This window comes from Drosophila busckii, chromosome 3R, assembly GCF_011750605.1.
Source record: "Drosophila busckii strain San Diego stock center, stock number 13000-0081.31 chromosome 3R, ASM1175060v1, whole genome shotgun sequence".
NCBI classification, from domain to species: Eukaryota; Metazoa; Arthropoda; class Insecta; order Diptera; family Drosophilidae; genus Drosophila; species Drosophila busckii.
This window is the reverse complement of record NC_046607.1, coordinates 22,714,835-22,954,572: the sequence shown is the minus strand read 5'-3', so window position 1 is coordinate 22,954,572 and position 239,738 is coordinate 22,714,835. Positions and strand designations below refer to the sequence as shown.

Genomic DNA, 239,738 nt, shown 5'->3' with positions numbered 1-239,738 from the left:
AACGGGATTTTGTGTTTTTGGGCAACTTTTCGCTCGCCCTACGAAGCGCACCACAGAAGTATGCAGCAGTTTTAACCAACTGAAGGGCAAAACGTTGCGCACAAAAGTATGCTATATAATATCCATAATAGGCACTTTTTATAGTGGTATTGGTGTTGTTTCTTCTCACTTTTAAATGCGAATAACTTTCCAGCGCCCTTTTTGTTGATAAAAAAAAGTAGTAAATATTTTGAACATACATAAGTACTTTTATTTTGAATTCACGTTAATATTGTATGTAAAATGTATTATGTATTTCGGTATGTAAACATTTATAGACATAGCATGTAAACTTTTTAGTACACTTTACAACAAATAGTTTCGGTTTCTTTATCTTGCACACATATATGAATATGATGTCTGTAATGCATTTCATTAGTTTCGAGATGCGCGAAAATTAATTGCAACAATTTAAATGTAATATGTATTAGGTAGGTGTATGTATTTTCTTTTTAACAATAGTTTATTCCGAACTTGTAGCTTGTTTTGTGTACATCATTATAAATAGTTACTAATTTCTAAGTAGTTAAACTCTTTATGCAATAGGACATTTTGTAAGAATATTAAATATTAATATTTCTAGCGTTCTTCTGTTGTTTTTGTATGCAGCAATGATGCTATTAATCCGTAGTTTCCTTTTTTTTTTTGCGTTTTTTTGTTGTTTTTTTTTTTCTTAGTAAAATTTACAATTAGTTCATTGAGTGTATTACAGTGAATAAAATAGGTAGTCTAAATTAAATGTAAGTATTTACAAAGCTTAAAACTAGGCCTAAAGTATTAGTAAATAATACGCTAATTGTTGTAATTTTAATGGTTTTCCTTTGTGTTTGTGTGTGTGGGTGTGTTATGAGCTAGGCGTCTTATAAGCGAGTCTATAAAAATGTCCAGCAATATGTGTGTATGTAATTCAAACCGTTTACAAAACTTCGCACTTAATAGCTATTTATACAAGGGTTTGCTTTGAATTATTTTACAGACTATTATTATAAATGTAAATGGTAATTAGCATCATAATTTCTTGGACGACCCGTTGATAGTTCTTTTTGTATGTGTGTGTGTGAAATGAGCATTAGTATGAATGGTTTATGGGAAAGTTAATTCAAATTTTATCATTTTATCACAATTAAATATATAATTTGCTGCTGCGGATTAGCTTTAAAACAAAAGCAAATAATTTTGATAGCTCTAACAATTGGGGGTTTGTAGTTAATTCTCAATAAAGGCATTTTCAATTAACAATTTTTTCTTTAAAAATAAATAACAAAAATGTTTACTAAAAATCAAACTATGAATGAAATGCAATGCGTAAATTAGTGTAGTGTGTGTGTGTGTGTGTGTGTTTTGTTTGAGAATAAAAAGTTATTCAATTTGCAGCTCAGTGTGTGTGTGTGTGTGTGACTGCAGCGCTAGCAACATATGTTGCCCGCAACATGTTGCAAGCCAAAAGCAACAATTGAGCAGAGCATGACAAATGTATAAGAAAAAATTAATGCTCAACAGCAGACGCTCTCGCTTAGCAGCGCTCAATAGTACAAATAACTGTTGTTATAAAAATCATAGCGGTAATCATACGGCGGCTCAGCAGACTGTAACTGCTGCTGTTGCTGGTAATGATGTTGCTGCTGTTCTTGCTGCTGCTGCTGCTGCTGTTGAAAGCTAGACAACCAACTCGTTGTTGCGGCAATACGCAACAGATACTTTCATTCCTTATGGTGCGTATGCTGATGTGGCGGCTGCTGCTGTTGCTGTTGTTGCTGCTGCTGCTGTGACAAGTGTTGCATATGAGCTGGCTGCTGTTGCAAGTGTGGTGGCAAGCGCGACTGTTGCTGCTGCTGTTGCAGTGGCATATGCTGAGACTGCGGCTGCGCCAGCTGATGATGAGCATGCAAACCATTTGGTGGCAGCCCATTGTTGCTGCTGCTGGCAACAGCGCTGGCTGCTGCGGTGGCAGTGGTGCCATTGTCGCTCTTATCACGCGGCAGCAAGTAAACGGAGCCATCGGCAGCCTGTTGCAAGCTATAGTCAGCTGGTGAGCAAGGATTGCCATCGCTGTCGCGTAGATACTGCAGAGATATAAGAAAAGTTAGTTGCTGCAATTGCTGGCAACACAATTTGTGAACTTACCTGGAACACATGGCGATGCAGCATGGAAAACTTGTTGGAAATGCGCTTGCGCTCACCCTCCAGATGATCACGATCATGATTCAGCTGCGACTTGCGTTTGACCACCGTATTGACCTCATCCTCCAGCGTAAGTATCTGATCCAACTTGCGCTTGCGGCAATTCTGAGCTGCCACCTTGTTCTTGCCACGACGACGTATGTCGCGTATAAGCGACAATTGATTCTCGGTCAGATCGTACTTGGACAAGCGCTCGTTGAACTCATCCATGGGCAGATTGATTATATCACCCACAGGTATGGGAATATTCAAAGCGCGTGCGCGTTTCTCATCGCGCGATAGATGCTCCTCGTCGGATAGACTCACATTGCTGCCTCCATGTGATTTTTGTTGTTTAGTTGCAGTTGGCGGCTTCTTATCGCGTGCTTGGGGTCTGGGCAGCGAGCCACTGCCTTGCGGCAAGCTGCCTGTAGCTTGAGGCAGCGCATAGGTGTGATTGAGTTGCACCAAATCCTGCGGCGTTACCGGAGCACGTGGCAAGCCATAGTCAGCTGTGAAAGCGCTGGCAGCGCTCATGCCATACGCCTGATGATGATAATCCTTGGACAAAGCGGGCGCCATAGCACCCACATCAGCTGCATTGTTGCCGCTGCTGCGTTGCATGCTGGTAAAAGCTGTGGCACCTGCCTCATACTCGTATTTGATGGGCACCTGTGGCTGCTGCTGGGACTGCGCTGTAGCTGGCACTGGAGCAGCTGCAGCCGAATGCGGATTGGGTGTTTGCTTATGCAAATCGCGCTTGCCATAGAGCTGATGCTTCTTCTGCGCCACCGGCGGCTGACGCGTGTTGTTGTAGCTAAAGTCAAAGGGTCCGCCGTACTTGGCCTGATGATAATCCTGTGCCGAGTCACTGCCCTCACCCCATTCGCCGTCGGATAGCGAGGGCACACGCTCGGAGCCCATGGAACTGACCGCACTGTCACTGGATGCGTCCAAGCGATCGGCGCCAGCCTGTGCGCCGCCAGAGTTTGCCAAAATATCGCTGGTCATGCCACCAGCAGCACCCACCACAGCAGCTGCACCACTCATTGAAGCAGCCGAGCCAGCAGCTACAGCATTCGGATTACCACTGGACAAGGAAGTGGCGCCAACGTTGCCTACATGTCCGCCACTGGGCAGACCCAATACAGACGAATTGTTGCTGGTGCTGTTGTCCACCATGCGACAAAAGCCTGAAAGCAAAGAATTCGATTAGTTGAAGAAATTCAAGTGTTTTTATTCTCGTGACCAGCGCTGTGCACGCTTTAATTAATCAGCAAAAAATATTACGCTCGGCCTTAGTTTATTTCGAAATGTGTGCAGTCATTCGACTTTTATTTTTTTGGCTAGCTGATAAGCCTTATCAGCTCGTACACATGCTCTTATCTCGCTGTCTAACTGTTGCTCAACATCTGATTGCTCTTTTTGTTTAACTTTTGTTGACTATGCAAACTTGCAATGTTATTGCTACAACTTTTTTTTTGGCTTTAAGTTTGATTATCTTATCGCAGATTTTAAGGCATGTGATCAAGGTACAAGGTAACAGGTGGAAATTATGCTGCTGGTGCAGCTGATAAGCTGATGCGTATTTTAATTAAAATCAATTCATTTCAGCCAATTCGGTTTGTGTGCCGGCTAGACAAGGTCAAGCCCATAAACATTGATGACTTGGCAAAATGGAGTAGAGTACTACACATAAATATTGTAGGTCGAACTTATCAGTGGGCCAGGCCAAGTGCACGCGCTGGCGACGACGCCAGCGTGCCCGAAATATTATTATAAAGCGTTAGGCATATAACGGAAGTTATAAAAAGATAACGGTTAGCTGGCAAAAGCTTTTGCACGTTTTCTTACTTTGTATACGACAGAGCTGCTGCTGCTAACGTAAACACGTAATACGTTAACGCAGTTTGCTTATACATATTCTATTAAAATTGCAATAAAATTAAAAAGCGACAGAGAGCGAGAGCGCACGCTTGTATAGAATAACTCAACTTGATATGTTTTTTATATATATATGTATATCAGTTTATGTGCTGCTTTAACGTTATTGCTTCAAAAAGATGACTCAGCAGTTTAAAAATAGTAAACAGCCAAATGACAACAACAACAATGAAGAGAGCTGAGCGCGCGCGCTATTTGAGAGCGCACAAGAGAGCGCAACTTGCGAGAGTGGGAGTGCATGTGTGTGTGTGTGCTTTAGAACTTTTTACGTTTGTCGCGCTCGCGCTGCGCAACTTTTGCTGATATCAGCAAGCAGAGCTGACTGCGCAGCAGCATGACTAATGAAAAATATTGTTACGCGGCAAATAATTTAAATGGGTTTTGCAAGCTCTCAATGTGTATTGAAATATGTACACATTGAAATGTCTGTCAGTCTCTTGTATTGCTTGAGCATAAAAATAAAACACTGACTGTGGCGTTTTTGGCGGCCGACACCCGCAACTGGGCGCCGCAGCACTCAATTGACACTAAACGCTGCTGCTGTTGCTGCTCATCTTTAGACTCTCTCACCTGTTGATTTGCGTAGTGTCTGCTTTTGGGCAGAGATGTCTTTGGTGCTGCTGTTCTCGTGTTCGTTTGCTCGTATATTTTGTTGCTATATTTTAATTTTTTTATTCACAAAATGCGTACACGCGTCATCAAATGTTCTAAATTCGTTATGTATGTACATACATACATACATTTAAACGCGTGTATGTGTATATGTGTGTGTGTGTGCTTAATGCGTCATTGTTTCATTTAAATAGTTATGCTAATTATATTGGCAATTCTAGTCGCGTCACGTTTATTACATTACTTTAATGCCTATTGTTTTATAATTATATTTATATATTTTTATGCACACACATACTATAAGACATACATAATAACTTAATTCACTATCGTATTCGATTGTTCGTGTTCGACTGATTGACTCGCACTCGCGGCGCGGTGTTCTTCGCTGCTTTGCTTTTGCTTTGCTTTTTCGTATTGTATTGTTTTTTTTGTTTTTGTCTTGCTCAGCGAAATGAGCGCGAAAACGAGCGAGCGCGAGCGCTGAGCAATCTAAGCGTTGATCTTGTTGTTGTAAACGACAGCGGCGGCTACTCACACTCACTCAAAATTTATACTAATGCTACGAATTTTATGCTAATCAAAACACACACAACAGCGCAGAGTGTAGATCAGAAAAGTGTCAAAAGCAAAACGTGCAAACAAGAACAACAACAACACAGCAGCAAATAAAAGCTCTTCGGTTATTGTTCTCTCGCTGCTGTTCTCATAGCTGTAGTTGTTGTTGTTATTGTTTTAGCTTGCGCACGCGCTTTTTTGAGCTTAATGCTGGAGTAAAAGCTCTAATTGAGTCGTCAGCGCTTGCGGGTGTGACTATTTAATTAAATTACAGTTTGAATTTTGAATGCAGAGCATGTGTAACTGCAAGTGTCTAATAGAGATGCGCATGCGCCTATCGATAAGTCGATAACACACACTTAACTGCTAAGCACAATTTAAAATCAATTAATTTCACTTACTTTCTGTCATATCCATCAAGTGCAGATCCTCGTCGCTGAAAATTGAATTCATAAACCCATCCGTATGATTCATATCCGACGAAGAGTTCTGCAAAGAAGAAGAACAACAATTGTTAAATCAATTCACATTGCGTGGCAGCTTCTTTCACTTACCGCATAATACATCATCTCGTGCTCCATCTTGTAGTTGCTGCCAGCAGCGGCGGCCGCAGCAGCAGCTGCAGCGGCAGCGCTATCGGCCTCATGGCTGGCATTGGTCAAGTGCATGCTGGAGCTGACCGCCGAGCCCAGATTGTGGCCATAGTGCGGCTGGCCGCCGCTGGCGGGGCAGATGTCGCCCAACGATGAATTGGCATGCAGCATGGCAGCATGATGTCCAGCATGGCTATGATGCGGCGGCGGCGGTGGTGGCGGCAACGAAGCCGCTGCCGCCTGACCATATTGAGCGGCGTGCTGAGCGCCGGCGGCTGCTGAGCTCTGATAGCTGTAGCTGGGATAGTGCGGCGGATAGGGCGGCATGTCGGAAACGCCGCCGACCACGCCCATGCTCGGTATGGGGCTAAAGTAGGTGGCCAGATCCTGCAGACGCTCCATCGAAACGCTGCGATTCAGACGCGGCATGCGGCTCTGCAACAACAAGCGAAGATGCAATAACAATTAATTCAAATTCATGTCGCTCTGAACGCGCGTTGATGTATTAACAAGGTGAGAAGGGTTTGGCGCTGGTGGGGTTTACCAATAAATAAGCCATCAATCATAACAACGTTTTTGGAATTCTCTAGAAATCAACAATAAGCCGCAGACAAGGCACGAAAAGTAACGAAAAATAATAAAAATAACAACTAAATTCGAATTGCGCTGCAAGTAAAACTCGCTGGCTAAGCCAAAAAACGTGCACAATATAACAATCTGGCGATTTTCAACTCACAGACGCGATCGCAGTCGCTGAACTGAAGTCAGAGTTCGGGAGAGCGAGAGATCGATCAATATGAAATTGAAATAAAATAAAATACATATCGCTCAAATTGACAAGTGGTCGCAGTCAGTGGTCGTCGGCAACGCTCATATCAGGTATTGCTTGATGTCTGATATTTTAGTGCGCTTAAAAAAGGTTGCAAGTTATAACTGATCGACAGTTCGTGCGGCGATTGTATAAATATATATATGATAGTATTGCTATGATTACTATGGCGAGTACGAGTTCATTAGTTGCGCTTTTGTTATGCTATTTATTTATTTATACAACTAATGCTAGCAGCGCTGCTGCATACTTCAAGGCGTGGGCGCGCTGTTTATCTTGCATCTGCTGCTGCTTCTCAGAAACAATTTGTTAAATGCAAAATACCGCAATTAAGCCAAAAACCATAAAAGGCGCAAGGCGTCAAACCCCAAATTGACGTCGCTCTTGGCTCTTGCCCGTTGCATTCGCTGTCGGCATTGACATTGAGATTGATGCGCTGATAAATAAATGAAATGAACACATACCCGTGTATAAGCCTTAAAAATGTTTGTAGCTGTTGGCCTGAACTGAAAACTGCAGCGCTGCTGGCGACTCCTTTGCGCGTTGACGTTGAATTGTCGTGTGAGCGCAGCAGCTACAACATTTGCTTACAGTCTTGAGTCTCTCACTCGCTCTCTATGTGTGCGTGTGTGTGTGTGTCGGCTGTACAAACAAACGCTTGTATGTGTGTGTCTAATATATGCCTCAACACGCTTCTGAGCCAAAACAGGTAAATCTCTTAGCTTGTTCAGTAAACTGGGCGTTTACTTTAGTGCACTGGCTGCTGCTGCTGCAACTGTATGTGTGTCTATATGCGTGTATGTGTGTGTAATTTCAATTGTCACTGTCTTGTCATTAACTTCTGGTGTTAGTTTGCCCAGCTACTGGCCATTGTTTGTTGCGTTTCACACGCAAACCGAATAGAAAAAAAAAATCTCTCAAACCGCTAAGGGGTTTAGCTACGGCAGCTCAAACTCAATACGCGACTAAGTAAATAATAGTCTAGTCTTGTAGTTAAAGCTGTTTTAAGTAGCGTTTATAAACTGTTTGCATGTGGAGGCTGCAAAGTGTGTAAAAAATTGCCCTTTTAATGTATAGCTATTAAAAATAGTTAATAAATATATTAAGCAATTGAATTTGTACTACAATTTCCGCTTGAACTTGCATACAAATGTTCAATTCAACTCTAATAATAGTTATAAATATATTGAATTTGTTTTATAAATCAGCACATGTAATCAATGTATCAATATTTAGTTAATGCATTTCCGCTTAAACTTGAATTCAGTTGCAAACTGCAGCTTAACCTACAAAACTGCAGCTCAAGTTTTATAAATGAATAGCTTAAATCAATTTAATGTTTATATTCTTAGCTGCTAGCTTCTCTTTATATATTTTTTTGTCATTAAGTTGATTTATTTGCGTGGAAAACGTGTCTCGCTTGTAGCTCATCAAACTGTTTACACAAATTGAATTAAAAAACAGCAGAAAAAATTTGTTGAGCAGCAAAAAACGCGCAGCGCGAGATGCTGTAAAATAATTAATAAAGTTTTTTTTTGCGCTCAGCTTTTTGTAAATATTTAAAATTCACATAATTAAAGCTGCGCGCGGCGATTAAGGCGCTTAAGCCAGCGCCAGCGAGAGGGCTAAGAGTGTTGGCAACACATACATGTGTGTGCATGTGTGTGTGTGTATTTTTTTTTAGTATTATATGCGCGCAAGCAAATGGAGATTTAATTGCAGGGGGCTACTGCAGCAGCGGCGGCGGCGTCAGTTGCTGTTGAAGTGCCCAGCGTCGCGTTAAAGTCAAAGATGCAATCAAGGCGGCAGAGCTGGGAGCTGGCGGAGGAGAGCGCGGCGCAAGGGCTGGCAAGTGCCACCGAATTCAATAAACACTTTGCGCCATGCGGAAAAGTCAAGTGGCGCATTGCAGAGACAACAAAAGGCAACAAAAACAACAACGCGACATTAATGAACGTGCCCAGGCTAAGCCAAAGCTAAAGCTTGTGTTATTTTTTTTATTTCTTACTACCAGTGATTGCAATTAGCAGTCAGTGCGCTGCAGCGTGAAGAGTGAGGGGGGGAGCAACAAATGGCAAATTAAATGTTATCAGGAAGCTGACACTTCACATATTCCATATTCAGATTATGCAATCATAAGCGCAATCAACTGACAGCAACTAGCAACGCTTTTGAGCCTAATGACACTTTCCGGCTAAAGGATTTGGTCGCTTCCTGCGAAAACAAAACAGATTATCTGGCTCATTAAATGGCTTTGGCAAGTGCACAACAAGTAGCCGCCGCTACTTGCAACCCGCTGTGCATTCACAAAAACTAACATCAAACGCTCGTACGGTACTTTTCGGGCTCTTTGGGTTACACTAATCCGTTGGCTGACCGCAGCAGCAGCAGCAGCAATTGTCGTCGCTATGACTTCGTGACTGCTTCTTTGTCTGTCGCTTCATTAAATGACACATAGGTAAATCAGCTGTAGATTTCATTCAGTGGCATGCAGCACATGTGGCAAGCCACTTGTTTAGCTAGATCAAAGGCTTAGAGCCGTACTTAGCTGCTGAGATTAAAACTGCGTAAGCTGTTAAAATTTCATTCTTGCAACAATTGCTGCGCATTGTTTCATTCAAAGTACGCTACATATTGAATTCAGTCAGTTCTACATTTAAATTCTATAATATGTCGTACCTAACCTCACAAAAATATAAAAAAATTCTGCTTTAGTTGTTGCAGCTTCAGAAATTGCTTTCATATTAGTTTTACATGCTTTATATAAATTGCGTTTTCAACCTAACCTCAAAATTATATTTGAGATTGGCAGATTTATTGTTTATTTAATAAAAATTCTACTTTACTTGTTTCAGCTTTACTAATTGCTTTAATATTATTTTTTCATGCTTTATATAAATTTTGTTTTCAACCTAACCTCAAATATTAATACTCGTTATCTATAAATAATTCTACTTTACTTGTTTCAGCTTTACTAATTACTTTAAACTAATTTTGTCTGCTTAATTTACATTTTGCTTTCAACCTAACCTCAAATATTACTACTTGGAACACTTTCTACTTATTTATTTATCTTCTTTACTTGTTTCCAGCTTAAGCAACTGCTTTAAAATAGTTTTGCTTGCCTAATATAAATTTTTTTTCAACCTAACCTCCAATATTAGTACTTGGAAGATTTTCTACATATTTATTTATCAAATACAAATTCTACTTTACTTGTTACAGCTTTAGCAATTGCTTTAAACTCATTTTGGTTGCTTAATTTACATTTTGCTTTCAATCTAACCTCAAATATTACTTGGAAATTTTTCTATTTCTGTATTTATCTACTTTACTTTTTCAGCTTAAGCAACGGCTTTAAAATAGTTTTGGTTGCTTAATATAAATTTTGTTTTCAACCTAACCTCAATCTCAATGCGTATTTGCTTTCAAACTAACCCCAAATACTTTAAAATGTTGTATTTATTTATTACAAATTCTACTTTACTTGCTTTCTTGCATTAAAATAGTTACGCTTAGTTATTTACATTTTGCTTGCAACCTAACCTCAAAATTCTGCTATTTAAATTTAACATCACATAATGTTAAGTACAGTTAACTCCAATTTAAAACAGTTGCGCTCGCTGTGCTAAGCTCTGACTCTGACTCATTCTCAACGTCAGTTGAATTCAAAAAAATATTCGCAAAGCCCAAAAAAAGCAAATTTAATGTCTGTATGTAAACGCGACTTTAGACTGACAAACAGACAGACAGACAGACAGACACATAAAATGAGATCAGACACCGGATTCAAAATGAATCTTATTTACAAGACTGAAAAATAAAAATCAACTGAAGAGCAGCAGCAGCAAGCAACGAATTTTGAGGTTGCTCGCCTCAGTCTTTCGTTTGTGCTGCTTCTTCTTGGGTTTACAACAAAAGAGGCATGTGGCTGTGACTGCGAGTGGATACAACCAGATTTGAAGCTTTGTACAAACAGCTACACAACATGGCAAAGAAAAATAATAATAATAATAATAATAATGAAAAATAACAGCAGACGCGACGCATAAGATCAAGTGGTTGAGAACAAAAATGAAGCCCCCAAAGAGATGGGAACACTAGAGAAACGAAGCATCCTTGACAACGGATGCGAGCACTTAACTCTCGAGTTCAAAGGATTAAGATCAATGCCTCTGCTTACCTGATGATGATGGCCATGATGGAAGCCGGCTGCAGTTGGCGGCTGACGCTGGAATGCGCTGTTCGGACCGCTGCCCACGCTGGCATAGTTGGCGCTTGCCTGGACAGCGCGCTGATGAGCCGCATGCTGGGCCAGATGATGGTGATGCGCAGCGGCGGCGTGGTGAGCGTGGGGATGCGCATGATGATGGTGATAGGGCGGAGCAGTTGATTGCAGCATTTCGTCTAATTCCTTTTTGGCGTCGTCATCTAAATCAAACAAAGGCGAGCCCAGCGAATCCTGCAGATCCTCAAAGTCGTCCTCACCGGTTTCGCTAACAACTTTCGATGCGGCTTTGCTATGCGTTGCGGCAGCGGCAGCCTGCGAGGTGGATGCAACTGAATCGTTGGGTAACTGTGCCACAACAACAACAAGAGAGAGAAAGTTAGAGAGTCTACTAAGATTGAAACAATGGGAGTCCAACTTACCTCGTCGTCTTCAAGCGGAAAATGCGATAGCTGCAGCACGTCGTTGAGCAGCTCATCCAATGGCAAACGCACGTATTCACCTGCGGGCAAAAGAATTCAGTTGAAACGTTTGTTTAAACAAAATATTTTGATGGCTGTAGATGCTCCCCAGAGAGCATTCCCCATACGGTAGCCGCTTGACCACTTGGGAATCAATTGCAGCAATTCATTAATCATATAAATTCTAAGGCAGCTGCAGATTTTGACAAATATTATATACGCTATATATATTACAATAAGCGTTTCCAAATATTGACAGCGGCTCAATATTTGCTCTAGCACAAAATTATTACAAAATTCCACGAACTGTTAAGGCAAACTAAATAATAAATGTAAGCAGTGGGCGCATCTAGATAAAAATTGGAAAAACTTGCGGCGCAGCAACTTGGCCAAGTGAGTGGCTCAAGTGGTTGCTTGCCACGACCTTTGCTGTTGCCCCACTTGAGTAGGGTCAGAAAAATAGAAAATTAGAATAAACAACGCGTTGTGCTTGGCTTGGCTTTGCTTATTGTTCTTACGATTGGTTACAAAACTCTACGAGGAATTTTTTTTCCCAATTTCGTTGCAACCATTTTGTGTGGCCCACGGTTTAGGCCATGTTGCTTAGCCTGTTATTTTAGGGTCGCTACGAGACCAGACCGGCATTTAATTTGTTCTTTTACACTCGGGCCTGTTGTTTTTTCTAGCTGCTTTTTTTTTTTTTTGGTAACAGTTTGTGGTCAGGGCGCAGTAATTTGTTCATTGTCTGTCTGCGTGTCTCTGTCTCTGTGTGTGTGTGTTGACTGTTTGCTTAGCGTTTTTGGGCTTGTTGTTTGTCTGCTGGCCAAGCTGGCTGCTCGCTTTGTTGTGTGTCTATAAAAATATTATTCGATTTGCCTTGCGTTTTGTTATTGTTGTGTCGCTCCATCTTTTGTTTGCTCTGTATGCATGTCCATTTGGAATTCTGTCACCAGCAATTAAGCACCAGCCGTGTCATAAATATGTGTGCGAGCTGAAGCTCACGGCGTACTGATATTTCCGTACTCCCAAATTGCCGCTGATGTGGGAAAAGGCGTTGATGCGGCTGTCATTGTTGACCCACCCCCGCAATATTTCTAGCCAAGTTTTGCTTTTCCAAGTTTTATTCAATAACTAATCGACTCAAATTGCCACTTGGGGCGTAAGCTTATGTGTGGGTGACACTTGGAGAGAGAGAGAGAGAGAGAGTAAACACTATTGAAAGCTAATCGTTTGCTTAAGCCGTCGGTAACAACAAAAGCAAAGAACTTGTGGCATTATCTTTTGTATATAAGCATAAGCTGGATACTTTTGGTATAAAGTACTTAAATGCTTTAGTTACAATATTTATATTACTATTCATATAAATATTATATAACTAATAATATAACTAATAAGATAACATAAATATATTTGAACTATTTAAAGTTTTGGCAGCTTAGCCATTAAGCAGCTATAATTTTGTATTCTAGGCTCTTAAGTTATATTTCAGCTCAACATCAAACCAATTCCAAATTAGTTTGGAGAGCAGCTTGCTCTTTTAAAGGCTTAGTTATATTTTTAAACAAATGGTGCAACTCTTACTTAATATTTCGAACTAGAATCGTTGGCATTAGTAGCTAGCACTCACCACTTTTAGTTCTTATATTAGTTTGTAAAATAATTAAGCTTGTAAATAAATAAATAAATATTTCGAACTATAAAAACTCTTTAGGCTATGCGTATTTTAAGATTGAGTTTGAGAGATTCTCTATATATTTGTGTTTTAGAATTTAAGAATGTTTTCTTAGCATATCCATTACAAATATTAAGTCATGCAATTAATGACTTAATGTAATTTTATAATATTTGTTGTGAATAATTCTCGATGTTCTGTTATAAGAATGTAACAAGAAACAAGAAATAAAGTCATTACAAAATTGAAAACTTGAAAGTACAGCTTTCATATTATATGTAACTCTATTGATATATAGATAATATAGATATAGTTACATATAATATGATAGCTGTACTTTCAAGTTTTGAATTTCTTAATTACTTTATTTCTTGTTTCTTGTTACTATCTATCTATCAATCTATATAGCTGTGAAATGAGAAACTTGAAAGTACAGCTCACTATAAATATATCTAACTCTATTTATATATATATGCTATGTACTTCTTGCTATATTCTAGCGTATGCCAATATTTCTTTTACACATAATAAATTCTAATTAAATTCTTAGCTTAGCAGCAACACTTCGCACCGTAATAAATACTTTATGCATTAAATTTAACTACTGCTCGCCATAAATTCTAATTGTTACATTTTACATTTAACATTTGTTAGTTCATCAACTGTTTGCCAACTGTCAGCAACAATTTGTTGAGCTAACAAAATCAAAATGTTGCCGTAATGCGGTCAAGTTTTGATTGCTGGCAAAACGAATCGCGTACAAACCTTTGATTCAATGCAATATTCGTAACTGTGACAGCGAACGAGACAATGTATCAAATATATATTTTTGTAATCCAAACAAAGGGTGTTGTTATTTCGGCTGCGCCTATTGTTGGCTAGATTGAACACGAAATTGTTGACATAAACGTTCGTTGATTTGATTGTTGTGTCTGTTGATTTTCGACAATTATGTAATGTATGTTGCAACAACAACAGCAACAACAATTGCAACAACTGTTGCCACTAAACTTTGTATATTTTGCACAATTTTTACAGTTAAAAGAATCGCACAATGGTGGAGGAGCTTGTAGCTTTTTTTTTGTTGTTAGCGTTGCGGCCTGTTTAACAGTTTGGTAACTTGTTTTACATTTAGTTGGCGAACTTTCACTTTTGTGTTAACTGTTTTATAAGCAAAACTGAGCACTTGACTTTTGGCTCACTTGTTTAGCATTTATTATTAGAAATACACTGTGCGAAATACACGTTAAATTCTAAACTTGTTAGCGACTGCGTAGCGAGCGCGCGTCAAGCGTTGAGCGGTACTCGAGCGTATATAAAAATTCAAATACGATTCTAAACGTTTGTGCCAAGCAGCAGCGACGTTGGCTGCTGTGGCAGCGACGTCGACAGCGCAGTTTGAGCGCACAAAAGAGAAATGGCGTTGAGCACAGGCCATTGCTAAGTGCAAGCGAGACAACTATATGTGCGCAGTTATGTTGTGGGGCTGCGTTCATAGTCGTTTGCTTGTGTATGTATGTGTGTGTGTGTTTCGTTTCGTAGGCGGAGCTTAGCTTGCGTTTGTTTGTATGTGTGCGTTTTTTTTACTTTTGCTTTTGCGCGCAATATGGAGTCAAACTTTAGCTACGCGAACTGAAACTGGTTTTTGTTCTAATTGACGCTGCAGCTAAAAAGTAATTAAAGTTGCTAGCGGCAGCATTAACTGGCTTAAAGTTAACTTTTAATTGGCACAAACTATACAAAAAACAGTAACTTTAAATACATAGATAGCGCTGCTGAAATTGCTGCGAACGTGACAGCAGCGCTGCATTTGCTTGCTGCAGTTGCTGCAGTTGGTGCTGCTGCATTTGTTGCAAGTTCGCAGCTTGCTGCAGCTCTAAGTGCTGCTGCTGCAGCTGTTGCCTCAAAGCGTTGGCCGCTTGCGGCACTTGACTGCGTAGACGTCGCTGCAAGTGTCGCGCGTATTGCTGCTTATAGCTGCGCTGCTGCGCCTGCGGCGTCCAGCTGCTTAGCTCGTAGCAGTAGCAAGCGGCAAGTGCAGCGGCCAGGCCCAAGCAGCAGCGCCAGCCCAGCGAACGGGCTACAAGTCCAGCGAGCAGCAAGCAGCCGCCCATGTGTGCATCAGTGTGTGCAAATTGCCATGCAGCAAGCTGTGGCTTTGCCTTGCACTGCAGACGTTGCAACATTGCAGCCATGCCCCAGCTAAAGCGGCACTGCAGCGCAGGCTGAAAGTCCAGCATTGCCGCTTGCACATTTAGCAGTTCAGCTGGCAAGTTTAGTCTCAGCCTGGCAGGCAATTGCTGCTGCGCTGGCTGGCACACTTGCAGCTGCAGCTGCTGCAGCAGCAAATGCTGCACATGCTCATTAAGCTGCTGCTTGTAGCGCTGCAGCGCTTGTGGCACAAATGGGCAGCGAAACTGTTGCACCCACGCAGGCAAAGCTGCAAGCTGCAGCCCCAAACTGCCAACTTCAATGCTTAGCTGCTGCGCTGCCAGCTCAGCCAACTCTAACTGTACTTGCTGCAGCAGCGCTGCTATTTGCAGCAGCATTTCAGCTGCAGCAGCGCAGGGCTGCGCTAATTTCGACTGCAGCGCACTGCGCGCAATGCAAGCGCCGAATTCACGCTCAAAGCTTTCAAATTCTGCATAGCGCTGACGCGCGCTCGCTGCCAGCTGCGCTGCTTGCTTAGGCTGCTCACGCAGTCGCAGCGTTTCCAGCGCAGACACATGAAAAATGCGTCGTTTGGCCAGCGCCGCTGACTGATAAATGCGCAGCTCTGTTATGAGTAAATGCAGACAACGCTGCGTGTGCTGCTCACGCACCAGTTGCGCCAGCTGCGGCTCCAGCGCTGCTGCCGCATCCCAGCGATTGTTCAATATAAATATATGCGGGTTGTCAAGCTGCTGCGCCAGCAGCGCTAGAAACTGTCGCTCCACACGCGAAATTGTGGACTCTGCATTTAGCACCAGCACAAAAACATCCGCAGTCAAACAGCGGCCATCGATGCATGCATCCAATTGGGCATTAACATCCATGCCAGGAGTATCCAGCAGCACCAGTTGCTGCGCTAGGAGTCCACAGCGACTGCTTGGCCAACGCACATGCAACAAACTGCGCGCACTTAGCGCTTGCCACGAATGCGCGCTGGCCAAATCCTTAAGCTTTTCAATGCTCAACTCCTGCCCATCTCCCCCCTCAATCATTACATGCGCTGCAGCTTGCTGCTCACTCGCTGCCACCTCACAAAAGCAGCTTGTTGTATGCCCCATCGCGCTAGGCATTACGCGTTCATGCAACATTGCATTGATCACTGCGCTTTTGCCATTTGAGGTGCGTCCAAAAAATGCCGCCTTCATGCGCTTCGCTTGCAACTTGGCGCCCATTGCCTGCAACTTGTTGCTGCAGCTTGCAAGCTGCTGCTGCATGCGCTGCAGCGGCAGCTGTTGCAAGTGTGTTAGTTGCTGCAGCCATTCCACAATTTGTTGCAAATGCTGCGACATATCTGCATAGATGCTTAGCAAATCGCTTTTGGCCAAGCCAAAGTCGCTTAGCTCAACTTGCGACATTTTTGTAAATTATACAAAATATACAAGCTTATACTTCAGTTCAGTTTATAACTGCGCTTTAAAATTTAAGGCAGCTCAATTTGAAGTTTGTTGCAAAGCAGCTTTGCGTACTTAAAGTTCAAAGCTGCAGTTCAATTTAGCTGCTTAGCCTTTTTCTAGCTGAATTTAGCTTATTAACTTCTTTTACATAACTATATTATTAACATAATATACATATATATTAAGTTAAGTTCATAACTGTAGACAATTCAGTTTAAAGTAAAGTTTAGCGCATCTTTGTTAAAGCAAAAAATTGAAAATTTCTTTGATTTTGCAGCTTATTCTATACTTAACTTTTTTCAAGCTAAATGTAGCTAATTACACACGCCCACTTCTATTCTATGCAAATCTTATAGTATATATATTAAGCTAAGTTGCAGCCAATTCATTTTAAAGTAAAGTGTAGCGCTGCTTTATTGAAAAAAAGTTCAAAATTTATTTAATTTGCGACCTATACACAATTTAGCCGTTTTCATAGCGAAATTTAGCTAATTATCACACCCACTTCCATTCTATTCTATTCTTTATTTTCTATTATGCGCTTCAAAATTTTAGTGAATTCAATTTAAAGTAAAGTGCAGCGCAGCTTTGTTAAAAAAAAAGTTGAAAATTGTTTGATTTGGTACTTATGCGCTGCTTAGCCTTTTTCTAGCTAAATTTAGCTAATTATACACACCCACTTTTATTTAATTTATATGCAAATAGCATTTGGTTTAAATTATTTGTTAATTATAGAAAATATACAAGCCACACTTAAGTTAACTGGGCCTCAAAATTTATAGGAATTTAATTTGAAATGATGACTAAAAAAAGTTGAAAATTGCTTTAATTTGCAACTTATTCGAGGCTTTTTTCTAGCTAAATTTAGGTAATTATCACTCCCACTTCTATTCTAATAGTATCTATATATAAAGCTAAGCTTATAACTGAACTTAATATTTGTAGCCAATTCAGTTTAAAGAAAAGTGCAGCGCAGCTTTGTTAAAAAATAGTTTAAAATTGCTTTGATTTGGGACTTATGCGCTGCTTAACTAGTTTCTAGCTAAATTTAGTTAATTATCACTCCCACTTCTATTTGAATAGTATATATATTAAGCTAAGTTTATAACTGCGCTTCAAAATTTAAGCCAATTTAGTTTAAAGTAAAGTGCAGCGCAGCTTTGTTAATTGCTTTGATTTGGGACTTTTGCTGCTTAGCTTTTTTCTAGCTAACTTTAGCTAATTATAGGCACCCACTCCCACTTTTATTTAACTATAGCGGCTAATAATGCCAATTATTGAACCTTCAAATTGACCCACATACATAAAAAGTTTTTCACTCAACACTAAAAATTTTAACACAATTAACGCAATCAAAAGCCAAACTGGCAGTTGTTGTTATTATAATTTTGTTGTTGTTGTTGTTGCTCTTTTTATTGTTGTTAGGCACTATAGCATGCATTAGTGGGCCACTGAACTATAATGCGCAGTCGCTAGCATTTGAATTTGTTCAAAAATAAATCGAAAAGAGAGGAAAATAAAAATTAGCAGCATCATCAGCGGCTTGATCAATTTTTTCGTTATATATGTAGGGGAAGCTTGAATGTTAAGTTAACTTCGAGTGTGCGGCGGCAGCCATTACAACTTAATTAGTTTAAATTGTTGCGCACGAGATGCTCAAAAGAGACCGACAAGACAAGTGAGCGAAAGAGAGAGAAGTACTGCGCTTTGTTTCAAACGAATTTCCGGTGAAAGAGTCGTAATGAATGCACTTTAAAGTTTTGAAGTGTGTGTAATAACACTGATTTTCACTTTTAAGCACTGAGCTTGCATTTTGGCGAACGAGTCGGCGCCCATAACCTCAAATTTGTAAGCAACAATTATGACAGGACAGATCTTTGGCAGCAAGCGATAGTGTCAACAATGAAATTGCTAAAAATAAAAAGTAAACTAAAGCAATAGTGCTGGCTATTTTACATGCGTGTGTGTGTGTGCATGAGTTGCCACAAAACGCAACTGAAGCTGCACAATGAATTTTTACAATTCATGAATGAACTTGTTATAAATAATTAACATACAAACACACACACACAAGTCTGCGCTCAATTGACTTGTTAAAAACTTATGCAATTTATTAAATAGTTTTTGGCAAACACACACACACACACACATGTATGTGTGTGTAGTAGTGAGTGCGCTCTTTGGGCCACTTGAAAGCGATATGATTATGCAGCAAATTGTGCGTCTGGTCAAGTCTGCGCCGCTTACCCCCGCACGCCTCCGCCCGCGCTGCTTGTTGTGTAAAATTTTGTGTAAATTTCTGTAACGTAATGCTGACCATGTAGAATTTTCTATGCCGCGCATTGCACTGGCCGCAGACAGACCCAAAGAGACAGCAGACAGACACAATGTTGCATTTTCATCAATAGGTCGGTCGAGAGCAACCAACAGCTGCTTTTGCTTTTCATTTTTTTCAAACATAATTTTCATTACCAATTATAATGACTGCCTGTCGTTCGTTCTAGTTAATCAATAAACAGTGTTGTGCAGCGTTTCAAAATAGCGACAACTGTACTTTGCACCCATGTGAATGACCCGTTAGTTGCGTTAGCCGATCTTAGGCTGGTCAATAAACTTGCGTAGCTTGGCAGCTCACAACTTGATTGCATAATGGCAGTTAAGCTATAGCTATATATATATATATATATGTTGCTAGCGTTAGATCTATAGCGTAATTGAGAATAAGCGCGCACAGTGTCAAGTCATGCTCCCAAACTTGTCAAGCCGTCTAGTGTATGTAGTTTGATATTATTCTTGGCTAAGAGCTAAGAAAAATATGTACATATGACAAAATAACAAACAAAAGCGTTATAATAACAAAAAAAAAAATAACACAACACAAGCACAGCGAATTCCAAGCAGCATCAATGTAATCAGATTTGTGAGTTGTGTTATAAGAAAAGGGCACAGCAGACAGTATGAGACGCTGTATTTCAATTAGAGTGCAAACTTTAAAGAAAACAAGCAAAGCATTTAATTTGTATTGGAATGCAGTTTGAATTAATTAAAAATTAAAATTGATTTAAAGTGAAAAACTGCAGCTAGCATTTAATTTCCATTGGAATTCAGTCGTAATGCAGCTAAATAAAAATTGAGTGTGAATTAAAGTTAAAAACTGAAATTAGTAAGCAAAGAAATCATTTAATTTGTATTGGAATTCGAAGTTTTAATTAATTCAAAATAAAAATTGAAATTCAAATATAAATATAAATAATTTCAATTCAAATTAAAGTACAAAATTGAAATTAGACATCAAAGAAGAGCATTCAATTTGAATTAGACTTCGCAGCATGAATTTAGTTTGAATTAAATCAGCTCATGCATTTAAAATAAAAATTCAAATTTAATTAAAAATAAAAAGGAATTAGCTTAATATCAAAAAAATGCTTGAAGCGTAAAGCTGCGCGTAAGTTTTGAATTGAAAATAAATTAATGCAATTCAAAAATTCGTTTCAACAAATTTCAATTCACTCAGTATTAAAATAATTCCTTAAGCATAAAGCTAAGCGTAACACAAATTCAAATTGGAAATAAATGCACAATGCACAAATATATAAATTTGAGTATTGAATTTCTAACTCTGCTATATATTAAGGATACATATACAGTGACTCAACTAATTGATTACGATTTTCATAAAATTGTGAATATGGATTAATGTATATTTAATTAATCAGCCTGAATGCCTTTGTTGCTCTGGCAATACCAATTTTGTACCATAGAATTTAATTCTAGGCTACAATTAAAATAAATATTTAATTAATATTTTTATACAGCTCGTTATTAAGAATATGCAACAAAAAGTATTTGGTGACTAATTATTCATGAAATGAGTGTTGATCAAAGAAAATTGTTTTAATATTTGGAGTCGCCGCTTCTTCTGGTCATACTTTCTACAAGATTTTGTGATATTATATTTTTAGCTATAAGACTGCTCTACACTTTGTTGTATTTCAACTATAAGACAGCTATACACTTTGCTATAGCGTCTATATGTATTTCATATATAAAGTGCGTACTGTACACCGATTTTAAGGCAGACAAGCAGCATTAATTAATAAAAATATACAAAGAGCGTAGCGCTGCGACAATCTCAGAGACTCTGGGAGTAGCAACTTAATTATGACAATGAGGAGAGTCTTGGAAAACATATGCACCAATGACAAGGCGTTAAATACAGGACAAAACGCTTTACAGCTTCATTAGCAACAGGACTGGCTTACAATAGTTAGTAAAAACTGCTGACTGACTGACTGACTGACTGATATATGTGACAAACAGTAGTTACCTGTAAATCAAAGAAAAGCGTATGCGCTAGCAATAGGTCTGTCTATATATAGGAAAGACACGCATAGACATAGATACACATAGCTATGCTTAATTGAAGTGAAACAAAATTAAAGATACAAAAATGACTTTCATTTTAGTTGCGAGCAGAACAATAGCCGCGCTCTCTTTCTAACGCTAACGCGCTCTCTCGCTCTCTGGGGAGTTGGGAACAAAAGCGTGTGACTGCCCTGCCTATGATATTAATCTTCAGTATAGGCGCGCATCAATGGATTTTTAATAATAAATAGTTGGCTACGAGAAATAATAATAAGCAATATAAATGCCTATGAATAAACAGCTAACGATATGTGGATATAGAAAATGCGCTGCTGCTGAGTTTGCAGCTTATCTTGATTGCTGCGGGAAGTTGGAGCTGCTGCTGCTGCTGCTGCTTGGTGGTGGCTTTGACACTCTACAAAATGGCGGCCACACTCGTTCGCTCTCGCTCTAAGGACTCTACTGGGTTGAGCTGCTATATGTGCTGGCTATAGGCCAAAGGTTGTGCACACACATATATATAAGCTATATACATTATCGTGTTACAATTTTTTGGCGAATCATGGTACGTTCATTTTTCAAAAAGCAAAATGTTGCATGCGACGTGCGGCTGCTACTTTTTGCTGCTGCTGCTGCTGCTGGCTACAGACGTCTCCCAGTTGCTGCCGCTTTTGCTTTTAATAATAAAAGTTCGTGTGCGTGTCAAAGTTTGTTTGAAAAGCGAGCACAGGCCGCCGCCGCTTTGGATATGAAATTGGGCGCATTGCCAAGCAGATTAGCAGCGGCGTCGGCTTTATCGATATCAGGCCATATGTATGTATGTGTGTGTGTGTGTGTGTGGGTGGAGAAAAAGAAAAGCTCATTTTTCTTTTAATTTTCGTGCCTGTCAACTCAAAATGCCTACATTCATTTATAAAACGCCACACACAAAAAAGTATAATGGCGTAAGGACTCAGGATAATCCATTTTCGTTACACAGCTGGCAGCCGCCATTTTGACTGACATTAGCTACTGTTTGTAACTATAACTTACCAGTTTCATTATCAATAGTAAACGGTATGCCATCCCATTCATTTGTAATTGCTTCCAAATCGGCAGCATCCTTTTCATTAAGTGTTGTCTACAAATTAAAAATTAATTAAAAGCTTTTGAAAGCTTCTTGTTATGAAATTCAATTGTAAATTTTCCACTTACCTTATCTTGTTGTAGCTCTTCCAAAGCCGCAAGCTTCTCCACATCGTCAGCATTAAGTTTATTGCTGTCAGCTGTAGCCTTGGCTGCCACTTCTTCCCCAGCAGCAGCATCTTGATCTTTCTTAGCATCAGTTGAGCTATTGCCGCTTGCATATGAAGCATTAATAATTTTCTCCTGATCCAGGCTAAAGCCCAAATCCACATCCTGCTTATAAAGCACCTCAGCGATTTCACTTTCCTGCAAATCAATTTAATTATTATTAATTATTTTGTATATTATTAATAAAGCGTGCACATTTTATTCATTACTTTAGTTATTAACACTTTCATGTTTGTTTTGCTTTTGCTTCAAATTTTAATAACAAATGCACTTCAGTTTGTTTGTTTGTGCTTAAGAGTTTTGCTTCCACTTGTTCAAGTGTCGCTCTTTCGACTGAATAATTTAAATAAAACATGTGTTCTAGGTGTGATATTGTTTACTCTTACGCTTGTTTTTACAATTTATATGACTGATAACTGTTGTCTAGCGATAAGCGCAGTGTCTGTGCGTTTGGCCTAAAGAGCGCGACACGTTTCCAAAGATTAGTTGCGGCTCTTTTAAGAGCAGCAGCGCTTATCAAAATCTCAAGCGCTCTTTGTGCTACATACGAGCGTAAAAATAATAGCTACAGTTATCAGTTAGTATGCGGTTCATTTTGTAACAATACAAATGAATTGGAACTACCCTAGTTTAAAACAGTTTGGCAACTCAAGCGCATTTATTTGGCTGCTTTTGAAAGTTTTTCTAAGAGCTCTATGTACTACTAAATTGGCATAAAATGAATAAGTTAAGTAAACAGTTAATGTTCGTTCCACTTGCTCAATTAATTGTATTCAAATGAACTAAAATCTCACACTAAGGAATAAAATAATTGAGGAGGAACTTTAGTTAGTTGAAAATATAGAATATAGTCTCATATTATAGCCACAAAATCTTTCCAAGAGCTCTTTGTACTACAAATTAAAATAAAAGGAATAAGTTTACTCAATGTTCGTTCCATTTGTTCAATTAGTTGAATCCAAATGAACTAAAATCTCACAGTAAAGAATAAAATAACCAAGAGGCAACTTTAGTTGGTCGAAATTATTGATTACTATATATATACTAGCTCTTTGTACTACAATTTAAAATAAAAAGAATAAGTTCAGTTAATGTTCGTTCCATTTGCTCAATTAGTTGTACCCAAATGAACAAAAATCTCACAGTAAAGAACAAAATAAATAAGTGGGAACTTTAGTTGGTCGAAACTCAAGCGCAGAGTCTACAGTTTGGAAATTGGCTAAAGCACTTAAAAGATTTTCCAAGAGCTCTTTGTGCTACAAATTAGAGTAAAATGAATAAGTTTAGTTATCAATTTGCTCAATCAGTTGAATCAAAATGAACTAAATTTATACTCAAAAGAGCAATTGGTTTATATCAAAACTCCAGAGCTGATTCTTACATTTTAGCCTTATCTACACTTGCAAAATTGGCTAAAACCCAAGCGAAATAAACTTGTCTGCAATTTGAAAACGCAAATTCATGTTAAAAGACACTGAAGACAGAAAGAAAAAAAAGGGGAGTTTGGTTACAAATTAAAGCGTTAATGTTGCATTTTGTATGCTGGACTTGTTCTCGGGGTTTTTAATCCTTTTTTGACCAAGTCAACAAACTCGAAATGCTGAAATTTTTGGGCGTTTTAAGCCGTCAAAAAGAGCAGGCAGTGGAATTTCTGCGGCTGCACAGGTAGCGCTGAAAATCATTTCGAGCGTATAATCACAGGATAATGGCGTACATTAGTGACTGACTGGACGATCTACACACACACACACACACACAATGACACAACATAACAAATTTTCAAGCATGACAATTGCAACATTGATGGCTTAATTAAAATGTTTGCTATTGCTACAAATATTTTTACTCCAAAGGCGACATTTTATTTTTTAGACTGCTGCCCACTCCACTTGAATTATAGAGGGTAAATTTTCTTTCTTTTTTTTATGTTTTAATGAAATTGTTTGGCCCCGTCGCGCATTGTGAGGCTTTCGTTGAACTTTTCTGCGCTGCTGCGGCGGCTGAGGCTGCTGCTGCTCGTGAAACAAAAAGCAATCAATCATTATGTGTATGTGGGAACCACGCCTATCTCCTGCATTACTCAGCAACTAAAGCGAGAGCCAGAGCCAGAGCCAGCAGCGTTGAGAGTTTAGCATGGCGGCGGCATCATTGGTCTCCCGCTCGATCCACAAAAAGAAAGAAAAAAGGGCCGACGCCGTCAGTCGCTGCTGCTGTGAGCCCAATCAATTGCTGCCGCGCAACGCTGACTGCGCGACGTCGACTGCAGCAGCGACGCAGACGCGTTGCTCTCCCAAGGGAGTAAGAGAGTCTGTCTGTGTGTGTGAGTGCGATTGGTGCCCTTGCACATGCTGTGCACTGCGCATGTTCTCAAAAAAAAAATAAGCAATTAAGCAAGAGCGAGAGCGCGCATAAGAGAGAGTGAGCTAGATAGACAAAGGCAAGCGAGCAAGTTGGGGCGTAAAAGGTCAGAGGCTTATTTGTCGGCAAACTGTCTTTTATATACAAAATTAACAACTAAGTGTATTTAAGCGCTGTGCTATGCCATTAATAGTTGTCAACTTAGTTTATGGCTTAACTTAGTAACAATAATTAGTATAAAGTGGCTGCCAAAAATAAATTTTTTGCCAGAAAGATGGCTATCAACATAAACTTATCGTGCAATAGTTTCAGACTCAATAGCCTTATCTATATGGCTAATACGTGACGAAACAAATGTTAATAAACAATAATAAAAATAATAGTAGTGCGTATTTTAGCATGACTAAGAGCACGTGTATTTAGTAAAGAGATGAGCTGCGTTTAAAATGAGTTAAGACATAATATTTATCTTTGCTTTAATTTATTATTAAAAATAAATATGCTTGCACTTTTAGTGGGTTAAACTATTTCAACACAAAGCAACAATCGTGGCTGCGTTAAGCAAATTACTTCAACTAAATTTATAATAGCAAAGTTGAACTAGCCGCCTAATTGTTTATATTATAACAATCACGTGTGGTATTAAACAAAGTCTAAGCAAACTAGTTTAACTAAATTTATAATAGCAACTATAGCAAAGTAGCGTACTAATTGTTTATAAGCCACAACAACTGAACAAAGTCTTAGCTTTGCATTTATAACATTTGCGCTTAGTTTAATTTTCTTTCATTGTTAATCAATCAACACTGTGTGGTCAGCATTAGCATCAAAATATTGACACTTGCAACGTTTTGTAGCAACAATTAGTGCAGCATTAAAGACTTGACCACAGCATCTCGTAAACCAAGATAAATGTATTTTTGATCCTTTGCCGCGGCAAATCAAATGAAAAGCATTAAAGTGAAAGCAAATGTCGGCAACGGTAGAAAGTACCCAAAATACAAATTCAAAGAATAAAAATGCAGCTAAAAAGGAAAGGCAAGTTAAAGGCTCGAACAACAACTGCGGCTAAAAAGGTTGGCGAACGTCATTAATAAAGCCTCGCAAAGATTTTTTTGATGACACCTGAGCTGACAGCAAGCCGTGCAAGATCACTTCACGTATACACACACACACACACACACACACACACACACACAGACGAGTGTGTTGCAAGTGCGGCGCATATTAATCATGCGCTCGTCAAGTCTGCAGTCAGTCAGGCAGTCAGAGTTGCCCACCAACAAAGCGGCAAAAATTCAAGTGGCCAAGTGTCTCATGTATCTGATAGATACACATATAGCACAAGTATCCTGCCGTGCCAAGTCGGACTGCCTGTCTGTGAATTTATTTGCGGTTAGGCTATGATACCGCCCACATAAGCATAATAACTGTTCATTTGTGTCATCATCAATACGTTTGCCAACTGCAATTAACAATTTAAAAGCTCGCAACCCCCATCAATCATTTAAAACTTGCTCACACACACACATGTGCACACACAGTAGCCAGGTTAAGGGGCAAGCGATTGCCCACATAAGCCATAATTAACGCTATTTAATTATTAGAAATTAACTATTTGTACATTTGTGCAAAACCTTTAATCGCTTATGCTTTAACACTTTTTGTGTAATTAAGTGAAAATGCAGCGTAATTACGCTCAAATGATTTTTCAATTTGCCCATGTGAATATAGAAAGTTTATAAATTTACACACACACACACACACCGCTAAATAAATATGCATATGCATGTACTCCTCGTTGAGGCACATTTTGCAAAATAAACTTTTCTGTTTCCCCCGGTACACACGTAACACTCTTGATATAGCCAGCGAACAGACTAAAAAAAATAATTGATTCGACTTATTGGCAGTGCCTAGAAGACCCTAGTATTAAATATTAACGTCGTAGACAAGTGAGCAGAGCAAGAGAGAGAGCTCATAAAATATTTGATTGTGGAATTAAGTGCCCTAAGCTGATAAGCTAACAACCTCTTTACACTCTTACTAAGTTTTAGTGAGAGAAATTGTAAAATTGTAGATTATAAAGATGATAGCGCCATAAATTGTGTGCATTTGTTAATAGATTGTAATTAAATATAACAAGCGGATCCGTAACATATTCAAAATATTTACATTCAAGGTTGCGCGTAGTAAAATTTATAAATTGTTTTTTGTTAGAATTTTCTACATGCTCTAAAGCGTAAAGCATTAACTTCAAAAGCTGTATTCAATTAATATTTGTTGTATTCTAATTCTAATGACAGCTAGCCGCACAATTTTCAATATATTATTGTACACACGCCTATTAAAACTAAATTCAAATTTCCCGCCTACGCCCAAGTTTCATTTATCAAAGACTCAACCCCAAGTGTTTTTGCTACTGGTTGCTGTCTTCGTTAAAGTGGTTGTTGCGCTACAAGTTGCGTGGTGAATGCTGATTGGCGCTGAGTTGCCAGCAGAGGTGAAGAGCGCGCGTGTTGAATAACAGAAAAGAGATAGCTATGTTGTGGCTGAATATGAAGAATACTGCAAGAGATGTGGTGAGTAAATATGCCGGTATATCAGCTGTTCGCTGTTTGTTTTCACCCCCCCGCGCAGTCAAAAACTATACACAATGTGTTCATACTAGAATGCAATTGGAACAATTTAACAATTTAAATAAAAGTTAATGAGAAAAGTACAGTCATAGAAAAAATGTAATCATATTTTAAAATTAAACTGAGTTAAAATAGAGAAATGATATATGAAAAGCAAAGCAAAGAACTTGTGATGAAAACGAAGTTCAACAAAACTTTTTAGCTGTTGCGCTTTGCGCACATGTTTGTTTATTCTTGCGAAATGAATGAGCAAAGAGCGCTAGCCAAAAAAAGAGCAACAACAAAAATAAACTGCGCGAAACAAAATCAAAAAAGAAGCACAAAGATAAAGTTGTTTGTGTGTGTTTTTAAGATACGCTTACAATTAGTAAAGCTTTTGTATAGCATAAGGTAAACGACATTCGATCGTAGTAGTGACCTCATCTTGCTCTCTCGCTCACACACGCACACATACTAATGAGTAAGAGAATTGGGCACAAGCATCTTAAAGACAGTTTAGACAGTTTGATTATAATTTATCACAACAAATGTATGTTGTCAAGGTAAAAAATAAATAGCATTAAAATATATAAACTAACAAAACTCAAAGCCAATTGCACAGGCTAATTTGCAAAAAGTGAGTGGGAAAAACTGTGACCCATTTGATTGTGATCATGTGTATATAACTGACGCTCGAGATGCATAAAAATAAAACAAATATATATGCAAAAAATGCGTTCTCTGCTGTCAGCCGCTAAAATGGAAAACATTTCGTGACATGTTTCTTGCTTTGCAAAAATGTATGGAAAAGCAGCTAAAGGCAATCGAAAATAAATGGCATTAGTCACCTCTCCATGCAATGTTTAAACACATAAATATTTACGCTTACATTCAAGTATGTATTTAAATGCAATTTGCAAAATAAACACAGCGAGAAAAAATGAAACAGTATTGAAAAAAAAGGCTTGCATATCTATAGCACTGATTATAATCTAAAGTGCGAACTGACGTCATAAAATTATACTAATTAACAGCTGTTATCAATACTAAACAGGAAGCACATGTAATCGATAAACGATTGCTAGCTGAGTTTTCGAATTTAGCACATGGCTAAGCTAATGATATACACAACATTAGAAAATGGACAGCAAAAAGTTTAAAATCCCAAAAAGAAACCCAAATCAAGTCAAATAGAGGTCAGACCCGCAGCGCTAATTAGCAAGTCAAAAATATTCGCAGTTGACATTGTTTCGAAAACTGCACAAATACTCAAAATACTCATTCACTCTCTCTTTTGCGCTTTGAATTGAATTTAGATTCTAATGTTACCTCCTCAACAACTTCGACTTCGTTGATAACACCGTAGGAGTCCTCGCTGGTTAGTCCTTCCACTTCGCAGGCATTGGCAACGCCTGCAGCACAAAGTTCAGCATCTGCCTCCGCATCGTCGTTGTGCTCGCCAAACAGCAGATTCAGCTGCAGATCATCTTCATCCTCCTGCTCCTGCTGCTCCTCTTGTTCCACAGTTAAACTGCCTGTGCTGCTGGGATGTGGCGTGCTGTCATTGAGTGCATTGAGACTTGCTGCATTCAGCTGCGCGCCGCCGGCAAATCCATGTATAAAGGCTGCCAGACTGAGATCCGTTTGTTGTCCATCCTTAAGCGGCAAATTAGCATAAGGACTGCTAAAGGGCAAATCGCCATAGTCATGCAAATCAGCCAAGTTCTGTTCCCATATTGAGCGCTGATCATGCGGCAAATCGGATGAGGCAAACATATCCGCTTCCGCACTAGCAGCATGCGAACTGCTGTTGTTGTTACTGCTGCTGTTGTCCGTCGCTGCTGCTGCGCCACTCTCCGCAGCGCTGGCACCGCCTGTGGCGCCTCCAGTGCTTTGCAAATCCTGCAGCGCTGCAGTCTGCACGCTGCTGTTGCCCGTCGTATTATGCAGATTCATAACAAAAGTGCTGGCATTGAAGTTGCCCCTGGGCAGCTTGTAGCCCTTGGCAGCGCCCACGCCCATGCCCGCCAGCAGCGGCGACAGCTCATCCAAGTGCAGCAGATCCTCAATCAACGGTGTCATGCCCTTGCGATTGCCATACGGATGCTGCGACTCGCGCATCGGCACCGTGCGCAGCATTTCCAGCTCCCAGCCATCGCCATGCGACAGCTCCAGCTGCGAGTCCCAGCGCCGCAGTCGCTGCTGCAGCAACGTATACTCCGGATCCACATGCAGCAGGCTCAGGGCCAAAGCTATTTGCAGCATTTTCATGGCATAAGCCTTTTTGTTTGAGATCATTTTGAGTTTGTTCTTGTGTTTTGAGGTTACAAATGCAATTGACAGCAATGAGCGTGGGTGGTGGTGATGATGACAACCACGACGACCGTCGACCGTCCACAGTTGACAGTTCTTTGCTGCCCACCTCCCCCCGCGGTTCAATGACGTTTCCTTGCCCGCGCTGCTGTTGCTGCTGCTCTTTACTTTGTCTATATACTATATAGTTTCGATATAAGCAATGTTTGCATATATGGTTATATGTAAATTTGTAGACAGCTCACTGCTGCGCAGAAAACCGAGAAAAAAATGCAAACAACAATTTAATGTTGTTGTATTTGTTTCAAACGCAATTCTCCTGCCAAAGCGTTTGCTTTGCTTATTGTTTAATGCTTTCCAACTGTTGCATTTGTTTTTAACAATTTATATATGATGATGATGATGATGTCCTTGTGGCGGCGACACTGCAAGCAAAATGAGAATAAAGCGATTAGTCAGTTTGTCGTATATATAAATTGCACTAAATTCAATGAAACAATGAATTATAATGAACATAGAAATTTGTTAATTTCCGCGCTAATCAAACAAATAAATAATGACACTAAGTTAATCAAAATTGTGCACAATTTTTGCAATAGATAACGAATTTGTTTTTGTTATTGTTGTCTTCTAATCATGAGTCAACATTTATATATTTATGTATACTCAACAAGCATGACGACTGGCTGGACATTGTTATTATTGCCTCTTGGGGTTGAATTGAGTTTAAAGCAAACTGGCTTAACAACAAATTTGTTATAAATATATTTTATTTTAAGATAAACTCATCTAAATGCAAATGACTAATTTGAGCTATTATTTAATTTAATTTTTTAGCCAAGATTTCTTTGCAAAGAAAGGTGTTTGTCTGGCTGCCCCTTCTACTTGATTTGGGCCGCATCCACTGGCCAGACTTTGGGGCCTGTCATGAACTTGAACTTGTTCAAGGTCTTTTTAGCACACAAAAATGTACGTGACACACACATTAATAGCATAGAACACACACACACACACAGGCGAGTTCAAGGACAGCCCAATAATGTTTAGAGTTCACTTGCGAAATTGATATAAACTTTCTTTGTTTAAAAAGGCTGCGAAATTGAAAACACATAAAACAAATAATAAGTACATGGAGGCCAAAAAGCACAGACAAAATGTTACACACACACCAATGCAGCTCTGTATTTGATTGCGTGTGGGTGCGAGCGAGATTATGGCAAATAGATGTGTATGCATATGTGTAGACATCAGTGCACTCACCTTTTTCTCTCCACAAATTGAATTTGCAGCTCGTTGTGTTTTTTGGGGGCTACAAGAAGCAGCGCAGGCGGCGGCGACGCAGCCAAGTTTAACGGTGAAAAAGTGCGACGCAGTAGATTCCGTGCTGCTGCTGCTGCTGTTGTTGTTATTATTACTGTTGTTTTAAAATGAAATGCTTTTTAAGCATTTAACAAAACGCCAGCACACGCCGCTGACGTCGCTGCCGACGTTGTTTTAAAAAATTGCACGCGGCTTCAATTTGTTTGGAATTTTTTCTTGCTTTATATGTTATATTTATATTTGTTAGCTGCAAAATATTGGAAATTTTATATTTCTTGTGCCAACGAGTTGAATTTGTTTATTTCTGCGGCGTGTTACGTCCTTGAACTTGGCTAATGCTAATGTACTTTCTTTCACGTCTTTCTTAATTTGCGCACCACGCACACACACTCACACGCATTAACATTTATATTATATTTATGTCTGTGTCTGTATTAATTTTAATATTTGGTTTGTTTTACATGCGGCCGTCGCCGCAAGCTTGGAAAGTTAAATGTCGTCGTCTGTCTGTCAAAATGCTCTTCTTCTTTCGGCTACGCACTTTTGCGCTTGTGTGCGTGAGTTTCTTGTATGGTGAAATCGCCATTTGTTTAAAAACTCACACACACAGAAACACCTTTGCACACACACACGCATGTATGCATATATATGTATGTTTTGACGTATTGTTTTTTATTTTGCAATACCGTATGCTTATTATGCTTTACGTTTGTTTCTTTGTTTGCTTTTATCGCTGCTTTCTGTCTGACTCACATAAACGCACACACACACACACAGAGACGAACTGCTCAACCAGTTTCTTCATTCTGTCGCTTTCGTATACTGAACACAACACATGTGCAAAATAATAACAATTAATTCGTACTGTTAATTTAATGCAAAATAATTTTACTTTTTATGACAATCAAAGCGCAAGTGCGCGCACACACACACACACATTTAATATGCACACCAATGCACAAACAACACATCAGGCGAGCAACAGTCAAATTCGAAGAAGAAGCAGCACAGAAGAGCGACATGAAAGCACAAGCAGCACAGCACAGCACATAAACAAACGGCATGTAAATTTGATAATAATTTAGTTTGCTTTTTTACGCTCGCACTTGGCATAACGTGTGGACAGCGAAACTTCGAGAATAAAAGTTTGTTTGATTTTGCACTTTGTATCGTTGATGTACATATGTATTTATTGTAATTTCGTTAGATTTTATGCAGCTTGCAACACACGACAGCTGAGCGCAATTGAGAGCGAGATAGCTTATTGCTGAATTGAGTGGCTCAGCTGCGCTGTTGCTAGCCAAACCAAAACACACCACAATGATGTTGCATTTATTCAGATTCGATTGCAATTGGTAAAATTGCAGAAAACACGACAATATTTTCCAATGTTATTTATTATAAAAACACAAGCACACACACACACACGCATACACATGCAGCTCTTGCCGTCTGTACTTCGCACTTTTTTTCGCGCTCTCTTTTGCTTATAGTTCGCCGTTTGTCATATTATTTAAACTTTCTTTTTGCGCTGCTATTAAACGTTTCACTGGCCTTAACATTAAATAAACTTATTATGTTTGATCAAAACCTGCAACTACATACACAACCATGTGTTTTTAATGCCAATTGTTTATTAATTTTCACAAAATTTCTTCACGAGATGCCGAGCCACAGGCACACGTCTTTTCACCACGGCGCTTTTTATAGTTGTTGTTGTTTTTTGGCCGTTCGTCTCAATGGTATGAGTTCGACTCAAAATTGTATGAGTTGCAACCAAAACGATTGCCTAACACTGTTTAGCAGTGTAGTAGCCGTCAAACTGTAAGCAGCTGAGTAACGAAAGCTGTAAAACTGTATATGTAGAGGTGCTAATCGATGGGGCATGCTCGCTTGGCAACTAAGCGCGTAACTTAAATTTAAATAAGCAAAACAAATGTAAGCTTGTAACTTAATGTAACTTACGTATATAGCAACTGAAAATAATTAATAAATTGTGCTCGCATTTAAAAACATAAGGATACAAAATTAAAACTTACCAAAGTGTCAAAATTAAAACCAAAACAGTTTACATTACGCTTGTTCGACAAAGTTTCAGCAGAGATAATTGTTGGCGTAGACAAAATTGTTGGGGTGGTGGGCGTTGTTAAGGCCGCAGGGATCGAGGCTACCATTGGCTTAATCAGCAGCTTGGGGGTTACGGGTTTAAATGCCTTTTGGGTTTGCTTGGAAATTGGGTCATAGCCCTCAATATCCTTGATGGGTGATAGCGATTGCATTCGCGGCAGATCCTCCATATTGATCATATTGGCTTTTGCATTAATTATTATGAATCAGCTGTTGGGAACTGTAAATAGAAAAGAAGTGCCTCTTAGTTAAGCAACTGGGACTGCCCTGGGAAGTTAAAGTGCAACTTGTTGGGGCAGTCTGGTTGTTTTTTTTTAGTGTATAACACCTGGCATGGTAATTCCTAGATAGCAACAATCTGATGAGCATAAAACTCGCACTGAGTCAACACGACTGATAAGTACACTTTAATTATTATATATATACAATAGAGATTAGATAGTGTGGCTATAATCTATTGAGTATTTTACGATTTGATTTTGACATATGTACATGTATACGTATTAATTGCTGCGACTATTTATGATTACGACATGGAAATTCAAAATTTTCAACTGCATTTTATTATGGGTGATTAATAAATATACTTAGAATTGTTAAACAAATTAGGTTGGAGCTGCTAATTGAACTGCATTGAACTTACTGCAAATATAGGATTGTCAAACTTGCAGTTAAATATTTGTTGATCAAGTACAGCTCAAATATAGACAATTGCTCATCACTTTTTTTTCGAAATAAATTTGAATTTTCTTCTGTTTGCATAGCCTTTGAAGCTTCGCAAGCTTTCAGATGATGAAATTTAACGATACTAAAAGCATTTAAGCAATGCAAATTAGGTTTTTTTTTAAGCGACAAAAACCAGTTTGATATATTTTTTACGTTTTACAAGCTATAGCTTAGCAAAAAACAGAAGGCTGCGTATAAGTCTGGTTTATAATTACTACAATTACAACTAGAAACACAAGCCTGTCTTGAGAATTACACGTGTACAACTGTACCTGGCCCTATATGTAGATTTATTAATAATTGCCTATATTGATTTGATAGACTCATATGTCAGTCAACAAAGCGGAAATAATAACAAACTGCGGTAATTAGCCAAACATTTAATGTTGTATTGTGTGATATGCTTGAACTGTTGGCAAGCCAATTATTAAACAAGTGTAATTTGTATACCCTAAAGCGAAAGTACAATGGACTAGCAGAGCTATTGTAATAAATATATAAATTTAAACTAGGGTATTTTAGACGCGACAACTATTTGTTGTTGTTGTTTATTTTTAGACGCACTAAAATTCGCAAGAATAGCAAAGTAAATAGATTAATTTATATTATATCTTGTTGTTATTGATGTTAAGGCAGCAGCAAAGAGTAAAAGCGAAGCACATGATGACCGCATAATATCAACAAAGATGCGCTCTCTTCTACGCTCTCACTCACACACACACACAGACGCACACACGTGTATTAAACAAACATTTGCGTATACTTGATGTATGTTATTAGAACAGGCAAATAAATGTATGCATGGAATTTTTTTCAGTAGCCAACTTGTAGCGTCAGCGTAGTTAACGTTTTTTATTTAATTCGCTAGCGTATAGACAACAATCACACATAGACAAACAGTCACACACACACGCACACACATGTGCACCCCACACGCGCCAAGTTAATTGTTTATTGTGATCTTAGCTCTAACGGCGCAATTTTCACTTGATATAGTTTTTGTTTTTGCATTTATAACATACATACGCTTATGTTGATAACAATTGTTCACTTTTGTTTTATTTGATTTTGTTTGTTTACACACAGTTTTTAATAATTTCAAGTTTTATTTGCATCAGTTTCAAAACAACATTCCACAGGTGCCTCTTTTTATAAGAGAAATAAACTTAAGACAGCGACAACGGCGGAGCTGGCGTTTTGGGTACGGTTCACAATAAACTAAACGAGCGCGATTGCCGCCATTCAGCTTAATCAGCTGCTCGACGTTGGAGCAGCGCACTCGTCTAGCTGCTGAGCTCCTCGCTCCCTCTCTCGCGTCCCACAAAGCAAACGTTCGCGACAGCGACGCTAGTTGATAAAGAGCAGCAACAACAACAAAGGGAAGAGATAGCGTCCGGCAAACAGAAACAGAACATTGCTCTCTCGTCTGCGCGCTCTCTCGCTGCTCGCCCTTGTGTGTGGGAGAGAGAGCGTAATTGAACTGTCCATGATAATAATAGTATTAACAGCGCTGTCAACTAGTTTTTATAACAAGTGGACAAAGTTAACAGTTGGGCGCCACCAGCGCTAACAAAGCGATCATGCCAACAGATAGCCACCCTTTCATTTTTAATTACATATTAATTTATAATTTTATTTAGCTGTAATCCCATTTGACTTAGTATACATAAATATATATATTTTCATACAATTAGATTTACGTCTTTAGAGTTGCTTTGCCTGCTTTTCATCTACATCTCACCTACACAATTTCGCTTATAAAAGTTGATACAATATATTTAAAATAAATAATTTATATTAGGCTTAAGAACAGTCGCAAATCAATTTTAGCTAAATTAACTACAATTTCTTTTACATTTAGTAAAACAAAAAACAAGAGCGGGGGGTACGAGCGAAGGTTTCAAAATTATGAGTTATAAACAAATATATGTGGACGGATATGCGTGGACAAGTTACAGGGTATGCAAAGAGTAAGCCGAACTTAGTTTTAGTTTGGTTTTTGTATAATAAATAAATGATTATATACAATACAGAGATCTGCCAATCAAAACGTACACGTGTTCTAATTTTTTTTTACACTAGTTTAGAGATAGAGATAGAGATGTGTATAAGATGATTTTGTAAAACTTTCTAAACTTCGAGTTGTAAGTGTATGTTTGTATGCGGTTCGTTCGTTTTGTTATTATGTTTATACATTTTTCGAAAACTGTAAAGTCGCTCCAAAACTTGTTTTCTGCTATAACTACTAAAGTTTGTTGCATTTGTTTTTGGTTGTTGTTTTTTGTTTGTAACATGTTCATTATTCATTAAGTTGCATTTTTTTATTTTTGTTTGTTTGTATAATATTGTTTGTATATATATTTATCGTAGTATGTATGCTAGATTGAAATTGCAAACGAGCCATCTGAGAGAGTTATAGCCCTCAGTCGAGCGAAGAGCCGAAACGAGCGCGAACTAGTCGAAAAAATAAATAAATTAGCATAGTCTAGGCCTAGTTGAAGGTTTTCTCGTCTTGGTCAGTAGTAAAAGCTCTGCGAGCGCCAAATGAGCCGGAAGATAATGCTGAGCGGACAGACGACCATGTATGTGTGTGTGTGTGTGTAGGTGTGTTGTCTATAGATTCAGTCTAAGCTGTAGCTGATAAACTTAGCACACACACACACACATACACACACTTGAACTGTTATACGTCGCAGTCGCTTCTAAATATAAATTCATATAAAAACATAAATCAAAATTATGTCAAGTCTATGCTAAGTTTTTTGTTTGTTTAAGCGCTGCTTTTGAATTAAAAAAACCTATGAGACTTCTTCTTCTTCTTCTTGTCTAGCAGATTATGTTGTGCATAAATAAAAAGTGTTGAGCTTTTTGTCACATGTTTTATATAGTGTGTAAGTATGTACATATGTAAGCATATGCATAATATTCATTAAATATATATATTTATATAAGTTTAAACTTTGCTGGCGTTTTTGGGGAAAAAGGAAGAATTCTGTGATATATTCATTGCGCATATATATACACTTACGCACACGCGCACACACACACAGACACAGACATGCACATGTACAGTTTACAGTTAAAGTTAATAACTACTATGCTATACATTTAATATAATTTTTGTGGGGCTTATAATTGTTGCTTGTTGAAAAAATATGTTTTATCTTTATCTTATTTATGTTTGCTTTTTGTAAAATATACATACATATACAATATATATCCTCATGGTTCCGTTTTTTTGTAGATTATATAGAAAATGGCATGCGGCCATATATATATAAAGAGCTTAATTTACAGTTTGCAGCTTGATGTGTTAACCAAATTTGTTTAGGAAGAAACTAAATGTCTGGAGAGAGATCTCGTAAGCCCTGCAAGAGTGTACATATGGCCATGGCAATGATATGGTTATGGTTAATTATAGTAAGTATATAATAAATTAGAATTACTTCTTTTGTTTGTATGTGTATGCAAGGAACAAATGAGTTGCAAATGAGTACGGAGTGCCACTACTCCCCCTACTACATATATTGATATTTAAATTAAACGCTCTATCGATGTGAGTGCAAATTGCTCTCCACCCATTTATACAAGGACGTCTGCGAACGTGCCACCCATTCCACATTCGAGGCGACGCTACTCAGCGTCATATTCAACACAGACATGCCCTGACCACGTCCAAAACGATGCACCAACGATTTAAGCTGCAAAATATATATTATTAATATTGGGTACGCTTTTAAGTCTTGAGGGTACCTCACCTCATCGTAATCAAACTTCGTTGCGCCATATTGTGTTATGGCTGATATCACTTTGGCAAAGCTGAGCGTGCCCGGTCCTAGACGCTTCTCCAGCTCAAACCATTTGGCTTGCAGAAAGCGACAGGCCATTGCCCCACCTGTGGGCGTGCCCGCTATAGCTTTAAGCACCTGCACCACCTCCTCGGTGGGCAGCATGGTTACATGCGAGAGCAAACGATTCTGCAGCCAAGCATCCTTAGTGCGTCCCAAAGCGCGCAGCAGCTGCATGCGCTCCACAAAGGTTTCCGAGGTGCGCTGCAGATTGACAAAGCGCTCCCAACAGTGCTGCCAGTAAATATACTCCCCCGACAATATGGAACCCGTGTAGACCACCTGTAAATAAAGTTAATGAATCCCTTATAGAGTTTTTAAAGTTTGTTTGCTTACCTCACGCAGATTTGGCGCTATAGCGGAGCCATTGTAATATAGAAACTGATTCAACATATTCTTGGCCTTGGTTATGCTGTCTATATCCTCCCAGAGCACTGATGCCAATAGCACTTCGGGTCGCATAAGTCTGTTGAAGATAAAATGTATGAGCGTTGACTGCAGAATTTACTCTTAAGCGAACTTACCGCTTTGCCACATCTCCCTCATCAGTCCAGCCCACTTTCTCCATAACCGTTGAGATTTTCATCTTAATAAACTCGCTCAACATCAAAAAGCATTCGGAGTACTTGAGTATGCGACGCCATTTTTCCAAGTGCCTCAAAGCCAAAGCCATGGGGCCATAGTTTGTTTCACTTGGCAAATATTGAATCATGTTCATGGTAATCTCGCAGGGCAGCAGATTCGCATGGCAGAGAGTAAAAGCATCAGAGAGCAAGCCCAGACGATCCTGTAAATAAGTCGTTAGTTAGGCCACTTTTAGTTACAATAATTGTGACAAACCTCGCTAGTAAAACGCTTGGGATTGGTGGCAAGTTCCTCTATAAGACCCGCCCAGTTATCATCGTTGTAAATAACGCGATAGTAACCATTCTGTATGGCATTAACTTTGATCCATTTCACATTCTCTGGCACATTGAAGGTAACTGCAATATAAAATAATGAATTAAAACATTTTCGATGGGAATAATTCGTGAGTGAACTTACCATCCACATTCTGCATCCAAAGCGTTTCGCTCACATTATTAATATCGGTTACATATGTCACAGGGAATATCCATTTGTGATGCGGCGCTGACTTGTGTTTGCTTGCAGGCGTGGGCGCTACAGTGCTGGGCACATCTGTAGCATTCACTGTGCTTCGATTGTAATTGTTGCCATCATAGGAATCATCGTGAATGGCCAGAAATTCGGCAGGTCTAAAGGGTCGCTGTGATATGGAAATACTGTTGCCCATTTTGTTAACTGTAAGCAATGGGAATCCTGGCTGATGTGTCCACAATGTCATCATGTCCTTAATATTCTTCGAGCCATTCGCTTTCTTGGTGCAAATAGTCCAAAGATCTGTGGGCTCGGCGGTCTTGAAGCGATTCAGTTTGAGAAAACTGCCCAGGCAACCACGAAAACGATCCTCGCCAATGGCAGTGTGTAGCATGGAGAATATAGCGGCAGTTTTCTGTACAAAGAACTCTTCATTCTTGCCATCATGGCGTGTGCCATTCATAATGCTATCCCAACCTTGAATGGCATCGATATCCAAAGCAGCGGTGGCCATTTTGAGTAAATACATTTCACGCAGCGGCCAACTGGACTGGAGTGGAGCCAGCGCATGTATGCCTAGATATTGTATAAGTCCTTCCCACAGCCAAACATCCTTGAGCACCTTGCGTGAGGTAATGCCGCCAAAGAATTGACGCACCATAGCCTCAGCTATGCGCAGCGCGCTAAACTGATATTGCTCCGAGGTTATGGACATTGGATCGGTGAGAAACGAGGTTTTCAAAGTAACCAAACCCAAAGAGGAAATTAGATTACGATCCAGTGAAGGTAGAGCAACAAAATCCACTTTGGTTAGCGGATAGCTAATGTCCAGCCAAGTCTGCAGATACTCCAGCACATCACGTGAAGTGTGTAGAATAAAGGAAGAGCGCGGCAAGAGATCTCTGGGCGCATAGAACGTATAAGAAGGCGCACGTTTAATCGAAGAGCCTGTGGACTGCGATAACGATGTCAGATTCGAGGGCTTGCCATTGCCATTTATGATGCTGGGCAAGATGGTAGTGCTTGGGCTGCTGGTATTATGCAAAGGCGTCAGATTGACATTCAACGAGTGCGTCAAAGCCGTAATATTGCGCACCGGCGGATTCTTGTTCTTCAGCTGCGTATAGTTGTTTAACTGCGTGGGCTTCTTGTTGCCTGTGGCAGTAGCTGGCGCGGCTGTGGTGGGTATATAGGCAGCAGAAGGTTGCAAAGATTCGCGTTGAAAGTCGCTGACAACCCAAGCGACAGCATCAGCAGGCAGTGGAGGAGTTTCTATGAAATCATCGCGTAGCTGTAAGCGTAGAACGTAAGTAAAGTTGATGGAAAGTTTAGGTTCAAAACTTACCAAGCCCGTGCCCATATAGAAGCCCACATCCTCTGTTGTATGCACGATAGAGTTGGACAGACCTATGTGGAAGCGATCACGAAATACGGAAATGCGAAACGGAGCACGCACATGCGGCTCATCGAAGCAGGGAAATGCACGTCGTGCGCCATTCGGTCTAAAGACTGTAGCAGCCAGCAAGCTAAAGAGCGAAAATGACATTACAGAGTCTCACTTTGGCTGCTTAAACTGATTACTTACCGTTCGCGTCCATTAAAGTTCTCGTATTGATCCACATAGAAACCCTCCGGTTCGGGATTTAGCTTTGAATACCAACGCAAATTCAGCGTATAATTCGATTTCTTCTTTAGCTTTTCTTTCAGCTCAATGTACAGCTGCTGACGTGGCGGAAATTCGAGCACCTTAACAATTTTCAGCGCATAGCCCTTGGGACCGGGTGTAACCAGCGCCTGTAAGGTGAACAGAGAAAAATGCAATTAGCGCTAGACTTTACACTAATTGGCAGTTGAGAGTACAGTTACCTTTTCGGTTACATTCAGATCCTGTATATGCAGCACAATAAAGTTGGTTTCCTTTTCGATGAACAGATCAATGGTTACTTGACCTGCACAAAAAGCAAAGCGTTAGCATTAAGATACAATGTGGGACAGCCAACTTTGCTATACACTTTGACAAACAATTTGTATGGCATTTACGCTATGCATGCATAACTTTAATATACCTTTAATGTTTGCTTAATTGTCAAAGTGTAAGCAACGAAGTTTGTGCTCCACTTACCTTTCACATCCAGTGTGGTTAGATTGGGGTGTATCGTTACCATATAGCGCATGGGTCTTGCACTAGTGGGCAGCGTCTTTTCAAGCCAAGGGAATGGCTCGCCGTTCGTTGCAATTGGATTGAATGGCTGTGTGTTGTTCTCTTCATCCGTTTCATAGTCAGACGCCGTTTTTGCCGCACACGAACAGTCTGCAAAAGTCATACACACACACAAATGCAATTTCGAGATGCAATGTATAAGCTTAACTTACTAATAGGGTTTTCTTTTTTTTTTTTTTTTCTGTTATTTGTGGGGTTAGGGGTGGGCTAAGCACATTGATGCTTACACGTTTAACAAAGAGCGAAACAAACTCAAAACAAAAAAAGAAAGAATATATAGTAGACTAAAGGGAAGAAGTACAGTAGAAGAAGTAAAAGCTACAAGTACGCTGGGCATACAATCAAATGAACTGCGCGAGGTTATGAAGGGGGTACATTTGCAACTTGGGGGTTCATTTCAGATTGAGCTTAAAAATATTCATAAATTTATGTAAATTTTAAAAAATTATGCATTGAATCGTTTAACTAAATGAGCGCAATAGATAGCAACGTCTAAATATAGCTATGCTAAGAAAGTAAACCTAAAATATATAGAAAATATTTAGTTATATACTTAAAACACTACACAAGTTACAAAAGTAAATTAAACTAGCTAAGGCGCTTCAAAATAAATGTGTGAAAAAATACACATAATGTAAAAACATATATTATAAAAAATGTGTATTTTTATTTTTGTTTTTTTTAGAACTTGTATGACTCTAAATGCCAAACTTTTTTGATTTCAAGAAAATATATATACACAGGTATGGAACGTATGTAAATCTGTTTACGACAATGATGACAGCAAACATGCCGACTGAGAATATATATAGTACATAAAAGTTATATATAGATAAAAGTATACAACAGTGTAATACTATATACTTATATATATATCGTTTAGCAGTACAGTGGGTTTTTGGAAAATTTGTTACTCACATTTTTACCAATCAAACAAGCATTTAAGAGAAATTTTCATAAATATATGTATATTTATATAAATAGAATATTTTGTTTTTGGTTTTTACAAAAAAAAAAAAAAAGAATAGAAATCAACAAGTTATGTATACATATTATTTATTTTATAAATATATATTTAAATGGGTTTAATGGGCAGTAAAACTTGGCAAGGGCATAAAAAAAGAAAAAAATACGCCCAGCTGCTTTATTAAGCACATGCGTATGCATGTGTGTGTCTGTGAGGCATTAATTGAGTTAAATTTTTATTGCAACACAGACAGACACGCACACATGTAGATGTATGCATGGCTGGCGTAATGCAATTAGCACACAATGCATTTAGTCTATTAAGTATGCAACACAAGGCTTATGTTTGCACTTTGCATACGTATACGTAATATTGCACTCACAGTCTCTGCGAGTCTGCTTGGCTTACACTGTGATGGGCACATCAAAGTGATGACAATTTAAATACGAAGGTCTAAGCTGCTTCTTTTTTTTAATGCTGCAGGCCTTATGTTAATAACGGTAAAAGCTTGTTTGCCAGCGCCAGGCAAAAGGTCCTTCATTAAACTAATGTAATTTATGCTGCAGAGCATATCAAATGTAATCAAAAGCTGATGGTCAATGTTATGTAGCAATGCTAAATGGCGTTTAGCAAAAGTACAGTTATGTCTATGAGCTTAGCTTTGGCAACAGGTGTAATTTAATAACACTAAGCAACAAACAATTAAATTCAAAGACAAAGCGTGAGCTTCGTTGATTCAATAGAGTAAAATAAAATAAATAACTCGCTTTAGTTTCTTTAAAATATAAACTTAAAATGCAAGAATTTGAGTTAGGCAAGCTCAAATTGCTAGGCCTAATTAAAAGTGTTTGTTTTTTAAAGAATTTATTTTGATTAATATTATAGTAGTGCTCAAAATTCGATTAATTTTTAAACTGAAGCTCTTAGAAATTCCAAATTCTGGCAAATTAAAGTTTTTGCTGCAAATAAAGTCTAAGGCGAGACTCTGCGGCATTTTTATAACCTTAAGCTAACAACATTTTCATAACTTTGTAGCAGAGTGTAAGCTGTTGCTTAGTCACATAAGAGTTAATGGTCTCTCAGAGTAATTCGTTGGCTTGCATAATAAATTTATATATGTGTGTATGTATATGTTTGTTCTGTATGTATGAATGTACAATTGTATGTGTGTGTGTTTATGTGTGTGTGTGTGGAAAACACATTGGCAAAATGCAAAAAAGACCACGCTGAACAACTTATCCTTGCTGTTGTTGTTTGCTTTTGTAGCTTTTGTTTGCTGGTGCTGTTTGGTTTGGTGAATAATAATAATAAAAAAAATGAAACACAAGATTAAAATAATAAAAACGCAAAAGAACGAAATGCAAATACAGTGAGTTGAGAGCAGTCACAATGCCGCCTACCATTTTGCGGTCCAGCGTAGGCAATGATGATGGCGGTGAGCAGCAAGGAGCCGAGCACGATGCCGGCAACAAGGAGCGCGCGTCGCTGCGAGCAGACAGCGACGCCGGTGCGCGTCTGGCGGCCACCGCTCGATTCGCCACCTGAGCACAGCAGAGACCAAAATGTAATTAAGTGCGCCACATGAAAAGAAAGCAAAGAGAAATGTAAGCATATTATATTAAATGTAAACATAAACGACTGAGTGCTAACAATTGCCTTTTGAGTGGGTAGTGGGTTGACTTTACCTGATAGAAATGCACAATCATCTAAGTCCGGATCATTTGTCATTTCGATGCGCTCGCGCCGCCAAATTTTTGAACCTTTCTGGCCACCGCCAACGACCGAAATCTTAACGGGGCCGTCTCTGTGTCTTCCGGCCAATACGTTAGCTTAACTGCGTTTTTGCTAAGAAAACGCCGCGTTTTGAACTTTAGGACACGTACACTTGTATATATATTTTGGTTTTCTTGGTTACGTGGTCAACGGGCTAAGTGTATGTTGCTATTATAAACGCATAAAATCAGAATTTTTATAGACCACAATCAATTGGCCAATGTTAACCCTTTTTGCGTTCTGCTTGCAGGTTACAGCCAAGTCACGTGTGTTTCATATTTTATTCATGCACTAGCCACATTTAGAGAGCAAAAAAGAATACGACTAGCTGATAATCTAATGCTCAAATAAACGTAATTTATGCAGTCAACCCCCGCTAGCAACAAAAATACAACAAACAAAATAAGAGCATTTTGTCTACAGCTGCCACCCTTAGCTGAAATATAGTTTCTTTTTGCTTATTTTTGTGCTGAGCTTGGCAAGCGCCAAAAAAGCTGCCGCCCTTCCGGTCACAGCCGGCATCCCGTCTAGCCGTATTTTGTCTCGCTGTCTGCGTCTGCAGTCGGCAGCGGCAGCATCTCCATACAAAAATTTCAATGTCGCATTGAATTAGTGAAAAGCGCTTTCAACGCCCCAAAAAATCAACCCCCAAATATATTTCAATGCTTGGGCTGCTGCTTTTGTCGGCATTTCGGCTTATCAATGTATGTGCTTGTTAGTGTATGTGTGTGTATTTGTGTCTGCTGCTGAGCAGCACTTGAAGCTCTGAAGTTGCATTTAAGCATACTTCAGGAATTATATGCGGTTAGGCTTTGCTGATAAAGCAAATTGCATAGCAGCAGCAAAATTAATTAAAATAGTAGTAGGTGCTTCAAAAAAAAAAAAACTAAACAATTACGCGCAGTCAAACAACGTTGAGTCTATCAGCATTTTTTACTTTAATTGATAAGATTTCGCTTTAAGTATTTAGTTGGACGTATGTTGATTAGATATTGAAAATGGCAAAGCAATATTAGCCTGTATGTTGAAATTTGTCATTTGCCAACAAACATATAAATGTTTATTATATTGTTGTAGTCAAGGTTGAACTTAAAACAATCAAACTTGTGAGTTTTATTTAGAATATTTGCTTTTGTTTACATTTGCATGCATGTCCATTTAATAAGCTTTTGTTGTTGTCAAACAATGCAAAGTCTTTGGGCTTCAAAGCGGCACAAAGTGAGTTGAGAGCGGGAGAGCGAGAGCGCCACCTGGCGCTTTACAACTGGAAGCGCGTGAGAGCGTAAGCAAAGAGAGAGAGAGAGCGCGCGTGAGCGTAAGGGAATCTGTGTTTTGAAAACGAAATGGCAAAGGCAAAAGCTCAACAGAGCGCATTTCCTCACATGCTTGTGTTGCTTTTACTGTTTGTCTGTGTGTGTGTGTGTGTGTGAGTCGGAGAGTGAATAAGTGAATTTCCTGTTTTGTCTTGGCGTTGATTATGCGGCGTTTCTTTTTGGCCAGCAGCGAACGCCTTTGCTGAGTACGGCGCGTATATATGTCAATAGTGCGCTTTCCAGTACTTGACTGCCTGCCTGCCTGCCTGCCTGCCTTTTTTTTCATACGCTTTTCTTTTCCTTTTTTTTGTTCGCTTTGCTTTGCTTTTGCTGCTGCTGCTTTTTTTGTTTGACACTTGACTGAATTGTAAGCTGCATGCTTCGTGCCTTGCGAACTGCAACAATTAACTTTGGCATTTAATTTAGGCTAAAGCTACACACACACATATGCATACAATTGTGCATATGTGTGTGTATAGCTTGTTGCTGTGTGTAACTTGGCTGGCAAACGCAAAAGGTCAAATCAGCAACAATTAATCAATTGCAATGTGATTTGGACAAGAGTAACACGCGCTTTTGACATTCAAAGAGCTTTTTGCACACTCAGCACAACCTTTAAGCTTTGCTTAACACAAACTTATTTTTTTTCTTTGCTTTACTTTGCGCTTTGCCTTGAGCTGGTTAATTAGCTGCAATTTATTTGTTGGACTGCCAAGTAATTGCTTGCTGCTAATTTATTTACACATTTCGTTTACTGCGCTATTTATTTGATTATTTTTTGGCAATTTGATTTGGGGGCAGTGGTTTGGGGGCAGCACGCGACGAACTTTAGTGTGTGCGTGTGTGTGTGTGTGTGTGTGTGTATTTAGTTTTTTTCTTTTTGTCAACACGATTTTTGTATAGAATTCGGACGTTCGACTACGCGTTTTGCGTTGCGTTTGATTGCGCGTACATTTTCCAACTGGATGCTGTTGTGGCTTTCGTCGTTGCGTCTGCGGCGGTTGTGCAGCAACCCTTGGACACAACATTGAAGCCCCCTCTCTAGCCCACTCACACTACGACAACGCGCATGTGCGCACGCTCTCTCGCTTTGTTTGTGCTCTCAGCTGCTTAAATGAAAATGAAATTTCGCTCTCTCGCTCTGTCTCTTCACCCAAAGCAATTTGCTTTTGCAAGCAACATAAATACTGTATGTGTGTGTGTGTGTGTGTGCGTTATTTTCTTCTTATTTTGGTGTTGCCAGGCACATCAAAATCTAGCTGCCACTGCAACCCTTAAACACCCCACCAACACCCCCAAAGCGCGCCACGAGGGTGCTCCCATATACATTTATGCATTGCAGTTGTTTTTGTTGTTCTGCCGCTGCTGCTGCTGCTTCTGCCTTTATCATGTGTTAGTCAAAGGTTCAATCGACAAACACTTTCCACTCTGCGCTTGATTAAGGGATGGCTTTAACATTGTTGTTGCCATGACGCGAATTCCATATGAGATTTACGAGCGCACGTTTCGCTATCATTGCTGCTCCTGCTGCCTTTAAAGCTGCTTTTTATTGCCTACTTTCTGGGGCAGCAACAACAACCGAAGCAGCAGCAGCAACAACAACAACAACAGCAGCAAATAGAGCACACTCATTAGACACTAATGGAGCGGTTGTCTTAAAAAAAATTGTCTACATTGATATTTCTATTCTATTTCACAAATGTACCAACTTTATTATAAAGTTAGGCGCAAGTTAAAATTAAGTTTGAAACTCAAAGTTTTGATAGACCTGCTTTAAACTTAAACTTTGTGCCTTAAGAACATTTCACTTTAAGAAATTTATAAAAATTGAAGCCTTTAACATTAACCAAGTCACTGCTTTTAATTCTTGCTTAAATTAAATTAAATTTTTTGCTTCAATTTCTTACTTGTTTCAGTTTTTTTAGGCTGCTGTTGCTTTTGTGTTGCGCCGCCAAAGAAAAAGTTACTACGAAAACTTTGCGGCAGATTGATGAAAAGTTAAAAGTTTTATTTTTTTGGGGCACAAGAAAACTTTTTTCTCGCTTGTGTGTTAACAAATAAGCAAAGGGCGTGTCGATATCAAGCGGCCTGCTTAATTTGACGAAAACATTGTCAGTGCTTGGGCAACAAAAATGAGAAGAAAGAAAAAAAGTAATTGTAGCAAAAAGTGCCCATGAGGCAGGTTTTAGTTGAATGCAACAACGCAACTCATTACGTCGTACATGTCGAAGCGTAGCGTTTGCTTTTTCAATTACCAGTGGGTCAATGCAGAGGAGTGGGCGTTAACGTGTGTGGGGGTGGTCATCATTGAGTACATGCTGTCGCATGCAAATTTAACGCTTATAGCTCACCACAGCTGGTTGACATTTATAAGAGTGTGCGTGTGTGTGTGTGTGTGAGTGTGTGTGGCAAATTGTGACATACAGCCTATGCCAAGGGCCTCTCGCCACTCACGTCGAACATGGCCACAAGTGCTGGCTGGAGCGTTGTGTGTGGGGGGAATCGCAAATGTGGTGGTTAAATAAATGCTGTTTATGAAACAATCAATAAATTTAAGCTGCCTGTGGTTATGACTGGCTCCAACGCATTGATTTGCCAAGGGTTGACTGGCAGCTTGGGTGTGGGATGGCTAAAAGTCTAGCAAAGTTATAATTGCTCGATTAAGTGCTTGTTAATCTACGCACTTCATTACAAATGATTGAAGTTCAAGTGAACAAACAAACAAACAAAGCAAAGTTGAGCTAACTTTTAGTATAAATGCACAGCAAGAAATTATTAATAGTAACTAGCAGCAATCATAATTAATATAATAATATTGTTGTTCGAATTTGATAGAGTTGGTTTGTGAATTGGCTAAGCAAATAGTTTGGAGCTATGCTAAATATTTTAATGCAAATTCAATTCAAAGCTGCTGTTAATGAAATGCATTATTGCTTAATTTGTATATAACAGCAGCTAAGCCTAATTTTGTATACAAATCGAACTGCCATTTTATACAAAATTTGTTTACTCTGTAGCTTTGGCTAAGCACACACTTGAGATCAATGCATATATGATTTAATTAATGGCCAAAGCGTGTTGCCACAAAAGTGAGCTGCAGCTGCATGTGGCATGCAATGCTAAAGTTATAAAACCTTTGAACTGCGCTGCTGCGTAGTTAACTTTAGTGCCAAGCATATATTTTTTCCATTAACGATTTCCATTTAATTACGCTTGGCTTGGCAGCTTGGCTGGTTGGTTGGCCTGGCTGGTCTGGCTGGGGGGCGCGTTCAAGCCAAAAAGCTTTGTAGTTGCATTCAATTGTGTTGCGGTGTGCGCTATTTTTGCAACAATTAAGTTGCGGCACTGTCAGTGAGGTTTTGGTTGCTTTTCATTGCATTTGCATTGCCTGGCATCCGTTTGGAGCAGCCCTTCCTGTCGTCGCATGCTGTAGACTTCAAGTGGCCTGACCCAAAAACACATTTTATGCATTTCAATATGCCTTTACTTTCACTTACACACACACAGAGACACAACACACACACACACACACACATAGCAGCAAGCTGAGTTGCATTGTTGATGTTAGCCCCATTTTTTTTCTACAGCTTGCTGTGTTTCTTTTTTTCTGCTGCTGCTGCTGCTCAACGGGATGCGCAGGACTTCTTTATTTTAGTCAAGCCGCCTTCAAGTGCATGTGTGTGTGTGTGTGTGTGTGTGTGGCAAGCCATTCAGAATGCAATCAACATCAACGCATCCTGCAATTATCAACATCAACGCGCTCCCTGGTGCTGGCAACTGTAGCCGCCTTGGCTCTACTTCTAAGGTAAACAACATGCCCTGCTCCTCGCCACTTTTGAGTGCCATGAGTGCTTACTCCAGTTTATGCATCCTTAATTGCACACACACACACACATGTGCATGTGTTGGTGCTGCTGCTCCCGTGACACTGATTTGGCATTGGCACAACGCTGGCTGTGTTTTGCCCATAGGCTGCTTGCGATGCTTAAAGCAGAGCACACTCCATTTTCTCGCCTTGACGGCAGCTCCAGCGCTGGCCACGTGCACAAGAGCCCACGATATGTTGCCTAGATAAAAACTAAATTGGCATATATATACTATATATATAAATAACTATTGCTGTTAGCTTTGGCGCTTAAGAACTTTATATGCATTGCCATATCCTGTCTAGACATTGACTATTACATTTAAGGATAAGCGCAAGCAACGCGTATTGCAGTTTATTGATTTTTATGGCTAGCAGACATTAAACTAAGCAATAATTCTTGCTGTAAATCGCAAGTTTATATTCTATTAGCAGCTACATTTTAAAGCTGCATTAAATTTAATTTACATCAATGCAGTTTTATAGCTATGAGAAGATTCTTGGCTATTGCTTTCAATCAAAAATGATATTCTTTAAATTATACGCTATGCATAGCTGGCATCGGCTTAAGGCGCCTCTGTGAACTCAAATACAAGTGCACTTGTCGCACTAAGTACGACAAAATGCCTGGAAACCTGAGCTGCCCTCATTGCCGCTGGCCAAGCTGTCCGGCTAGACAAAAGCAGCGCCCAGCTCCAACCCCAGCCCCAGCCCCAGCTCCAGTTGTAAGCAAAGAACACGCTGGAAACTGTTTTCAAGTCGCCGCAGGCAAAACAAAAATTACACAAATGAAATATGAGAGAATTGCGGTTATAAAAATACCATAAAAAGCAAATGATATGCCAAAGCAACGGAATGCAACCGACGGGGCAATACACTTAGAACTCTAGACATTAAATCTAAGCAGAAGTTTGCAGTTATTTTGCTTTAGACCTTGTTTATATTTGAATTCTACAGCTTTTGGCGTGCTAAGCACAAAAATAAATAAACAATTCAATGACTAAGTTAAGCATTTAAGTACTGTCTTTATTTTAGAATTTTGGCTCATGTTGAAAAGTAATTTTATTCAGTTACTTGACAAGCAATTAAAGTTGAAAGCAAAGCTGAAACTCAGAAATATTTTATAGAATTTTTATATAATACAAGAACATTTTATTTAATTATTCAAATAAAATATTCAAGGCAAACTTGCACTTTGACACGAAGCCTTCAATGCTGTAAACACTTAGATCAGATCAGTGCTTAGATCAGCTGATGTTAAGCTAAGCGCTAAGGGTCTGCCTCGTCCGATAGTCAAAACAACACTGAGCCCTAGCGTATGATGCGCTCTCTAAGCAACAAAACGTTCAGACGCTCTCGCTAAGTCGCAGATCGCAGCAGGGTATAATAATATAAGGTAGTGGATTGAGCTCTTTGGTTCCTTCTTTGTTTTTGCTACATGTTCGCTCTCGCTCATTTCGTGTGTGAGCAAGAGCGACTGAAGCTAAGCACTAGAAATACTTAAAACGAAGAGCGTAATCCACTTGCATGAATTAGTCCGTTCGGGTTGAGTGTTTCGGGTACTTAGCTTCAGTCCTCGCCATGGCCGACCAGCACAAACTAAGTAACCCAAGAGCGCAGTACGCTACCTTGTATTATTGTACCATGGAACGCAGCAGCTCACAGCTCAGAGCGATCGAACGATACGAACGAAGGAGCCGAGCAGCGATGCTCGCACTAACAAAGAGATGAGCTGAGAACAGGCAGTGGCTGCCGCTCACGCGCTGTGAAGGGCTTGACCTCTCAGCTTGTAGCCTTGCACTCTGATCAATGTGTGGAGAGGCTGCAAGGTGAGACAGCAAGCAAGGCCACTTGCAGGTCAGTTGTGTATGGACTCTGGTGGCGATTAGACAAGCAGCAAGATTAACAAAGTTATAATAGAACTTTAAATAGTTAATAAAGAATTCAAAAAATTCAAGCTTAGCACGCCAAAATCTAAAGCAAAGCAAAGCAAATCTGAAGAGCTCTGAGCAGAAATAAAATAAATAATTGTATTAATGGAAATAATTATTATTGACAACAGCTGCCTTTAATTAGTTAACACCCCTTTGCAGACTTTCCAACTAACCAAGTGTGTCGAAAACTGCAAAATAATAAAGAAATGAGAAAATACAACTGAAAAATATGCTGACTCAGAGCTGTGTGAGAAGAAGCGGAGACATGGCCTGACATTCATTACGTTCACTTGCGGCTAGGCGCAGTCAACAGGGCGTATGCGCAATGTCTCACTAAGAGGCTTCCTGTGGCTGTGCCTTGTGTCTTGCCTGCCTGCCGCACGTTGTCATCGTACGAAAATTTGCTTTGTTTTATTTTTAATGCTTTTGTTTTTTGCATGCGGTGTAATTAAGAAAACAACTTGATGCATTCTTTTGACGGAGGCAGGCAGAGTCGAGTCGACGTAGCCTGCACAGATTTAAATTGCGTGGAGCGTTAAATTATGCACAAGTGCAATTATGCACTTTGCTTTGTTTACTCGCTCCCCAACGCTGTGGAGCTTTGATCAAGTTAAGAGGCTGCTGCGCTTAAGTTTTGGGGCAAAGGCAATTGCTAGGTGAAAGTTTTGTTTGACTTACCAAAGGTGACGCCATTGGTTTGCTTTTCTTTGTCCTTATCCTTATCACACTTTTCGCCGCCCAACGGCTCCAGCTCGATGCCATCTGTGGTGGCCACTTTGTAGTCCCGTTTCGACATGTTGCCACAGCAGAAGCCACAACATAACATCTGCCCAAATTTGTAGGCTTGTGGTTTTAGCGGCGCCGTCTTGAATGATTTGGGAGCAGGCGGAAGGGAAGGATGCAACTAGCCTTGGCGGCACTCCAATGTGTTACAGATATGTGTGTGTTTATTCAAAAGAATGACGTGTATATTCGAAAATTACTTAAAGTTTAGCAAATCGGTGAGCAGAATTCTTTTTGTTGATTGTATAAATTGGTCCAAGTTTGTTAGACAATATGTGTTGTTCTCTCTGCAAATAGTTAGAAATAACATTAAAAAAGTTAGTCGGCGCACATAAAATGTGTAAAATCAATAAACAAAGTTTCGGATAGCGACAAAAGTTTATAATTCGTTTGAACATAGCAAGCTAATGTTGAATTAGCTTTTAAATAATTTACTGCTAGTCTGCCAATTTTAATCAACTGCAGCTTAATTTGATCAAATCCGTAGAAAGTTTAGCGTGTAATAAACAAAGTTGTTGGCTGGCCCAGTTAGTAAGACAATGTAAATTAATGGAGAGCATGGCAAACTTTAATAAACATTGCATATCATATTTACTTGCCACACTTGGCAACTTGCTGCTGCTGCTGCTGCTGCATTGTGGCCTAGCAAACAAGAACGAACTTTAATAAGAGCACTCAGCACACTCAGTGCACTCTTATTGCCTGCCTGCCTCTAAGTTGTGCCACACACACTCCACACTCCACTCCACTTGCGCTTTGTGTGGCAACAAGCTGCTGAAAGGAGCAACGTCAGCCAGCAAATGACAATGCACTGCCACTAGCCTTAGGGGCCGCATGCAAATGCAACACAAACATAATTGCAAAATACTAAAGACACAAAGCGCACTGCACTGTACGCTACGTATACGTAATATTGAAAACGCTTGCAACAGTTCAATGCACGGCATCCAGCTAAATGGAGCAAAAGCCGATTCAACAACCGGACACTGAGACGCAGTCGAGCAACCACTTGACAACAACAACAACAGCAAAAACTCCTGGCGCGCCCAATTGTTTGTGCTTTTTGTTAAAACACAACCTAATAAAGCACTTGCCACGACTGCGACTCCCAGCACTCGAGCGCAACGTTAAACGCGCTAAAACACAGTGTTCCTTAACAACTCTGCATTGGGCAGCAGCAAGTGGGTGGGTGGGTGTACAACAAAACTCCAAAACAGAAAAGTGCAAACAGTGCAAATGTAAGCGGCAAACAAAAGCAAATCCAATGCTCGAAGCTAAAATACGCTTGCCAGTGCTTCAAAAAATACATTGGTAAGAGGATTTTATAAACAATATGTGGGGAATTGAATATTAAATTGAAATTTCCAAAGGGGATTAGCATTTTTGAACGATTGTTTTATAAACAGTATGTGGCAGTAGGAATTTTAAATTTTCAAAGCGTATACGTAATTTGCATATGCTTGTTGCATTAAACGAAATTGTTAAGGAATATAAAAATATGCTGAGTAGAGTTTAAAACTAACACTTTTTTTATTTATTTATTTACAAGTTTAGTTATTATACAAACTAATATAATAACTACTAAGGCCATCTTCTTTATTTCATTGTATTCAACGCTAACTTTGATAATTAGATATAAGAATTAACTAATGGCATAAACAGAGCATCGTAGTATACCAGTTTATTCAGTTTTTTTTTGGCTTTAACTCTCTCACGCATTGTTGCTCTCTTGCCAAAAGTGCATTTGAAAATCGTTTATGCCCTTAACATATGTAGCGCAAACCTTTAAAACAAATGGTTTGCGCAAGTTTGTTTTGGCCTGGCCATAAAGTGGCCAGAATTAATGGCAAAATGGCGTCAGCAGCATTGTTGTTTGCTTTACTCTTTTTCCATGTTTTTGTTACTGTTACTGTTTTTTTTTTTTTGGCTTGTTGCGTTCATTGCATACAAACAAGCCTGCGGCATTGAAGGCCACAACGGGGCAACAAAGACAATGCAGCCAAATGTAGCCATAGCTGCATGACTGTCTCTCTGTCTGTTCGTCTGTCTGTCTGTGTGTGCGTTGGTGTGTGTCTGTGTGAATGTTTGCGGTGAATGCGACACGTGCACAAATTGTGCCCCAAAGTGTCATTCGTTATGGCACTTCCGCTTTGGATTCGACAAGGACTAAAAATAACAAACAAATAGCAAAAAGCCAATTGTCGAACAAGTTCTGGACTTAAAGATTTGATAAAATGCTGCGCTTTAAAGCTTTTGTGAAAGCTTTGGCAGCTTTAAATGCAGCTAAAGCAAAAATTTCAAGGACAGCCAGGTGCAAATGAAATTCTGTTCTGTTCTGTTCAGTTTTTTTTTTGTGTAACTGAAGGCCAATCGAATACAGATTGTTGCTCTGGGTGTGCAATGCGCTTAACGAGTTGCCTCATCATGTGTGGCTTGGGGAGCCTCAGAGCACATTAACTAAGCTCTAGCGTTACTTTGTTGTTTTGCAGGTGTCACGGTTTATTTTTAGCCAGAGGACTATACAAGGACTCTTGCAATCAGTTGTTGTACGTTTTTGATAGGCATGTTTATGGACAAGCACATACATGTTTAAATATTTAAGCATCATAAATTATTAATGAGAACCACAAACACACACACACATGCCCATTTGGAGTGAGAGCAGCGGCGAGAGCTGTCAGTTAACTTGGCTCTAGCAGCAACAAAAGTCAAACATGATAAACACATTTGTCACTGCCAGCGTCCATTTCAGCATTTACTTTAATAACAATTAAGTATATGCTCAAATGTCAGGCACACACTTACCGTTTGCTTTGTTATTCCTTTTGCCGCTGATTTGTTTACGCGCCAACTTAAAGCAGTTGCAAATATGTAATTTATATTTAATTTTCGGATATGTTTGGGAAGCTTAAATTTTGGTTTGTTGTCACTGGAAAACACAAAGGGGGCAGCAAAAACAAATGCAAGAAGCACAGAATTTTATTTGCGCCTTAAATTAAGTACTATAGACGACGGATTTAATGTTTTTATTTTTAGTTTGTTGTTTTTTTTTTTTATTTGGTATATTGCACAAACGCGAAAATAAAAATTGCGACCAGTTAGCACGAAGGATAAACTCGTTCTGTTGCTCAGTTCTGTTCAGCTGACCAAAATCACGGAGAGTGCTTTCTCTTCAACACCCTCTCTCCACCAAAAACACAAAAAACTGAGAGCGCGCGCATGGATTCAGTGTATCCTGTGTCAGAATGCGTGCAGCAAAAATTCCATGGGAAACTGCAAAGAGCGAGAGAGATTCAGAGAGCGCGAGAGCGTGAGAGAGCCATGCCGGCATCTTACATTTTCCATCGCAAACCCACCCACCAAAAATTCACCCCCCAAATCATCATGCAGCGAGACACATCCTTATAACAATATCAACATTAATGTTGTTTTGCTTCGTGTGTGTGTTAACATATAACTTTATATGCCGGATGAAAATGCCGCTAGGGGTGTGTGTATTGAAAGCTTGTTGACTGCTGTCATCTGCACTATACAGTGAGGGTGCTTGAGATATCAGAAAAATCTCGAGAGCGATATGCATATAAATATTCATTGCATATTATATAATTATTCATTATGCATGCATACTTTAAACTATAAAGATTGTCATGATTACATCAGTGACTGTTTTCTTTATTGTATTTTTTAAATAAATTAAACAAATGTGCTGCCAAACGTATTTCATTTTAAGTAGCAAAGCTTGCATAAATTTTAAATCTAACGATGGCGCGCAGTACCAGTGAGGAAATTGCGTAGCATTTATCTCTTAACAGTGAGCGCTATACAAAAGCTATCGATATTCTGTGATACTGCCAAATAGCAGACCGCGTAAGTTTGAAAACAGTTTATTAAAATTGTAATCATTGAAAATTGCCACACGAGACATTTAAACATTAAGTTTTTTAATCTCGCAGTATAATTTAATAATAAATAAGCTTACCAAAAGTACATTTTCAGCTATTTATGTTAGCCTTGTTAGTCACTTGTAAATCATTGCAGATGATACTTGCCAATTTGTTTTTATTACTTGTGTCTCGCTTGCTACTTCGCTCGCAGCCTATAACGCTGCACCGCTCGCACTATATCATTGCCGATAATACTCGCTAACTTGTTGCGTTGAGCACGAACCGATGTTGCTGCGTCGCTCACACGAAGTTCGAACTTACGCTCCATCGCGCTCACACCTATTGCAGCCGCATTAAATTATTGTGGATAATACTCACAGGCTTGTTGCGCGACTAGCATCTCACTCGCACATATTGCATTTTGTATTGTTGCACTTGTCGCACGAGTCTTAATAAACAGCCGTTACATTTTCAAAAGGTAAACTCATTTCACCTGTAGTTCTTGTGCGCGCTTGACGTGTTTTGCTTGCGCAGCGGTCGACGTAAACGGTTTTCATTCGGTCGGTCATTCTATGCTAACGTGCGCAGGTGTTTGTGTGTGTTGGTGTTAGCCAATGCAAAGGCAACGCGCGCGTGTATTGGTGGAGCAGCCCATGCAGTTCAAAAGGGCAGACAAGAGCAGAAGAAACGGGTGACCAAAGCACAGCACAACAACAATAACGCATTTAAGCCAACTCACTGGCTTACGTATGCCTGTGTGTGTATGTGTGAGCGAGTGCGCTTGTGTAAATGTTCTTCCCAATACGTGAATACGAATATGTAAATCAAATTAATAATGGCTGCAGATAATTCTCGTGTGCTCAAAATTTCGAATTCAAACTAGAAAGTGTCGCGTGCGAAAGTGTTGAAAAGAAAAAAGAATAGCAACAGCAGCCGCGCAATTTGTATTTTTTTATGTAGATGAAAACTAAAACCTGTTCTAAGCGCCCAAGTGCAAGTAACACACACACACACATGCTCACATGTATGCGTTTGCAAAAAGGTGGTAAAGAACGAAAGATAAATAAAGCGAAATAAAGCAAAACTCGAGATCAATGTGCAACAGAAAATAACGAAAAGAAACGTAGAAAACCCTATATAACGTAGCAATAATTTAACTACGAAAACGAACAACAACAATAATAAAAAAAAAACCATCATGGCTCTAACTTATGCGTCAGCAACATCAACCGCCAGCAACAAGCACGTCACACTACAAAAACAACGGCAACAACAACAGCGGCTACAACAACAAAATGCGCGAAAAATAACAAAACAACAGAGACAGCGACAGAGCCGTGCGCGCACGAAAATCTCAGCTCAAATAACGGCGTCGGCGTCGGCGCTGACGTCGACATCAGCGTCGCTGCTCAAGCGCGCAGTAGCAGCGCCCCAATGGATATTTCTCTTCATATTAATTTATTTAGCAACAGGTGAGTGCGCACATAAGGACGTAAAGAGAGAGAGATAGCGTATGAGAGAGTAAAAGTGCCAGTGTGTCTGTGTGTGTGTGCAAGAGTAAAAGAACTTGAGCAAACATTGACTACAATTATTAATATGACACTTTGGCAGCTCAAATATTTTGCTGAGCTTTTAGAATTTTTGTAAAGTGCAATGCATTATTGTTAATGCTTGTTTACAAACGATAACAAAAACAATGTGCTATGTTAAAGAGGTCAACATAAGGGTTTAGATTGGCAAACTGTTTAGTCAGCCGAAAAGATAAGCCAACATAACTTTGCGTTTGAGTCATTTATATGGGCACGTGTAATTTATTATTGTTAAGTGCGAAGCTATTAACGTTTTTTATTGTTAAAGCTTTAAGACAGCTCATAAATCTTGGAGAAAATTCATTGTTTAATCATGAGTTTGTTAGACAGCTGTCATGATCAGCTACATATATGCACTTAACTATTTACATATATAGGAAATGCTGTTACTATAACAAACGTTACAAACAATTGTTAAGCAATTGCGCTTTCATTGTTTGTTCGCTTGCTGCTGATTGTGCAAAAGAGAGCGACCTCAAAACGCAATTTTTTTGTTTATTTATTTACAATATATGAAACGCACACATGCGTATCTTATCTCTGAGCCAAAGTTTAAAGCAGCCGGCAACAGCAGCGAGCAACTATTTCATAATTGTTAAAATTGTTGTAAAATTATCTATGTGCTGCTGCTGCTGCTTGCAACGCTGTTGCACTTGGGAAATGCCCTTGCAACCAAACTGGTTTTTTTCTCTTCTAATCATAAACTCGTCTCGCCTCGTCTGCCAGCCATGACGCATATTTCCATGGAAATGCATCCATCATTTTACAAAAGAACAACAAATCGCTGCGCGCAGGTAATGGAAAATTTACCTTTCCTACCTGTCTACCTGCTGTGCTGTTAGCGCTAATAATGCGCCTGACCCCGAGGCCGCGGGATTTGGTCGCGGGTGTGTCAAACCCTCACGGGGTCTGGTCAAGTGTTAAAGTGCAATCGGCCGTAACGTGTGTCGCATTTAGAAACAGGCCCAACTACCATAAACTTTGTATGCAGCTAAATAATTTATGTCGCCTGCCCTGACGCATGTCGTTAGTAGCAGTAACTACATTTAGATAATGTGCTAGCTATGAAAAAAATTGCTTTGTTATGTGTAATTGCTGGAAATACAAAGCGACAATTTTCTAATATTTCTAATATTTATTTAAGCCACACAACGTTGCCAGTTTTCAGCAACTGCATCGATTGAGCCGTAGCCCAGCACCTTGAGAAGACCGCAAACCGCGCAAAATGTTATTAACAAAACAACACATAATAAACAAATACTCATTAGCCAGATACTTTCGCTTTTTATGTGCATTTTTTTCGTTGTTTCTTTTTTGTTGTTTAAATTGTGGGCGTTGTTGTCTCATTGTCTCTCAGTCTCCCTCTCTTTATCGCTGACAGCACGTAGCTGCGTTTTATCTCTGCCTATTTGCATACGCAACGCGTTTGCGTCTACCCAAAAGCCAAAACCAAAAACCAAAACCAACATCAACTTTGACTCACAGCTGGGAGCGTTTGTATCTGTATCTAAAACAAAAAGTCACATCCGTACGTTTGATATTGAAGCCACACAGCAGCAAATATCAAAGCGAATTTGATATCAACCAGAGGAAAGTGAAAATTGTGGGTGTACACAATAAAAAGCAAGCAAATTGTTGCTAAATAAATGCAAAAGTTATAAAAGAAAAGCGCAGAGCAATTCGAATTGAATGTAAAAATTAGTTATATTTTTGAATAGATACAAATATGCATATACAAATATTTTAATATAAGGAATTGAATATAAAAGTTATATTATTAAATACAATATAATATTCAATATTTCAGATATTTTAATATGAAAGAAAAAGCAAAAAAATACAAAACTTATAAAAGGAAAGCTCAGAGCAATTCGAAATAAATCTACTAATAAATTTAGATAAATCTTAGAATAGATATTTTAATACAAAAGAAACAGAAAGAAATAATATAAAAATAAAAAAGCAAAGCAATTCGAAATATTTAAAAATTATAACAATTTTAGAATAGATAGAATATAATATGATAGAATATAATATAGAATATAATATGAATGAATACAAAAATTATTGTTTAAAATAAAGAGGAATTCGAAATAAATCAAATTACACATTAGATAAATTTTAGAGTAGATATTTAGATATATATATTTAGATAATTAATTTAGATACTTAATATAAAAGAAACAGAACGAAAGAAATATATTTAAAAATTATATACATTTTTGAATAGAATGTAATTTGTATAATTCAAATATTTTAATATAAAAGGAAGAATATAAAAGCTTTAAAGGAAAAGTTCAGAGCAATAATTCGAAATACATTTAAAAATTAAATAAATTTTAGAAGAGATAGAATGTAATACTTAAAATACAGATATTTATATTATAAATATATTTTTATTCCATAAATTGTGTAGCTTTTTTGAAGCTAAGCCTTATTTCTTCAAGTGTATTGACAGTTTCATTGTTCTGCTGCTTGTAGAATTTGTCTTTCTTTTTAACAATAACTTTTTGTGTTTTAGCCTTCAATTTTCGTAGAGTGCAACGCCCACCAGAGTCAGCCATGTTGCAAGCCCAGTAGCTGTTGCTTTTTCGACTGTTGTTTGCGCAGTCTGTTCCGGGCTTGAGCAATGAATACGGTTACGGGCATAGCGCTCTAGGTACTACGGGCTACAAGCACCGGAAAAGATTCTCAGGCATTCAACAACAGTTCAGTTCATTGCTTTGTGCTACTTTGGCGAACGGGTCTGGCCAACAGGCAACAAGGGCTCAGCTCGCTCACTCGCTTCTTGCTCTCTTTGTAGTTGTATGTACCTCTAGCTGTGGCGGCTGCGCTCAATTGTTGTTGCCACAAAACTTAAAACGGGTTCTCAGGTCGCGCTTTGCGTCGGCGCCAGCAGCAAACTCCACATTTGTGCCCAATTCTAAGCGTTTGTTTTTTATTTTTCGTCTGTTGACTGCATTTGCCTGTTCCCAGAAATATAACTAAGTATGTGTGTGTGTATATAGCGGCCTAAATCTAAATCGGGTGGGGCTAGTCACTTGAACAATTTGACACGGCGACACTTTAAAGTGGGTGAACACTTCCCAAGGCGTTACTGTTTGTTATTTATCAAAATTAATTAGCTTACTATTGTGCACAACAACTTGACTTGACGTATTTATTTAAATATTTTAAGCGTGCGGTATTTCTAAGAAGCTCAAGCGGAAATTTGTGTGGGAACAAACATTTTATTTAAAGACTTTGTGAGGTGTCTGCTCAACTGATTACCAAGTCGACAGGGGTTGGGGGGTGGGGAACGCACTCAAACATAAAAATTGTTGCACAATGGGAACAAGAGATTCTTTTAGGAATCTTGCGTGTAGTCAACTCAACCACAAAGACATGCAACAGATAAGAGAAAATTAGCTGTGGAAATTGGAAATTTTAAAGGCATTTTCACATGCCTAAAACATTTGTGGCTTACCTCAAATATTTAGTTGCAAACAATAGCAGCTTAGTAAAGCCACCAAGTTGTTTTTTCACAGGTAACAACATTAATAAGCTGCTATTTATAACTAACTTGCCATATACTATATATATACGCCGATAATCGCATTAACGCCAAAAGTATAATTAACAAAAAAATTCAAACGCGACACGTTTTCACTTTTTTTGTGAAGCATAAAGATAACAAACAAATGTAACAACGAAATGAAAACAGCAACAATTAAAATGCAATTAAAACAATTTCGAAATAAATTACTAATAAATTCGTTTACTTGTTAATAAAGCGACTGTAATTTATGCAACTCCCCAAGCATCCGTTAAACAGCAAAAAATTAACAACAAAATAAAAGTTAGTATGAAATTGCGTTTATTTTTTTTGTAGGCGTTTTGTTACAGCAACAACAGCTAAAAGTATTTAGAGCAAAAATTAAAAGCAACAACAATAACAACAACAATAAACATTAATAAGCTATTGTGTGTGGGTTGCGGACTGTGAGGCAACCAAATGCCGCAGCAATTGAAGTATGACCAAAAAAATAAACAACAAACAAGCGCTGTAAATGTTAAATGAAAGCGCAAACTAATGCAAACTAAAAGTTAAATAAAATGAATAGCTTATAATAAAGCATTAGTTAAGTTGCTAGAACTGTTTTTAGAGTTAATTTACTTATGCACACAAATTTTCAGCTGGGCAACGTTTTATTTTGTTGTGGCCACTTTGAATAGCCAGAGGGTGTTGCTGCTTTGTTGTGGGTGTTTGGGCGAGGGTGTTGACTTGGTTGCCGGGGCAGTTGCAACAGCCCAAAAGCTAACGCTTGGCTTAGAAAGCTGCCGCGAAAGAAAATCCAAAAAACAAAACAAAAAACACGCGCGCTGGAAATTGCAAACAGCGTTAGACATGCAATGCCGACATATGTGAGTGTATGCATGTGTGTGTGAGCCAGGTTTTGTTGCTGATTAGTCATGCTGCTGCAGAATGTGGCAATTGCAACGAGGCAAAAAGCTGAGAGCTAACTAATTTACATGCCAACTTAGAGGCAGAGAGTGTACTATATTGTTAACTAGGTCTAAACGCCCACCACCTTGCATTAAGAGGCGTGGCAACGACACTTTATAATGTAATGTACGCTGTTTGTGCTGAGCGGATGCTACAGTAAACGCGCGCTAAGTAGCACAGCTTGCTAAAAATCTAATTAAATAGTTGCCATTTAGATAGAAAATCTAACAAAATTTTATAATTATTTATTAGTTGGCTTTTAAATCGAAAATTCAACAAAATATTATGCTTATTTATATGTTTATACTTTCTAATTAGCGCGCATTACACATGCATAAATTACTTTCCAAAAAAACCGAAAATTGCATTTCCCGTCTCTTATGCGAAAATTTGCAAATAAATAAACTTATGACTATTTAATTCGCTGATTGAAAGCAACCACGTCAGCAAGTTAAATATAAATAAATATTAGCTACAACTTTTTGGAAAGTCAAGTAAATTAAATTTTAATAGTTTGCTGCTATGCTTAACATTTTGTCTTATCTTTAAAACATTCTTTGCTTTAAAACTTTCAAAGCTGTCACTATAACTTCAAAGTTGAAGACATTCAACTGTTCTTCATTAAGTTATGCAAATGGCTGTGTGCCACGCCCATTTTGGGAAGTGCCATCTTAGAGATCATTAAGCTAAAGCAAGTTTTACGCTTACGAACAAAAGACTATTAACAACTGTTTCTTTTATGTGTTACCGCTAAAAATAAAAAGCAAAAGAATTTGCTCGCTTTTGACTTGTGTGCGGCTTTAAATCAAGATCGCTACACAGACGTTGTCATAATGTCGATTCATTCATAATACCAAAAAAAAAACAACAAAAAATTCTTTTTCGCGTGTACATTTATGATTATGAAATTTCCGTTGCGTTCGTTTACGGCCAAAGCAGCACAAAAGGCCAAATGCTGTTAGACAAAGTTAACTTTAAAGCGCGTCGAGGTCTACACAGTTGGCATAAATAATTAGCAAATGTTCGTTACGTTTTCTAAATGGCATTTTTTTGAAGAATTTGTGCAAGCTTAAGGCGCAGCGCAGTATAAAAAATAAAATAATATTTAAAATAAAATTGATAGCAAATTAATGAAGTGAATTCATTAAATGAGCAACAAATAACAAATAGACGGAAATTAAAAATAGCTAATTAAAGAATTTTTAAGAAAGAAAACTAAATTGATTTGCTGAAATAATCAAACTTACTTAGAAAAGCGCACTCTAAATTGTTTAAATTATGTATTTAAATGTAAAATAAATTATTATAGTTAAAATTACAAGTAAATATTACGCCTTAGTTACTTTGCATAAAGTATACGCCCCGTTTAAAATTCTCAGCGCATGCAGTGCGTTTACTTTTCGTTTTATTTATATTTTTCTGCACAGTTTCATACGTGAGCATAATATAATTATGAGCTACTTTAGCTGCGGCTTACTAAACTGACTCGTTTACTTGCCTACGCATAGCACAAAAACAACAAAAAAAAATGTTTAGAGGCTTTGATAATGCTGCTGGCCCCGCTGGTCAGTCTGGCCCGCAGTCTAAACACAAATGTAAGGCAAATGTAAATCGCCTTTAAAAAACAACAGAAATACAAATAAAATGCTAAACAAAATCGATGGCCCCATAATGTTTAAACTGCGGTGGGGTGGGGTGGGGTGGCCAGTTCGAGGTCTGGTTTCTAACATAAGCGCATTGGCCCGCCAGTTAGGGCCAGGCCAAAAGAGCAACAGCTTAAGCGTCAGCTGACATGACAGAAAAACTTAAATAAAGCAGCTATTTGTTTATGCATATTTTTTTTTATTATTGTTGCTCATGTACATGCCAATTTTAGTTTTATGACAATTACCGCGGCCACTTAACACAAATTCTGAGTGCTGTGAACAAATATTCTTAAGCAATGCCATTGAAACTAGCTGTACACCCATACATGTGTGTGTATTTGTATGTGTGTGTGTTGAACAATTCAAGAGCTTTGACTGCAGACAGCGCTGACGTTTGCTTATTTTAAGATAAGCTAAATTTAATTTATATCACAAGCTGTGCTGATAAATAAAATACAAACGTACGCAAATGTTAAGTTAGTAAATTGTTAGCCCAACAATAAATTGCATAAGCTGTAAATAAATTATAAATATTAAAGTATTAACTACATAAAGAACAAATTGTATTAATGAAATACAAATTAAAATGGCAATGAATTCATGCATAAGCTAAAAATATAAGTTTCCTATTATCAAATTATATTTAATATTTCCTATAATGCAAAACGGATGTAAACTAAACTTTATAAATAATTAAAGCATTAAACATGTTTAAGTTATTTAATTATATGCTTATAAAAACATTATCTTAAATCTATAATGCAAAACGGATATAAACTAAAGCTTATAAATAGTTGAAGCATTAAATATTTAGAAATTTTTGAATTATAATGAAGTTCAACGGATATAAACTAAAGCTTACAAATAGTTTAAGCATTAAATATTTTGAAATTATTTAATTATAATGAAGTTAAACGAAGGCAAAATAAATAGTTGAAGCATTAAATATTTTGAATATAATGAAGTTAAACGCATATAAAGTAAATTTTATAAATAATTAAAGCATTGAGCATGTTTAAATTATTTAATTATATGCTTATAAAAGCATTAGTTAAAACGGATATAGCGTAACGTTTATTAATAAAAACGGAAACCAGCTTGTTGCACTTTTGCTTTTTATTAAACATTACTCAAAATGTAAGAAAAGAAATGTTAATAAATTTGCATAAATGCAACTTTCTTTCACGCGATTTCAGCTTGTTCAGTTAGGCCTTAAAAAAAAACTGAGCGCTGTAGAAATTAAATCGCGTAGTATATTTCGATTTTTTTGCCTTTTTTTTACGGCAAGCGAACAGCAAAGTGCTCGTTAGCAATGTTTGTTGTTGTTTGTGTGTTTCGTTTTGTTTGTAAAGAAAATAAATAAAGCACTTGGAAATGAATGTGAGAGACAGACAAGTAGTGTGTGTGTGTGGTTGGGAGTCTCTAAGGTGGGCATAGATTCTGCGCCGCCAGCGCAAATGAAAGTTGATTTAATGTGCCACAAGCAGCAGCAACAGCAACAACGAGGCAACAACATTTCTAATTTGGTCAACTGCTAAACACTTTCGTACAACTATTTGTAAGCCAATTGAAGCCTAAATTGTGCATTGCCATGTGGCTCAATCGAGGAAGTCTTACTGCCCAACCCCCACCCCCCCCTCTCAGTAAATTGCATGCGATTAGCATTTAACAACTGTTGGCCTGGCCTTGTACAACTTTTTCTTACGCTTTGTTGTTTCTTTTTGCAGATGTTGCCGCCGTTGAGGTGCACACCAAGGAAGCATATTTCAATGGCTCCGCTTATTTGCGCCTGCTGACGCCCATGCCCATTTGGGATCACTCGGCGATTAGTTTTCGCTCGTGTCGTGGCGGCGAAATACTCGCCCAGCAATATAATAAAAACTCAATTGTAATCTCAGTGCTCAACGATTTTCTGCAAGTCTCGCTCGCCGGCCCAGCGGTCATTGGGCCCAACAATCGTTTGGACGTCAAATTGCCCTATCAGCTCTTGGACAATCGCTGGCATACGCTGCAATTCAAATACGAGTATGGTAATCTCTATTTGCATGTGGATCGTGCGGCAATTATATTTGGTAAGTCCCAACGACGACTCAACTCAATTTCAGGTTGATTTTCCAACTAGATTAACTAGCTAAAGTTAGTTAGTTAACTAAAGCGAAATATTTGATGAGCTTATGTCAAATTAGATAAGATTATAGCTACGTTTAAATAATAAAGAAAACATAAATGAATTTGCAGATAGGGTTATATATAAAAAATATATTAGCTTAATTTTAATAATTTTATTTAAATTTAAAATGATTATAGTTACATTAAAACAATAAATAATAAATAGTATAGTAGTATAGTATAAATAATAAATATTAGGCAAAGTAAATTACACTTTAAATATTTAAATTTAAATTAAAATTGTGAATTAATGCAAATTAGTTCAGATTATAGCAATAATAAAGAAAACATATAATGAAATTAACAGAAAATAAATAAGATTAATTTTTAGTAATTTCGTTTAAATTAAAATTAATTATAGCAGCGTTAAAATAATAAATATGACATAAAATAAATTTAGTAGACAGCGTAAATATTATTACAAATATATTGGATTAATTTTAAATAATTCAATTTAAATTAGATCAGATTATAGCTAGAAAAACAATAAAGAATACATATAATACTTTTAGCAGTCAGCGTAAATATTATAAAAAATATATAAGGTTAATTTTTACCAATTTAATTTAAATTAAAAATGATTATAGCAACATTTAAATAATAAATATGACAGAAAATAAGTTTAGCAGACAGCGTAAATATTATAAAAAATATATTGGATTATTTTTAATAATTTCATTTATATTAAAAATGATTTTAGCTTAGTTAAAATAATAAATATGACATATAATAAATAAAGTAGACAGCGCAAAAATTATAAAAAATATGTTGGGTTAATTTTAAATAATTAAATTTTAATTAAAAATGATTATTGTTACATTAAAACAAAATGTGATATACAATAAATTCAGCAGACAGCTTAAATATTATAAAAAATATACTAAGTAAGGCAAATAAAATGTTAAATAGTTTAGTTTAAATTAAAACTGTGATTGAATGCAGTTCGATTTGCAGTACGTGTAACTATTTTGTTTACGTCAGTTTCAAAATACGTGACTGTTGTGTATAACTAATGAATTTATTACTTTGCAGCCAACTCGACGTACAACAGTCAGTTTCTGACCAATCAGGATATAGGCAATGAGGCTGCAATTTTGATACTGGGCAACTCCTTCTCGGGCTGTTTGCTGGATGGACCGGGACTGCAGTTTGTCAATGGCTCGATGACGGTGCAGAATGCAGTGTTTGGTGTATGCCCTTTGACCCCGGGTTCATGCAGCGAGCATGAGCAGTTTACGCGCGTGCAGGATAATTATTGCTTGAACGATCCTTGCATGGGACACGGCACTTGCAGCTCCACTAATGAGGGCTACGAATGTCGCTGCACTGCGCGCTACTCGGGCAAGAATTGCCAGAAGGACAATGGCTCGCCTTGCGCTAAGAATCCTTGCAGCAATGGCGGCAGCTGCTTGGAGAACTCACGTGGCGACTATCAATGCTTCTGCGATGCCACGCACAGTGGACAGCACTGCGAGACGGAGGTGAACATACATCCGCTTTGCCAGGCGAGTCCTTGCCTGAACAATGGCGCCTGCGTGGTGCTGGCGGGCAGCAACAGCTTGGCCTGCGAGTGTCCCAAAGGCTATGCGGGCGCACGCTGTGAGATCGACATGGACGAGTGTGCATCGCAGCCTTGCCAGAACAATGGCAGCTGCATAGATCGCATCAATGGCTTCAGCTGCGACTGCAGCGGCACTGGCTACTCCGGCGCCTTCTGCCAAACCAACATCGATGAGTGCGAGAAGAATCCTTGCCTGAACGGTGGACGCTGCTATGACACCTATGGCTGGTACACTTGCCAGTGCCTTGACGGCTGGCATGGCGAGGTCTGCGAGAAGCCCATCAGCTGCCAGACGACGCAGTGCCTCAATGGCGGCACCTGCGTGGACAAGGCCATTGGCTTTCAGTGCATCTGCGCGCCGGAATACAGCGGCGAGCTCTGCCAGCTCGGGCCCAGCTGTGCGCAACAGTGTCCCATCGACTCGGAATGCATTGGCGGCGTCTGTGTGTGTAAGCCAGGCACATCGGGTGAGTTATCCACAATATTCAGCTCATGGTGTGGCGCATGCTTAGTTTGAGTTTCTTTTATTCTTTGGGTTTTGGTTAATTTGGTGCTGCAGCTACCAATTCGGAGCTGCCAATTGCAATTGAATTGTTTGAGAACTTGGATGTGGATGCATCTGGCACTTTGTGTGCCGCTGCCAAAAAGAAACGTTACATATCGCCCGAGTGGCTCAAGCGCAAGCGTTGTGAGCTCAAATTAAGTAGGTGCAAAGGCAAGAGGTAGTTAGTTGGGCTTAAGTAAGCAAAAATGGTTGCAATTGTAGATATGAAAAGGCTTAAATTAATTATAAAAATTACTCTAATTTACAGTCACTTTACCTCAAGCTCTTTGTATTTATTAAGCAGATTGTGGCGTTCTAAACACTAAAATAAAATTCACAAGCAATTGATATAATTAGTTATAAAGTTGGCATTTGTTATTTCTATTTCTTCTTAGATGCCTTAGCATTTTTGAGCACAATTCGAAGGCGAATCTACTTTAATTATGAAACAATTCAATCAATAATTTATAATTTTTACTTCTGCTTTAAACTTGTATTTTAAGGATAAGGATAAGTAAGGATTAGAAATCATTGATTGAATAGTTTTATATTTAAAGCAACGATCAGTATAATTCATACATTCATTCTATAATTATTTCTTCATAAAGTCTCCGCTCTTGACAACAAGAGAGCGTAGCTTGAATGATTTAATAACAGAGAATTGTCGCTTAATGCAGTCAAAACAAATATCCACCCACCACCCATTATACGTTGCGCTCTCTCAGCAACAAAGCAGCGATGCTCTGCTTTAGTCGCAGCAGCGCTCGATCGAGCTGCTGTTAAACGAAAGACTCAGAGCACAAACTGTTGTGTGAGTCGCTCTCTCACTTGCTGGTCAGTTGTGTGTGGACTGCTGGCGATTAAACAAGCTGTGAACGAGTTGTTAGCATAATATACATAAATAATTGCTATATACTTATATTAAATAAGTATTAAATTTAAACATAAACAACAACAGAGAGAATTGAATTGAATTTTATTATTGTGCTTAGAACGCCAATTCAAATGTAAAGCAGAAAACAAAGAGGCAGTGAATAAAATAACTGTAAACTAAGTGATTAGCATTGTAAATTGGGTATTTTATTATTCTAGATTTTTAATTATGCAATGGCTAGTAATTATTTTTTATTTTAAATGCTTTTTACTAATGTTTTTATACGCTTTAACACACACACACACATAAAAAAAACTGTACACGCTGCTACTATATGCTAAATTAACGGTTGTATTGTATATATATCCTATACCCCCAAAATGGCTATGTGAATTATCTATGTAGGCCCCATTGGTCATTGCCTGCCAACAACGACACTACCAACAATTGAAATAGCAACAACAATAGCAACAACTATACCAACAACAACTACCACTAGTACAACTACTACCAAAACACCGCTAATAACCACAACAAGTACAACAACAACAACAAAAAACAATAAACAACAACAAGCACCAACCCAACGCTCGGCCTCACTGAATGCATGTCCCCAAGAAAAATGCTTGAACGGTGGCACCTGTCTAGGATATAGTAACAATTATACCTGTATATGTGCTAAAGGATACACAGGTTTGGCCCCCCAACCCAACACCCAACCCCCAAAACAGTCACTAAGGGTTGCACTACAAAATGCTGCATGCCTGCCCCTTTAGTTTCGTTAATTGCAATTGATTTATATAGTAGTTTAATCATTTTGTATTGCAACCCTTGTGTGTAATTGTAAATATGTAAACTTGTGTAGTTTTAATGCTTGGCGCGCTAATTTGAAACGCTAGTTACTAACAAAAGTTTTTCGCTGCAGGTTACAACTGTCAACAGAGCAGCAGCAGCAGCAGCGATGGCGGCAATGCGCTGGCCTTGGCGCCCATCAACTGCAACGCCACCAATGGCAAGTGCCTGAATGGCGGCACCTGCTCCATGAACGGCACGCACTGCTACTGCGCTGTGGGCTACAGCGGCGATCGCTGCGAGAAGCCGGACAGCTGCTCGCCACACAATTGCCAGGAGCCGATGCTGTGTGTGCAGAATCAATGCATTTGCCCCGAGAACAAGGTGTGCAATCAATGTGCCACACAGCCGTGTCAAAACAATGGCGAGTGCTTCGATCTGCCCAATGGGGATTACGAGTGCAAGTGTCAGCGCGGCTGGACGGGACGCAATTGTGCCAACGATGTGGACGAGTGCTCGCTGCAGCCCAAAATCTGTGGCAATGGCATTTGCAAGAACGAGAAGGGCTCTTATAAATGCTATTGTACGCCGGGATTCACAGGCGTGCATTGTGACTCGGATGTGGACGAGTGCTTGAGTCATCCGTGTCTGCATGGTGCCACATGCCACAACAAGGTAAGTGCGCTACGCCTGTCAGTCAACACGCTGCATGTTAATCAAGTGTAATTAGTTGTTTTTCTTTAAATACGGAAAGCATCGCATATTGAGACAAGTGAGTTGTTCAGAATAGCTGTGTTGTTGTTAGTTAGAATTAGTGCTAAGTAGCTGCTTTAGCTAATTCATTGCTTAGTTTATTAATCACTCTTCATCTCTCTTGCCACAGATTAATGCCTACGAGTGCGTTTGTCAGCCTGGTTATCAAGGACTGAACTGTGAAATTGATATTGATGAGTGCATTAGCAATCCTTGCTCCAATGGCTCCACCTGCATTGATATGATTAATAATTTCACCTGCAACTGCATACCGGGCATGACTGGACGCATATGTGATATTGACATTGATGATTGCATCTCCGCGCCTTGCCTGAACAATGGTCAGTGCATTGATGAGCTGGGCGGCTTTCATTGCGACTGCAGCGGCACTGGCTATCAGGGCAAGAACTGTGAGCTAAACATTGATGAATGCATTTCGAATCCCTGCACAAATGGCGCCAAGTGCATAGATCAGGTCAAGGACTATTTGTGTGAATGCCATGCGGGCTACAAGGGCAAGAACTGCGAGCAGGATGTCAACGAATGCGAGAGCAATCCTTGTCAGTATAACAGCACCTGCCTGGAGCGCTCCAATGCGACGCTATATCAGCTAAGCAGATTTACGGATTTGCCGCGTGTGTTTAGTCAGCCGTTTAGCTATGAAAATGCCAGCGGGTAAGTCCACGCACTCATTTTTAATTAATATATATATTATTTCATTTATATTTATAGCTACGAATGTGTATGCGTGCCTGGCATTATAGGCAAGAACTGTGAGATTAATATAAACGAATGTGAAAGCAATCCCTGCAGCAAACATGGCACCTGCAATGATGGCGTAAGTTTGTACCCAACTTCATATAGTACGTCTAACTTATGTTTCTCTGTATAGATTGGCACCTATAGCTGCGAATGTGATCCCGGGTTTGAGGGCACGCATTGTGAAATCAACATAGACGAGTGCGATCGCTATAATCCCTGCCATAATGGCACCTGCATCGATCAAATAAATGACTACGACTGCGATTGCGATGCCAACTTTGGTGGCAAGAACTGTTCAGTGCCTTTGATTGGCTGCACCAGCGGTCCCTGTCTCAATGGCGGCACCTGTCGTCCTTATTTGGTAAACGAAACTATACACCTGTTCAACTGCAGCTGCGAGCATGGCTTCCAAGGCGACACCTGCGAAAAGATTACCACACTCTCAATGGTAGTAAGCAGCTTGATTACAGTTAAAACGCAGCGTGAGGAGGGCTACGATATTAATTTGCAATTCAAAACTACGCTGCCAAATGGCGTGTTGGCCTTTGGCACTTCCGGCGGGCAGAACGAGCCTGTTAGCTACATACTGGAGCTTATCAATGGACGCTTGAATCTGCACTCGTCGCTGCTTAACAAATGGGAGGGCGTCTTTATAGGCTCCAAGCTAAACGACAGCAATTGGCATAAAGTATTTGTAGCTATCAATACCTCACATTTGGTGCTGTCTGCCAATGATGAGCAGGCTATATTCCCAGTGGGCTCCTATGAAACTGCCAACAACAGTCAGCCCTCGTTTCCTTTAACCTATTTGGGCGGCACTATACCCAATCTCAAGTCGTATTTGCGCCACTTGACGCATCAGCCTTCAAGCTTTGTAGGCTGCATGCAGGATGTGGTAGTAAATGGTCAATGGATCTTCCCAGATGCGCATAATAACAATTATACTGATGCGGATACTACGCTCAACTATGTGCAGTCCGGTTGTCCACGCACAGAGCAGTGCAAACCAAATCCTTGTCGCTCCAATGGCGAGTGCACAGATCTTTGGCACACATTCGCTTGTCACTGTCCCAGACCCTTCTTCGGACACAATTGTCAGCATAGTAAGTGCACTTAACAGATTCAATGTACCGCATATTTAAATTTTAAATGCATTACAGATATGACAGCTGCTACCTTTGGACATGAGAATACCACACACTCCGCTGTCATAGTGGAGACTACAGATGTAGCCAGACGTGCTATACGCTCCATACTGGACATATCCATGTTTATACGCACACGTGAGCCCACTGGGCAGGTGTTTTATTTAGGCAGCGATCCACGCAAAATGCCCACGAAGAGTAAGTCGTTCTAAGCTAACAAATATAAAATTTTTAACTATCTTTAACTTGCCTGCAGATGTGGGCGACTCTTATGTGGCTGCTAAGCTGCATGGCGGCGAGCTGCTCGTCCGCATGCAGTTCAATGGCACGCCCGAGGCTTATACAGTGGGTGGACAGAAGCTGGACAATGGCTACAATCATTTGATTGAGGTTGTGCGCAATCAAACTTTGGTGCAGGTCAAGCTCAATGGCACCGAGTACTTCCGCAAGACGCTGTCGACGACAGGTCTGCTGGACGCACAGGTGCTCTACTTGGGTGGACCAGCGCCAACGCGCGAGTCGCTGCTGCCGGCGAGCACTGAGCCGGGCGTGGAGGATAGCCAGCTGCCCGGTGTGCTGCCTAAGGATGTGGACGACAGCAAGGACTACTTCAAGGGCATTATACAGGATGTTAAAGTGAGCAACGGCTCGCTTAATATGATTGTCGAAATGTATCCATTGAATGTAACCGATGTGCATGTGAATGCGAAACCCTTTGGCGCTGTTAGCATCGATCGCGCTTCGGTGCTGCCTGGCGAGGTGTCCGATGATTTGTGCCGCAAGAATCCTTGCAAGCATAATGCCGAGTGTCGCAACACTTGGAACGACTACAGCTGCAAGTGTCCCAATGGCTACAAGGGCAAGGATTGCCAGGAAATTGAATTCTGCCAGCTGGTCACCTGCCCAGGCGATAGTAAATGCCAGAATCTGGACGACGGCTATGAATGCTTGACTAACATTACATTTACGGGACAGGAGCATGCGCCGCTGGCCTTCTCCTACTTCAAGGAGCAGCTGCCGGAGGATGCAGTGGGCAAGCAGCCGCTGCTCAAGCCCATTATAGAGATTGCCTATCGAACGCGCGCTGGCGGCACTTTGCTGTTCATAGACAATCAGGATAGCTTCTTCGAAATAGGCGCCAGCGGTGGACGTGTTACAGTCACCTGGAAGCTAACACAGCTGCACATAGGCGAGTCGGGACGCTTTGAGAAGGAGAACACGGATGGCGAATGGAGTCGCATCTATTTGCGCGCACATGCGGGCAAACTGGAAGGCGGCTGGAAGGGCTGGGAGTCTATGGTGGATCCTACGCCTGGTTTCTCCACAGACATCGATCAGGCTGCCTTCCAGGAGCTGCTCTCGAGCAGCACAGCAGTCTATCTGGGCGGCATGCCCGAGTCGCGTCAATCGCGCGGCTCTACGCAATCCGCGCAGCAAGGCTCACAGTTCAAGGGCTGCGTGGGTGAGGCACGCGTTGGCGATTTGCTGCTGCCCTACTTTTCCAATGCGGAGCTCTATCCGCCCACAGAAAACGTCTCGGTGCAGCTGCAGGCGCAATTCCGTTTGAACTCCACGCGTCCTGCCGAGGGCTGCATACTCTGCTTCCAGGCAGACTGCAAGAACGGCGGCAAATGCACCACGCCCACTGAGGAATACGCCTGCACTTGTCAGCCAGGCTATGAGGGCGACGACTGCGCCACAGACATTGACGAGTGCCTGGACACGCACTGCGAGAACAACGGCACCTGCATTAACCAGGTGGCCAACTTCTATTGCCAATGCCAGCCCGGCTTCGAGGGTCGCTACTGCGAGCAAAACATTGACGAGTGCGCCAATCGGCCCTGCCTCAATGGTGGCAACTGCACAGATCTCATAGCAGCGTTCCACTGTGACTGTCCCGAGGAGTACACCGGACCGCAGTGCGATGTGCTCAAGCAATTGACCTGCGAGAATGAGCCCTGCCGCAATGGCTCCACTTGTGCAGATGGTTTCAGTAAGTGCACGCACTTAAATCTTAATACAAATATTAAATTGAATGCTTTCTGCAGATGCACAAACTGGCAACAACTTTACCTGCAGCTGCACCATGGGCTTCGAGGGTCCACTCTGCGATACGCCGTTCTGCGAGCAAACGCCCTGCGCCAATGGCGGTCTCTGTCTTACTACAAATAACGTGAGCTTTAACTAACTTACTGCAAATGTCTTAAACTAATTGCTTATTCTTTATAGCTACCCAACTGCAAGTGTAGTCTGGGCTACACTGGTCGCCTGTGTGAGCTGGAAATTGATGAATGCGCCTCGAATCCCTGCCAGAATGGTGGCCAGTGCGAGGATATGGTGGGTGGCTACAAGTGCCATTGCGATGCCACCGGCTTTGAGGGCGTACACTGCGAGAATGATATTAATGAATGTGCGCAGGGCAATTACTGCGGCGGCATTGGCATTTGCAGTAATTTGCCGGGCAGCTTCAAGTGCAGCTGCCAGCGACCCTACTGCGGTGCCCATTGCAATTTCACAGATCCCTGCACGCAGCCCGGCATTTGTGCCAATGGCGGACAATGCATTGAGGACTGCGGCATGCAGATTGATTACTACTGCAACTGCACGGAAGGTTTTACGGGCAAAAACTGCTCAGCGCCGGTAAGTCTCACAGCAAATCAGTTAAGCGTCATGCAAGCTCACTGCTCTACTTTCTATTTAGATTACGGCCAAGGATGATGGTCCTTCGACAACAGACATTGCCATTATAGTCATACCTGTGGTTGTTGTTCTCCTGCTGATTGCTGGCGCCTTGCTGGGCACCTTTTTGGTCATGGCACGTAATAAGCGCGCCACACGCGGCACTTACAGCCCCAGCGCACAGGAGTACTGCAATCCACGCTTGGAGATGGACAATGTGCTCAAGCCACCGCCAGAGGAGCGTCTTATTTAATGCTGCCCCTTGCAGCAAACGATATTTGCTAAATCCGCCCACACACACACACTAAAAACTATTTGACTTTAGTTTTAACGGTGCCTAAACCAAGCAACTTCACTCAACAAGTACACTAGACGCCTACGCTTTAGTTAGTTTAATATAAATAACGTTGTCTATTTATTGTAGTAAGTAGTTTATAGTCTGCAATCCACTTTATAGTCGTTATATAGTTACAGTTTAGAGATATACAGTATTTCTCGCTCTATATATCGAAAAGCTGCGATCAAAATTGTGCTGCACATTAATGAGAATCATATACGTTGCATTCCAAGCAAAGCCCTTAAAAGAAATCTAATTGTATGTACGAGTATTTTGTTTGTAAATAGTTATTAATTGAAAGCTTGCTTAAAAAATTCTAATTAGCTGAGCTAAACTAAGCCTCCTCCCTATACACCATACCATACCTAACAGTGGCCTTATATGAGTGAATTAAAACTGAGTAAAGCGTACGTATATATTATATATAGTTACTAAGTAAATCAAATATTTTTGACCTACAATTTGTAAGCGTAAACATAAGAGACTGTACTATACTTACAACAACAACAAACAAAAATAACTATATTAAATATATTTCGACAATTTTTGCAAAACAAATAAAAAGATTATTTAAATTTACATGTTGCCTTGTGATTTAACCAGAAATTGAAAATGAAAACAAATGTTGTGCTCCAATTCGTTGCAAATATAATTGCAATTATTTATTTATTTTTTTTATTAGCGAAGATTTGTTATGCTTTGTGTTGTTTATAGATGCTTTATAAAATAATGCAACAAATCGACAACAGTTTCGTTCTTTAATGATGTATTATGGTTCTTTTTTTAATATGCCTAACGCCTAAGGTTTAATAAAATATTATTTATAGTATAATATTTGTGTAAGCAAATGAATTATTTAACTATGTAGAAGATTGTTTTAAAAATTGATTTGCAGTTGCCTGTTAATTTTAGCAGTTCAGCATAGCTAAAAGCGCTACAAAATAAATGCTGAAGCGCAGAAGTGTGTTGTGTGTTTTAGCCCAAGGAGGCGACCCATTTAAATTTGCTCTGCATTTCCGGATGATAGAAGATGCACTCCAGCTTGTTAATGCAATTCTTGCCATAGCGACACGGCTTTGGATGATAGAAAGTGCAGCCGACCTTGGTGCAGCTCGGATAATATTTGCACATGGTAGTTGCAGTAGTAGCCGTAACCGGTGCCGAAATTGATTTGTAGTTCTGCACGGGTATCACATGCGAGGCTATAAAATATAAAAAAAATTATAGTTATGCATACAAAAGTTCGTTGAACTGATTATGATTTTGACAAAACTTAGCAAGCCGTTTTTCAATCAGTTTTAGTTATAGCTTACATAAAGGCGGCGCTGCCAACGGCACATGGCTGAGATCGCGTGCTCCAGTGTGCGCAAAATTGCAATCAATACTTATGCAGGACAAATCGAATTTGCATTTGGGATGCGAATACATGCACTTGTCTGCAAATTTGCAATTGGGAAACGATTTGCAAGGCGCTGTCGGATGATAGAACTCGCAAAATTGTTTGCTACAATTTGGATGATATTTGCAGCGTTCCTTGGGCTTGGACACCTTTAAAGCAGCCGAGTCAACGCTGACGGCGCTTACTATATAGAGAGAGAGAGAGAGAGAGAGAGAGCATAAAAGAAATCAAAAACAATATTTAGTAAAACTTTATATAAATCGAATAATCCGCTGCTGCTTACAGGCTGGCAAATTGTCATATTTTTTATCCTCAGCATGACGTATAGAGATTCTATCACGCTCCTTGCTGCCCGAGCGACGCTTCTTGGCCGGCGATAGCTCCTCCTCCGGCTTGAGCTTAAAGCGTATGGGTGTATGCTTTGCCTTCACTGTTGGCACATCTGTGATTGTTGCGGCTTCAGCTTTGTCTTCGATTCGCTTTGAGGGCAGTGGTGGCGTAGTCGAGCGAGTTTGCTGCTCCAGCTTGTGCCCGTTGGCTTTTCTGTTGCTGGCGCGCTTTGGCGGTGAGGTAGCTGGCGGCTGTTGATGCTCATCATCCTCATCATCATCGGCTATATTCTTAATGATTAGCTTTTTAACTTCTTTTGGCTGTCGCAATATTTCGCTGCGTTGCAAGCTGCGTGTGGTGCGTGGTGGCGGTGTATTGCTTGATGTGGAAGGCGAAGACCGTGACGAGCTGTGTGGGCGCTTGGTTCTGTTGCGTCTTCCGCTGTTGCTGCCACTTGTGGTTGAGCTAGGCAATGCTGCTGTGGTCTGATTGCTGGTGGAGGACACTTGTGGTGAAGGCGTGCGTTTGGCTGAACGCTTACGATAGGCCGCAGCAGCTGCAGCGGCAGCAGCGTTGCCCAATTTCTTATCCCCGTTTAGGGTAACAACAAATTGTGTTTTGGCGCTGTTGCTAGTGTTTAAGCCAGAGCTGCTATGCATATCAATTTCTAGCTCAACGTTGGTTCCTAGCTGCGGCACGTACTCTTCAAAAAGTCCAACGCTTAAGCTGGGTACATACTCAGCCGCCTGCTCAAGTCCTTCCTGCTGCTGTTCGTCCACACGTGCTCGCTGTTCCGTTTGCGTTTCATCTGCGCTGCGTCTCGAACGTTTGCTGTCTCTTTGCAGCACATTAACCAACAGCTCACGGCGACTGCGGCGAAATAGTTCCTGGCCAGGCACAACAGCGTTGCTGTCATTTAAACGCCTCTTACCTAACGTAGAGCTTATAATCTCGGGCTCATCGTTGTTTGCGTGCTGCTTGCTTGTTGTTGTTGTTGTTGTTGTTACTGCTGGTGTCTTGGCCAAGATAGTGGAGCGTTGTGCGTCTGCCACGGCACGTAGCAATAGATTCTTGCAGGCTTGCCGGCGTGGCGATACAAGCGGACGCGGCTTTATCTTGATTACTGAATTCACGGGCTTCTCCAGTATATCCTCATCATCGGATGGCACTGGAGGCTTATTGACAGCCACAATTACACGTGAGCCTATGCGTTGCTTCGGACTGGGACTGCGCGAGGAGCGGCGACTGCTGCGCACAGGCTCATGTTTACGACTTGACTGGCGTTCGTTGCGTTGGTTGCGCTCCTGCTGCTCCGGCTGCTGCTCGCTGCGACGTCGATGCGCCGGCACATAGAGCTCCAGGTTCTTTTGTGTGCGCTGCGCACGCTCCGGCGGTGTAGGCTGCTGCGCTGCCTTATTGCCCAGACGATCATGCACTGAACGCCGATCCTCACTAGGACGCTGCGCTCCGGCCTCACAGGAAACTTTGGGTTTCTCTGCTGTTCTATTGAAGACAATGGGACTCTTGACCCTGCGTGTTTGAACTACAGGTGTAACGTTCGTCGCTATTGCGGGAGTTTCCTCCTGTTCGTTAAGATTTAGTATATCCTCCTCCTGCTCCAGCTCCTCCAAGTCGTCATCGCTTTCATTCTCTAGCTCGCCAATTTTACGCAAATGTTGTTTAGCTGCATAAATTTTCCGTTGTATTTCAGCTAATTCAGCCAAATCCTTTTCACGATTGCCACTAGTGGTAGTTGAGCTTATCTCTGACGTGGTTGGTACATCAGGCTGAGCTTCGGTTTCGGGCTGCGGCTGCTCTGTGGCGTTTTCCGACTTGCGTTTCTTTTTCTTATTGAGCAGTTCATCCTTAAGTGCAGGATCTACGTCAAGTGTCTTTTTGGCCTTTTCCAGCAGCTCCTCGGCAAACACATCGGTTATGGAAGTTATAGCCGGCACTGTATCTCCTGTTCTAGACTTGGCTTCTGCACTGTTGTTAAGCTGATCTTCATCAGATTTTCGAGGCGCTCGTTTGTCCCTTTTGTCTTTTCCCTTTTTATCCTTTTCTTTTTCCTTCTCCTTCCCTTTTGGTGTTTCGGCCTGTCGTGACTTGCGCTTCTTGCTGGTTGCTAAACAATTTTATTGTTTAAATCAATAAACAAAAGGGGTCTACATGCACAACTTACCACTGGAAGCCGGTAGCGTGACCTCTTGCAACTTCTGCAGCACCTCATGCAACCACGTAACAAAGAGATCTGTCTGCTCGCCAAGGAAAAGATTGAGCTCGGCGTTCATTTGCTGTTTGGTGCGTTTGTTAGCCACCATAACCATTACGTAGTCGGGAAGCTCGTCGTCAATGAAGCCGGAAGAGCCGCCTGTGCCTAATTCTAGCAGTTTCGCCTTCACCGCACTCTGGTTGGGTGCATTTAATTGCGAAATAATTGATTACGAATTCATTGATTTTTCGCATCGAAAAGAAAGCGAAATTAACTTACCCGCATTTTCTGCCCAATTTCGCTGCCAAGATTGCAATCCATGTTGGCTGATGCTTTGCACCAATTGTATTTGCATCAAGTTTTCTTATTGTCGATTACTTTATCAACGTACTCAATTTGTTACATGCACAAAATGCAGCAAAAAGAATCACTAAAAATAATATAGCAACTTGGTAGACGGTGACAGAGTGTGACCAGCTCACAAACATTCGGTATTTTTTATGACATTCACAGACGTGAGTAACGCGGCCAACTGACTGGCAACTCGTAGTGACAGTGTAAGAAGAAGCTGAAAAAAAGTATTTCAGGCGAGTTTCAGTGCGACAATTTTATAATAACTATAGTCGTAATAAAATGTGTAATAATGGAAAACAGGCAGCCAAATTCAAATGATGTGATAGTGCCAGGTGCGTTACATAGCTTAACAATATAAATGTGAACAAATCTGGGCTGGCATTTGGCCCGCAGCCCAAGCTGCCCTGGCTAGTCCCAGGCCTCAAAGCCTCATATGCTTGGGCCCTGAGTGCTCTGTGTTGTGTGCAGAAACTGTGTGAAATGCAATTTTATGATAATTTTGGACATTTGGCAAAGCAACTTGTTGCATTTAATGTGTTTAATATTGTTTATCTTGCAGAATTATACTTTCTCATATCAAAATTTCTGACTAATGGGCCACTGGAGGAGACAGCAAAGGTCGGTGATCAAGCGTTCTGCGCTGAAAGTAAAAGAGCGCAATTTCGTTTCGTTTGAATTTCGCTTTCGCGTTTTGTTTACAAACATTTTTACTAACTAATCCAAAAATTTACAGGTTCTGGTGCAGGAATTGGAGCAAAAAAAGGTAAGCATCAGTTAAATGTGCATATGCGTGTGTTAGTGTCTGTCTGTGTGCTTGTGTGTGTGGGGTTGAGCTGACGCATTTGTGTTGCAGACACAGGCTTTCTTGCGGATTTTCCCCGCTAGCTCTTTAATGCTAAAAACCGTTTGTTTATATATTTTTGTTTTGGTTTTGTCGCGTTGTTGTTGTTGTTGTACCACAGCCGGCAGTCTATAACGTCTGCTTATTTCCGAGTTCAAAGTTATACTAAATCGCAACAGCTGCCGGACATGGGAGGAACATTCCATCTGTGCGTCCGTCCGTCCGTCTGTCTGTCCGACCGTTTAATAGTAGGTAAAAAAAAAAAACAAAGTGGGCTCCCGGCTGTGGCGACAACGTCACTATAAGTGCAAGTGATAACAGATTTTTGTGTTTTGCCTCTTCCTTCTCTCCCACAGGTGCTGCCCAGACGTATCGACTGGCAGGGCAATGAACATGACCAGACTTTTACTGAATTGGTAAGTAATGTTTTTATTTGTCATTTAAAAGTGTTTAGTGCTTGCTTGCATAAGTTATCTATGTGTGTCGTGTATGTGCAGTTTTTTATTAATACGCGTTTGCCTTTGTGCACGGTTTGTGTGTGCGTGTGCGCGCTTTTGTGACGTCACGCGACCATCGATTGATGTCTGCATAGACAGCGACATTTGATTAGTTAATTTTTTTGTAAATAATTAATAATTAATTTATCATGTGGAATTACATATCAAATTAATGCAGTTTTTTAATAATTGCAAAGTGTAATAGTGCAAATAAAATGTAAAAAATATTATTTTTCCTAAAGTGGTGGTAAATGTTGCAAATGCGTGTAAAGTGCTGTGAATTTTGAACAAATAATTAAACATAAAACAATTACATAGATTTTTTTAACAAATTGCTAGGCCAGCGGCCGACATCTTGCTTTACACACATATAAGCGTGCTTCTGTGTGTATTCAAGCACGCGCTAGAGTGAGACAACTATATGAAACGTGTGAGCTAAACAGCTGCGCATTGGTTTCGATATGTTATCGATAGGCATGAAGCGTTTTAATTTAAATTTATTTATTCATAGGAGCAAAAATATGCACACGTTGGGCCCAATCATCTGCTAGAGATATGCACTCGTCTTGGTCCGCTGATAGATCGAGAGCTGCCGCCCAGCGTGCCTGGCATAAGCTCCTTGCTAGGCACTGGCCGTCAGAATTTACTGCGCACGAAAGACACTGTCTATCAACATCGTTCGCTAAGGGATTACTGCACACGACTGCATGGAATTTCTTTACCAGACTCAGCGCTTACCAAACCCGTGCACAATCTAGGTAAGTTTGTCATTTATGCATTTGAGTGCAATTTAATATTTACTTATGATTGCAGCCCGTGTTATAACTGGACGGGAACATGGCGGACTGGTGCGCCGCAAATTGCTGGTACCCACGGAAATCTATCGCAAGACGAAACTGCTGCGTCGCACTGTGGGACATTTATCGTCGGTTTATTGCGTGTTGTTTGATCGCACAGGACGCTATATTATTACCGGCGCTGATGACTTGCTCATTAAGATTTGGTCCGCCGCGGACGGGCGTCTGCTGGCCACTCTGCGTGGCGCGTCAGCTGAAATTACGGATATTGCCATTAATTTGGATAACACAATGCTGGCCGCTGGTTCCGTAGATCGCATTTTACGCGTTTGGGATATGCAGACTACCTCGCCAATTGCTGTGCTTGCCGCTCACACGGGCATGATAACCTCTGTGAATTTTTGCCCCTCACCGCGCAGCGATCTCAAGTACTTAGTAACCACCAGCACAGACGGCTCCATAGCTTTCTGGCAGTATTCAACGCCACGAGGGCAGAAAATAACATTTGCTCCGCGGCCCACACAATACCATGAGAAGCTGCGTCCTGGACAGGCGCAAATGATGTGCACAACATTTTCACCGGGCGGTATGTTCCTAGCTGCCGGCTCAGCGGATCATCATGTGCGCGTATATATGATGGCTGAAGATGGACCAAAGCGAATACTGGAAACAGAGGCATACACTGATGCAGTAGATTCAGTGCAGTGGTCACATCGCGGCCTGCGTTTCATATCGGGCAGCAAAGACGGCACCGCACATATTTGGACCTTTGAGTCACAGCAATGGAAGAGTATAAAGCTCTGTATGACGGAGCGCTTGGCCAGGTAATTAGAGCGTTCAGTTTAACTTGACTTATACTTATATTGATTTAATACTTTTGCTTGCAGTTGTCCAGAGCCTGAGGAAGGCAAAAAGTTAAAGGTTACTATGGTTGCCTGGGATGCCTCGGATCGTTATGTTATCACTGCCGTTAATGATTTCACAGTGAGTTTAAGCTAAAGCTTTATATTTCTTTAACTTAAATTCATTTTCTATATTTATGCTTAGATCAAAATCTGGGACTCGAAATCAGCCAAACTGCATCGCGTGTTGCGTGGCCACAAGGATGAGCTGTATGTGCTAGAGTCCAATCCTCGCGATGAACATGTGCTGCTCTCTGCTGGCCACGATGGCCAAGTGTTTCTCTGGGATATCGAGCAGGGCGTGGGCGTGGCACAGTTTTTCAACGACATTGATGGCCAGGGCCATGGCAGCGTTTTCGATGCCAAATGGTCACCAGATGGCACTATGATTGCCGCCACAGACTCCCATGGTCATATAATTATCTTTGGGCTGGGCATAGGCATAGAAAAGTACAAATTGGTAAGGCTTAAATTGAAACAAATTACTGAAGTAAATAATCAAATAATTGTCTCTGTTTTTAGCTGCCCAACGAGCTGTTTTTCCACACAGACTTTCGTCCTTTACTGCGTGATGCACATCATCATGTGGTAGATGAACAGACACAAATTATGCCGCATTTAATGCCACCGCCATTTCTTGTCGATGCCGATGGCAATCCGCATCCCTCAAAATATCAGCGCTTTGTACCCGGGCGTGAAAACTGCAGCATGGATCAGTTGATACCTAATCTAACAGTGGGTATTGATGGTGTTGTCATAGAGGATAATTTAAATGCAGCTGTCGAAGCAGTGGCACCACCCGCAGCACCCGGAGCAGCCGCTGCTCCTTCTGCAGCTGCTGCTGCTGCAGCGGCGGTAAACTATTCGCACATAGATCGCATGATCGCTGCCTTGGCCAATCGTCAGGGTGGCAACAATGCTAACAATGCCAATGCGAATGCCAATGATGGAAATGCCAGCAATGCAAATCAATTCGAGCGTTTAATTATGCGTCAGGGTCAAGATCAACTGCCAGATTCCAATTCTAATCGCAATACGCCGCAACGTGGCAATGTGCTGGGAAGCAGACGTTCCATAGGTGAGAGTACGCCACGCCAAAACTGGGGAGCACAACGTGCCGGAGTAGGAGCACCTTTGGGCCATTTACCAGAGCAGGAACAGCCACCTCCAGCAGCGGCACAAGCGCTACCTCTTAAATTTGTGCGTCGCACATATGTGCGTCCCATGAAGTATGCGCAGCTGCAGAATCTCAAGCAGACCATATACTCCGCCGGCCAGTTCGAAATGCAGGAGTATAAGCGTGAAATGCGACGTCGTCCAATTATGATAAACACAGCCAGTGCCGCCTCCACGCAACAAGCAGGTCTGAGTAGATCGCGTAATACACGCGCCAATGGAGTGTCGCGTGCGGGACGACGACGTGGACAGCAAGCTCAACAGCCGGGTGCTGGACAACAACCAGCTTATCGCACGCGCGCTGTGCGCAATGAGGAGCAACAATATGATGATGATGCAGCTGCTGCAGCACCTGCGCTGCATGAGGAGGAGGAAGAGGATGTTAGCAGTAATAGTTCGGGCGACACCAGCTACTCCAATGTGGAGGATCATCTAGAGGATAGCAGCGATGACTCTGAAACGGATAGCTCCGACTATTCCGACTGGGTGGCCGATACGCCAGGTCCCAATTTGGAGCCACCCAAGCGTTCCAAGCGCAAGCCGCTCTCACGACGTCCCACCTTCAACGATGACAGCAGCGATGATGCGGAGGCAGGCCAAGGAGCAGGCAGCGGTGCTCAAAAGAAGCGCGGACGCAAGCGTGTGGTCATACCACCTACCACTGGTGAAATACCAGAGCTGTATCGTCCAGCCGAATGGCTTTCAGAGGTTATACCACGCAAGGCGCCCTATTATCCTCAAATGGGTGATGAGATTGTCTACTTTCGTCAGGGTCATCAGCGCTATCTGGACGCAGTTCGTCTGAAAAAGGTCTACAAGCTATCGCATAATGTCGAGCCAGGCAACTTTCGCGATCACGAACTGGTGCGTGTGATTGGCATTAAATACGAAATACGCCCGCCGCGTCTCTGCTGCCTCAAGCTGGCCATCATAGATGAGGACGGCAATATGACAGGCACTACATTCAAAATCAAGTATCATGATATGCCGGATGTGCTGGACTTCTTGGTGCTGCGTCAGACTTTTGATTTGGCTGTGCAGCGTAACTGGAGCATTGGCGACAGATTTCGTTGCATGATTGGTGATGGCTGGTGGATGGGGCAGATTGAGTCCCGTCATGCACTCTCTGCTGACTTTCCCGATTCCTTTTTTATGTGTTTCCGTGTGCGTTGGGATAATGGCGAATATGAGTACATGAGTCCCTGGGATATGGAGCCTATTGATGAGGAGCGTTTGCCAGATGAAGTGGGCGGCGCTGTACCTGTGCTGCCAGAAGAAATACGCGCTACATTGTATCAGCCCAAGTCTGAGGAATGGCATCGTGGTGATCGTGATGGCACCTGCAGACGCATCATCAACGGACTCGAACAGGTACGCGCTCAGTTTTGTTTATTAGCTATTAAAATTAATTTGAATTTGTTATACTTTAGGTCATGCGTTTATCTATTGCTGAGCACTTTCTGGCGCCTGTCGATCTCAACATCTATCCAGACTATGCTTATTTAATAGAGTACCCCATCGACTTAACCACCATCAAGTCCAGATTTGAGAATCACTTTTATCGCCGCATTACTTCAGCGCAGTTTGATGTTCGCTACTTGGCCACCAATGCGGAGCAATATAATCGACGACATACCAATATTGTCAAACACGCGCGCATTGTTACCGATTTATGTTTGCGCATTATACGGTAAGTTTATCAACTTAATAATTGATTTATTATATTAATTGCTGTTCGTTTACCTTTTAGTGATGCGGATGAAATTGATGTAGCTGCTGTCTATCATCAATTGGTGGATGTTTATCATTCCTCGGACTCGGAAGCTGAGGTAGACTCTGATGTGGTGCCTTCCACCAGCACAGGACCAACAACCTCAGCAGCTGCTGCACGTCAACATGTATCCTCAACGCGACGGTAAGCTTGACATTCATATGCCTCAAAAACATTTCAATTTATAAATAAATTTAATTACAGCTCGAATCGCATACGCTCTGATGGCGACTGGCGTTCCGAATGCCGTCAGCTGTTGGATTTAATGTCCCAGCGACCGGACTCCTTACCTTTTCGCGAGCCTGTGGATACAATTGAGTTTCCAGATTATTTGGAAATCATTGCCACGCCCATGGATTTGCGTACAGTTAAGGAGGATCTGCTGGGAGGCAACTATGATGATCCCATGGACTTTGCCAAGGACGTGCGCCTGATATTTGTCAATTCCAAAAACTATAATACCAACAAACGGTCACGGGTGAGTGCAATGTACTGGCGCATCTTGTAAATGCTGCAGATCGTCATTTATGATAAAAAGATAATCAAATCAAATTTTTCTGAATCACATTTTCCAATTATTCTCCATGTTTGCTGTTATCATTATGCGCTTGATATGCTTTTAACTATATTTTTTACTGTTTAGAAATTTATTTTAGTTTGTCGCTTTCTTAGTTAATTGTTAAAGATAATTACAATATTTCTTAGGTGATGGTTAGCTTTCTTAAAAATTTTTTTTCAATGGATCTAGATTATTTATACATTTTATATCGAATGCTAGGCGTTCATCTTTCCAAATTGATTTGACAGATTATAATTTACATGTTCATTTTGGGGTTTTTTATCAGCCATTATATTTATTTTATTATCTGCTTATTATAAAATTGTAAACATTGTGTGTTGTTCTACCTGTGACTTAAAATATTTTTAGTTTAATAACAAATTTATTGCACTGCAAACACACACATAGTAGTGCTCTCATACACTCTTATACACACACACATCAGTTCCATCTTTCTTAATGGTTTCTTTTGCCTTTTGTTAACATGCCTTCAAACTTGAATTTAATCAACCACCCAAAAATCATAAAAATAAAAACCATCAATCAATCAAATCAAATCAATCACTCTCGTAATGAAAATAAATACATATATATCGAAATGAATGACGATCCGTGACAAAATAGGATAATATAGCGGTAAGGTTGCAATATATTGGGTTACTCATATTCTCATATGCTATAACTGCCAATAGTTCAAAATCCAAGCAACATATTTAAACGAATTTTAATTTCTATTGCAGATTTATGCCATGACATTGCGCTTGAGTGCGTTGTTTGAGTCGCATATAAAGACCGTGATTACGAATTGGAAGGCGGCACGCAGACGCGCCAATAAGAATAAATCTGGCAGCAGTGGGCGTGGCTCGAGCAGTCCCAGCAAGCGTACAACCACAGAGCGTGCCACACGCCGCACTCAGAAGCCGTCCAAAGCTAACAGACGCTTGTCCCTACATAGCAGCGATGAGGAGGAGGAGGAAGAAGATGATGACGACGATGATGATGATGATGATGGTGCACAGCAGCAGTCAACATCACGTGCTGCAGCACAACGTGGCGGCAACAGGCGTCGCAATGGCGTTGCCGTTAGTGCCAGCAACTCGGGCTCGAATCGTGTCACTAGCTCATCCTCAAATCAGCAAAGGCGTCATGCTGCAGCATCAGAAAGCGAGGAAGAGGAGGAGGAGGATGATGATGAGGATGCTGAAACTACTTCAGATGGCAGCAGCGATGATGATGCACACTCCCACGAAAGTTCGCCACAGCAGACATCGAGTCGTCGTGGTCGAGCAGTGCGTCGACGCATCATCGATGACGATGAAGATGAGCATAATGACTCTGAGGAGAGCTATAATCCCACCGAGCGACGCAGCAGACGTGCCGCTGGCTCCAAACGCAAACGAGGCCATCAAGCAAGACATGCGAGCAAACGACATCGTCGCGATGCAGCTGCAAGTGCCAATGCTGCACCCCCGAGACGCACACGTCGCCTGCTTGGCAGCTCCGAGGAGGAACATCACACAGGAGTTTCGCAGCACGATGAGAGCACGCAGGACAGTCAAACGCCACGCAAGAGCGGAAGACATGCTAGAGGAAAGCCTGCTGCCGCCTTAAGCAATGGACCCAGCACCAGTGCAGCGGCGGCGGCAGCGTCCTCAGCCGGCTCTAGCCATGAGAGTCCTTTGCGCAGCAAGCGTGCCAACGGTGGCCGCTCGCAGAATGCGGCTGAGAATGATCACAGCTATCATCTGCCAGTGCGCAATGGACGCATCATCGAGTCGGATACAGATTCACATGGACCAGTGGGACGACCAACACGTCAAAGCGCCAAGCGTGCGCTAATGGATTGGGCACGTGGCAGTGACATTGAGGAGGAGGACGAAGAAGAGGAAAGCGAAGAGGCTGAAGAGGTAAAATTAAATGATTTATCATGCTTTAATATTTAACCAATGAACTTACTTTTAGATACTACCTACACCCACACCCACAAAGGACGATGTGCCCTCGACAAGTCGTGCGGCCTTAAGTCTGGCAACAGGTGGCGCAACCACATCACGGCAGCTGCGTACAAATCGCAATACCTTGGTGACTGCGCCGCCAGATAGCGATGATGATGATGATAGTGATAATGAACCCTTAGCACACAATCAGCAAAGTGAGTTTGAAAGCCAGTCGCATGTTTAGCATTTGCTTAAACTTCTGTTCTTTTCTTTTTTGCAGAGACTGCCAGCGGCGCTCGGAGCAGCACAGTAGCACCACATCCGCTGTCACTGCGACGTCGCCTGCCTTCACCACCCGCTCGCAGTGTGCATATGACACGTTCACATGCCACATCCACCACAACCAGCAGCAGTCAACAGCAGCAGCAACAGTCTGCTGCGGAGCCTACCATGACCACTCATGATCATAATTATTTGGGCACTGAGTCTGCAGCGGCAGCCAGAGCGCCACGACGCATTCTATCGCGTCATCAGCGCAATGCGGATGAGCTAGACACAAGCCTGGATCCGCTGAACAACTCGCGTATTATGAATTTGCTAAATCCAAGTCGACGACGTCCCACCTCCACCACAGATAATGGCAATACACGCCAACTGCGTGCGCGTAATAGCCAGGAACATTCGCAACCAGAGGACGAGGAGGAGGAGGAAGAGGACGATGAGGATGCAGCTGCCACCAATGAGGGCACAGATGGCGGCTCTAGCGATAACGATGATGACGTCGAGGTGGCCGAAGAAGATGCTACCGCTAGCGACTCGGAAGACAATCAGCCGCTAACCAGCTACGTTTCACCCAGCAATGGACGCCCACGACGCAAAACCAAAACTTCAAGCTCATCAGCAGCCACAACTGCGGCACCGGAACGTGAGAAGCGTCAACTGCGACGTCCGCGTGCCGCCTCCGATAATTCGCTCAACAACGATGAAGATTATGCTTCTTCGCGTAGTCGCTCAAACCGATTGCGTAGCAATCAACGCAACGGACGCAACCAAAAGCGACCACGCTACAACGAGGAAAGCGATGAGGAGGATGTGCCGCCGGCGTACAGCCAGCAGCAGCGCAAGCGCTTGAGAAACGGCGATATGCATGCTGCTGGCAGCAACAGCTCGCAGGAGGAAGATCAGCCGACAGGAGATAGCACTGATGCGAATAGCGATGATGATGATGATGATGAGCAGCTGGTGAGCGTGAGTAGTCGTGGGCGTGTGCGCAAAATCTCAGCCAAAGCGCGCGGCATATTTAAGGATTGAAATATTATCGTTTGAATTTTTCTTTTGGGCGCTGGCAGCGCTGCGCTCAAGACTGTTTTATGTATAAAAAAAATAATTATAATTGCAAGTAGAGAATGAAAGAAAAACAAGGGAGAGAGCAAATAATACTTGCTACATTTGCTGCTAATTATTGATTAATGTGTAAGCGTAAATTCATTGTCATTGTCATAACGTTGGGTGTACTCCCCCTACCTACCACCACTCCCCCTTCATCAGCACCCTGCGCTTGCCCGCTTTAGGCTTAAGTAAATTGTGTTCTCATTTGTAAACGTATAATTCATTCTTTCTCTCACACTCACACACACATAACATCTTTAAATGTTTCGAAGTTCTTAGTTCTTATTTTATACAACGTTATATATATATATTTTTTTTGCTGGCCCCCACGTGCCACAGTTGGTTGCAGCTACATTTGTACATGTAGCGCGTGCAACTGTGCGTGCAACGCTGCCGCCACAAATGTGTATGTATTTTCTATAATATATATATATAATAAACATATAATTAAAAAAGGTAGCATTCAAGAATCACATACTTCATTTAAAAATAGATTTTTTTAGAATAAAGTATCAAGCAAAAAAAAAAACAATACACAAGTACTGCCATTTTTACTACTTTCATTGAATTCTGCAATTATTTTAAGGCCTTATTTTGACTTGCAACATATTGCTCGGCCAGTTGCTTCACTCTCGCTGACGTGGCTTCCGTGCCGTACTTCTCCTCAAATTCCAGGAAGTTTTTATACAGCACCAACATCTTGTCGGGCTTAAGCTTCTGCAGCACAGCGCGCTCATATAGATGGCTGCAAATAACGAATGTTAGTTAAGTTGCAATGCGGATTGATGCGGGTTTTGAACTCACCGTGTTGGCTCAATAAGTTTCAATTTAAGCAGCATATTCGCATAGAGTAACCAAACATCAGTGCGCCTGGGAAACGAGGTGACGATATTATCCAGCATGGCCTGCGCCATATCATGCATATCATATTTTGCATATAACTTGGCAAAGGCCGTACTCAGGTTTATGTCTACAATGAGATTTAAAACAAATTAATCAGGAACAATTAAAACAATTGCAATTATACTTACGTTCACTGTGCGGCAAAACTTTTAGCGCACGTTGCAACGTTGGCTGCACGCGATCTGACATTGACATTGAGAAATATGCTTCGGCAACAGACTTCCAGACATCCAGTTTTGTTTTAAATTTACGCGTCATGATCTCCACGGTATTAAGCAAACGTTCCACCTCTTTATTTGACTTGTAGATTTCCACAACGTTTAGATAGACATTCACTGGTTCATTGCTACTCAGCGCTTCCTTGAGCACATCATCAAATTGTGTGGGATTATAGCGTAGTTCCAAATTCAATAGCGCTGTCCACACATTTAACAACTCGCGAGTTTCACGAAAACCAATGGTTTTGATAGCACGCCGGGCCAGCATGCGTGCCTTGTCGATTTCCGCATCGGCCAACAGGTGCACCATATAACGAATCCATAATTTACTGTTGTTGGGCTCGGCCAACACCAGACGCTCGAATTCCTCAACTGTATTTGCAGTTTCTTGCAGATTAGCATTGTGCTCTTCAATTTCGCGCAAACGTTGCTCCTCCTTCAGCTCTGCCTTGGCCTTGTCCTTGGCGCTAAGACGTTTCTTCTTAGCGTTAGTTGCCTCGCTATCTTCTTCCTCATCGCTGGAACTTTCTGCCGTTGTAGATTTGTCATACAGCAGCTCATGTGCCCAAAAGCCAGCAATGCCTGGCAATGTGGCGCTGGCTAGAGCTTTATCAGCAGCAACCAAAGATGCTGATCTTTTGGTTGGTGGTGTTGGCAACCTGGCTGGTTTCTTATCCTCAAAGAAAAGCTCGCCATTAGTTTTATTGGCTGCTTTCTGTTCATGCTTAGCTGGTGGCGTCTCCAGTTTTGCTTTCTTCTTGGGTATGCGCGCTTCCTCAACAGTAGTTGCCGCACGCTTCACGCCCTTCCAAAGCTTCCAAACAATCTCAGGCACCGCTATGGGCAACGTATCGTGTATAAAGGCCAGCGTGCAAAAGTCGCCCTGTCTCAAAGCTGTACTGGCTGTCTGCTCCACATCATTGGGATGCAAGCGCACAGGACACACTACCAAAGGATTGTCTGTGCCTCTCTTCAGCGAACACAATACAATGCTGTCCAGTTTTAGCAACACTTTGGCTTTCATGCCTGCCTTGCCCACTAAATTCTGTGGCAATTGTGTATTGCTACTTATGTGCGCAATGTCACGCACTTTGTTGGTTACGAGCAGCAAGTCATGCGCGTAGTCTATCCAAAGCACAACTACTTCCCATTTGCTGCCCACTTGAGGCACAACTGCATTGCCTGCCATGCTAGCCACCATCATGGCTTGTATCTTGCTGTTGTATGGCAAATTGTAGATCCAATCCTTGGTGCCTGGCTGCAGACCCTTGAACACCACAGTTATTCTGTCGCCTATGCTATGATTAGCAATGGCCTTGTCTTGCTGTTTCAGCGCCTCACGTATCTGCGCCACTTCGTTTAAATAACTGCATAGATAAATGAAATGTTTGTTAACAATTGTGTAAGTTATGTCGTTTGTCTAGCTTACCCCTCCACCAACGTGGCTGTATCGTTTAGCTCGCCACTCCACACATCTGTAAGTTTTGCAGACACGGTCAATGTCTTGGTTTCCACCTCCTTGCTGATCACTTTGACATACAACAGCTGATCGGGCTCTAGCTGCACAGGCAGCTCCCGATTGGCAGTAAGGCACAACATTTTGACGTGCAGCTTGACCAGCTTGTTGTAGTTGCGCACTGGCAGCAGTAGCTCCAGCACCTGATCGGTGGCATGCTTGACATGCGCACGCAGCACATCGCCCACCTGCACCGATTGCCAATCCTTGGTGATGTTCTCACTGAAATAGTTCACATCGCGTAAGCTAAAGATGTTCTGCATGATGCAGGCGGCTGAGGCATGTGTGCCCACAGGATGTATGCGCTGTTGGGCACCGGTTAGCTCTACATAATCAGAGAGCAAGCGCTGCGGCACTAAGCCCATGAACTCCTCCATTTCTGTTGCCTCATCGTCCTCTTCATCGTTCGCAAAGCTGATCTTAATTTCCAAGCCAGCGTCCAAGCTGTTGGTCACCTCGATGGGACATATTTCACCCAGCTGAAATTTATCCTCCGGCAGCGTTAGCTGCAGCTGTTCCTCATGCCTCTCCGCTATGCGAAATTTGGTAGTCTGACCCTCAAAGAATGAGTTTTCCAGTAAATTGCTTAGGCGCTGCTTATGCAGCACGCCCTTGATGCCGTTGCAGAACTTGACGAGCACAAAGGTGGGCTCACACTTGACCACTGTGCCAGTATAGACTTGACCCACCTGCGCTGCCGGCAGCATAGTCAATAGCTTGACATTTTTAGCCAAATATTCGCTGCGATTGCTGAGGTAGCAAGTCTTGCGGTCAAGCGAAACATCCAGCACACGGCAGCGTACACTTTGACCCAATTCATAGTGCACATTGGGCGCCAGATGCAGTTGCTCTATAATGCCGTTGACCTTGCCCAGCTTAACGCTGTAACCACCCACCTTGGGTTCGGCTTTAAGCAAACGGGCATTAACAATATCGCCTGGGTGCAGATCCTCGAGCGTATAGAGCTTCTCATTAAGCACATTGGCATCATCTGAACAGTAGTAGAGCGCTTCGATAACATCATAGCCCAGCACACGTACTTTGTGCTTGCTCTTGCGCGTATATTTGGACAGCACAACATCCTGATCGTAGTTGCCTTTAAAGTTGGATTTGATGGAACTATAACTTATTAAACCCTTAAGGTTTTGATTAAGCAAGAGGACAATGCCGCCAGTGCCATGACGCAGTACACGCGCTTTCTCCACGATGCTGCCTTTTTTCAGTGTTGTCGCTGTATCCTGCTCCGCCTCTTGCTCCTCCGGCACTTGTATATCCAAATTGAATGTTAGGTAAACCAGCTTAGTCAGTGGCATAATGTAAAGCACGCGTGCAAGATATTCCTCATTCAGCTCGTAGTCCGTGGGCGTATGCAATGCTTCACCCAGATGATGCTCATTCACATAGGCTATAAAGGATTCGCCCATAATTGCGCCTTGCAAACCATTCTTAAGCTGCTTGGTCACCTTAAACTTGACTATGCTGCCCGGCAGTATATAATCCAGGTTTGTTTCATTTTGACTTTTAATCTTGAGCTTATCCTGTGACAGCTGCTCACACTGGGACGTGCTTTGCTGCTCGCTATGATTGATTTGCTTGACTTTAACAAAGATGAGCTCACCCAGGCGATACTGCTGCTCCGCATTTTCATTGGCCACAAACGCCTGCAGACCTTCAATGCCCGTTTCAAGCACACAACCATGCTCCTGTATCTCTGCCACAGCACCTGTGAAGATGAGGCCCTTTTTGATTTGCTTATGATGCATGCTGTGATTAACCTCGCTGGGCTTCAGCGTCAACATAAGTTGAGTGCCCTTGCCATCCTCCTTGTCCACCTTTGACGCACGTCCACAGACTATGCGTCCAGCAGGAAACAGCTCTGTCAGATTCTGATATTCAGAGCTGTCGCCAGACATAGTTGATTGGACCACACGGTTATATGCAGCGGAGATGTCCGTAACTTGTACACGCGCTGTTAAGCGACCTGGCAGCGATACGTGCAACGTTGTGGCATCTGCACGCTTGACAACACCCATAACCAGCATATTCTCCTGCAGCGTATCAATAGTGAGCGTTTCCGCTGAGAATGCCTGCAACTGCTCGCCATTTTCGGTCTCAGTGTCCAAGCTTGCTTTGGGCTTTGCTGCTTTCTTTATTTTCTTTTGCGTAGCGCCAAAGATCTGCCAAGCAAAATTGCCATTAGTTTAAACAAATACATTTATTTTGAGAACTTACAATATTGGCTGTGCTGCTTTCCGCATTTGTTTGTTGATTTACCACTCCGCCGCGCGGAAAACTCTTTTCAGTCGTCATGTTGCTCAAAATTTATATTAAACAACAACAAAAGCAACGTGCGTGATGCACGTGTTTCACAGCTAACAAATTAACACAAGTTTTTGCGGCGTCTAGAGCTCTGTAAATTACAACAAAATAGTTTATATTAAACTGTTACTAATTCGAGCCTGCAGATGCAGCTGCTATTAAACAATTGAACTTTTATTTTAAGCACATAAATTTCAAATAAATAAAGCAAACTACACACCGCACTCTTGGATTTCAATACAAGCAGTTGATACCTTTATCGCCAAGCCGCCACACAGTAGAACAGTGCTGTAAAAGGGTCAAAGCGCCACAACAAGTGCTTGACATGCGGTATTTAACGTGTAATGCCTACTTATTCCGGCACACATGTGAGTTGTGTTTGTTTGGCTTTCGAATTTCGTGACAAATATGCAGACTTTACGCGAATTTACGCGTAAAACCAAACGCGGCAATATCTTAAAGATAGTGCGTGAGCATTACCTGCGAGATGACATAGGCTGTGGCTCGGACCTCTGTCAATATTGCATGCAAAATGAAGCATACCAATTGACTTCACAGTATGAGATCAAAAGCACGCTCTTCAAGTTTCCTCATTATATTGTGTTGGACACCAATGTGGTGCTGGATCAAATTGATGTGCTCGAGGAGGATGTGCTGCATAATATAATAGTGTTAACTACGGTATTGAACGAAGTAAAGCACAAGTGCTCATCAATTTACAAGCGTCTCAATGAGCTTATACACGATCGCACGCGGAATTTCTATGTGTTTGTTAATGAGCATCACCAGTAAGTAGAAATAAACAATAGCCAAGAAAGAGTTGTTAATAACTTGTCTAATTTTCAAAGGGACACCTATGCGGATCGGGAGCCGGATGAGACAGCTAATGACCGCAATGATCGCGCTATACGCTTGGCTGCCAAGTGGTATGATACGCATTTGCAAGCTTCGCAGGAGTCGAAGGCTTTCCAACGCACTGCACGTGCTGTAACACGTGTGGTGCTGTTAACCGATGATGCAGGCAATCGCGCAAAGGCTGAAGCAGAGGGTATTTTAGTAGCTAACGCAGCGGAATATGTCAAATCCTTGGAAGACTTTCCTTTGCTAGTGGATAAACTCTCGCAGAAGAGTTTTGAGAGCGAAAAGCAAGCGCTGCCGCAATATCCAGCACATTTGAGCATGAAAGAGCTGCTGGATGGCTTGCGCCAAAAGAAATTTCTACAAGGAAACTTTCAGGCATCCAGAGAAAACTACCTCGAAGGCAGCGTCAATGTCGAGCAGTATGAACAAGGCGTAAGTTTATTATATATTCTTAGTTTTATTTTTAAAGCATCTTTGTTTTGTCTACAGATTTTAATACAAGGCCGCGAGTCGTTGAATCGCGCAGTGGATGGCGACATTGTGGCTGTGGAGCTGCTGCCCGAGAGCGAATGGTCAGCGCCCAGCGAGATAGTGCTGGAAGAAACTAACGTCTATGCGGATGATGTCCCCAGCGAAGAGCGTGTGGAGGATGAGCAGGATATGTTGCAACAAGTGCAAGCAGCGCCGGCAGCAGAGCGTACACCCACTGGACGCATTGTGGGCATTGTGCGTCGCAAGTGGCGTCAATATTGTGGCATCTTGCAACCCAGTTTAATTGAGGATACCACGCGTCACATATTTGTGCCCGCTGATCGTAAGATACCGCGTATACGCATTGAAACACGTCAGGCGGATAAGCTGCAGAATCAGCGCATTATTGTCACGATTGACAGCTGGCCACGCAACTCACGCTATCCACATGGACACTTTGTGCGCTCGCTGGGTCCGCTGGGCAACATGGCCACCGAGAATGAAGTTATTTTGCTCGAGCACGATGTGCCCCACTGCAAGTTTTCAGAGGAAGTACTCAGCTTTTTGCCCAAACTGCCTTGGACCATTACGCCAGAGGATTATGCCAAGCGTGTGGATTTGCGCGACTTGCACATCTGCTCTGTGGATCCACCGGGCTGCACAGATATCGATGATGCGCTACATTGCCGCGAGCTGCCCAATGGCAATCTAGAAGTAGGCGTGCATATAGCCGACGTCACACACTTTATACGACCTGGCAATGCTCTGGATAAGGAGGCCGCGGCACGTGGCACTACAGTTTATCTGGTGGGCAAGCGTATAGACATGGTGCCAGAGTTGCTTAGCTCCAATCTTTGCTCGCTGGTAGGCGGCGTGGAGCGTTTCGCATTTTCGTGCATATGGGAAATGGACAAAGAGGCAAATGTGCTGAAGAAACGTTTCCACAAGAGTGTCATCAAGTCCAAGCGTGCCATGACCTATGAGGAGGCGCAGGTTTTAATTGATGATGCGTCAGAGACGAGTGAAATAGCCAAGTCGTTGCGTCAATTAAATCGTTTGGCCAAAATACTAAAGAGACGTCGCATGGACAATGGGTAAGTGACAATCACATGCAATACTTATGCATTGCTTGCTAACTCTCTTGTTTTATAGCGCCTTGGTGTTGGCTTCGCCTGAGATACGCTTTCAGGTGGACAGCGAAACGCATGAACCGCTGGATGTGGAGGCAAAGCAAATGCGCGATACCAACTCAATGGTTGAAGAGTTCATGTTGCTGGCCAACATAACAGTGGCGCAACATATTGCTGCCGAATTTACCGAGTGTGCAGTGCTGCGTCGTCATCCTAAGCCACCGCCTACGAACTTTGATCCTTTGGTCAAGGCAGCGCGCTATCAGGGCTTCGAGGTGGAGACGGAAACAGGCCTGCAGCTAGCACATTCGTTAGACAAATGCGTCAAAGCAGACAATCATTACTTCAATACAATGATACGCATCCTAACCACGCGTTGCATGATGCAGGCTGTTTATTTCATCAGCGGCAGTCTGCAGAAGGAGGAATACTTTCATTATGGCTTAGCTGCGCCCATCTATACGCACTTTACCTCGCCCATTCGCAGATATTCTGATATTATGGTGCATCGCCTGCTGGCAGCCTCAATTGGTGCTGATAGCACCTACGCACAGTTGTTGGAGCGCAAGGCTAATGAGGAGCTGTGCAACAATCTGAATTATCGACACAAAATGGCGCAATATGCTGCGCGCGCTTCTGTGGCACTCAATACGCATTTGTTTTTCCGCGGAAAGCAGGAGGATGAAGAGGGGTAAGCTTAACTCACACGTCATGCTATTGGACATGTATTTATAAATGTTGCTATTTTGCAGTTACGTTTTGTTTGTGCGCAAGAATGCGTTGCAAGTGCTTATACCTAAATATGGCCTGGAGGGTACTTTATATTTGAAAAGCGACAAGGATGGCAAGGACGGCTTAGAGCGCACCAAGAGCGAGCTAATCTTTACATTCAACGAAGAAGACCATACACAGCGCTGTGGCAATGTGGTATTCCATTCATTTGATCCTGTTACTGTTAGATTAAGTCTAGACTCCAGCAATGTGCAGCATGAAAAGTTGGTTTTTAAATTGGTCAAGCCATATATCAAGGGCTTCAGCGTGGAAAGCGATAACACTGCAGTGGAAGCTACTGCAGCCAACTCACAGCCACCAGCTAAGAAAACCAAGAAGGATAAAAAGAAGAAATGAATATTTGCTGTACATTTTAATAACTAACATTGAAGCATTGTTTAATGCGCTGAATTATATAAAACTATATAAATTATTTTTGTGCATTTGTAATTTGTTAATTGTTTAAGGGAAACACAATCGAAATTGTATTCTGCGTCATCAGCCAAAGGTATATTAACCTTAATGCAAAAGCTTTATTTGAAGCATTGAAGAGTAAAGCTTGCAATTGAAAAACACTCAATACGTCATTGCCTTGCATATTGAAAGTCTAGTGGGTAGTCTAGCTTTTTATTAAATAATAATTTATATGAAAAAGATAAAAATCGTTCTTTAACAACGTGGCATGTGAGAAAAAAAAAATGTTGCTTAATGACAATAAATAGATACGACAGATAAAAATAAAGATAGCCTAATTACTGTTTTAGTTAAAACTAAATTTTATTAAAAGTGAAAAGTCATATATGGCTCTTTGTTTAGACGGTTAAAACGTATCAACATATGCAGGGGATTTATTATATTATTTTATTTTTATTATATTTTGTGCTTAAGCGCATAAGCAAGTTGTTATTTTAAAATTGTCGTGGCTTTGCTTTTGCTGAGCATGGCGAGATACCTTTGGATTCGAATGCTTTCTTTTGAGAACTCGGTTTCAATTTGAGCTGCGAGCGTTTTTGAAATTCATTGCAACGTTTCGGCTTCAGTGGGACGGTCGTTGTGTCTAAGCTGAACTAAAAGCTACCGAAGCCATTGAGGATATATATATTATATATTACAGTTAATTACTTATAGATAGTATACTTATATATAAAAATATATATATTGGTGTAAAGCAAAAGAAAATCAAAATGGAAGTGAAACATAAAAATTTACATACTGAAAACAGTAAGTTATTGAATCTATTAACAAAAATATATATGTACAAAATTGAAACGAAATCAAAGTGAAAAACATTAACATAAACTGCGCACAACTAAATGAGAAAAAGTGGTCTGATGTAATACATAAAATCAAAGTACTATAAAGTTTATAAAATTTAATTAAGTGCTTAACTAATACGAACTTAGGCACAACTACAACAATAACAACAACAATTAAGTGGAGCTCATTATGCTGTCAATGTCTGGAGCATAGACTTTATTATACATATAGCTACTATATGTCTACCCCAGACATGCGTCGATTGACCGCAACGTAAAGTATTTGGCATATTTTAAATTCAATTATCGCAAGGTGTTTTTTATTGTTGGTTTGCTTGGCTTTGTTCGCTGCTGGTGTAAATTAGTGCTGCTCACTTTGACGCCTAATTTTATGCAGCAATTAATCTACCATCTGGGGCAATGAACTCAAAAACTACTTATGGACTAAAGTAATTAGTGCAATCCTGAGAAATCGTTAATTAGATTTAATTTTTATAGCTAGCAACAGCGCTATGTATGGCATGCCGCCAGAATCTCATGATGCAGCCTATATGGAAGCCTATCGAAAGTCAGTGCAGAATCCTGTAGCCTTTTGGCAGGAGCTGGGACAGCTGCTGGATTGGGACAAACCGTGGGAGCAGGTGCTGGACAATAGTAATCCACCGTTTACCAAATGGTATGTGGGCGGCTATTTGAATGCCTGTTACAACTCGATAGACAGGCACATCCTGGCGGGCAGAGGACAGCAGGTGGCGCTTATACATGACAGCCCGTTGACACAAACTGTGCGCAAGGTAACCTACCAGGAGCTGTACGATGAGATTATATTGCTGGCCGGCGGGCTGGCCAAGCTGGGCGTTAGCAAGGGCGATCGTGTGGTCATCTATATGCCACTTATACCCGAAACTATTATTGCTATGCTGGCAATAGTGCGTTTGGGTGCTATACATTCGGTGGTATTTGGTGGCTTTGCGGCACGTGAGCTTTGCTCGCGCATAGAGCACGTGGAGCCCAAGCTGGTTATAGCTGCCAACGCGGGTGTGGAGCCGGGCAAGGTGGTGCCCTATCTGGATATACTGCACTCGGCTATAAACATGTCACGCTGGAAGCCTCCACAGCGCAATATAATCTATATGCGGGACGAGGTGGCCAAAGATACGCTGGACGAGCAGACAGACATGCAGTGGTCGGATGTGCAAGCGCTGGCGAATCCTCATCAGCCCGTGGCCTGCGTGCCCATTGAAGCCAATGATCCGCTATATATACTCTACACTTCGGGCACTACGGATAAGCCTAAGGGCGTGCTGCGCACAATTGGCGGCCATCTGGTGGCTCTGATGTATACGCTGAAAATGATTTATGGCATTAAGCCTGGCGATATCTGGTGGGCTGCCTCGGACATGGGCTGGGTGGTGGGACACTCGTATATTTGCTACGGCCCACTTTGTCTGGGCGCCACTAGTGTTATGTATGAAGGCAAGCCGGATCGCACGCCAGATCCAGGACAATACTTTAGGTGAGGAGATAAGCCACATAAATTAGACTTTGTTGTAACTTTTGCTTTGCAGAATTATTGATCAGCACAAGGTGAACGGCATTTTCTCAGTGCCCACTTCATTTCGTGTTATACGTCGCGCTGATCCGGACATAAGCTACGGGCGTCAGTACAGCATGAAGTCCTTGCGTGCTATTTTCATTGCAGGCGAGCACTGTGACTATGAGACCAAGGCTTGGATAGAGAAAACGTTCAAGGTGCCCATTTTAAATCATTGGTGGCAAACAGAAACAGGATCCGCAGTCACAGCCACTTGTCTGGGCTTTCAGCAAAGCCTTGAACCGCCCATGTATTCCACAGGCTTGCCATTGGTTGGCTATGACAGTAAGTAAAAGCTAAGTCTACTCCGAATTCGAACTATACATTATTTATTCAACTTGTAGTTAAAATACTGAGACCTGATGGCACCGAAGCCGCGCCCCTGGAGCTAGGACGCATTGCCTTAAAGCTGCCGCTGCCTCCAGGCAACATGGCTACGCTTTACAGAAACGATGAGCTCTATCGCAAGCTATACTTCCAAAAGTTTCCAGTAAATATGCATTCAAGTGGAAAATATAAAGAAATAACTAAGAAATGATTTTCTAGGGCTACTACGACACTATGGATGCAGGCTACAAGGACTTGACAGGCTATGTGTTTGTCACCGCGCGTGATGATGATGTTATCAACGTGGCTGGTCATCGCTTGTCTACCTCTAGTCTGGAGGATGCCGTGCTCAGGCATCCAGATGTTGTAGATGTCGCTGTCTTTGGCGTGCCGGAGCCTACCAAAGGTCAAGTGCCTTTATGTCTTTATATACCCGTGGAGAGTTGCAAGAAAACGGATGCCAAGCTGTCAGCAGAGATTATCAAGCTTATACGCGATGTCGTTGGACCCATTGCTGCCTTCCGTTTAATCACGGCCGTAAACAGTCTGCCACGCACACGTTCCGGCAAAACCATGCGCAAGGCTATGGCGGACTTTGCACGCAATGAGCGTGTGATTCTGCCGGCGACTATCGATGATGCCAGCGTGTTTACAGAGATCCGGCGTGCTCTGCAGCATTTGGGCTATGCCATGTCAGCGCCAGAGCCTGTGGTGGCCAAGCTGCTGGATTAAGCTTCTGTGCGCGTGTGTTTGTATCTTTTTAATTGTATTTAGCTTTAAATAAACATTTCTATGAGCCAGAATAAATATTAAATTGTTGCAAGTAATTGTCAAGTCGAAAGTGCAACGCACACTGTGTACGCAAAATTAATTTAAATGTTAATGCCAATCATTTTGGCACTATGCCCTCTCCCAACTATAACCATGTGTATTCCAATTCGACGCACAACTAAAACTCAATCAGTTTATTCAAATTATGTGCAAATTTTACCCAACAACATTGTTGCTGCCTATCCATGAATGGTCGAGGGTGTTCCGAGCACGCGTGTCTCTAACATACGCTCCCCATACCCTCGGCTCACATGACGTATACTGCATTAAGCCCACATATGGTTGTCTGAGGCGCTGCTTGGCCTGATTTTTGCACTCAACATCAAAGCGTGTTAAATATAATCAAATTACTTTTGCACTTGCCTGTTGTCTTAGCTTTTATATTAGCTCCTTTTTATTCTGCACTATTACTTTGACTTGTTGTTCACTTGCTAAGCTCTTAAGGCATTATGATTTCAATATCTCAATTTTACGGCAAAACTTTGTAAGATGATTTTGTAGGCTCAGGCTAACTAGATTATAAAAAAAAACATCAAGCTATTGCCAACTTGTTAAATAACTTAATATGTTTGCTTACTATTTTGTTCATAACTTCGCCAAATAATTTTTATCAATACAATCTACTATTCATTTTAATTGTGCCTCTACCGCCAACATAAGTATGACCGGTATAAAGGCATTTTGAATCGATTTTTTTTAGACCGAAGTTATTACTCTGCCAAAGTTGAACAAACAAAACACAGTTACTCTCTCTCTGCTCCTGGTTTTTGCCACTAACTATGTTGAAAAACATTTTTTTTATCGAACCACCAGCCCTGAACCGCAATTATGTTTGTCTTTAGCTATCTAATAGTTAAACGTCTAGCAAAAGTGCATACAGAACATAGAAAGACGCATCCATCTTTTTGGCTGCATAACCAACTTTTACTGCGGGTTACATCACGTTTGCAAAATATCGAATCGTACTTTCCAATTTGGAAGCATTTTATTCTTATGCATCCACAGTCTAACAAAAGCATCTAAAAATCCAATCGGCATGCAATTTCGCTGAATACGCTTATCAAAAGTCAATATTTTCAAAAATTGTCTTGTGTTACTATTTTGTTCATTAACGTTCGATCAAATAATTTTTGTATGATACAAATTTAGCCACGTTTGAATTTGCTTTCCACCCAACATATACGTACAAAGAATTTGATCGATTTTTTTAGGCATTTATAGCCTGCAAAGTTTGAAATTACAAAAAGTTACTCTTCAGCATTGTTTTGTTGCCATACTATGTCAAAAACATTTCTTTATTACGAACTCAACAGATTAGTTTTATTACTCTTGATGGTAAATTAAGCCCTGAAACACTTCTGTCATTTTATCTGGCTGAGATATGCCTCTCAACAGTTAGAAATATAGAATGAAACGCATCATTTGGCAAAATTTACAGGGTTACATCCACCGTTTTTGCCAAAATATCGAAAAATCTTACAACTTCCAAATTTAAGCAGTTTTATTCTTATGCACCTCACGAGTCTAACAAAGCATTAAACTTCGCAATCGGATGCAATTTCGCTGAATACGATCTTATATAAAGTGCGCTATTCACAAAAATTGTCTTGTTGTTACTATTAGTTCATAAACTTACGACAATAATTTGAATTATACAATTTCAGGCACCGTTTAATTTTGCTATCCACGCCAACTATTGACGTACAAAGAAATTTGGAATCGGAATTTTTTTTTAGCGATTTATAGTCTGCAAAATATGAAATAAACAAAAGTTACTCTTCAGCATTGTTTTGTTGCCAAACTATGCTCAAGAAACACTTTTGTTTGTAGTTTTTCTACTTCTTTTTTCTTATTCTATGATAAATAACCTGAAAACACTCTTCATTTTTTTGCTGACGATATTAGCCTCTCAAAATTAGAATGATAAGAAATGAAGACGCATCATTTTCGGCAAAATTTAAGGCTACATTCCACGTTTTTGCCAAAAATCGAAAATCGATAACTTCCAGTTGAATGCAGTTTTATTTATGCATCTCACGTAGCTAACCCAAAGCATCTTAAACTCACAATCGGATCAATTTCGCTAATTACGCTTATTAAAGTCGATATTTCATCAAAATGTCTTGTTGCTTACTATTTATGTTCTAAACTTCACAACTAATTTTTGTATATTATACAAATTTATAGCCACGTTATTAATTGCTTTCCACTGCCAAACATATTGAACGTGACAAAGTATTTGGATCGCCATTTTTTTAGTCAGTTATAGCCATCTGCCAATTTGAATTAACACAAATATACTCTTCAGCAATTGTTTGTTCCATAACTATGTCAAAAACATTTTTTTATTTATCTAACTCCAACAGCAATTTGTTTGTATCTTATGTAAATTAAGCCTGAAAACACTTCTGTGCGATTTTTCTTGGCTGAGATATAGCCTCTCAGATTAAGTGATAAAGAAAATGAACGGCATCATTATTTTGGCAAAAATTACAGGGTTTATCATCCGTTTTGCCAAAAAATATCAAAAATCGTAACTTTCAATTTGAATGCAGTTATTTATGCATCTCACGAGGTCTAACAAAGCATAACTTCACAATCGGATTGCAATTTCGCGAATACGCTATTAAAGTGCGTATATTCACAAAATTGTCTGTTTTACATTGTTCATAACATCGACAAATAATTTTATATACAATTGTAGCACGTTTATTTGCTTCCACGCAAATATGACGGACAAAGAATTTGGATCGGTTTATTTTAGCGAGTTATAGCTCTGCAAAGTTGAAATTAAACAAAAATTACTCTCAGCATGTTTTTCCATAACCTAATGTCAAAAACATTTTTTATTTATCGAACATCACAGATATGTTTGTTTATACACTGGTAAATTAACCTGAAAACACTTCCTGTGCCGATTTTTTTTGCTAGAATAGAACCTCTCAAAAGTGAAAGTGCTAAAAAAGAAGACGGCATCATTTTTTGGAAAAATTAAAAAATTTACATCACGTTTTTGCCAAAAAAAACGATTAGATAGACTTTCAAGTTGAATTCATTTATTCTTACTCACCCTCATCGAGTCTAACAAAGCATGAAACTCTGAGAACGATGCCATTTTGCTGAATTACAGCTTATTAAAGATTGATATTTCACAAAAAATTTGTCTGTTTGTTACTATTTTTTTCATAACTCGTAAAATAATTGTATTATACAAATTTTACACGTTTACTTTGCTATCCACCAACCACTATTGACGTACAAAGAATTTGATCGATTTTTAGGCGAGTTATACGTGCAAATTTGAAAGAAACAAAAATTACCTTCAGCATTTATCTGGCCAATAACTATGCAAAAACATTTTTTTACTTATATCAAACTCCAAACAGCATATATTGTTTAGATCTTATAAAATTAAGCCTGAAAAACACTTTCTGTGGATTTTTTTGCTGAATATAGCCTCTCAAATAGAAAGTTATAAAATGAACGCATCATTTTTGCAAAAAATTTACCCAAAGGGGTATACATCACGTTTTTTGCCAAAATTTCGAAAATCGTAGACTTTCCAAGTTTGAATGCAGGTTTATTAATATGCATCTCACGAGTCTAACAAGGCATGAAACTCCGCAATCGGATGAATTTCGCTGAATTACGGCTTATTAAAGCGCCATATTTCACAAAAATTTGTCATTGTGTCTACTATTCATGTACTTAACTTCGACAAATAATTTTGTATTATACAAATTCTTAGCACGTTCTATTTGCTTTCCACGCCACATATGAGTACCAACAAATTGGATCATTTTTTTTTAGCGAGTTATATCTCTTGCAAAAGTTTAAATTAAACAAAAAGTTACTCATCAGCATTGGTTTGTTGCAATAACTATGTCAAAAACAATTTTTTTATGTATCGACTCAACACATATGTATTGTTTAGTATCTATGAGTTAAATTAAGCTCTGAAAACACTCATTGCGATTTTTTGCTTGAAATATAGCCTCTCAATTAGAAAGTATAAAATGAAGATCGCATCATTTGCAAAAATTTACACGGGTTACATCACGTTTTTGCCAAAATATCGAAATTCGTAGACTTTCCAAGTTTGAATGCAGATTTATTCTATGCATCTACGTCTAACAAAGCATTAAACTTCCAATCGGATGCAATCCGCTGACATTACGCTTAATTAAAAGTGCAGAAATTTCACAACAAATTGTCTGTATGATTACTATTTTGTTCAATAACTCGACAATAATTTTTGTATCTATACAAATTTCAGCACGGATTTAATTGGCTATCCACGACACATATTGAGTACAAAGAAATTTGGATCGTTTATTTTTATTAGGCGGCTATAGCTCCCAATTTGAAATCAAACAAAAAGTACTCTTCAGCATTGTTGTATGCCATAAACCTATGTCAAAAAACATTTTTTTATTCATCAACTCAACAGCAATGTATTGTTTACGATTCTTCATGAAGTAAATTAGCCTAAACACTTCTGTTCGATGTTTTTTGCTGAAAGATATAAGCTCTCAAAGTAGAAAAGTATAAGAAATAAACGGCATCATTATTTGCGTGCAAAAATTTACACCCGTTACATCACGTTTTTTGCCCAAAAAATCGAAAATCGTGACTATCCAACGCTTGAATGCAAGTTTGTTCTTATGCACTTTCTCACGAGTCTAACAAAGCAAGAAACTTCCGCAATCGGATGCAATTTCCCTGAATTACGGCTTATTAAGATTGATATTTCACAAAAAATTTGTCTTGTTGTTTGACTTATTTTGTTCATAATCGACAATAAATTTGTATTAATAAACAATTTAGCCTTTAATTAGTTGCCTTTCCACCCAACAATTGACGTACAAAGAATTGATCGGATTTTTTTTAGGCATTATAGCTCTGCAAAGTTTGAAATTAAACAAAATGATACTCTTCAGCATTGACTCTGTTGTATGTCAAAAACATTTTTATAGCTGCACTAATAATTGTTAGCTACTTAATATTTTTATTATAATTAAGCCTGAAAAACACTTCATGTGCGATTTTTTTTGCTGAATAATAGCCTCTCAAAGTTAGAAATGCATAAGACAATGAAGAACGGCATACAATTTTTGGACAAAAAATTTACAGGCGGCTTCACTCACGGTCGTTTTGCCAAAAAAAATCGAAAATCTTAGACTTTCCAAGTTTGAATGCATTTTATCTAATGACATCTCACGAGTCTAACAAAGCATTAAACTTGCGCAATCGGAGCAATTTCGCTGAATTACGTTTATCAAAGAGCGATTATTTCACAAAATTTGTCTGTCTGTTTACTTATTTCAATAACTTCTACAAATAATTTTTATTATTATACAAATTTGAGCACGTTTTACATTGTGCTTTCCACCCCACATTATTACGTACAGATTTGGATCGAATTTTTTTTAGGCGAGTTAATATGCTCTGCAAATTTGAAATTGTAAAACAAAATTTCTCTTCAGCATTCCAGTTTTGTTCCAAACTATTGTCAAAAACATTTTTTATTTATCCAATCAACAGCAAAATAGTTTGGTTAGTATCTCATGACGTAAATTAAGCCTAAAACAAACTTTGTGCGATTTTTTTTGGCTGAGATATAGCTTCTCTTATCACTTTTTTTGCCAAAATATCGAAAATCCTACAACTTCCAAATTGAATGCATTTTGTTCTCATGTATCTCACGAGTCTAACAGGGCATGAAGTTCTTAAATCAGTCGCCATTTCGCTGAGTTACAGTCTATGAATAGCGTCAAATCCGTATTAAATTAAAAAACAGATTTCTCCATTTGATGCTTAAAATAGAATGGCAGTGGGTTTCTTAGTCTCCTTGCCTTTTTTGTTATATTTTATATTAACAATATACAGCTTGTGAAATAGTTTTAGCATGCAAAACACGCGCCGTGGAAAATTAATTGCAACGCTTCAAACAGTAAATCCCCAACTCATAAAATGCAGATTATTTGCGCTTCCAGCTTTTGTCTTAGTTCAGTGAAGTTGACAACGTTTAAAGAGAGTTGCGTGCTCTGCTTTAATCCTCACCTAACTTGCCACATAATGCGCTATTGTTGCACTGCCATAAAGTTCGTTGGCTTTTAAGTATTATATTAATGCTTCTAACTACCTATAAATTTGCTCTAAGGACCTTGTGCCGGCGACTGACGACATAAAAAGCATGCAGCATCTTTTTTTATAACATAATTAAGAGCTGATAAAACTTATATAATAGATCAACATATTGAACAAACTCAACGTGCTTGTAGCTACAAAAGTTCTGAGGCAACTGTGACGTATGCGTAATATTTGCAAAAAAACGCCCACCAATCAAGTAGCTGCGAGAATAACGCAACATGTGGTCCTACGCACACTTGAGTTTGTGTGTGTGTATGTGAACAAGTTTGCCCAATGGGAAGCTAGCAATTGCTATGTATGCGTGTGAATTGAAAGCAAATAAAAGCTGATGTCCTGCCAAGGAAAAGCATCATTCGAGTGCCTGCGTTCAACAAGTGCAAGTGCAGTGAACAGTCACAGGACATTTCAAAAGTATTTTCTAAAGTTATTCAACAAAAACCAAAAACTTTAAGGTTTGTAGCTCAATAAAAATATATTTAGTTTTGTGATATAATTATGATATTACTTTGATAGTTTTTTCATGCAAAGAAGTAATTCTCTAGTATCTAATATGACATTGTTTTTAGTTCAGTTTTCGAACCTTTAAGAACTCATATTAAAGTTAGTTTGATGCTCGATAATTAGCTAATTTGCCAATCAATAAACTTGTAGTTTTATGTGCCGGGCCGTAAGTCTACGGACTTAAAAAAAGACACATGCACATCTAAGCTAAACAGATGCACGCACAACACGTACAAGCATCCGCTGCATGTTGCAAGGACCACAGCATTGTTTAGCATTCGCAAACAAAAGACAAGACATAGCAGAAGGCTGGGTAACAAGGCTTAAAAAACTGCAGTCAGTGTGCGTGTGTACGGAACACGGGGCGTATAAGTGTTTACGCTTTGTAAATACGTCTTCATCAGTTGAGGAACAGGTTGTCGTTACCGTGGCCTATACGGCCTGCAGCTTAATAGAAACAAATTGCCCGTACTGTCAACATATTGTGCGCGCTGCTCTTGGCAGGATTTAAATAGAAAAAAGCGAGAAAATTTAAAACAGTTAGTGCTGGGCTAAGCTGTTGCCATGGCACGTAGCATTAAGAACCCCTGCACTTAATCAAAATTTGTTAAGCTCTGCTGCTCATGCTTGAGCTTACATTAGATGATGAGCTTGGAGGCGTGGCTAATCATATTTATTTCTTTTTACAGCATGTCTCACGCACAGTTCTTCGTTGTTTGCTGCATTGCCATTGTCGTCTTGGCAGTCTGTGCGCATTGCAGTGAGGCAGCCACACAGGCGCCACTTTGCCAGCCCGGCATTGTGGAAGAGATGCCACAGCATATCAAGAAAGTATGCATGGCACTTGAGAACTCTGATCAGTTGACTTCAGCTCTCAAGAGCTACATCAACAACGAAGCCTCTGGTAATTTGCCTTTATGATAATTTTCTTTACAAACGAACTCCAATACTTTGTTTCATAGCACTTGTGGCCAATTCGGATGATCTGCTCAAGAACTACAACAAGCGCACTGATGTCGATCACGTTTTCCTGCGTTTCGGCAAACGTCGTTAAGCAACTAAACCCGACCCAACGACCTAAATTTCTAAATGGCTCTACGACTCTACAGCAACTTCCCCCAAACTCTGATACACGACCAACGAGCGTTAATGCGTTTCTGTTAAAGTTTACACAACAAAATGGCGTCTTCTCACTTAACTAACTATTATCTGTATAATTGGCACAGCAGCGTTATGCATGTGAATTTATCAACTTGGAAGCTCTCTAGTTCAATAATAATATCAATAACAATAATATTTGTGTAATATATATATATTCGCGTATTTTTGTATACTCAAATGACCCCCGAAGAAACAATTTGATAAACATTGTTCTTTCTGTAATTCAGTTCTTTTTTATTTGCCTATTGTTTTTGTAAGAAATTAAAAAAATCATATATATGTATGTATAAAATTTGGAAAGCGAATTTCCCTTACATAAAGCACTTGCATTATAAAAAAACATAAATTGTTCACAAACTTTGTAAATGTAAAAATTGTTTATTTATAACTCAATAAAGGAACACTTTCTTCTCAAACTGGAATGCATAACAAAATGCAATTTATATAGATTGTTTTTAATAGTATTTATATAAATTGGGATGGGTCAAAAATAAATACACAGCTACTACACTTGATTTCTTATATTCGCAGTATTCACGGACATTGCTTTGGTAAAGAGTATTTAGCATTCAATATTCAATTGTTCTTTTGTATATATCACAGTTTACAGTATTAGTTTAAAAATCGTAGATAAAATGTTTTTTGTTTGTTGGAACTCGACGCATTTTTTGTAACGTATTTGTCGTGCACTCTTTAAGCTTTTTAGATCATGTTCAACACCATTTTGATTTTTGTTTTTACCATTATAATAAATATTTCAGTTTTTCATTTGCTTGCTGTAATAAAAATATGTGAAAGTTTTTAAATTAATATTATAGTTTATATACATTAATATGTTCCGTTGCATTTAAGCAATATACGCTTTTATTAAATAATAAAATAAATTATAAAAAATTATTCAACAGAAAATATGCTTTAAGATTGTTATATTTAACAAATAGTAAAAAATATATAAACAAAATATTTATCAACTCATTTCAATACGTTTTCTTAATATTAATATTTGTACTTTGATTTCATTTGGTTTGACTTTTCTTTTTATACTGTATATTTCGTTGGAATTGGAGTATGGAAATTTTCTCAACGACAGTATTCGTTTGCTATATCTTTCCTCTCTTTGTTTGTAATTAAAAATGATAGTCACTGAAAATTAATATACTTGTGACATTTTTTGTATATAATTGTATAGTTCGATTTGATTTATATTTTTCTTTTAATTTAATTCACTTTTGAATTTGCATGTTTATCATATATTTGATCTTATTTGCAGCATTAGTTTAAAAAAATTTAAGGTGTCATTGGTTTATATTAAATATACTCAGTCTTTGCTAATTCTTAGTATCACTTTATCAATTTAAATATATATCAGTCTTTAAAAGCCACGTTTTCGTTTGTTTAAAATATATATAACATGAAATAAGATTGTCTTTTTACATAAACAAAAGTGTATAAATAACATAAAAGTGCAACAATTAAAATAAAATTATTATTATATAGTTTTTTTAGTTGTGTGTTTGCTTTTGATAGTATCACCTTTTTATAAAGTCCTTTTTAGCTGATGACTTCACAGTTGAAAAAACGTTATATATATAACGCTTTTTAATATGTAAATATAGTTTTCTCTTGCCTGAAATGGAAAACTAAATATCTATAGAAATTTTTATAGAAATGCGAAAGAGGGCCGCATTTTTAGTCGATGTAAAACTCAACACTGAGAAAATCATTGAACCAGATAATATGGCATAGTAACATAAATCGGACAATAAATTAAATTAATATTGCATTTTTAACATTAATCAATGTGTGTTGAGTTTTCATTTGATATCAATTGATTATTTTAGCTTTTGTTTGTTTTCATAGTCTTGAGACGATTGCAGCTTAACTTACCAAATATGTATGTGTGTAAATATATTTTAAAATATTCATTTTTGGTTTGGTTTTGTTCGATTTAGATGCACGTAATTTTTGACTAGAGTTATTCTTTCGTTTTTTAAATAAATTAGTGCTCTCATTTTCTTATGTTTGATTTGCTTAATCATCTTCATATATAACTCGCAGCTGAGAATTCATTTTAAAATATTTGTTTTCGTTGAACAATTGATTTTGTTGTTCTTCAGTTTGCAAATGCGTTATAAATGTAAAACGTTTTAGTTTTCTTATTGTTTCTTTGTTTTTGCTTTTTATAGATTGTGGCTTGATATTCTCATGAATTGTTGTTTGGTTGCTGCATCTTTAAATATGAATGTCAGTCTTTATCAGTTTTGTATTGTTGCACTTATTTTCATTTGGCTTAATTATTTGTCTTTAAACTTTTTTTTTATAAACAGAATATTTCAAATAATAATTTGTAAGTTAAAAATAAGTTTAATGCATTAACACACATTTTTGAACATTATTTTATTGACTTTTGATAAATGTTATTGTTTTTTTGTTTGCTTTGCTAATATATATTTTTGTGTATATTTCTCATATATTTGTTTTTGTTTTGCTCAGCTTATTTAAGAAGTTACATATTTATGGTTAAATTGTTGCTATTTTAAGAAAATGAAAATAGAGTAGAGTTCTTGTAAATGTCAAGAGCTAATATTTGTTTAAACCAAAATAAAGAAATATTCAGATAGTTTTTTTTTAAAACAAAAAAGTGTTTTTGCGCTTAATAATAAAAATTTATACATTACATTTTGTTTTAGTTGTATACAATATAACATGATTCACAATATTGTTTAAGTTTCGTTTTGCATTCAGAATATTTTATAAATTGAAATAATAATTGTAAATTATAAAATACAATAATTTTCGTTTTATTTGTTTAGTGGGCAGCTGCGTAGACTTTACACGGCTTCCTTTGTCGACTAAGAAAACGTAGAGCAACAGGCAAAAATTATTAACCAATTGTCAGTCACATATTTTGTTTAGGTATTGGTAAATTAAAGACAAACAAACACAAAGGTTGCTATATAATTTTTTTTTTGTTTAGGAGAGAGGATATTTGTTTGTATTTAGTTAGGATTCAATTAAAGGCAATAGAAAAAGACGTAGAGCAACATGAATTTACTTAAAAGCTAGAAAAGGGAGAACTTTATGCTTAAACCTAAATTGTTTGTCTGAGTTTGAGTGTGTGTGTGTGTGTCGAGCGGGTGTGTGTGTTGTTCTAGATGTATTTATCATGTAAGTGTAGCAAGCAAATTTTCTTCATTAAACATTATTACTCTTATGCTCGTTGGGCCTGAATCCCTTAAATTTGGTATTTTGGCATACTTATGGTCTAAGCACGCGCAGCGTTCTTCAATCTGTTGGTATGGCCATTTTTCGAGGGATGCGGCACGTTGTTGCCTAGTAATAGGCCGCTGCATTTGAATAGTTTTGCGAATACGCCTGCGAATCTATAAGGGGGCGGTACAAGTTGCCCAATGAGGCAGTTGCTTAAGAATTAATCAATAGCTAAAGCTAAACTCTACTTACCATAACCGGCATAGGCGCGCTCATCGTAACCCGCGCTCTGCTGACTATAGTCCGTTTGACCAGTGGTATTGTAATCAACCGCCGTGGAGCTATACTGTTGGCTATAATCTTGACCATACGGCTGCTGATAGCGTGTATCCTGCTGCGTAGTATAGCCGGAAGAGCTGTTCAAAAGATGATACAACGATTAGTTTAAACTTATCTGCTTGCAATTTATCAATCGGCTTAGCTCACTTGTAGCCTTGGTATTGGCTCTGATCGTATTCGGTGCCATGATGTGACGCATAGTTGCTGTTGGCTGTTGTGCTAGTCTGCGTTGCATAGCCGGTGTTTTGGCTATAACCATTGTTGTAGCCTTGCTGAGTGGTAGACGTTGCACTATAACTGCTCTGTGCATACGGATCTACCTGCTGCGTCTGATCATGGGCCTGATAGCCACCATGATGGCTGCAGTTAACGTTGTGTTAATAACAAAATATTTCACTATTATAAAACTTATAAATATATTACCTTGCTGCCGGAGCATGATGTGCTGGCTGTGAGCCATATGTTGATTGGGACATATGCTGCGTGCCTGAATGGTACTTTGGTGTCATGGGCCGCTGGCTATAGGGACCACCTTCATAACGTCCGCGCTTGGGACCTGGGCCACCGGGAGCGCCTCGCTTAAGAGCTGGTACCGGTGCAATTTGTGTATTGACATTATGAGCCTGTTGATGATGTTGCATGGGTGGCCGACTCATACCTTGATTGTAGCCGCCGCCGCCGCGTCCACGCATGGAGCCACGTCGTGGCATGCCGCCGTGCTCTCCACCGGGTCCGCCCATTGAGTTGGAGTGATGTGAATGCGAATACATGCCATTGCCGCCGTTTCCATTCATGTGCGGGTTATAGCCGCCACCACCACGACCCCGACCAAACGGTCCGCCACGTCCGCGACCTCGTCCCATATACGGCGGTGGTCCGCCGCCATTATTAGTACTAGCGCCTCCAACGCCTCCAGACACATGCGAGCTGGCTGTGCTTACTGTTGCATCTGCTGCTGCAGTCGCTGTATTGGCAGTTTCCTCAACAGATGCCTCACCTGACTGCTGGTCACTAGCAGCTGCCGCTACTGCCGGTACGGGTGATACGGTTTTATTGTTATCCGCTCCTGTATGTTGTTTGGGAGCTGTAAGCTAAACCTCTAATTAAAGTTCAATAACAAGTGACAATATTACTTACGCTGCGCATATAATGGTGGTCTGCCGCTGCCTCGCATGCCCATTGGAGCACCACGCGGCTGAAAGCCTCCACCACGTCCTTGGTAACCCATTCCACCTCGTGGGCGCATGCCTCGTGGCGGGCCTTGCATCATGCCCTGCATCGGCGGACCACCACCTCCCATGCCGCCACCGCGCATGCCTCCCATATAATGACCACGACCCATGCCTCTACCACGTCCACGATGCTCGAATCCACCGCGCATTGGTGGACCGCCCCCTCTGCCTCTATAGCCACCCCCACGTTGACCACCAACTGGTGGGGTCGCTACTTGTGCAGCTCCATCCATGCTCTAGCAATAGCACTGCTACTTTTAGTTACTTTACACAACACCAACAATGAGACTCTCAGATACACACACACGAACACGCACACACACACACAGAGACACGATACTCGGACGCACGAAATGCTTGCCGACTTTTATTGTAGTTTACACGTAAATAACTGCTAAATTGTTTATAATTGTATCACACTATACGCCACTAAGTTCACTGATTATTTTAAACTATATTTTAGCTGTTTTATGCAGTTTTTAAGCATAAAAACGCGTCCGAATGCAAGTGAAAAAATATGGCGGCGACTATTGATTTTGCGTGTAACCTATCGAATAGCAAACTCCAGCTATCGAGCAGGTTAGCCGATTATTGCACATGTAAGTAATCACTCGTTACTTTAGCCTTATCTTCATCTTTATCTCTAGTTGTGTCGTCGATGTAAACAAATACGTCTTCCACGTACTCAGCATCAAGTTTTCTAGAGTTTTTATTAATTTTTAGTCACATTTCGAAATGTCGTCGTGGATAACTGGGCTGGCGGACAAGGCTGAAAATATATTGAATAAAATAGACAAGAATGCTGCAACGGCCTTGCATACAGATGCTGCACCTGCCTTAGATGCAATGAAGAAGAGCTTGACCAGCAGCACACAGTCACTAAAGACGACCCTATCACCAGCGAAGCGTCCGAGTAGCAGTAATCTTAGCACGCCCATGTCACTATCGATGGTGAGCAATAGCGCTTCCAGTGTTAAGAGCGAAGGATCACAAGTTGTAACAACAGATCTACGCCAGACGCTGCCCAGCTCTCCCAGTTTTACTGTCAATATGGACAATGACAATGCAATGAACATGGTGGAACTGGGAGCGTTCAAAATTGCACTTAGTGAAATAACATGCGAGCGCGATGATTTAAGGCTGCGTCTGGAAGCACTTAACAATGACACGGAGAACTATGCGCTAAAGGAGCGCGTACAGGAGCTGGAAACATTGTCTACAAACATGGCTGAGGAACGCGATAAGGCTGTGCAGGACCTTAATGAGGCACAAACAGCACACTTGGCTTACGTGCATTCAATTTCAGAGCTGGAAACCAATCTGGCCAAATTGCAGCAGGAGTACATGAGCGCAGCGCACAAGCTACAAATGCAAACAAAGGAAACAGAGCAACAACGTCAAGAGCTGCAGGAATATCGCACAAAGGCGCAACGAGCGTTGCAGGCAAAGGATGCACTTATAGCAGAGCTAAAAGCAAATCCTTTGCCCGATGGCACTGAGTTGACAGCAAAGGATAGCGAGACGCGTTTTCTGCAAATCGAGCAGGATGCATTAAAACAAGAGCTGCAGCATGCCAATGAGGAAATGCAGCAGCTACGCATACAACTGGATGATCATGCGGCACTCGAGCGTCAAAAGGAGCTAGAGCTGGAATCTGCACGTAGACGTGAGCAGACTTTAGCACAGGAGTTGCGCAGCGCACGGGAGCATAATGTGAGCATCGATACAGAGCAACGCATGCTAACACAGGAGCTTGCTTCACTGCGTCAGCAGCTGAGCAATCAAATGGCTGCCGCTGCCACGCGGCTGCAGGAGAAGGAGCGACAATTGCAGCAACAGCGTCAGCAGCTTAGCGAGAGTAACATAATGAGTGCCAAAACCGAATACGAGAATAGACTCAAGGCGCTAACACAATCGCTGGTGGAGAGACAGAGTCTGCTGGAGCGAGTGACTGTGGAACGCAATGCTCTGCGCATGCAGCATGAGAATCTACAGACACAGCTGCAACATAACATAGAGATTGGCCAGCAACAACGTGGCAATGGGCGTGGAGGTCAGCTGCTTTCAAATAGCACAGATGATGGTACTTAATTTACATTCATACATTTATTTGTAATTGATTTTAATGCAACTTTTGTATATTTGCAGTTAAGGCGCAATTTCCATTGTTAATGCATCCCAGTCCATTTGACAATCGCGTTGCACGTCGCGTTAAACGTGCGCTACGCCAAGCTGACTCCGTGGGCATGCGTGTGGGCGCCTTTCTGCGACGTTATCCCATGATGCGCATCTTTATCATACTCTATGTGGCGCTGCTGCATCTGTGGGTTATGTTTGTGCTGCTCTCCACGACACCCAATTGAATGTAACTCTAAAGTTTAACTTTCTTCTGCATGTACATATATATTTTAAAATTTGTATAATATTTATCTGGTAGTGTAATTTACATAAGTTTGCTTTTTGTTTTGTTATATTGGCAAAATTGCGTACACTTTTCGGTGTATAATATATAGAGCTATAAGCTCATTTAAATGTATAGAGAAGAAAAAACAGTTATTCCACTTTACTCGTAACGCTTTGTAAATTCAATAAACATTCACAACTATTTACAAACTACGGCGACGTTAATTTCAAGTAGCTTAATTTTAAGTATTAAGCAAACAACAGACAAAAAATGATTAATCTTTTGCTACATATAGAACGTCAAGTCACAACTTGTATATTGCATATAGGGTATTTAACTATGTAAATCGTTATGAATTTAGCCGCTATTAGTAACAACTATTGTATTTACTAAACTAAGCGTGCCCTGCACATTTGTCATGTGATGTTATGCCATGGACATGGTCATTAGCTTTGCAAATAGAGAGACAGAGAGTGAGCAAAGGGAAGATCAGGAGAGAGCGTGACAAGTTTCATTGTTTATCAGAGGTAAAGGCTTTTGGGGCGATTGGCGTAAAACATGCGCTATATGCCCCGCAAACGTTTATATCAGTCATCGGCGTAGTAGCTAACGTAGACGGCATCGCCGCCGATGCTGACCAGGCATTGACCCTGTAAATCAAAAGGTGTCTTTAATATATATCAGGGATTATTTTGAATCAAACTCACCTGATTCTTGTGCTGGTTATCAAATAAAATCATTTCGGTCAAATAGAAAGAGACCATTGCATTGCCTCCCAGCGAGGCTATATGAGCACGCACCACAGCAAGCATTTCTGTAATAAATCCATGCACAAAGCCGCTAATGCCACCGCATTCGCGTATGGAGGTGCTTTCTCTAATAAAGAAAAAGTTTAGGTTGCCCAAATACTTTTCAATGCGTCCGCCAGGTATAAAGCTAAGCGGCGTCAAATCCACACCATAACGATCTCGCAGTGGAAACTATAAACGAACAATTGAATTAAGTAACTGCTTAGCAATTAAAAATTAATGCTACATACATAACGACCACGTGGCGCTGCGCCTATATTCAATGATTTGGACGATGGCACTGCTGTTGTTAGATTGCCCAAGCGTGAAGGTGATGTTTTGCGCAGTTTAAAGGAGCTCATGCCAAAAGGCGGCACTGCCGTGCTTGTGGGCGTAGGCGTGTCCACCATTTGGTCTTCGTCCAGCGGAAATATATAATCCTCCTCCTGCAGCATGCGCTTGCCATTGAGTTCGGGCTGTGATTGCGCCGCATGCACTGTCGTAGGCAATTGCGTATCATTAAAGCCATTTGCTTGGATTGTTGAAGGCGCACCACGTCGACGATATTTCATTTTATTGGCGTCGCTTAAGCCCATGGCCATGCCAGTAACAAGCAGCTGAATTTGATCCTGCAATAATAAGATTAATTAGCTTTAGCTTTAAGCTTATGTGCAATTATAAACTTGCCGTTTCGGGCAGATCCAGTCTGAAGCGCAGATCGGTTATGGCACAGGGTATCATGGTGCGCAGCTTGAAGTAAATGGTTTGCAAAAGCCTGCAAAGTTAAAATGTTATATAAAGTGCTTAATATTTGTGAATGGCCACGCACCTTTGAAAATGTTTATGGAATCCATTTACATTCTGTCCCACCTCGAGACGTGCACGCCAGACTTGTGTAAACATTTGCAAGTTTTTAACTGCATCGAGTTCCAGCATGCCTGGCACTTGTTGTGTATTCACTACATGGAAGCCCTCAGGCGGATATGGCTCCATTAACAACGATATGATTTCCAAATCTTCTATATCATCCACTTCCAAAACACAAAGTTCCTTATTGCCGCAATTTAAATCGATCTCATTCATTTCCTCATCATCCGAGTCATCAGTGTCCGATTGCTTATCGCCTGCAGCACCACTTGTGGCCAGATCGGGATCCATGCTCTTGAGCTGATAGATTTCCTGATTACGTTCAAAGGTCTCTTGCAGTTTCTTTTGCAGCTCATTGAGCTTTTGCTTGTCCGTCCAGGAATTGCCGGCAACAATTTTGGGCACTTGTGGCACTGGCAACGCGCTTAAGAACAATGCCGTGCCTGTGGCTATTAAAGCTATCATGCGCTCACCTATGGCCACTTGGGTGCGCAGACCAAAAATGGCATTCATGCCCTTTGCTTTGAGCTTGTTGATGAGCACGCGATGCAGCTCGTATTCCAGAAAGGGCAAGCCATCGGAAATTTCTTTGGCATTTAGTTCGGCGCGCAAATCTCGCTTGGCACGCACCACCTGCGCTTGCATAAAACAACCACGTCCGGTCACCTGTATGCGCTCCGGCACCTCCAGCGTGGCTAGCAGCACATCCGGCACACGGCCCTTGCGGCAAATGGCGCACTTCTTCATCTTGACATTAAATGGCACTGAGCTTAGATTATACGGCACATGGCAAATGGCGCAGGCATTGCGTGGCGGATTCGGCGCTGGCAAGCCATAACGTTTGCTGGCCGAGCTATTCGCTGTGCCCACAGAGCCGCTGTCCTTGCTGCCCGTGCCTGCTTCACCCATGCTGCCATTAGCATCGCGCTCCTCCATCGAGTTGGACATGCCGCTGACATTATTGCCAGCCTTGGACATGGCAAAAATATCCGTTTGGGACACAGAACGATTGAAGACCATGTTGATGACAGCAGCTGTGCCCGTGGCAGACAAAACACAAACATCATCGCTGCAAAAGAGGAAGAGCTTAGACTTGATATGATTCGCATAGAATTGATGTGGCTTACGATATTGTTGTGGACTCCGTATAGCCCAGCACTACATTGCAACCCAAGGAGCGTGCATGTGATCGTATTTCCATGCGCAGCTCTGTCCACCAGCTGTCACGCAACTCGGGCTCATCCGGATTGGCAACGCGCTCCAGCAGCTTCACCGAACGCGCAGCTACAGTGGCGCCCAGATGCAGTATAAAGCCGGATGGATACTTGGTCATAGTTAGAAACGGATACTCCAGCATGTCCAGGCTGTCATTCGCTTTGCCCACTGTGGGTGTGGTCAAGCGCATCATGGCTGTGGCAGCCACAAGACGTTCACTTGCCACACATATAGAGTTGCCTATAAAGGTGAAATCATATTATTAATATTATAAAGCAATACAAATTAAGTAGCTGATGATATATGACAAATAAAATATAGATACGACATTAAGGTATATATGTGTATTCAATGTAGACATAGATTGGAATAAGGCGAAACGAAAGAAACTTTTTCGACACTGACATCAAAATACAAAGATTCCAGGATTCCATTTGAAGATTATTAATATAGATGAAACATAAGCCATATAATCCAGTGTTCTGTTTAAAGATTATGTATGTATGTATGTTTGAAAACATATAGCGTGTGTTTTTATGATTATCTGAATAAACATTAATACAAGATATTTATTTTTTAAATTTCTAAACAGCGCAATCTCAATAAAACAGACAGTAATGGTTTGGATATAGCTAACAAAAAGTAAGAGAGTTCGAATTGAAGGTCGAATTATTGAGATTGTGCTGCTCATAAAGTAGAAAGTTTTGACATAAGAGTAACATTTAGACATAAAGTAACTTTGCAGACAGCTAAGAATATTCAGTTCTCAATTGTCTGCTTGACATTATAGTTTATAGCTTCTTTAAAGTTAAGTCGGCATTTGATATAAACAAACAAACACACATACAACAAAAATGAGCAGCAGCTGTAACTACAGCTTGCAATTAGACAGCCAGCCACAGAGAGATGGAATATGTAGAGATAGTTATAGATAAGGCACACATAGAAGGTACAGCGAGCATGGACAACGACTTGAGATAGTGAGAGTGAGTTAGGCTGCAACTACTTACGCTTGCGATGCAATGTGTAGGCAATGCCTGGATGAGGATTTTTATTTGAGAGCGGCGCAAAGAGAGAATATTAGACGAATTACTCATGAGCAGCGAACACACACACGCGCACACACACACGTACAGACGGAGCAGCAGCTCTCACTAGTTACGGCGCCGCCTTTACTTAAACTCTTACTTAGCCTAGGCGTAGGTTTAGCTAGCGCAAGCTCTACATACCTTTTGGTGTAACACTCAGATCGGAGTCGGATGAGCGACGACATATCTCACCCACATCTTTGGTGGGCACCATGGTGGTGGCTGTCGAAGTGGTGGATGTGGAGACGCTATCTGCATTGGCGCCCGACGACGAAATGCCGCTCTTGGAGGGACTGGGTGTAAGTTTTAGGCGATTGTTCACGGGAGACGCAAACTTCTTGGCATTGTTCTCAATATTTGCTATGGTGGTGGGTATGAGCACGCTCTGGCTGCTAGCAGGAGCTGCTGTGACTGCTGCTGCTGCGACTGGCTGCACCTGCTGTTGTTGTTGTTGTTGCTGCAGATCACTGCTGGACCTAGTTGAACGTCGTAGTTGTTGTTGTTGTTGTTGTCGTGGTTGTTCGTTTGGTATGGCAAATGTCGAAACAGAATAGCATGGAGCAAGCAATGATGATTCATTATTGTTGTTACTATGGTTAGTACTATTAGAATTTATATTTACAACATGTTCTAGTTGGGTAAGATTAACTGCGCTATGGACATATTCTGAAAACTGTGCACTAAGATCGATTTCGCTGGGCGTGGGTGTTGAGGGGCAAACGCGCAACACGGGCGCATTTAACAGCAACGTGTTTGGTGGCGCTGCGTTAGCTTCTTGCTCTATAAGTGTTGTTGCTGTGGCAGCAGTGTTGAGGCAACTAAAGCTAGGATTGGACTCATAGCTGGGCAAGTGATTTAACTGCAGCATGGATGCGGAGGCATGCAAATTGCCAGGCTCTGGCCAATTATCATGAGCAGCAGCAGCATCGCTGCTGCATGTTGGCAACTCCGGCTGTGAGCTATAATATGATTTGCGCTCCATTGTAGGCTGCAGTGCAGCAGCGGCCAGCAGAAAGGAGCGTCTGGTTATTAACTGTCCCGACTGACGCCGACTGGGCGGCGACAGATGCATCAATTGCTGCAGGCGACGCGAGAAACTCTTCAGCTCGCCCATGATCGTATGTCGCTTGGGCGTCAAGTCTAGCTGCGATTCGCAGCTCAAGGTTTCGCCTGGTTTTATCCAGTTATCTTGCAAGCACTCATCGTCCTGCTGCTGCTGCAGCTCCTCCTCCTCGCTGTCATCACTGGAGGCCGCGGCTGCTGCACTGTCTATGCCTGTGGCAAGCGTTTCAATTAATGAAAGCTCAGACTCAGACTCCGACGAGTCTATGGAGGAGTAGTCGGACTTACGCTGAAAGGCATCCACCTCCAAGTCCGGCGCTGAGCGCGTGTTCTCCTGATATGTTGGCACTGCCAGCTGACACATTGCGGGTCCGGCGCCCGTATCATCGCTGATGGAACGCTTTATGGCCTGTGACGAGCGCTTGCTCAGCGAGAAGCGCGATCTGCGACGACGTTTGCTCGACGCGCCGCCTCCAAAAATGTTGCTTAGCGACTGTGTGGCTGTCTCTGGTATTTTGGGCTCAATGCGTCGCAATAATGTGGCATACTTTTCACTAAAAACATTGCGCGAGGACATGGTTAGGCGCCGCATGCGATGTCGCAACTTTTTTTCACGCGTGCGCTCACCACGCTCATCCTCTTGCCGCAATAGATTTTGCATAACTTCCGCATCCTCTGTATCACTGCTGCCGCTTTCTAAATAAAACAACGTTGCTGTTGCAGCCGCTACAGTCGGCTGTTTGTAAATATTGAGACGATACTGAGGCGTGCTGCAGCTGGCGCTGCTGCCAAAGCTACAACTGCCGCCGCTGACGCCGCCTCCGCTGCTACTGCAGTTGAGAAAATCTAAATATTTTTGCACTCTATGGTTGAGCGGACGGAACGAGTATTTGGGGTGAGTGGTGGGTGAACGTTTTTTTTACGAGACAACAACAATTTGTAGGCGTGCAATTACAAATTACAAATAAGTACAACAAGGAGCATCAAATTTATACAAGGATGAGCGTTTTAACGAACGAAATTTGTGAACGTTGGAAAGTATAAAAAAACATTCAAGAGAAAAGAATAGAACGCGTTAGAATATGTTTAGAGCTTGGTCACTGTTCGAACTAACTTTTCTCTAGCCAACTTTCGAAAACTTATTGAATGCCTCATTAACAAATTTAGAATTTCGGTTTTCCAACAGTTTTTTCTGTTCCTCTCTTGCATTACTCACTCTTCTATTAGCGCCACATCTGAGCTGTTTGGCTGACTTGTAGATGTGTCCTTGATGAGCGTAACCGCAGTACCCACTCCTCGTGCCACTACGCCCACATCGCCTTCCAGATCGAAGCATTGTGTATAACCTATAACAGCATTGGCGCCCATGTTTATGGCCTTTAAGCCCATTTTGCGTTGCACTTGACCCGACAGCTTGAGGAAGACTACTTGGCGTGCCTCATTGGAAGCACGTGGTGTGCGTATTTTATCAATCCACTGGTATTCCGGATCATCATTGATAACCAGCTCCTCAACAAAGCCATGTATAATCTGCGCCCGATAGCCAAATGGCACACATTGCGCTAAAAACACATTGTTTAGTCAAAAATTGTTTATATGCGCCGGCTGTTGACTTACAGTGAAAGAATGGTATGCCACAGCTGCTCTGACGAAACTTGTTTACATCCGAGAATAGATCCACCTTGACTATAACATTAATTTCGCCGCGTATGCCATGCATTGTATCGAACACAGGTATCCAACCGGATAGCACTGTGCCCTTGCCATGCACTTGCTGTCCCGAGTTTTCCAGACACAATGGATTCAAGCTTATGTTTACTTTGCCAATTGCATCGTTGGCCGAATATGTGTCATAGTCCATGAGCCGGATTTGCAGCGGTTCGTCTTGCAGCTCGGCATCGTCGACCTCGAAGCGAAACCTGCCACAAAAAAATGCCAAATGTCAATAGACGGCATCTATTTATATACATATATTATGTGCATGCGTACCAATCAGTGTTCCATGTTGGATTCAAGCTTTTTCTAAACACTTCAGTTTTATGCTCTTTGTTGGCCAATTTGATTTCCACAAACGCATCTGTCGTTTCGCTGCTCTTGTCCATAACAGGCAGATTGCGCGCAGCCTTTATTTTCACACCCACCTTGCCTGGCATCTTGTCGTCTGCACTACTCTACACAACCATTTATTAATAAAATAACTACTGTTTTGTATAATTTTGTGTTTTTATACACATAGCTGCACACATAAAGCTGGCAAGCAATCGATATTTTATATTATGCGACTATATGCCTTTCGATATATTGCCACACCATCGATTGCGTGCACTATCGTAACGTTAACCATAAAATAAATCGAGTACTCGATGTTCAACAGCTGCACAATGTGTGGCAATGCGCGGTAATTTGAAAAACACTGTGTTATCATTTAAAATATTACTTTTATACGTTAGTTAAAATATTTTTTATATATGGCAGTCCAATTCGTACGTGCATTGCAATCTTTACACTTAACAACTAAAATACATATTATTTTCCAATACAAAAGTCTTTAAAGACGACATCGAGTATATCTTCACAGCTGACATGTCCAGTGATGCGTTCAATGCAACGCACCGCATTACGCAGTTTTTGCGCCGCTATAGCCATGTCCGGATAGACATCTGGCCTGTAATCTAGCAGAAATATCTCTATGTGCTCAATACAACGCTCCAGTTGTTGCCTGTAACGCATGTGTGTAATGCGTGGATGCTCCGCCTGCGGAGTGCCGCACAGCTGTTGTAACATTTGTTCCAGCGAACCTAGAAATTGTGGCAAGTTCTCTGAGTTGACGCAGGACAGAGTCAGCACATTAGCAAGCTGACCAAGTTGTTGCTGTTGCTCGGCTGTCAGCAAGTCTGTCTTGTTGGCCACTAACTGCAAGCGCTTGCCCTGGCATAGTTCCAAAGGTATGTCCAGTTGCTGCAGATAGCTTTCTATATGTCTGGCCAAATCTTCATTATTCTTCACTGCCAGCAAATCTCGCGCATCCGTCAACAATAGAATCAGATCTGATTGCCCTAAGCATTGCTTGGCACGCGCCATGCCCTCCACTTCTATGGAATCTGTAGTATGTTTACGCAAACCTGCCGTGTCTGCAAAGATTACAGGATAGCCACCAAAGTTATGCGTAGTCTCTATAATATCACGCGTAGTGCCCGCTTTCTCGGTAACAATGGACACGGAGCGCTGACAAAGCAAGTTTAAGAGACTACTCTTGCCCACATTGGGTGCACCAATGATGACAGTACGCACGCCATCGCGTAGCAGTTCACCCTGACGCTGATCGTTTAGATGAACGCGTATTTCACGTTTTACTGCTTCCAATTCTCTAGTTAGCTGCAGGATGACGCCCGTCTCGATTTGCTCCTCCTCAGCAAAGTCAATGTAGGCCTCCAGATGAGCGGCACAGCGTATAAGACGCTTACGCCAGCTGTCGTAGAGACGCGCTAATGCGCCAGTGCTTTGCAGCAAAGCCTAAAAAGCATTTAAATATTTAATATATAATGTAATTTATATAGTCCTGCCTTACCTGCTTGCGTTGCGCCTCTGTCTCGGCATGTATCAAGTCAGCCAGTCCCTCCACCTCTGTTAAATCAAGTTTGCCACCGAAAAAAGCGCGCTTGGTAAACTCACCCGGCTGAGCAGGTCTGAGACCAGGTAGCTGACCAAGGGCATCTAGCATAGCAGCTATAACAGCCAAGGAGCCGTGCACTTGGAATTCGCAAGCATCCTCTCCGGTAAATGAAGCCGGACCTGGAAACCATAGCAGCAGTCCTTTGTCAATCATATCTTTGTTCGCAGGATGATAAAATGACTTCAGGTACGCCTGTCTTTGCTTGGGCTCGTACTCCATGTTGTTGACAATGGCACGTAGAGCTTGCTTTGTTTGTGGTCCAGAGACTCTGATGACCGAAACCCCACATTTCACATGTCCGGAACTAAGACTATATATAGTGCAGCCACTGTTGCTGGCATAGCGTCGCCAAACATTGGTAAAACCGTTTGAAACACTTCTCAGTAGCGACATTATCAAAACATTAAAACTATAATGCCAAGCCGCAACAATAACAAAGACAATTGTAATCAGTGTGACCGTTTGCGGAAAACAGCTGATTTTTTGCAAATTCGATAACAATACTTATGGCCATTTGGCGCCAGCTGTTTATGGAGTTGCCAACAAGACATTTGAATTTGAATTTCATTTACTTTTATTAATTTTGAGCTATGTTGAATTTTTTGACAGTTAACGTTTTGTGCGTATTGTTGGTTTTTCAGACTTCCGCTTTGGCTTGTACTCAGTTGACCTGCGTCCTTGTTTGATCTTATTGCCTTGTCGTGTTTCTCGATCTGATTTCTTATCCCTGTGTTTTAGTCGCCGCCAATAGTCAAAATCTCTGGGGCCTTTAATGGGTAAAGTCGGAAGCTTACGGGTAGGACCATCTCTACGACTAGCTAAACATCTTGCAACTCCAATCAAAGCTTTGCCCAGCTGCGTTAGCGCTCTACGATTTATAATCATGATTAAAAACTATTTAAAATATACTTTGCCTAATATTTTAGCATTGTGCTATGAATGCTTTACACGAACTGAATGTGATATATACAAATATATTTTCTGTCAATTGTCAGCTGTTTAATATCAAAAATACAAATCTGACCTACTACTACCAAAATTTTATATTACTTAAATTTTCTGTCACTTAGAACGAAAGGCTGCTGGTAGTCATCTTAATAAAAGAATTGCTTCTGTCGCTCTTGGCCACATTTATCAATAGAATTTTTCGATGGCGATGGCAGAATGTCTGTTCCACGACTATATTTATTGCGGTTAATCATAACCTGGTTATTGTCCCACTGTCTCAGAAAATCTGCAGCTTCGGCGCCCCAAGGCTTTGCCGTATCTGGACGCTCTTCAGCATGGCGCCGGCGCACGGGGTGATTGCTTTCTTCGGGCAGCGCCAGCTTTTTGGGCTGTGGGATTTCAGGGAAGTCTACCCAAGTGCATTCGTAATCGCGGTCCTCGACATCCTTATGCGAATAGTGAGCTTCGTCCAAGCGTTCAATGACTTTCTGCTCGGCTTCAGCCTTCTCTATTGCCGCTTGCCACATTGAGCGACGTTTGCTATCCTCATAGTTTTGCGATTTGAGGCGCTCACGTTGCGTCTCCTCCAGAGTCATTTGACGCGGAGTCACCACTTGAGCTACACGCTTTGCAATGTGACGTGTTTGCGCAGAAGAAATTCTAGCGCTGAGCAGTTCCATGGCACGACCGACCAGCATCTTGGTGCTTCCATTCAGATTTACCATAGTGGATATCATAAATAATTGAAAATCCTTACAATATGAATTTCTGATATTTTTTACAACTATTTAGTTATATGTACCATTTAACATAATATTTTTTTTTGCTTGCTACAAAAACCTAAAAGATTGTGTGTTACCAGAATGAGCTCCAAAAATCTAATGTACATTGTTTAAAATGATGAGTTTATTATTTAAAACTCTAATGACAAAAGCTGTAACGGCTAAGTTGATTTTGAAAAAGGGAAAACATTATAGCAGGACCACTCTAATTTTCTCCTTTTCAATTTCAAAACATTGCCTTTACATATTAATTTGCGTTATGGTAATTGATTTCAATTACACTATGCTACAAAATGCAAATACAGTTTTCTCTCGTTCTGTTGATGCTTGGTCAGCAGATCAGGCAATTAGCGCTGCTATGCAAGACAATACTAATTTATTTCTTGCGACACTCGAGTGGCGCTCAGTTCTGATCTGTTGGCCGCTTGTGCCGGTATGAAGCATATATTATTACCGCTATTGTTGCTGCTGGCAGTGGCACTGGCACTGTGTGGCGCCACCACGAACCGCCTGTTGGGTGCGTCTGTGCAGCGTGTGGCAAATGATTTACTTTCGCGTCGCGTGCGTGCGCTCATATTTCCAAAAAAGTCATCTCTCTTGATAACGGCTGCACTGACAAAAATTATAGTGGGCGGTAGGCCGAGTGGTTTGCAATATACATTTGAATTTGATATGTATGTGCCGCTGCCGGATACAGTAGAGGGCTGGCGACCGAATATACTGCTGGGACCTACCACAAAAAAGCCACGCCCAGCAAGGCGACGCTGGCAGGGCGATTGGCAGCAAAATTTTAATGCTTATAATGGCACGCATTATTCTTCTTATGGGAATAGAAGAGTGGACTATGCTGAGCCTGGACCCTATCAGGCTGCTAATTATGCCAAGTAAGTAACTAACTATATAGTAACTATATATATTTAATGCTTTTGCTTACAGACATGCCAAGCCCAAGCATAATTTCTACAAAAGTCCCTGGCAGCTGACGGAGGAGCATTGGCCACATTATGCACAACAGCAGCAGCAGCAGCATGAGCATTACAATTCTTGGCAACAAGTGCCCAAGTGGAAGCTGCATCGTGGCTACAGAGAACGACGCGAAATCTTTGATCAACTTGAGTCTATGGGGCATTTGTAAGTTTAAGCGCTTTAATTGGAATTAATTGTTAATTAATCTTTTCAAAACAGCTTGCAAATGGACTTTAGATCCTGCATAAAGCGCGCCATGTGCGAGCTGCGCGCAAAGTTTAACGAGCGCCATCATAATGGGCTGCTCATGGAGGATCTGCTGCGCATGATGCTGACGTAAGTTGCTGAGCTATAGCCAAACTACAGTTGCTTATAGACATGTTTTTTAGCGTACCCACAGAGGTAGACGATGAGAAGTACCAACATAGCTGGGATGTGCAGGACTGTGCTCGTTTCTATGCCGTTAGCTGTCCGTATGGGATTGTCGAGTTTCTATCTCAAAGTGTGCACAAAATGAAATCAGAGTAAACTTTGAAGTTCAAATATGAAGCTGACGAGCGAGCCTACATTATACACTTTAGATTAAAGTTTAATGTCTGTGTACATGTACAGATCTTTTCGGACGTTTTAGGCTTAGAAGCAACAAAAAAAATATAAATTTTAGTTTTCCAAATTACATTTTATTTTAAACATGTATAACATGTACAATTGCTTAAGACGTGGCCTATGCCGGTCAAATGTGCTGAATGCAGTGACATTGCAGCGTCTTAAGTCGGGCAAATGCGGCAACAAGAAGGGTGGCAAACCAAAGTGTGGCAAGATTAACTTTACCTGTGGCAAGCCTGAGAATATGGCGCCCATAAAGCCACCGGGCAGTGGTAAGGAAACGAAGCTGCCAAAGCCGCCATCCATCTGGTTGAATCCTTTCTGCGATGAGGATGCGGTCTATTGTCCGTTCAATCCTCGTTTCGATGATATCTACTATGTGGAGTCCGACAAGGCCAAGCGCAAGTACTGGCAAACCTGGGTCTCCTGTCCACCCCTTAAGATGAAAAAGAAGAAGATTTGCTGCTTTCAAAAGCTGAAGCATCCGCCCATGCGCAAGCGCAAGATCAAGCCCGTTACGGCTTGTCCACAGCCCGTAGACTGTGCGAATGAGCGCGATCTGAAATGCAAGAAGCTGAAGCGTCGCTGCCACAGAGCCGGACGCATGCCGCCAGATTGTATACCCACAAAGCGGCCACTAGACTGCACCAAGCCTCTGACGCCATATCCATCGTTCTCAGAGTGCACGCGCATGAAGCCCGGCGCACTGCCGCTGAGCGAGTGCATCTGCTGGCGCACTCCCATGCTCTGCGAGGCTTGGGCGGAGTGGCGCAAACGCTCCATGGCCAAGGTCCATGGCAAGTAATCCAGTAAATACACAGTTTGCTAATGCTAAGTAAAAAATAAACACTCCAAAACGTAAATTATCAATTGGCGATGAAATTTATAAAATTTAATAATTTTTACTTAATTTCTGTATTTTACATTAAACCTTGTACTTTTACGATGAATGAGTAAAAAAAATTACTTTGTTTCATTTAGAACGTCATCTTGGTTACATGCGCCAGCCAGCTCCAAACCTTGGGACTGCAATCCTTGTAGGTTCTCAGGCAATCGGCGCCTGCTCGCCCCGCGTCTCGCGCATTCAGATACTTTTCGGCTACATTATGCACAGTGGGTCTGTTTTTAAAAGTGGGCAGCATTATAATAATTATATTTTCAAATGCTTGCTACTCACATAAGCAGCGCATTAAGCATCTCGCTGAACACATTGCTGTTCTCGAATGGCAGCTGAGAGATTTCGCAAATGCCGCGCAGCAAACAGACGGCGCCCAGTTCGCTGCCCGCTACTCTGTGTGGCAAGCAAAGTTAGTTGCATGCAAGCGCATGTAGCATGTGGTATACTTACTGCTGCATGCCTATTTCTATGGCATCATAGAGCCAGCTACGCGTTTCATCGCGATGCAGCGTGGCCTGCAGATCCTTGCGCAGCTCGCGTGCCGTCGACACAAAGGTGGTGGTGTTCCAAAAGCTCCACCAGTAGATGGGTATGGTGGTGGGCACATATTGATTTTGTAGATTATAAAAGAACCAAAAATTGTGATTCTTATTCGGCAGCTTAACGGGATGTGCCACGCTGGCGACAAACTGCACGAGATTACAAAAAGCTGCAGCTTATTAGGTACTTAAGGATTTCACTCGCAGCTTACCTTAACTACGCCCTGGCCATTGAAAATGGCCACTCGCTTGGCTCGACTTAGTTTGACAGGCTGTGGCAGGCTGCCGTTAACATTGCCGCTTGGCTGCAAGCTATGTGTGTTGCCTGCCACAAAACTAACAGCCAGCAACAGCAACAGCAGCAGCGATGGCAGCAACACGCTGCAGATTCGTTGATCTTGTGCTTCTTGCATGGTGTTCACTAATCTGAGCAGCTGCCGCTGTAAACTGCGAATGGGCTTAAGACAGTCAACATTGGAAATGTGTGCTTAAGAAATTGACAGCTAAGCTACACTACAGTTAATAAAGTTGTTAGAACAAGCGTGTCCCAAAATATACAAAAGATTTGTAGCTGCAATAAATAACTAAACTTTGTTTAAATATAAATAAATGCCCAGCAGCGTTTATTTTGTATGCCCGCATTTTTGCAGTGTATTTAAAATTGGCTCAATGCACGTGTCTGTTTATCTTGCTCTAAACAGTATCTAACTAATTAATTGTTCTTCAACTGTTTAGCACAGAGTCACGCAGTTATGCGTATAGTTGACCTATTTATAGCTTTTATTTTAGTGCTCTGCAGTTCTAATTGGTTCTCACGCTTGGCTCGACTCATTAACAGTTTTGGTTAGTTGCAGACCCAAATAAACAAACTGAGCTGCCAATCCACTGAGCTTCAGCACCCAAATGTGTCACTCGAAGCAGCAGAACCTCAACACTTGCCAAGCCATGCGTTTGTTGCTGATCTTCAGTTTGCTGCTGATTGGCAGCATACATGGCTATCTGTTGTTTCCCGCATCGACGGTGCTGCAGTTGACCTCAAGCATGTCGGTGCCCATGGATTTGCCCAAGCGTGTGGTGTTCATGGATTTGGGCTTTCAAATGAACTACAATCTGCCCTTTGAGCTGGCTTCGTTCTATAATCCGGCCATATGGGCTAATGCCTACGAGCGGCGTCACAAGCGTCAGTCGTTGAATTATACTGCAGCAACAACTAATTGGCAGCCAAATGATTATACTGCTGGTGAGCTGTATGCAGCGCTGGAGCAGCAGCTGCAAGATTATGGCTTCCATAGCAGCTGCCTGCTGCGCTGCGTCTGCGAGTTGGCGCTGCATCCATTTGCCGACAATCAAAGTCTGTTGGTGCAGATTATTAACTTGCTGCTAACGTAAGTGTGTTTAAACAAATGAAATACAAGTTTATAACAATTTGAATTGCAGACCTTCGCAACATGAGGGCTTTGCGGCTCATGAGCATGCAGCGCAGCAGCGTTTTGAGCAGGCGGAACGCTTGGGCTTTATGGGTGGCGACTGTCAACGCGCCTATGCCAAGTGTGAGTTGGATATACTTGGCTTTATTAGCAGATTAGTCAGCTGAGATTTATGGCAGCATATGGGGGGTAAGCATAAGCTTGAACTGAACTTTTGGGCGGGCAATACTTTGGTATAAAAATTCTATATACTCAACCAAGCAATTAAATTAATAAAAAACACACTTTAATAATAGCCAATCATTTATTATTTGCGCAATTACCAGCACTGCCATTAAATAAAGCCAACTGCATATTTATGCAAATTGTAGCTTTATATTCAGCTGATTAATTTGCTGATGGCACTTAGAAAATCCACAGCACAGTGTGGATACAGCTGCGCACAGTTCGCGCCCAAAAATCCTTGCTGCTCCGCCTGCTCATAGACCTCGCGATAGAGCGTCTCATGTGCGCCAAACGCTTCATGCATTGATGGACTGCAATAAATGTACAAATTAATAGCTAATAGTAGTGACTGTTGTGTAGCTTACGTTAGTGTAAAGCTGAGCAGCGCTGTCAGCATATTCTGCTGCTGCTCGTGGAAGGGATGCCGCGCCAGCTCGCAAACGCTGCGCAGCAGGCAGCTCTCATCGAAGCCATAGCGCGTCAGCATATGCTCCATGCTCTCGTAGAGTTCACCTGCCGTCAAATCACTGGGATGCACATCGCCTGACGCCTGTGGCAAGTACTTTTGCTGCTGCTGCTGCAGCTGCCGCTGCTGACGGCTGTGGCGTCTGTCGAACTGATCCTCCCATATTTTGCTGGCATAAAAGCTCGACGGCTGAAAGGGCAGATTGTAGTTCATTTGCATGCCCCAGTCCCAGAAAAGTTTGCGCTGCGGTATTACAACAGGCGCGGAGAAACAAGCCGTTATTTGATACACTGAAGAGGTGGGAAAAAATAGCGGTAAGTCCGCCCTGCAGACGGCTGTGCCTAGCGCCCACAGCACGTAAATCAAAATCATGCGCCGCGTAAACATTGCGTATAGTGTATGGGAAACTAAAACTGAAACTAAAATGGCTTCAAGCTGTAACAAAATCAAATTCTGCGGCAACGGCAAGCACAACGCATGCTGCTAATTAATGCTCGCTAATTAGACGCATGTTACAAGTGAAAATTACGCGTTTATTTACTACTACTACTGCTAGGCAGATATGACATTGCTAACGAGTCGCAAAATATCGTGCTGACAATGCGCATACAACTGAGCACAGTCCTTGCCAAGGAAGCCATCCAACTCCGCCTGCTCATAGACCTCTCTATACAGCTGTTCGCTGTCCAAAAAGCCATCATGTTGTGTGGGACTGTAAAGATAAGTGCAGATGAACATTTAAATTAAAGATTACGTATCCGCAACTAAGATTTATGTATGCAAATTTGTACTATGCAAATAAATCAGACTGAAGCAAACAAGAAATATAACAAAATTCCTATCTAATACGTTATTATTGTTATCAACCAAAAGCTTAGTTTGACTCTTATTTTAAATTCAATCTCAATTTTTATTTATGAAGTCCTTTAGCTTGGCAACCAAAGCTAAAACTAAAATGTCTTGAAGCTATTTTCTATTCTAATTAACGTCAATGCACTTACCTGAGTATAAATGTTACAATGTCGCTTAACAAGTGCGAATGATTGTCATCAAAGGGCTGCGCTGCCAGCTCACAAACGCTGCGGAGCAGACAAGTGTCATGGAAGCCATAGCCCGTCAAGGCATCTTCAATAGCTGCATAGAGCTCGCCCGCTGAAATATCCTTGGGATGCATTTGAGTGTCGACATCATAGCCATACTTAGCATAGAAGTCCGGCTGGTTATGCTCTAAACGCGGCAGCTCACGTTTGGTGTGATAGTTGGCAAAGCCTGGCCAGATGGGAATGCTATAGAAGGAGCTCAGATTGTGTGGCAGGTCATAGCCAATGGCAAAGCACCAATCGACAAGTATGCGGCGTTCGGGAAAGAACTCAGCCACAGGCACAGACACCGAAGAAGTGAGCTGCAAATTTGGAAGTCAGTTAAAGTTGCTGTTTGCTTGAGCGGCACAACTTACACCCAGACTTGTGGAAGCGGGATATAGCAAACAATTTGTGTTTATAGCAAACAAAATCAATATAGCAACAAAATAAAACTGTAACATGCTTAACATTAAGTCGCACTCTGCGCTGCTTGAAGCTCAGACACAAACTGAGCTTGTTAAGCTGCCCCAAAATGGAGTTGACTTTATGCATAAAGTCAAGTCAAATACAAATCAAGTCATCAATCAATAAATCAGTTTCAATATTTGTGCAAGCTATTTACAGTCAAGTTGACTAAAGTCTGGGCTACAATTGTAGCACTTGAGCAGCTCATGCCGCAGCACAAAGATGCTGCCAGTCAAGCTTATTGTATTATTAACGCTGCTCAGCTGCGGCGTGGCAACTAAAACGCAATTAAAACCCGCCGTAGAACGCGTGTTTGGGCGTCGCAAACGTGCCATTATATTTCCGCCGGGCTCGTTTGTTAAGTTTACTTTAAACTTTGGCAAAGGCTTGTTGTCGCGTTATCCGCGCGGCATTAGCTTCAATTTGGAGGAGGCTGTCTACTATCCCATACCAGGCACGCGCGATGATTTATATCCCAAGCGTTTTCGGCCCAAGAGCACAGCCAAGCCAGCAAGAACGCCAGCTACAACTTTTGTGTATATACCAGGCACAGATTGGCGCTTCAAGGCGCAAGTTGTTTCAAAGCCCAAGCCAAGGCCGCTCAAGACGCAGCGCATTGATGAGCTGAGCCATGCCAATCCGTACAAGTGGCAAAAGTGGTCGCAATATGGCGCACAATGGGCAACAACAAGCAGAGCGTACTACAAAAAGAAGTGGACTACACCTGCGCCCAAATGGACAGCAGCTTGGACACAAAGCTACGCCAAGTACAAGCCAACTGGGAATTGGCGTCACTATGCTGCGCATCGCGATCGTCGTGATCTCTTTGCACACTTTGCTGGTCTGAGCGAACTGTGAGTTGCACCAAAGTTGCTAAAATCCTTTACTTATGCTCCATTTCTATAGCTTTGGCATCGATGTCAAGTCCTGCATACTGCGCACCATTTGCGATGCAAAGCGTTTGCTTTTGCCCACTGGCTACTCCATGCTGCAGGATATGCTGCGCCTCGTCTTTACGTAAGTAGCCAAACACTTAATGATTAACAATCAACTATAGCTTGTCTATAGCTTGCCGCGTCTGGATGGCCTGGAGGATGAGTACACGCGCATGATGAGTCAAGATGCCGACACCTGTGCGCTGCATTTGAACAGCAAATGTAATATGAACCTGTTAATTTGGCTATTAAGCGGTAGACTAGACCATAAATGAAATAAATGCCAATTATGCAGACAAGCGTTTAATTGATTGGGGGGGTAGCAAAATAAATGGTTTCAATTTCACTCATTCAGTTTCAATTTCAATTATAATTATTCACATTAAATTGCTACAAGTTAAGTGCATTTCATTTCGTAGAAAACAAATATTTAGTTAGAACAGCAAATTGACTAGAACTAAAAATGCAAAATAATGAAACGACTTGTGTTAATTAATTTTGCAGCAACAATTTACTGCAGCGACTAGAGAAGTAAAGCGCTGTTGGAAATAAATAAATAAAATGGAGCGCATGGAATAACAATAAATTCTACTACATATTTATAACTAGCATTGCTCCAATTTTGAATTTATAGGTCAGCAGTGTTTTTTATTTGTTAAAGAATTCACACCCCAAGCAATTGTTAAGTAAATTGTGACAAATTCAAATTGATAGATTGAACTGATTGTCGAACAACTCAATCAGTCATTACTTGATCATGCGCTGCTTGCTACTGCTCGGACTTTTGCTGCCCACCGTGCTGGGAAATCGCAGCGAGCTTAGGCCTGCCCTGGAGCGCGTGTTTTCGCGTCAAAAGCGTTTTGTGCTGTTTCCCAAGGGCTCGAATTTGAAATTTACAGGCTCAATAAGCAAAGGTTTGCTGTCAAAGTTTCCCAAAGGCATCAATATGAATATAGAGCAGGCTGTCTACTATCCGGTGCCCTCGAGTCGCGAAGATGTTTATCCCAAACGCTTTCGACCCAGAACAACAACAACACCACAGCCGCTGACCACAACTGAGCCGCTATTTGTTTGGATTCCTGGCACTGATTGGCGCTTCAAGGCAACGCCTGTCAAGAAGCCTATGCCGCTGCGTCTGCATGCGCAGCAGCGCATAGACTATAGGCCAAGTAAGCAGCAGCAGCAAAAGTGGGCAAGCTATGGCCAGCGTTATGGCAATTGGACTAGCAAGCAAAAATATGCGCAGCGCTGGCAAAAGTGGAGCACGCCAGCGCCCAAATGGCAGCAGCAGCATAACAAGCGCTGGTATCGTGCAGCAGATGCCACAGACTATGCTGCAAGCAACGATGAGGACTTGGAGCACTTGCGGCAAACGCCACATTATCATGGCTATAGGGATCGGCGGCAGCTATTCGAGCATTGGAGTGCGTTCAGCAAGCTGTGGGTGCCACCTCAAACTTAAAGACTACATAGAGCTTACGCGTTTATTTTCATTGCAGGCTAGGCTTTGATACCAAGTCCTGCATACTGCGCGCTATATGTGATAGCAAGCGCTTGTTGCTGCCACCAGGTTACTCCATGCTGCAGGACATACTGCGTCTAATCTTTACGTAAGTAAGCAGATATTTGCATAGCATTAACTTAAGTTTAAAATGTTGCAGGCTGCCTACTGTATCTGGCGTGCAGGATGACTACAGTCGGCTAATGCACATGAGTCCAGAGCAGTGTGATCAACGCTTTAGACAGCAGTGTAAACTGGATTTGCTAGCTTGGCTGCTGCTGGGACAAAGTCATTAAATAAAGCGGTAAACAAACAAGCTTGGACGGCAGTTTTATTGTATAAAAGGTGCATCCCATATGGAATGCTTGCATTCGGCATAAAGCGCAGCGCAGTCGCCTGCATGTGCATGCGCCTTGTCATAGCGCGTATCTCTATAGGCTACCGGTTCGTTATCTAAAGCTTCAGGTATGGTAAAGACAGCGCGCATAAGCTCAGCGGCAAAGCTGCCAGGCTGCTGCTGCTGTGACTTTTGTCCAGTTTCGCACAAAGTGCGCAGCACGCACTGATGTCCATTGTGGCCACGTCTATAAGAAATTAATTGCAGTTGTCACCAACTCGTGTGTGTGCCAACTTACTTGTCCAAATAACGCTCAATGCGCTCGTACAGACTCTGGCGACTATTGCGATGATATTTGATTTGTATGCCCTCCAGTCGTGTTAGCTGCTCATCTGTGGCATGCTCCAGACCGCTGCGGCGCTGACGTCTATGCGGCTGTTGCACATCGGGCAAACTGCGTTTGCCAAATACCGGATAGATCTTGTGCGTGCGTCTTATGGGCTTGGCATAGTAGCTATTGCTGGGGCGTTGCGCATTTTTGAAGCTGCAAGGCATTGAATTGAGTTAAGGCAAGCAAGCTGAAAACAGTTCAACTTACTGCGTTGGCAGCGCCCAGTAAGGATAACGCGTAGGCTGTGCTTTGCTCATAGGTTGCTGCCACTGCTTAAAAGGCTGCTGCTTGCTGCTGCTGTAGTAATAATTATCCTTGCGTCTAGCGGGCTTAGCTGGCCTGCCTCTATAGTAGCTATTGCTGTACTGATAAACTGGATGCATGGGTGTGCGATATACTGGCACATTGCTATAATAGGAATTGCCAGCGGGCGACAAGTTTATATAGTTGGGGGTCGTTGCATTGGGCTTGGCATCCACATAGGTTATGTTGCCCGCAGTATCATTGCGACTAATATCGATGGTGCCATCTTCAAGTTTATTAAAAAGATCCTCCAGCGCTTCACTTGGCGGCTTGCTGGGCAGCTCCCAAGCCAGCGCAACGGTTATGCCCAACACCAAATAATTTGTATAGTCCACCACGCAAATAATTTCATCGAATACTAGCAAAGCAATTAAATCACTCTGAGCCGCCTTTGTTTTGGTTTTCAAATTTGTTGCTTACCCATTTGAAAGGAACTGCCTTCCGGAAATACCAAATAGCGTCGCTTTCTGGAAAGCACGTCCTGTCTGCCACTTTCCACTGCATTGCGTTGCGTTTCATTCAGCTTCGCCTCGATGAGCTGCTGCAAATTATCGCTGGCTTTGTCTACGGGCAAGAGCTGTTGTCCGCCTGTTGCGGGCAGCTCCCAACTGCCAGGCGCCTTTGGTTGCGCCACTTGTGCTAAGCACAGTGGTAACAATAGCAACGGCAGGCAGCATGCAACAGCAACTGCTGCCGCATTGCGTCGTGTTGTCTGCGTGCTGCACATTTTGAACACTTGCGACTCAAGCGTTGCTCATATGCCAACTGTCGTTCCAACTAATGTGCAGACAATGAAGCTGCGCTCAGCTCTTGACTGTTGGCCCGTTAATTGCGGCACGCTAAGCCCCCCGCTCACTCCCGTTCCGATTACAAGTCGCTCTTAAGCTGCTAGCTGCTGCTCTTGATCGCGCTCTGAAGTTTTAAGCTTGGCAGCTCTTGAGGTGTTGAGTTTGCGTGTTACTTTTTACATTTTGTTCTATATTATTTTCACACTTTTAGTCTTTGGCAATACTCTATACAAGGTTGAGTATTTAGAATTTCATGTCGGCTTAGCCAAAGTATAAATTAAAAATTATTTATTACAAATTCATAAGCAAAGTTCTTAGCACAAAATGAAACTAAATCAAAATAATACTGCAAGCTTTATCAAATCTAATTACCTATAGCTCTCATTCCATTCCAATATGCCTAAATTTTAAGCAGATTTATTTTCTTTTTTAAAGCGTATTTGTTAGTCTCACTCTGCTTGCAACTTAATTGACTCAAACGCTTCCAATTGCAACGCTTTTTAGTTTCTTTCGCTTCTGCTTTTTGCTCGCCAAACAGTTTGTCTTGCGTTTTGTCTTTGATTCGTGCACTCATTGGTCTCTTTAAAGGCTCAAATTACTTTCGCACGCCCCGCAAAACTTTTACCGGACTCAGCATCAAGTCCGGTTAAGGTTGACGCTGTAATAAGAGCGCTGGCTGGCTGGCGCTAGTTTGTGTTGGACTTTGCAGCTGCTTAAGCTAGTTGGCAATATGATAGCTGTGCATTAAATTGACTTGCTAAGTTGGCACTGATTAAGTATACGCAGTGTGGCTGCTTTACTTCAACTTTATTCAAACCAAAACTTGTGCTGGCAATCAGCATATAATAACTGACAGTTGCCACGCTGTTGTTGCGTTGCCTCAAGATAATGCGCCGGCATATGCTGCAGCACATGCTGCGCCTCTGGGCCGGTGGGCAATTGAAAGATGGCCGATAGCAGTTCCATAATAAAGCTTTGCGGTTCGTCATGCTCGCGGCGTTGCGCGGACTCGCAAAGCGCGCGTTGCACACAGGCGCTGCCGTTAAGCTGCCGCCTGCAAGTGCCAATGATAACTTAAGTAAGCATGTGTGCGTGTGTGCTGTGTGTGTCTCTGTGTGTGTGTGTGGCACTTACGTTTTATACAGTCGCTCTATCTTGGCATAAAGCAAAGCGCGTGAGCTTAAATGTTGTTGCAGCTGCAAATGCTCAATGTCTGCATCCGCTGCCTGCGCCACACGCCGCCGGCGTCGACGTCGCTTGCCAAATACGGGATAAATGCGATGCTTAGGTGGCGCCTGCAGCAGCTGACGTGGCCGTTGCGTATAGTAGCTGTAACTACACAGCGAAAAAAAAGAAGATACAAATAAATATTAAAGACTCAAAGTAAATAAATGACTATGAATAACAAAGCAATCAAATAAGCATTGAAGCTGTATTTTTTCAGCTATGTTTACTTAATTAATAAATTTAAAATATGTATTAAAAATATTGCATTAGTAACTTTGGATTTTAGGCAAATTTGCGTAGTGAATTGCAATTAATATTCGTATATTGGACTGTCATATTCTTTGCTCTGTCCAAAGCTGTTGAGTTAAGACCATGAGTGGCTCTTCTAATGTTGCTTACCTTGGCGCTGCTGTTGGCATTGGGGTTGGCTTATAGGCCGACCATTGCTGCTGCACGCGCTGCTTGTTGCGCTGCCACCAATTGGGCGTTGTTGCTGGCTGCTGCCATTGCTGCCACTTGGCTATTGACTGGCGCGCATTCCAATTAGTCGATTTTGTTGCTGGCTCTCCATTAGCCGCATTTGCATAAGCGGAAACGTCAGCAACGCGCTGCACATTCGTATAGTAGGCAGGGGTATGGCTTGCATATGTTGCCGCTGCTGCTGCTGTTGCTGCTGTTGCCTGCATTGCTTGCCAATTAGTGGCCATTGGTATGCTGTTGTCCCCAATGTTGAGCTGGGACACGCTATCGTTGCGACGCAGGATGCCCAGTGTGCCATCGTTGAGACGAGTACGCAGATTGTCAAGTATTTCGCTGGGTGGCTTACTGGGCAGCTCCCAGGCAACGGCGCATGTAATGCCCAGAATGGCGTAATTCGTAAAATCTATAATGGGTATGATTAAATCAAAGACAAGCTGAAATGAGCTGCCCTCGGGAAAGAGCAAATAGCGCTTCTGACGATGCAGCAACAATAACTGCTGACGTGTGGCATGCCAAGTGTTTGTGGCACTCTCTTCTGTCGCCATAGACGCCACACTCATGCGGCTCGTTGTCGTTGTTGCAACGTTATTTTCATGGCGTTGCAGACACAATGGCAGCAACACCACCAGCAGCAGCAGCAGCAGCAACACAAACAGCAAGACACACAAAATGGCAGCAACAATGGCTTTAATTGTTGTTGCCATTTGCAGCAAATTAAGGCGCGCTGCAAAAGAAGCAAAATAATATTTTTAATTAGCTTAAGCTGCATGCACGAACATTTTTTATGAACAGCTTTTAAATATTAATTGAATTTTATTCATCAATGAGCACGGCGCTTGCACTGAAAGTTGCAGCCTAATTGTGTTCATTGGTGTAATTGAGCGCTTGTCGCTTGGACACTCTATACATATTTGATGTTGTCAATTCACAGATGCACACACACACACTGACACACACACACATACACGAGCTGCACATTTGCATAATTTGAATTTGGCGCACAGGCGACATTTCCATTTTCCAATCATGCGTTAAATTAATGTAATTTTCAACAACGCGCGAGTCAGTCCCAAAAAATGTTACAAAACTCAGGGCCAGCGGCCATTTTAAGCATTACCCTTCGTTTGTTGTTATTGTAGCTGCTGTTGTTGTAATTAAAAGTTGCCTTGCAGCTGAATTTCGGTCGCTTAAAATTTATGTTGCAGATAATTAACGCAAATACTTTTTTTTGTTGTTTTCTATTTTGCAAATTTCGAGTTTAGAGTTTTTATTTTCACTTGTTGTTGTTGTTTGGCCAACGATTAAAGCCATTAGCTTGTCTGTGCTCTACTGATAGAGGTTCGATAAAAGCGCAGCGATGGCTGCTGCTGCTGCTGCCAGTGGCGCTTGTGGTGTGGCTAGTCCAGTTTAATTGTACAATTAGCACCCAATTGAGTGTCGTTAACTCGTTTTGATGTCAGTTTAAAAAAGGTTTACTTTTTTTTCGTTGCCATAGAGTGTGAGAGGTGCTAATGCTTTATAGCCAGCGGCAGTTTGTCAATAAATTAAGCTTGGCTTCAACTTTAGTTGTTGTAAAAGCAATTCAATTGTTTTTTTTCTGTGCGCTGCTGTGCAAATCTCTAGCGACATTTCAAGCACTGAGCAAACTTGCAACCACACACTTGCAACACATTGGCAAACACAAACACAATCAACACCAACACGTTCCAAAGTTGGCTACACTCACTGCAATTATCACAAATGCAATTCCCGCACACACACACAAGCAAACATAAATTTAAATTTAAGCAAATTTTCAGTTGCTTTTGAACTAGTTTTTTAGGTTTTGGCTGCTCGTGTGAGATTTTTACTAATTTTTAGCAAGTTGAACTGTAAACAATGTCAGCAAAAGTAACCAAATGAAAACAAATGCAGCAAACAAAAACACAATGTGCTGCGCCCAAGTGGGAGGGGAGCGTGTGGCAGTGGGCGTTGCGGTAAATGTTTGTGTTAGTTGCTAGTCTAACGAACAGGCGTCGTCGTCGTCGTCGTTGGCGTCGTCGTAGTCTCGTTGCAGTGTTAAAAATTGTTCGTTGCATGCAAAACATTTGTCAAATGTAAATTAGCAGAGGGACTGCTGCTGCTGCTGCCACTGCCACTGCCATTGCCACTGCACTTGCTTTTGCGGTTCCTTCCCTTGGCAGTGTGACACGTGGGCTTGTGTTCGGCTTGTGTGTATGTCTGTGTGTGTGTGGGCCTGGTCTCTGTTAGTACAAATCGCATAAAATCACACTTAATGCCCGCAGGCAACGGCAGCATGCAAAAAAGCGCAACGAGCCGTGAATGTTGCACGCAAACAAATGTTGAGCGGGATGAGGCGGTAGGCGGCAACTTTGCTGTGGCAAGGCTACGACAGGCTGCTACTGTTAGTATTTGCTGTAAATGTTGCAGCCAAATGCGGAAGTATTAACATGAAGCCCGCGCTCTCTCTCCCTTTATGGCTTCTATTGTTTCCAATTATCACATACGGCATACAAAAGCAACGTTTAATTTCAGTTGCATGCAACTTTGTGCACACACACACACACAGGCATAGAAAAGTACAAGTCAAACTTTAATAAGCGCAATTTGCGCCTTTGCTTTGCTTGTTGTTGCTTGCCCACATTGCGTATGAGCAATTTACATGCCAAGTGTCAGCTGCTCACACTCTCCCGCTCTCTTCTTCTGCCTCTTTCTGAGCATTTGTGTTATATCAACAAAAGTTCGCAGCGCTGTTTGCTCTTTCAAGCGTATTTGTTGCGCAGATAAGAAAATCATTTGAAAATTTCTGCATAACTTTGCAAATCTAAGATAAGTTGCAATTTTAATTTAAAATTTTCACTTCGTAGGCATGCGCTGCTGTTATTATGAATGTTTGCATAATATTTAATTTGTGAGTAATACTTGCTCATCCAATTTAAAGTTAGTTGCCACGCTGTGCCACGTCTTAAAGTCCAATGACTTTGAATATTTGAACTATGCAGCAACTTCAATTAGCAACTGCGTGTGAAGTGGCAACGTGCAATGAACTGCTGCTCCAGTTATAAACTCAGACATAACGGTATAAATATGGATACGTATATAGCACACAGTTGTTGCAATGTATTAGCGCCTTGGGCTAATCACTCAAAAGAAATTAGCGCAATGTTGTTTTCGCTTTAATTTGAGGCAAACGAAACTGTAACTCGGATTTGGCTTTGGCTTTGGCTTTTGGGTTGCTTGACTTGACTTGCTGTTTTCATTTTACAGCTGCCAGTTGGCAGTATTTTAATTATGTCAAATTTGCTGCTGTTGCTATTGCTATTGCTGTTGTTGTTGTTGTTGTTATTTTAAGCAACAGCAGGCAAATGTCAGCAGCTAATTAGAGAGAGTGAGCCAGCGGCGCTACTCAATGTCACTCAGCTTGAGCATAAGCATTTGTTGTTGCCTTTGTTATTGTTGTTGTTGTTGTTGTTATACAGGTTGCTAGCTCCCCAACTCCCCAAAGCGCAGGCTTGAGAATGTGTTGACTATGACAACGTCAACGTCGCTGTTGCCCACTTCAGTGCGCGTTGGCTTTCGTCTTTTGGCTGTAGCTGTTGCTTTTGGCCTTGTCATCATTTGCATAAGAAATTTATCTCAATGAGTAGCTAATTGGGAAATTGCGACATGATATGCCATGCCCCTCACGTCCTGCCCAAACAAAAGGCTTGCGCCAAATCCGCGTTAGTTTTATTGCACTAATCCTTGAACTAATTTACAAAAGTGTAGCCAGCGCAATATGGCAACTAAGCTAAACTTAAGAGAAAGATTTTGATACAGCATTAAAGCCAAATCAATTATTGAATCAATGCTGCAGCTTTAGCTTTATAAAATGAAGCGACTTTGCTTTAAGCTGCTTTAAGTTCTTGCCATATGCACAGCGCTGTGTGCAAGCGGCAATCAGCATTTGACTTATTGCATATATACATAGGCGCTCTCTCCCTTTCTCTCTGTGTGTGTGTGCTCACATTCATGGCCACAAACTCAATTGGCTAACTGAGCTCATTAGCAGCCAACTGGCTTTTGTCTGCCGCGTGCCGCGCGCACCCAAACCGCGCTTGGGGGTCGCCTGCATGTTGCTGATATTCTCGCACCAATTGCATTCGATAATGTTAGGCAAGCCGTATGGAATTAATTGCACATTTTAATTGACAACGTATCAAATCAATTTGCATGCCCAGCCAACGATTAATGAATGAATGGCTGCCTGGAATGGAATGTACACAACACTGAACTGAGCTGAGCTGAGCTGAGGTGTTGTTGTTGTTGTTGCTGGTTGCAGGTTGCAGGTTGTGCTTTTAATGCTTAACAAGCAGGCAATAAATTAGTATGGGTAACGTTTTAAGCTGAGCCAACCAACTAGGGGCTGCATTTAATTGATTTGAATAGGCATTTAGTAGCAACATAAGCTAATGCATTTGCTTATTAGACACGCATTTTATTCTTTCATTAGCTAGCCGTCTGTCTCTACTTATCTTTATGCACTTTAGCAATTACTATAATTTACGCTCAATTGTTGTAACTGTCAATTACATGCACGCAAATTTTTATAGCATTGCTTGCCACTCATGATAATGCAAAAAGGGCTCATGGCCAGAGATATTAATTTTAATTTGCCACAAAAATGTCACTTGACAATGACAATAATCAACACATTGAGTGCTTTAAAATTAATTGTAATTGCTGCCATGCAAAAAATAGTAATTAATGTAAGCAAAGTGACAAAACGCACATGAAATAAAACACAGTTAACAATATTAACGAAATACTCTTGCTAAAATTCAAATTAATTGAATTTTCAACTTAATTAGGCACTCAGTGTTATTTATTTATCAATAAAATGTACAAATATGAAAGCAAGTGCAAATAAAAAAATTATTCATTTAATAAAAAGCAAATATTTATGCTTAATTAAAGAAGTGTTTAATTGCAACTGTTTGAATACGAATTTATCAACGCTGACTTAAATTCTGCTATACTTTGCCTGCAGTGTATTTAAAATATTGTTGTCATATGTTGAAATGAGAAAATTAAACAGCAAACTGGCAAACAAAATTAACAACAACTAATTATTATGCGCGTGTGTGTGCAACTGTATGCGTAAATGTGGCATGTGCATTGTCAGCAGGTAAAAATTGCCAAATGGCAAAGTGAAAAGTGCAAATGCAATTGTAGCGCAGTAACTTTTATTTGCTGTTGTTGCTGCTGCTGCTGTTGCTACAATTTCTCAAACAGCAAGCATAATTAATACTTGATACTAGTTGTGTGTTTGTGTGTGTGGCGCTTAAAGATTTTATATGCGACACAAGCACGCTTGTCAAGTTTCTCAGCTTACCTTTGGCTGCGCAACAAACTTGAAGAGTGCAATGCAACAACAGCAGCAATTGTGCAAATTACAACAAAGCTGCATGTGTATGCGTGTGCGTGTGCATTTTAATGCGCTGCTGTGCGTGTGTGTGTGTGTGTAATTTATGTTTTCAACTTAATTAAAGTTAATTTTTAATGTTGTGCAGAGGACAGCGGCATGTTAGTTGTCGACACAGGTCTGCGGGCCTTTTGGGGGTGTGGCAAGTGCCTCAAAAGGCGCTTGCAAACATTTTAACAACACTTGGCATTTCATGCTGGTGACATTAAACAGCAGCAGCAGCAGCAACAGCAGCAGCAGCCCGCAAACTTTGTCATGCAATGAGGTCAACAATGGGCGCCCGCAAAAGTATGCTATGAATTTGTTTTTTTCTCTCTGCTGCTGCTCTGCTGCTGCTTTTTTCCGAGCGCTGTTTAATAAAACTGCCAATTAAACGCATGTAGCACTTGTAGCAATCAGACAAACAGTATAAAAAAAAACTTAGTTAGGCACTCTGCACATGGCACAAGTTAATTGCAAATTTTAAATTACGCGTATGTGCGTCAGAAAAAGTTTAACATGCAGCTGCAAATTGTAATAAACTACACAGTAGCTTGTTAACAATGTAAATAAAATTATGCAGCAATTTTTTAAGCATTTTTATTACGCAAATCCTTTGGCATCACAATCAAACATCATCCGTATATGGCGATATGCTATCAAAGCTGAGTGGGCAATGACTATGGAGCAGCTGCTGGCAATTCTCTTCACGCAAATAGGGCAAATGATGCTTCTCATGATCCTCCAAGCTGCAAGCAAACAAGCGTATTAATTGCAGTTATTCAATTATATTAAAAACTTACGCCAACATATATTTTAAAAGTTTAAACAGAAAGCCCTGACTCTGCTGTGCGCTTTGAGCGCTGCAATAAGCTTTGAGCACACAGGCCTGCGCATCAAAGCCGCTGCGATCGAGCAGCTCATGCATGAGCTCAACAGTGTCGCGACGAAAAGGACGATTCTCACGATTCACCAGCACCGGCGTATTGGCACGAAATCCATAGCCATGTGCCCATATCGTAGGCTTGGGTATGACATTGTTTTTGACATTAACGCGAAACTGCAAGCATTTAAAATTAAGCTAAGCCTTGAAGTGGGCCGAATGCTGTTACGCACAAATAAACGTGAAGTTTCCAGTATGTCCAGGTAGCGTTTGCTGCGTCTATGTGGCAGCGTGGAATTGTCTGCTTGTATGCAAACAAGGCTGAGCAGCAGCAGCAGCAGCTTAAGCTTTGGTGTGTGCATTGTAAGCAAAACTGAGGCCAAAGACAAGTGTCATTTGTATTTGCTGCATGCTCAGCTGCTGTTGTTTAGATAACAAATTATAAAGCAACTGCTAATTACTAATAAATAGTAGGCCTAGCTAGCAGATCAAAGTCAAGCGACAGCAATTAACGCTGAGTCTTAAATATAATTAAAACTCACCTGAATATCAGCTTAAGCAGCTTGAAGAGCATGCCGCTCTTTTGCTGCGCTCTATCGACATCAAACAAGGCTGTGCAGAAAGATTTTAATAAGCAAGCGCGTCCATCAAACCCATGACTAGTTAAACAAATAGTTAAATTAATTGCCATTTAAGTGCATTGACTACTCACCCATCGAGCGCGCTTTCAAGCTTTGAAAACAAATCACGCTTGAAGAAAACACGATTGCGTTTGCGCTGATCCTTGGGCTCTGGGAAAGGATAATTTGCGCGAAAACCGTAGCCATAGCTGAACAGCGTATTAATTTTAATTAAATTGTTTTTAGCATTTGTGCGCCACTGTGTATGTAAAAGTAAATTGCAGCTTTGTCAAGTGTCGGGCATAAAATAAATACAAAACCCACCGACATACGTGAGCCCTTGGTGAACTCCAGATAGCGTTTACCTCGTCGCAGTATCCTGTCGGTTGCATTGTGGCCTGTCAACGCATTGTGGTTGTCATAATGCATGTCAGCGCCGTTGTTAGCCGCAGCAGCAGCAGCAGCAGCAACAGTATTGTCAGCACTTTGAGCGACAGTCAGCGGCAGCAAGTAGAGCAGCAGCAACGTTGACAGACAGACGGCGTCAATCCTTGCACTAATTAATACGCGCCACATTCTGCAACTCAAACTTGCGCTAATTTTTTGCCACTTTTTATTTAGTACTTTAAGCCACAGCAACGTTGAGTCTTGTTCAGTTCAGTTTTTGCCGTCGACTGATATGTCCAGTTAGACTTAATCTGTTTGACATAAATAAGCGCTGCAGCTAAATAAATAAACAAAACAACAAAGTAAGCCAAGTCATTGTCCTCTCTTATGGCTTCGCTTGGCCGCTGCTTATTTATTTATTTAACACCTTGTCCCAGCGCATGTTTGGTTTGCTTTTTCGTCAACTATTTTTCGTCTACATTTGTCTTTTCATTTACTATGCTGCCTGTCGTCTCGTAGACCAGCAACTGAACTGAAACACGACTCACACTTGTTAACACCTTTTGCCTCAATCTAACTTGACAATTTCTTTTCAAAGGCGTCTCAACCAAACTCAACAGCGTGGCCAGCATCGAGACTCTTCAGTGGGTCTAGAACTTTTTGGCTTCGAGTAGCTTTTGAGCCAAGTAGCTGAGTCTTAGTTACTCAATCATTTCATTCAGTTTGACACATAATCAACTAATTTAGTAAAATATTTATATTGAAATTAGTATTAAGTTATTATTACATTTTTAGTTATTAGAACTTTTATTTTATTTTTTAAAATTCATTTTGCTTTACTTATTTTTCAGTTCTAATTAAAGTTAAGCTTATAGCTTTGTTTCAAAATTCACATAACTGCAGCTTAACCACAGCATATTTTTTGTATAAAAACCAAATGTTTTTTTGCTTTAATTTATTTTGTTGTTAAGCTGCACTGTATTTATCATTTGTTGAGCCACAGGCCACATCATTAAATTGGCTTTTTTCCGTCTCAGCTGTGCAGTGGCTGGGACAATTTATTTGAGGCTAACAAAAAAATTGCCAACTGTCAAAGTTGCACAACACTTTGGCTATGCTGCTCAATTTTATTTGTTTTTGTTGCAACAGTGACAAGTTGAGCAGTTTTCAAAACGACGCTGATTAAATTAAATTACCCAAAATACGAAAAAAAAAGCAAAGAACGAAAGAAAATTTGCCAAATGTATGCCACTTCAATTAAATAATGTTCAAGCAACAACTGACAACAGACAAAGCCATCAGTCAAGGCGCCCCATGCAGCGTCTACTTGAGTTGGCGCTGCCGCTGCTGTGGCTGTTGCAAGCTGAAAAATGAATTGTCATTTATTATGTGTGTGTGTGTGTGGGTGCAACAGGTGAGCGGGGTAAGCAACATTGACAGACTATTAAAACGCGCTACATAAGCAATTTGAAGTTATTTTTTATTTTCATGCAGCATAATAATTTGCAGGTGGCTTCGAATATTTGCCAAATGCCAGTTCAATCAATGAGAAATGACAGTCATACTGCTGGGCGCAATCAAAATTGTGTGCATGCCGATAGGCATTATCATAGTGCACTATATCCGCGTGTTCATCCAGCTCGCGTGTAAAAATTCGCTGCTTGGGTAGGCTGCAAATCGAAATAGATTAAGCTAAGTCTGCAAATATTAGTGGATTGCTTACGTGAATATGGTGCGCAGCATTTCGCCAATCATGTTCATCTTGGTGCTTTGGAAGTACTGACGACTCTCGCAGAGCGTGCGCAAAATGCAGTCGCGTCCATTGTAGCCCATGCTAAGCAACAAATTGAATATAGAATGTTTAAATAGAGTAGAACGCTTTGAATTGGAAACTCTTACTTATCAATTATAAACTCTATATTCTTGTAGATGGCGCGCTTGTTGCGTCGATGTCGCCAAGCCTTGCTCACTGGCCTGTTGCGGAAGCCGTGCAGACTGTCGAGCACCCAAGTGGCATTGGGCAGATCATAGGCAACGCCCCAATTGAGGCCGTAGCTATTGTGCGCAAAGTATGGATTGCCTATGATGCCCACAGTAAAACACACAGACACCTGCACACACATACACATACACAGAAAGTGAAAAAGCTTAAGCGTTTTTATTGTGGGCGTGGCAACACCTACCGTAAACGAGCTGCCTTCGGGAAAGCTGAGATAGCGCTTGGGTCGACTTAATATGCGCGCAGCTGTGACATTTGCTGCTGGTTCCATCAAAGTGGGCGATAAATCATGATAGCTGGCTATAGCTGTGGTGGTGGCCCAACAATCGTAAATCAAAAGCGTTACGAGTATTAAGCAATAATTAAACACGGCAACTCGCGCGTAATGCATGTTGCAACACACTCGCTGATGTGCTGAATGCAACTGCCACAACAAAAAGGCCACACGCGCTGCCAGTTTACTCAAACAGACAACAGACAACAGTCATTCGCACGTCATGCTTAAATTGCAGCATGCAACATGCCACACATATGCGCGAACTTGCAACGGCAGCTTAATTGAAATTTGACTGCGCGCCAGCCAGTCAAACTTGAAGCGTCAACATTGTTGTCAGCCAGCGCAACTGACTGGTCTTAAAGTCGTTCAAACATGGCTATGTCTGTATACATTTGATGCGCACTGTATATAGCAAATGTCAGTTGGCGTATATATTGGCCATGTCAATGGCTGGCAACAAGCAAACAAACAAACAACTTCATTAACCCCATAGGGCCAAGACGAACAGACAGCCAGCCAGCCAGCCAGCAGTTGCAACTAACAGTTAGCTGTCTCTGTGTATGTGTGTGGCATGGCGTGTGTGCGGCATTAGCTGACCTATTAGAGGCAAAACGCTCGTAAAGCAAAGCGGCAAAAGTCAATAGCAACAACAAAAAGAACAGAGCCAACAAAATTGGCAGGCATCAATTGTGTAAGCGCTAAGCAAAGCAGACAATCGACAACGACGTACACGCAACGCATCGATATCGTAACGTAACGTAACTTAACGTAACGCTTAGCACGTGAATAGCTCGAACAAAATAGGGTCAACTTGGAGCACTAAGCCGCAAACTTAAAGTCCCAACAGCTGTCAAGCACTTGAAGTTTTTGCGCACTTGAATTAATCTGAACTTCAACTATAGCTGCTGGCATTTGATAAGAGCTGGCCACAGTTAATGCTTGGCCATGTATTTTATATGCACACACACACATATATATATATATAACATATATATCAGCTCCAATTATTGTACATTTCGTTATGCATTTTTCGTGTTTTGTCGTATTTTCATTTAGCCTGCGCCCAATGTTGTTAAAGTTCTCTGCGCCAGCAGCAAAAGTCTTTTTTCGGATATTAAACTATTTCCGAAGCGTAGCAAAAAAGCCAATTTAAATGCTAATATAAAATACCAACATTTTATTATTATGCCAGCCGCACGCAGCCAGCTACACACACTACAGACAGCGTCAGCATGAGCGAGACAGACACACGCACAATTTGTGTGGTGTTAGCGGTGGCGTATACTTGTTGTTGGGGCCATAGTGCAAGGCGGCAAGTGTAAGAGACCAGGCAAACACTTGAGCTGTGAAAGTCGTCTTCGTTTTGCCCAACACACACACACACACACACATAGTATGTGTGTGTATTAAGCCAAGTGCCTGTGCTGATTTTGGCAACACATATACATAAACTCAGCCAGCTGCTCTTGAGGTATGAGTCAGTGGCAGGCCAAGTGCCATTGAAGTGCTCGTCTCTTAGATGACTTTATACAAATGCCAAAACTGAAACGTTTTTGCAGCTATAGACTGACTTTAAGGTACGCTATAAATTGTATATAGGTTGCTAATTTAGTTATAGTAAAACTTGAAATTTAAATACGTAAGTCTTAAAGTATTTGCTTATGCTAAAATATTAACTTATATTTTAAATATATTAAGCACAAATCTGACTAAAATGTATTATATTCAAATATGTATTAATCTCGAATAATTCAGCAGTTTTTCTTGATTATTTGCAAACTTAATCAATTAGTAATGCAAAATATTTAAACTGTTCAGCTATGATACGATAAATGACTCATACTTGCTAAGTTATAGTAAATTGAATTTAAAATTTATAATATATCTATATTAGCATTAGTTTGCAGCAAAATCTATGTATCTCTAACTAGAATAGTTCATTATTACTTACTATGCTTTGAACTTCTGTCTAATTAGCTTGGCAACTTAATGCTCTTTGATTGCTAATTCCTCAACTATGCCTTGCTGCTCTATATTCCACTCCATGCTATTCTCTTATATACTCTTCGCTCTATACTCAATTGTAATTTGAATTTGCTTGTGCTGCATTAGCATGTGTAATCCGTTTGTTAAAGACTTAGGCTTGCCTATCAGCAGCCTATGATTGTGTTTGTTGTGTTTGTGTGTTTGGGGCACGAAAAATAGCTCAACATATTAACAAGTTGACTGGCATCAATACATCAATAATACGCTTGAAATGCTTGCGAACTTTTGGTCTCACCTGTCCATCATTGTCTCCAGATTGCCATAGAGATCACGGCGATGTCTGCGCTTGATTTTGGCAAGTGCTGAGAACGGTCGCTTTATGTTCCAGCCATGGGCATTGTGCAGCACCCATGTGATGTTTGGCAAATCGTAGGCAATGCCCCAATTGAGACCAAAACTCAGATACAACAGATGGGGATTGCCCACAACGCCGGTGGTTAGACAAAGAGCAGCCTGCAAAAAGTTTTTGTTGTTGGTCAGGGCTGAGCTGTGTAGTGACTGCTCTTGACTTACAGATGCTGATGAGCCCAAGGGAAAGGCCACAAAGCGTTTGCCCCTGGACAGTTTACGCGGCGACAAAGGCAGCGTCACATTCTGGAGCGCGGCTTGCGGTTGTGTGGCTTGCAACTCAAGCTGCTGTGGCATATGCAACGCTGCGGCTTCGATTTTCTGCGCATATTGAGTGCGTATTAGCAGCAGCAGCCACGTGAGCGCTACCAAAGGCAACCAGCTATGATACATCTTATGTTGTCAACTTCAACTTTGTTTATGCTGTCTGAAGCGCCAAAGCTTAGCAGCAAGCGCAGCTGCTAATTGAATTAGTTTGTCTACAACGGGTTTTTGTTTCTAAATGCCAATTAAAAGCAAATGATTTGAATCAACAGCGCAGCTGACACGAATTGAAGCAGCACGTTCGCTTTGCTTTTGGGTCAACTAAAAGCTGCAACACAGCAGTTGCTGCTAGTTCATCAACAGCTGTGGCACAACATGAAGCTGCTGCTGCTGCTGCTGCTCTGCCTCAGCTTGGCTGCTGCTGCCAACAATAACAGCTACAGTTATCTGCGTGAGAAGCCGTTGCAGCTGTTGCAAAGACAGAAGCGCTGGCTTACCTTTGATCTGGGCTCATCCATCACGGTAAGTCCTGAGCGCGCATATGACTTTAAGCTTTCGTCTCTCACTTGCAATTTGCCAAACAGTTGACGGCCAACTGTGCGAAGGCGTTGCTAGACACCAGACCACGTGGCTTATTGCTGCTGGGCGAGTTTACCTCCGTTTATGCCATGCCAGGCGCTATAGAGGATTGGTTTCCAAGACGTAAACCCAAAAAGCCGTTTCCACCACCGCCACCACCACCGCCGCCGCCGCCTCCTCCACCCGCCATGCTGCCACTAAGTAGCGCTGATCCAGCACAGCCTTTTTACATAGCATATCCCCAGCTACAGCCACAGTCCACGCCCACAGTGCTGGCTGCCAATTCGCAGGGCTGTCCTGCTTCCCAGCTGGTCAGGCATGCAAATGGCAACTACTATTGTCAGCCCACAACGCAGTTGCGTCGACTGCGCCGCCATTTGCAGCAGAGTGGCGCTCAGTTGCTGCCACAGCCGCTTGGACCAGATGGCATGCTGTTCGATATACTCACCATGCTCGCCGAACTGTAAGTTGTGCAAGTTGCAAATGCCGCTTAAACCAGCCAGCTTATACCTTGATATGCGTTCTTATATTTCCATTTTTCTTTCATTTTTATTTTTTTTTTTGTGGCAGGCATCGGTATCAAGCACGTTACTGCATCATGCGTACGCTCTGCGAGTCGCGCCATCTGTTGTCGCCGCCGGGCACTACGCTCTTCCATGATATCTTTCGCATTCTGCTGCGCTATGTGCATCCGGAGATTGCACAAAAGTCTGCATACTTCAAAGCCTTCACCGCCGGCCACTCGCTGCCTGAGTGCGCTCAGCTCTATGGCGCACATTGTCCCCAAAGCTTTTTGCTTCACTTTACGCAACACTTTTTAGGCAATAAACAGCATAAAGCTAAAGCGTGATAAATTTTTAGCACTTTATTTTAATTTTTCGTAATTTTAAATGCTACAGCCAAATGGACAAAGTTACATTGACTTTTAGGCTCGCATTGTTCGCAAAATTTAACCTCTGCCCACAAACATATCTGACCATAAATTTGTAGCACAAAAAACTATTGTACAAACGTGTAAATGCATTGCAACAGTTTGTGTCTCTGTGTGTGTGTGTGGAATTTTATTATGTGTGATGCCAAAAAATGCAATTGCATTTAAGCAAATACGCGAACACAACTGACATATTTATTGATAAATGCACAAACTATATATATATTGTAAATGAAATAAATAAATATTTCATTTTTTAATATATTGCAGTGGATAAAATTAAAAAGAGTAATTTGGAGTTGCGTTACAATTTGTTGAAGTTGGAGTCCCATAGCAAACGTAAATATAAATAGTTTTATGCTGCTGTAATGTTTTTTATTATTGTCACAAGTAGCCAAAAGAAACAGTTCGCAGACTAGTTAAAGCATATTTGTTGATTTAGCATTTTTTCGAGAATTTTTACATAATTTTTAGTAGTTTCATTTGCTTAGAAGATTCTGGCAGCACTGATTGGCGGCTCTCTTTGACTTTTGTATGTGCGCATGTGTAAAAGCAGCTAAGCAGCTGAGCTCATGCAGCTCTTGCTATCTTTGTCTGGCTTGCCAAAGTCGGCTGCCATGCATTTTTTAATTCGCTCAGTGCGCTTCGACTGTTGAGAGCGTAAGAACCAAGATGGCGGCGCTGCCTTAAATTGCAGTGGCCGCTCTTTTTGACTTTTGTATGTGCGCATGTGTAAAAGCAGATCAGCAGCTGAGCACACACTCTTGCTATCTTTGTCTTGCGTGCTTTGCTATTGATATTGAAATAAACGCACCAATTAAATGCAGCCATTTATTCATTTGAGTTACAACATATTTAACTGCTTTGAATTCCCTTTTATTTATTGATTTTTATCAATTGAAAGTGTATTTCTTAGTCGGCTGCATGTAAGCGCTGCTTTAAGCTTATATGAAATTTTTATTATCGTATGCAAAGTTTGTTATTGTTTTGCTTTTGTGTGTGCGTTTAATTTAAATAGTGCACAGAATATTTGCATAGCACAGTGAACTCTTGTTTGCATTGTTGTTAAACAAAAAAAGAAGCAGCAGCAGCGTGGGGGGTTAATGCTGTAGCTGTTAAGCGCCAGTTGACAGACAGCTGCTAATCAGTGCAGTCAACAGCTCTGAGCACTTGAGTTAATTGGCCGCTAAAGAGGTTAACATAGCATATGGCGGGTTTTAGTCGCGTATTGAACGCGTTGCTGTACAAATGATGCGCTTACAACAGTTAAGCCTTGGCTCGCTAGCGCTGCTCGCTCTCCAGCTGGCGCTGCTACCAATAGCAACGAGCAACATGACAACAACAACAACAAGTGGAGCTGGCATTGTGGAAAAGGTGCACAGTCGTCAGAAACGTTATCTGGCATTTCCGGATGGCTCGTCGGTATCGGTGTGAGTTGTGTGCGTTGTGTTTTGTGCTTTGGGTTCTAACAATGGCAATGGCAATAAAATTCTTTTGACAGGCGGCGATTTGTTTGACCGTCGGCATGCTGGGCAATCCGAATGTGAACTTTATCAGCTGGGCCGTCAACTGGGGTGTTGCCTACAATTTGCCGAATCACAATTGGGTCATACAGCATGCGCATGGCTTTGCCGCCAATCTAACCAAGCCCATGATACAGCGACGCTCACGTCGCAGCTTCTACAACGAACTGCAAACGGCGATAGATCAGTGAGTAAAGCGTTTTAACTTAAATACGTTTGACTAACTCGTAAGTTTTTGTTTAGCATGGGCTTCAATGGACGCGACTGTGTGGCACGTGCGCTCTGCGAGAGCGCCAAGTATTTGCAAACTCCAGGACGACGTGGCAACATGCTGGAGCAGCTGGTGCGCACTGTATTCAGTTTGCCCACAGCGCCAGTGGCAGCGCATGAGCCGGCGTCGCATCATGAATACGATTCTATATATCGCCGTTCCAAGCGTGAGCTGCGTGACTGCCATGAGCTCTATGCAGGCTGTCAGTTCTCCTTGTTAGCCTTGGGATTGGGACACTATGCAGCGGCGCCCGCTCAGTTCAATAAACATCATTTTATGTAGCCATAATAAAATTATTCATAAGACAAATAGTTAAATCAAATAAATGCAAAACATGCATGCATAATTTTAATTAACTTTAACCCCAATACAATTAAAACAATTCACATTGTTGCATTTTTTTTTAAAACAAATTATTTTCATTCTTCTTTATTTAATAACGCGTAACATTTATTTATATAGTAATTGTTTTTTTTTTTTTGCTTTTATTTGCTTTTCATTTATTATGCTTATTTTTTTTTGTTTGTTTGTCATTTCGTTTATGTTTTATAAATTGTTGTTGCATGTTTGTTAAATTGTTATGCAGTTGCAAATGTTGCTTGCATTTTTAATGTTGTTCTTTTAATTTTCAATGTTTCTTAGTTTCTTAGAGCTGCAATGGTATTTTTTATAATTTGTTTGCAAATGCAAAGTTTACGTTTATATGCGTACATAATTTATTTATGTTTATGCTTTTGTTTTTTTGTTGTATTTTTAAACTATTAATGATTTGTTTGCGGTATTAGTTTTAATGCATAGTTTTTGTCGTTTAGTGTAATTGCAATTTAATTATGCATATTAGTTAATATGTTTGCTGTTGCTGTTGTTGTTGCTGTTTGTTTTGTTGTTATTGTTGCCTAAAAGATTTGTTTGTTTTTTTTTTTGTTATACTCGTATATGCCATGTATGTATATAGTATTTACTTTAAATTTGTTTATGTGAAATGTAAATGCAACATATTTAGTTTTAAAAATTTATTACTCGTTTGACATTTACGTTTGCTTTTAAATATTTATGCGCAATTTATTCTTTAAGTGTATGTGTGTGTGTGTTTTGTTTTGTATGTGTGTTTCAATTAAAGTCTAGAACTTAAGCCTAACATTTGTTGTTGTGTAAGTTTAGTGGAAATTATGTTACATACATTGCCTATAGTTAGCGCTTAAATTAATGTTTTTTTATTTATTTTTAACTAAATTTGTAATTTAGTTAAAAGTTCGATTTTTAGTTTTTAATGCAAAACTTACACTTTAATTTATATTTAGTTAGCGCAACATATGTCTAACTACAATTGTTAGTTTAATATTATTATTATTTTTTTTGTATTTTTTAATATATTGTTGAGCAAATATATGTTAGTTTTTTAGCCTGCACTTTGGCATGTTTTTTTTATTTAACTTTAATTTTGTGGTGTTGTTTTCCCCAGTGAGTTGCAAGAATCATTTTTGTTGTTGTTCGTTTTTTTTTTTTTTTTGATTGAGTTTGACTAAGTTAAAAATGCTCTTGCTAAACTTTAATTTAATTATGTTTTTTTTACGCATAGTTTGTTGTAATCATAAATTACGTTAAGTTAATTTGCATGGAAAATTATTGTTGTTGTTTGCGTTTTTCTTTTTTGTTGTTGTAAAATTTACACTGGCATGCAACAAAAGCGCTTAAGAACTAACGGCACCCTAAGACTTACACACAAATATAGATGCAATTTAAAATTATAAATTATACACAATTTGATTTTAGCACACAAATACATACATAACTACAATACATACAAATTAATATGCTAGACTTTAAAACGATTTAGCGCTGCTAATTTATTTTTTATACAATAAACTATGAATAAATAATTCATAGTGCTGCTGCTCTGCTGTCTGTCTGATGTATGTGTGTGTGTGTGTGTGTGTTTGGTTAGTGCTGTATTTTAAACACAATTAGCTAAAATTTATTATATACAACAGAGAAACTGCTTGATACTAACTAACTAGCTGAAATATTAAATTATAATTGAATGCAAACTAAAATTAGTTGAAACAGCCTCTTAAAGCCTAAAAATTTGTTGGGAAATATTTTACAATAGCTGTGTATATATTAAATACTATGCTGTGAAATTTTGTTTGATTTCAAAAATTTGTTTGTTGCTTAAAATTCAAATTCGTTTAATTGCATTTGTTACTGTTTTGCTTGATTGCTGCTGCTGTGTGGCATGAACTTTGTGGCATGATGATGCTGATGAATTCGTTGCATGTGATGAATGTGCATTTGAAACCTTTATTAACATTGAACATTGTTGTTGTTGTTGTTGTTGTATTTTTGATTGGCAACTCGAAGCAAAGTGTGCAGTAGTCTAAAGGCTTTAGCTACATATATAGTACGATTATATACAAGACTATAATAGGCTGTTAAATTGAGGATTGAACTGATGCGGAAAGGGGTGTGAAGGGGGTTGCTGCTATTGTCAGGTACTTTAACTGTTTTTTGCATTTGAAGTAAATTAAAAGTAAAACAAATTATAAATGAAGTTTAAGCTTGAAACTTGGCCAAATGAGTTGCCGTGCTGTGTATGTGTGCGCATGTGTATGTGTGTGTGTGTGTAAGCTATTGATTTTATATTTTTTTTTTGCCAGTTGCGCTTCCAATTACATTTTTGTTTGCTGGCATTTGCAAATACGCAGACTTGATTTCATTTTTTGTGTGTTTTTTAGCTACAAAAGACGACCTTTGATTGGAAGACATCCGATTTTATGTTTTGTTTTTGTTGAATCTCAGGGTCAAGCCGCATTACATTTATCTTTAACTATATATATTTACTTTTGTTTATAACTAACTGTTAATTGTAAGTGCTAAAAGGGTAGCTGCAAAAATTCTGCGTATATTTTATTTTTTGCTTGTTTTTCTTTTCTCTCTTGACTAAAATGAAACACTTTGTGGTTGTGTGTGTGAAATGAGCCAAAGTAGTTAATACCTGGTGCTTGTAAATTAATATTTCGTTGTTCGTTCATAACTGTACTATTGTTAAATGTGTGCAAACTAGTGCTAGACTATAGAATAACGGTGTATTTGTAAGCTATGTTGTCTCTTTTTATTTTTGCTTGCTGGCAGGGTTAGTGTGTGTGGGTTATACTTATAACTGTGTGTGTGTGTGAATGTCTAAGCTTTTATACATTTAAATTTATTGTTAAATACTATTAGTAGTGGCTAAACTTAACCACAATGTTAACTTCAAGCCCCGTTTTGCAATTTTCTTTGTAGGAAACTGTGACAACTTGTATAAGTTTGTCGCCTAAGTCTCGCTTACACATACATATATATCGATTGGCAATCTTACATAGCTAACACACACACACACACATACACACGCGCACGCATTATATATATTTATTGATTACTTATATATGTTTGCATTTATATTTAATTTATGTTTTTTTCTCCTTTGTCTTATTTGTGGCAGTATTTAAATTACATTCATTTTTTGTTTAACAAACTTTTATGCATTTATATTATATTAATTTTTACATTAAGCACACTAAACATTTAGCTATTGTTAAACAAATGAAAACGCAAAGGCAAAAATTTACAGCTTAACAACTGCTGTTGCTTGTGTGTGTGTGTGTCGTTGTGTGTGTGTATGTGTGACTTAATTAACTTAAGCTTTTAATTAATTAATTATTAATTAGTGCAAATGAGCTGTACAATTGATGAAAATATTTGAATTCTTTGAAACGACGACTGACTGACTGATTGATTGATTGATTGCTTGCTTGCATGTGTGCAGTGTGTGTGTATGTGTGTGTTTGTGTAGGTGAGCGCACACACATGCCAGCCTGTTCGTTTATAACCTAAAAACACAACCAATGAGAGCATATACACCTTCCTATGTATTTTGTTGACTCTTAATCGAATTTCGTCTTCGAAATCTTCGATTTGTTTAAACTTTAGCATATTTATGTTGCGTCACTGCACTTTGTTTATAATTATAATTTGTTTAAATTTACGTTCTATGTACTCGTATAGTTTTTGCTTTTGCTTTAGCGTGTCGATTTTCCCAAGTGAAACAATTTACAAAAACATTTTTTTGTTGTTTTTTTTTTGTTGAAAATTGTTTATGTTAATTCAACATTTATTAGTTTAGTTGGCTGTACATGTTTTTAGATTAGTTTATTCACAGAAAAGTTGCGCCTTTTACTTGTCATTTTATTTATTTATATTATAATAAAAGCTGTTAATTTTTTATTTGTTGGTTGATTGTCTAAAACTATAACAAAATGTTGTTAAGCATGAAGTATAAATATATTTGAATAAATTGCGCTAAGCTAAATGAGCCGAATGAGTGCAGCTGTTGCAAGTCCTTTGGCCGCCCCAAGGACGCAAGTTGCAAGCCCAAAGCTATGCAGACGGGTATGCCCGACTAGCAGTATACACTGTACTTTTCAATTTTCACAGCAAACTAAATATAAAGTACAGCATACAATTTATTTAAGCTAAGTTAAAAAAATAAACAAGCAAAGCTAACTATATACACAATAATTATTATAAATTAGTAACGCTAGGACTTTAACTGGCACTGATGAAATATATAATATATACATAATGTGAAACCTGCTCAAACTGAATTAATGCTGTGCAAAATGATTTAAAGCTTTAAATTTAAATTTACAATTTGTTATAATTTAAATAAAGTTTGTTTTTGATTTATTTAATTTTGAAACAGTTGCAATTGTTGATGTGTAATACTATTGTTATACACATATATATTGTGTATATATATTTCAGACTTTTTTCATTATGTGTTCTTTTTTGTTATAACGGAAATCGAGACAGTGTGTGTTTTGCATTTTTAATTAATTGTTTTATTCATCAATTGTATTTTTTTGTGTTTTTGTTTTTTTAATTTTATAAGCTCAGTTGAATACTTTGAATATTTAATGTAATTAGTTTAATGTACAATTATCATATTTAAGTATGCGTTTAATGTGTGTGTATGTGTGTGTTTGTGTTATTAAATGCTTAGCAATGTTTAATGTATTATTTATAAATTGTTTTTACGCGCTTTTGTTTATATCTATAACATTTAGATTACATTTAGTTTAATAGCTAAGTATTTAAAAAATGTTAACTGTTGATTTTTTATGCACTTTACATTTAAGTACACCGATTCAGGTGTTTGCTATTTACTTGCCCCCAAACAATCCGCTGCTCAATTAGCTTATTTAATATTTAATTGCTTTCATGTGTGTGTGTGTGTGTGATGTGTGTGTGTGATTGCAAATTTGTAGCATTTTTGGGTGTGATATCAAATGCATAAAAATAAAATAAATTAAATGACAGCAAAATGTTGTAAATAAGCTTAGAGCAATTAAGAATTTAGCAGCTTATGCTAAGCAATTGACTAACTGATTGCTATAAAGTCAAGACTTTTAACTAATTGCTGCTGCATTGTTAGCAAATTCCGTAAGCTTATGCACACACATGCTGCATTTAACTGCTGTATGTGTGTGTGTGTGTGTGTGTCTGTTGCAATGCCACTTTTGTTGGCAAAACTATTTTAATTAATTCACATTCACAATTGCTGCTTGTTGCTGCATATTTTCGATTAGGAATTTTAATTAAACTTTTGCCACTTCTCAAGCCGACAACAAAAAAAAAACACAACGCAAAGTTGCAGCAACAACAATTATAAACAGCACAACAGCTTGACAACTCTGCAACTGAGTTGTCGCGACATTTGTTAGTTTTTCTTCTCTTTTTTTTTTGGGTGTTTTTACTAATTTCGCTTGTTTTCATTTATAATTTTTGTTTGCTTACATTGCGAACGTTTTTGTGTGCTTGTTTTATTAACATACAGTAGCACACACACACATATGCAAACAACATTCCACACTTAATTTGCCTGCATGCCTGTGTGCAACGCCCTGAAGCATGCAACAGAATATACAAAGTACATAGCGCTGCTTAAGCTTGAATACGCAGCAGTTAAGCTAAAAAGTTAATTATGTAAAACAAATAGTTGGCAAAACTTATATAAAACATATTTTGCAATTTTAATAGCACTAAACTCAGTTGCTTTTTATTCAATAACAAATAAATAAATGCAGTCAAACAAAGAATAAATTTAACAAATTGTCATTTTGAAGCTGTCAAATTTGCAATGTTTTACTGCTGTTTATTTTGTTGTTTGTTGTTAGTGTAATATTTACGTATTTGTTTGTGTGTTGTAGTTGGCGTTAACTGCTTTTAATTTATATACTTACTTACATGTAATTTGTTAAGTAAATATGAATTCTTGTATAGAATTGTGTCTAAAGTGCAATGCGCCAAGTTTCGCCTGTTGTTGGCTACTACTTTAGCTTGTTGTTATAAACTAATATTAATTTTAGATATTTGGTTTTGTGGCTTAAAAATTTATTATACTCGTTACACTAATTTATGCAAGCATTTTAGTCATTGCTAAAAACCAGCGTATGTTTCTTTTTGGTTGTGAATTTAATTCTAATGCAAAATGTTTTTTGTGTTATTAACATTTGCTGCTAAAATATGCACAAATAATTATGAAATAATTAAAATTGCTTACGCTACACACGCACACTGTGAACACATGCAGTCATTTGTTTAACTATTTTACATTTAAAATGTCATTTTAAAACATTTATTTGGAATTTTTTGTGTGGTGAGAAACGTTTTTTTTTTTTTGTTAGAACTAAAAAATCAACAAGGAACTTTTTGGCGCTCGAAAAATACAATACAAATTACAAAAATGTTCATTTGTTTTGCTTTGTTACTTTACAACACTGTTTGTCATTTTATGCAACACTGCACAACCTCCAAACTTATGTACTAAACTTGCTGCTCAGCTTGAGCTGCAGCTGACTGAAATTTGTTCGCATACTGTCGCGTTTACCAACACTAGTTTACATACATTTTGATCAACTGCTCCAAAAACTTGACGCGACATTTACTTTGAGTTTGTAAGAAATTTCGCAATGTTCGCTTCGCACGCATTTCACATTGGGCTCCATGAGTTAGTGTTGTTAACAACACTGCTGTTGCTGCTGCTGTTGGTGGCGGCGGCTGTTAGACTACTCATGGCATGGCTCAGTGTGTATTATCCACGATCATCGTCGCGTGCGGCGAACAGGGTTCGCAACGAGCTGATGATTAAATTCCACCAGCCAGCTGCGAACCCAAGCGGACGCTATAAGGTGTTCTCACTGCCCATCTTGAGCAGCTCGAATTTCTTTTTGGCAATTTTCGAATAGAGTATGTCAATCGGCTGCGATTGGTCGTACAGACTGGGGGCTTGCAATATAATTAGCGCTGTGCCGACCACGCAAGCGATTGCGAAAATCCAAAGAAACAAGCGATCCAATACCATGGCCACATATTTCCAATCCTCCTCCACCTAATATACAAACAAAATTAAACCAAAAAATAAATACACTTTTAGTTAAATTGCTTTTGCTATATACTATATATGATATTAAATATATAGTAGTTGGCTCGCCTGTCGTTTGCTAAAATTGAAAGCAAATAGAACGTGCATTGCTCTCCCCCCCCCCACCACAATGATTGGCAGCACAGAATTGCGTTTTCCGTTTGCCCTGCTGCTAACCATTTGGAGCACACAAACAACTCAATCACTCAGCGCCAATTCCTAGCGCAACGTGACGCTGCCACTAGCCTAACTGACGCTGAACTGCAAACCCAACCCCAACCCCAACTGCTCGCTTTTGTAGCCATTTACAAGTTTTGATTGCAGCCAATGCAAGCACAACGTGTTGGCAGTGAAGTCTGCGGGTTACGCTGGCATTGGAATTGGATTTGTGTGGTGGCTCATGTAGCGCTTTGATTGCAATGCATTTCCCATTTGCTTATGCTTCAAATTGAAAGGTTTGCTTTTAAACTAATTACAAACATGTTGAATGTTGTACTTACGCTTTCGAATTTATCTTTGTTTTTCACATGCTGCGCTATGAAGCGCGAGCCCTCAATGGTCTTCTCCATTTCACGCGCATAGGGACGCTCGAACGTGGGACTCAGATCAGCAGCAGCAGCGGCGGCGGCGGCGGCAGCAGCAGCAGCGGCAGCGGCATGCGCAGCAGCTGGACAACAGCCCGGACTTATGTCGCCATTCAGAGCTGATGCACTGAACAGATCATCGTCGGCGCCTGGCAGTGGCAGTGAGGAGGGCAGCGGCGGATCACTGAAGCAATGCGCTGCAATGCCGCCCGCTGCTGCCAAATCGAAGCGATGCGAAGCGGGCAGCACTGTACACAAAGAGAGAGAGAGCAAATAGAAAAGGCAAATGAGTATGAACTGTAACTACATTAGTTAAATCAAATTGTAAGCAATTTTGCAGCACTTTTCAATGTTGTTTTATTTTGCTTTGCGCAAAATGCAATTTGTAAGTTTTACTGCTGCTGCAGTCCTTGTTTTTACAATGTGCTTAAGGAACAAAAGGCAGCACGAAACAAAGAGAGAGAGAGAGAGAGCGAAAACTCACTGCTTTATATTTATTTTTGCGCAACTACGAGTTGCAGTTTCATTAATTTGCTGCTTGGCCTTAACTGTAATTCAATTGCATTCGTCAGCTGTTGAGTGGTTTTATGTGTCGTATACTTAATATTAAGTGGCAGGCGCCAACTTAAAGCAGCTGTCAGCTTACATTCAACTTGGAGTTGAGTTCGCTCATTCATTTGCAACTAATTAAAAATGTGTAGCATACTTTGCTGCACTCCAAGTTGCAGGCAGCTGTCAATGTTTCGACAAAAGCAATTTAGAGCGTGCGCCGCAACAAAACAAGCAAACAAGCAAGCCAGCAACTTATGCAAGTTTGTTTTGCACGCCACTTAATTGCCATAAATTATTTGCATAGACTGAACTTGGCCCCACAATGCACAGCGCGCGCAGTGCGAAATTATTAACTTGCGCGCATAAATTCTGAGAAAAAGTTTGCCACGCTTTGTTGTGGGCTAAGTATTTCGTTTCGAGTGCAACTCACCTGGTATGCCATAGTCGCCGCTAAAACGCTTCGTATCGTAGTTAACGAACTTGTCCACATCCGGCGGCAAATGGAACACGTCCGTTAGCACCTCGGGCTGTTCCTCTTCGGCTTCCTCCTTTTTGGGTCGCTCAATGCAAAGCAACTTGGGCAGTATTTTGATAAACACACGCTGCACCCAAGGCGCCATGCGATGTGTTACAGGCGATCTAACAAATTACCAAAAATTAGCTAAGAAATTTTATTTATTGCAGTGTAGCTTACCTGAAGTTCACATTGAGCACAGCAATTGTGACCACAACGGAGAGCGTAACTAGCATCATGGTAAATAGCAAATATTTGCCCAGCAGCGGCACTGTCAACGATGTCGGCGGTATAATCTCGGCCAGCAGCAGAAAAAACACAGTCAACGACAGCAGGATGCTAATACACAGCGAGATCTTTTCACCCGAGTCACTGGGCAGATAGAACACCAAGACGGACAGAAACGAGATTCCCACACAGGGAATAATCAGATTGACGGTGTAGAAAAGCGTTTTGCGCCGCAGCGTTAAATTGAATACAATATCCAGATACGGCTCCTCACAGCAGCTGTAGAACTTCTCATTGCGCACTGCGGGCACGCGCATTATGTCCCACTCCACCGAGATGTAGTAGTCCTGCAGATCAATGCCCACTTCTATGTTATCCGAATCGGCCGTTTGCTTCAAGTGCCGCAAGTCAACCTGTTGGGCAAGAAGAGCGTAGAGAGTTGGGTTACTAAAGTTGCTGAGCGAGAAATGAAAGATTATTGCTGTCAAACTCATTGCAGCAAACATTTTAGTGCTGTCTTTTAACTACTGCTACAATGCGTATACTTGATATTGCCTAATACTTTCTATTTATAAAGTACGACTCTTGAGTAAAGCCTGATTGGGTTTTTGGGTTTGTTTTCCCCAATCCTTGCAACTAATTTTGGGTCTGTTTAAGACTCCCAATCTATAAGTTTATCAAATTTAAAAACAATAACTTAATTTTTAAATACTTTTAAATTTAATTTGAAAAATATATTTAGTAATCTTTTTCTTGTATCGTCGACTGATCATAGTTGTCAGCAAAACAATAAATAAATGAATAAATAACGTCGCAGCCGTCAAGTGCATAAATCTTAAAGTTGCTAAAAGTTGTTAAGTTGATAAAGTTGAAGTTGCTAAAAGTTGTTTATTTAAGCGATACGCTAGTTCTTTTTTGATATTCATTTAAATTACTCGCATTACTTTATATTATATTATATTATTGCTTAAGCTAATGAATCTTATATATGTAAGATTTATTGTGTATATTAAATCATAAAATTATAAGTAACGTGTATTTAATAATGAAAAGATAGGTTGATATTCAATATGTAAACTTAAACAAATTTTGTTGACTCTAAACTAACAACTTAACAAGTTATTACTTGTAGTGCAACTTTAAACAACTTCACGGCTTCCACTTTCAGTCAAGAGTGATAATGCGCTGTCATTCTTGGTGGTGGTCAGTTAGTCGATAGTAGGGCTGTCACACATCGTTAGTGATCCAGTGTTGCTCTACTACATATAAGCCGTGATAAGTTGTTGCTAAACATTCTTAGTTTATATTTTAATATCTTTATACTTAGAGCTTAGATCAAAGTAAGCTAATGCTTATTTAAAATAGAAGCAAGTCCGAAAGTCTAGAAGCAACAACAAACAGCAGTTGAAACACAGTTGAATAATAAACACAATTTAATTTAGTGCACAATGGATAGCAAACCTCAGCTGCCATCTAAGCGCGTACGCCTGACTGTGCCACAAGCTGAGGCAAGCAGCTCATCCCAAGTGCAGCCAGCGAAAAGCGACACCTGGATGTTGCTGCAGTCAATGCAAGATCGCTTAGAACGTCAAGCCAAGCCGCTTAAGCTGCGAGAATTGGTGCTGATGCAAATGCTGCAGGAGCAAAAGCAAACAGAGCTGTGCGGCTTGGCAGAGCAGCAGCGTCAGCTGCAGTTCCAGGAGCGTCAGCTGCAGCTTGAGAAGTCACAGGAGCTGCGCAAGGAGCGCATATTGAAGGCAACCATTGCAATGATTAAAGAAGCGCTGGCTAACAGCACAGAGTGCGACATTTGCAATGAAAACTGGACCAAGTCGGGTGCACATTGCATTGCCTACTTGCCATGTGGCCATTTGTTTGGCTTGAGTTGTTTGATCGAATGTCTGCAAAGATTTGCGCATTGTCCCAATTGCAGAAGTCCAAGTTGTATAAATGATATAGCTACGGTTAGTGCGGATGTTTTCAATAAACAAAATACAATAGCCACACAAGCAAATGCAGTTAAAGCAGAAGATAAATAATAAATTTAGTTGGTAACGCTCGCTCGCTTAAGTGCATGCATCTAATTAAATTTGAAGACTAATTGTTAGTCAAACTAATACTGCACAGTCAATAAATGAAACTAGTTTTATTTTAATTTTAAGTTAATATAAAAAACAACAATTTTACATTTTCAAATCAATTAATTTGTAATTAAGTCTGTGAGCAAACAACTTTCTTTACTTTGCATAGCATATATCAAGTATACGCGCTGTGGCATTAATAAAATGCATAAAGCGCCTAACAGCAAAGCGCAGCTTGTAGTTAAATACCCTTATTAGCCTTAATTTAAGTTTAATTTAGTACAATAGTTTAAGCAACAGCTGTGCTTAAATCAATACACTTTGATTTGTTACCGCCTGCCGCAATGAATTAAACTGCGACAATATCAAATCACACACACACACACACATTCTGACAAATTTTTGACAATCGTCAATTGTGCAAGACATTGGCAAACGCGACGCTTGTTGCTACGCTCAATTCATTCGTGACAAGGGGAAATGGTAATCGAGTTGCTACAGTTGCTGCCGCTGGAAATGGCAATGAAGATGAAGATGGTTGGCTGACTGGTTGGCTGCCTGGCTGCTGTGATAAGTTTGTCACACGTGCTCTTTTGGAAATGTGCAAATAAATGACATTTACGTTTTAACATTCATTTCAGTTTGCGTGTCGCTTCGAGTGTCTTGGCTTTATTTGTTGCGCTGTCATTGTTATGGCCGTTGGCTCATTTATTTTCGTTGACTTACATATGCTGATGGGCTTAACAGCAAATACAATTTTATTTGCAACTGATAATCTACGCATATTTATGTGCCGCAATCTATTTTTTTGTTTAATCAATTTGCAATTTAAAATTACTTCTTCGCCATTAAGCCACAGTTAAGGCCCAAAAGAAATCAAGCGGCAATAATTTTTTTTTTCATGTGTGTAAGGCCAAAATCAATGAAGCATGTGGCAACTTGCGATGCGTAAATTTGCCTTATTTGGCAAAAAAGTTAATGTATAAGTAAGTGTATAAAATTTTAAGTTGTGTGCAGTGGGACTTGAGCGACAGCGCAAGACGCTGTAAGCCAAAGAGATCGAACAAAATTTAGCTGCGTTCAGTTCAGGAATAAATAAACATTATGAAATCTACCATGAAACAATTTTCAAGCAAAGATATGTCAGATATACCTATGTTGTCCTCAGTTCGATAGAAAGTTTAGTTCAACTGCCTTAAAAGTCCGCTGAGCTGCTTTCATTACAGCGTCTCTGCAATTGCGTTGGCTGCTGCTTTGCTATTAGCAGCGCCATCTAGCGTTACGCTTTATTTATTTGCCGAATTTTTGTCAGTTTTATTCAATTTATTATTTACTGTGAACTTTAACATCGCTGGCTACTTATTTAATCTAAGCTACAGTTTGTTAAAGCTGTTTGCTTGACAAATGTGAGATTATAAAGAAAAAAGTGTTCAATAGGCGTGGATGGCTCATTAAACGCAGCTGCTGTCTATTATCTACACACACACACACACACACACACATGCAGCGTTCTTGTGATTTATCACTTGCTAGCGCACAAAACGTGTCGAGTATACAAAAAAATAAGCACATAACACACACACACACACACACACAATAAACATTAACAACAGTATTGAAATAAATATATAGCAGTCTCAAGCTCAAGCCACGCCCAAGCGCTGCGTATCCTTTATACGCCATAAAAAAAAGGCAAGTATATTGAATTGTGCGTATTTTGTTTTGCTCTAAAACATGTTTAAATGCTCATTAGCACTCATTGAATTACTTCAAAATTTTGTTTAATGCTTTTATAATCGACTTGAGCATTTGATTAGCAGTCAGTCAATCAGCAGCAGCAGCAGCAGCAACGGGAGCAACTTCAAGCCAAAATTGATTGATGGCTCGAGATTGACAGACAGATAGACAGTGAAAGTAACGTTAAGCACTTACCATGTAACCATCGTAGGTCCATGAGCCGAATTTCATGAAACATGTTTGCTCATCGAATGGAAAATATTCGACATCAATTTCACAAAAGGATTTATAAATGGCGGGCGGCTTCCAGACCACTTTGCCCGTGTGATGTAAAATTGCTTTTGTCATTATTGTCACTTCATAGTTGCCATCGGCGCTGTTATAGAAAAGAAATAAAGAGTTGAGTATGGCAAATGTTTAGCTTGTAATAACAACATTTAAATATAAAATACACACACACACACACGCGCATTACTTAAGCTTCAGCCACATTATCATTGCTGGCGGGGCATATTAACTTAACGCCATAAATCTCAGCATTCGCATTATATATTGTGTATAAACCCAGGCAGCGACTCCTTTGTCGCTCTCGCTCTTTCTTTTGAGCTCACATTTTCTATTCCCCGAGTGCTTTGGCTTTGTTTTCTTTAATTAAATGAATGTTGTTGACAACTTTATTATCAGCTGAACTTTGTGAACCCAACCCCACTCCTCGCTCTCTCGCTCAACATGACTGCGTCTGCTTTAGCCACTTTAATTCTATTATTGTGTATTACTGCGGCATTCAGCTGCTCTACATGCTACACACACACACACACATATTTTATTTGCGAGTCCTTTTTCAACTGTTTTAGTTTTTAGCACACAGCTGACGACAACTGCGTGAAAAATCAAAAGAAGTGAAATAAAATTTCATTATCTTTCATTAGATTTATAAAAATAGAAATGGCGTTCAGCACAAAAGTTTCTGTTTTTTTTTTGTCTCTCTGCTCTTGCCTGCGGATTGGCATCTCGTTTGGCTTCGGCTACAACTTTGCTACAAAGAAGTGCCACCAATGTGTGTGTGTGTGTGTGTGTGGCGCACAGATTAACGCGCTGATAGCCACAGCAGGCGCCGGCGGCCAGCAGCGAGCTAGCAAGGATATGCCGGCTGTGATACTCATACGCCGCGTTGTCTCAACACACACATATACATATATATTTGTGTGTGTTTGTGTGTGTCTCACCACACCCCACAGCATCACCGTGAAGATAATGGCTGCAATTGCGGTGACCCCCAGGCGTGGTTTTGGTTTTTCGGTTTGGTTATAAACTTTTCTGCGCTTTTGTCTCGCTCTCTCTCTTTTTTTTTTGTGTTTGGTGTCATTTTTTGCGCCCTTGCTCTGCGCTTTTTGCAAATGCCTTCGGCTATTTTAAATGGTTTTTAGCCATTAATGGCTTTACTGCTGCCGCTGCCGCTGTCGCTGCCGCTGTCGCTGCCGCTGCTGCTGCGCTTTTGTCGTTGTTGTAATAACATTTTAAAATGCTTTGCTTTTGGATTTGGACTTAGTGTGCGGCATTAGCTTTGTCTGTGGCACTGCCATTGCCTCATTGCCTCCAGCTCATTGCTAATGGACAATACACAGGGCGTTGGCCAAAGCCTAAAATGGGTGTGTGCACTGCTTAAATAACGCACTAATTTCCCAAACTACGCAATTGCTTAAATATATATTTTTCTTTAAATGAATTTGTAATTAGCTAGGCAAAATGTATTTTTAATTAGTTGCGCTAATTAAGTTGCTACAGCAAGGCGTAACTCAAATAAATTAAAATAATTAGTAAATAAAATGAAAATACTAAGCATAATTAAATGAAAGCCTAAAACTTTACATTAATTAATTTTATGTTTGAATATAAGGCAAATGCATGCGATATCAAAGTAGCGCTAGGCGGCTTTCTGTTTAACCGCGCCACGTCCACTCAGTGCAAACGATCGTCGTGAACTAAACTTGTCAGCAAATCGACAGCAGAGACGTCAAAGCGCGCGCGAGATCAGCGACGCACTCTCAATTAAACGAAGAAGAGCGAGAGACGCAGGCCGACTAGCTTCTGTAGCAGTGAAAACGAAAGCGACGTACTCAGTGAGTAGCGCTGCAACTGCAATTATAAGACACACGAGTCGATTGGCTTCGGTAGCAGAGAGCGAGAGCGACTGTTAGTCTAAGCGTCGTTGCAGCTGCAATTATAAGACACTCGATCGATTGGCTGTCGCAGAGAGAGCGAGAGTAACTAATTGACTGAGCATCGCTGCAGCTGCAATTATAGAAGAAGAAGAAGAAAGACACACAGCTCGATTGGCCTCTGTCGCAGAAAGAGCGAAGGCGTCTTACTGAGTAAGCATCGCTGCTGCTGCAATTATTGGTCAGCTGGCCTCTGTCGCAGAGAGATAGAGTGCGAGAGCGAGTGGCTAACTAAGCGTCGCTGCAGCTGTAATTATAAGACACTCAGATCGATTTTCGTCTGTGGCAGAGAGAGAAAGCGAGAGTCAGCGACTAACCAACTGAGCATCGCTGCTGCTGCAATTATAAGACTAACAGGTCGATTGGCTGCTGTCGCAGAGAGAGCGAGAGCGAGAGCAAGAGCGAGAGCAAGAGCGAGTTACTAACTGAGCATCGCTGCTGCTGCATTTAGAGAAGAAGAAGAAAGACACACAACTCGATTGACCTCTGTCGCAGAAAGAGCGAAGGCGTCTAACTGAGTAAGCGTCGCTGCAGCTGCAATTATAAGACACTCATATCGATTTATGTCTGTCGCAGAGAAAGCGAGAGCCAGCGACTAACTGACTGAGCATTGCTGCTGCTGCACTTATAGAAGAAGAAGACACACAGCTTGATTGGCCTCTGTCGCAGAAAGAGCGAGAGCAACTAACTGACTAAGCGCCGCTATAGCTGCAATTAGTATAAGAAACCAAAGCTACAAAATAAAATGCAAGCTCTCAGCTTTGATAAATAATGTAGAGTAAACGCTCTTAAGAAATTGTATACTATTCAACTTGTCTCTTATATTTGTAGTTCTTGCTTAAATTACTTTGATGTGTGGTCAATTGCTTTGGCTCTAACTGGAAGCCAACACATTATGGAGTGTACTCGAGCGCGATTTTAATTTCTTGGATCAACACGAAAATTAATTGCTGGAATTAAGCGGCTTTTACAAATATAAACAGCGCAAAGGCAAACAAACTGGGCGAATGAGCTGGAAGCTACTAGACTGAAGTGGAAGTGGGTGGGGTGGGGTGGGGCGATGGGTGGGTGTGTCTATGCGCTAATTTATTGTGGTTGCTATTTACACAAACTTAGTGCTGCGTCTGCTTTACGATTTCTTTTGCCTGCCAATGCGTATTTAATGAGCTGTGCTTAGTACGCTCTCTAGCTAATTATGCGCGCTCTCGCTCGCTCCCAGTCTTAAACAGCGCTTAGGCTTTGACATGAATATAATTTGTTGGTTTCCGTTATTGTTGTTGCTGTTGGGCAAACGCAATTTAAATTCGCACAAAATGCAAAAACATTTCGTATGCAATCAAGCCACAAACAATTAGAGACAAACAAGCGCGTTCAAGCCACGTTCAATAAATTACAACTTTTGATGCTTGCTGCGTTACAGTTTAGGCCAACAATACACGCGCAGCTGCCATTATTTTATAGGCCAACATGCTGGCTGGCTGGCTGGCTGGCAGGTGCTGCTTGTTGTTGGTTTTGCTGTTTTTGTGTGTGTGTCTAGGCCATATTGTTATTGTTGTTGGCTTATAGCGTGTTTTGGCCTACAAAGAACGCGCGCAACTATTTGTTGGCTGCTATTTCACATTTAGCAGACAATTAAACATTTTTCATTGCATACGCATGTGCGTTGTTACGCGCAGCTGTTGTATATGTATGTGTGTGTGTTGGCTAACAAAAAGTTTTGTGGTAATATATGGCCTGGCCTCGTTGCAATTGTATAAATCTCAGCTAGTGCCATTGAGTGCGTAATGCATGCAGGACTAGTGTAAAGCTCTTAAATTGTTATTTAGTAGCGTCGTGTCTAAAAATAAAGCCGAGACTTTAAAGCAGCACAATGTACTTGAGCAGCAGCAGGCAATTTATATTGACCAACACAATTAACTACAAGTGTCCACGGCATGGCTTTATTATAGAATGTACAAATTATTTGCAGTTAAAAAAAAACGAAGCTTCAAAAAAAGCAAAGCGTAGCGCTATAAATGACAATGGCGCTCATATAACACGCAATGCGTATACGCAGTGTATCGCTGTATATGTGTGTGTGTGTGTGTGTGCTTTAAGTATTGTTGTTACGCAGAGCAACGAGAATGCTTTTGTCGTTGTTGGCAAATGAAATTTAAGCTTTTTCCAAGCAATAAATTACGAGTTTTTATGACTCTGCTAAAGGACACACACACACACACACACACACCACCACCACCAAAAAGTATGGTATGCGAATAGTTGCTAAAGCCAAAGCAACACACAGCTGAAACCAAAACAATGAGGAAGCGGCAGCGGCAGCAAAATAAGCTGAAGCAAAGCAGCATACCAATGTGGCACATAAAGCGCGTAAGCCGATCTGCCAAAAAGGAGCGATGTCCTGCAACAAAAGGCATATCGACAAAGTCAAGTGTTGGCCGCGCCGAGCCAAAGCAAAACGAGGCACAGTGGTCATAATAAAATAAGCCTCACTATAACCATAAAATATTCATAACTTTAAGCTCTGACAATAAAAGCGCATAAAGCCACAAAGCCGTAGCCAGCTGACTACAAAAAATAAGCACACTTTGGCCCACTGTGCGCGCTGCACTGCACAGTGAAATACGACACAAGGCAAATTATAATAATTACAGTGAGCATAGACAGCATAACAGCAACTAAAGGCGCAGACATAAAGCGTAGCGCTCTCTCTCTCTCTCTCACTTTCTCGCTCATATTACATAGAAATAAAAATACGTTAATCATCGTCTGATAAATTGCGAGCCAAGTAACTGTATGCTTTGATTTATGCGCGCGTCGCGCCCATTGGGCAATTATGCAAATGGCCATAGGCGCCGCCAAAGCAACCACAAAACCCCCCCAACTCAACCCTAAAATAAATGGAAAAAACTTACTTGTTATATAGCACAATATCGGGCAGCCATATGTGTTCAGAGGGCACATGCAGCGTATCCACGCCGCCGTAATCATCCGGATTCCATTTCAATTTGTAGTCATTCCATTCCTGCAAATAAAGCAGCATAATAATGCATATTAAAAAGAAATTTGTACTTTGTTGTTTAACTTTGCGCTTTAACGCTATCAGCGCATATTAAATTTGTGGCATGCAACATAAACGCAGTGGCTTTGTTGCTGCTGCTGCTGTTTACGTTTCAATTGCACAGCATTAATTATGCATTAATTTATTGGTGGCTAAGCTGTTGGCATTAAATTAAATTTTCATAATAGAATTTCAATTGCAAAGCGCGCCATAGTCTTGTTTACAATGCCAAAGCACTGAGGATAAAAGTGGATGGGGCTGCTTTTTTTTTTTGAAGCTTCGACTGCATTTAGTCTGCACTAAATAACACAAGACTTTAATATAATACAAGCAAGCAGCTTATGCTTTATATTGCTATTTATCGACAACATTTTGCTGATGAAATATATTGCACATTTAATTGCGGTTACCCATAGCCGTACACCCGTATGCCCCACAGGCGCTGTTAAACATTTATGGACATGCGGATGCACACATTTGTGGCTTTATTGACATACTGTTGTATATTAATGTGTGCGTGCAACACAAACTATGTAATACATATGCATGTGCATGTGTGTGTGTGTGTGTGCATAAACAGCAAATAATAATAAATGTACAACAATTATGTGGGCGTTCTCAATAAGGCTTAAAATCAATTTATTGCAAAGCGCCGCCGCTTTGACAAATTTATGCAACGTTAAATAATTGAAAAGTTAATACATTTTTAATATTAACAGTGCGCTTAACTTTTGTTGTATCTTCTGCTGTTGTTTTGTGCCCACGCAATTATGTTTTGTCTAAAATAACAATACCGCCTGCACATTTAGCGCGTTGCATAATTTATATATTTAAATTTGTGCGCGCTCCCATTGTCAATTGTCAAACAGGGCGCGGCTTAGGGCGTTGGCTTTTCAAAAAAAAAACTATTTACTGCAATTTGTGTCTAGGATTTAAGTGCATATTTTATGCAAAGCCCTCAAAGTAAAACAACTGCGCAAATCCAATGGCATTCTGTTTGCCAAACAGGACAACGCATTAGTGCAAAGTGAATGCACATGTCGCTGCAGCTGAAGTGGCCACAGCGCGCCACTTGGCCAAAGTCAAACTCAAATTCGAATTCAAATTCAAATTCAAATCTAAGCCAGCGCGTTCAATATGCTGCCACATCCCAACACTGGTCACAAATTGGCATTATGCGAAATGCCATTGCGGGCTTTCAATTCTTTTGGCTGCTTGTTGTTGGCTGAAATTATTTAACTGCAGCGAAGCGTGCAAATGGCAAATTCATGTTGCACGGAAGCGTTAAGAAGATTGGCAGCAGCCCAGCTTAGCCACAAATCGTCGATGTAACCAAACTAAAAGAATTTATATATTCAAGTTGAAAGTCTTGTTTGGCACTTACCTGCTCCACCCAAACGTTTGTGGTCATAATTTGATTCTTTAAATTCTGCAATGAGAAAAAAAAAACGTGTTAAATTTAAATAAATGCTAATTTAAAAAAAAATGCATGCTGATCGCGCATTTTGTGACGTCACAAACTTAAGCGCTGCAGCTGTTTGGCAACACTTAAAGGCGAGCGCGCTGAATGGCAAAAGTAAGAAGAAGCTGCTTGTGAGTACGATTTGCAATTAAATTTGCTTGAAGCGCAGCTCAACCAGCTTGTTGAACTAACCGCTGACAGTTAGTGTATTTATATAGTACTATATACCACACTGTCTGCATAATAAAATTCTAAAGTGCTTGACCAATGCAATTGAGTGGGAGTTAGCGCCAGCTGCAGCTCTTAGCGGCCACTACTTGTCGCCTGTGCTCGCTCGCCAGTTGCTGCGTCTCGAGCTCATCAAATTGAAAATCGCTGCGACGAGCGAATGTATTTTTAGTGAACTCAACTGTTGGTGCTGTCGGTGGCGTTGGTTAACAAATGGGTTTGAAATTCGCCAAGCTGAGCAGGGGAGAACAAACTGGAGCAGCAAGTGCTGGATTAAATGGCGCTGCAGTTGGTTAGCTTTGAGTCATAAGAAACAGTTGCCAGTTGAGAGTTTGTGTTGCTCTTTGGCATCATTGAGTTTTAATCAATTTAGCGCGCGCAGGGGGAGCGCTGATTGTTAAACGAGCATAAAGTTTAAACAAAGTTGCGGTAAGCCGCCGCCAAGTGGATTAAAACTTGTCACAGTCGACAGGTATGTCAACTAAAGCGACATAGACAAGTTATGACTTGTTTAATTAATGTCTGTCTTGGAGCAACAAGTAATTGAACGCTAGAGTTAGAGCGTGCCATAAACAGTTTTCAAGCATATCAAACACACAAAGTGCTCTAATTTGTGTCTTAACTGATGCACGCACGACAAGATACACACACGCACACACACGCATACGCACACGCATGTAACTTGAGCTGGGGCTCTCATTATATTTATGGCTGGCAGCTTCCCGTTCATATTTATTTTTGCTGGCAGCCAACTCATTAAATGTAAGCGAGAAAAAAAATTAGAAAACGATAAAATTGCGGAATAAATCACTTGAGAGCGCGTTGAAAAATGTAATTAACGACAAAATGATAATGACGAGACCGCAACGTAAGCGTAACGTAAGCAGCAATACGTTATAGATAATCTCGCTGCCAAGCAGTGTTAATAGAATTTCTACAACAATTGTCTAAGTGTGTGTGCCGCTCAGTGGCACAAACAAGCAGCTGCAACTTCTAAGAGCTCATTAGAGACAGAGAGAGAAAGAGAGAGAGAGAGAACGACAAAAGCCAAGCAACTAGGCACAAAGACGCGCGCCGCATAAGGAAGAGATAAAATAGCAAAACGCGTTGCGCGTATCCTTTATGCTTTATGTACAACATCCGCTGCAGTTTTCCACTTTGCCTTAGGGTCGCTCTGGCGCGTCTTGAGCTGTCGGCCACAGAAAATAGCATTCATGTCCATGGTTCACACCTACAAATGCCTAACTGGGTTTGTTGCTATGTAATTGCTGCCGCTGTTGCTGTTGTTGCTGTTGTTGTTGCGGCTGTTTGCTTATTCACACTTAGTGCTTACCCCTGGCGCACAGGATGTTGCTGTTGCAGGATATACAGTATTTAAATTGCTTAAGCCATGGCTTTAAGCCTTATAAGATGCAACTGAATTTGCATTTTGTGTGGCTGCTCTGGCTACTGCCTCAGCTTTGAGCTTGTTTACAATTTAAATCGAATTTCCTGTTGGCCGTAAATAAACTTTACCAACACCCGGCAGCAAAACAAAAAATATACAACAACTTTCACTGCACACACTGAGGCAATTCATATTAAAATAAATGTTTGCATTGTTAGTTGGTTAGAGCCCAAGCAATTGTTATGCAGCAGCAGCAACTGAAATGGAATACGAGCTTAAAGCGGCTTTAAGCTGCAGTTTTCATATTGATATAGCCCAACTTTACAATTGGCAGTGCCTTTGGTAATAAGCCAAACTAATTTGCAAGCTTTTTGCCAGTGGCTGCAAAGGACTCGCTCGCTTTTGTTTATTACAATTGCTTGGTTTGAATTTATGTACATAATTCAAGTTTCTATTTGTGTTGCTAGCAGCAGCAGCAGCTGCTGTGGCTAATAAGCAACTAAAGTTAGCAGCAGCTGCTGCTGCAAAATGCAACTGATTGTGTTGGCAGTCTGTGGCCCAATGATTGCAATTTTCCAAAAAAAAGTACACAAAACGAGCCAAAGCAAAAAACTTGGATATAAGTGCTGCTGTGATTTCGTTCAAAGGCATTTACAACAGAATGTTGGCAACACGTGCAATTCAATTGCAATCACAACAACAAGCTAAATCAAAGGGCAGCAGCAGCAATAAATGACCAGTGAACTCTGTAGTAATAGAAATTCTGCGAATATTTCAAGCCAGTGTGCTAGCTCGGCTTACGTAGCGTATGTGCAATATAACGTTGCTATGTACCACAGCCAGCTGCCATCTGGCAGCAATTTCAATATTGAAACAGCAACTGGACAAACCTTTTTGGCCAGTAAATAATTTATAAAAAATTAAGCAGAAAATACAAAAAGGTTATTTTTGTTTTGTAGTTTAATTTCAATGGAACTCTGCTCGTAGCTAAAATCTAAGCAAGTAGCAAGTGAAAATTTCAATTTCCCATTGCTGCTTGGCATGCGCCTTTTAGTGCTGCTGCTGCTGCTGCTGGTGCTTAGCGTGTGATTTATAACTGCAACAAAAAGTATAAAAAAAGAGGCGAACAAAATCAAAAAGGGGCTAAAAGCTAGCAGGAAGCATTTTGTGCTGAGCGCGGGCTGACGGGTTTGACCAAAAATGTGGCACGTAACTGTGTGTGCTACGGTTTTTCCCATTTCCGCTAGTGTCATGTGCAAAACCGAGACCAAAGATTGTGCACAATTGTAGTTTTGCTTTTGCCATTGGCCAACTGAAATATTGCTCAATTTTTGCCATCTTGATGCTCTAAACAGGGAGAGAAAGAGAGAGAGATGCAATTGTTGCAAAGTTAATCAACAATAGCGGCAGCGGCCCATTGATTTATTATGCAAACAGCAAGTTTGAGTGTGGGATTAGTAGTGCGTAAGCTTGTCTGTGGCTTTAAAGCGCTTTTGTAAACAGTTATTAATTACATCGACTGATTGTTTACAGCGGCTTATAGCCCAATGCCATTCGCTTACTTACAGTTGGCTGTGTTGGCTTTGCAAATTAAGCCGCTTTGATTGGCAGTTGTCAAAAGCGAGCGCGGCAGCTTAATCATAATAAATTGTAAACGGTTAACTGTATTCACTAGTTTAGTACTTACCACATCGATTAACTGCGATAAACGCAGTCCCATTTTGACTGTCAGACGATCCGAGTTATTGCCCACGGGTCGTATGAGTCGATTGTAGTTGCTCAGCAGATCGTCGTAGAGACGCTTCGCATCTGGATTCGCCAAGCCGCCGGTTGCAAAATGCAGAGCTATAAATACAGCTGCGAATAGCACGCTCCCCATCTTAGGCCAGCTCCAGCCCTGTAAATAAATAAACAGCCATGAGATATTAAATCTAAATGCAATGCGTCTTTGCTGTCTGCTGCGCTTTCTTTGTGTGTGCGTGTGCGCTCATAAATTTTGCAAAAGTGTCAAAAGTATTAGAGAGCGACGAAGAGCGGGCAGCAAACTGCAGCTAGCCTCAGTGCAGCCATAAACACCATTTAATCTTTTGGCTTAAACTCTCAAGTTGGTCGACACACACACAAGCACACACACACACATGCATGCAGCTAGCTATATTTGTTGCTTGTCCTTTTACACTTTTGCCACATGCACTTTATGCCGCTTAACATTTTTGTTATTGTTCAATTGTTGAGGGACATAATCTAAAGTTTAAAATCTTACACACACACACAGAGACGCTTGTAAGTGTGCGTGCTTGCACGCTTCGCTGCATTTTTGGTTTTGCTTTCTTTCTCTTGCTCTCAACTATCTCTGACATTGCATTTTTGTGCTCAACTTTCGCACTGACATGGCCCAAGTGCTGCAATATATGACTACATTAAGCACAAACAAGCAATTATGTTCATTTCTCTTACGCACATTTACATGCTTTTGCTCATACACTTTGATAACATTTATAAAAAATGCCAAAGGGTATGCTAAACTAATGCAAACTGTGTGTAAAAGGGAGTTGCAGGCATGGCAGACCACATAAAGTTTATTATATTGAGTAGCAAGACGAACTGACTCAATATAGCCATGTCCGTGCGTCTATTTGTCTGTATGAGCCACAAGAACTCAGCACCTATAAGCGCTAGAGCAACTAAATTTGTTCACGAAGTTCATCTATTTCCTATATCACACATAAGCTTTGAAATTTTCTAAGCGATCGGATTTATAACTTAGCAGCAGTGTTCCCATTTTAGCTATTTTATTGCTAGATAATAGTTAGATCTAGTAGTTTATAAACTGAAAAAACCAATACATTTTATAGAATGCTATCAGCTAGATATCAGACTATTTAAAAAGTGTTTGGATTACTTTTGTATCTCCTTTACCGATAGGATGTATTTTAAGTTTTATAAAATACATATGATAATAATAAAAAAAATTATTGTTATATTTACTAATATTTATCCTCAATTAAAGAATTATATTGTTAATTTGACAACGAAAAAAATGTTAGCCATTTTTTAGCATTTTTAATTTCGTGTTTATAGCAGTTTTTGTAAACTAAATCTAGCTATTTTAGCTCAGGACATTCTGGTAACAGTGCTTAGCAGTTATTCACATTTCAATTTCAAAGTGTATATTAAAATTTATTGCGCCCAACTTGCACTTATTTTTATCCTTTTGTAAATAAATAACACATAAGCTTAGTAAATTTAATTAAGATTGCATTTATTGCTTTGGAATTATTCACATTTCAATTATTCAATTTCAAAGTGTATCAAAAAGTTGATTGCACTTGTTTCATACTCTTTAAATAAATCATATAAAAGCTTTGAAATTTTCATAAAGTTTGCACTTATATTATAATTATAAAGATTTCAATTTCAAAGTGTATCTAAAAGTTGATTGCGCATTTGTTTTGCTTGCACTTGTTTTTATCCTTTTACCAGCTTCAGGCATAACCTGCTTATGTGGCAGGTATATTTTGCTATTCAGCAAATGCACAGCCAGCCAATTATCAAAAGTGCACTACGCAATTTGCTTTATTATTCATCAGCAATCAGCAACAAAAGCTTGTCACAGCTGCGGCCTGTGTAAGCAGCTGCAATGCCTTTTGTGCTATATGTATTGGTAATATCACTTAATTTGTTGTGATTTGCCAGACAACATTATAATGAGCAGTCACAATAGTTTAGCAGCTTAGAAATATAAATTGTTGCACATAGCAATGCAATAAATAGCGCAGAACTTTGCTAAACTTTTTATTGATGTAAAAGTATGAACATTATAAATTTTCTTGTTATGCTCTAATATTCAATTCATATTTATTTTGCACACTTTGACCCACTGTACTTCGACTGCACATTTTGTTTGCTTTAGCAAAAGTCAAATTTTTATTTGTATTGATATTGTTGCTAACATTTTGTAAATACGATACCTGCAAACAAAAGCAAACAAACTGCATGTTTTGTAGCATTTGAATTGCAAAAATATAAATACTGCTGAACTTGCTTTTAATTGCTTACACTTCAAAGCAACTTTAAATAAATACACTGAGTATAGTTTACTTTAATTTGTTGCTCAAAAGCTATTGAAAAGTTTGCTCCGCTTGCTTATTAGCTTATCAGCCAAAGCAACAAAGGCAAAACGATAAAAGATGCAAAAAGTTTTTGCTTTGAACCCTTGCGTTACTTTTATCTTGGCAAAAAGTTTTCGAGCACAAAAAGATTCAACGTGTCAAAAGCGCTTTTATGTCAATATATATGCATGTATACATGTGTGCCTGTGTGTGTGTGTGTGCTAAGGAAATTGCAATTCTACATAAGTGCGTGTAGCATTGAAATTCACACAGCTACAGTTGGCATCAAGATCAAGAGCTAATCCAATTAATCAAGAAGCTGCTGCTGCAACTGCTGAGGTGCGAACTTAATTATGCTAATTTTATGTAAATGTCTTGTAATTGGTATGGCATTGATTTGACATTGTCGCCATTGCGTATAAAAATCAACACTTGGCCATAAATCAAATCAAATTTTCTAGCCATCTGCATAAATTCCAGCGTATGTGTGTCCAAAGTGACACGTACACGTGTCAGTGACCGCATTAACAACAGCAACAACAACAACAACAGCAGCAGTAAGTGTCAAAAATGCTGCCGCACACACACACACACAGAGACAGTGAAATGTGTGTGACACAAATGTGATATGTCACAGCAAAATGGCTGACAAAACAGTCGCTGTATCTGAATCGCATTTATATATATATATAGAGGGCATATATACAATTTATATGTTTATATGACAAAATGTCTATTTATTCGCCATTTAGTTGGCAGCTTATTTCATTTTTATTTCCAGCTGCCCATTCATATTTTTATTTATTCATTATTTATATGCTGTGCTGTCAACGCTGCGTATGCGTAATGTTTGTTTTAGCTCAGCAGCATAAGTAGATACATATATTTTGTAACGGCATATACTTAAGCAAATACTATCGATAGGTTTAGCAATCGATAAAGCGTTAGTGATGAAATAATAGTTACAAATATAAATTATTTGGAACTGCAAGTAATCGATAATTCGATAAAGCCACAACTAACTTCGCTTTTCTACTCTCCACTTTCATTTACATATTAATGGAAATATCAGTCTGCTAATATATTTATTATGAAAATGAATAAATTAATTGCATTTAAATACTTGAGTGCAATTGTTATTTAAAATGCAATAAATTGATATAGATATCGGTAAAGCCATATCTGACTTTGCTTCCCTGCTCTCTACTTTCATTTACATATTAATGGAAATATGAGTCAATGAATATAAATATTATAGAAATTAATAAATTAATTGCATTTAAATACTTTGCTTCGATTGCTCTTCAAAATGCAAACAATCGATACTATCGATAAAGCCATGGCTGACTTCTCTACTGTCATTTGTTTACTTTTAGCAATTGCACTCTATTTGCTTTGCACATTTTGTTTACTCTGCAAACATTTTATTATTTGCTGCGCTAATAAATAAATTAATTGTTTAAAGCTATTTGCAAACAGCTTGAAGCCAGACAGAAGCCACTGCACACACACACACACATTTTATTTAGCCAACAAATTGTTATGTAATTGCCACATGAATGCATTTATAACTACACAAGTGCAATGCTATACATATATGGGGGATATATACTTGTCTGCGCAAACAGAATCGCAATTGCAATGGCAATCTGCTTTACTTTATTAGCTTGGGGCGGGGGCGGGGGCTGGGGCTGGGCTGAAATGTGCTTTAAAACTAAATATAATATAAAATCCAGCAGCAGCATTTTGTGAGCCATTAAAATAAAATTAAATATAACTGGGCAGCAACATAGAGCGCACTTTTATATGTTTATATATATATATTTAGTTGTATATTAAATGCACTTGGACTACTCGTGGTTAGCAACAATGGCTAAAATTTCAATCACTTTGCTTTTGGTCAATGCGAGTGGCATTAAAAATGCTCGTAAAAGCGAAACGAAACGCGCAAATGTTGTTTGTTTTTTATACACGTTGTGGTTTACTTTTTGGGCAATTTCGTTTGTTTGTTATTGTGGCTCTTATATGGCTTATATAAGCAGCTTTTGTAGCATTGGTTTATTAGCTGCTTAGACTGCTCGACAAACTAGTAAACAATTTTTGTTAATACTTGCAACAGTTTGTTGCATCTATTATGCAACTCAAATAACGTATATTGTAACTGAAGCCATTTGTTAGCTTGGCCTGTCAATTCGCTTTGTAATGAGTTGGCTTTCAGCTGTTTTTTGTGTTGCCAATTTCTTTGGCTAGGCCAAAATGAAAATATCTTTCAGCATTGTAAATATTTAATGTCAGTTTTTGTTTCTCTCTTCTGCTGTAGCCTGCAGCTGTTGCTGTTTGTTTGAAATTTTAAAGTGCAGTAAATTTTTAAGTAGGCATCTTGACAGCAACCACAACAACAATAACAACAATAATAGCAACAAGCTCCAATATAAATACTGCCGGAAATAGCAAAGCTGGCGAGTCAACTTCCGTTTGCTTTTTTCTGCTGCTCTGTTGTATGTGTGTGTGTGTTAATAAACTGTGCATGTGTCTTGCTTTTTTTTGGGTGGGCGTTGCAATTTTCCAGTTGGACTCGTTTTTCATTTCCCTGTTATTTGTTTTTGCTAGAGCTCAAATTTTTGTTGCTGCGCCACTTCTTTATGGCTGATATATTAACTTGGCCACAGTGGCAGCTGCCAGTTTTGGTATTGTTTGTTGCATGTTGCAGTTGCATTTCAGTTGTTACGTTAAGTCGATTGCATTTCATCAACTGCGTATAATTGAGCAGGTTAAGCTGCTGGGCAGCAATTTAAATTTCATTTCAACACTCAATTCACGCCTCTCAGCTCAAATAATTGCAACGTCATTAGCTGTTTGTCTGTGCTGCATATAAAATTATGCAAATTTTGGCGTTAGCGCTTGCCACTTCATATGCATGCATGTTCCACATTACGTATACGTAATTTATTTTCGTAGCCAACTTGCAAGTTGATTCTGTAGCCTGCAGCAAATCAGCAGCAACAGCAGTCAGCAGCTATAATCAAAGGCGTATATACATATTTATATATATGTATACCGTTAGCTTGGCATAGAAAAATAAAAGCAGCAGCCATGTTGTTATTTGAACTTTGTGCCGTTGCTTTTTCCCTTAGGTAGCTTGTTAAACATTCTTTTGGTTTTTTTTTTATTTTTTTTCATAATTTTTTTTTATACGTATACACAGCTGCCAAGGTAGCGAGTAAACTTTAACGTGAAACATGAAAAATTTGCATATGATAAGCAAATAAGCAGAAATGTTTTTCATACTCAGCGTTGTCGTTTTTGATGCTGCTCGCTATTGCTGCTGTTGGCAGCTAACAGGCAAAAGTTTTATTACATTCTTAGTTCGAGACGAGCTGCTGCTGCAACAGTCGTGTGTGTGGTGGGGGGTGGGGGCGTGGCATGCCTGTGGCCTGAGCTGAGGTTATAAGAGTGCGCGAGCGTACGTCAAAAAGTATGCGAAACATTTGAAATTATTTTTGCATAAATAAAAGGCAAACGTAAGCAAACTTTTGCCAGTCTCGCAGTCTCATGTGGAAAAGGGTTCGCAAATGAGCCAAAGCATCAAAACATTAGCGCCAATTGCGGCGGGAGCAAAGTTTGCTGGCAAACGATGACGCCCATGCGGCGTATGCGCAATTGCTGCCTAGCTGAGGCTACAGTCACTTGACAGCAGGCAAATGAGGTGCAAATATGCGTAAATTGCAGGCAACGTCGCGTATGCGCAATATTTAATTTCAAGTGCTTCGATCTTTCAACAGCAGCAGCAACTAATTTTACCAGCAGCATTTTGAGTGTGTGCGCGTAGCTTTCAGCGACTAAGTGGCGTGCGTTTTAAATAAAATATAAGCATTTATTGCCTGCTGCACTCAGAGAAGCCAAAGCTAACGTAAGCTGCACTAAGTGCTATGCAAAAAAGGGTTGCCCTCGCTCTAAACTGAGTTGTTGCGCTGCATTTGCCAGCAAATTGCACAAAAATTGTTTCAAAAACTAAAGTGCAGCGCCCCAGCTGCAAAGACATGTGCGGCAGATTATACAAAATTTAAAAAGCATCAGCAGCTAAATAAAAAGAGCGAGAAAAGCATACAAAACTCATAAATGTTTAACAAATATAAAAGACAAAAGTAGAATATTTTAGAAAGTAAAGCAAATGCAGCAATAAATAAAAGACATAACTAGAATATTGGTTGACCGCTTTGCTAAGAAATATAAATGCTTGATTATTTTTAATAAACATGCAGGTTGCAAAAAATTTAAAAAGCGTTAACAAGAGCGAGAAAAATATACAAAAATCAAAAATGTTGAACAAAGGACATAAATTGAATATTTGTTGATAGCAATTCTAAAAAAGAAAATGCAGCAATGAATTGTTGTTATATTAAATGTTTGATATATCAAAGACATAACTAGAATATTTGTTAACAGCAATTCTAAGAATGAAAATGCAGCAATAAATGTTTGATTCATTAAATGTGCAGCACAATAAAAAATAGAATAGAAGGTAATTCTAAGAAATCAAATGCAATAATATATTGTTCATTCATTAAATGTTTAACACAATTGGAAATTGCTACTTATATTAAAAATATAAATGGAATAGCATAGAAAGTAATTCTGAAAAAATTTAAATGCTTGATTAATTTTATTGAACATGCATTTGAATTTACTTGCTGCAGTTTTCCAAGTAAATTTTAATGCACAAAGCTTTTATATTATACTACTAACTAAATTGTAAGCCAATCAGCTTCTAAGGCTAATACTTATTAAAAATAGCATATAAAGCAATTCAGAGAAAGCAAATTGTTCACGCATATATAATATAAAAGCCATAACTAGAATATTGTAGTCAGTAATTCTAAGAAGTATAAATGCTTGATTAATTTCAATAAATGCTTAGTTAAAATTGTGTTTTTGCTTGCTGCAGTTTAGCAAGTAAATTTTAATGTGCAAAGCTTTAATATTATATTGTGCTTTCAACTGAATTGCAAGCGTAATTGCCATGCAGCTTTTAAGGCTGTGTTAAGGCCAAAAATACTTAGCAATTGCTTTTTGCTTCATTTGTCAAGCAGCTGCTGAACGTTGCTTAAGTTGCTGGCTGCTTGCAGTTCAGTGCACATTGCTGTGGTTAATTTGTTTGGCAGTCACACACACACACACACAGAAGCGAGACAAATTGTCTTGTCAGTCAGTCAGTGGGTTTTTGGGGTGGCATGCAACAATACGAATGTTGCACAAATGCAAGCTGGCACTTGAAACGAATTGAGCTTTAAACGCTGACATAGTAACTGTTTATATATATACTAGAGTAAGCTAACAACGCCGCGGGATAGACACAACACAATTGATATGAATGTGCATTGGGGTTGTATGTGTGTGTGTGTGTGTGTGTGTGTGTGTGTGTGTGTGTGTGAATGCAGCTCACTTGTGTTGTGAATTGAATGCAACGACTTTTGTGCGCAATTTGGCACTTGGATTATATTGCTAAGGCCAAACTGTTGCGCTACAGTTGACAGCGCTTAAGTTGCTACAAATTGTAAATTTAACTGTCTTCAAATTTCTAACGCGTTTAAAGTTTCATCAAAATTTGTAGCTGTGCGTTTCTATTTCAAGCTTTCAAGCGTGTGGCAAAGCTACAAAAAATGCTGCATGCTTTTGTGCTGTAAAATACATGGCATACTTTTCAGCTGAGTCTGTGTTGCGCTAGTGCAGAAATTCGCAGCGCAACTGAAGAATTTTGAGACTTGCGGCTATGAAAACGGCATGCCAAAAAAGGCAGCCACGCCCACTCCCACGCTGAAAATATGTAGGTTACCTGCGCAGCTCCAGCACCAGCCCCAGCCCACGCTAGGCAAACAGCCGCATTGCTTTTGGCTTGAACTAGTTTTTGGGCGCGCTTTAAATTATCTTTGATGCAAAAGGCACTGAGGGGTGGTTGGGTGGGTGGCTGGGCTGGGCGTGGCTGTTAAGCGGCATGAGATGTTGGGCATAAAAACGTATTGCCGCAGGTGTTGAAAATACACAGACAAAGTCAATTTGCGCTAGCAGAGCGTAGATAGAGACAGACTGTGTGTGTGTGTGTGGGTGTGTGTGTGTGTGTGGCAGACGTGTGTGCTGCTCATTATGCGGTGCCTTTGATGTGCAGCAAGCCGACAAAAGTGCCAGCAGCAATGGCAATCTCAACATTACAAGAGCTAAGTGCCTCAGCATGCGCTGATTACGATCAGCATGATAACACACACACAGAAACACACACACATACATAAATCTGAGACAAGCGCCATAATAGTTGTTAGCTGTGGGTGGTGCTTGGCTGGCAAACCGCACAAGTGTCAAACGCGCTTTGATATCACTTTGTGTGGCAACAACAACAAGAAGCAGCAGCAGCAGCAATAATAGCCACTGTTGGCTGCTGCCAAACAAAACAATTTTGGAGATAAGCTGCAGTGAGGTGTGGGGTGTGGGGTGTGTGGGCTGCCATTTATGCTTAATGCATACAAATGATGCACTAACTGCAAAGTGCTAACAACAACAGACGCCATAAAATCAACACACACGTTAGCGTCGCATTTACCTCAGATATTTACAAGCAGCGGTAGCAGCCACATCATATTTTGTTGTCAGGCAAGCTGTTGTCTGCCCCTCACTGTTGCACACACGCACTTAAATCTAATTCTCCAGAGAAATGCAACAAATGCGCATTAAGTTAAAAGTTATTGCAACATCGCTTGCACTTTGCTTAACGAGCAGCAGCAGCAGCAGCAGCAGCAGCAGCAGCACTAGCTGCAGCTTTAGGGTTGCTGCTTGCCACATTAAGCGTCATGCGCTATAGGCAACATTGTGGCGCAAATGAAATGTTTTATTATCAAGCAGCAGCCACAAAGCTGCAGTGATTTAATTGAAAATTAATTTATATAGTGCAGCACACAGTTAAAATTATCAAGAGCCGCACTTAACAATTAATTGAGCAACTAATTGTTAGCAGTCTAGGCCACAATCATGAGCTTAAAAGTTGAGCAAGCAGCCACAGCTTAGTGCTGCATCAATTATTATTGTGAGCATGATGAATTGCTAGCTTTAAATTAATCATAATTTCAAAATTTATAACCCAACATTTGATTGAAGTCTAACAACTTGCACTTCATACTCAAGCGCACCTTTGACGCTTATTATTATTCTATTCACTCTGCACTATCGACAAACTGTCAGAGCTTGCAAATTGATAGTCCCAGAGCTTGGGCTGATATATGAATAAAAACTGAAATCAAAGCAGCGCCGCCTATGTGAGTTGCCAGCTGCCATGTCAATATTTTAGAGCTGTATCTACATTAATCAAATTGCATGAAAAAGACCAAAAGTGTGCACATAATTAAGCTTGCATGTGTGTGTGTGTGTGTGTGTGTGATATGCACAAAAGATTTATGAGTTAATTAATGTGGCAGACGCGGCACACACTTCAGTTCAGACCCCACGCTCGCTACTCAACTTGACCTCATTGTTGATTATGATTAATGTGCGCATGTATGTGTGTGCCTGTGTCTATCTACGTAGCAATTGTTGCTTTAAAGTTGCAATGTCATTTTCTTAGTGCGCTTCATCAACAGCAACATGCGGCTAACAATTTGGCGTTTATTAAATCGGGTCAAATTGCAGTGCTTGTGCAGCACTTGAATATGTCACTACAAAAAAACGCTTAAAACTGTTTGTGTGTGTGTGCGGCTGTGTGTGTGTGTGTCGCGCTGGCGCTGCGGTTTGCTCTGGGCCACAGGCTGGCAGCAACTGCTGTCGTAACTCGTTCATAGCTCATAAACGGTGCTAATATTGAGTGTCGATTTTCACTCAGTCTCTGTCGCACTCTATCTCTCACTCTCTCTCTCCCTCTCTCTCTCTGTCTAGCTGCTAGTGCATTGCACCGCGGCACAGTGGCACATTTTCATAGCTACACTGTACAAATAATGCGGTATAAATAGCCAGAGTTCAATCCCAAACGATGTATTTGATCCAGATTTACTTAAGCCAAGTATGAGCTGCTTGACTTTGATTTGCGATTATTCTTATATTCATTACAAACTAGACTTATACAATTTTTGAATATTATTTTTTTGTTGTATATACTTTGTATATATGTCGTATATATTGCTTTAAAGTAAATGATTAATTTATCCTATTTTGATTGTGTATTTACTTTTAGATTTTATATAAAAGAAAGGCTGAAACAACTTAATGCTGAATTCACAAATTTTCATAGCTACACTGAAAACATAGCACAAATTCAATCAGCATATGATTAATCTCAATTTTGCTTAGCCCAAGTATGAACTGCTTAACTTTGTCAATGCCAAATATTCTTAAATTCAATCCCAAGTAGATTATTACAATTTTTTTTTATACTAAATCACGAATATTCTTCAATTCAAATCCAAGTAGATTATTACTATTATATATATTTATTTGTATATAAGTTCTCTATGTATCTTTGAAGTACATGAAATATTTCATCTTAATTTTTCGAATTTTCTATAAATAATATATTTATACTGTATATAAAAGAAGTGCTCACTACCATATCTGATCTGCTTCATATCTGAAAAAATAGCACGAATTCCATCATTTTTTTAGCCCAAGTAAAAACTGCTTGACTTTTTTAATCCCGTATATTCTTAAATTAAATTCCAATTAGACTTAATATAATATATTATTTTATTTTGTATATCAGTTGCATATATAGTTTTGAATTAAATGCAATATTTAATACTAATTATAAATTTTATATACTTTTAGTGCTTACTACTGAAACAACTCAAGCCTGGATTCATAATTAAGTGCGCGTAAGTATTTTAAACTTAATACATTTGCACTTTTTTGCTTTGCTGTGTAGCTTGCAAACATTTTAAGCCTCAAGCGCTTGTTTTTTTAATATCAATACTCAAAGCTCACTTATTTTTTATGCACTTATGCAAATGCACACATTTATGTGCTGCATATTTTTGACAATTTTAGTAGCCAACTGACCCACTGTGCGCAGCTGCAGCATCTTATTGGCAGCGACCTGCTTTTTGTCTGTGTGTGTGTGCGACGCGGCAGCTGCAGCTTCATTACGGAAACCGAGTATCCTGTTAATAGTTTAACATAAACTGTGGCAGCAACGGCAAAAAAAAAGTACTGAGCGCTCTTGTGCCTTCAGTTTATTGATTATCGCTGTCACTGGCACTGCGCTAAAACACTTAATAGTATTTTCACTCTGCTCGCTGCGAACGGAAGTTGACACACTTACTGCTGCACTTACTATATCTATATAGTATATATGGTTATGTGGCACGTTGCAATGTGTGGTGTAGCATGTAGCACCGACAGCTGGCAGTGCAATTCATAAAAATCAACTTGACTTCAGTTTTGTGTGGTGGCAAAGAAATTTGCAAAATGATTTACAGCAATTAAATAAGATGAGCAGCCAGCCCTGGCTAACAGTTTGACTTGAGAGTTCATGCAAGTTTTCTTTGTGCGCCATGTGCGCTAGACACACAAACATAAATTTAAATCAAAATTCGTGTTCTGACAGCTTGTGCAGATACATTCGGAAATTGTATCTATAAGTTTGTTGAGCAAAAGTTTTGCGCACCAACTGGCAGCAGCGCAAACTTTTGCAACTTGTGCTGATTTATTTGTGCTAATTTCAACTAATTATGCAATTGAAGCATTGATTGATTGCAAGTGCGGCCTGCGCTGCTGCTCGTCGGACATTTGATTGTTCAAAAATGTTGGCACTTCATTTTGATTTAATTAGCGCAGCTGTTGAAGCGCCTTTGTTTGATTAATGACGCACATTACTGTTTACCTGGGCCTGCATTCAATCAATAAAACGCATAAATGACAGCTAATTAATCCCATAGTAATATAACACAAGCGCCTTTATAATTACTTTCGTTTGTTTTTATGCGTATTTGTTTTTTGTTTGTCCTTGCGTCATTTTAAATGGAATTTTATTTGCCATGAAAGGGCAAAAGAGTGAAATAAATTAAAAATTTATTAGCATTTAAGTGACATGGCCGTTGCAACGAGCGAGCGCCCACACACACACGCAGGCACACGCCGCTCTCATGTATCACATTTCTCTCTCTCTCTGTCTCTTTTATTCTCGTATCCGCTACGTCGTATAACTCACAACAATTGCAATTAAGCTGCAGCCCACAAATGGAATTTATTTGACATGTTATTTTTCCACGCAGCTGCACACACACACACATGCATACACTTATCAACAAATATTGTATAGCGCGCTTTTGAGCGTTAAATGCAATACAATTGATAACAACTATTTATAGTACAAGCAAAGTTTATTTGCAAGCTGCATTTAATAACAAATGTATAGCTGCGCAAGTTTTAGGCTCTTAACTGTTTAAATTTATATGCATAAAGCGCTTAAAAATACTTAAAAACTCAAAAACAAATTTTGTAGCACAGTTATGTGCGCTGAGCTGCAATTATTTGTTTCTTTTAACGCTTAAGCATTATGCAGCTTAGTTTAAATTTTTCTCAGTGCATATTTAAGCCGCTCTCTTACTCTTGTTGTTGTTGTGGCTGCTGCTGTGGTTATGCGAGTTATTTATGCTGGCTGTGCACGCTGATTGGACTGCGTTGTATTCTATGTAATCACATATCACAATTTTGCTCGACTCAGCAAGTTGTGCATAAAATGCCAACCAGCCAGGCAGCCCAATGCCCGCAGCTTGGCCCTGGATACGACGAGGATATATTCCATACCATGTGTAGCTCTGCCTACCGCTGGGACGAGACCACATTTGCAGTGACTTATGCATTGGCATGCATGAATTATTCAAATACTCGTACTCGCATTCGTAGCATCGTGTGCATGAGTGCAAAGCTCAGGGCACACAAACAAAAAAAAAAAAAAAGGATGCATGCAACCGAAAACGTAACTCAAATTGTATAAAACTGGCAGCCACTTGAATTTTACGTATTCGCTTGCCAACTAAATGCAGCACAAATAGCTCAAAGTCGAATACAATTTAAGCTAAATATTGAAAAATCATTTGCTTTAGTCTTGTTAGTTGATTGGGTTGAGGATTTGGTGTGCAGCTGCTGCATAAACATGCATTGTTTACACACACACACATGCACACACACACATGTGCATATCAGTGTTGCAACAAATCGATTACGCAAATATGCAAACAACAAATATTCAAACAAAACACTCAATAGTCATGGGAATATAAATTATTGTATAACTTTCGCAATACAATTCAAATCTGCAGTAACTGTATGTGTGTGTGTGTGTGATTTTAATTTCGTTTCGGCTTTTCAGCGCATTATTTGCCCGAGTTAATAGCCAAGAAACGACAGCGGGCGCGCAGTTCGATTATTAAATGCAAATCCAAATGCATTGTCAATCAGCTCGCAGCTCGCAGTTCGCAGTTCGCAATGCAATTTTCAATTTCAAATTCTATGCAAAGCAGTTGTGCAACGAGCCAAGTGTTGGTAATAGCTGTGCGGATTCTCTGTGTGTGTGTGTGTGGGGCAAGGGCATGCCAACCGGTTGCAGTAAATCAAATGCCTGCTACGTATTGACACAAGACTCGGCGTCGTTCTCATTCTCGTTGCTGCTGCTGCTGCTGGAGCGTCAAAGCACTTGAGCAAATACAAATACATTCAGCCAAGAGCTGAAGCTAAAGACAATGTCAGCCAGCCAGCCAGACAGATTGCTAGACAGACAGACAGACAGGCAGGCAGTCGGACTGACTGCAGCTGTGTGCGTTTGGTTTAAATTACATGACAAGATAGTTCCATAAAACGAATACGCTATAGATTACAGCTTATAGCAGTTTTATAAATTGTCACTGAACTGCAGCTAGCAATTAAAATTTATTAAGCTCAAATAGCTAAAGAAATTATGCAAATCGAAGTTAAACTATTTCTTAAGTTTAATAAATTGATAATGAACTGAAGCTAGCAATTAAAATTTATTAAACTGAAGTTGAAATAATAATGGAAACTGAACTGAAAATGAACTGAAGCTACCAGTTAAAATTTATTAAATTATAATTTAGAAAGAAATTAGTTTCATACGCAAATCTAAGTTAAATAAAAATTGAAACTGAACTGCAAGTTAACTTAAAATTTATTAAACTAAAATTGCTAAAGAAATTGCGCAAATCGAACTTAAATTAGTGCTAATAGTTTACGGTTTTAGCTTTAGCAGTTTAATAAATTGAAAATGAACTGCAAATTAACTGAGGCTAGAAATAAAAATTTATTTAGCTAAAAGTACTAAAGAAATTACGCATATTGAACTAACTATTGAACTATTTCTAATAGAATTCAATTTTAGCTTTAGCAGTTTGATAAATTGTCACTGAACTGAATATAAACTGAAGTTAGCAATTTCGATTTAACTATTGGCACTTATAATTAATTGAATTGAACAAAGAAAAGTCAGACATATGCTACTTATATCAATAAAAAGGCAGAAAAGAAAATGTGTTGATATAATAATTGTTTGTAAACTGAACTTAACGCTTATTTACAAGCGCTATATCTAGCGATATATAGCAGATCTAGCAGCGCATAGAAATATGAGAACACGCTCAGTTCTCTCTATAGCTAGTGCTGCTGCTGTAGATGATGATGATGACAATGACTAGTTTACTTGCGCTAATGGAATAGAGCGAAGCTCTTCAAAATCAAAGCATTTCCACGGCGTTTCCCTCTCCTCTCCCACGCCCACTCACTCGCTCTTGGCAGGCAACTTCGTTGGCATGCAAGTGCATTCAATTACTTGATGTGTCTATGTGGCAACTACATTATAGCTATAGCTACCAAGTGTGTTAGTGTGTGTGTATAAAATTGATGAATAAAATGGCAACTGTCGCGCTGATTGTTTATTTGCTGCTTGGCTGGCAACGTCTTTGCACTGACATTAAGCCAAAGCAGGTGTGACAGCAGCTACTATATATACTATATATAGCTATATACATAGCAAAGCTAAACAATTGAATGGCAAAAACTATAGCAAAATTTATGCGAGCTTCAATTGCGTGGCTAAATCAACAAAATATAAATTTATATGAATTTTAAATGTGACTAAATCAACAAAATATAAATTTATTTGAATTTTAAATGTGACTAAATCAACAAAATATAAATTTATATAAAATTTAATATGTGACAACTTACGCAGCATTTGTTATTAAACTTACCTGCAATGAGATAAAAGATAACAATATTATTAATTGCATTAATAGCTATTAGTGAGCTAAATAAATATAAAGCGCGCACAATTTATAATTTGTTTAGTCAATTAAATTGCACAAGTAAATAAACAAAAAGCTGTAGCTCAATATTTGCATATGCGCGGCGCTTGTTTGTTATGTGACTAAGCCCATGGAAAGCTAAAGCTTATTTTTGTATAATTGTTGTTAAGCCTTTAACATTAATTGGCAGGCAAGGTCGTGCTTAGGCGTTGACAATCAATAGCAATCAACAAACAAACAGAAAAAAGTGCTGAGCTGGCTAAAACGGCGCAAAAAATAGCTGACAAAAACTGCTCTATGTGTGTGTGTGTGTCAGGACTCACCGCATGTTGTGCTATTATCAGGACATAAAAATGTTTGCTCGCCTGGCGAGCAAAACCTGCACTTGACCAAAAACTGAGCATGAATTAGCTACGTAGACAAAGCCAGACAGGCAGGCTCAAGCTAAAGAGAGAGATAGAAAGAGAGGGGAATGGAGCAGGAGCTGCGGTAATGCGACGTGCTGAATTTTCCACCCTAAAGACTCAACTAGCAACCCTCTTAGTTCGCTGGCGCTGTTGCTTTCAGTCATAAACTCTAACATTACAATTTCTTGCTTGTATGTGTGTGTGTGTGTGAGCACTTTTTATTTTTGACATTGAGTTTTTGCTGCTGCTTGTTGTTGCTTTTATTGTTGTTGTTGTTAGATAAGCCCCGCATAAAATATTTTATTAGCCGCTGTCACCAACTGCACGCCGCATACAATTATTATGTATGTGTCTGTGTGTGTGAGTGTGTGTAATGGCGCCAGCAGCAACATCAAAAACTTCAACTAAACCACGTACTGCGTGTAAATTTCGTGAGCAACAATTAACCCACTTATATGTTTATAAATTTCAGCGCATTGACTGTGCGTTTAGTTTAAAATTTTTTGCTGCTTTTTTTTCTGAAGCAGCAAATGAAAATTAATGAATGTGAGTAAAATGCTTTTGGCAATGCGCCAGCAGCTGAGAGCCCAAAGACAGTAAATTAAATGTCATATGTCAAGTGCTTGGCTGTCTATATGTATGTGTGTGTGTGTGTGCAACTGCTGTTTGTCTTTGCCACTGCCACAAGTTAATTTTGTGGCTGCTTCTATTTTTTTTCGCCTGCTCGCTGTCTAATATGCGCTTGATGTATTTTAAATTAAATTTACATGCTATTTTTTTTTTGCTGTGCGGCCGCTTGAGCGTATGCTTAATTCAATTGCGCATACGCCATGCTGACGCGCTGCTTTTAATTAGATCAAAGCCGCGTTTGCCAAGTGCTTAAGCCCGCAATTTTTACCTGCATAAAAGCTTTACACTCAAGTAGTGAAATTTTAATTGCAGTCGACGCACACACACACACCAACACACACGTCTATGTTAACTTTTGATGATAAATCGTTTAATGTTGCCTGTCAAAGGTAATAAATGTTGGCTGCGGCGCATGTTAAGCTGCGCACTTTTAAAATTTGCGGCTAAAGTGATGCAAAAAATGCTTTTAATGCGCTTAATAGTTCGCGCATCATTAAATCCGTTTGCATAAAGAAAAAAAATACTTGAGCGTCGTCGTTGCTTTTAACAATTTTATTTTTTATTTCTGCTGCGCTCGTATGTTTCAATAGCTCTGCGCTTAATTGCAAATCGATAGCCGCACGGCTTTTGGCAGACACTGTTAATTGCACGCAACACACACACACAAATTAAACATTTTTGCGTTCAGATTTTTTATAAAGGCTGCAAATTGTAGGAGATTTTCATATGTTATTTTCATATTTAGTGCTGAGCCAACAAGAATTCAGTAACGTATAAAATTCATATTCATAAACAATTTCTATGCTGCTCAGACTTCGCCTTTGACTTTAGACCGCACTCAATAAATCATTAAACTGTATTTGCTCAAGCGTATACGTAATATTTGCAGCTTGTTTATTACAACTACAAGAAATTTATAAACATTTTATAAATAGCTAGCATCATTTTCATTGGCTTTTGCTATAAAAACTGCTACAATTTATATTGCGACATTTGCAACTTATTGATTTATTTGCTAGCTCAATTAATTTGAACTCAAAGTTATGCATTTGAATTTTATTAAGAGTTTGCTTAAGAAATGAAGTTCTATTGAAGAAACTTGAACATTTAATAAAATAAAAATATATGTAGCTCGAATATTTTTCATTGAATAAATTGTTGTTTGAGTCGAATTTGTTTGCTTTATAGCTTTATAATAAAAATGGCATATTATATTATTTGCTAGCTCAATTAAGCGAAGTTTGCTTTTACTAATGAAGTTCTAAAGCAAACTACTTGCTATAAAAACTGCTACAATATATTTTGCAACATTTGTTACTTATTAATTTATTTTTAGCTTTTACAAATGAACTTCTATAGCGCAACTTGGACATTTAATAAATAGCTACGGTTGCTAGAATATTTTTCATTGGCTTTCGAAGCAAACTATTTGCTATAAAAACTGCTACAATATAAATGGCGACATTTGTATATTATTGATTTATTTGCTAGCTCAATTATGCATTTTATCTTTATGAAAAATTTGCTATTTAAAAATGAAGTTCTCTAGAACATTTAAGAGACTAAACATTTATTAAATAGCTACTGTTGCTAGCATCTTTTTTATTGCTTAAATAAATTGTTGAGTCGCTTTGGTTGCTACTACTTGCTATTAAAACTGCTGTATATATTGATTAATTCATTTGTATTAATTAATTGAACTTATAGTTATGCAAATGAAGTTCTAAAGCAGAAACTTGGAAATCTATGTGGACATATTTTTCATTAGCTGCACAAATTGTTTGTCGCTACTACTTGCTATAAAAACTGCTATATATATAATCGATTTATTTGCTAGCTCAATTAATTTGCCTTAAAATTTTACATTTTATATTTATTTAAAACTTGCTTTTATAAATGAAGTTCTATAGAGCAACTTGAACATTTAAGAAACTAAACATTTAATAAATATCTATTAAAATAATATTCTGCTTGCTATAAAGACTACTATATATATTATTGATTGAAAGTTATGCATTTTAATTTCAATTTTTGATAAATTGCTGAGTCGCTTTGGTTGCTATAAAAACTGTTATATATATAATCGATTTATTTGCTAGCTTCAATTAATTTGAAGTTGAAATTTTATTAAAAGTTCTATAGAGCAACTTGCGCAAGCTTTTAAGTGTTTTCTTTAGTTCCACTTACAAATTGTTGAGTGAGTGAGTTTCGTTTTTTTTGAATGCCTACAAATTGTATTGAAATTTCTCGTTTTTGGGCTCGACTGAAAATAAAGTATTTGCAGTTTGTACCTTTACACATGCTGGGGCACGGGCTCTGGCTGTGGCTCTGGCTCTGTGGGCTGCTTTGGTTGCCTGTTGGCGTCTGTTTGACGATGAAGCCCCCATGATGCTCACAGCCACTGCCACGTGTATAACTTATTTATATGGCTTTTACGCACAACTACACAGAAAGCGAGTGAAAGAGAGAGAGAGAGCGGCAAAGAGCGAGTGAGCTAGAGCGGCGCGCTGTTGAGCATAAAAGGCAAAGGCAGTAAGTACTGAACACACACACACGCACACACACACGCATGCAATTTGCGCTTTGTATAGTTGTACCAAAAATACTTTCACTGGCCTAGTGGCTGGAGGGGGGGTGGGGCGTGGCTGGGGGCTAACCCGCTTGCTGTAGTCGCAGCATGACCAAAAATTTGCAATTGGACTCAACAACTTGCCTCTGAAACATGTCCTTTGTGTGCGCTTACACACGCACACACACACACACATACATACAACTCTCTTTTTATATGTGTGTGTGTTGTTGTTGAATGAGTTTGCTTATGTTTGTTTGAGTGTAAGCGAGATGCTGCACATAGTTTTCGGCAATTTCTTTTTGCTTGTTCGTGGGTGCGCAGGATAATTGCGTCTTTGTATGTGTGTCTCTGTGTGTGTGTCGCATGTCGAGGCGACAGACTGTCAGCATTTTGTGCCAATGTCTTGTGGCCAAGAAAATGGCAATGGCTGCCATTAAAAATGTAGAGTAGGCAACAACAACAACAACAACAACTTGCTAGTTGTTTTTTATTTTTACGACTAAGCATTGTGTAAATTTGCAAAATCCATGACATAAGCATAAATTTCTGTAGCCTTTTAAAAACATTTAAAAGTTCTTTGTAAATTTATTTTTTTTTGCTTAGCAGCTTAAATAAATTCGTAATTATTTTAAACGCGCCACCCACGCCTTTTGCTCATACAAAATTTTGTGTTAAAAGTTTTCTTGGCAAAGTTTCGCCCTTGCTCATTAAGTGGCACAATGTGGGGGCGTGGCTGGCATCACACGCCAAAGTAATTATGAATATTTTAGCGAACTTTTTCGCCCACAGGCAGCAGCAACAGCAAATCAAAATATTTCATACGGCTGCGAAAACTTACGAAAAATAATTTTACCAACTAACAAACAAAAATGCAAAAAAGTCAACTTTGGTCAACTTGGCGGCTGATGCACACACAAGATAAATAAATTTATTGCAATTGCAAAATTAATAAAAAGTGAAGCGAAGTCAAGAGTTTGACTTTAAGTTGCCAGTCAAGACGTCAGTGCATTAGCTTTGCATATATAAATATGTATATAACTTATAGTGCACGCTTTGCTTTTGTTGCATAAATTGATTTTGGCTTAAAAGCCAATTAATGCTAGTGGCAGCTTAGTGAGCTGCTGCTCCTTTGGCTGCTGCTGCATTTGTGTGTGAATCTAATTATTATGCAACTTTGATGCTGCCACTGACAAAAGCTGGATTTTGTGGTAGAAAGTTTAACTTGAGCTAATTATCATAGGAATAATAAGCCCCACAGTGCGGCGCAACTTAATTGAATTTTGCGCCCAACAATGCGGCGCCAGCTTAGCGCTACCTTTGAAAAAGGCGCATAGCAAGAAAAGAAGAAAAAAAAAGGTAGCTCTGCATAATTATGAACGCCAAATGGCAACGACTGTTTATTTTTACTTTTGACATTTAATTTTATGCGCTATCGAGCGACTTAGTCTTAGTCTTTTGATGCCTTAGCATAGATTAGCATAAAGTCAACAGCCAGCGCTTTGACTTACTGCCTGTCCAACATTCAGTTCTCATTCGGTTTTCAATTAAAACCCAAGCTACGTGCCCCACAAGCCATGCAACAGTCCCAAGCTGCAGCTAATTTCACACACAGACACGAGCGCTGAAGAATTTGCAATTAGCGTAGCGCATTCGAAATGGAAAAACGTTTGACATCACATCACTGATTTATTAGTCTTAGCTCTAAGCATATTTGATATATGTTTGCTTTAATTTAAGCTTCGATTAGCGCTACTAAATTTATAGCTGCGAGCGCTTCGACTGCTGATGTGGCCTTAAGTGCTGCCTTAACTTTCGTTATAACGCGGCAACTATAGCAATAAAAGCAACAAAAACAAAACTAATTATAATTATGTGTGCGTTATGCTTAGTCAGGTGTATAAATGAAATAAGCAGACGCTGTATGGATAAGCAAAGGGTCTAATAGTTTGCTGTGATATTTATAAATTCTTTTTTTCTTATTTATTTATTTAAATTTAGAACGAAACAATTCATTATTCACATATTTTCCCTTAAAAATTAATATAAACATGATTATCGTTCCTATGGCAGCTATATGATATAGTGGTACGATCTGGCTAATTTTTTTGTTTTATATTTTTTTAGATTTTTATAACTATAAGGATTTATGGCCGCGGCTCCAGACAAGCCCCACTGTGCGCTGCTTTGTCAGTAGCAGTGCTATACACACAGTCGGCTGTGACCAGCCTTAGACTCTGTTTTTTTCACACTGTCGACTGTGCCCAGCTTAAGCTTTGCAGGCTTCTTCTGTACATCTTAAAACTCTGTACACAATATAAAAAAACCCTCCAACTGTTTTGCTAACATTTATTTATCATTGCTTCGACTTTGACTTCTCTGTACAGAGTCACACACTGTCAACTGTGCACAGCTTTAGCTGCTACAGTTTCTTTCCTCGTTTTATTTTTAGCTGCTGCCTAAAATTTATACAAAGCGTCTTAACATTTGTTGACTGCTGCGGCTTGTTATTAGTTTTGGCTGCTCTTAACAGCATCACAAGCATTCAGCTGTGCCCAGCTTTAACTACTGTGATGTTCTTTGTCAGTTTATCTTTAGACTCTATATAAAATATATTCTATTTGTTGAATGAAAGGCTCGTGGCTCGACTTTGATATACCATTTGCTGCTTTAAACAGCCTCTCAAGTTGTTGGATGTACCCAGCTTTAGCTTTCCCCGCTTTTTCTGTATATATTGAAACTCTCTTTTATTGCTTTGACTGCTCAGTTGGGTCATACACTGTCGGCTGTGCATAGCTTTAACTTCTGTGAGTTTTTTTCTGGGTTTATTTTTCGACTCTGTATGAAATATATACAAAGCGTCTTAACATTTGTTGAATGAAAGGCTCGTGGCTCGAGGTTCGCCTTTGAATGAAGTATTGCTGCTCTTAACAGCGTCTCAAGCTCTTGACTGTGCCCAGCTTCAGCTTTCGGCGTTTTTTTCTGTGTATTTTAATACGCTGCACACAATTTAAACAAAGCATCCAACTGCTTATTGAACTTTTGCTGATTCTTTTTATTGCATTGACTGCTCAGCTGGGTTACACACTGTCGGCTATGCACAGCTTTAGCTTCTGTTTTTTTTTCTCGTTTTATTTTAAGACGCTGCACAAAATATTTATAAAACACCTTAACATTTGTTGATTGAAATGTTTGTGGCTCTACTTTGATAAAAGCTACGCTACTCTATATAGAGTCAGCAGCTTTCGGCTGTGCCCAGCTTCAGCCTACGCCGCTCTACGCACAATACAAACAAAGCATACAAACCGCTTTGCTTTGAACTTTGAACTTTTGCAGCTGTTTTCATTGCTACGACTGAGTACAGTTGAGTCACACACTGTCGGCTATGCCCACGCGCACCTTGCGCACAGTTTTTTCTCTATATGTGTGTGTGTGTGTGTGGTTCGCCCTGTATTTGTGGTTATTACTGTTGCAGATAATACGCTGAGCATTAATTAATGCATAACAAGCGAGTTTATGTCTTTTTGCTTTGTCCATTGCTTTTATTTGCATGTTGAGTGCTATTAAAGCTCTTTGGCGCTCTTGGCTGCTGCTTTGGGGGGTAGAAAATGTCATAAATATGCGCTAAATGGCAGCAGCTAGTAAAGATTGTTGCAATTAAATTATAGTTAATGTTTATATAAATTAATGAAGCGTGCTATAAGCTGTTGAAAGTTAAGATCTAAAAGAGTTGCGCAGCCCCCGAAAAATGTAGAGCAGCAACTTTAAGGGCCCAAGTAAATTTACTGCCCCCGACTGAAATGAAGCACAAAGTGAATGCCGCACTATTTATGCGTTCATATCTTTTTGTTTATACACATTTTGTTGTTGAAACGAACGCGCGCATAAATTTTGCCAAGCGCGCCCATAAAAATTGATATAATTGAGCGCCGCGCGGCTTTACAGCCGACTGACAGCAACAACAACAGCAACAACAACATTAACAACAACAGCAACAACAACAGCAACAACAAAAGCTGAAAAAGGCACGCAAAAGCTACAAAAAAAAGGACGTTGAGGACTGCCTCAAAGCAAATGCCTCACGCTTTGGCTTTGGCTTTGTTATGCTGCCTTTTTTTGTAAACGAGAAAAAGGTTTAAAGCAAATCAAAAACTTGGCGATAAGCACAAGTTCAGTTCAGTTCGTTCGGCTAGCAACTGACAGTGAGCGCTGATTGGTATTTTTTACTTTAGGCTCGCATTTTGTTTATTTTGTATTTTGCGTAGCGTGTTATTTCCAAGGCCAGACCATAAAATATTTTACATTTTTGCGCAACAACAAAAAAACACAACACAAAACACACAAAAACCGACAGCAATTTCGGCTATTTGCAGTCAGCAAGCTTAACAAATTTGTAGCATACTTTGCAGCGCTGCGAATGAGTAATGTGCGTAACTTAGCGTAGAGCAAAAAAAAACTATAAGTTTGAGCAGTATGAGAAACACCTGCACACACACACACACACACACATAGATATAACTACAACATTTGCGTGGTAAACACGTAATTAAGCCGCATAGCAGTGAAACATTTAGCAGCGCGGCCTGAGCTGAGAGCTGTCAGCAAATTATCGTTAGCATAACCGCTTTTGGTAACAGCTGTCACTTATTTCATTATGCTTATTATTAATATTTTGCAGCTGGCACACGACATTTAATCATTTTCTTTGCATTTAGAGCGTGAAAATAGTTACAATTTTGTAGCCGCCACGCTTAATGTGGTTTTAGCTTTAATTCTTGTGAGCGTCGGCGCTGTGTTGACAACAAGAGTAAATAAATACTTGAGCAGTGACATGTCAATCTAAATAAATGATTAACTTGTCAGTTTGACTTGCCTGTGTGTGTGTGTGTGCGTGTGTGTGTGTGTGCTGCTTAAGTTGTCAGCATAAGCGCATAAGAATATTTGCTTAGCTATTGTAAACACAAATCTGAGCAGCAGGCTTAACATAATTATATTTTTGTTAATAAAAAATGTGCTGGAAATTGTGTAAATGGCAATAAGCTGCAATGTATTTATTAGTTGGGCAGCGCTACAGTTTAAATTCCATTGAATTTGCGTAAAAGTTATACGCTTAGCTATTGTAAACACAAATCTGATTAACATAATTATATAAAAATGTGCTGAAAAATGAGTAAATTGTATGCAAAGTGTATTTATTAGTTGGACAGCGCATCACTTTTAGATGCATTTTAAATGGAAAATGAAAATGACAAATTGTTAAACACAAATCTTGCAGTATGATTAATATAATTATATTTTTGTTCATAAAAATGTGTTGGAAATTGTTGAATGGCATGCAAAGTGTATTTATTCGTTGGCTGCTACACACTTTATACACACACTTTAAATTGAAAATGGAAAAATGATAAACATAATTATATTTGATAGCTACGCATAATATAAAGTGCAGACTTGCTCTGAAGTGTATTTATCAGTTGGGCTGCGCTACACTTTTGCATGCATTTTAAATTGTATTGAATTTTGCTTTGATTTTCGTGTTGAATTTAGCAACATATATATCTGCTATATATTTATTTTGTACGCTTTGCTTACACAGCAGTGTCAAATGAAAATGAAAAATTGTTTAGCGCAGCACTCGAATGATTTGCACACACACACACACGCACATACATAAAAGGGCAGACACATGCATGCTGAGTGCTTGAAAAAGGTGCTGCAATGTATATAACATATATAATATATACGTGTATATAACGCTCGTAGTTGGGGGTTTAACCCTTTTGGCCAAGTTTTTATGTGCAGTGTGCGTTACGCTCATTTGTTGTTGGGAGTCGGGAGTTGGAGTTGGGGTTTATGCTCAAAGCGCAGTCAATGAATTGATTGATGTATGCCTGGGTTACGGTTATGGCCGCAGCTAGAAAATGCTTGGAAGCAAGCCAAAGCCAAAGCCAAAGCATCAAAAGCAAACAACGAAATAAAATGCGCATAAAAAAGTAAGCAGCAGGCAGCAGAAGTCAGTTGCGTATATCACAGACGCTGCCGCTCCCATTCGCTCTCTCTCTCGCTCTATCTGTCTGTCTGTCTCGGGCGACTGCTCGCAAAATGCACATAAATTACAGTTTTACGCTGACATTTTACTATTTCCTGCGTTTGCCTCGCTGGCTTTTCATTTTTGTAGCGGCGAGCAGTAAAAAACCAAAGCTAATAGCGCTCAACCCAACGCCAAATGGCAGGCAGCAACTATTTTTGGGGCGTAAGTAAAAGCATAGCTATCTTTTTACGCTATGTATGTGTGTGTGTGTGTGTGAACCCGAAATTGCAGCCACACACTGCGGCATGTCGACATAAACTACAAGATTTTATTTGCTGTAGCCCCAACGCTGCTGCTGCTGCTGCTGCTGGCTGCGGGTCAAACTTCAAACAAGCTGAAAATTAATTTAATACGCAATTTCAATTGCGAGCTTTTGCCGCAAGCAAACAAAATAAAAATAAAAAAACAACAGAAAAAAAAGATGATTGTAAATGGCCAAAAGTCATCGGAGCTGGCAAATGAAAATGTAAACTTAAGTGGCATATACACACACACATATATATATATATATATATATATATATATATATATACCTGCCCCTGCGCTTTAGCAACATCATTACAAGTTCGCTACGCTCGCTCGTCGCTTCAAAGCTGCAAACAAACAAGCCGGAAAAAAGGGCCAAGCACCCAATGCTTAGCTACAGCTACAGCTTGTGCGCTGTTTGCTGTGTGTGTGTGTATCTCGCACATATTTTATTTACACCCACGCAGCGCACTCGACACACATTCAGCGCTAGTTTCGGGGCAACATTAATTGGATGCGGATGTGCCAGTTACGCTGGCAGCGCTTCAATTAAATTCAAATTAAGTTTGGCCTAAGCTCAGCAGCTGGACAGCGCTGATTTGTGTCTGTGTGGCCAATAAAACGTAGCAAATGATGCCCCAATGACAGCGCATAAATATTTTTGCACTCGAAGCCAAACGCTGCGTATACGTAACGAACCAATTTAATAAGTGTATGCGCTAGCTGCTGCTGCTGCCTGCCGCTGACTTGGCCAATTCGTTTGCGTGTTCACTTTGCTGCGAATTGATTGCGCTTCGTTAAGCGTAAGCATTGCAATTCGCGCGTGCAACGTAATAAACTGTGCCACACACACACACACAAGCATAGCCAGCAGCATTTGTGTGTGTGTGTACCTGTGCCCAACTGGTTGCGTTTAAAAACTGACTTCCTTCCGCTTTGTTAGCTGCAGCAGCAGCGTCGAGTCTCGGCCGCAGCCACAGCACGAGCCAAAATGCAAGTGATACAAATGCGATTTGCTTGCGGCTGCTGCTGCTGCTGCTGTTCCTTGTGTATGTGCCCGCAGAGATTTAAGGCTTTGCCTGCTGACACTTTTTTCAGCTTGATGGCGCCGCATACACAAAGCGAAGGAGCGAAGAGCGCAGGAGCGAGCAGCGCGCAGCGCGCAGCGAGACGTTACAGTCTATTTGGCAGGCGGCTTGAAGGCTTTACGCATGCTATACCCAACTCAAAATGCCAAACGGAAATTATTGAACGCACTCCACACACACACACACACACAAAGGAGAGCAGCACGCGCAGTGGGCGGCGCAAGTCGCATTTACACACATTAAAAATGCAAAAAGTCAACGACTGAAAATCATTGCGCACACACACACACACACAAAGAAAGAAACAGCATGAATATATTCAACGATTACAATGCATTTGTATGTGTGCGTGTGTGTGTGTTAGCCGGAACTGCCATTTGACTTTTGTCAGCGCGCCAATAATCGATTGAAATTCAATTTTTCGTTATAAGCCAAGCGCACAAAAATTTTCATAAAATCAAGTTAAATGCAGTTTTTTGTGGCTTAAACGTTGTTGACTGCGCCGCAACTTTGTTTAAAGTCGTTCAGGCCTTGTCTTTTAACTCAAGCGCTGCACTATGGTCCCAAAGTCGATTTATTTTTTTGGCATAAAGTCGAAACTTCAAAGTAAGAATTTTGATGATAAGAATTTTTGCTGATGCAATCTTTAAAGTAAAAACATACATGGCACACATACAATATAATTTTTTAAAAATTTATAATATTATGTTAGATTTTTTGTAAGCTCTTAAAAGTCAGCAATCAATCAGACACTTAAAACAACAACTAAAATTTCTTTTGATATGATTTTAATTTTTGTCACAATTAAATATTTTCGCGTCAATTAAAATAATTTAAAAAAGTAGAATGAAGATAAAGGTATGTTTTATCTATTTTTGAATAGTTTATTTTTATGTGTAGTTTCTAGTTTTTTATTGGTGTGCGTTGTATTGTTATTGGATTTGGTTAGAAATTTAAATTCGTTCTCTACTTTTCGTAGAGTGTAACTAACAAGCTGAGCTTACTGAGAAAAACTAATAACGTACGTTTTGTACTTATAATAACGTATTTTGACGCCATAATATTTTTTCCCCCTTCGAGAAAAACTTACATCTAAAATTGTTGAAAATTTTACTATGTGCGCACAAAAAAAATCGTTAAAAATTGAAATAATGAAAAAAAAATACAAACTAATAATAAAGTTCATGCCAAATTTCAAGTCCCTAGCTTTATTATGCGAAAAAAAATCGACTTTGGGACCACAGTGCGCTGTAGGCAAACTTTTTCTATATAGAATGTGCGCGCTACAGTTTGACAGCTTGGCTTTGGCCTGGCTGCTGCTGCTTCTTCTTACATTTCTACAAAGTTTTTGGCCGCAACCCTTTTGAGCAAGCCCAAGTCCAACCCTCCTTAGTCATTTAAATTAAACACACTTTAAATGGCTCTAATGCCAAGTGAGGCAGACGCAAGTCAAGTGAAAATCATAGCAATTGCCAAATGGCTGACAAAATATAAACGTAAAATCGCTGGCACATGTTAGAAGAGAGAGGAGAGAGCGGAGAGCGGAGAGCGGAGGAGAGCGAAGAGCGCAAGCTGCTTACACTGAGTAGGAAATTAAAGTGGTTTTGGTGCCGTTGCTTAGCTTCAACTTCAGCTTAACGCTGCTGTAGCTGCAGATGTGTGTGTGTATGTGTGTCTCTGTGTGTGTGTGTGTAATATCTCGGAAATTACTTCGCACTGTTGGTGGTGGTTGCTGCGGCAACTTTGACACCGTTTTTACCGTTGACTTTGAAGTTGCTTTTATTTCGAGTTGAAACTTTTTTCTCAGTCAGCTTAACAATTTGCACCTGACACAGCTTCCGTTACGTCGGCATTTTGGCAAATTGACATTTTTACTTTACACACACACACACAGCACTCATAAAGCACTCATAGCTACAAATCACAGCGGTCAAGCAGCAACTGAGAATTTGCTAAGCTATGCATAGCAGTCAGCATGTCCTTTGACTTGCGCGTCCTTTGTCTTTCATGCGTATGCGCCTTTTTTTTTTTTTGCTTTGCGTTCTGCGCTTTGTGTGTGTTTTGCTTTTTATGCTGGCGCCATTTTGGCTACCTAAAAAGTGTTGAATGAAAGCGTCTTGAGCCTATTATGTGCTTATGTGTGTGTGTGTGTAAATAAGCCAGCACAAGTGCGTTCTTGCGTTATCGGCGTAGCTCTTAGACCTTTCACTTGCCAGCAAAGCTTTTGCTTTTGATTTGTTTAGCTACGCGCCGCACACTCCACACAGATTGCAATTTACTGTCACTTAATTTAGCGCCACAATCTTTTAATATAATGCATAGTAAGCCGCCCCCCAAGTGCATATCAATTTCAATACAAGTCCAAAAACTATTTGCCACACACATGAAATGGCAACAGAACTTTGCGCTGGCCAAACAATTTATTTCTAAAACTGTGCAATGCCATAAATGACAGCGCCCCAAGCTAAGATATATGCATATGAAACTTTTCATAAACCATTTACCAGCAGCTACAAAAAAATGAAACAAAAATTTGCTGCCAAAAAATGCAAAATGGCAAAAAGATGAAAAGCACGCAGCACAAATTCTTTGATAAAATATTTTTGCAAGCGCTTTTAAAGGATGTGCGTGGGGCTTTGCTTTAAGCGCTGATTTATATAGACTATATATAGTAAAAAATGAACTATATACATTGTTTAGCTCAGCGCGCTTTTAAGTAATAAATTATGCTGTGACTATTTGTACATTTATTTTTATATTTTGCGCATAATTTTTACAGCGTCTTTCAAATTCAAACAGCAACAATAAAAACTTCAGTCTTTGTAATCTTGAATATGTTTTTATGCAATCGAACTCGACATGTAAATCAGCTGAGCAACTTGAAATTGCATGCAGCATGAATAGCAAATAGCTCGAGTCTAGTCTTGTGACATGTACGCTGTGAGTTTTTTTAGATTAACTGCCAACAAAAATTATTATAGATATAGCAAGCAGTCGCACATAAACGGAAGTGGAAGTTGAAGTCTGTGTCGTTGGCAAAAAGATATTTGGCCAAAATGCGCAGTGAAAACGAAACGAGCGCAGAGCGCAAAAAGAAAACCGAGTAAACGGAATTTGACAAACAATTTCAATAAATTTCTGCAAATAAGTGACAAAGACAGTTGGCTGCTGTGCAAGCGAGACAGCGCTAGCTAAGGCGAGTGAGTGAACGACAGCGTAAGACAAAATGGCGGCGGCCATGATGAAGTTCAAAACGAAATTAAGCAGAGAAACAAACTAAAGCAAAGCTGCTGGCTCTGTCTCTGTGTGTGTGTGTGTGTGTGTGTGGAACGGAAGCAGGCAAGCGGAAGGGATAACAAGTCGAATGTTGCGTTGACAATATTTGTTGATGTTACGCTGTGTATTAACACGCACACACACACACGCAACTCAAAGTTGAAGCATCTTGGGCTCTCTAGGTTCAGAGCTCTGTCATATCGCAGTTCATTGATTCGCCTGTCAGCTGTCAGCTATGTAAGCCGCTTCCTGCCATGCTTTGCTCGCTCTCTCGGCCGCTCTGCATTTGTTGACCAATCTTGTTGTTGTTGCTGCTGCTGCTGCTTCCTGAGCTCGTTTTGCTTGCCCAGGCTCAGCTGCCGCTCTTTGCAATGTCATGACATGTCAACATTTAACACTTGCTCTAGCCTGCCAGCCCTTTTTCCATCATTTTCGTAGCCGTTTTTTTCTTATTTTTTGCGCCTAGCTCATTTTGCCCACATATATATGCTATGATTTTTTTTCAGCTGCCGCCTTTGCTTGTCTGTTGACAAAAATTTGTCAGCTGAGCAAAATGCTATCGAAAGCTTATTATATTTTTGTGTGCGTGTGTGTGTGTGTGTGTGTGTGTGGGTGCGTCTTGGGCCAAATTGGACTTGAACGCTTCAATGGCTTATGAATTGCAAACGAACTGCTGGGGCTGGGCTGGGCTCACAAATAACTAAGCACAGTAAGCATGTGTGTGAAAATACATAAATGACAGTTGATAGTCGAGATTATGTAATTGGAATATATTTATATAATATGCGAGCTATATAATTTGCTATACGCTCAAGCTAAGCGTTCACATTATTAAAAATACTAAGCATATAAAAATATATTTTTAGCTGCTGCTTGCATATCAATTGCAACTTGTTTGGCTTTCTAGCCTCAGCCAAGCAATTCACTTTTAGTTTGCCTGCGGTGTGGCACTGCTTTGATTTATTTTGATGTTGCTGTGGCAAATTCGTTGCCTGGCGGCTGCCTCAGCACTTGACTTGATTGACAATAATAATCTCATAGCTTGAGCTGGCAAATTGCAGCCGTTGGCAAGTTTAAGGTGTTGACAAGCGTTCGAGAGTCATAAACAGGCGAGTCGTAAAAAAATTTGAGCAAAACTTTAAACATGCGCTACAGATAATTATGGGACTGCAGAGTGCCGAGCGCAAATCGTATAAAAATTTATAACTCACAATGTTGTTCATGAAAATGACAAAGCCACAGCAGCAGCAGCAGCAACTACAACAGCAACAACAATGACAGCAGCAACCGCAAGGCGGGCAAACAAGCGAGCATCTATTTTTATGTGGCAACGTTACTTTTTTCTTTTACGAGCGCCTAATAGTATGCAATATGTATTATGTACAAGCACACAAACACACACACACACACACACATGCAATGCAAATATATAGTATGTAGGCCTAGGCCCCAGTGCTAAAATTAAACCAGACGTCGTCGTCGTTGTCGTTGCCGTCGTCGCTGTAAGCAACAAACTGAGCACCGCAGCAACACGTGCACTTTGCTATTGTTGTTGTTGCTGCTGTTGCTGTTGATGAGCGCGAAAATCACAATTTTCCCTGCAGTACAATTTGCAAAGGGCTCAGGCAAAGGCTCAGGCTCAGCCTTAGCTTGTTGCTGTTGCTGTTGTTGCTGCTGCTGTTGCAGTTGCGAAAAATTTGCCCACAATGACAATGTTGCTGACAGGCGCGCACACGGGCAAAGGCGTTGCGGTTTGTTAGCAGCAGCAACATCGCTGTTATCCTTTTATGCATTTTAATTTGCACACACACACACACAGAAGCACACACACATACATAGCTATATACATAGGCGCAGGCACGTGCGCTGCTCAGCACCCGTGGGTGTATTTCGAGACCGCATCATATGCGTGTGTGTGCTTGTGAGTGTGTGTGTATGACAATCATAAAAGCAGCACATTAGAAATTATATGACAGACACACACACAGTCGGCGTTGCAGCTGTATTTGTATGTTTATGTGTATGTGCTGGGGAATTCATTAGCAATGCTCAAAACGCGCTAAACATTGAAAGTTTGCCACGCCCACGCCCACGCCCCCACGCAGCAGTCTCATCACTTTAAAGCGACAGCAGACAACTCAGCTGTGACTCGCTCTCACTCTCACACTCTTCTCCCTTCTCTTTCATTTAGTGTCGTTGTGTGCCCCTTGCGTATGCTTATCATAAATTCAAATGTGGCACAATACATGTGCTTCATTCACATGCTGAGTGCATTAACCCAACAATGTGACTGCTAATAATACACGCACACACATGCACACACACACATGGACACAGACGCACAGCAGTCTAAATCAGATTTCTGCTATAGCCATAGACACTTATCAGTCACATTTGGCATTTGATTAGTGCCAGCCGCAGCGACTTAATTGAAGCAAAAGCATTTGAGCGCGATTTAAAATTGCGCAGCTTTGTTATATATATTTAATAATAGTCTAAAATTTAAAAATATAATAGCTAAGCTAGCACTGAATATTGAATCAACCTCGAAATATACGCAAAATTAGCTTTCAAAGCAAGTTTTGAGTAAGCACATTTATATATATATAAAAGTATATATATAAACGTATATATAGAAGAAAAGTATATATAGAGAAGTGATGCACTTAAAGAAATTTTGTACTTATTTGACTTAAGTCTCCATACTCCGAACTATAAACTAAATAAAGCGGCAACCAACCGAATTCAATCTGCGAGACATCACAAACTCTTCTTTGAAAGTTACTAGAGATACTTTGAACTAAAGTTGCGTCTAAAATTTTTAATAAAATATAATAATAATAGATAATAATCTATCGAATCAAACTCAAGCCAAACTAAAATCAGTCTTTAAAGCAAGTTTGAGGCAACACAGATTCAGCTTTTATAGCAAAACGCTGCATTTCAAGGAATTTTTGTATAAATCGTAGCGACTGTAAGTCTCATTAGCTATGTCGAAGTATTTCTAATCAGCTGCATAAATATTAGAATGATAATCGCTATTTACAAATATATATTGATTTACTTCCTTGAGCTTGTTCATGGCTATAATAGGAATAAATCATTATAAACGCTCTCGTGTCTATATGCGTCAATATATTTCAAACCATAAACCAAATTAATTTCAATTCAGCTGAATATCATCTTTGAGCTGACTTTAGACATCACAAATTTTTCTTTGATAGGCAAGAGCTATAAATCAAGAAATTTTTATGAATACTAGAAATTCTTTTTCATTGCATCTTTATATAGAATCTCTCTAAGTTGTGCTGTTCCCACGAAATGGCTTAAAAGCATTCAGGCTGAAATCTTTTGAGCTTGATAAGCTGCAACTCAAGTTGAATAAAGTCTTTGGCTCAAAGTCGCTTTATGCAGAAAAGTTGCTTCAAATCAAATGCACTGTCTATTGTTAATATTATTATAGCTAAACTAACAAAACGCATAGTAAAATAAAATAATGTACGCCTTATATTCTATTTTATGCAATATTATTATTATTTAGAAATATTTGTAGCTAATCTGCAGTGAGCTTAAGGCCACTTGTCTTTATCATTAGAAATATTGCTGCAAAACAAATGTCTTCTACTTTTGTTAGCAATAATATTATTAAGCAAACTGTTTGAAAATTGTTTTTATATTTTATATATATATTTTATTTATTGTACTTACCGTTGCTGTTGCTGCTGAGCGCGTTGCATTGCCCACAAATGTGAGCCCGTCGTATTGGCGCCGCTCTGTTGCTGTTGTGTATGTTGCTGAGCTGCTGTTGTTGTTGTCGTCAGGCGGACAACAGCTGGGCACGCCCACACCCGTTAGGCCATCCAATGCTGCTGGCTGGGCGCGGGCGCGCCGTCGTCGTCTGCGATGTCGATGATGTGGATGATGTTGGCGCTGGCGTTGATTGTGACGACGACAGCGTTGCTGTTGCGCTGCAGCGTCTATTTTAATGGCAGCAATGGTGCCGCTTTACAGCAGCACGCAACCTTTGGAGCAAGGTTTAGATACTTTGCCTTTGCAGTGTGTGCCACTGACTTCTGCTGCTTGCTGCTTGTTTTGCCTGTTGCAATTCCCTAATGCTGCCACATGGCTGCAGTTGCTGTCGAGCGCTCGAGCTTAAAATTTATTAGTATATGTTGTTGCTCAGGCTGTGTTGCTGTTGCTGTTGTTGCTTTAATGCCTGTGAGCTGACAATTCCATGTTCATGATAAATTCCTGCAGCTTAAGTCTAAGTTCTGTATTTTTTATTAAATTTAATGTTGTTGTTTTTATTGCTGGCAGCACGTTGTTGTTGTTTTTGATGTTGTTGTGGTAGTTTCTAACAATTCCAATTTGCAGTCTTCAACGTTGGCATGGCTGCAATTCAAATTGAAAATAATCAAGTGAATTAGTTTTGTGGCAAGAGGAAAAAGAAAATTTTTGGCAGGACGACAGCAAATTATTTTTAAGAGAAATTAACCAAATGCCAAGCACTAAAAGAATAAAATATTCCCAAGTTGCTAAATTTAATAAAAATAATTCAATTTAAAATAATAAAATATTCCCAAGTTGCTAAATTTAATAAAAATATTTGAATTTAAAATAATAAAATATTCCCAAGTTGCTAAATTTAATAAAAATATTTCAATTTAAAATAAGTTCCTAATTTAATAAAATATACAATTTATTTTTTAAATATAAATAAATTAAAAAAAGGTACGTACATATTATTATTATTATAAAAAAAATAAATTATAAATTCTAGAGCATACAAACGTTGCTATATTTTTGAATATGCAAAACTTCTTATTACTTTTGCGCTTTTAGTAAATTTTTGGCAAGTTTCCTATCTGGACTGCCAATGGGGCTTGCACTAAAGCTATGCGATATGTCTGTTTGCCACGATTTTTGTCACATTTAGCAGCTGCAATTTGCATGTGTGTGCATGTGTGTGTGTGTGTCTGTAACAATTTATATTGAAAATCGCTTGCAAGCGGAAGCAAATTTTCTGTAAATTATAGAATTTTTTTCGTTGCTGTTGCAAATTTATCGCTTTTGAGTTTTGGCTGACAATGATAATGCATGTGTGTGTGTGCTTGTGTGTGTGTGTGCTGACCTAACATGCTACGCCCTTTTGACAAATTGCCAACAGCAAAAGAAAAAGCAGCGCAGCTATAAATACAAAATTGCAAAATACTAAAATTTGTATAAATTTTTAAATGCTGGCGATAAAATTTGTTAAATGTTACTGCTGCTATTATATTTAATGAAATATGATTTGCATGCAAATCACTGTGCACAGTTGAATTGAAATTCAAAACATGCGCTAGCAATACCGTTGACAAGCTTAAAATAATCAAATCGATTGAGCTGGAAATTCAAAACTTTGCGCGCAGTCAAAGCGAAGCTCATTAAAACCAAAGCGCTAGACAATGTGAAGCTGAGCGCTTCCGGTCTGAGAGTTGAGCGAGGCATAAAATGTGAGTTGGAAATACAAAAATGTGCAGCTGTAAATTTCGAAATGGCAAAATGCAAATGACAAACGAATGCGCAGAGCGGGGCAATGAAAGAGTCGCTGCCTCTAATGAGTGCGCTGACATAAAAATAATTATGAATTACAGCAACTCCAACTCCATTTTGTTTAGCTATATATCATAGTACAGCTGCATGTAGGAAGTGCGCATAAAAATAAAATGTTGAAAATAATAAAAATATAAAAAAGAGCAGCGACACAGTTGCCAACGAACTCGAGCGCTTTAGTTGCTGCTGCTCATTGTTTCTTCACAGTAATGCGACGTCATCGTCAGACGACGACGTCGCTGCCGCCCCATTCAGCGGCAGTCGCAGTCGCAGTCGTTGTCCGCAGCTCGTCGTCGTCGTCGTCGTCGTCGGCGCTGGCGCCTGTTGTCTGTCTGCATTTTCATTTGTGGCGCATAAAAAAGGCAACAGCAGCAGCCCCAAACTAAAGGCAAAAGAGCTGCCAGCAAATGTCCATCAACAACTACAACAAATGCTATTTACTTATGTGTGTGTGTGTGAAGCATAAAAGCACATCACACACACAGACAGACAACTGACAGACAGACAGACAGACAGTCAGACCAACGCACTGGCAATGGCTTTACTTCGTCTCAGTCTTCAATTGCGCTCAGTGTATCAGTTTTTGGCTTCCACAGTCTGCCTCAATGGCTAGCCCTGTGTGTGTGTGTGTGCCACAGGTCAGACAAGTGCAACATTGCCACAACTCGTGGCTTGTTTATGCGCTTAAAGCGCTGACGAGTGCCAAGTGCGCTCCAAACTAATGAGTTGGCTTAACTATTTAGCAAGTCTCGGAAATAAGCAACAGAGTCAAGTTAAGTCAACTGCAAATTGTGCGAACAAAAGCAAGTTGCAATTTCTATTCAGTTTATTGCATTGCTGCTGCTTTGTTTAACAATTTTTCTTTCAATGCGCGCTGCTTATTGCGCTCATAAATAAAAAAGCGACAAGAATTTTACAGCAAGCAACACTCAATCAATGTTTAAGTTCAGCTTTAATTTCAGTCATTCAGACTGACGATTTGTATTTATTCATATGTTATTATTGCTTAAATTAATTAAACATTAAGTTGCCTGTAAATTTATTAAGCAGTTGGTTGTTCAGCGTTAAATAAAAATTAATTAAGATTGCCAATGGACTCAAATGAAAAGAACTTGAGCATACAATTATTAATATTAATAAAAAGGACTCTAAAGCATGTTTCGAGTTGCTATAAATTACATATTGAGCTAAAATTCTAATGTAATGGCAGTCAATGTTTCATTTTTATACAATTCTGATTAAAAAGTTTCGACTTTAGTACATTCGGCTTTGATTTCTTTAACAGCTGGCAACATTAAAATGCTACTGACTTCAAAAACTCAGTATGAGGCTCTACTAGAAATAGATTTATGCATTTGATTTTAAAATATTGTAGCATTTGTTCGTTTGCTTTAAGTTCTAGAGTTGCTACAAATCAAATATTGTGCTAAAATGTTTCATTTTTACACAATTCTGATTAAAAGTTTCGACTTTAGTACATTGGACTCGGATTTCTTTAACAACTAGCAGCAATACAATGGTATAGACTTGAATAACTTAGTATAAGGCTCTACTAGGAATTAGTTAATGCATTAGAATTCAAAACATTGCAGCATTTGTGCAATTGATTGAAGCTCTGGAGCGTCTGCAAACAATTAAACTATATTACGTATACGCATTTAAACTAGTGTTATTCTCCTGTGTGTAAATTTATAGATTCACGCATTTGAATTCAAAACATTGCAGCATTTGTTCAATCGCTTGAGTTTCTAAAGCGTGTTCGCAGATTTCTATTATATTACGTATACGCATAAGCTTTTATAACTCTTTTGTCTGTAGCTTTAGCAAGCCACTAGTTTTGCTATCCACCTCAACTGTTATTTGTCTGCTGCAAATTGCAGCTGTCGCTTTTATAAACAAAACAAAAGTGAGATTAATTTGTTGTTAAAATTGTTGCGCGCACAAAGTTTTGGGGGCAGCGCTGCGCTCTCAAATGTCACACAAGTGCGACTGCTGGCTGATACATCAATTTTGAAATTATTTGCTCAAGCGACGGGTCGACGATGGTTTGGGGATTGAAGCGTGCTGCTTGCTTTGCTGGCTGGCCAACATAAATAAACACTCGATATTCAATTTAGCAACGATTCATCAGCATATGGCGCACACAGAGAAACAAAGTGAGAGGTGGGGGGGTGTGGGGGCGTGGCTGGTAGTATGTGGAGCAGTGGCCTGAAGTTAAATTGACAACAAAAGGCGCTCAGAGTACCAAAAAGCAACTTCAAAAAAGGCAAATATTTGTGCGTGTACAAAAACAACAAAGAGAGAGAGACTGAGAGAGGGAGAGAGCGACTATGTTGTCAAAGTTGGCGACACACTTTACAGACAAACAGACAGAGCGACTTCAGCGCCAGCACTTCAGTCCCCCCCCGCTACAGAGACAAAGGCGGGCAGGGCAGGGCAGGCAGCTCGTCAGGCAACTAAACAAGTGGGGAATTTACGTTTAAAACAATGAAAACAAAAACAAAAAGCGACACACAAAAGAGCGCTGCTTACTTTTATATGCCAAACGTACGGCAATGTAGGCTGAACTCGCAGGCAACATGACGTATGTGTAATATGTGACGAGTTGTGTAGCAAGCATAATGGAATAAAATCGTATTAATTAGAGCAAACGAGCGCAATCGCTTTGATGTGTGAGCAACAACGAAAAATACGCATACGCAGCGTATAACCAGCGCACACTGCTTAAGCAGTGCAACAAACAAACAAAACCAAACATTAATTAAAAGCTGACAACATTTTGATTAAAATGTGGGCGCGCATGTTTATTTAATGACAGCTAAAATGTATAAAAATAATAATTAAAAAATACAATTGAGTCGCTTACCGACTTCAGCGTGAGGCGTGAGAGCTACAGAACCGGAAACGCAATGAAATTCGATACGCGACGACGACGACGACGACGGCGACGGCACAACACAAAACTGTGACTACGTGGCAGACGTAACGGCGACGGCGTTAACGGGCAACTAACTGAGATTAGTTGAGGCTCGAGTTTGAGTTTAAGACTGAGGCTGAGAGTTGATTTGGGCAGGCATTTGTTGCATACGCTACGTGTTTTTTTATTTATAACTTTTGTTGTTTAACTAAGCAGCACACATTGAAACGTATGTGTGTGTGTGTGTGTGCGTGTGTGTGTGCGTGTGTTTGTTATGTTTGCATAGACAGACACAAGTGTTGCTGCTTTGTTGTTGCTGCTGCTGTATACAGGGTGTTTGTGCGTTACAGGGTGCCACAGTCAGCACGCTTTGGAACTTTGTTTGTCGGCATCGCAGCGGCCGCAACAAATAACAATTAACAATTTGTTTGCTCATTTGCATGGCAATGCTGAGCACATTTTTTTTTTTTTTTACTTAAGCACTACACTCTCTTTCGCTCGCACGTACACACGTTCGCTCGTTCGCTCTCTCTTTTACTCTCACACAGGGGGCACAACAACAATTTGTTTGGCAGTACAATTGGCATGTAATGTGAATTTAAAAAACTGCTGCTGCTACTACTGGCTGCTGTTCCAATTTTATTTATAATTTATGCGCTTGGCTGCATTAATTTTTCATTTACTGCTTGCTCTACTGCTTTTTATTGTTTGGTTAACACAACGCAACGCGTTTTTACACGGCTCGGCTCGATGCGTACGTTTTCTTCAACCCGCGGGCTCTGAGGCAACTACTGGCTGGACGCTGCTGCAACGTTGAAAAATTTCCGCAGCCAGCGACTGAAGCGCTACACAAATTTTGCGCTGCCAGCGTCGCTGCTCGTTCTCTCTCTCTCGGCTGTGTGCGGATGCTGTGCGCAGTTTGTAGCGCGACAAAGCGACAAAGAGCGGCAGTGAGAACAGTCGCTCTTTATACTCTTTGAGTTTTAAGGCTTTATAATATGTTTAATAGCTGCTATAAGTTTAATTGGGAAGCAAAGTAAAATTTGCGCTTATAAGTATGCTATGATTTTTTAATTCAGCACAAGCGCTTAGTGCGAACTAATTTTAAATCAAATGTGCGCACTCTTAAGCGTCTAAGTTAAGCAAAAACTCTACACAGCTTCAAAAGGGCGTTTTACTTAACAAGCGCGCGCGCTCTCTCGCACTCTCTATGGCGCTCTCTGGCTGCTGCGCTCTTGTGTTGCTTCAGCTGCTGAGAAGAAAAAATTGTTTGCTCTGCTTTGCTCTGACGACAACTTTGTTCGCCCGCACAAAAAGTGCCTAGCTAATAATTTACATACAGGGCGTGGATTTTTGCTACCTCTGGGCGCACTTAAACGCGTTCGCTCTTATTTTTTGCTCTTTGTCAGTGTGCGTGTGTGTGTGTGTTGCTGTTGAAACAAAGAGGGCCAGGCCGGCCAGCAAAATATTAGGGTATATCTGCTTTTGGTGATGCCACAAAACTGTGCAGCATCACAGTGGGGGGTGGTGGTGGTGTTGTTGAGTGGGTGGTTGGTTCTGGCTACAATTGTTTGTTTATTTCTAAACATTGTTGTCCTTATTTTCGGCCAGGCCTTTGTTATCCTTTACTTGTGGGACCAGCGCGCCTTGTTTCATTATGCGTATGAATGAATTTTATTTGTAACTCAGCTATGTGTGCGTGTGTGTGTGTACATATGGGTGCAAATGAATTTGATGTAAATTGCAATTTCATGCGTATTTTCTTTTCGTTTTCACACACACACACACACAGACAGACAGCGGCACGTTCGGTTTTATCTGCTGCGCTCTTCAGTCTTTTTTAGTGTGCGGCATTCAGTGTGTCCTGGCGTCGTGTCCTGCTGTGCGTGTAATTGATAATGATCTCGATTGTGGTTTTGCTGCTGTTGTCGTTGCTCTTTTTTGTGTTTCGCTTTGTTTTTGCTTTGCCTGAGCGTCTTTGACAAAAAGCATAGCATACTTTACAGCCTGTTTATGTTGCATGCAACGTGCTATGCTGCTTCTTTTTTTATTGTTTTGAAATTCAAGCTGCGTAACTTTAGGTAAATTTGCCTTGGCATTTATTTATACGACTTTCGCATGTATGTGTGTGTCAGTGTGTGTGTGTGTGATGACTGCGTGACAATATTTACAATTGAAACATGTCCTAAGTTAACTTTATTTTATTTGTGCAACGTTCAATGGTTATGAAACATTTCTTAGCCTCTCAACTTGACTCTAAGCCAAAAGGGTTCACTTTGTAGCATTTCAAGCCGGACCGTGATTATGCCCAGCAGCTCAACTGAAGCTGAAGCTGTAGCCAACGAGCGCAAGCGTGCAATGAAAGTAAATGTAATAAATTACAGCGAGCGAGCCGCATAAACCTCAAGCTTTCATTTGATATTTAAAAGAGCCCTCAAATCAATTTCACTGTCATGGCAACACATGCGGACCAAATGCTGTTTATTTAACTTTATTTTTTCTTTATTTCGCGTGCTACAAATTCAATTTGCATGTCTAGTCAACCAATTGAAAATGCGTGGTAAAGCAAACACCCACACGCACCAAAGAGAGAGAGAGAGAGAGAGCGCGCGATAGCTAAGTGTATGCCTATCAAAATTCAAGCGCACACAACAAAAAAAAAAGCCAAAAATACTTACGAACGCAAATTTAATTAAAATGCACATATATTTCGCTTTGGCAAGTTTTACTTAAAGCTTTTCTAAATTGTGAAATAAATTTGTGCCACATGATTTGGCAATTGCTAAAGTTTAAAAACTGCACATTAAATAACAAAAAAATAGCTATGAATTTGAAATTCAGCTTGAAAGGCCAAATTATTTTTTTTATAGTATTAAATGTGTGCAAGAGATTTGTGAAAATTATTTTTTTATAAAGAAAATTGAGCAACTCGTGCAGCATTTTTTAGAATTATTTAATTCAATTGAGCTGCAGGCAAATGCCAAATTATTTCTCTATAAACAAAATACAGCAGAGAAAACTAATTGTTGAAATTTTGTATGCAGATTTTCAATTGGTTTGCAGCTATTATTAATCAATCAATCAAGTTAAAAATATAACTATGGCTTTAAATATATTTTCTAAGTATTTTCTCAAAATGTTCATAGTTATTTATTTTAAATAATTCTATTTCAGAGAGAGAAAATGAAAGCTTAGATCTAATAAATAAATTCTTTATGCTTAAATATTTGCCAGCGAAAAGTTTAACTATGGCTTAAGTAGCTTCCAGTCATTGCTCCGAAAATTTGTTGAGCAGTGTTATTTGCAGTTAAGTTGCAGACCTAAGTTAAGCACGTTATTTAATTTTCTAGTTGTTTTATGCAAGGGAGAATCGAAATTAAAGTAATGTTTTATATATATATTTCTAGCTTTTTATTTATTTAATTTTATTTAAAGGAAAAAAATCTATATGCTTGGAAATCAATTTATTAAAATTCAAGGCTGAGTTCTAGTTATAGTTTTATAGCTATTTATTTATTTAATTTTATTTGAAGGAAAATTTTCTATTTGTTTATAAATGAATTTTTTTTAATTCAAGGCTAAGTTCTAGTTTTAGTTGTATAGCTATTTATTTATTTAATTTTACTTAAGGGCAAAAAATGTATTTAGTTATAAATTCCTTTTTTATTATGATACAAGGCTGAGCTCTAGTTATAGTTTCATAGCTATTTATTTATTTAATTTTATTTCTAAGGCCAAATTTATACGTTAAGAAATGATTTTTTTTTAAATCAAAGCTGAGTTCTAATAAATTCTTTGTGCTTAAATGTTTGCCAGCGAAAGCTTTAACTTAAGTTAGCTTTTGTAGCTTCCGTTCATTGGCCCGAAATTTGTAGCGCAGTGTTATTTGTTGTTAATGACTTGAGTTAAGCACGTTAAGCGCACAATTGTTGTTTAGTATCCGCTGCGTATGCCACACTTGGCACACAAACTGTAATTAGCAGTAGAGCAATAGCCAAAGCAATGGCTAAAGCAATGGCAAGAGCTGCAGCTACTGCTACTAAAGGGGAATGTCATTTGTTAGGGCACACACACACGCACACACGTGAGAATATTGCAAGCAAATGCCAGACATCATGGTCAATGAATGGCTGCACATTTCGGCGCTTAAAAATTATGGCCACATGTGGGCAATGTGGGCAATGGCCAATGACCAGCGGCTAGCAAAAGCGAAACCCAAAGCGGACTCAGTTCTAAACTCGCTGCAAAGTGTAAGTTTATGGGGAACTGAACTGCAGGCAGCAAAGAGCAAGAGTAACTCACTGAGCGTTGTTGGGTGGGTTAATTTGTAGGCAAAACGCGTTTGTCGTTGAGCGCAATGACGCATCAGCAACACTCACACACACACACACACACACACATAGAGCGAGCAAGTGGGAGACGCCTTCAATACAAATATACAAAAGGGCGATGGCTAGCAACACCTTGGCTTGGCACTAGCTGTGGCAAGCGGGGCGTATGAGTAACAAGCGTAGCGCCCAAACATATTTCATTGTTCACTTTAAATGTTAAGCAGCCTCGACCATTGTGAGCTGCTGCCGCTGCTGCTTGTTGTTGTTGTTGTAGCAAGGAATTCTCTGCTTTCGTGCAAATGTTTTAATGCTTTGTCGCCGTAGTTGCAGCATCAGCAGCAGCAGTACTGCTCAGCTAGCTATTTTATAGCTTAGTGTAATTATTATTTATAAATATTTTAATTAAAAGGTTGCTATATATAGGCTGCTCAGCTTGAGCTGCAGTTTTAGCATTTATAATTGTTTTGCTTTTGATTAACAGTGTAGCACTTTTAGCTATTTATCAAGCTTATATTTGAAACTAAAATTTTATATTAATATTTATTTATAAGGCAATTGGCACTTAGCTATTTTACATTTACATTTGAATTAAATACTTTTAGTTTTAATATAATTAAAAGCTGTTGACCATTGGTACATGGTTGAGTTTTTAGTTGCTGCTCGACTTAAGCTGCAGTTTTAGCTTTTATGGAATAAGTAGCGCAGCACTTTTGACTATTTTAAAGCCTAAGCATGAAGTTCAAAGTGCTTAATTTTAATAAATTGAAAAGCTGTTCCAATGGTTCATCTGTTTATTTTTAATCGCTGTTCAGCTTGAGCTGCAGTTTTAACTTTTAAATTTGCTTTGCTTTGGATCAGCAGCTCAGGAGTCTTAGCTATTTTATAGTTTACATTTGAATTAAATACTTTTAGTTTAAATATAATTAATAGATGTCATTGGCATTGGTTGAGTTTTTAGTTGCTGCTCAATATGCGCTGCACTTTTAGCTATTTTCTAGCTTACACTTGAAGTCCAAAACATTTGAATATAATTAAAAGCTGTTGACCATTGTTGAGTTTTGTTGCATATGTTTATGTTTTTAGTTGCTGCTCAGCTTGAGCTGCACTTTTAGTCTTAATGGGATATTTTGCTTTTGATTAGCAGTGCAGCATTTTTAGTTAATTTATAGTTTACACTTAAAGTTCAATGTATTTAATTTTAATATAGTGAAAAGCTCTAAATCACTGAAGATTAGATAGGTGTTGATTTTTAGTCTTTAATCAGCTTAAACTTTTAGCTTTTATAGTTGTGAACGCAGCACAGCACTTTTAACTATTTAAAGCTTACACTTGAAGCTCAAATCATTTAATTTTAATATAATTAAAGGCTGTTGACCATTGGCACATGTTTGAGTTTTTAGTTGTTGCTCAGCTTGAGCTGCACTTTTAGCTTTTGTAGCTGTTTTGCTTATGAACAGCAACTCGTCACTTTTAGCTATTTTATAGTTTATACTCGCAGCTAAAGGTATTTAATTTAAATATAATTAAGCTATAGGCACTTAATTTTTTAACGCTGCACAACTTGCGCTGCATATTTCGCTTTATAGCTTAAGCTTGTGCTTAATTTGAATATAATTAAAAGCTGCGCCTATGGCTCATTTATTTATTTTGTATACACTGCACTTTTAGCTTTTTCTAGCTATGCTGCTCAGCTTCGCTGCTGGCCGCACCTGAGCGAGCGTTCAAAATTGTATGGCAATGGCTTTCTTTTGTATAATTTTCTTCTTGTGTTGTTGACTGTTGTTGTTTTTGTTGCTGCTACTTCTACTTATTATTGTTGTTGTGCTTGGAAATGCTGCACATGCCTGGGCGACCGCATGCCTGGGCTTAGAGGGACGCCGCAAACATTTTTGGGTCCTACTGCTTATGTGTGGCCCGCGTGCTGTGCTTTACCTTCTCGCTGGCCGAAAATTTATGGCTCGGCCTCCAAAATGTTGGCGCTGGCGCTGGCAGTCGCCAACGAATTCGTTTTGCTATTCGAGTACAGTAAAGTATTTTTTTGCATTAAGCAAAAATTTGTTGAAAATATTTCGCCTGCGCCTTGACCAAAAGCAGAGCAGGCAGCAATTAAGCAGACGAGCGTAGCTGCGTGTGTGTGTGTGTGTGAGTGGGCCGCATTAAGCGCTTCATTAAATATTTAAGTTTGACCTGAACTACCTTGTGTACAACGCTGCGTATGCGTACTAGCGCGCGCGCGCTCCCACTCATTGCCCCGTTGTAAGTTGTTTTCTTGCTTGTTGTAGTTTTTTTTTTGCTGTAGTTGATTCGCTTGTGGCCGTGGGTTGTGCCTTGTTGTTGTTGTAGCTTGTTGCAACTGCAGCTGCATCAAAAATAATGTTAAGTGTGGCCGCGAGCATGAAACTGACATCATTTTCAGTTTTCTTTTGCTGCTTCTGCTGCTGCTAGCAAAAGAGTTAAAATTCTAGTTATAGTTGCTTTTAATATCTGCTCAAGCTGCATACAACAAAAAAGTAAAGCTGCTGTTTTTTTTTATTATTTATTGCACAAGTTTAAAAACTGTTTAAAGTAGCGCCACAATGACTTTAGTTGGCTGCTAATGGAACTAAAGCGAGCTGAAGCTTTTGATGGGCGCAACTTGGACTGTGTACAGTGAACTTGCTTAGGAGTGCGCACTGTACTTGCTGCAATTATAACAAACAGTTTTAGACACAAGCGTTTCAAGCAATTTGCATATTAAAATGGCTACGTTGCGTATACGTTATGTGTGATTGCCAGTGTCAGTTGTCAGTTTTGTCTACATTTTACTTTGTGGCAGCCATAAAGCATAACCGCTGCAAATTAAAAAAAAAGACACACACACACGCACACACACACACACATACTAAGCATATTGCTTTGCTTTATGACGCCTTCGGTAGGACTTGGCATTGGGTAGAGCTAACATGTCTCATAATTTTACAAGTGGGCGGCGGCGCCTGAAGTTTAACCAGTTACACACACACACACACATGCATACAGCGCTTTGCTCATTTGTGCGGCACAGAGTTTTCGCTTTTTTGGGTCACATCCTTTGGGAGCAATGCGTCAAAATCAGTGTCAACGCGCAGCGTGCAGCAAGCAGCGCTCTCGCTTCAACTAACTTGGCTACAACTGTGTGCGCTCTCAATTTGAGACTGTGTGCGTGTTAAAAAATTAATTTCTGCTGCCATGCAAAAGGCGCATTACACAAGAGCTGCGCGCACTTGAAAGTCTGCAGGCACAGATTGGCTTAGTTTTGACACACACACACACAGGCAAACACACATACATGCAAAGCTGCTCGCTTTGTATATCAAGCTAGGCATGCAATAAATTTTGGAAGCGCGGCGCAATGTCATTACCTTGAATAGCTACAAAAGCTCGTTGCAGCTTAGACGCTGCCAGCTGCATATAGACATTATAGACGTATTTGGCAAGCGCTTATCGGCCCCCAAAAGTGGCAACTTTGGCTGCAAACGTCTTTTGCCGACATGACAAATATCACAGTTCGTTATGACGCGTATATTGGAGCTATGTGCAACATTTGCGCAGCTGCTAATGCTGATTAGCTTGGCTGTATGCGTGTGTTTGTGTGTGTGTGTGCAGTTAAATTTAATAGGCAGCGCAGCAGCTGGCGGCGCATTTTTCGTTGCATACTTAATGGCGTCAGCATAAGCGACGCGCTGCGCTGCGCTTCGAATTTAAGTGCAACAACAACAACTCGGCGACTGCTTCAAAACTTGCTTTATAGCTCGTCACTGACAACGTCGTTGATGACTTGAATAATAATCATAATAATAACAAGGACATGTCAGTGCAAGAACAAAAGCACACCTGGCAACACACACAGCGACGCACACACACACACGTGTGCACTTGTGTTTGTTTTTCGTGACGTACTGGCAGCTGAGCCGCCCCACGCGCTCAGCACTTGAAGTGTGTTTAAAGATAAAAATGCAGTTTATCCTCTTTTCAGCGCAACTAACTGTAAGCGCTGTAGCTGTGTGTGTGTGTGTGTGTATATGTGTGCACGCTTTTGGGTGCTTTGAGTGCTTTAGAAAGCATTTTTTTTCGCACGCTTGCAATGCTTTTTCGTCTACTTGTGCGCCTTACGATACGTTCTTCATATATATGTGAGTATTAGTGTGTATTAGTGTGACTGTGTGTGTGTGTGCTATCTACGCGCCAGACTTGTGCCTGAATACTTTTCAATAGCTCTTCAATAGTTTGCCGTCAACACTCGCTTTGGCATTGAGTGCAAGTTTTTTGCTTTTTGTTTTGTTTTGTACATTCAAAGGACACAGCAGCAGCAGCTAGAGTCGAGCTAAAGGAAAGGACGCTGCCATAGCGACAACAATTTGTCAAGTTTCTAATTATATTCAACATGAGTGCCAAGCTGAGTTTCCTTTTCTCTCACTCTCTGTGTGTGTGTGTGTGGGCAACGATTTGTGTGCCATTTAAATAGAAATTTAAAATAGTTATTTAGTGAGAGCTGCTTGTAAATAGCACAACGTCTTGTATAAATTTGCGCTTAAAGCGGCGGCTCACATATGTGGCTCAGTTGTAACGCTCATGGCCAAGCAGCGCAGCCGACATGTAAACAATCTGCTGGCGCCAATACACAACAAATTTTCGCTTGATAAACTCAAGCGGCATGGGGGGGAGGGCAACTAGATAACCTTGCTCAGCAAATTTTATTTGCGCTTTTCATACAATTTATGACACACAAAACAAGCAGCAAGCAGCGCAGCCAAGCAGCTAATTTGTTCAAAAAAATATAAATCAGTAGGTAGTGATTGAATTTTCGGCAGTCAAATGAATTGTAAACTCAACTCTGACTTGCTGAAATTAACTGCGCATTTGATTTTTTTTTTTTGTAAATTTCTTCTTATGCTTTGATAATTTTGTTTATGTGCGCACTGGCATAAAATTATATGAAATATAAATAGCAAAAGTTTACAGCTAAAGCGCTCATGAATTTCATATTAGTCAAAAGTTGCCCAGTCCGCAGCGCAGAGATTGATGCCACACGCAATTTACACAATCAAAATTAATAATTAATATATAAACTGTGAGAGCGACTCACACAGCCCACAATTAGCCAGGCCAAGCTACAAAGTCTAGGCGCACGAGTTTGGCTCTCTTGGCTTAGCAGCAATTGGCCTTCATTTGTGAATGAGCAAATAAGTGAGCTAACTGTAATTTGGGCTAGTAATCATTAATAATTTATGGCCAGTCAAAGGCTTAAGCAATCGCCCAGCTGTGTGTTCGCTTCACCCTTCACACCGAGTGGCACTTTGACTGTCGGACCACTTGACGTTTTTGTAAAAGGCAAAAATTTTAAATAGCACAAATACTCATAATTCATTGTTTTGTTGTTGTTGGCGCACAAACAATGAACTCTGCTTGGCCTTTAAGTGTGGCGCAGACTACAACGAAATATTTTTTAGCTTGCAAAACAATTTGTTTATATTTTATAGTAGAAACTAGGCAAGGGTAATGCGCGCTTCATGGTAATTGTAAGGACATTGTAAGGAGTACAAATATTAAGTCTATACAGCAGCAGTTAAGCTGCTTGGCTTGTGTATTAGCTTAGCTTTCTATTTATTTAATAAAACGTGTAGCGGCCTCAGTCTTTGATGTTTGAAAGTCTTACAAGCAGTGTAGCTATTTGAAACTGCTATACAGTCAATATTAAAGTTTATACTTGAACGTTAATATAAAGTCAAGTCTATTCAAAGCTAAAATAGTTATATTATATTGTCTATATTAAGTGCAGACCCTAGTCAGCTGTTCTACTAAGCTTAAGACATAAGATCGTCGCATATATTAAATTGCAGCAATCACTAAAAATTGCGCATACGCTGCGTTGTCAAAGCTGCTGTTTCTTATTTTGCTTCATATGTGAACTGCTGTGTTTAATTGTATAGTCAGCTAGCCTACTAAACGTATGAATTTACAAAAATTGCGCATACGTTGCTTAGTCCAATATATTTATTTTATTTTCCATTATTTGTGAATTCAACTCTAATATTCAACTGGCCTACTACACTGACGACCTAAGATCGCCGCAAGTAATTTCATTCATTTCAATCTCTAGTCTAGTCCAAAGAACGTACTGTATTTTATTTTCAATTAGCTGTGAACTCCTGTGTTAAGTTGGTTAGTCAACTGGCCTTTCCACAAGTATATAAATATATAAGTATATAAATCGCGCATACGCTGCGTAGTCTAGATATATATTTTATTTTACATTAGAAGTGAACTTATGCGTGTAGTTGGTTAGTCAATTGGCCTACTGAGCGTCATAAGATAGCTGCACGTAAATGTTCCTAGGAATTGCTAAAAATTATTTATTTATTCTATTTTACATTAGATGTTAGTTCAATTCAACTATTCAATTGGCCTACTACACTTACAACTTATGTCTGATGATGGCCGCAAGTAAATTCATTCATTTCAATATCTAAAAATTGCGCATACGCCATGCTACTGTATTTTATTCTCTATTAAATGTGAACTTCTGTGGCTAGTTGGTTAATCAGTTGGCCTACAAAATTTACGACATAAGATCGCAATTCTAGCAATGTCTAAAAATTGCGTATACGCACCTAAGTGCAAGCTGCTGTATTTTGTTATCTATTAAGGATAAGTGAACTTGTGTGTGTAGTTAGCTTGTCAGCTGGCCTATTACACTTACGCCTCAAATAAACATTTCTATGAATTTCTGGCAATAAGCTACCTTAAAAACGCGCATACGCTGCGTAGTCCCCATCGCTGTATTTTATTCTACATTATATTGAAACTTCTGTGGCTGGTCAGTTGGCCTACTACACTTACGCTTAATATCGCCGTTAGTAGCAATGCCTAAAAATCGCGCATACGCTACGTAGGTGCGCGTTATTGTATTTTATGCTTCATTATGTGTAAACTAGCGGTGTGTAGAACTTTGCTTTTGGAACAGTTATCATGCCATGTGGCACATTATTAGTGGCAAGTGATTAAATTGACAGCAAATGTGTGTGTGCGATTGTGTGTGTGTGTGTTGGTTAATATGTCTGTTTTGTTTATTTGTTGTTCCGGCTGCTGCTGCTGCTGCTGCTTTTGGTTGTTGGCTGAACCTCGCATTACTCACGTACGCCTACATTGCAGTGAGTGGTACGTGCTAATGCTCGCATATTGATAGAAATGCTGTAAATATGCTGTCAACAGCAACATGACTGCGAGCCATGTGTGTGTGTGTGTAGCTGATGATTTTTGTGGGCTGCGCCTGGCTCTGCCTTTAAGGCAGACTTAGGTTGCCAACGCGAAATTTAATATGGCAGCTTAGGCTGATTTTGTCCCCAGGGGCGTCGCTTTAAGTTGCAAAATTCAGCACACGAAACTGTTTAATTTAATATAATTAATTACTTATATAATACAGTTGGGCTCAAGCGAAGCTTTAAACGCAAAATTGTATGAATACCTCGCTTTGTTTTGCTGCTGCTCATTTCATTTTTTAAGCTTCTTTGAAATCTTATCAGCACAGCCCAATAAGCATCACTTTCCACAGTTCCACGCTGGCTTTGGCGACAAAACTTTGTTGCACATATTTCTTTTTTTATTTGCCGCTGCCGCTGCTGCTTCCAAGAATTTTGCTTTATTATAAAAATGCGTGGAGTATATTGAAAGCAAACGCAAAGAAAAATGAAAATGCCACCCCCAGACTGCGACTCCAACTCCACTCTCTGTTGCTGTTGCTGTTGTTGGTTGGTCCAGGATGCGTCGCGTACCTGTCGCTGACTGATGACAACAGCTTGGCTGCCTGCTAATCGAAAACGTGTTTAAGTAGCTACCGCCAGCATTTAATAAAATGTTGCCTTAGATGTAAACAATGTTTAAAGCAGCAGCAGCAGCAACAAGCGCGTCTGGCAGCAATGACAAGGCAAATGAGCGAGACTTGAGCTTGTTCGACAGCCCAAGTCATTTGCTTGTCACTCTTATACACCAAAATCAAAAAATGAGTTTGCTCAACTAGTTGCAAGCCCATTTCAATTGATCGGCACATCAAAACGAAGTCACATGAACTTTGTAGACAGACGTCAATGTAAGTTTCCTTTATAAATTGATTAAACATTATTGCGCCTAAGCATTTTAATATTATTGGTAAGCTTTGCTCTTTTCGTAAATTAAACTTGGATAATCCAAAAATACACAAAAGTGCAAAAATATATATTAGAAATATTTCGCATTTAATTGTTTGCCATATTTATGAAGCTTACAAATCAAAAGAGACAACTTTTTGATCTGCCAACTGCATTTGGCTAAGTAAACGCTTTATATAGAGATGTATATATTTTTTGAGCTACATAACGAAACTATCGGCTCTCGCTTTTTATTGAAATTGAGATTTGAAAGCAAAGTTGCTCTATAGTTAGTCACTTATTATCTCCTTAAATATTATAATAATATTCGCTCTAGTTGTAAAGATACAACGAATCAAATTCTTGATTTACAACCAGCAATAAATCAGAATTTACGCTCTCCTGTGTCTGTATCATTTCTATTAGGTTTTGAGCTACATATCCACTCCACTTTTTGTTAAAGGAAATTTTATTTATAATTAGCTAACTACTATATAGGGTAGGCTAATTCAGATTAACTACCAAATTAAATATTTTGTATCAAAACAGTGATTAATTTTTAACTAAAACTATTTTATAGCAGCGAAGCTGTAGCTTATGTTTAAGGTTTAGCCTTTTTAATTTATATTGTATTGTATTTATATTTATATAAGTCAAGAGAGTTTTGAGGGCTTAACATATTTTATTCGCTTTGATTGGACCAACGATCTGCAGCAGCTGCTTAGATTTATTTCTACAACTCACGCTACTCTAAGCTTAACTATTTTAGAGCATTTGCAAATTATAAACGTAGTAAATAGTAAATATTGGATATAAATTTTTCAGCTTGCATATATTATAGACAAGTGTAGATTTGTATAATCAATAACGATATTCAATGTGAATAATGTTGACTGCATTGATCAACGAGCTTCAGCAGCCTGCTCCAATTTTTTGCTATCACTCTCTTCTACTCTAAGCTTAGCTTTCTAAGAGCATTTGCAAATTATAAACGAAGGAATTACTATTCCGATATATTTACTAATACATATAGCACATCATTCGAAAAGAGGGATTGAATAGAAGTTTTTGAACTTGCATAAATTATAGAGAAGTGAAGATTCATTAGTTAAACGATTCTGCAGCAGCCTACTCAATTTGATTGCTATAACTCTCTGCGACTCTTAACTTAACACTGTTAGAGTATACGCAATTCGCTGTGAGTGTTTCGCTGCTTTGTTTTTTAAGCTATTTACGCAAAACGTGTGGAGTTGGCTGCGCAGCTTCATTTTGTTGTCATTGTCGCATGCCGCTTCAAGTTTTGCACGTGCGGTTGCTTTGAGGCTTGGCCTCTCGCACTCGCTCTCACTGTGTGTGTGTGTGTGTGTGATAAACATTCTTATCCTTGTCAGTGTATGCTGCTATGTAGTCAGCGGCAGCAGGCTGTGCTTGGGCTGGGCTGGGCTGAAGTATGCACGAGCTTAGTGTCTAACAAATGTGCGCCGTGTGACAACGAGAACGACAACGACAACGACTTGGCTGGGAGGTGCCACCTGCGGTCGCATGCCACATGCATGCGCTGCTCACTCTCTTTCGCTCTCTCTGTGTGTGTGTGTGTGTGTAAACGGAATGAACGGTAATCCGTCGTGTTTTGAATAACAAAATTGTCTGAACGAGATTGTTGTACAGTGGAATTTTAGTCAGGCAGCTAACAAACCGCAAGCCATGTCAAATGGCAGAGGTAGAAACAACAAGGCGCAGTGCCACGCCCATGTATACATGTGTGTGTGTGGAGTTTTGTTTTTAAAACACTCAAAGGATAAAGGCTAAACAGTCCAAGTTGAGTGCACGCACATTCTTGTTGGGGTTTGTCAATAAAAATAAAGAGCGCTGCCTGCTTTTAGGCGCTGTCTCATTGCGTGACAATCGTCACCTGCACACACACACACACACACTCACGCATATACATATAGCAGCCCATTATGCAATAGCACTGCCTGCATTTAGCTCTAAGCTCTACAGAAATTCAAGTCTAGCTGCTTTTATTTTGCAGCTTAATTGGCCCGAGTTGAAGCCAAATCCGCTGGCTTAGTTGATGAGGGTTAATTTGCCAAAAGCTTTCTCAAAATACAACAGCAATGCCAATTAACTTAAAGTCTGCTGACGCGAAGCTGAAGCGACGCGACGCGCCACGCTGCGTATTATAAATTTAAATTTCAAAAGGCAAACAAACGCAGCAGCGCCGACTACAAATGCGAACCAAGTCCAAGTCCAGGACAGTGTCAAGTTGTTTATCGGGCGGCTTGCAGCTTGGCTGCTAAATTAAGAAAAAGTATTGGGGAGCAACTAGCCTCAGCTCGCTCTCTCTCACTCTCTCTCTCGCTCTACCTATATTTGTCGAGTTGCTGTTGACAGCATTTGCACTTTATCCTTGTCACTTTGTTATCGTTTGTGCTGTTGTGCCATTTTTCGCTTGCGCCCAAGTTTTCTCTCTGTGTGTGTGTGTGTGAGGTGCGTAACTTTTGAGAAATTGCGGCACAAAAGTCAACGTGTAACGAGAAAATAATAAATGTCATTAATACAAGCGCATGCTCAACAACAATGTGAGTGCCCCAGTGTCGTCAGGATGTTGCCACTTGAAACGAATGAAGTATGAAATTGAAAACCACACCAGGACCGAGCGTAGCAAGTTTAAAAAATGAAGCGCAACATCAAATGGTCAATCAAATGGCAGCTAGAGACAGCAACAGGTGACAAAGTCATTGGCTTAGTTAGTTAATTAATGCGCTTTAGTTTATTAAACAAATGTTGCCACATCAGTTACAGCAAAAGGTTGCAAACTTTGCAACTCAAAGATAAATGCGACTGGCACTTTAAATTGTTGTTAAATTAATAAGCATTCAATATTTATTAATACAATTAATTGCACACGCATTAAGCGCAGCTTAATATTTAATGTGCTTTTAAATTAAATTAATATGCGTCAGCTATGCATTAAATATATATATGGCTTAAGTGTTAATTAATTTGTAAACATTTTGAGCAGCGTTGTATTGAACTTGTTTATAAATTAAATTCATAGTGAACTAAATTTTTGGTATGAGTTTTATGCAATTTTTATTAATAAATGCAAGGCATGAGCAGCTTAAAGTATTAACTTATCTACAATTGTTTTAATTAATATTTTTATTGCACTTTTAAATGTTTAAAATATATATATGGCTTAAGTGTTAATTAATTAGTAAACATTTTGAGCAGCTTATAAATTTCATTTATATTTAAAAGGCATGCACTAAATTTTTTGTATGAGTTTTATGCAATTTTTATTAACAAATAAAAGCATTGAGCAGCTTAAAGTATTAACTTAACTACAATTGTCTTTATTAATATATTTAATGTGCTTTAGTTTTAATTAATTAGTAGCTTAATGGATTAAGCAATGCATTGAACCTGATTATAAATTAAATTTATAGCTAAGAGGCATGAACTATAATTTTAGTTTGAGTTTTATACAATTTTTATTATTAAATAAAAGCATTGAGCAGCTTAAATTATTAACTTGACTACAATTGTTTTAATTAATATTTTATGTATTTAAAATATATATTTGGCTTCAGTGCTAATTAATTAGTAAACATTTTGAGCAGCTTAATGTATAAAGCAATGCATTGAACTTGTTTATAAATCGAATTTATATTTGAGTCTGAGTTTTATGCTTTGCCAGCTTTGAGCAGCTTAAAGACTTAACTTGACCACTACAATTTTAAGCCAGCTGTCTATACATATTAATACATTTTAGTGTATTAGCTAATTGCTATGCACAAATGTTTTCATTTATTAATAATCAGCTGCATTTAGTCTTTGTGGCTTTGCATTGTGGAATTTTCTTAGCTATCTACATTTCACACTTTAATAAATTTAGCCACACACACACGTTAAGCATTAAAGCTGATTAATATGCTGTCTGGCTAGCCATTGTGTGTTAGCCATTTCCGTTTCTTGGCCAAGACAATTGCAACATGTTGAACAAAATTAGTAAAGACATTTGCAATTTGTGGGCTTGTTTATATTACTGACACTAATTAAGGTGCTTTGACATATTTGCGCAGACAATAGATAAACATAAATCTAAGCTCTGATATGCGCTTGGAATTTTGCATATGTGTGTGCACAAGCAAATTCAATAAAGTTGCTTCGCATTGTTTGTCCACCAGGCAGCTCAAGTGCTTGGCACAGACCAAACAAAGTGGCCATTGCATTGAGCCAAGGCGCATACAAATCAACTGCACTAACAACAACAACAACAACAAGAGGAAGAAGAAGAACAACAAGAGCATAAAGCAGAGTCACAGTCACATCAGCGCGTCTCATTGGGGGATTGTGCTCTGCTGGCGCAAAGTAAACTAAGATGCCAGGCTCGATGTCAGCAGAGAGGGCAGCAGCGCATTCAGTCAGTCTCAGCGCCAGCGACAGCGACAGAATAAGAAGAAGAAAAAAAGTGCAGCAGTATAAACTTTGCCTTTTTTTGTTGCCTGCCCTGACAGTTTACTTTGCAATTTAACTAGATTTTTGGGCATACAAATAATCAGTGCAGTTATTTGTTTAAAAAATCAAAGACAATGGCAGTAAATTATGCACAGAAATTTTAAATTAAAAGCAACACTTTTATATTATAAGCTTAAGCATTAAAATTGTGGCATTAACTAACTGCAGCTTAAGCTAAAACTAAAGCGTCACTTTCTATTTTATGACTCTCTTACTGTAGCGTCACTTTTTCGCATATGACTCTCTAACTGTAGCATCACTTTGTTGCACAAGCTTCAGCTAAAGGTGAAGCGTCCCTTTTTTTATTATGTAACTGTAGCATAACTTTTTTGGACAAACTTAAGCTTCATTTAAAATTGAAGCGTCGCTTTTTATTATGCGATTGTCTAGCTATAGCGTCACTTTATTATCATATGAGTCTCTAACTGTAGCATCACTTTATTCCACAAACTTCAGGTTAAGCTAAATTTTTTTTTATTATGTGACTCTCCAACTGAATCGTTACTTTTTATTATATGACTCTCTAACTGAAGCGTCATTTTTTTGCTCAAAATGCAGTTTAAGCTAAAACTGAAGCGTTACTTTATTATCATATGACTTTCTAAGTTAGAGATGTACCATCACTTTATTAGCATGTGCCTCTCTAACTGTAGCGTCACTTAATTATCATACGACTTTCTAACTGTAGCGTCACTTTTTACTTTTAACTTAATTTAAAATTGAAGCATCGCTTTATATTATGTGACTTTCTAACTGTAGCGTCACTTTCAATTGTATGTTTCTCTAACTGTAGCATCACTTTTTAACGTAGCTTTCACTTTATTAACATATGTCCCTCAAACTGTATTAACACTTTGCTGTTGCACAAACTTCAGCGACTCTTTAGCTTAGTGTATAAACATTGTCGTTGCATTGTTTGCACTTGTTTTTGTTTCTGTTGTTGTTGCTGCTGTTGTTTAAAGACAAGTTTTTGGCCGCTGATCGTGCATTGGCCTTTTGGCTGGCTGTGTCCTGCGCTTTGTTGTGCTCAGCGCTTTCACGTATAAGGGGAGGGACTATGGAAGCAGCAAGAAAAGCGAAAAATGGAGCACATAGCACTTGCCGCAGCAGCAGCAGCAGCAGCGTCCATTGTCTGCTGTTCCTTTAGTTTGTTGTATTTTTCATTTGTTTGGCTGCAGCAGCAAAATGCAAATGAGCGCAGCAGCCCCACATAAACAAAAAAAAAAACAATAACAATAACTAAAAAGTTGTTACAAAAGCAACTTAAATATGAACTTTAAGCCAAGCGAGAGAGCGTCGAGTAAATTTAAGTTGCATTTGTTATATTTTATTTACTAAGCCTCAAATGTTATTTGCAGTCATTGAAATTGAAACAAATATGTGCGTGTGTGTGTGCGTTAGTGTGTGTGTATGAACTCGTAAAAAATAAAGTAAAGCAGCAAGTGAAGCCTAAAGCCATTTGTGTAGCCCTTTTGTGTAGATAGCCAAGAAGAAGGCGCAAGCCAAACACGCAAACTTGCCTTTGCCTCATCATGCCAACATTAATGTGCAGCTTTGAGTGTGTGTGTCTCTGTGTGTGTGTGTGTGTGTGTGTGTTAAAGTTATAGTAAAAGCGAGACGCACGTATTTTAATATGTGCCCCCAAAGCAGAAGAAAAATCGCACGTACGTGACTTCATTTGCTGCTGTCCCATTGTTGTTGCCCAATAAGCCGAAAGCCGAAAGGCACAGGCGTTGTCTTAAGCCAAAAACAGAGTTGCCAACACTAGGCAGGGTTGCCATGGCTGAGCCTAGCTAACTATTTTAATAATTGCAAATTAAAAGCGTTGCGGCTAATTGAATTCGAAACCCCACACACCGCACACCGCACACCTGGCGTATGCGTAATGGCAAATCAATAGCACAGCTATCTGTGTGCATGTGTGTGTGTGTGTTTTAGTGTGTGTGCGTGCAAGCGACACATGTTTTAATTAATAAATGCCATTGTTAAATCGCCAGTCATTAGTGCAGACTGCGGCAAACTTGAAAAATAACTCACCATAAGTTAAGAGCCTTGAGCCTTGGCCAATACTAACCTGTTAGGCAGCAAATTGGGCTCATTATGCGGCGCATATATTTATCTAACAATAACGCAAGTTGGCTAATGCTGATGATGATGATGCGCACGCACTGAAAAACCAAATCAAATGCTAACGCATGGCTGAGTCAAATTGAGATGGCAGACTATGCACATATGTGTGTATGTGTGTGTGTGTGTGTGTCCAATGAATCGTGCATTTGAGCCTGCAGCAGCTAAACAACTGTAAATTGTCTCAACTAATTTCTAAGCTCGAGTCTGTTGTTCGCTTTTGTTGCTTTTGTTTCTTTGCTTCAGCCACATTTTGTGGGTTTTTAGCGCTGGCGCTCAATGCTCAGTCAGTGCTCATTAGGGTGCCACAAATCAAGCCATGTATTTATTTTTATTTATTAAGCGCAGCTGTGGCGCCTCACATATAAAAGTGGCAAGCAGCCAAGCCCGGCCAAGCGAAGCTGCATGTGGGTCATAAATAAATTGCCAGCGATTTGGCTCAAAGTTAAAGCGCGCACATATTTATTTACTTAATTGTTGCTTAAACATTAAGTTTTAATCCACTTTTTGTTGCAATCAAGCTCAACCGCATTTAAAATCCGCACAGACAAACAGTTGATTGAATATTTGCGCAATGCAATCAATGAAATGTCTGGAATTTCAATTTCAATTGACGAGCGACAAGCGTCAGTCGCATGTTGACGCCAAAGTTTTCAACTCTAAAGCCACAAAAATATTAATAAAACGCAGCGTGAAATTATAGCAAACGCTAAAAAAAAAAGTTGATTGCGCAGCTGTTTATAAATATTAATTAATTTATATAACTAATTAAGGCTGGCTGAAATTGAATTTATTTATATGCTTAATTAATGTAGCTATGTTTACAAAAGTTGCTTAAATTAAATTTAAATAAGTAGCTAAAATTAAATTAAATTTAAATGTAAGCAAAAGCACAAATTAGATTGAAATAAGTAAAAAAAAATTACAATCAAAACTGCCTTAAAGTTAATTATTAATATTAATTAAAGCAGCATATAATATTCATTAAAATAAATATTGCAAATAATATTAAATCTAAGAGTAAGTTAAATGTGAAGAGAAATTTTAAGCCCAAAGGTTGCTAAACAGGCTCAATATTTATAGCAAAGATTGGGAAAAGCCAAATCAGTTGTAGCTTAGGGTAAGTTAAAGTTAAGTTAGAAATAAACTAAGTATTTTAAATAATATTAAATCTAAGACTAAAATAAGCAGAGAATATTTAAGCTTCAAGGTTGTTAGACAGGCGAAGATTGGGAAAAGCCAAATCAGTTGTGGCTTAGTGTAAGTTATTAATATTAGTCAAATTTAAGTTAGAAATAAACTAAGTATTTCCAATATTATTAAATCTAAGAGAAGTTAAATATGAAGAGAGTTTTTAAGCTTAAAGAAGTGTTGAGTCTAACAAATTCTCTGTTAATTCTCTGCTTATTTATTATTTATTGCAAGGACTGGAGCAGCCTCAATCAGAATTGTATTAGTGCTAGTTATTAATAGTAGTTAAAGTTAAGTTAAACATTATTATTATAATTAAAGTTCTATTATGCCTTCCACTGGCAGCTGAGCTAAAGTTCCTTGTTCAGGCCTATTAAGTGCAGCAATTCCCTCTCCTCAAGTTGCTCATCTTATTAGTATAGAGGCTACAAGTCCCCAACTGACTGAGTCTTACTCTTACACTACTCCAGCATCTGTCTCGTCGTGCTCTAAGCAGAGTCTGAATATTGCATACATGACTCAAAAATAAATGCATACATAAACTTCGTTCAATTCTAATTTGATTTGCATAATTCGTACGCTTTCTAGTTTGGCATGCAAGCTTTATTATTATACTTCATATAAGTTCAGCTTTAAATAAACTGCAAGCTGCAGCATTATAAACAAAATTATTCTATAGTAAAATATGATTCTATTTTAATTCATAGATGCAAACCTAACTAAGCTGCAAGTTAAAGCCTTTCAATGTTTACAAAATTATAAAACAATTCTTATTATTATTAAGAATTCTATAGCCAAGCTATGATTTTATTTTTATACATAGCCCAACTAAGCTGCAAGCTGCAGCATTTCATTGTCTACAAACTTATAAGCAATTTATTCTATATTCAGCCTATGATTTCAATTTAATTCACATTAACAGCATTCAGCTTGCCTTTCATTGCTTACAAACCTATAAACTTATTTTTATTATGATTAAGAATTCTATAGTCAATCTATCAATCATAGCCTAACTAAGCTGCAAGTAAAACCATTTCGTTGTTTACAAACTTATACAACAATTCTTATTATTATTAAGCATACAATATACAATCTATGATTATATTTTTATATATAGCCTAACTTAGCTGCAAGCTGCAGCATTAGCATTCTACAATTTTATTTTATTTTCCTTTCACAGCCTGTAAATTGCAGCTCTGCATTGTAAACAAACAAAATGTTAAAGTTTATGGCACTGCGCTCTAATAATTAAACAATTGAAATTGCCAAACGGCTTTGGCTACATTGGTTAGCTAAGCTTATCGCACTGCCTTCAATTAGTAATTCATGCAAAATGTTCGCAGGCTTCAGCTCGCTTCCAATTTTTTGCTGCTGCCTTTTGTGGCGTTGATACAAGTTCAAAGCGCAATTGCCAAAGCAACACAAGACAGTCTTGCTGCCTGTCTATGTATGTGTGTCTCTGTGTGTGTGTAAGCTTATCAGTGCGCTCTCAGCGTAGTTGTTCAAAGTTAGCTGGCGTAATGTGTGTGCGCCATTGTTTGTTATGTAGTCGCTTTGTTTGGGTCGGAGACTGCTCAGCGCGATGACATTTACCAGATATAAAGCTCAAAGTATACATACAGTTAACTACACAGACACACACACATACATGTACACACATAGGGGCAGCACACAAAAAAGTTTCTGGCGCTTTATATATTTTTTTGCTACGACTACTGCTGCTGCTTCTTTTTTTTGGGCGCAAAAAGGACACAAGTAATTGAATTTCAATCGCAAAACTTACACACACACACATAGTGAATTGCTGATGCGTGCTTGTGTGTGTGTGTGTGTGTGTACATATGTAAGCGCATAAAGTGTAACGGCAAACAACTCGTAATGCGGAATTTCCATTGAAAATCCGCCGCGCTCAAAATACTTACAAGCTAACCAATACAAGCAAACAGCAATTATGTGTGTGTGTGTGTGTGTATTGGTGTGTTGGTGTATGCTAGCAAGTGTTACGGTTTTTCGAGTGAGTTGAATATAATGACAGTTTGATTCAGGGTCACTAATTTTTCTGCCATTGCGCACAGCGCACATTGCTCATACGCCATGTGTGCTATACAAGCTAACGCTATGTGTGTGTGTGTGTGTGGCTTGACTTCTTAAGCTGTTTAATCTTATACAACGCGCCTAAGAGCAGCAGCAGCAGCCACTTTTAACCACTTTCAAACTCATTTCCTACACTCAATACACTTGCGTTGCCAAACAAATAAATGTAACGCTACACACACATACATACGTATGTATGCTTGTATGTGTGTGTGAGTTGTGTCAATAACCACTAATGCTAGGCTTATGTAGGCTGTGGCCTCTTTTACTTTTGTGTGCTTGATTGTCCACTCACAAAAGTTGAGCTGTACGCAATGATTTAAAGCTCTGAGTCCCAAGCCTAAGCTGCTTAGCTGTAAAACTCTTTATATAAACTTTAAATAAATACGCTTTGATTAACATTTAAACTTAAACTGCAGCGCAACTTACTGCTTCAGTCTCAATGCTATCAATACGATCTGTCTGCCTTTTTTGCTGGCTCATGTTTAATCGAGTTGTCCGTTGAGTTTGTTGTGGCTGCTGCTGTTGCTGTCGCTGCTGCTGTTGTTGTCATCTTGCGTATTTCCGCGGCTCAGTTTACGCTTTTGCTCTTTTGCAGTTTTGCGGTTGCTGTTTGATTTCCTGTTTGTCTTTGCGCGCTTGTTTCTTACTTATTTATCTTTGCTGCTGCCGCTCAATGTTTTGTCTTTTTATTTTGTCAGGCGCAGGCATTTATTAAGCGCAATATGTCAAAGTTCATAGCAGCTTTAATAAAATAGCAAGT

General features: G+C 39.9%; 29 protein-coding genes across 44 annotated transcripts; 13 read left to right on the top strand and 16 right to left on the bottom strand.

The window, feature by feature from the left end:
- Window positions 1-483: 483 nt before the first annotated feature.
- On the bottom strand, window positions 484-33,307 carry LOC108603414 (segmentation protein cap'n'collar). 4 transcript variants are annotated; one of them, XM_017992209.2, is made up of 10 exons: window positions 30,909-31,168; window positions 28,665-30,073; window positions 22,261-22,497; window positions 22,099-22,186; window positions 11,386-11,465; window positions 10,919-11,311; window positions 5,868-6,341; window positions 5,715-5,802; window positions 2,164-3,392; window positions 484-2,102 (listed from the first exon to the last, which is right to left on the bottom strand). In XM_017992209.2, exons 2-10 carry the CDS (start codon window positions 29,631-29,633, stop codon window positions 1,740-1,742), a joined length of 3,921 nt encoding a protein of 1,306 aa, XP_017847698.1. In that variant the 5' UTR covers window positions 29,634-30,073; window positions 30,909-31,168; the 3' UTR covers window positions 484-1,739. The 4 variants fall into 4 exon arrangements, with proteins under 4 accessions (XP_017847698.1, XP_033150082.1, XP_033150083.1 ...); XM_033294191.1 differs by lacking the exons at window positions 28,665-30,073; window positions 30,909-31,168 and adding an exon at window positions 33,008-33,307; XM_033294192.1 differs by lacking the exons at window positions 28,665-30,073; window positions 30,909-31,168 and adding an exon at window positions 22,569-22,604.
- Window positions 33,308-36,984: 3,677 nt separating this feature from the next.
- On the bottom strand, window positions 36,985-54,672 carry LOC108604032 (endoplasmic reticulum aminopeptidase 2). Of its 4 annotated transcripts, none has more exons than XM_017993284.2 (13): window positions 54,429-54,672; window positions 51,519-51,910; window positions 43,356-43,496; window positions 40,890-41,078; window positions 40,634-40,716; window positions 40,353-40,561; window positions 40,113-40,293; window positions 38,714-40,058; window positions 38,510-38,652; window positions 38,194-38,456; window positions 38,006-38,135; window positions 37,580-37,951; window positions 37,370-37,522 (listed from the first exon to the last, which is right to left on the bottom strand). In XM_017993284.2, the coding sequence occupies exons 2-13, from the start codon at window positions 51,664-51,666 to the stop codon at window positions 37,370-37,372; spliced, it is 3,357 nt and encodes a 1,118-aa protein (XP_017848773.1). In that variant the 5' UTR covers window positions 51,667-51,910; window positions 54,429-54,672. The 4 variants fall into 4 exon arrangements, with proteins under 4 accessions (XP_017848774.1, XP_017848773.1, XP_017848775.1 ...); XM_017993286.2 differs by having other exon boundaries at window positions 40,890-41,030; XM_017993287.2 differs by lacking the exons at window positions 51,519-51,910; window positions 54,429-54,672 and adding exons at window positions 43,641-43,896; window positions 45,701-46,061.
- Window positions 54,673-56,014: 1,342 nt separating this feature from the next.
- Window positions 56,015-75,393, top strand: LOC108603693 (protein crumbs). 3 transcript variants are annotated; one of them, XM_017992716.1, is made up of 13 exons: window positions 56,015-56,979; window positions 64,956-65,300; window positions 66,430-67,425; window positions 68,782-69,069; window positions 69,302-69,843; window positions 70,052-70,596; window positions 70,654-70,759; window positions 70,814-71,786; window positions 71,844-72,026; window positions 72,085-73,821; window positions 73,877-74,001; window positions 74,058-74,468; window positions 74,530-75,393. In XM_017992716.1, exons 1-13 carry the CDS (start codon window positions 56,706-56,708, stop codon window positions 74,758-74,760), a joined length of 6,756 nt encoding a protein of 2,251 aa, XP_017848205.1. In that variant the 5' UTR covers window positions 56,015-56,705; the 3' UTR covers window positions 74,761-75,393. The 3 variants fall into 3 exon arrangements, with proteins under 3 accessions (XP_017848205.1, XP_017848207.1, XP_017848206.1); XM_017992718.1 differs by lacking the exon at window positions 68,782-69,069 and adding an exon at window positions 67,518-67,661; XM_017992717.1 differs by lacking the exon at window positions 68,782-69,069 and having other exon boundaries at window positions 74,530-74,760.
- A 136-nt stretch (window positions 75,394-75,529) lies between these two features.
- Window positions 75,530-79,272, bottom strand: LOC108602924 (zinc finger CCCH domain-containing protein 14). The gene is made up of 5 exons (XM_017991266.2): window positions 79,065-79,272; window positions 78,756-78,981; window positions 76,527-78,698; window positions 76,158-76,427; window positions 75,530-76,046 (listed from the first exon to the last, which is right to left on the bottom strand). The coding sequence occupies exons 1-5, from the start codon at window positions 79,104-79,106 to the stop codon at window positions 75,820-75,822; spliced, it is 2,937 nt and encodes a 978-aa protein (XP_017846755.1). The 5' UTR covers window positions 79,107-79,272; the 3' UTR covers window positions 75,530-75,819.
- Window positions 79,273-79,410: 138 nt separating this feature from the next.
- Window positions 79,411-89,470, top strand: LOC108602921 (bromodomain and WD repeat-containing protein 3). Of its 2 annotated transcripts, XM_017991262.2 has the most exons (15): window positions 79,411-79,471; window positions 79,699-79,757; window positions 79,873-79,902; window positions 80,337-80,396; window positions 80,989-81,235; window positions 81,291-82,098; window positions 82,162-82,258; window positions 82,322-82,636; window positions 82,699-84,723; window positions 84,783-85,042; window positions 85,103-85,267; window positions 85,328-85,601; window positions 86,423-87,589; window positions 87,645-87,834; window positions 87,900-89,470. In XM_017991262.2, the coding sequence occupies exons 1-15, from the start codon at window positions 79,429-79,431 to the stop codon at window positions 88,928-88,930; spliced, it is 6,771 nt and encodes a 2,256-aa protein (XP_017846751.1). In that variant the 5' UTR covers window positions 79,411-79,428; the 3' UTR covers window positions 88,931-89,470. The 2 variants fall into 2 exon arrangements, with proteins under 2 accessions (XP_017846751.1, XP_017846752.1); XM_017991263.2 differs by lacking the exons at window positions 79,411-79,471; window positions 79,699-79,757; window positions 79,873-79,902; window positions 80,337-80,396; window positions 80,989-81,235 and adding an exon at window positions 86,307-86,318 and having other exon boundaries at window positions 81,624-82,098.
- Window positions 89,471-89,527: 57 nt separating this feature from the next.
- Window positions 89,528-94,054, bottom strand: LOC108602922 (protein RRP5 homolog). The gene is made up of 5 exons (XM_017991264.2): window positions 93,878-94,054; window positions 91,559-93,822; window positions 90,040-91,496; window positions 89,813-89,978; window positions 89,528-89,753 (listed from the first exon to the last, which is right to left on the bottom strand). Exons 1-5 carry the CDS (start codon window positions 93,953-93,955, stop codon window positions 89,585-89,587), a joined length of 4,134 nt encoding a protein of 1,377 aa, XP_017846753.1. The 5' UTR covers window positions 93,956-94,054; the 3' UTR covers window positions 89,528-89,584.
- A 271-nt stretch (window positions 94,055-94,325) lies between these two features.
- On the top strand, window positions 94,326-97,598 carry LOC108602923 (exosome complex exonuclease RRP44). The gene is made up of 5 exons (XM_017991265.1): window positions 94,326-94,752; window positions 94,813-95,257; window positions 95,315-96,390; window positions 96,449-97,117; window positions 97,179-97,598. Exons 1-5 carry the CDS (start codon window positions 94,373-94,375, stop codon window positions 97,552-97,554), a joined length of 2,946 nt encoding a protein of 981 aa, XP_017846754.1. The 5' UTR covers window positions 94,326-94,372; the 3' UTR covers window positions 97,555-97,598.
- A 786-nt stretch (window positions 97,599-98,384) lies between these two features.
- LOC108602926 (acyl-CoA synthetase short-chain family member 3, mitochondrial) lies at window positions 98,385-101,192 on the top strand. Its single transcript, XM_017991267.1, has 5 exons — window positions 98,385-98,418; window positions 98,952-99,969; window positions 100,022-100,332; window positions 100,392-100,537; window positions 100,594-101,192. The coding sequence occupies exons 2-5, from the start codon at window positions 98,966-98,968 to the stop codon at window positions 101,104-101,106; spliced, it is 1,974 nt and encodes a 657-aa protein (XP_017846756.1). The 5' UTR covers window positions 98,385-98,418; window positions 98,952-98,965; the 3' UTR covers window positions 101,107-101,192.
- Window positions 101,193-107,725: 6,533 nt separating this feature from the next.
- On the top strand, window positions 107,726-109,209 carry LOC108602455 (dromyosuppressin). The gene is made up of 3 exons (XM_017990578.2): window positions 107,726-107,810; window positions 108,549-108,763; window positions 108,822-109,209. Exons 2-3 carry the CDS (start codon window positions 108,550-108,552, stop codon window positions 108,911-108,913), a joined length of 306 nt encoding a protein of 101 aa, XP_017846067.1. The 5' UTR covers window positions 107,726-107,810; window position 108,549; the 3' UTR covers window positions 108,914-109,209.
- A 3,044-nt stretch (window positions 109,210-112,253) lies between these two features.
- LOC108603377 (RNA-binding protein FUS) lies at window positions 112,254-114,059 on the bottom strand. Of its 2 annotated transcripts, XM_017992146.1 has the most exons (6): window positions 113,707-114,059; window positions 113,228-113,653; window positions 112,993-113,155; window positions 112,717-112,929; window positions 112,483-112,646; window positions 112,254-112,403 (listed from the first exon to the last, which is right to left on the bottom strand). In XM_017992146.1, exons 1-6 carry the CDS (start codon window positions 114,032-114,034, stop codon window positions 112,354-112,356), a joined length of 1,344 nt encoding a protein of 447 aa, XP_017847635.1. In that variant the 5' UTR covers window positions 114,035-114,059; the 3' UTR covers window positions 112,254-112,353. The 2 variants fall into 2 exon arrangements, with proteins under 2 accessions (XP_017847635.1, XP_017847634.1); XM_017992145.1 differs by having other exon boundaries at window positions 112,993-113,653.
- A 261-nt stretch (window positions 114,060-114,320) lies between these two features.
- Window positions 114,321-116,193, top strand: LOC108603376 (golgin-84). Its single transcript, XM_017992144.1, has 3 exons — window positions 114,321-114,400; window positions 114,525-115,884; window positions 115,950-116,193. Exons 2-3 carry the CDS (start codon window positions 114,537-114,539, stop codon window positions 116,162-116,164), a joined length of 1,563 nt encoding a protein of 520 aa, XP_017847633.1. The 5' UTR covers window positions 114,321-114,400; window positions 114,525-114,536; the 3' UTR covers window positions 116,165-116,193.
- A 571-nt stretch (window positions 116,194-116,764) lies between these two features.
- Window positions 116,765-123,512, bottom strand: LOC108603375 (C2 domain-containing protein 5). 5 transcript variants are annotated; one of them, XM_033294178.1, is made up of 12 exons: window positions 123,215-123,512; window positions 122,843-123,144; window positions 122,442-122,787; window positions 121,514-122,088; window positions 120,305-121,438; window positions 120,086-120,112; window positions 118,988-119,315; window positions 117,823-118,929; window positions 117,681-117,768; window positions 117,245-117,622; window positions 116,913-117,185; window positions 116,765-116,855 (listed from the first exon to the last, which is right to left on the bottom strand). In XM_033294178.1, exons 1-12 carry the CDS (start codon window positions 123,376-123,378, stop codon window positions 116,793-116,795), a joined length of 4,785 nt encoding a protein of 1,594 aa, XP_033150069.1. In that variant the 5' UTR covers window positions 123,379-123,512; the 3' UTR covers window positions 116,765-116,792. The 5 variants fall into 5 exon arrangements, with proteins under 5 accessions (XP_033150069.1, XP_033150068.1, XP_033150070.1 ...); XM_033294177.1 differs by having other exon boundaries at window positions 120,305-122,088; XM_033294179.1 differs by lacking the exon at window positions 121,514-122,088 and having other exon boundaries at window positions 120,305-120,639; window positions 123,215-123,503.
- A 163-nt stretch (window positions 123,513-123,675) lies between these two features.
- LOC108604739 (tRNA modification GTPase GTPBP3, mitochondrial) lies at window positions 123,676-125,773 on the bottom strand. Its single transcript, XM_017994321.2, has 2 exons — window positions 124,794-125,773; window positions 123,676-124,738 (listed from the first exon to the last, which is right to left on the bottom strand). Exons 1-2 carry the CDS (start codon window positions 125,289-125,291, stop codon window positions 123,752-123,754), a joined length of 1,485 nt encoding a protein of 494 aa, XP_017849810.1. The 5' UTR covers window positions 125,292-125,773; the 3' UTR covers window positions 123,676-123,751.
- Window positions 125,774-125,871: 98 nt separating this feature from the next.
- LOC108604740 lies at window positions 125,872-126,712 on the bottom strand. Its single transcript, XM_017994323.2, has one exon. It carries the CDS (start codon window positions 126,581-126,583, stop codon window positions 125,993-125,995), a length of 591 nt encoding a protein of 196 aa, XP_017849812.1. The 5' UTR covers window positions 126,584-126,712; the 3' UTR covers window positions 125,872-125,992.
- A 351-nt stretch (window positions 126,713-127,063) lies between these two features.
- Window positions 127,064-128,122, top strand: LOC108601516. The gene is made up of 4 exons (XM_017989416.1): window positions 127,064-127,512; window positions 127,565-127,759; window positions 127,814-127,930; window positions 127,984-128,122. Exons 1-4 carry the CDS (start codon window positions 127,064-127,066, stop codon window positions 128,120-128,122), a joined length of 900 nt encoding a protein of 299 aa, XP_017844905.1.
- A 68-nt stretch (window positions 128,123-128,190) lies between these two features.
- On the top strand, window positions 128,191-129,063 carry LOC108602333. The gene has a single exon (XM_017990423.2). It carries the CDS (start codon window positions 128,286-128,288, stop codon window positions 129,003-129,005), a length of 720 nt encoding a protein of 239 aa, XP_017845912.1. The 5' UTR covers window positions 128,191-128,285; the 3' UTR covers window positions 129,006-129,063.
- A 114-nt stretch (window positions 129,064-129,177) lies between these two features.
- On the bottom strand, window positions 129,178-130,050 carry LOC108601517. The gene is made up of 4 exons (XM_017989417.1): window positions 129,850-130,050; window positions 129,549-129,787; window positions 129,378-129,491; window positions 129,178-129,319 (listed from the first exon to the last, which is right to left on the bottom strand). Exons 1-4 carry the CDS (start codon window positions 130,048-130,050, stop codon window positions 129,178-129,180), a joined length of 696 nt encoding a protein of 231 aa, XP_017844906.1.
- Window positions 130,051-130,540: 490 nt separating this feature from the next.
- Window positions 130,541-131,231, top strand: LOC108601518. The gene is made up of 2 exons (XM_017989418.1): window positions 130,541-131,022; window positions 131,075-131,231. Exons 1-2 carry the CDS (start codon window positions 130,541-130,543, stop codon window positions 131,229-131,231), a joined length of 639 nt encoding a protein of 212 aa, XP_017844907.1.
- Window positions 131,232-131,443: 212 nt separating this feature from the next.
- On the bottom strand, window positions 131,444-132,142 carry LOC108601519. The gene is made up of 2 exons (XM_017989419.1): window positions 131,655-132,142; window positions 131,444-131,600 (listed from the first exon to the last, which is right to left on the bottom strand). Exons 1-2 carry the CDS (start codon window positions 132,140-132,142, stop codon window positions 131,444-131,446), a joined length of 645 nt encoding a protein of 214 aa, XP_017844908.1.
- A 165-nt stretch (window positions 132,143-132,307) lies between these two features.
- Window positions 132,308-133,268, bottom strand: LOC108601520 (the record flags this gene model as incomplete). The annotated part of the gene is made up of 3 exons (XM_017989420.1): window positions 132,308-132,467; window positions 132,757-133,157; window positions 133,212-133,268. Coding segments are annotated over 3 exons (618 nt in total), but the record flags the coding sequence as incomplete, so codon positions are not given.
- A 256-nt stretch (window positions 133,269-133,524) lies between these two features.
- LOC108601521 lies at window positions 133,525-134,512 on the top strand. The gene is made up of 3 exons (XM_017989421.1): window positions 133,525-134,156; window positions 134,209-134,319; window positions 134,371-134,512. The coding sequence occupies exons 1-3, from the start codon at window positions 133,525-133,527 to the stop codon at window positions 134,510-134,512; spliced, it is 885 nt and encodes a 294-aa protein (XP_017844910.1).
- Window positions 134,513-134,994: 482 nt separating this feature from the next.
- Window positions 134,995-136,034, top strand: LOC108601522. The gene is made up of 3 exons (XM_017989422.1): window positions 134,995-135,677; window positions 135,737-135,847; window positions 135,899-136,034. The coding sequence occupies exons 1-3, from the start codon at window positions 134,995-134,997 to the stop codon at window positions 136,032-136,034; spliced, it is 930 nt and encodes a 309-aa protein (XP_017844911.1).
- A 17-nt stretch (window positions 136,035-136,051) lies between these two features.
- LOC108601524 lies at window positions 136,052-137,212 on the bottom strand. Its single transcript, XM_017989423.2, has 4 exons — window positions 137,190-137,212; window positions 136,674-137,127; window positions 136,374-136,619; window positions 136,052-136,322 (listed from the first exon to the last, which is right to left on the bottom strand). Exons 1-4 carry the CDS (start codon window positions 137,191-137,193, stop codon window positions 136,070-136,072), a joined length of 957 nt encoding a protein of 318 aa, XP_017844912.2. The 5' UTR covers window positions 137,194-137,212; the 3' UTR covers window positions 136,052-136,069.
- A 1,152-nt stretch (window positions 137,213-138,364) lies between these two features.
- LOC108601525 lies at window positions 138,365-139,882 on the bottom strand. The gene is made up of 3 exons (XM_017989424.1): window positions 139,184-139,882; window positions 138,692-138,892; window positions 138,365-138,611 (listed from the first exon to the last, which is right to left on the bottom strand). Exons 1-3 carry the CDS (start codon window positions 139,822-139,824, stop codon window positions 138,365-138,367), a joined length of 1,089 nt encoding a protein of 362 aa, XP_017844913.1. The 5' UTR covers window positions 139,825-139,882.
- Window positions 139,883-145,335: 5,453 nt separating this feature from the next.
- LOC108601526 lies at window positions 145,336-146,639 on the bottom strand. The gene is made up of 6 exons (XM_017989425.1): window positions 146,535-146,639; window positions 146,303-146,469; window positions 146,133-146,249; window positions 145,824-145,869; window positions 145,511-145,788; window positions 145,336-145,456 (listed from the first exon to the last, which is right to left on the bottom strand). The coding sequence occupies exons 1-6, from the start codon at window positions 146,637-146,639 to the stop codon at window positions 145,336-145,338; spliced, it is 834 nt and encodes a 277-aa protein (XP_017844914.1).
- A 1,444-nt stretch (window positions 146,640-148,083) lies between these two features.
- LOC108601527 lies at window positions 148,084-151,564 on the bottom strand. The gene is made up of 4 exons (XM_017989427.1): window positions 151,433-151,564; window positions 151,155-151,372; window positions 148,321-148,431; window positions 148,084-148,267 (listed from the first exon to the last, which is right to left on the bottom strand). Exons 1-4 carry the CDS (start codon window positions 151,562-151,564, stop codon window positions 148,084-148,086), a joined length of 645 nt encoding a protein of 214 aa, XP_017844916.1.
- On the top strand, window positions 151,565-152,960 carry LOC108601528 (zinc finger homeobox protein 3). The gene is made up of 4 exons (XM_017989428.1): window positions 151,565-151,605; window positions 151,942-152,053; window positions 152,116-152,573; window positions 152,681-152,960. The coding sequence occupies exons 1-4, from the start codon at window positions 151,565-151,567 to the stop codon at window positions 152,958-152,960; spliced, it is 891 nt and encodes a 296-aa protein (XP_017844917.1).
- Window positions 152,961-154,254: 1,294 nt separating this feature from the next.
- Window positions 154,255-155,117, top strand: LOC108601529. Its single transcript, XM_017989429.1, has 3 exons — window positions 154,255-154,469; window positions 154,543-154,751; window positions 154,808-155,117. Exons 1-3 carry the CDS (start codon window positions 154,290-154,292, stop codon window positions 155,115-155,117), a joined length of 699 nt encoding a protein of 232 aa, XP_017844918.1. The 5' UTR covers window positions 154,255-154,289.
- Window positions 155,118-161,592: 6,475 nt separating this feature from the next.
- Window positions 161,593-217,028, bottom strand: LOC108602123 (acetylcholine receptor subunit alpha-like 1). 2 transcript variants are annotated; one of them, XM_017990150.2, is made up of 10 exons: window positions 216,517-217,028; window positions 211,764-212,447; window positions 178,035-178,244; window positions 174,655-174,699; window positions 173,125-173,234; window positions 168,189-168,369; window positions 164,128-164,588; window positions 163,864-164,072; window positions 162,798-163,129; window positions 161,593-162,264 (listed from the first exon to the last, which is right to left on the bottom strand). In XM_017990150.2, exons 3-10 carry the CDS (start codon window positions 178,224-178,226, stop codon window positions 162,058-162,060), a joined length of 1,737 nt encoding a protein of 578 aa, XP_017845639.1. In that variant the 5' UTR covers window positions 178,227-178,244; window positions 211,764-212,447; window positions 216,517-217,028; the 3' UTR covers window positions 161,593-162,057. The 2 variants fall into 2 exon arrangements, with proteins under 2 accessions (XP_017845639.1, XP_017845640.1); XM_017990151.2 differs by having other exon boundaries at window positions 162,058-162,264; window positions 216,521-217,028.
- Window positions 217,029-239,738: the final 22,710 nt, after the last annotated feature.

Bases quoted from the DNA above. Each gene is read 5' to 3' on its own strand.
- LOC108603414 (XM_017992209.2), bottom strand. From the start codon at position 29,633: ATGATCTCAAACAAAAAGGCTTATGCCATGAAAATGCTGCAAATAGCT. The intron at 22,498-28,664 runs GTAACATTAGAA...ATTGATTTGCAG, and splicing joins AAGTCGAAGTTGTTGAGGAG to GAAAGTGAAATCGCTGAGGT. The intron at 11,312-11,385 runs GTAAGTTGGACT...GTTGTGGCACAG, and splicing joins TTCCGCTTGAAGACGACGAG to TTACCCAACGATTCAGTTGC.
- LOC108604032 (XM_017993284.2), bottom strand. From the start codon at position 51,666: ATGTTATGTTGTGGCTTCTGCTGTGGCAACATGTCGAAACGGGACTAC. The intron at 40,562-40,633 runs GTAACTGTACTC...TTCACCTTACAG, and splicing joins ATCTGAATGTAACCGAAAAG to GCGCTGGTTACACCCGGTCC. The intron at 40,294-40,352 runs GTAAGTAATCAG...TTCGCTCTTTAG, and splicing joins AACTTTAATGGACGCGAACG to CTTGCTGGCTGCTACAGTCT.
- LOC108603693 (XM_017992716.1), top strand. From the start codon at position 56,706: ATGGCTCTAACTTATGCGTCAGCAACATCAACCGCCAGCAACAAGCAC. The intron at 71,787-71,843 runs GTAAGTGCACTT...AATGCATTACAG, and splicing joins CGGACACAATTGTCAGCATA to ATATGACAGCTGCTACCTTT. The intron at 73,822-73,876 runs GTAAGTGCACGC...TGCTTTCTGCAG, and splicing joins CACTTGTGCAGATGGTTTCA to ATGCACAAACTGGCAACAAC.
- LOC108602924 (XM_017991266.2), bottom strand. From the start codon at position 79,106: ATGGATTGCAATCTTGGCAGCGAAATTGGGCAGAAAATGCGG. The intron at 78,982-79,064 runs GTAAGTTAATTT...GCACCCAACCAG, and splicing joins AAATTGGGCAGAAAATGCGG to AGTGCGGTGAAGGCGAAACT. The intron at 76,428-76,526 runs GTAAGCAGCAGC...CTCTCTATATAG, and splicing joins ATATGACAATTTGCCAGCCT to TAAGCGCCGTCAGCGTTGAC.
- LOC108602921 (XM_017991262.2), top strand. From the start codon at position 79,429: ATGGAAAACAGGCAGCCAAATTCAAATGATGTGATAGTGCCAG. The intron at 82,099-82,161 runs GTAATTAGAGCG...TTTTGCTTGCAG, and splicing joins ATGACGGAGCGCTTGGCCAG to TTGTCCAGAGCCTGAGGAAG. The intron at 84,724-84,782 runs GTACGCGCTCAG...GTTATACTTTAG, and splicing joins TCATCAACGGACTCGAACAG to GTCATGCGTTTATCTATTGC.
- LOC108602922 (XM_017991264.2), bottom strand. From the start codon at position 93,955: ATGACGACTGAAAAGAGTTTTCCGCGCGGCGGAGTGGTAAATCAACAA. The intron at 91,497-91,558 runs GTAAGCTAGACA...TTATCTATGCAG, and splicing joins ACAGCCACGTTGGTGGAGGG to TTATTTAAACGAAGTGGCGC. The intron at 89,754-89,812 runs GTGAGTTCAAAA...CGTTATTTGCAG, and splicing joins AAACTTATTGAGCCAACACG to CCATCTATATGAGCGCGCTG.
- LOC108602923 (XM_017991265.1), top strand. From the start codon at position 94,373: ATGCAGACTTTACGCGAATTTACGCGTAAAACCAAACGCGGCAATATC. The intron at 95,258-95,314 runs GTAAGTTTATTA...TTTTGTCTACAG, and splicing joins TCGAGCAGTATGAACAAGGC to ATTTTAATACAAGGCCGCGA. The intron at 96,391-96,448 runs GTAAGTGACAAT...CTTGTTTTATAG, and splicing joins AGACGTCGCATGGACAATGG to CGCCTTGGTGTTGGCTTCGC.
- LOC108602926 (XM_017991267.1), top strand. From the start codon at position 98,966: ATGTATGGCATGCCGCCAGAATCTCATGATGCAGCCTATATGGAAGCC. The intron at 100,333-100,391 runs GTAAGTAAAAGC...TTCAACTTGTAG, and splicing joins GCCATTGGTTGGCTATGACA to TTAAAATACTGAGACCTGAT. The intron at 100,538-100,593 runs GTAAATATGCAT...ATGATTTTCTAG, and splicing joins TATACTTCCAAAAGTTTCCA to GGCTACTACGACACTATGGA.
- LOC108602455 (XM_017990578.2), top strand. From the start codon at position 108,550: ATGTCTCACGCACAGTTCTTCGTTGTTTGCTGCATTGCCATTGTCGTC. The intron at 108,764-108,821 runs GTAATTTGCCTT...TTTGTTTCATAG, and splicing joins CATCAACAACGAAGCCTCTG to CACTTGTGGCCAATTCGGAT.
- LOC108603377 (XM_017992145.1), bottom strand. From the start codon at position 114,034: ATGGATGGAGCTGCACAAGTAGCGACCCCACCAGTTGGTGGTCAACGT. The intron at 112,647-112,716 runs GTGAGCTAAGCC...TCTTTTGAACAG, and splicing joins AGCCAATACCAAGGCTACAA to CTCTTCCGGCTATACTACGC. The intron at 112,404-112,482 runs GTAAGTAGAGTT...GCCCCCTTATAG, and splicing joins GCGCGCCTATGCCGGTTATG to ATTCGCAGGCGTATTCGCAA.
- LOC108603376 (XM_017992144.1), top strand. From the start codon at position 114,537: ATGTCGTCGTGGATAACTGGGCTGGCGGACAAGGCTGAAAATATATTG. The intron at 115,885-115,949 runs GTACTTAATTTA...GTATATTTGCAG, and splicing joins TTCAAATAGCACAGATGATG to TTAAGGCGCAATTTCCATTG.
- LOC108603375 (XM_033294177.1), bottom strand. From the start codon at position 123,378: ATGCCAGGCAAGGTGGGTGTGAAAATAAAGGCTGCGCGCAATCTGCCT. The intron at 120,113-120,304 runs GTATGTAGAGCT...ATCCTCATCCAG, and splicing joins TCTGAGTGTTACACCAAAAG to GCATTGCCTACACATTGCAT. The intron at 118,930-118,987 runs GTAAGCCACATC...CCTCTTTTGCAG, and splicing joins ACGGAGTCCACAACAATATC to CGATGATGTTTGTGTTTTGT.
- LOC108604739 (XM_017994321.2), bottom strand. From the start codon at position 125,291: ATGTCGCTACTGAGAAGTGTTTCAAACGGTTTTACCAATGTTTGGCGA. The intron at 124,739-124,793 runs GTAAGGCAGGAC...AATGCTTTTTAG, and splicing joins CAGAGGCGCAACGCAAGCAG to GCTTTGCTGCAAAGCACTGG.
- LOC108604740 (XM_017994323.2), bottom strand. From the start codon at position 126,583: ATGATATCCACTATGGTAAATCTGAATGGAAGCACCAAGATGCTGGTC.
- LOC108601516 (XM_017989416.1), top strand. From the start codon at position 127,064: ATGAAGCATATATTATTACCGCTATTGTTGCTGCTGGCAGTGGCACTG. The intron at 127,760-127,813 runs GTAAGTTTAAGC...TTTTCAAAACAG, and splicing joins CTTGAGTCTATGGGGCATTT to CTTGCAAATGGACTTTAGAT. The intron at 127,931-127,983 runs GTAAGTTGCTGA...CATGTTTTTTAG, and splicing joins CTGCTGCGCATGATGCTGAC to CGTACCCACAGAGGTAGACG.
- LOC108602333 (XM_017990423.2), top strand. From the start codon at position 128,286: ATGTATAACATGTACAATTGCTTAAGACGTGGCCTATGCCGGTCAAAT.
- LOC108601517 (XM_017989417.1), bottom strand. From the start codon at position 130,050: ATGCAAGAAGCACAAGATCAACGAATCTGCAGCGTGTTGCTGCCATCG. The intron at 129,788-129,849 runs GTAAGCTGCGAG...AATCTCGTGCAG, and splicing joins ATGGCCAGGGCGTAGTTAAG to TTTGTCGCCAGCGTGGCACA. The intron at 129,320-129,377 runs GTGAGTAGCAAG...TTTTAAAAACAG, and splicing joins ATGCTTAATGCGCTGCTTAT to ACCCACTGTGCATAATGTAG.
- LOC108601518 (XM_017989418.1), top strand. From the start codon at position 130,541: ATGTGTCACTCGAAGCAGCAGAACCTCAACACTTGCCAAGCCATGCGT. The intron at 131,023-131,074 runs GTAAGTGTGTTT...TTTGAATTGCAG, and splicing joins ATTATTAACTTGCTGCTAAC to ACCTTCGCAACATGAGGGCT.
- LOC108601519 (XM_017989419.1), bottom strand. From the start codon at position 132,142: ATGTTTACGCGGCGCATGATTTTGATTTACGTGCTGTGGGCGCTAGGC. The intron at 131,601-131,654 runs GTAAGCTACACA...CATTTATTGCAG, and splicing joins CTGCTCAGCTTTACACTAAC to TCCATCAATGCATGAAGCGT.
- LOC108601521 (XM_017989421.1), top strand. From the start codon at position 133,525: ATGCTGCCAGTCAAGCTTATTGTATTATTAACGCTGCTCAGCTGCGGC. The intron at 134,157-134,208 runs GTGAGTTGCACC...CCATTTCTATAG, and splicing joins TTTGCTGGTCTGAGCGAACT to CTTTGGCATCGATGTCAAGT. The intron at 134,320-134,370 runs GTAAGTAGCCAA...GCTTGTCTATAG, and splicing joins ATGCTGCGCCTCGTCTTTAC to CTTGCCGCGTCTGGATGGCC.
- LOC108601522 (XM_017989422.1), top strand. From the start codon at position 134,995: ATGCGCTGCTTGCTACTGCTCGGACTTTTGCTGCCCACCGTGCTGGGA. The intron at 135,678-135,736 runs GTGGGTGCCACC...TTTTCATTGCAG, and splicing joins TGGAGTGCGTTCAGCAAGCT to GCTAGGCTTTGATACCAAGT. The intron at 135,848-135,898 runs GTAAGTAAGCAG...AAAATGTTGCAG, and splicing joins ATACTGCGTCTAATCTTTAC to GCTGCCTACTGTATCTGGCG.
- LOC108601524 (XM_017989423.2), bottom strand. The intron at 136,620-136,673 runs GTAAGTTGAACT...AATGCCTTGCAG, and splicing joins TACTGGGCGCTGCCAACGCA to CTTCAAAAATGCGCAACGCC. The intron at 136,323-136,373 runs GTAAGTTGGCAC...AATTTCTTATAG, and splicing joins ATTGAGCGTTATTTGGACAA to ACGTGGCCACAATGGACATC.
- LOC108601525 (XM_017989424.1), bottom strand. From the start codon at position 139,824: ATGAGTGTGGCGTCTATGGCGACAGAAGAGAGTGCCACAAACACTTGG. The intron at 138,893-139,183 runs GTAAGCAACATT...TTCGCTGTGTAG, and splicing joins ATGCCAACAGCAGCGCCAAG to TTACAGCTACTATACGCAAC. The intron at 138,612-138,691 runs GTAAGTGCCACA...TGGCACTTGCAG, and splicing joins ATAGAGCGACTGTATAAAAC to GCGGCAGCTTAACGGCAGCG.
- LOC108601526 (XM_017989425.1), bottom strand. From the start codon at position 146,639: ATGCATTATGACAACCACAATGCGTTGACAGGCCACAATGCAACCGAC. The intron at 146,470-146,534 runs GTGGGTTTTGTA...TTACATACACAG, and splicing joins CCAAGGGCTCACGTATGTCG to TGGCGCACAAATGCTAAAAA. The intron at 145,789-145,823 runs GTGCGTAACAGC...TTCAAGGCTTAG, and splicing joins TGGAAACTTCACGTTTATTT to CTTAATTTTAAATGCTTGCA.
- LOC108601527 (XM_017989427.1), bottom strand. From the start codon at position 151,564: ATGCCACAGCAGCTTGAGTTGCAAGCCACACAACCGCAAGCCGCGCTC. The intron at 148,432-151,154 runs GTGAGACCAAAA...TTTGTTGCTTAG, and splicing joins CTGGAGACAATGATGGACAG to CATGGGCTACAATGGACGCG. The intron at 148,268-148,320 runs GTAAGCAATCCA...TTCGATTTGCAG, and splicing joins ATGCTGCGCACCATATTCAC to CCTACCCAAGCAGCGAATTT.
- LOC108601528 (XM_017989428.1), top strand. From the start codon at position 151,565: ATGCAACGCTGCGGCTTCGATTTTCTGCGCATATTGAGTGC. The intron at 151,606-151,941 runs GTATTAGCAGCA...GCTCTGCCTCAG, and splicing joins TTTCTGCGCATATTGAGTGC to CTTGGCTGCTGCTGCCAACA. The intron at 152,054-152,115 runs GTAAGTCCTGAG...TTTGCCAAACAG, and splicing joins ATCTGGGCTCATCCATCACG to TTGACGGCCAACTGTGCGAA.
- LOC108601529 (XM_017989429.1), top strand. From the start codon at position 154,290: ATGATGCGCTTACAACAGTTAAGCCTTGGCTCGCTAGCGCTGCTCGCT. The intron at 154,470-154,542 runs GTGTGAGTTGTG...TTCTTTTGACAG, and splicing joins CGGATGGCTCGTCGGTATCG to GCGGCGATTTGTTTGACCGT. The intron at 154,752-154,807 runs GTGAGTAAAGCG...GTTTTTGTTTAG, and splicing joins CTGCAAACGGCGATAGATCA to CATGGGCTTCAATGGACGCG.
- LOC108602123 (XM_017990150.2), bottom strand. From the start codon at position 178,226: ATGGGGAGCGTGCTATTCGCAGCTGTATTTATAGCTCTGCATTTTGCA. The intron at 173,235-174,654 runs GTAAGTGCCAAA...CTTTATTTGCAG, and splicing joins CAAACGTTTGGGTGGAGCAG to GAATGGAATGACTACAAATT. The intron at 164,073-164,127 runs GTAAGCTACACT...GTAATTTGTTAG, and splicing joins GTGCTCAATGTGAACTTCAG to ATCGCCTGTAACACATCGCA.